Genomic DNA, 214,157 nt, shown 5'->3' with positions numbered 1-214,157 from the left:
AAAAACATTCCTTAATTATTAACACGTCCTACTTACCGAGAATTTATCATTATTTAAGTTACAACTGACCGTGCACATCTCTATGCATTTTTAAGTGAAAACTATTACTCATAAATTTTGTTTCATATACAATACATGCCCAGAGCATGGTACCTAAAACATCAGAAGCATCTCTAACAAGGCATTGAGTGAAAATCAGAATTAGTGCTTGAAGTGGAAGAAAAAGAAATGAGCTAGTTTATGGATAAGGGTTTATGGATAACAACAAGTAGCTGTCACGATGGTTTAAAGGAACTCAAAGGTGGTTTGAGGTTTTGCTCAAAGAGGAATTAGGTCAGTGCTGCTCCACAGACTCTTCAGGTACTAGATAAAGGTAAAATAAGTCATGGAGTGAAAATGGTTCAGCAGCTACCCAAGGAGCCAGGGAAAAAATATAAGATGGTCAAAAGACGGGAACCAACAAAGCCAGCTCGCAGTTGGCCATGAAAAGCTTGCTGGGTAGAGAGAGAACACACTGTAGTGGGAAAGGAGACTTGACTGGACATCTTCAGAGGAGAAGATCCCTTCTGCTCTTTTCAAGAGGTGCTGTCTGTAGTGATAGGGCTAGTCCCCAAGGAGTGGATGAGTAATTGTACGGCCCACTTTACTACTGCCGGGAGTAACTACACTTGATCTTAGCCCAAAGGCCGAGAAGCGATACCAGGAGTAACTACTACAGTATGTAAACATTTTACAATTTCATGTTAAGAAATGAGGGCTTAATAATGTAAATCTGAACATTTTTCAAAAATGCCTTCCCCCTCCCCCATTAAATATTAAGCTAATGGCTCCCTCCCTGCTAAAAATCGGCAGTCATTTTTGGATATCCCAGACCTTCACCTAAAGCAATCTTGAGAAGGCTGAGCTTCAGATCGTTAGCTTAGGAAAAGAGTGTTGCCGGTAAATAAAGGAGACCAACGAAAGCCAGGAGGGCAGTGATTCGCCTGGGGTCACAGTGGATCCTAGGCCTCGGGTCCCTCGCTTCCTGAAGCAGCCCCTGTTGTGTGACCTTGTGCAGCCTCTGCTCCTCCTGTGGTGGATGACGATGATAAGCTTACTAGAAGTCACGTGGAAAGAAAGGGAAAGAAATAATATGCTTACTACGTTGCTGATGAACGAACGTAATGTGATTTTAATACTGTAGCCTTACTAACAACCCTTTTCATATTTTCGTTTGTTTTTCAGTGAGCGTCCTGCCATAAGTCAAATATTTGATCCCCTTACAGAAACAAAATTTTAAAAGTAAGGTGGCTAAGAAGCAAATGCCTGTTTCCAAAGCAATCAGCTTATCATGACTGTGGTTTTATTCTTTTATAGTATTTTTTCCCTTTATAATGGGTAGGGGAATATGATACTCATTTGCCTGCATTCTACCCCGTAGACTCTTCGACTCACCCTTGGTGCCCTTTCTAGTGTCCTCAAGCTTTGTCTTATCAAGTGGAAAATTAAATTTTTTGTTAAAGCCTTTTTGAAACTGCATACAGTGAATCTTCCAAGTTTATCTGCTCTGCACTATTTCACTAATAAACCCTGGCTACCACGTAGCCCTTGACCTCCAAGTAGTTTATAAACCTATGCAAGACCTGTGACATTCTGAATCCACTTTTATTTTGGAAATCAGTCCTAAATGGAACCTGATCATAAAGATAAACCTTGCCTCCACCCAGTTTTATTTTGGCCATTTCCTTTTCAAGATGTCAGCTCTTTGTCCCCAAGATTTTTCACCAAAACAATGGTCATAAGTGCTGGAATATATAGTACTTTGCAGGAATAAAATAACCCAGACATACTCTTCTTACGTTTCTTTGGTGGATTTTGGTTGGTGACAGTTACCAGCATTGAGTGTGATCTATAATGAGGAGTTGATTCCTTGCCTAGAATCATTTCTTCCCTCTAAGATTCATAAGTAACCTTTTATTTTTACAAAGCATACATATAACTTCCACACTATAGTCAGGGACCTGAGGTGTAACTTGCTAAGTGAACCCCAAGGTTATTTTATCTTGCAAAAGAAACCTAAACCAAACTAAGGGCCTTACATTTATGGTTAGACTGAATCAAAAGCTATAATAACCTCAGTTTTCTCAAAAACAGCTTCTGACTGCAAAAGCGATTCATGCAGTTGTTAGGTGTGAAATAGCACTGATCAGGGAGCACAGTGCACCCTTGCAGACTATTTCCTTCCGACAAGACTTTTCTACTTTTAATATAAATTAAGCCATAACAGTTTCATGCTGTGGAAAGAGGGTGAAAAGGTTCATTCTAAGAGATTATATAATATGAATTTTCACATTTACTGTGAAATGTCTAACTTTGCCAGTGCTTCAGCAGGTTTTTTTTGGGGGGTGGGCGGGGTGTAGAGGGTGGTGATGCGGGGGTAGTATTGGTTTTAGGGGTTTTAAATCTGTGAAATTTGAAAAGGGGACAGTTGTTGGCTATGGTATTTACTAGTTTTGTAGTAACGTTTTGCTAGCCTGACTGACTTTCCTTAACTGATTTTTATGCCCATGGTCCAAGGTGACTGTTACCCTTTCTTGTTTGGGGTGTCTGCGGAGTAGTGTCTTGTCTGTTTGTATAGGCAGTCGGTATGTGTGCACATGTGTGTCCTTTGAATACAGAAGCACACGGTGTGACAACAGAGTGGGGTGTGGCTGGGAAATGGGATGCGGAAGCTTTAAGAGCATTTTTTTTTGGATTCATAACAGTATTTCCCATCTTTTGCCTGCAGGCAGGGAAAGTGTACAGTATTTATTTTGTTTCTGTTTTCACTTTGTAAGTCTTCAAGTAGCTTACATTGGTTATTCTAGGGGAGGACAAGTGACTTGTTTCAAGTTGTATTTAGTATTCTTACTTTCCGATTTCTGTATTTTAAAATATTGAAATTAAAATTGTATTACTTCTGTTTTGATTTTTTTAGCACTCGGTGTATTTTTTGCTCATTTTGTTTGAAAGTATAAATGTTGAAAGTTGTATAAAATGTGTCTTTGAAAGAAAAAAAACCTGAATTCTATATCCAAATCTGACTTTCTGCTCCCTTTTTCTGTTTATTGACTCATAGGAGATTGGAGAATGTGAAAAGCTGTGTCACACTTCCGCTTCTTACTGTTTCCGAAGATGTAAATGTGAAGAGTAATGTGTCCTATTCTTTTATTAGATGTATCTCTGGGGAAGCGGTTGCTGAAAGAGGGGAAAGAACACAAAGGCTAATGGGCAAGATGCTGCTGTGTTGTGGCCACGGACGGACATTTAAGAGCACTCCTGGTCCCCAACCCGGTCACCCCACAGAGATTTCTTGGGCACCTGCAGTCTACCGGCTGCTGTTCTAGTGCCGGTGCTACAGGAGCGAACAGAACAGCCCCAGTCGTCAGGGAGCTTATGGTCAATGTGAAAGGTGGGGGAGAAAAGAGGTGCCTCGGTGACCAGCTGCCTCAGGGAACGTGGGGTGGGAGCGCTAGTTCAGGGAGAAAGACGGGTTCCCTTTCGGACGTGGTGCTTTTGCGGGATCTGATAGCCCAGTCTGATGCGGCACAGGGAGAAAGGAGCCGTGGACAGAGGAAGGAGGAGTACGGGGTTGGGCGCAGCACTTCAGGGCAGAAGAGGGGCCCGGGAAGGGGGCAGAGAGTGGCTGAGTCTGCTCAGGAGGAGGACCCCGAGTGCAGGTCACAGGAGCCAAGGCTACAGAGAGAACAGGGGCCTGTGCCCTTCCTGTACCTAATACCCGCAAGAGAGTCGCTGTTCCAGAGCACGCACGCTCAGCCCACCTCAGCAGCTGTTACGGGAGTGTTACCCAAAGCACCTTTATGCCTCCTCTTTCTTCTAAACCGGCCTGCTCTGGTCCCGCCGATTGAGACCTAAATCCGAACGAATCTGTTCTTTTGTAAAAATCCAGACTGTCGGTCTGTATACCTGCGGGATGTTGACCCTTCACCAGGCTCGTTCGGTACCGGTTATCAGGACCTACTCTCCGTAGACTTAGCTTGATTTTTGTGTCTGCACCAAGCAGTGAGACTGAGACGCATCACTGTGAGATGTGTCGTGTGACCCAGCCCTCGTTTTAGATTGAGAAGAATCAGGTGGTATGCTGAACACAGAGTTTGGGACAGAAGCCCTCATTATCTTTGTTCCATTTGAGTACTTCCTGTGTATAAGGGATATTTTCATTTCTTCCTCGGAGTAACCCAGCGAGGTAGGTGCTATATTCCCCATCCTACAGATGAAACTGAGGCCAGAGAGGGTAAATAATATGTGTGGGTTCACACCGCTAACAAAACAGATTTTAATCAAAAGCCTAACCGAAAGCTCTGGTATTTCCTCTGCATTTGGCATTCTCTCATTATTTTAGTTGTATACTTTCAGTTATTAAAAAGGAATAGATGGTCCTTAGGAATGGTTTGTGTTCGGGGCGCCTGGGTAGTTCGGCTAAGTGCCCGGTTTTTGATTTCTGCTCAGGTCGTGCTCTCACGGTTTGTGAGTTCAAGCCCCGAGTCGGGCCCTGTGCTGACAGCGTGGAGATTGCTTGGGGTTCTCTCTCTCTTTCTCTCTCCGTGCCCCTCCCCTCTCGCAATCTCTCTCTCTCAAAAAATAAACATTAAAAACAAACAAAATGGGGGGCGCCTGGGTGGCTCAGTCGGTTAAGCGGCCGACTTCGGCTCAGGTCACGATCTCGCGGTCCGTCGGTTCGAGCCCCGCGTCGGGCTCTGGGCTGATGGCTCAGAGCCTGGAGCCTGCTTCCAATTCTGTGTCTCCCTCTCTCTCTGCCCCTCCCCCATTCATGCTCTGTCTCTCTCTGTCTCAAAAAGAAATAAAAACGTTAAAAAAAAATTAAAAAAAAAAACAAAATGGTTTGTGTTCTAAACATTTCCTTGTAGGTAACCATTTTGGACTGAAATATCTTCAGAAGTTTTCTGTCACTCAGCTTTGAGTCTAGTTTTCCCAGGGACACACACACATGAGACACTGGTTTATCATCTAGAATCTCACCTTCTAGTGGAGAACAGGCTGTAAACAGGGAACATGGGATACCATTACAATGAACCCAACAGCGGTTCCCAAAGCCGCATCCCGAGGGTCCCAGTAGGGGCTGTGCCCGGTGCCCACGCCGCTTCCCGGGCCTGGATGTGGCCCCCGTGAGGGCTCAGCTGCCTCCCTCGCTGCTGGTGCCGCCGCCTTCCCCACTCTGAAGCTTCTCCTGCCGCCCTCTGCACCTCCACCCTGTAGGTGGGCCAGCCCAGGTACGGAAGGAGAGAGAGAAAAGACCGGCTGCCCGCCTTCCAGAGTCTAGCTTCCCCCCCACCCCCACCCCTGAAAACTCCTTACCATCCAGGTCCCCAGGTCCTCATCTTCACTCACTTCCGGGGAGGTTCTCCATCCCTCCTTCCTGGGCTCTTCCCACCCTCGGACCCAGAAATACCCTTTACACTCTGTAAAAGCGCTAATTCTGATGTGTTGTAAAGTCATCCCTTCTATGCCAGAGTTTGAAAAAGAAAAAAATGAAGGCCTAAAAATAGAAAGTAACGTGTAAATTCCATACACTTTTCTGTAAGGCAAATAAAACCTGGGACAGGTTCTCAGTAACAGTAAGAATAGTGTTTGACCTTCCCCTAATCATTTACTCTAGAAGCTGCCCTACATAAGGAACTTGAGGTCTATCTGTGTCTGGAATAAAGCATGTCGTGTTAGTGGTGCTTGGTGACCTGGGGAATAGGAGATTCTGAGGCTGGGAACTTGTAGACGCTTCGGGTTTATGTTTTGTTTTTTTTTTCCCTAGTTCATATAACTTGTCAAATTCGAAATTATAGGAGACAAATGGGTTCCACCACAGGGTATGGGTTAGCTGCCCAAGAACATACTACTCACGCTGGGGTACCTATCACACCCCTCAGAAATCAGACCCTCTTGCTGTACTGGCCGCCTAAGTGGGGCTTGGCACACGGGTCAGGGCCGCTGAATGGACACAGAGCAGGTCACCAGGGAGCCCTTCCTCCCTCCTCTTCTACTCTCTGCCCTGTCCCTGCTTCCCTTGAGGCTCTTCTCGCTCTGCAGTGTCTTTGTTCCTTGTTTTGTTCGAACTACCAGCCCGAGTGTGTTCTCCTATTCCGGGGTTTAGCAGAAATCTCACTAAAATACACTGAGTAAACATAAACACAGTCCTTTTTACCAAGATTCTCTCTCTCTCTTTCTCTCGACCAGTGGGATGAGATGGTTGGGGGGAGGGGGGGGAGGTGGTGGGAAGAGCTGGGTGAAAGAAAAAAGCAGAACAATGGGAAAAGAACCTAATACAATTGTAGAATTCGGTCTCAAGTATTAAGAGCTGTGGAAACTCGCCAATATAGTATAAAAATGGGTGTTCGAAGTTTCTTTACAATAATAAAAAAGATGGAATAGATTTTAATGAGATAAATGGGTTATATAGCTCACATAGAACCTAAAACTTTAAATTTTATTGTAGTTGCTTTGTAAATATTATATAGGCGTGCCTTGCTTTGGAGCTATGGCAGTGGTTAAACAGTAATGGTTAATGTCTAAAACCACAAAACAAATTACTTGGGTGGTACATAATTATGAAAGGATTTTTTTTTTCTATCCAAAAGGAAAAGAGCTTGCTAAAAATTACTTGATTCCACAGAGCACTATTTTCAGAGGTTCGAAGCAGGACCCTTCAAGGGTGCTGTCGCTCTGCTTGAATTCCTGGGCAGCGTAATGTTCGGAAAGGGAATTGCTCGGGAGTTCGGCGGGGCTCACCTTGGAAGACAAGTCGTAACGCAGCTGGCCTGGCCACGGATGAGCGTGTTAAGTATGCTGAGCCCAGCAGAGACTTTGGGCTCTACCGATTCCTGGTAAGGAGCCTGGTCAAGAGCAGGATCAGCAGAACACAAGCTCATCCAGGCTTGGTTCCCCAACTCCAGATCAACTCCACCTGGTGGAGACACCTTACACTTGGGTATCAGATCCCAAATTCCCACGCTGAATCGCAAATAGGCTTCTATGTGAGTGGCCTCACCAACGTTCAGTTGCCCAAGCCAGATTCTTGGATGCTGTCCTCAAATCGCCCCTCTCCCCACCCAAATCAACGATTCACCTGACATCAACCATCTCCCCACTGGGTAGTTTATACAGAATGAAACTATGCATTGATTATGACTGCCTCAGGACAAAATATGGACAAAAAGCTTCCTAGACCCTGCACCCCCCTCCTTCCTCTAGTAAGTAAGGCTAGTTGTTACCACCATTTCCTCTGTTTCCATTTACAGCAAAATTTCTTGCAGACCCTATCTCCATTTGCTGTTTTCATGTCCTCACTGCCCATTCACACTTCAACCCACTCTAGTCTTTATCCTTAACCCTTCCGCCACCCATCGCACTATAAAGAAGCTTGGGACAGACTGCTAAGTGATGAGCAGTCACACAGGTCCCAGAAGGTGAGGGGCCATCTTGGATGTTCTAGTCCCAGCTGAGCTCCCAGCTGAATGCAGCCCCAGGAATGGCTGGTTATACTGTGTGAGGCAGAACTACCCCACTGAGCTCTGTCAACTCACAAAATCATGAAAACGGAGCCATTGTTTTTAGCCCCTAAGTTTTGGGGTGGTTTGTTGCACAGCAATGGATGAAACATTTCTCTACCCTCTTTGACTCAGTCTCTTGATGACACTCAACGTAGGTGATCGTCCTTTCTTGAAATATTGAAATATTGAAATATTTGGCTTTCATGATTCCCTAATTCTGGTTTTCCTCCTACGTCAGAGGCGGCTCTCTCTCAGCCTTCTCAGCTCTAGAGGGGCAGATCGTTGGACTTCTCAGTTTACACTCCTACCTGGTGATCTAATCGGTCCTGTGGGTTTAGCCAACTATATTTTCACAGCTCTTGTTCTGACCTCATCTACAAATGCCAGACGCACAGATCCAAGTGCAGGCTGGGCATTTTCCACATGGATGTTTAGTAAGGAATCTTCTAAACTCTTCTATCTTAAAACCCTTCGTGACTTGTGTTTTAAAAGGGGTTTGTTTTAATCAGGTAAGACGCGCACACAGGGAAATGTTTGTTATGAAGGGAGATGTTTTTATATTCACAAGTCCCCAGAAACAGGAGGCCGGCACACCTTGCAGGGCCACGCAGGGACGCACCGCCAACACTGGCAAGGGGGCAGAGGGAGTGGGAAAAATGCGGGCAAGAGTCTTTATCGTGACTTCTGTGGGAAGGAATCAGGGTGGCATGTGTGTGGCCTTCTAGATTCCTAGAAATATACTGGAGCTTTTCAAAGCCCCAGTGGACATCTCATCCTTCAGCTTTTCCTGTTAGGCTTTTGATTCGTTTATTGTTTGCCTCGACTGTTATCCATTGCCTCAGTCAGTGGTTATGTTAAAACATTGAACAAACACCCTTGAGGAGAAGCCATTAGGACTAGGCTAGTTACAGTGAGGACGAATGAATACAAGTGTTTTCAGGAAGGTCTTCCAGGGAACCAGTGGACAAGTCTAACAAGGACTTTTGGAAACCGCTCCAGCCCTGTTCTGCCCTCTCTGGTACCAGCAGTGTGGGCTGTTAGCTTTCAAGGCCGCCAAGGAACTGAGGAGGAGACAGGACTAGGGGAAGTTGAAGTGCTACAAAGTTTGATGTTTTCAACTTAGATTCAGCTGTTGCTTTGTTTGTTTGTTTGTGTTTATTTAAGTAAAGTCTACACCCAGCCGTGGGGCTTAAATTCACGATCCCCGAGATCAAGCTTCAACAGGGAGGCCCTCGGCTGTTTTTCTTGACTAAATGCTAAATGAGTTGCTGCAAAACTTTATAATTTCCAGTAGGGATTTTGGCCAGTTTTTCGCCTGGAAGGGCAAACTTTCTGAGGTCCTTACTCCACCATTTTCACTGCTGTCATCCTTCCTTTAAAAAAAAAAAAAAATACTGCAAAACAATATTAAAACCACAATTAAAAATTAGAATTTTTTAAATTAAGAATTAAACCTAAAAAATTGTCCACGATGTCTTAAAGTCCAAATTTATTTTATTATTTATTTATTATTATTTTTTTAATATTTATTTTATTTTTGAGAGAGAGGAGAGACGATGAGCTAGGGGAGGGGCAGAGAGGGGGACAGAGGGTCTGAAGCGGCCTCTGCGGTGACAGCAGAGAGCTCAGGGCGGGCTGGAATTCACTAACGGAGATCATGCCCTGAGCCCAAGTCCAACACTTCACCACTTACCCAGACTAAGCCACTAAATCCCAGGCGCCACTAAATCCACATTTAAAAGCCAAGCGATAACTGCCCCTCACCCCCTGATTCATTTGTGCGTGTTACTTTATACTCACCATCCACACACTTAACAGATTTTTACCGTTTTGCGGTAATGTTATGGAGAATTTAAACATCGTACCTAAGTTTCCTTCCCCTGCAATCTTCCCGCCCCTCATTTTCCCCCCACTTTCCTAGTGCCCCTTACTGCATACTCCCCGACGCCAGTGTTCATGAGCAAACTTTGGCACAGTGTGTGTCCTTCCTGAGCCTTCTCCTTGCTCATTCAAAAACAGCCACATTGCCACACAAATAGGTTCTCTTTTCGCTATTGATTTAAACGGTTCTGTACCGCTTTTCCCCCTTAACACGTCACGGACGTCCTTCTAGGTCTGTAGAAATTTAATGCATGCTTGTTTACGTCCTGTAACAAATAGTCTGGACAAGGATCCCCTGCGTTGCTCCCAGCACCATACCTCCTCCCCGCCTCCCCGAAACACTCTCAGCAGAACTTACTGTTGCTTTTACTTTTTTTTTTCTTAGGAGGGTTAATTTTATTTTTTGTTTTTATTTTAATACAGCTTACTGTCAAGTTAGCTAAGTGAAAGAAATCAGAGAAACACCGATATCTTATATTTTCATTCATATGTGGAATTTGTTCCTCTTAGTGCTAGAAGATTCTCAGCAGACAGACTGCTGGGTCAAAGGTCATGCATCTTCAAAACTTTGCTAGCGGCTCAGGGACTACTTTGCCAAAGGGCGCCAACAGTTCACCTTTCCATCCGCCCCCCCACCCCGGGAGTGTGCCGGGACTCCGAGCGGTCTCTAAGCGCTCGGTCACTGTATCATTGAGCAGGGCTGAGGGGAAATGGCTTTGCTTTCGCACGGGACAGACGCTTCGGAGCTTAGAACGGCGGGAGCGCCGCCCAGAACGGCGCGGATCGCCCCGGCTCCAAGAGAAAGTAGCGCCCGAGCCGCGCGGCGGGTCGGCGTGATCGCGGTCACGTGGTGTAGGCTACGGCCCGGCGCCGTCGGGAGCAGTCGGGCTGAGGGGCTCGGTCGCCAGGTGGGCGGCGTCCCCGTTTGCTCGGCCAACGCCCGAGCGGAGAGCTCCCGGGGCCGGCGGCCGCGCGCTTTCCAAATGCTCGGGGCTTCGGGGAGCGGCTGCGCACGGCCCGGGCGTCTCCGCCCCCGTCCACCAGGCGAAGGCGCTTCGAGAGCCGCGAGGCGCTTCCCCGAAGGACGAGGCTGCTTCTCTCTGGAGCGCCGGAGAGCCGCTTTCCGGGGCCCCCCGGCTGCCGACGGAGCGGGGGAGCGGGCCGCGGGGCCCGGCGGCCGCGCACAGCTGGGAGCCCTGAGGCCGGAAGGCGGCGAGCCCCCTCAGCTGCGGGCCGGTGGGCGTGGTGAGGCGGCACAGGTTCCGTTTTTCCGGGCCCCCGGGAGCTTTCGCTTTCGCTTTCGGTTCCAGCTGGCGTCTGAGCCCCGCGGGAGCCGCCCGCCCAGTCCGCGCCGGCCGCCGCCCGCGTCCCGCCAGCAGCTCTCCGACGGGCAGCGCGCCCCTGCCGCGGCCATGGCGCAGGCTGGCGTCCTCGGCGAGGTGACCCAGGTGCTGTGCGCGGCCGGGGGCGCCTTGGAGCTGGAGGAGCTGCGGCGCCGCTTGCGGGAGGGCGTCGGCAACGACGCGCTGGAGCGGCTGCTGCGGGACCGCGGCCGCTTCGCGGTGGCAGCGAGGGCGGGCGGCGCGGCGGCCTCCGCGCAGCGCGTCGTGGTGGCCGTCTCGGCGCTGCGCCTGTGCCGCGCGTACCAGAGCCCCAAGCCGGGCTGCGTGGGGCTGTGCGCTCAGCTGCACCTCTGCAAGTTCTTGGTCTACGGGGCCTGCAAGTTCATGAGGGCCGGGTAAGCGCCGCGCCCGGAGCCCGACGGCGGGGCCGGGGGACCCTGCTCTCTCCCAGCCCGCCCTGGGCCCCTCCTAGAGTCTGGGGAGACCGGGGGGCGTCCGTTCCCTGGCCTCTCCCCACCCTTAATTCTCTACAGCGAACATTTATCGAGCACCTGCTGAATACCGGGTGCCATGCAAGGGACTCAGGGTGAAGCGGTGTCCCCAAGGCTCCTGCAGTGTCAGAGAGGGACTTGGAGCGCGGTACCCGCTGCGACAGCCCGGGTGTGGCGGGGGGGGGGGGGTGGGGTGGGGTGGGGTGGAAGATTCTCCGCGAGAAAAAGCCGCATCTGGCTTCCGGAGCCCCACCCCCCCCCGACGCCCGGTCTCCAGGGCGACCTTTGAGGGGCCCCACAGCCGAGGGCTTTCTCTGCCCGGCAGCGAAGGAATCTTCGAAAGCCTGTTTCAGCTTTTGCTCGCTTGCTTTACAAGCCGGCAGTGGCCTCCGTGGCCCTGGGAAGAAAATGCGTGCCCCTGTTGAGAAGCTAGTCCGCTTATGTAGAAGAATTCGTTTTTCCTTATTTCCTTTTCTTTCCCCTTTCCTTCTTTTCTTTCTTTCTTTCTTTCTTTCTTTCTTTCTTTCTTTCTTTCTTTCTTTCTTTCTTTCTTCCCTCCCTCCCTCCCTCTCTCTCTCTCTCTTTCTTTCTTTCCTCCCTCCCTCCCTTCCTTCCTTCCTTCCTTCCTTCCTTCCTTTCTTTCTTTTTTTTTTTTTTTCTGGCTTCACTTCTTTCTTGCTCCCGTCAGGTCCGCTAGACAGCATGAGGTAGTGGTCTTGATCCATGCAGTCATTCAGGGACCCAGGCCGACTGACCTAGACTCTGTCTCCTTGGCCCATGGCTCTTTAGGCCATTCTGGGTGTCGGATTCCGGGGAGCAGGTGGAGAAGATGGACAGGGGAGGGTTGGGGGGAGGTTTTCCCAGGTCTGGAAGCGGTGGACAGTTTTCCATCTGTCCCCTGGACCACAGGATGTCTCATGACCCCCATCATGTCTAGCTGCAAGGGAGGCGGGGAGCTGGGAAACGTGGCCCCTGGGAAGCAGCTGTTGAGAAATACCTAGATTAGAATATTCCAACCCCCAGTTTAAGACCTTAAGAGGGGTGTGTGTGTGTGTGAGAAATTAGAGCGAGATGGGGAGTTGGTGAGAGTGTGGGGACAGGATGGGGGAGAGGTGATGGCTGTTATCTTATTGTTGACTGAGGGATGACTCCTACATTTCTTTTTTCCTTGTTGACCGAGGGATGATTCTTACTTTGCTTTCTTATTGGCGGAGAGAGCAGAAGTGTGTCCAGGAGCAGCTCTCCAAGTCTGCAGCCTGGGAGAGCGTGGCCAGGGTCCCAGGTGCTGGCGTGGGAGTTTACGGGTCCGTGTGTGCTAGGGCTGCAGCCCCAGGAGCGGGTCAGGTCTGAGGTGGAGGCTGACGGTGGAACTTTGGGCAAACTGGGCCCCCAGGGACTGGTGTGGATGGGTCACTTCAGGGGAGAAGGAGGAGCAGTAGCTGGAGAAGAAGGTGGACGTAATAAATGGTGGATGGGTGGGTCTAATGATGGGGTAAATAGATCATGGCTCCTGCTTTTGCCCACTGGTCACAGCCGGGAAGGGTCCCAGGTCCCTGACTTCCATCCTTTGCTGAGGAGCAGTAAGCATCGTGGTTAAGAGCGCAGCCCCAAGACCAGCCTGCCTTGTTTCAAGCTGGCTGCGCTCCCTGCTAGCTGCACGATCTTGGGCAGGTGACTTTGTATCAGTGTCTCCGTTCCCTCATCTGCAGAATGAGGATAATATCACCTACCTCATAGACTTGTTGAGGACTGAATGACTTAACTGATAAAACCTCAGGAAATCCCTGGTTTGTGATAAATGCTCAAGTCTTAGTAGCTATTGCTGCCGTCATTATTCTAATTATTAGCTATATTTGGTTCTGGCGGCACCAAGTTTGCCTAGAATGTTTTCCTCTTCTTGCCTGGTTCCTCAACCTAAATATTTGGCCCAGGCTTTACACCTTTTAGGCACTGTCCCTTGAGTGCTTCTGTCAGGCTCAGGTGCCCTTCCCGTCTGCATAGACTTACTCTCAGCACAGCTGACCATGCCATTTTAGAGTCCTCTCCATATCTGTTACTTCTGCTAGAGGAGAGAAGGGGAAGAGTCTGGGTGACTCCAAGGTTGTCAGTCTGTGCAGTGAAGGAGGGAAGTGGTCTTTTACTGAGCTGGGGGAGCTTGTGAAAGGTGCAGGTTTGGGGGAGTCAGTCACGGGTTGGGTTTTCTTTTGAGATGCTCACAATAAACACGTGAGGTTTGGCAGAGTCTGAGTAAAGCAAATGATATTTGCCTGACTCTTCCGGGTCCTGGTGACCTGGGAAATCATTTGAAGTGTTTGGATCATCAGGGCGTGGTGCCAGTACGTGGCTCACAGTGAATGTTCAGCCGGGGCTTGTTAATGGAAAGAACGGAGGAGGAGAGCAGAGAAGAGGTCTGAGCCTCAGGGTGTGAGTGTATCTGTGCACATACCTATAACCGTAGGTGTCCACGCTCATTTATTCAGCCAGTGTTCAAGTGTCTGCTAAGTGCTCATTGTCTGTCGTACTGCAACTCTTCTTTGGGGGATGGCACTGTCATTCTTACCAGATATTGATGAGGAGTGCTGTCCTAGGCCCTCGAGCTTGCAAGGTAATGCCTTTTCCTTTGTGAATAAGCATTACATTTTTTCATCGCATAGACATGTGGGTTTTTTTCTGATGCTCCTAAGCAATGTCAAGAATGATGCCTGAAAAATTATCTTCGAGACTGATTTTACTAGCTTTATTAGTTTGCTATAGGGCTGCCATAACAAAGTGCCACAGGCTGGGGGCTTAAACAGAAACTTCTCACAATTCTCAAGGCAGGAAGTCTGAGATCAAAGTGTTGGCAGGGTTGATTTCTTTCTGAGCCCTCTCTCCTTGGTTTGCAGATGGCTGTCTTTTACCCATGTTCTCACAAGTGTGCATCTGTATCTTAATTTTCTCTTCTTATAAAGACATCAGTTGGATTGGACTAGGCCCCCACCCCCCAGCCCAACAACCTCTTTATAAACTATCTCCAAATACAGTCACTGGGGGTTAGAACTTCAGCCTAAGAATTTCGGGGAGGCGCAGTTGAACCGTGACACCAGCTCTGCTTCTTTGCAGGAAGAACTGTAGAAACAGTCACAGCTTGACGACAGATCACAACCTGAGTGTGCTGAGAACTCACGGTGTTGACCACCTCAGCTACAGTGAGCTCTGCCAGCTTTTGTTTCAGAATGACCCCTGGCTTTTGCCAGAGGTGAGTTCCAGGAGGGGGTGTGTATGTATGCAAGTGATGGGGGAGAAGCCAGAGGTCGGAAGATAGGAAATCTTGTGGCAGAAGAGGAGCCAAGGACCCCAGAGTGACCACAGGGATCTACTTGAAGGAGACCTGGATTGAATTCCTGGCTCTCCTGATTTTTAGGTGACCTTGGGCCAACCTTGCCCTGTCTAGAGGCCTCCTTTCCTTCTGTGTCATTTGGGCCGGTATCTCCTTTTCAGGGCTTCCATGAGACTGGGGGAGTCTGTTTGGCCAGTGGCTGCAACGGGATGTTCCTTACATGGGGATGAGGGGATAAGAGACTCCAGCCTGCCCCTCTCTGTCTAGCAGGACTTGGAACCACGTGTTATTGCCAAACCCAGGAGTTCTGTGAGGAAATTTTTCAGAGATGCTGACAGGCAGGTGATGAGCTCTCTACTAAATCAGTTGCACCCAGGGAATTTTGACCTTTAGTTGATGTGCATTTCAGATGCTCATAATGCATTTCAGATGCTAACCGAACCTCCCTGTAATGGCCGTGTACTATCTTGGGCCCTCCAAGAAGCAGACGCCAAGATGGGATTAGAAGTGTAAGAGATCTAGTGGAGAGGGAGCAGAAGGAGGTGGGGAGCCTTTGGACAGTGATGTTGCAAGAGAGGGGGAAGGAAGGAGACCGGGTAGGAGGAGACCCTGACTGGAGCACAGTTCTAAGAAAGCTGCTGCTTGGCCATTACGAAGTTCTGAGCTAAAGTAGCTCATTGTTGGCTAGGAGCAGCCCGTGGGAGCATGGTCTCTGTGTGAATCAGGTAGTGGCTCCCGAGGGCAGCAGCTGAGCTGAGTAAGTGGTCCTCTGCAGCAGATCCGAGTGGTGTGTTCCTGTGGCCAGCACAGGTTTATGGGATGTTCTGGCACTTCTCTGGGATAAGGCTACAGAGATTAGATTGACCTGGTTTAATGAAAATGCTTCCATATTACTCAGTTAAAACCACTTATTTGAGAACGGTGCTTTGTGGCTTAGTGACTGCTACGTAATAGATAGTAACTTTTCTCTTGCCTTTTGAAAATTACTGTTGATTCAGCTAACCTTTATTGAATAACCACTACGGGTCAGGCACTGCCGATAAGGAGATAAAAGACCCTGTTCTGCCCTTCCAGGAGGCAAGTTTACTGGGTGAGACAGACAAATCAGTGTGTGATTGTAAGGTGCTATTTTAGGTGCTGCGATAGAAGTGAGCACTCTGGCCTCAGGCAGTTGGGGCACTTGGGAAGGCATCCTGGGGTAGGCGGTGCCTGCTCTGAATGCTGAAGGGTGAATGAAGGATGAAGGTCTGGGAAGAAGGGGGGCACAGAGGACAGAACCTGGCACGGTCGGGGGACAGCATGTAGGTGAGCACAGCTTAGATTTAGGTTGGGAAAGGAGAGAAGGAGAAATGGGTGAGTAGAGACTGATCCACGCAGCCTTTGGTATCACAGGAAGGACTTGGGGTGGGGGGTTGTGTTTGGAGAGTGGACATTAATGTTTTGGAGTGAGCAACTTGTCAGTGGTATAAGAAAATGAATCCGAAGGTGACCAGTCTGGAGTGTGTAGCCTCTTGTCTTCCTGGGTATGCAGGTTGTTTTTAGAGCACAGTGCCAGCAAACGGGAACTGTGACCATAAACTCAGATCCAGTGCAGCTTTCCTGCCAGGTCTTCTGCTCTCAGGCTAGTCCCCTTATCAGATGAACAGTTGGGGCCACCACCATGAATCGCGCACCCACTATGTTCCAAGGCATTGTCTCGGCCACTTTGTATATTTCCCATTTAATCCTCATAATAACCCAATGATGGAGGTAGCATTATTCCCATTTTAGGGATCAAAAGCTGAAATTCAGAGCTGGTGAGTGACTTGTTTAAGGTCAGGTGTCTTGTAAGTGGCAAAATCAAGGTTAGGGCCCAGCCTCTTCTAGCCTTTTCCCTTGGGGCTTCTGTCCCGAGTGGGGTCCCTGCGTATCTAAGTCTGGGTTCTGCAGCCCTCTGCTGCTTTTCTATCTCTTGTTCAGTGTAATGCCTATGAATTGAGTGGGTAGGCCCTTGGTGGTCTCTAGCCTGGTTCTCGTCTCTAGGAATTTGGAATGTAGAGAAGGAGCAGTTGATTCAGGTTTAGGTCCCAGCTTTACCAACAACGCAGTTCAACAGACATTGCGTGTGCCAGATGTAGATAGCTGGCAGTGAACTAGGACAAGCCGGTGAACTTCTCTGAGTTTCACTTTGCTCTTGAGAAATGAAAGGGCTGTATTTGGCCTTCTCTAAGATGCTTTAAACGCTCAGAGCCTCTTTGACCTTGAATTTCAGAAAGAAGGGAGATAGAAGCCTGGCTTAGGGAGAGTTGGTGAGTCAGTGGGGGAAGGGTGTAGGTGGAGTATATGGGTTGTTAGCCTCCTGCTATGTGAGTTATGTTGAATTGTCTCCTGGGAAGGGAGCAGCTCTGATCAGCTGGAAGTTCTTTGGATTTTCCCAGTGGAAAGGCTTGTTCTGCTCATTGCTGTCCACCCAGTTCCCGTTTTATCCAAGGGCATATGTTAGCAGTGGTCCATCTAGAGTGGAGGATGTTCTCAGAGCTGTGTGGCTTGTGTGGATGACGGAATCACAGCTTTGGCCAGATCTCTGGAGGAAATTCTTCTGACCGTGGACTGGTCAGTAGTGGGGTGGTGTCCTGTGAGACCTTCCTAAGCTGGTGTTTTTATTCCTTTTCTGTCAACAGATCTGCCTTCATTACAACAAAGGAGATGGACCCTACGGCTCTTGTTCCTTTCAAAAGCAGTGTATCAAACTCCATATCTGCCAGTATTTCTTACAGGGTGAATGCAAGTTTGGCACTGGCTGTAAGAGATCTCATGATATCTCTAATTCTGAGAATCTGGAGAAACTGGAGAAGTTGGGCATGAACTCCAATCTGGTGAACAGGCTGCCTTCCATATACAGAAATGCTCACGACATCAAGAATAGGAGCTCCACCTCCAGCAGAGGGCACCCTCCTCCTCCAGGCCCACAGGCCACTTCTGGTAAGGCCCTGGGCTGGGGCCCGTAGATTCCAGCTGGCCATTAATGGAATGTATGACTTTGGGCAAGTCACTGCTGCTTTTAGTAAAGTCAGTTGGTGATTCCTTCACCAGTGGGTGTTGTAAAGATGACTTGGAATCCTAGCCGTGAACAAGCAAGACAAATGCCATTTGAGGTTGACTGAATGAATTCCCCACAGGTCTGATCTACCGTGAAGGAAGCATATTTTAATTTCAGCTCTCTTCTTGGCATGAATAAATGGGATTTTTTAGTCCCTGTAAATTTTCTTTGTTCACTGCTCGTCTTCAGCACCTAGACAGTGCCTGGTCCATAGTGGGCATGCAGGCATTTGGTGAGTGATTGAGCATGCTAGTATACTTTTTTTTTTTTTAATAAAGGAATTTGTTAACTATAGTGGCATTTAGGATTTTTAATAGACCACTTCCTAAAATATCAGTTCTAGGTGTTGCTAGGACTACCAGCAAACACACTTAACACTCTAATCTTTTAAATTTTTTTTTAAATGTTTGTTTATTTTGGAGACAGAGCATGAGGGAAGGGGCAGAGAGAGAGGGAGTCACAGAATCCAAAGCAGGCTCCAGGCTCTGAGGTGTCAGCACACATGGGGCTCGAATCCATAAATTGTGAGATCATGACCCGAACTGAAGTTGGACGCTTAACTGACTGAGCCACTCAGGCACCCCAACGTCTAATCTTACTTGATTTTGATATTTGATATTTAAAAATTGTCCTTGCCATATATGTGTTTTCGTTACATTTTCTTCCGTTATTTTGGGTTAATTTCTTTCAATAGTAGGAAGCTAGATGTAGACAGGTTTTACTTTAAATAGATTTTTAAGAGTGTCAATTGGATTATGGCCTTAGAAAGGGAGGGAAGGATACTTGTCCTTGGGGAGCAAGGGAGGTTATTTCCAAGGCCCCAAAGGTGTGGGTTTTGAGGCCCACCCTGTGGATGTCTGAAGGGCCCATAAAAAGAAAAAGGAAAAGAGTAACGTAATTAACAGGCGATACTGAATAGAGAGGGTTTGCGAATGGGTTTTGTTTTCTTGTATTATGGTAGGTGGGTGCGGTGGTAAATGTAATTGTTAAGTAAAGTCTCATTGGAGCACTAGTAAAGATAAACTCTGAAATCAACTCCATGCCTGTTTTAAATTAAAATTCTTGCAATTAATGTGAAGTTATTAAGGAGGTTTCATATTAAGATTGGGAGCATAGAGCTGAGAAAAAAGAGCCTCTCCATGGTGTCCTGGATTTGGCAAGCAACTGTGTGGCTTTGGGTTCCCTGGCTCCTCCCCTAAAAAGCAGAGAGGGGGTCCACTTGTATGTCTGAGGGTCATTTTATCTCGAACATCATAGGAGTTTGTGAGATTACCTCGCCTACTTTTGCCTTATGCAGGGAAGTGAATGCTCTTTTCTGTCCTTTGTATCTTGAACTACTCTGACTCCACACTGGAAGCTTTGGTGGATGCTGATACATCTCTGTGGTGTTTCCTTGTAGAAAGAAGAGATAGTTCAGGTTGTGTATCCCCAAACAGTGCTAACCAGGAGGAGAATGATCAGATCTGCTTGTACCACATCCGGAAAAGTTGTAGCTTTCAAGGTAAGTCAGAGGAATCCCCTTCATCCGCTTGCAGGTGGAATAGCTGCTGTGTGTTTCGAGAGTTCTGCCCTAAGACCACCCCTCAGGGCCTCTCCCCCATCCGGAGAGGGTTGGGGCCTTCTTCATGATGGGCTGGTGTGGCACTTTGCCAAACCAGTTCTGAAGCGATTTTGTTGGGGAGTCGAGGATGGTAGGAATTGAGTTTCTTGAAATCAGACTGTAGATGAGTTTTGGGGAACGTAACTGGTTCATTCAGTGTCAAGTGTTGACCCTTGATCACCTTAGCATGAGGTCACAGACCTGCACAGATGCCCCGTCTAGTGGAAACAAATATAAGTGTCCCTTATAAAGGGAGGTTGTACACTTAGAAATGCTTCAGAAACCCGGAAGGCCCTCCCTGAGGAGGAGATGCCTGTGTGTTCTCTTGGGGAATAAGAACTTAAGTTGGGGGTTTCTCTCCATGGTCCCTCTTTTTTTTAATTTAAAAAATTTTTTAATGTTTGTTTTTTGAGAGCGAGCAAGCTGGGGAACAAGGGGCAGAGAGAGAGGGAGACAGATCCCAAGCAGGCTCCACACTCTCAGCAGAGCCTGATGCAGGGCTGGAACTCATGAACCGTGAGATCATGACCTGAGCCGAAACCAAGAGTCAGACGTTGAACTGACTGAGCCACCCAGGTGCCCCTTCTCTCCATGGTCCCTCTTTTATCACAAGTAGCAATTCTTGTGTGTACGTGTTTGTCTGTATTTACTAAAGCTTTGTTTTCTTCTTATTGCTGTCCTGGGTTTTGACTGAAGAAAGCTTCCTTCTCAAATTCGGTGACTGCTCTTAAAAAACCACCACCAAACTTCTTGTTTTGTTTTCAGTCTTTAAAAGCCACCCAAGCAATTCAGGAATACTTTCACTTTGTGAAAGAGTCCAATAATACAGAGTAAAGTCTGAAGTCCTCCTTCAGCCCTTCCCAAAGGTAAACACGTGCCGTGTGGTTATGATACTTGTTTCGCATGTTTTTCAACAGATGGGAACATGTGATAGGTATTATTTAACCTGCTTCCTTCACTTAACATTGTGTCTTGAAGATTTCTTTCTACATTGGTATGTGTGTGTCTACCTTATTTTGAAAAACAACTGTAGTGTCCAGTAAGAGTGATGTTCCATTGAGCATCTGAGTACACATAGGTATTTCCATAGCTAGATTCCTGGAAATGGAATGCTAGCTCAAGAAATATGTATCCTATATGCATGTATGTGTTTAAAGTCAATTTTAGTGAGATATAATTTACACACAGTAACATTTTAAGTATTTAAAAATTTTAAGTATACACTGAGTTTTGGTAATAATAATTGGGGTAATGGAAGAGTTGCCTTATTCTAAAAGGGTCCCTTTGTCCTGTTGTAGTGAATCCTCATCCCCCCAATTTCCTGACCTCACACAGTCTCTGATCTGCATTTTGTCACTGTAGATTTGCCCTTTCTAGAAATTCATATAAATGGAATCATACAGCATGTATTCTACTGTACCTGTCTTCTCTCACTCAGCATGTTTTTGTGATTTGTCCATGCTGGCAAATCAGTAGTTTGCTCCTTTTTATTGCTGAGTTGTATTCTGTTGGATGGATTGAATACAATTTATCAATTCATATGTTGATGAACATTTGAGGTGTTGCAAGTTTTTGGCTTTTACAAATAAAACTTTTATAAATATTTATGTGCAAGTTCAATGTGGGTGTATGTTTTCACTTAAATTTTATTTTTGAGGTTTATTTTTGAGAGACAGAGTGTGAGCGGGAGAGGGGCAGAGAGAGAGAGAGGGAGACACAGAATCTGAAGCAGGCTCCCGGCTCCGAGCTGACAGCACGGTGCCCGATGCAGGGCTCGAACTCATGAACTGTGAGATCATGACCTGAGCTGAAGTTGGATGCTTAACTGTGAGATCATGACCTGAGCTGAAGTTGGATGCTTAACTGACTGAGCCACCCAGGCGCCCCTGTTTTCGCTTCTTTTGAGTAAAGACCTAGATGTGAAATTACTGGAACGTATATAAGTGTGTGTTTAACTTTATAAGAAACTGGTGGGTATACCTTCCCACCAACAATGTATGAGAGTTTGATGCTCTGCGTTTTTGTTAACACTTGGTATTGCCAGTCTTTTAAACTTTAGCCATTGTAATTAATGAGTAGTGATATTTCATTGTGGTTCTAATTTGCATTTCCCTGATGATAATGATTTTTAACATTTTTTTTTAATGTTTTTATTTTTGAGAGAGACCGTGAGTGGGAGTGGGGCAGAGAGGAAGAGGGAGACTCAGAGTCCAAAGCAGGCTCCAGGCTCTGAGCTTTCAGCACAGAGCCTGACATGGGGCTCAAACCCACAAACTGTGAGATCATGACCTGAGCCGAAGTCAGTTGCTCAACCGACTGAGCCACCCAGGCGCCCTGAACGTTTCTGCTCATGTACTCACTGGCCATTTGTATATCTTCAATGAAGTATCTGTTTAAATTTTCTGATTTTTTTTTATGACAGCTTGATTGAGGTATTGAGTGTAATGCACATACCATACAATTTACCCATTTAATAGTTTTTACTATAGTTACAGAATTGTGCAGCCATCATTGCAGTTAATATTTAGGACATTTCATGATCCTCGAAGAAATCCTGTACCCATTCTTCCTGCACCCCAGCTCCTGGCAACTACAGGTTTACATTCTGTCTCTATGGATTTGTTTGGTTATTTCATGTAAACGGAATCATATAATACATAGTCTTTTGTGACTTGTAAAAAGCTTATTTATTATGAAAGAAAGCGTGAGTAGGGAACGGGCAGAGAGAGAGGAGACACAGAATCCAGGCTGGCTCTGCAGTGTCAGCACAGTGCAGGGTTAAGACTCAAGAACCTTGAGATCTTGACCTGAGCTGAAATCAAGGGTTGATGCTTAACTGACTGAGCCACCCAGATGCCCCCTTGTTTTGCCCATTCTTTAATTGGATGGTTTGATCTCTCATTATTGAGTTGTGAGGATTTGGTGTATTATTTATACAAGTGGTTGTGAGATGTAGGTATTGAAAATAAATTCTCCCAGTCTGTGGTTTTATGTTCATTTTTTTCTTTTTTTCAAAATTTTACTTAAATTCTAACTACTTAACATATAGCATAATATTGGTTTTAGGAGTAGAATTTAGTGATTTGTCAGTTACAAATGTTCATTTTCCTTATGGTGTTTTTTTTGAGGAATAAAAGTTGTTTTGTTTTTGTTTTAGATGGTGGGAGAGAGCACGCGAGCAGGGGAGGGATGGGGGAGGAAGAGAGAGAGAGAGGGAAAATCTTAAGCAGATTCCACACTCATCACAGTCTGACACGGGCTCGATCCCATGATGGTTAGATCGTGACCTGAGCCGAAATCGAGAGTCAAACACTTAACTGACTCAGCCACACAGGTGCCCCTTGAGGAATAAAAGTTTTAATATCAGTGAGGATTTTAGTATTTTTTTGTTTTATAGTTTTCTTGTGTCTCAAAAATCTTTGCCTGTTCCAAGCCTCTGAAAATGGCGCCATGTTTTTTTCCCCTAGTTTTATCGGTTTCACTTTTACAAATTGAGGTCTAGCTGTTAATCTATATACTCTAATAATTATTTCTTGGGTATTGGTTTTTTTTTTTTAATATTTATTTATTTATTTATTTACTTTGAGAGAGTGAGTGAGCATGAACAGGAGAGGGGCAGAGAGAGAATCTTAAGCAAGCTCTGTGGTGACGGCAAAAGGCCTGATGTGGGGCTTGATCTCATGAACCATGAGACCTTGACCTGAGCCAAAATCACAAGTCTGATGCTTAACTGACTGAGCCACCCAGGTGCCCTGGTATTGGCTCTTCTGTGTGAGTTAGCTTCCTGTCTGTGTTAGTCTTCCTCACATGTGGGGTGACTTGTGGTTACCTACTCCAGAATTCAGTGTCTGCTGGTGATGTGGATTCTGATTGAGGCTTAATGGGGAAGGGGCAGTACATTTTGTGCGGTGGCTTGGGCTGCTAGTGTGTATCCTTGGAATGGGGTGGGAGCTTTGATGGCCCTCTTACATGCTTGTCTCTCTCCAGCACTTACGTTCACAGTCACATGTTCTGTGGGACAAATAGCAAGGTTGCTGGGCACAAGCAACGCACAGAGGGAGTTCCTGCTCTGGTGGGTCCCATTTAGTCTCATTGTGAGTGGCAAGGTGTCTTTCTTGCCTTTCATTACGTGTAACTCTGAGTTTGTTAGGCCACTCTCCCCAGTATTTCCCCTTTCCATGGTAGATCTCTTCATATCTTGCAGGGGTTTCTCTCTCTTTATCTCTCTCAGTTTCATTCTGTGTCCTTCATATTCTTAGGGATTCTTCAATAATTTTGGTCTTTTGATAGCACTGATTACTGTTTTTCCAGCATTTTTCAATTTGTTCTTCTCTCTGGTCTATCATTTCAAGTGATGTAGGGAGAGAGGGGATATGGATGTGGTACTTTGCCAAATTAATTTGTTTTTGCGACTTACCTTCCAGAAGGCCTAGATTCTAGAATGCCACAACAAGAGGGGAACGTTAGAAGGAGGGAGAGGAAATCGAGAAAGGGGACAGGTGGACCAGAGAAGATGTGGCAGAGAAGGGGACTCATCAACTGGGACTCCACTTTAACCAGCCACTGTGGCTGCAGTGGCCTGTATGGCACCTTCTTTTCTTAGGCTTGAGTGATGTGGTCTTCACGTTGAGCTTACATTAAGAGTTGGAAGCCTGGGCCTGCAGTCTTTTGACCACAGAGCCTTCCCTGTGCCCCTGTGTCCTTCCCAAGGAAGTGTCAGCCTGGAGGGTGGTAGGTGGTGTGCCTTCCTTGAAGGGGATCTTCTTAAGGAGAGAGTTTTCAGGCTGTCCAGGACTCACCTGAGCCGAGGTATATAGGTGCAGTGACTGAATGCTCCTCACTCTGATCATTCCCTTCGTGCCCTTCAGGGAGGGAACAGGAAATCTTACGTGGTTATGACCTCTGGACCATAGCTGTGCTCTTACCTATCCAGGTTGAGCCCTTCATTATTACTGTATTGTGCATATCCCTGGTAGAGTCCAAGAGGTCTCTTGGCTTGGTATGAGCTGTCCACGCTGTAACTCTGGACAAGTCAGGATGTCCTGAGTCCCCAGAGTGGCTGAATCCAGCCTTGGTGAACTTGGAGGGGATTTCCTGGGTTGAGGTGTCTCTTGTGCCCTGAGTCTTGGCTGGGTGCTCTTGTCTGTCCTGTCTGCCTGGCATCAGGCCTAGCCTTTGACACCTTCAGGCAGCCTGCCCACCTTCCTCCATGGTCCTTCTGGACCAAGGTAACTTTTGTAGATCCTGTGGGAAGGAAGTGGCATTGAGATATGTCTGAAAAGCCTGCATACAATTTTAGAAAGTTTTAATTTTTTTCAAGTGTCAAATTAGCCATGCTTCATTGTTAATATTTTGACATATGAGTTAAAAACATACAAAGGACAGCCAGTAAGAAATGCCTCCCTCACACCTCTTTTTTCTAGCACCCAGATCCCCTCTGGAAGCAGTCATTATTACCAGTTCCTTGACTATCCTTCCATGAAGATTTTATATGTACACAAGTATATATGTCTGATCAGTTTCCTTCTCACATAGGTGCACTGTGCACACTGTTTTGTATCTTTTCCCACTTAACCAGACATTTAATTTTTTGGAATATATTCTTGTGGTTCAAACTTCAAAAGAAAACAACACAAGTCTTTCCTCATAACTTTGTCCCTGGCTACCAACTTCCCCTCTGCAAGGAATAATATGTGTATGTATGTGTATTTAGAGTATTTCTCATTTTTCTTTTCTACCTTTTTACCCAAGTAGAGGCGTTCTGCATGTTTTTGTGTATCATTCTACCTAATAACATATACCTTGGAAGTAGGTCTGTGTCAGAGTGCAAAGAGATTGCTGCTGCTTTTCTTTCCAGTGTGCCTTTCCTCGGTGGGGATGTACCAGAATTTCATATAGGATATTGAAAAGTAACCAAAGTGTCAGGTGCATTGCAGGTGAGGGGCTGGCATGAGCCAAGGCGAGGCAGGCAGAATGTGCTAGGAGTGACAGAGGTCCCAGGGTGCACAGGGAAGATGTAGGGGGAGCACCTGGCTTGAAACTGTAGACCTGGGCCATTTTGTGTGTTTTGGCAGGGGCAGGGCAGTGTATATAAATACCTTCAGGGATGATGCGGGGATGTGTCGAGGTGGTGAGTATGTTAGCAGCCAGAAGATCAAAGCAGGCTGGAACCACACTGCTGACCTGCCTGTGGTCAGATGTATCGGGGTTTGGATGGGTTTCTAGTAGAGATGAATCTGGTTCAGTTTTTAGTGTGACTGCTACCTGTCCACATGCTACATATAGAGTGATAATGGGTGATCACACTGCCTCCCGCGGTCTGATTGACCTTTTCATGGTCAGCTGCTTTGCTCATGAGATGAAATTCAAATGTAATGTTACCTGCCAACATACGTATTTTTAAAAATTGATGTAACGCCCTATTAAAAGGGGAGATGTAAAACGGAAGTGCGTATAATAAAATACACAGTATTTCAGTATTTAGATGCTCAGGTATGACTGCACTAAAAATAATGCCCCCACAGATCTCCAAAATGTTCCCAGGTCAGTGGGCATCACCACCCCCATTGAGAACCATGGGCCTGGGTCATGCTATGTATTGCCAAGATGTCTTACTTCCTAATATTTTTATTTTAGATAAGTGCAATAAAGTTCATTTCCATTTGCCATATCGATGGCAGTTCTTGGACAGAGGCAAATGGAAGGATTTGGACAAAATGGAGCTTATTGAAGAGGCATATAGCAATCCCAGAAAAGACAGGTATGAAATACATTACTGGTGTCTGCTTTGTGACTGGGCTTTTGTGTGCAGTGTGGGAAGTTTAGACACAACAGAGTTTAGGTTTGATCACACACACACACACACACACACACACACACACACCCCCCAATAAACAGCTTGGGCTGGAAATTGGAAGTTACTGTTCAAACTGTGGATTGGTGCCTTTATCTCCTTCAGGGAGGAGCTATGGGGAAAGGAACTGGTGGTACCAGATAAGTTTTGAATTACTTGCTGCTGGGATTGATTGCATACATATATCCACATTGATTAATGCAGAAAAGCGAGAAGCAGTCATTTGTGAAATTTTAGCCTTTGCATGTAATGTCATGCAGCTGAACTGCTGTTTACTATTCAGCCTTTAACTTTTTAATTTTTCTGTGTGTGTCCCAGTATTTTCACTTAGTTGATTCAGAATGAATAGGGAAGTCCGGGGAGCCTTATTTTCAAATACTTCACCATATCTTGGATTGAACTTGCTAAAATATGTTGCCATGAAGAGAATTTAAGCCCACTCTTTTTAAGGTGGAAAAAATAAATTTGTGCGAAGAGTGCAATTGTGTGCAAATTGCTGCTGGGGAAGTATGTGGAACAAATGGTTCCCCTTGGGAAGATGCATTGGCTGACTCCTCCCCTCTCTCTCTTTTTCTGAGGCAGAATTTACACATAGGGAAGTGCACAGATATTAATCGTGTAGTTCAGTGAGTCTTGATGAATGCATGCGCTCATGTAACACTCTCATCCAAATAGAGATCATTTTCATCGCCGTAGAAAGTCCCCTCCTGTCCCCTTCCCATCAGTGCCCGCCCCCAGGCCACTATTGTTTGGACATCTGTCACCACAGGTTAGTCTTGCCTGTTCTTGAACCCTGTCTGAATGGAGCACACGCTCTACCACCACGTCTGGTGTCTTTCTCTCGGTGCTTTGTGCTCGAGTCTCTGCTTGTCTCCTGGTGCGCGTGCGAGCGGGCTTCTGTAGGCCTGACGTTTGGGGATGAGAGTTCTGGGAGGTAGGCTGGCTCCCTCTTCAGCTCTGCCCGGTGGTGCTAAATGGTCGTGCCACTTTCCACACCCGTTCGGTCTGTGGTGACCGTGCCCCCAGCGTTTGGTATTGTTCGCATCTGAACGTTTCGCAGCCTGGGGATTTAAAGTGGCACGTGGCAGCTGCGTTTGCAGGTCTCTGGGTCCTAATGAGGTAATGTGTCTCTTCACCTGTTTATTGGCCACTTGAGCTTCCTCTGCTGGGAAATGTCTGTTCTTGTAGTTTGGCTGTTTTGTTGAAGGGGAAGGTTGTGTGTTCAGTTATTTATTTAGTTTTAGGAATTCTTTAAATTTCTGGATATTAAATGTGCGTTGAAGATAAATTCTTCCTGTCAGCTTATGGTATGTTTTAATATAGATAAGTATTTATCCATCTTTTCCTTTATGGCTTTTACTTTTTGAGTCATAAGAAATCTTTACCTATCCCAGGACTGTAAGGAAATTTTTCTGAATTTTCTTTAAAAAATCTTCACGTTTTAAGGACTGTTTAATCTTTACCCTGCAGGTGGTGAAATACGGGTCCAGTTTCATTCTTACGCAGATGAATCACCGGTTTTGGCAAAACTACTTTTTAAAAATATATTTAATTAAAAAAATATAAAATTGTGGTAATATATACGTAACATAAAATTTGCCATCTTAACCGTTTATTTTTATTTATTTTATTTTATTTTATTTTATTTTATTTTATTTTATTTTATTTTATTTTATTTTATTTTATTTTATTTATTTAAAGAACACGGGAGGGGCAGAGAGAGAGAATCTTAAGCAGGCTTCACACCTTCAGCGCAGAGCCCAATATGGGGCTCAGTCTCACAAACCTTGAGACCACGACCAGAGCCAAAGTCAGATACGTAATCAACTGAGCCACCCAGGCACCCCTTTATTTTTATTTATTTTTTATTTTTCTTATTCTTCTCATTATTTTTATTCTTATTTTTGAGAGAGAAGTGGGGAGAGGGAAAGAGAGAGAATCCTAAGTAGGCTCCACACGTAGTGCAGAGCCCGGCATGGGGCCATATCCCGTGACCCCAGGGTCATGACCTGAGCTGAAACCAAGAGGAAAACACTCAACTGACTGAGCCATGCAGGTGCCCCATCTTAACCATTTTTAAGTGTAGGTTCAGTGGCATGCGTTGCATTCACATTGTTGTACAGCCATTCCCATCATCCATTTCTAGCAGTTATTTTTAAACCTATCAAAACTGAGCCCAATTTGGCAGTGTTAACACATTTTATAGCTTATTTTCAGGCTGGTGTGCCAAATATCACTTGTTTAAGTAGGCCAGCTCTGCACCTGTTTCTAAGTGCCACCTGTGTCAGGCACTGGATCAGCGAATACACCCACTGGTCCTCTGTTCTTGTCGTTCACTGGTCGGTCTGTCTCTGCTTCAGTGCCACACTGTCTTAACCTAGTGGAGCTTTAAGTGTTGGCATCCGGTAAGGCAAATCCCTGTCTTCTCTTTCTTTGAATTGCCAGGGCCCTTGGTCTTTTGCTCCTCTTCAGAAATTAAAAAAAATTTTTTTTTACATTTATTTATTTTTGAGAGACCGAGAACAATTGGGAAAGGGCAGAGAGAGGAGACACAGAATCCGAAGCAGGGTCCAGGCTCTGAGTTGTCCGCACACAGCCCAGCGCGGGGCTCGAGCTCAAAAACCGTGAGATCTTGACCTGAGCCGAAGTCGGATGCTTAGCTTTCTGAGCCACCCAGGCGCCCCTAGAAACTTAAAAATGTCATTGGTTTTCACAAAAAGCTCTGTTGTGAGTTTTGAAATTAATATTGCATTGACTTGGCATTTCTGGGGAACTGACACCATAATGATGCTGAGATTTTTCTATTCATATACATGATAGCATGTGATTATTCAAATCTTTTAAAATATCTTTCAGTGGTTTTAATAACTTCTCCATTAGGGTCTTGGATATCATTTGTTAGAGATTTAGTTTTTTTTCCAGTTGTGCTGAGATGCAATTGACTTTCAACACTAGAAGTTTAAGGTGTGCGGCATAATGACTTGACATACGTGTATATTGCAAAATGATTATCTGGATAAGTTAACATCCATCACTTCATATAGTTACTAAACAGTTTTTTTCCTGACAATGAGAACTTTGAGTTTATTCTCCTACCAACTTTTAAATATACCGTATAGCATTAACTGTAGTCGTCATGTTACACGTTACATCCCCAGTAAAAAAAAATTTTTCTCTGTGCTGATGTATAGAAATGCAATTGATTTTTGTCAGCTGTTGTATCTGCAACTTTACTAAGGTATCTGAACTCAGAGGACTCTCTTGGTAATGTTTGAATTATCTGTATAGTTACCTATATATTCTAGATAATCTATCTAGACATTAATATTTGTGAATAGCATTTTAATTTCATCCTTTTTTATTCCTCCCTCTCTCCCCCTCTGCCCCCCCTCTCTCCCTCTCTCTCTCTCCCTTTCTCTCCCACTCCCTCTCTCTTCTCTCTTCCTCTCTCTCTCCCCTCCCCCCCCACCCACAGACACACACATACTCAACTCACACACAATGCTGAATTTGGATGGCCAGTACTTAAGATATTTACATTCATATTTGAGTAAGATTGGTCTATAATTTTTTCATATTGTCTTGATCTGGTTGTTATCTTAAGTGTCTACCCTCATGAAGATGAGATTGGGATGGTTTCTTTTCTGTTCTCTGAAAAAATTTATGTAAAGTTAGAATAATTTTTTTCCTGAATGACCATGTGTCTATAAGAATATCTAGGCCTAATGTTTAATTTGTGGGAAGATTTTAAACTGCTAACCAGTCAGGTTTTCTATTTTTCTTGAGTCAATTTTGGTAAACTTAATGATTTTTTCCAGGAGTTTGTTCATTTTATTTATTGCTAAACTAATTGTCATAGACTTGCTTATAATACCTTTTTTAGTGTCTATGACATTTTTAATTTTTACCTTTTATATTTCCAATATTCTTTTTTTCTTATCAATCTTGCAGAGATTTATTGATTTAATTAAAAATTTTTTTTATAAGAACCAACTTGTACTCCCCTCCCCCCACTTGGAAACATTTTTTCCCCCTAAGGTACGTGTCACACTGATGTTCACATCTACCAGCTGAGCATCTAGAAGACCACAGGTAGCACCTGAGTGTTCGCTTGACTGGTGGAATTTTCAGTTTACCTCTCACTTCCTTTGCAGGATCCTCTGTGCTGAGTCAGCCAGCAACTTTCACTTTGACTGTCTAGACTTTGACTCCATGATGTTTGGTGCTGCCCCAGCCCGCCGCCTCTCCACAGCCTCCTCGGTTACTAAACCTCCACACTTCATCCTCACCACTGACTGGGTTTGGTACTGGACTGATGAGTTTGGTTCTTGGCAGGAGTATGGAAGACAAGTAAGTGTCATGGAAAGAGGGCAGGTGTTTTCTCCTGAGGGCCCCCGATGGAGGAGCCATTTCAGACATGAGCACAAGGATTGTTCTGGGGAGTCCTTGATAGAGACGAAGAGCCCCAAATCCTTCTGTGACTCACTTGCTTGGGGAGAATTATGATAAAACTAGCTAGTTGGGAGTTCTTCTGTATGATTAGGTATCTGTTGGCCTCATGAGAACATGGCCTAGTGTACATTATAGTGAGAGGACATTTCTTCATTGGTTTTGTTACATGGGATAGAAAGATGCCTCCCTTAACTGTTGAACAGATAGCTCCAAAGCAAGTGTCTGTGTGTATAGGAGACTTGTGTAGCTGCAGAATAAACTTTAAGGCCCTTTGAAACTAGCTTCTGACTTCTCTGTAGCAGCAACTTCATAGAACGTGGGCAAGTGTAAGAAAATTGATTTATTTCAGGTATTGGTTTGGAATCTGGATCTCATAACTGTTGCTGTCAATTATTTGAAGATGTTCATGGCTGGATCACATTAAAGGGAACCCTCTGGGTGCCTGTAGAGTGCAAGTATAGGGAGGTCACCATTTCTATAGGAACAGCTTTCCGAAATGAAAATTGGGATACGTGGTCTGATAGACATTTGTACTCTTCTGGGTTTTATAAGGCTGTATTAAAGCTTTAGTTTCTAATTTTGACTTACACCTAGGATATCTTTTTCTCTGGGAACCCTGTAATTGAGAGCTCCATGAGAGCAGGGAGTTCTCTTTTGCCACACATGTGCCCTGTGTGGAGGACTCTGCCTGTACCCTGCAAGTTCTCAGGTCATAGATGTTGGTGGGTTGAAGGACAGAGTAATTGCTGCCCCACGGCCACTGCGGAGTTGGACATGGTCACTCTCAGCAGTAGCCTTGCTTTAGCCCTCATACACTTCTCCATTTCTTGCAGGGCCAGCCTTTCCTCATTGGCTATTCTGTCTGCCCTCTTTCCCACACATCTCCCTCTCCTTCCTTGCCATGGAGATATGTTCAGGGAGGCTCCCCAACATTGCTCTTGGTTTGGTCGGGAGCAGGAGGGGAGAGGCCATGCCTGGTATCGAGGAGGGGGATAGAATGAGGGGCTGGTTATGTTCCATGAATGGAACTTCTCTGGTGACCTGATGAAGGAACTCATGGCAGGTGAAAAGCACTTAGCAAATGTGACTACCTCTCACGTTTTTGCTTTGTGGTGTGTCCCCCTTCTCGGGGAGCTGAATGAGATGACATGAGACCCTAAGGGCATCCCGTGAAAAAGTAGGATTCCCTAGGTGACTTGGCAAACTGCATTATCACAACTTTAGGAAGTGGGGGCCTTCTTCCTCCAAACAACCCACACTCAGGGCTTTACCTTTTTTTTCTCTATGCTGTTCTTCATTTACTCTGTATAGTCAGAGTGTATAACTTCACTTAGAACATTGAGAATCTCTAGGAATGACCTGTATTTGGGTATCATAGATGTGCTACGTGATGGTGGGGCGCAGATGCACGTGTGTGAATTCAGTGGTTATTGGTTGTGCGGTCTCATTTGGTACCATTGGCTGAATCGCCTCATAGGGTGACCTGTCAACTCCAGCTCTTCTTTCCCATACACTTCTGGTGTCATCCTGTATTTGGATTTCTTTCTTAGTTTTCTGCTAATTGCCAGTTTAGGACCATTTTCTTTTGATTCAGAAAGCTAGGTTCTTTTCTGCCCAAGCTCAGGAGGTACAGCCAAATTTCAGTCCAAATTACCTCCACCCTATATTAATTTCCTAAGGCTGCCATAACAAAGTACCACAAGCTGGGTGGCTTAGAACAGCAGTGACTTACTGTGTCACAGCTGGATGCTGGAAATCGAAATCAAGGTGTCAGCAGGGCCATGTTCCCTTTAAAGCTTGTAGGGAATCATACTTGCCTCCTCCTAGCTTCTGGTGGCTTCCCTGGTCTGTAGGTTCTTCAGTCCAGTCTCTGCTTTGTCGTCACGTGGCCGTTCTCTTATAAGGACATAGGTTATGTGGATTAGGGGCTCACCCTACTCCAGTATGATCTCATCTTAACTAACTACATCTGCAGTGACTCTGTTTCCAAATAAAGTCAAGTTTTGAGGTACTAGAGTTAAGACTTCAGCATATCTTTTACAGCAAAGGAGGTGGCATAGTGCAATCCATAACCTAATCTTGTGTATAAAGGTGTTACTGTCCAGGCCCACTGAATTTTCCTGCGTTAAACTCAATGTCCCTGAGGTGTTGGGCTCCAGGATGCTTTACCCTGACCTGTATCCTTTTTGGATCATTCTCAACAAGCTGCTCATGTTGATAGACCTTTTGAGTTAGCACCCTTTCCTGTGATCTGCTTTGCCTTGATCTAAAACCTCTACAGTTGTTCTCACCCTTTTGGGCCTGAACAACCCATTCATCTCTACATGGAAGTAAAGACCCCTGTTCATTCCTTCATTTTCCAGGATCTAACTTGTGTTCCTGTTACTTGTTCATCTAGCCACCTTTCATGGAGCGCTGGCAGGACATGGGACCTTGCCGGACACAGCCCTTACTGTGCCATAGAAACTGGCAAATGGCCATGGGCCCAGGTGCCAAATCTTGTGGCATTTGCAGCCTTTGCCCGCTCCCTCCTCACCCTCCTGTCTCATTCCTCCTTAGTCTCCTTCATGGGCTTCTTATTTCCACCCTCCTTCTTGAATGTTGGGGTGTCCCAGGGTCCGGCCCACACCTCCATTCTTCTGACGTTAGTGGCCACCTTAAGTGGTCTCTCCACGTCTGTCTGCAGACCAGATTCTTTGAACTTGAGACTGACGTATCTAGATACACTCCTAATATTTCTGTGGCACCTTTACTTTTTGTTCCAGGCACTGTGCTAAGTGCTTTGCAGGCCTTATTTTAATTATTTTCCTAGTCCTTTGGGGATGGGATGGCACTGTGGAATCATGATAGGAGTATGATTTAAGTTTTCTTCCTGTTCTGTTGAGATAGTGGAGGTTCAGAGAGGTTAAAATAACTTGTCACAGTTATGAAGGAGCCAAAATTCAAGCTTGGTCCATCCCCAAATTTTAGATAGCTTGGAGGTAGTTGGATAGAAGTTGTGGGGTCAAAATGGATGATTGAAAGCAGAAGAACTTCTCCAAGGGCCCAGAAAAAGAAAACAGGAAGACTAAGCTCTGACTGCAGGGTGGTGGGTACAAGAATGGGCAGAGAAGAGGCAGCCATGCTCAGGCCATCCCTTCATGCGGATTGGAGAATTCAGCGTTGGTGTTCACCTTCCCTTGAATGGAGGTGTCATCTGTTAGGAATGAATGCTGTGTCTTATTTTGCTGCCATCCTGGTTATCTTGGTATGGTTAGCCAGGATCTGCATTTACTCCCTTTCATTTTCTGGGCAGCTTTTGGAGGCATTTGTGCTGGCTTCTCTTCTGTGCCTCCCTCTCCTGCCGCACCCCTACTCCCTGGCTCTTCTCTTCCAGCTCCCCTGCCTCCCCCATGACACAAATATGCACCATGGTCATGCCTGCAGTGTGGTGTGGGTAGCACCCAGCAGCTTTCCTCATCATTGTAGGTTCTTGGCTTTACCAGGCGTCTGGCTTTTCCCTTGTAGGGCATGGAGCACCCCGTGACCACCGTCTGCAGCAGCGATTTGGAGAAGGCCTACCTGGCATACTGTGCACCTGGGTCTGATGCCCAGGCAGCCATTCTGAAGTTCCAGGCTGGAAAGCACAAATACGAGTTAGATTTCAAAGGTACTTCCTGACCCGCTGCCCTCACCCAGTAGGGCTTGGCCATCTTTTGGCTCTGCCTTCTCCACCTGCATCCTGGAAAAGGTCCATGTGCACACTGAGGGCCAGGAGAGAAAAGGAAAGGGTGGTAAGGGTGGTCCCTGCTCCAGAAGTGCTGCACATCTGGAATGGGAGACAGATGATGCCAACCCAGTGGGATGGAAGAGAAGTTGCCTGGGGAGGGGGTGGTGAGAGAGGACCCCGAGATGAAGACAGGGGCCCGAAGTTTGGAGGGATGGGGGTGGTCTGCATGCGTGCCATGGTGGTGGGCCTGTAGGCCATGGACGACGAGTCCCTCTGGTCTAAGGGTTAACTTGAGTCCCTGATTCCTGTCATAGCAGTTCTGCTGTGTCCTCCCTCGAATGGCAGCTCCATGTCATTGTCTCAGTAGGCACCTGTGGCTTAGGTGGGCTGCAGATTAAACACATGCTAGATGCACACTTTCATTAAAAGTTGCTGGGAAGCAGATTATCCTGTGCTCCAGATGTTCTAACACTGGGCTTTAAGTGACTTGTCCTGGTTGCCTTTGCAGACAGACAGAAACAGGCCAGATACTCTTTGGCCAGTTCGTGTAGTGACTGATTTTGGAGAATTCCTTTGTTTAAATTTTAGTTTTTTTCTGTAGCTTCTCTTAAGACGTTTTCTGTTGGATTTATTAGTCCAGCTGTGTTTAACTCAGTTTTGCCTTACATTTGTTTATTTTTTATTTATTTTTTAAATGTTTTATTATTTATTTTTGAGAGAGAAACAGAGTGCGAGTGGGGGAGGGGCAGACAGAGAGGGAGACACAGACTCCAAAGCAGGCTCAGGCTCTGAGCTGTCAGCACAGAGCCGGATGCGGCGCTCGAACCCACAAACTGTGAGATCTTGACCTGAGCCGCAGTCAGATGCTTAACTGACTGAGCCACTCAAGTGCCCCGACATTTGGTTTTTTTAAATGTTTATTTTTGAGAGGGAGAGAGTGCAAGCTGGGGAGAGGTGGAGAGAGAGGACAGAATCTGAGGCAGGCTCTGCACTGTCAGCAGGGAGCCTGACATGGGGCTTCAGCCCACAGACCGCGAGATCATGCCCTGTGCTTAACTGACTGAGACACCCAGGCACCCCTTGCATTACTCACATTTTAAACTCTGAATCCTTCTGAATGTTCAGTCCTTTTAAGGGGAATAACTGGGCCTTCATTTAAATATGGTTTACTGTTTTCTCTATTTTTATGGACCTTCTTCTGGATAAAGGGCAGCAAAGTGTATCTGGTGAATTATCCTAAAATCACTTTACCTGCCTGCTGTTAGCCAGTTGTTTTTCTTGTGGTTGTGGGGCTTATCCTCTTGCTTAAGGTAGAATTGCTGCCCCCTCGACTTGCCCTTACAGAGAACTTAAAAGTTTCTTCTGCTCTGCGATGAGAACTGCTTACCAGCCTTCAGTCTCTGCTGGAGAACACCAGCCGTACATCAGGTGGTTTGCAGTCCACAGTCTGATAGGTACAAATACACTAAAGGGGACAGCGAACTCCATGAGGATCAGGTCTATACGGCTAGCACCCATCTGACTGCTGCTGGCAACTGTTCTTAAGTATCTGGAAAATATCAAAACCACAAATGTCAGATGCAACCTTGATCATTCTCACCCTGGGCCACAGCCCCAGGGAACGTAACAGAAAATCAGGGTAAGGGTGGGAAAGAGCACACGAATGCAGTTTTCTGCAAACTGCAGGAAGAAGCGAGTTCACTCCAGACTGACCCAGGCTCATGCGAGTAAGGAGAATTACTTTTGTTGATGGTGGAGAACAGGAGCCAAAGAAGTAGTTTGAGATGAGTTAGCTTCCCGTCTCACTGCCTCACTGAGAGGTGTAGTGAAAGCAAGTCTCGGACCCAAATCTGCCAGACACATTTATGAACTAAGTATTATTAGGAAACAAGTACATTTAAGAAACACACACAATAGGTCAAATGATTTGTACTGTAGGATTGAGGGAGGAGGAGGAAGCCTCAGGGAGGTGGTGGGGGAAGACTCAGTATTGTCATTTTAGGGACTCTTGTTATAAGTGCTGCTCAAGGCCACTGCCAGGGCCAAGATTCCAGAGGCAGAATTCTGACAACTGTTAGCTGGCAACAGATGGGTAGAATCCCAAAGGTCAGGTTTGTGTAGGGACTCAGCCTATGTATCCCTGGTAACGTAAGTTAGAGAAAATGTCTTATTTTTCCCTGTCCACGGGAGGGTCGGGAGTGGGTCTGACATACATTTAGCCAGTCTGCATATCTTGAATCATTTCACTAGTGAAAGCCCATTTCAGATTCATCATGATGTCAGTCAACAGGCCAATAAAAACCCATGTAAGTGTGCTAATTATTGATGGGGAGTTGAGTGGTGGACAACAATGGGGGCTGTGGTGGCCATGTCTGGATTATGGGTTCTTGATTAGAATGTGGGGGACCCCCAAAGAGTGCCTGCTCTTGACGACCACCTGGGCTACAGCATGAGCGACACACATCTAGGTGATAACTCAGCATAGGTTCAAATGCTGTAATGTAAGTTACAGACATCTACAAGTTAGTATTAAGTGTTTTTAAAATGAAAAAAAGTTGTTTTTGTACTCCAGGTTCAGAAAGTAAGACTTGACAGGGTTTTCCTGGTGGGTAAGGACATGGAATCTAGCTCATAGGCATTTGTGATTTTTCAACTTGAGGGTCAGTGTCGTCCCCCCACCCCCACCCCCACCCGCCGCCAACCCTCAGGATAACCCTGAGGGTTTTGGGGTGGGCATGGGGCAAGAATTTTGTTTATTAAAGATGGTACAGGTTTAAAAGGTTTAATACTGCTATGGAATCAGTTTAGTCAAATTAAGAAAAAAAGTCATAAGAGTAAAATTATTATATTAACTAAATCCCACTGGCTTAAGATGTAGTAATTTAGTCTCAGGCTGGGCTGAAGCTTTTTTATATCCAAGCTGGGAAAAATTGCTAAGCAAAATAATAGTTTAAACAAGATTGGAAGGAACAATTTAAAAGTACTCATGTATAATTGTTATGTCAATTACTCATCATTCATGTGTTCATTAAACCCAGTCTCCTAAGGATACCTATTTTCTTTATGGATATTTGAAATGTGAAAATTGCTTTATTTCTTAGCAGACTGATCCTATACTACACATTTGGATTAGTTTTCCAGCCCATTTAGTTGTGTTTATAAAACCTTGCTGTCCTGTGTGCGTATATACATTTGGTGTTTTTTTTTTTCAGCCTTTGTTCAGAAAAACCTGGTCTATGGCACGGTCAGAAGGGTTTGCCGGAGACCCAAATACGTGTCTCCCCAGGAGGTGAAGGTGAAGCAAACCTGGTAGGTGGCATGTGTGTCAGTTGGGGTGCGCTGTGCTGCGTGTACAGAAAACCTACTCAGACCAGCCAGCGCAGTGAGAGGGTTGTTGGCTTCCGTAACCGAAAGTGCCCACACTCCCGTCTCTGCCCAGCCCTCCTCCAAGTACCTTTTTTCTTAAAAAAAAAAATTTTTTTAATGTTTATTTATTTTGAGACCGAGAGAGACAGAGCATGAATGGGGGTGGGTCAGAGAGAGGGAGACAGAATCTGAAACAGGCTCCAGGCTCTGAGCTGTCAGCACAGAGCCCGACACAGGGCTCGAACTCATGGACCGTGAGATCATGACCTGAGCCGAAGTCGGATGCTTAACAGACTGAGCCACCCAGGTGCCCCTCCTCCACGTGCCTTTGTACTTTCCTTCACTGAATGCCAGAGTGCTGGTATTAATATCAGTGTTCTATAAAAGGTCTGAGAGTTCATGAACCCGAAAAATCAGGGTACACCCAGCACATTTCAGATAGAGAAATATTAGCATGTATTACAAGAGTATAAAATATAATGCAGGTTTATAGAGAGGTGAACATTAGAGTATTATACTAATTACCAGATTAACTTTTATTTATTTTTAATGTTTATTTTTGAGAGAGAGAGAGTGAGAGAGCATGAGCAGGGGAGGGGCAGAGAGAGAGAGAGAAGGAGACACAGAATCCGAGGCAGGCTTCAGGCTCTGAGTCGTCAGCACAGAGCCTGATGCAGGGCTCAAACTCACAAAACAGTGAGATCACGACCTGAGCTGAAATCAATGCTTAACCAACTGAGCCACCCAGATCAATTAATTTTTAATAAAGCATTAAAGTGACAAAGCAACCACAACATATGTTTTAAGTTTAAGTGTGCCAGTAATGTTACTGAGTCATAAAGGTACTCTTGTGCAGATTTTTCCAGAAACCAAAAAAGTTCTTGACTTTAGACTGATTTGAGAGAATGGTTAAGAAATAGTAATTATATCACTCCTAATATTTTCTCTCTGTTTCTATCTTCATGTAACTTTCTTTTGTTATAACTTGGAAGGGATCTTTTCAATAGCTCTTTGGGTTTTTTGTCTTTAGTCCCAGAGTTTTTTTATTGATAGTGAGCTATGGTTTTTGCTTCTGATAAAAGCACATTGTTCTTTGTTCTCCATTTGCATCACGAATGAATGGCAGTTCTGATGCCAAGTCACCTGTAGCAATTTGACTCCTGGCATCCATATTCCACTAGTTGGGAAATGCTTTGAACCAGAGAATTATCTTTGTAGGTAGGAGATTGGTGATACACAATTATAAGGCTGTTAGTTGTGATCAGCGTAGACTCGAACCTGGCTCATCAGGTTTTATTTTCAGTTGACTAGTTGAATTCTAGACTTGAGTGTTTTAAAATGTTAAAGTAATAGAAAACTAATGGAATTAGATCAATAAAAATCCATGTATTTCAGGACTTGAATCTTATGGGATACCAAAAAATCAAAAATGGATACTTGAAGGCACTAACAGGCCAGCTTCATCCTCAGAGTGGGTTCCCTTACAGCTGCCAGAAGCCATTAGGGTAGCGCCCTGCCTTGTAAGCATTTCAGAGCAGGAGAAGGCCCTTCTGCAGCTGATGGGGGTATATTTATGAGCTTTGCTCTGATCAGACTTCCTCTGAACCACTAGTTTTAGGCTTGGTGCAGATGTGCCAGGATAGGAGCTGGGCAAGGGGTCCTTTCTCTCCGATCCGCACGGCCACATGATGGGGGAGAGGAGCCTGGCTGGCAAGAGATACTATGGTACCAGTTACATTCGGGTGTGTCACGGCTTAAGCTGAGACTTCAGCCAGTGTTGTTAGCCGTTTCGTGGAGAACTGATAGTTTCTCTGTTGGCTCTTCTAGGTCTCACAGATGGACTTCAGTGGTTGTATTTGTGGAGCATGGTCATTTAGAGGAGAGTTTGATACAGGATAGGGGGGAAAGGTATTAGCAATTCAAGCAAAAGGTACACTCAGTGGTCCGTATCCTGCCTGCTGTTATCTCCAATGTTTCCGTAATGAGGACCTGTTTGTATAAGTTTTTGGTTTATCTTCATTATCTTTTTTTTTTTTTTTTTTTTGCAAAAATAAACAAATGCATATACAGTATTTTCTGGTTTTTCTTGTGCTAAGGGTAACATTCTAAATGTATTGTTTGTTCTGTACCTTTTCTTTTCCACTTAAAAATAATTATTTCATTTCAACGTCAGAAGACGTTAAAGTCTTCTGAAATCTGTTGTTGTCTTCGTGGCTCTCTATCACCTGTATATACCCTCGTTTATTTAATCTGTTCCTTTTAGAGGTTTATTTTGCGTTGTTTTAGATTTTTTACTGTCACAAGTGTAATGGCACAATGGATGATCTGGTGTATGTGCTGTTTCATATTCATGGAGGTTAAAGCCCTAGAAGGTAAATGCAGGTTTCTCTTGATGGGGTTAGACCATTATGCACTTGCCCCAGGATGCTTGAGGTGCCTGTTTGCCTCACATCAAGCTCTTGGACTTTTGCTGTTCTCGTGGGTGGCAAAGGGTATATCAGTGTATTTTAATTTGCTTTCTCTTACGAGTGAGGTTTAATATTTTTTCCTAACCTGTAACAGCCATTTGCCTTTTTCTGTGGATGGTTTGTCTTTTTGTCCAATTTTCTGTCAGACTTTTGGTATATTTTGTAAATATTAAGAGCCTTTTATCTATTGGAGAGCTCACTCGGTTTCTTCTTTTAAATTTTTAAAAATATTTATATTTGAGAGAGGGAGAGAATATGAGTCAGGGAGGGGCGGAAAGATAGAGACAGAATCCACAGCAGGCTCCAGGCTCTGAGGTTTGAGCTGTCAGCACAGAGCCTGATGCGGGACTCAAAAACTCAGGAGCAGTGAGATACGACCTGAGCTGAAGTCAGACGCCCACCTGACTGGGCCACCCAGGTGCCCCATCACTCAGTTTCTTATACAAATTGCAAACCTTTTTTCTTGGTTTGTTATTTGCCAGCTTTGTTTATGAAATATTTTACCATGCAGAAATGTTTATTTTTTATTTTTTAGTGAAATTTACCCATGTCTTCTGTGTATTGCTTCTGGATTTAGAGTTCAGTTAACTGTGGCTGCTTCTACTTCTGAAAGTTTATTTTTGATTCTTTCCCTATCCAGAGACTACCTTAGATACGGTTTGGAAAAAATCTGTCTCCTTTCTGAGACTGGATGTCTTTTATTGTCACTGTAATGTTTTCATGGGGCCACAAACACACCACACGTCAGAAATGATAGTGATCATTTTGGTTAAATTCAAACTGAGATGTGACTTGATTTAGGATCTCTCTGCTGCATAAGCTAAGAGTCACACAGTGTCCATGCAGTGAAGTTTGTGGCTCTTCCTTCTAACCCATGTGACAGTAGCCAGATGTTGTAACTCTAGAAAGCAAGTCTGCTTGGGCCTCTGTGGCAGATTGGGACTATTAGAGTAGGTCGCTTTCAGAAACAACTTCTTGGGGCACCTGGGTGGCTCAGTCAGTTAAGCGTTTGACTCTTGAATTCAGCTCAGGTCATGATCTCACAGTTCATGAGTTTGAGCTTTGCATCGGGTGCTGTGCTCATAGCGTGGAGCCTGCTTGGGATTCTCTTTCTGTCTTTCTCTGCTCCTCCCCCTCTTGATCATGCATGCTCAGAGATCTCTCAATCTCAAATAAATAAAGAGATACAACTTCTATGTTTATGTGAATGACAGGGTCACAGAATATGATCTCCACATTCCACAGTTATAATACAAGAGTTTAACGTAAAGTTCGAAATGGCATTTACACATCAGCTATCTGGTTTAGTTCCTTACTGTCCTTATATCCTCCATAAAAATGTTTTATTCATGTGATTGGGTCTTATTTTATCTTTTCTTGCCTCCTTGTGGATATTTTTTGTCATTTCGTTTTTTTTCCCTTCTAGTTTGGAAGAGTTATACATTGTATAACTATTTTTTTTTGGCCACCTTAGAAATTATAATAAGTGTTCTTAGGTATGAGTCAAGTCTGTATCTTTGTGCTTGTATCAACTAATATAAGGGCTTTCATATACCTGATTCCATTATCTTCCTCTGTTTTTTAACTTTGAGGTACTGTTATTTTATACTATGAATGTTTCATTAGATTTACTCACATTTTACCACTTTGTAATTTCAAATTATGAGTCTGTTGGACTCATAGATGAGTCTGAATGATGATGAATTTCAAAGATGAGTCTGTTGGAAAATTCTGTGTTTTTGTTTGCCTGAGTACATCTTTATTTTGCCCTCAATCTTCAAAGATAGTTTCACTGGCTGTAGAATTTTGGGGTGTGGTTATTTTCTCCTGGAATGCTGAAGAGGTCACTCCACTGTCCTCTGGTTTCCATTGCTGTCTTTGTGAAATCAGCAGTCAGTCTAACTGGAGTTTCTTTCCCAGAATCCCTCGTTTTCCTCTGGCTGCTTTGCAGATTTCGTTGGTCTCGCTGTCATGCACTGTCACCTTGGTGAGGCTGGGCATGTGCTTTTATTAGCCTGTTGGAGATTCTTGGGGCTTCTTAGACCTATGTGTCAGCGAGTCTCCTTTGTTCTCTTTAAGATCGCCTCCATCCTTTCCTCTCTCCTCTCTTTTTCGAGGTTCCGTTAGGTTCCAACCAGATTCTGGCCTTCTCTCTCTCCCTCTTCTCTGTGTCCCAGCTTCTTCCCCACATCTTCCACCTCCTCATTGTGGGGCCACATTCTGAATTACCACTTAGCATCTCATTCAGCTCACTCTTTTCTTTCCTTCTCAGGTGGTCTCCCCTGCTCATAAGCCTGTCCTTCAAACTTCTAGCAAGGAGTGTATCTTTCATATTTAGAAGTTCCTCCTAATTCTTTTTCAAATCTTCATCTTTTTATAGTTTAGCTCCTTACATAGGTTTTTAAAGTTTGTCTTTTGTTTCTTTAAACATAGAAAGAATAATTGTTTTATAATCTGCCTCCTAATTTCAGCATCTTTGGTCTTCATGGTCTGTTTCTGGCTGATTCTTGTTCATGGGACCTTGGTTAGTTATTTTTAAACTGTGCTGTTTTCCTAGGAAAGTTATTTGTGGGAGTTCCTTGAGGCTTAGGATGAAGGTACATGTCTTATGCCAGTGGAAACAGAAGGAATATCTTTTGTAGGAAGAAAAGACCATTCTGAAAAGGAGTCAGAAAATTTTGGAATTATAGCTTCACAGTCCCTGTTCCTAGACCCTTTGTGTGATGTGTCTTTTTTTTTTTTTTTTTTTAAGTTTTTTTGTGGTGGGGCGGGGGAGCCATGTGTCTTTTAGAACTCCATCTTTCTCTATCTCTTTTGGAAGATCCTATGGTGCTGGTGTTATGTGAGACCTGTAATTAAACTTGCTAATATTGCAGCAGTAAAAATTAAGCATAGTTGGGGCACCTGGGTGACTCATTCAGTTAAGTGTCTGACTCTTGATAGCTGCTCAGGTCATGATCTCATGGTTTGTGGGATCGATCCTCGAGTCGGGCTCTGCACTGTGACAGCATGGAACCTGCTTGGGATTTTCTCTCTCCCTCTCTCTCTGCCCTCCCCCACTTGTGCGCTCTCTCTCTCTCTTTCTCTCTCAAGAAAACATTAAAAAAAAAAGCATAGTCAATTTAAGTAGGGTATATACAGACCATAAGTAGCCTCTTAGCAGTTTCAATCAAATTTCTGCCAAATTCGTTTTGACATAAATTTTATGTTTTTAAAAATGTTTTTGTATGCCAATTACACCTAATTGAGGCTGCTTGGAAAAAGTTGCAGAGCCCTTTGAATGTTAAAATGATGAGAGTTTAGGCTACTCTAATCAGTTATTCTCTGCCTTTCATACAAGAGTTGGGATACAGGTGAGAAATGGATCCCTTGTGCCTTATCATTTGCGTTTTGGCCACCTGGGCAAAGTAGAGTGCTCCCACATGGTGGATAGTGTGTGTTTAGGTGCTTCCTCACCTTCTACCTGCTTTCACAAAATGATATTTGTTTACATTTTGTAGCAGTGTCAAGTTTCAAGGCCCGAAGAGCATCCCAGACCATTGGGACCCCTCGGCCCTGCCAGACCCTGGCTTCAAGGTATGGGATTTGCACTGTTTTGGTCCGTGGAGGAGGGCGTTCTGTGACCTAGTGAGTGAACTGACTCCACCACTGAGGAAGCTATGAGGCCAGGCCGGGCAGGAGGGGAGAGTTCTGTCGGGTTTTGTTATTTTCAGGTATAGGGGATTTTAAGCCTGGATGACCACCAAGAAGATGGTTGTGGCCCCGAGGGGAGAGGATGTATTGTGGATGGAGCATGATGACTTAGAAATTTCTGGGAAGGGCAGAAATAAGGAGCTTAATGGCTGCTCGGCCAATACGTATTAGTTTTACAAAGCAAGAAAACAAAACCAGGAGAGGACTTAAGTATGATGAGGGACGCGGAGAGGGGGAGTTGCTGTTGAAAGGTGCCGGATGTTCGAAGACCAGGAATAGCGACTCACCTGGCTCATGTAGTGCCTGCCAGCGAACAGGAGCTACACTGAGTTCTGTGGAGTGCTCGTGCCATTGTCCAACTGCCTTGTGTACGTGTGGCCCTCAGACCACCCTCTGCTGCTGGCTTCCTGCAGAGCACTGCAGACCAGCTCTCTGCCCTGAGAGGACTCCTCTTGAGTTGGACAGAGCACAGAGACCCCAGCAGCACACACACACACGTGTAAAGGGCTGGGCGAGTTTGAACAGCAGCACTCAGCACTGCAGGACGAGGTGTCTGTACCGAGGGGAACAGGGAAGATGTCACTGGGTCCACACCTAAATGATGGCTGGTGCTTGTACAGGCAGATGTAGGGGCAGAGCATACAGGTCGACGGAAACTTCTTAGGGAGAGAGCCTGGGTCAGGATAGAGGGCGTGTGTAGGTGTTGGGAAGCAGGAGTGACATCTGGGCCGTGCTGTGGAGCGCTTGGTTGTGGGGCTGAGTTGCAGGCTGTGACAGGTATGGGAGCCCTTGACAGTCTGGTCTGGAAGGGGCGGGCTGGTTCCACACTCAGGGGAGAGGAGTTTGGTGTCCTTCCTGGGGTGCGACCAGGGAAACCAGAGTCAGAATTTCTGTTGCAGGAGCCCATGGACATTCAGACGGCACTCAGGGTGAGGGTAGGGCATGCTACAGAGGGATTTCTCACGGGTCCCCAAATGGGCTATCACTGGGCCGTCACTGGGCCAAGCCTCGCAGAGCCAGGCTGGTTAGGTGCAGGCTTCAGGTGTGGGAATTTGTGGATGGTCGCTGTGTAAGTGTCAGCTGCCCTTGGTTAGGAATCTCCCGGCCCATAGGGAGTACTGTTCCTCAGAGCAAGACACTAGGGGAGAGGTGGACTCAGCTGGGAGGACGCAGCAGCCAGGCACCATCCCTGCAAGTCTCACTGCACTCCTGAGTTGATGTGCGTCTGTCTGCCAGCCTGAGCTCCTGATGCATTGCTGCCCATAAGCCTGAACCTGCTTTAACAGGGTTGGCCCCCCTCTCTCCCAGATGTGTGCACTCCACATTTTTGATACCAATTCTGGTCTTGGAGGCTATATAGTCTGCCCTGTGTGGGTACAGAGGAGGAGAAGGGATGTCCTGGGGACACCAGGGTGGTGCTGATGTAAGCATCACCTGCCTGTCCTTCAGGAGGGTTTCACAGTGGACAAAAGGGAAGTGACCACAACTTGCATACATCTCACGCCTGGAGACACTACACCTCTTGGCAAAGGGAGGGTGGTGATCACTATCTGGGCTTGTTGGCAGTTCTGGTGTTTTATGAGCAACCTTGAGAAGGGATTGATGTATATCCTCTGCTTTGATGATAACAGAGAAAAAAATATTTGCTCCCTGCAGAAGATTGCCCTCAGTTCTGCATCGGATGAATATCAGAAGGTCTGGAACCTCTTTAACCGCACGCTGCCTTTCTACTTTGTTCAGAAGATCGAGCGAGTCCAAAATCTGGCCCTCTGGGAAGTCTACCAGTGGTGCGTTGGGGGCTCACTCTTGGTGGGCTGGTGACCGTCCCCTCTGATACATACACAGTAGGCTAGCTGCTTGCCAAACGTGTCCTAGGTTTCAGGGACAATCTGAGATGGCAGCCAGAGCTGTGTCCCCACTTTCCTCCCCGTCTCACTATCCTTATAGCTCAGTGCTGGCACATCCCTCAGTGCCGAGGGGACTGAAGCTGCCCTAGTGACAAGGCCAGTGCTTGCCTCTCTGCCTGAAGATCAGCGGGACTGGTCATTGGAAGCCACCCACACCTTGAGGAGTAGAGAGATGCTGTCCTGACAGCCACACAATGGGGGTCTCCTCTTTGTGCCTGAGGACTAGCATGTTCTTGGGCACCTAGGGACTTGGCCTTGTTGAGGGGAGATCTGCAGCAGGTCGCTGTGGCAGGCCTGGGATCCTGCTGACCTGTCCCCAGAAAGGGGGTTGGAGCAGTGTCCTCTGTATTTGGGGCCCAGTGATGAAATCAGGGTAGCACACAGAGGGGGAAAAGGGTGGCCCCCACTGACCAGCATCTTCCAGTTCCCCCAGCTGAGCTCCATGCAGAAGCAAGGTGCTAAAGAAGAAGTAGGTCTGCTTTCCAAGGACTGGTCTGCTTTGGGAGTTCAAGAAGCCGCTGGAGGCCTTTTCACTCCAGTCCCGCTGTTCTTCTTTCTCTGGTCCATGGCTGGTTTCACGGGCCTGGACTCCTGCGGATTCTAATAAAATGTGTCTTCTTGGGTCGAGTGGCTTGTATTTGGCAACAAGCACCCTCTGCCTCCCAACATACGTTCCTCTCCCATAATTGTAGGCAAAAAGGGCAGATGCAGAAGAGAAACGGAGGGAAGGTGGTAGATGAGAGGCAGCTGTTCCATGGCACCAGTGCCAGTTTCGTTGATGCCATCTGCCAGCAGAACTTTGACTGGAGGGTCTGTGGTCTTCATGGTACTTCTTACGGCAAAGGTAAGGGCGAAGGTGGCCCCACTGGCAGAACCTGGCTTTACCTCCCCGCCCCCAACCCCTGGGGCCCGGGTGGCCATTTTAAAGCAAATTGATGGAGGGCATGGGAGAGCCAGGGTGAGTTGATGAGCTGGATCAAACTCAGTGAGGAACAGACCCAGCTGGTGGCACCCTTGTTCTTACTGTGTGCAGCCAGGAGCCTGACCCTAGGTTTGAGCAGCTGGGGTTTTGTGTCCCTGTGGAATGGAGGCTCTGGAAACGGTGAACAAGAATGGGGTGAGGAAAGCAGGTACCTTCCCAGCCCTGAGTCCGGCCCCAGACCATGCCCCCCAGTCGTTAGAATGGGAATCGGAACAGTTCAGATATGCTTGTGTGCGTGTTATGCCAGCTGTAATGGGAGTTCTCTGTTTTCTGGGTTATTTTAAAACTTTATTTGGAAATAATTTCGAAACTCACAGGGAAGTCTCAAGAATAATATTTTTACTTTTTATTTTTATTAACATTTTTTGAATTTATTTTTGAGAGAAAGAGACAAAGCATGAGTTGGGGAGGGGCAGAGAGAGAGGGAGACACAGACAGAATCTGAAGCAGGTTCCAGGCTCTGAGCTGTCACCACAGAGCCCCAATTGGGGCTCGAACTCGTGAACTGTGAGATCAAGACCTGAGCTGAAGTTGGACACTCAACTGACTAGCCACACAGGTGCTCCAAGAATAATATTTTTAAAACTCCAGCATAAATTCTGCCTAGATTAATCAGCTTTAATACTTTGCCACGGTGGCTTTATCCTGACCCATGTGCAAGTAGGTGGCATATATGGTGCCATCTTTAACGTGACCACGACATGGCTGCTAGATTGAAGCATCTCCACAATGTGATACTGTAGTGAACAGCCCCTCTTCTGACCCCATCGCTTGTCCATCAGCCGTTCTTGGAGGTGGCAGCAGCTGTGGAGTCGGGATAGAGAAAGCCAGTGGCAGATGTATTTCCCATTGTGTGTGTGGTGGCCTCCAGTGCAGGCTCCTGTTGGACGGCTTCATAATTGTCTGCGTTGGGCTCCTGGCATCCAGTGTCCCGTGCGGGGTCTTGTTCCCTTTCCACACCAACCCTGTGAGGCTGATGTGACAGGCCCAGTTGAGAGCTGAGGAAGCTGAGATCTGGGGGTTAAGTAGCAGTGTGCCCAGGGACCTTTCAGATTTGAGGGACAGAGTCGGAATCGGATCTTTCTGTCTCCAAGTTTGGAGACTCCTCTGTTGGCCTTCATGAGGGAGGACAGGAGGCAGGGGCAGGTGGTGACCGAAGGACAGAGGCCATCGGCACTGCCTGGTTGACAGGACACCCCAGCCTCCCCTTCCAGGCTGCGGGCTGTGCCCCGACACCAGCTGAGCCCGCCTGTGTCCTTGCAGGGAGCTACTTTGCCCGCGACGCCGCATATTCCCACCACTACAGCAAATCTGACACCAAGTCCCACACGATGTTCCTGGCCCGGGTGCTGGTCGGGGAGTTCGTCCGAGGCAGCGCCTCCTTCGTCCGCCCCCCGGCCAAGGAAGGCCACGGCAACGTCTTCTATGACAGCTGCGTGAACAGCATGTCCGACCCCTCCATCTTCGTGATCTTCGAGAAGCACCAGATCTACCCTGAGTACATCATCCAGTACGCCAGCTCCACCAAGCCCGTGGCGGGGGTCTCCACCCTCTTCTCCTTAGCGTCTTTCTTTGGCGGCCGGCAGTGAGCGTGCGGTGATGCTTTTAGTGCCTTTCAGGCTTCTTGTCCTTGGAGTAGCTATTTGGGAAAGTTTTCTTCTTTTTTTCTTTTAACAGAAAACTTTTTAATGAACTGTTCATTTAGCATTGACTTCCTGATGAAGTTACATTCTTAATCTCTCACTGATGATAGTTTTTAGTTTTAAGCCACTTTTGGGCTCATTAGTAAACTAACCAGAAGTGACTGTAGGTGGGCCTATTAATACTTTTTAGTAGTGTGTTAAAATTTTATTATTTACACTCTTTGTTGACTTGGCAGCTGATGGGCACCAGGCACAGAGTTTCTAGATACTATTTTATGGATTGATTTTAGATTTAAGTTGCTTTCTCTGCAGTGAGTGGTTTGGTTTTTCAGGGTCTCAGTGGCATCTCATTTAATTTTTTGTCAGAATGACACAGTAGTCATCGGTACAGGCGGCAGTCACTGTGTCTGTGGCTCTGGCTCTGATCCAGGCAGCTCTTCTCCTGGGCTTCTGGCCTTGGAATGGCCCGTATATCACAGGGTTAGAGCAAGTGGCTACTGTGTGGTGTCACCGCAGTCCTGTCAGTTGCCCTGTGTCCTGGCAGGGTCAGCATCCCTCAGAGGAAGCGCTTTAATCCTGGCAGGTGACATGGTCCCCCCAAGGGCCCCAGGCTCTGCCCACCAACACCCGTTGCCGCATCTCCTGAGTACACTGGACACCTCCAGATGTGGGTTTTATGTTCCTGTGAGATTGGAATACCTGTGCTGCAAATGTCACAACAGAGTATGGAAATAAAAAATATTTATCTGAGGTGGGCAACAAGCAAAGCTCATTCTTCAGCGTCTGTTATCGAGCACCTGCTGGATACAGGCACTATTCTGGGTGTCTGGATATAACGGAGCCTCCATTACTGGCCTCGGGGGCTGTGTGTGGACTTACCCATGGGGCTGATGAACTTGAGGGTTCAGGGCCCCTCACTTGCTGGGGCTGTCTCCACAACCATTGCAGGGGTGGGTCCTAACTATGTGGCCACATGGTCATACATCTCAGTTAAATGCGTAAAAATTACATATTTGGATTTTTTTCCTTCTCCAACCCCTATAAATCCCAAGTTCCACAAAACCCAGATTGGCTACTGAGTAGTGTGTGTTGTAGATATGTGTGTGTGTGTGTGTGTGTGTGTGTGTGTGTGTGTGTGTGTGTGGTGGGGTGCATTCTGTGAGTGTCGTCCACACACAGCAGGTTATGGGAGTCTCTACCGGGTGCTGGCTGGCTCTGCTCTGGGGGAGGAGGGGCTGACAGGGTGGCTCCGTGTTATGAAGTGGCTGTACCTGTTGGTCTCTGGGTTTAGTCCTCAGCAGTGGGCGTCTCACCTCCCCTACACCTTTCCTACCCATCCCCCCACCTTCCTAGTACAGTGTGTCCACCCCATGTGATGTCTTCACTTCTGCTGCTTTGTCCTCACATTCTCAGTTTAGTTCTTTCCCTCTTTGGAGCGGGGTTAGGGAGTGCTCTGGAACTTTACACAGGTCAGCCAGTCAAGACCAGTCATAACTGAATTTTATGACCGGGGGAATGAAACAACAGTACTATCTTACCCACCCTCAGGGCTGGTCACCTGGTTGTACATGGTGTGATTTTCAGAGCCCCCAGAATATTTCCCCCATGTCCTGACTAATCGTAAGTTTTATTCATTGCTTTTTGATTAAGTCATGGTCCTACTATAGCAGGTGTGTGTTGGGGGGGTGCAGAGGGGTGTCAGGGAGAACCATTAAATCAGGTGCTTGCCTGCTACGTCTTAAATAGAAGTGATTCCATGCTCATTAACCACGTGGCTGCTGGGAGCTTAGTAGTGGGTGGCATGGATGGTCTGGGAGTGTGGGTGGGAAGAATGGCTGGAGAACGGTAGGAGGTGATCACACGCTCCAGAATTGGCAAGTGAGCTACGAAGACTCATCAAATCCAGAGGCCCTGGATTTGCTCATCTTTGAGAAAGCAAGCCAGGAAGAACACCTACTGGTAGGATCAGAAATTTGAGAGAAGGATGGGGTCCATCTTGCCAGATTGTTGGGATGGGGTGGGCACTGTGATGGGAAGATGTCAAAATGACGGTAATTCTCTTAGTGTAAAAACGTGGTGGGACCCAGGGTGTGTGTGTGTGACTGACAGGTCATGAGGACACGGTTGGGATACAGCTAAAGGGTTTTGTGGAAGACCCAGGCAGTGCCATCTCCTGCCCCGTTAGCTAGTGTTGTGTGTGTATGGTGGGATTTCAGGAGAGCTAGGGATTGTGGGTTGAAACCATGGAAGAGCCGAGTCTAGCAATTCTAGAACATTAAGAAGCTTCCCTGTTTTTTTCCCCCCCTGCTGTTTCTAAACATGGTGAGCACCTGGACAGAACAGGTGAGGGAAGCCAATGGAGCTGATGGGCTCTGGTACCAGGCATAGGCTGTGCCCTTAGGAGGAAGCCACGTGCTCAGCTGGGCCCTTCTGCAGGATTGAGGTTACTTGATGGCCATAGGGGGTCAGAGATTGGGAGACGGGCAGGGCAGTCTGGGAAGACAGGTTAGATCCCCAGGAATGGGAATGTGTGGCTTTCTCCAGTGGGTCTGAGCCTCAGGGCCAGACGTGTCAGAGAGGCTTGATCCCTGAGAGGAGCAGTGGTGGCAAGCAAGGTTGCAGAAAGGGCTGTGTGATGGGCTGGCCAGGCAGCACCCAGGGTTGGGACAGTGGTGGGTGACGAAGCTGCCTTCCTATCTCTGGGGAGGCCAGAAAGTGAGAAGAGGGCTCTCTAGGGAAGGACTTTGGGGGAAAGCTTGGGGTCCTTTTGGCTGGAACAGGAGAAGACCAAACGGCAGAGGCAGGATCCACAGCCATGGATCCGTGAACACCTGTTGTGCCAGCTCTCCTGAAACAGCGTAAAGGTGGTCAGCCTCTGGGTATCCAGGCTTACAGATTCCCGCTCAGAATGTTATCTATGGGGCATTTAGCCCCTTCGTGCTGCGCACATGTTACATAGAGGAGGGAGCTTTGATCTAGGACAGCTCCCTTGTTTGACAGATGAAGACAATGAGGCACAGGAGGATGTGGAAAGACCAGCAGTCATGACCACACACTGCTGGTGGCAGATGTGGGATTCACCCTGCAAGCTCTCTGTTGAATTTTAACTTCTCAGCAACACGACAGTTTTAATAAATTCACCTCAGTATTTGATTCTTTGATCAAAATGAAGAGAAGTTACGATGCCTTTAGTGCATTTTAGGCTCTATCACTCTTCTGTGCATTAAAACATTATAAAGTTAGTATTAGCTTACCTAGGAAAATCAAAGCAAAAGAAAGCTTTTGAGCCACTTGTCGGAGTTAAGCTTCCGATAAATATAGTTTTTTAAGTTAGACACCATAATGTACCGGAAGTTGGAAAGGCCCACGAAGTGGTGCTGTTAGGGCAGCTCACCGGAGTGTCCCCGTGTCCTCTGCCCTGTAGATTCCTTCCATCCTGAGGCTAGGACTTCCTTCAAAACCCTGAGTTCTCAGTCACGTTGACAAAACTACATTTTTGCCTATTTATCAGCAATCTCTTACTGAGAGGTGGGTCAGCGGTTCCTACACCATCAGCAAAGTTAAAACTAAGTGCAAGAAACATTTATTAAATGTTCAGGAACATTTGGGAAAAGTTATGTAAAGACCTCTTTTATACTTGCATGGTGGGCACCCTTTCAGTTGCTTTAGTGATGTTTTCCCCGAAATCTGAATTTCCACATCAAGGTTTCCTTTGCATTTGGGGGGTGTCCTCATAAAACTGTCAGCGAGAGACAATCTTGATGTAGACACCATTCTTCGGACCTAGGGCAGATTTGGATTCTAGCTGCAGTGGTACCTAAAATAGCGGAGATTAAGATACTTGTTATAGCTAACCACATCTATAGGAAAGCTTTTTGGAACTGGGCCTGAAGTGGGGTTGTGGAAATTTGAGAGATAGCAGGGCTGAGGGAGCAGAGCAGCCTCCCCAGCACGGCCTTGAGAGGCCAGCAAAGCTGCCGCTCAGGGAGGCTGGGCGCTGGGGCCCCACCAGCACATGGGTGCTCGGCCCTTTTGTCCATGTTAAAAAAATACTGTAAGTAAGGAGGGTACTCAGTCCCACATTTATCCTCCCAAGAAGCCTGTGTAAGAGGCACTGGTGGCTCACTTTGCAAATGAAGAAATGGAAGTTCAAAGAGGCCAAGTGACATGTCTAAGGTCACGTGCCTGGAAAGTGAAGAGCAAAGTCTCAAACTGTCCCCTCTCCTACTATTCTCTCTCCCTGGTGCCCTGCCAGTAGCCAAGCAGCATCCCCTCTTTTCAAGTGGCTTTGGGAGAGTGGCTTCATACTGTTCCCTTCTCATGAGTGCTGTGGTCTAGCCTCACTGCCATTCAGAAAGCTTTCCTTATGTCCAGCTTACAAGGAGATGGGTGGTGGACTGGGGACTTGGAATAAAAGCCCAAGAATTACTCAAGAAGCAGGGTGTCCCCCTGAGCCCCGTGTAAAATGATGGTTCAGTGGCTAATGTGAACACTTTAAAGGAAAGAAGCATCACTGGCCCTTAGTGCTGGGCCTTGGGTTTTTCAGATGTCTTTGGGGGTTTTAGTTCAGATGGGAGAGAAGTTCTGTGACGAAGAAACAAGATGGACTAAACCTGTGCTACCCCACCAGTAGCACATGTGACTGCTGAGCATTAGAAATATGGTTACTGCAAACAAGGCGCTGAATTTTTAATCTGATTATTAAAATTTAAATAGCCAGATGTGGCTGGCTGCTACTGTATTAACACAGGTATAGACAAAGTGGAAACACTACTGGACTTCAAAAAAGGAGGTTGGCTGGGGCTAGCAAATTCAGGGAGAGCTTCCTGGAGGAACGTGCCCTTTAGGTGGGGCTAGGAGTCAGAGAAGCCTTGTGAACAGCACTTCTCAGGGGCCACTTCAGGATATAGGGGAATACCCAAGGATTTGGAAGATGGGATTAGGCTGGGAACAGAGGAGTGGGAGAGATGGCATTCTAGGTAGGGAAGAGCAGGTAGAACTCTCGGGGTGGGAATTTGGGGCAGGGAATACAAAGTGGGCTCAGACGAGCTCTCCTTAGAGCTGGTAGGCTCAGGGACTCATGGCTGGTTCTTGAGCTGGGGAATGCCAGCCATAAGCAGTTTTTTGGCACAATGGTCTGGCTGCTGTGCCATTTGTCAAGATTAAGGGTAAGTGAGACAAATCCCAAAAGGAAGTCCTGCACACAGGGAACACCTACTTCAGGTAGGGGCCTGCTCTTGTCTCTGTTGGTTTGGCCCTGTGTTCCCAGTTTGCACCTCTCTGTCTAACCTTGAACCCAGTCTCCCTGTTTGTCAGAGGCAATGAATGCCACTCTTTGAATCTAGAAGTTCTCCATTCATCACTGGGTACTTATTATTTGTTCCCTAATGCACCCCCTGTCCAGCCATGCACAGGGGCTCTGAACAGGCATGGAGGGGCACAGTGTTGTTATGTAGGGAACAGCAAACATGGCAGAGAGGTGGCTCCATGTAGAGGAAGGAGGGAGGCTTGGGGGCGAGCCCCTTTCTTCACTCTCTGGCTAGTCATTCATTTGCTAATATTTGTTCAGTGAAGGTGTGAGTACCTGCCCTGTACCTGGTGCTGGAAGCTCCAGCAATGAATCAGACAGACTTTTGGTTCCTGCCCTCACAGAGCCTGTGGTATATGGTAAATGTAGTATAAGGCCTCAGGCAAGTTACTTAAGCTCTCTGAGCTTTATTTTAGCTCCTCATCTGAAGAATGGGGATAATAAAACCTACTCTGGGGGATTACTGGGTTCTCATTGCCGAGGAGGGAAGAGGTACAGCTTCCCTGTACACAGAACGTTAATAGTAATAACAGCTAACACTCGGATGATGTGCCAGGCACTTACCTGAGTGCCTGTACTGGCTCATTTAAGCCTCGCACAGCATGAACAGGGAGGAGGTGTTATTACCAACCCCCTTATACCGATCAAGGCCTCTTCAGGCCAAGAGGGATTAAGGATCGGCCCCGCCATGAGAACTGGGGTGGGCACCCCCTGTGCCCGGGAGAGCGAGCTCACCTGCGTCTCCGGGCAGGCCTCGAACCGGAACTCACGCAGGACGTGGAGCAGCGTCAGCTTGATCTCCAGCAGCCCCAGCCGCACCCCGAGGCAGCTCCGGGGGCCCGCCCCAAATGGCAGGTATGTGAAGGGACGTCGGCGCCGCCGGGCCTCTGCCGTGAACCTGCGAGGGCCGTGCAGTCAGGGTAGGTCAGGGTAGGCCGCGGACACCCCGCCTCCCTTCCCCTTCCTCTGCAGCCAGTCGGTGTGGCTGAGGGAGCCCTTCATCTGAGGCCACACTCCTACCAAGCGGGCCTGAACCCCACCATGCTCAACAGAATCCTGTTTTCACGCGGCCTCCTCCCTCTTTGGAGCAGGTGGCTGCTGATCCCTGAGCTTCAGTCCTGCCCTCTCCTGGGTCTGGCAGAGCCCGAGAGGCACTGCTGACGTAAAGGAATCACCTGGAAGGCCCACTTTGCCCTCTCGCCCTCTCCTTAAGAATTGATTGTGCTGTTAATGAGCCTGAAGGCTGTGATTCACGAGGATAAGTCTTGAGAAAGCACAGCCCTCACCTGGGCCTGTGGCACCAAATTTCCCATCAGCCAGCGGAGGGCACCAGCCATCAGCAGCTTCCTAAGCAGAATTCCCCACGGAACCAGCCCTCCACTTCCTGCGAGTTTATCTGTTGGTGCCACTCGGGACAGCTATCTCCCCTGCCCACACTTGCCCTTCTGGTTCAAGTGACACCTGAACCATTGGGTGCTTTCCTAACGGGAGGCCCTTCCGCAGGAATTCTCTCCTACCTGCTACCAAATAGCATTTGCCACACGTGTTCTGTGACAGCAGAGCCAGGTGTCAACTACTGTGTTGTCACAGCTCGCTTCTTACCTGTGCATTTTTCTGGGCCTAGGAGCCCCTGACCCCCTGCCCCTTTTCAACTAGGATTAATGCACTTTTTCGTTTTCAAAGGTGATGCTGTAAGCCTTACAGCTGCAGTCCAGGGTGCTTGATATTTACTGTATTTCCGAGCCGCTACGCACTCGATATTATTGATCTAGGTGCCACCGCCCACAGGTTCCCAGTGAGGAGGTTGTAGAGTCGGGGCTCCTTTCCACAGAATGTTCTAAGTCCTACAGGCGGAAACAGCCCGCCCGGGGCCTCCCCATGGCCAGATCACACAAGGAAGGGATATGGATTGATTCTGACGAGGAGGGTGTGGATGCCTGCTCATTTTAAATCTGGGATCCTTGAAATGAAATTTAGGCAACGGACCAAATCCGTGTAGGGGGCAGGAGTGGGGATCCAGGTCGACCGTGTTAGCATAGCTGGATCTCATGAATTCAGGGAGAAATTTAGTTCATAACTCTTACTTAGGAACAAGCTCCAGTTTTTTTAAAAGGAAATCTATTGTTGCTTTCCAGAGCACACCTGAAATACGATCCTGTGTCCTGTTTCCCGGCTTGAAGAAACCGAGGGCCCCCAATTGAAATTGCCTTGTTACTTGCATGCAGGGCTGCTGAAACGCTACATCTCTGGATTCTGTTGGGGGCTTTTAAAAATGGTACCGGTACTTCCTTTGGAAATGATGCCTCACAAATATCTGACTCCCGTGACTTTTGACTGGGGACAACTTTACTAAATCGGTGTTTCCCCTTGGCCGCTTCCAAGGGCCTTCCTCTCGTGTCCCTCCGGGGCCCATTTGAAGGCACTGAGCTCACCTCTCAGGGTCGAAGGCCTCGGGGTTTGGCCAGTACTCAGGGTCATGGTGCAGGGCGCCCACCGCCATCTCCACCACGGCGCCTGCCGGGATACGCTGCCCCTGAACCTCACAGTCTCGCGCCGCCTCTCGCGTGAACCTGCGGGGACACACGGGTCAGTTCCCCCTCCCCCCCGCCTCGATTGCGCAGCTGCAATAAGCAGAACTCGGCGGCGGTGCTCTGGGGCAAAAGGAGTCGGAGTGTGAAGTGCGCAGTGAGGCTGGGGTATAGGGGAACAAGAGGTCCGGCCCTCTTTCGGGGGTGACCTGGATGGTTTCCACACACCGCACCCCCCCCCCCCCGCAACCCCCTCTACTGCCCAGGACCCTGCAGTCTCTAGGCTCTTTAGACTCAGTTGGCGCTCAGTGAAAATGCATTCATCCATCTCGGTGCATCCATCCATCGAGCCTGAAGAGCTTCTCTTAGGCCTGGTTAGGGGAGCACAGGTACCTTTGAAGGGCTTGTTTCTGGGGAGGGGCTTGCAGGGCTACTCCCCTGGCCACGCTTTCCCTCATCCGTTCAAGGTCAAGCCTCTTTAAATTGCCCTCGCCCACCGCTTTGCTTTACCTAAAGGAAATTTGGGTTTGAAAATCTGATCTCGGTTCATTGTCTGTGTCACTATGGATAACTTCTACTCGAGGGGAAAACTTTTGGGCAGCTTGTTTACTGTACCAAGTGGCCATGGCACAGTCCCATTTCTTTATATATATGTATTTTATATATAGTAAAAATTATATATACACTAAAATTATATATATACTAAAGTTATATTTATATTATATTATATTATATTATATTATATTATATTAATTATATATTTTTTGATAGAGAGGGGGCGCAAGTGAGTGAGTGAGAGACAGAGGGAGAGAGAAGCAGGGCTCACCCGATGCGGGGCTTGAACTCACAAACCGTGAGATTTTGACCTCAGCCAAAGTCAGATCCTTAACGACTGAGCCACCCAGGCACCATGTATTGTATTTTTAAGGGCTAGACTATAGATTTTTTCATATGAACATAAAATTTCTGGAAGAATACCTGAACTTCTATGATTTCTTCTAAGGGATGAGACTGGGGTGGAGGATGGCAGGGGACTAGAGGTGTCAGCTTTCTCTTTGGACCCTTCTGTATTGTTTCGGTTTTTGGTTTTGGTGGTTTTTGTTTTTACTTTAAGTATAAGCATATTATTTTTGTAATATAGATAATTACTTTAAAATTAAAAATAATCTATGCTGGCTTTTACTTCACATTATAGGACTGGACTTTCCTAAATATCTTAGGGGAGATATAATTGTTATCCTAATTATTATTCTATACTCTTCTCACTTCTCAGAGAAATTAAGAGCAATCCGAGGCTCCTTGTGGGATTTAACACTCTGTTAAAGCTACCCATGCAATTAATATGTGCTTGGAGCTGGTAGCAAAACACCAGGGCTCAAATCAGAGCAAGAAGGTGGGGGTTTCTGATGTTGCAGCCTCAGTTCTAACGGGTCAAACTAGGCTATACCCTGGCATCCCCTTCTTTGTCGTCTTTACTGGAAATATCTTGGACCTGGATCCAAGACCCCCTCAAAGCCAGGGCTTTCCCTTCTGTATATGGTTGGGCCTCCTGCCGGGCTAGGCCAGCCCACACACAAGGCCAGAAAAATCTGCTGAATTATATTGCATAGAAACCTGGATTCACAGTGATAACACTTCAACAAGAGTTATGTTTTCCACAGGGGCCATTCTGAGATTTTGGGGGAATAGTGGTGTGTCAGTGCTTGGGAAAAGCCAAGATGCTTTTTTGAGATTAAAATAATAAAATAAAGTAAAATAACATAGAATTCTCACTGTGCCTGTATTCACCAAATCTATTGCTTGGGCTGAAGCGAATTGGCTTCTTGTCTGGCTGAAAATAATGATGGCTTGCCTCTCTCATTTCTGTTGTTTGATAACAGAAGTCAGCAGGGCTGACACGTTAAAAATTCCAACAGAGTAGGTGGGGAGGAAGGTGAGGCCCAGGAGATCACGGCTTGCCCAGGATTGGAGCAGGATGGAAGCGGATCATTTGACTGGAAAGGTCAGTCCTTCTTTCTCTTCACCTCGCACCTTACGTGGTGCTCCACCTAGAGTGGTGTGGCTTTTCAGATGTTCTGTCCCACTGATTCTCACCACTCCTGTGGGGCGGGCCGAGCAGACATTGTGTGCCCACTGAACACACAGGAAGCAGAAGCACAGAGCAGTGCAGAATTTACCCAAGATCACACAACAAACTAAGGGCAGTGATGTGAACCTGTCTTGACTTTCTATCTAAATTTGTTCTGTGATTACGGAGCACTGGCACTGTATGTGACCTTATGAGGGAATCAGCAAATCTTGTCCTGCCTTCCCGAACCAGCTGCTGGTTCTCTGGAGCAATGCCTTCGCTGGCTTCCTTTTTCATAGTACTGTTTATAAAAAGGTCACTAGGAGAATTGATCAGAGCATTTTGGCATTAAAGAGCCTGTTCACGTTGTCGCTCAACACATCATCTCCACAAGGTCTCGCGTGATGAGTTCTTGATTGGATTCAGATCCAGGAAATGACGTGTCTTTGATCATTGATAGACTTTCTTCCCGCTAGAGAACGTGACCGTTCAACCTTGCTGGTTTCTCTCTCGGCCAGGAGCCTCAACAACCGAGCAGGGAGCTGACTCCAGTTATCGGCCATCTCTAGGGTCCTGTAAAGGCTTCTTTCCTCTAGACAGCCTTTGTTCTATCACTGAATGTCTTATTTCAAATTTCATTTTAATGTGTATAGCAGATGCCCACAGTTCCCTTGGAAGGAAGCTAGGTATAAATCATTAAAAAACGAAGATTGGAGACAGTTTGCTCTGCAGCTCCCAAGGAAATCAGGAAAGGCCCATAGAATCTGGCCCTGGAGTTACTGGCTGTTCCCAGATCAGGGAGACTGAAACCCTGTGTGCTTGAGGACCGTGTGATTTCACTCCCTTCTGTGGAATTCTGTCTCTTTGCTCTGGGTCTGAACACTGCACAATCGCTACAGTCACACTCTCTGTGATGTTTTTGGTTGGAATATAATTTTGAGATAGCTTCAAATCATCCACATTTTCTCTCTTAAAATGGCAAAAGCTACCTCTGAATGGATTATGCGGTATATTCATTCATAGACATGCAGAGTGGAACGTACAATATATAGGGTTAAATGCTTTGTGTTGCTTCTGTTTCTAGAACCTGAAATCTGGCCACTGTTTCCCTCCCTAAGGGTCTGGGGACCCAAGTTAAGATGCTGTGCTCCCTGGAAGGCCTCGCTTAGGGGGAGTTGGAAAGAAGTGGAAGACCAGATTCCTGCTCTCAAGGCACTTACAGGTTGGTGTGAGTGGATGTACTTGGGCAAAATATTGCAGAGGGGTTGAAAAGTATCCAAGAATATAATATGAAGTACAGTCAGCGTGAAAATGCTGAGGGAGGAGAGGCAAATGGCCTGCAGTGGCGAGTCTTGGGTTGGAGTTTGAAGGATAGGACAAGTGTGGGTTGTTGGAAAGTGAGGAGACGCCTCCCAGGCCTTGGGAGGTCCCCCCTGGAATGTCAACTCCGAGGGCAGGGGTTTTATCTGTTTTGTACATGGCTCATTTCCCAGTGCTTGCAACAGCATTCGGCTCAGTAAATAGTTGCCAAATGAATGACTAGTGAAAGCCATTCCAGGCTAGGAGGCCAAAGAGATTGGCTTGGGTTGGGTAGGAAGGTCGTTAAGAAAAGCCCAGTGATGCTTGGAGAAGGTAGTTAACAGAAAGGAAAATGAGCCAGACATTTACTGCTGTGGGTTACTGCATGGAAGGCATCGTGCCCCAGGGGATACAAAGAAACCCAAGGCTCAGACCTCATCCTCCAGGAACTTGACTCCAGCATTCCTGATAACCCAGGTTGTAACAGTCTGAGGACTAGTGAGGACCTGAGACAGTGATGCCGAAGGGGCTTTGGGCAGTGTGTTGGGGGCGTGGGAGGGACTCGGGCGTACCTGAAAGCTGGTGGGTAAATCCTCAAGGTCTCTGCAGTCACCATGTCCAGGTAGGGCAGGTGTTCCTGGAGGCTGCAGTAGTCAGGGGCCGGCTGATGGAGGAGTCGTGACAAAGGAAGAAAGTTGAGTTATACCAAGTCACACAGCATTCTGGCTTCTCCATTAGCTTTACAGTCCCGCTCCAACTCAGCAGACTCGGAAGTGGAGACGCCACAAAGTGCAAAGTCAGTTCAATCCAAACTGCACTGGGCTAGCACTGCGCATGTCCTGTTGTACTTGTTTCGTGGTGCTGTATATTACTGGGGACCCGCCGGACCAGTTTGGCACCTGGGGGTCTCTGAGTGTCATAGAGACGTTTGGTTCCAACCCAATGACAGCAGCTTCAGCTGCAAGCATTTATTGAGGGAGGATGAGGTGGTGGCCACATATTGTATGGACACAACCTGACTTCCTCCTCCCTGCAAACCTGCGAGACAGCTGTTCTCCCATCTCTTAGAGGAGGAAACTGAGGCTCAGAGAGGTGGCCACATAGATACTAACTGGTACGTCATAAAGTTAAAGGATGCATAGTGAAGTCACAAAAAAAGTTCTGATAACAGAAACTAAAGAGCTATTTTAAATCAGTAAGAAAAGAAACTCATTAGGAAAATGGTCAAAGGATATGAACAGGCAAAACACAGAAGAAATACAAGTTGCCCTGATGAAAAATACAAATGAAAACGAGGAGATTCTGTTCTTCACTGATCAGATGAGGAAAGGTTGGGGAAAACTGATTAGATACTAGAGACTGAAGGTGTGGAAAAGCATGACCCAGCAGCCCGTGTTGGGGGGACACCGGTGCCCCTTGGACAATGCCCACTGGAGTGACACTGTCACCCTCACCCCTGGCCTGGGGAGGAGGGACACATGGGTATGAGCTGGGGAGCAGGATGTGGGTGGGAGGGCTAGGATGGGGTCAGGGAGGCTCATTCGCTGTTCTGCTAGGTTTCCCCAAATTCTCTCTCCCCACTCCCTACAGAGCCAAACACCTGCTTGGTGGGGGACAGCGGGACAGCTTCATTTCTTTCAACCAGGTAGTCCTGATGCAAGAGCAGTCTTCAACTTGGAGATGTGCTTTCTCCTCTCCTCCCCTCCCAGAGCAGTAGAGGGCAGCACCAGGAGGGGGGTGGGCAAATTCATGCTGCAACCCCCAACTTTCCAGGGGTGGGCCCTGAGTGGCCTTGCTCCACCCTCTGGGAGCCATTCCCAGGCCTGCAGCTGGCCACATGGGATCTGAGCCAGTGGTTCTCAGAGAGAGAGCTCCCTGGATTGGCCACATCAGGGTCACCCTAGAAATGCAGATCCCTGCCTTCCCCCGCCCCCCACCACAGACCAGACCAGAAACGGTGGGGTGGGGCCAGTAAGCCATCCGGTGAGAGCAGGTGGGCAGGCCCTGTGTGGGATGTGCTTGGTTTGCTTGAGGAAGATAACACCAGGCCAGCTGGCTGGAGCAGAATGGGGACTCCAGGGGACAGAGGGGAGAGTGGTAGGAGATGGGGTCGGGGGCCAGGACACATGGAGTCTTGGAGTCCATGGTAAGTATTTTAGCTAATCTATCACTGAACAGCCGTTCGATATAATGCAGCCATTCAACGATGTCTGTAGTATACTGTGGAGTAAAAAAGTCAAGTTACAGAATATGTGTAGTTTAATGTTTATAAATTTGCACGGCAAAGGGGAGGGGTTTCCATTTCTACTTTGTAGTAAAAAATAATAATGATTGGTTTCCCCAACTCACTCTCCTCCTCATTTCTGGGAACCCTTCCTTCGGAAGGTTACCGCCAGACCCTATGTTTCCACCTCCACAGCAGACCGCCAGGGCCTGCTCAGTGAGCGTGTGGCCCTTGAGAAGGCCCTGTGCTTGGAGCTTAACGCTCTTTGGTCGCCATCTGTGATTCTTAATCCTTTTACCTTCGAATTGGGACTTTGGAAGTAGAGTCTGATGGGACAGTGGAGGATGCGCCAGAGCTTGGAGCGTCACTTGTGTGTGGTCCCGCCTCTGGCCACCTCCCCACGACCCATTCTCAGCTGCCTGCTCTCCCGCCCCTGGTGCCTGGGGCCCAGCCTGGCCCCCCTCTCCCTGACGTGCCCTGTAACCACAGTTGCCCCCCTCCCCAGTCCAGGGCCTGGGCTCAGGCACAGAGAGGGTGGGGATGGGGTGCATGTATCCTGAGGCATCTTGAGTGGGCATAGTGGCAGCTGTGCCTGCCCTGGGCTGGCAGCATCATGGTGTGTGTCTCAGGGCTGGCCAGAGGCTGCGAATTGGCTAGGGCCAGCCTCTGCCCGCTTTTGGCCCAGGTACCAAATGTGTCCCGGCACAGAGGTTTTAAAGATCTTTGAAGAGGGGCGCCTGGGTGGCTCAGTCGGTTAAGTGGCCGACTTCGGCTCAGGTCATGATCTCGCGGTCCGTGAGTTCAAGCCCCGCGTCGGGCTCTGTGCTGACAGCTCAGAGCCTGGAGCCCGTTTCGGATTCTGTGTCTCCCTCTTTCTCTGACCCTGTCCCGTTCATGCTCTGTCTCTCTCTGTCTCAAAAATAAATAAGCGTTTAAAAAAAGAAAAAAAAAAAGATCTTTGAAGAGTCACAGTCTGCTATGGCATTGGGGGTGGACCTGTGGGAAGGAGTAATGCCTAACCCAAGTTCCCTAGACCCTGTCCCCAGCTGGGTCACGTGCAGGGGTCTAGTGGCTAGCAGGATGGGGTAGGACCCCTAAACATGCATGGGGGCCTAAGTCCCCAGCCCGTTTGGTATCCCCGTGCCTGATGGAGTGCCCCGTTGGGGGAGCCTGGAGAACCCTTCTTCTTCCCCCTAATCTTTAGTAGTTTGAATTGTGCTTGTTTCTTCTGGCCTGCGAGTCACAAAATACAAATTGTGTAATTTCAGTGATCCTGCATGTGAGTTAAATGCCCTGTGATAATTTACATTTAAAACCGGCATTGCATGATATAAAGATGAATGGTAAGATTCATGCTGGAGGAGAAGAAAAGAGGGAGAGCCTTTGTATTTACCATTAATGGCACTTTCCCCGAGTTTTGAATGAGGGGCCCCCTATTTTCACTTTGTATAAAAGAATGACATAGTTGGCCCTGCAGGCCATGGTTGATTGGCCCAAGGGTGAGCCTCAGAACCAAGGGTACAATTCTGGAAATTTGGATCTAGTGCAGACAAAAAGGAGTTTTTCTCCAACGGGTGGAGGCTGAGCTCAGGTGAGTCATGATCTGCTGGTGACCATGTTCTGCCTTGTGGATGAATAAGCAGAAAATTCCAGTTGGCTGTGAGAAAGAAGAAATGAATTAAATGTGCAGAGGGAAGTAGAGGCAAATGACACAGGAAGAGACCATTTCCTGGTGTCCCCTAGAGTTCCAGTTTCTGTTTGCCACCCTCCGACTAGTCACTAGCCCAGTGGGTGGTGAATCAGTACCCTTACGGCATTTTCTCATTTATGGTCTAAGTTGGCAACAGACAAATTCTGTTATCTGCAACCAAGGGAGACTTATCAACATATGCAGAAAATGTAAAAAACAAAAAACCCCAAAACCAAACCAAACAAACGAACAAAACACCAAACCAAACAAAACAAAAAACTAAAACCCCACGAAAAATGGTGGTACTGTGCACCAGAATATAGAACCATATTACAAAAAGAAAAAGAAACCAGATGTGGAAGCAACGTCCCTAACGGTAGATGGAATTGGTTCCCCAAACAAAATTTATGGTTTAGAAGCTGTCAGCATTTGTCAAAGAAAGAAAACTTTTAAAGGTAGGCTAAGGGAATTTGATGTGATCAAGTCACAGTCTTCATTATTCTTTCTCTGGATGAGCTTTTTACTGTGCTTCCAAGCTTTTGGCTCAAGATACACATGTAAACATCATCTTGGTCCCGCGGTTCTCCACATGATGGAACGTTAGAAGCAGTGGGCCGACTTTTACTATATAAGGGTGCTTGGGCCCTGCCCAGCCAGGGACTCACCTGTTGGTTTGAAGTGGGGCCTGGGCCCCAGTTCTTTCCAACCCCCGCCGTGGTTGTAATGTGTTGGGGGCTGAGACCACTCACTGCATTAGTCCTTCTGCGATCTACCCCCGCGATCCTTTCTGTGGGAGGAGTGGGCAGATGGGATGGAGGGAGGTTCACGCCTGCACATTTTAATCAAACCCAGGTAAGGTAATGAGGTTCCAATCCCTGTCCCATTGACAGACCAGTCTGCCCATCTGGACCTTTGCCTCGAAGTAGTTCTTTCAGGAAAATCAGGAATAAAAAGGTCCTACACCAATCATACCAGCAGAGGGCAGCAAGTGTATGGCAAATGGGGACTCCCTTGCGAGGCTGGGCCCCTACTCAGAATCACAAATTAAACTCCCAAAAGACTTAGGAATCATGAATCTGAATTTTTCATCCTAGAGATGAGAAACAGGAGACCCAAAGAGGAAAACTGCGAGGCTAAACTCACAGCTAGACCTTGGAGTAGAAAACTTACGTCCTTACTCATTCAGCAGTCTCTCGATGCACACCTACTGCCAGGTGCTGAGGATCCAGAAATGATCAAGTCTCTGCTCTTTGGGGAAGCCGACTTCTAAGCAAATCATTATACTGGATGTGGAATGTGCTGTAGGATGGACTTAGGAGGAACGGCAAACAGTTCGGTTTGAGAGTTCATTCATCCACTTATTCATTCAACATTGCCGAGCAGATGTGTGCTATTGGCCAGCCACTGTGCTAGGCACAGGGCACATAACTTTGACACACACTGACCCTTCCCACCCTCTTGGACCTTATAGTCCGTCCTAGAATGCAAACCAATGGTGAGGGTTTCAGAGCTGTGAGCACAAGGCTCTGTGGAAGAACAGAAGGACACACATCCCAGGCATTTGGAATCAGGGAAGCTAACAGGAGAAAATGAAGCCTAAGCCAAGGTCTTTATGATGGATAAAAAAGCCAGCGAAAAGTGGGTGGGCTTGTTTGGGTGTGGGTTTGGACAAACCAATCTAAAAAAAAAAAATCCGTGAGTCCATCACAGGACCTTAAACCGTGACTGGATATTTGATATACTTATGAAATTATGGTTTATTTGCTGTTGTTTTAATTTGAGAGATGGTGGGGAGGGGAAGAGAGAGAGGATCTTAAGCAGGCTTCACACTCAGCTCAGCATGGAGCTCAATCTGGGGCTCCATCCCATGACCCTGGCTGGGATCATGCCCTGAGCCAAAATCACAAGTTGGATGCTCAACCAACTGAGCCACCCAGGCTCACCAGTTCATTTGTTTTTAATATGATAATGGTATGGTTGTCCTGTTTTAGAAAAGAGTCCTTTTATTTTAGAGGTGTAGAATGAAATATTTACAGATGACGTAAGACTTCTGAGACTTTTATTTTAAAAAAACCCAAAAACTGGAATTGGGGGAAGGTGGGGAAATACATGAAACCAAAATGACCATAGTTGACCTCTTGTTGAGGCTGGGTGATGGGTACATAGCCCCCTCAAGTATTCTAATTTGTATAAAGTTTTCCTTCAAAAAAAAAAAAAGTTAAAATACTGAATAGAAATTGAAATAACAATACTGTGGCATAGCCTTTTAGATGCGTTACAGAATTAAAAATGGCTCTGTCAGGCTGGCCAAGTGGGAGAGGTGTGGTTTGGAGCCGGATCTTGTAGGACACTTGGCAGTTTTCTGGGCACAGGAGGCAGAAAGCCGTCCCACGCGGGGCAGCCTTTGGGCTGAGTCAGAAGTGTGGTGGGCGTGGTCGGTGGTGGAGCACTGTCAAGAAATGAACCAGAAATGGTACTTGTGCTCTATGGGTGCTATGTATTTGTCTTTGGCATCTAGAAAAAAAAATTACCAATAAAAAAATGTTGGGAGGGGGTGGTGTAGAATTCACTTGAAGTGAGAAAGGGAAAGAGAGGGTAGCTTAGTCAAGAGAATGCTTTCCCTTAGAAGCGGAGGCTGGCCAGCTCACCCCAAATGTTTACAATAGCAGGAGCATCCTCGAAGGCAGGAGGCCGGGAGCTCGGAGCTGAGGTTTCCGGCCCAGCCCATCCCATCCCTTGCTGTTGCCCTTGGGTGCTTGGACCCTCTGTGCTGCTCAGGGCTGAGGAGCACCTGGTTGGCCTGGAATGTCGGGAGAACTGAGGGGCATCTGAGCAGAACATCCTCTCATTTTGAACCAAGAAGCACTTTAAGCGTCTTGTGTTTCCAAAAGATCAAGATAAAAAGCCATCCCCCAGGGTTCTTCCTGACTTCGGTTACGCAGGCCATATTACTCAGAATTAGAATCAACCTGTCCTGCCTCCCACCCAGCGAGGCTGCTACTGCAGCCTCGCTCCCCGACCTTGGCCATGCCTCGGGGTAGTCACTAGGTCCAGCTGGGGTTTCCGTCCCTGGATCCATCCCTGGATCCGTCCCTGGATCCTGTCCTGGATCCGTCGCCCAGCAGCTGTGGCCTTGGGGCAAGTGCCAAGGGCAACATCAGCAGGTCACCTGGTCTGTAAGTTGGGGTCATGCCTGGCTCACAGGGCAGGGTGGAGGAGACTGTGAAGGTGAAAGATCTCTGCATCTTTGGTAATGTACCAAAGGAACAGGTAATTCTTCTGTTCGAACGTATCTGGAGGCAGGGAGCTCATTTCATCACGAGGCCGTCTGTTGCATGAATTAGATGAATCTATCAGGATGTGTTAAGGAAGAAAGTGATTTTAAAATCCCATGGAACTTATTTCAGCTGGGATTTATTTCATAAAATAAGCCACTGTGCTCTTACAAGTTTGAAAAGAAAAAGAAATGTTAAATCTTTTTTTAATATTTGATTTTGGGGAACATTGATTAAATAGTAAATATTTAATTACTAAGTATTGGGAAAAATAGAGATTTAAAAATAAACTGAATCTTTGCCTTGTGGTTTACATTCTCAGTCCAGAGTTCCTTGATTTTCCAGAAGGTTTTTTCATCTGTATGTTGATTTTCAGTGGGCAGTAACTTCTAATTTTACTTCCAAGGTTCTTGGTCTTTTAGTCTTTTACTCTTAGAGCTTAGATCTGTAAACCAATATTTAAATGCAAGGGATAAACCTGATGGTTAAGGGAACGTTATGGAAAATTTGTGGATAAATCCTTTTAAATAGGAAATAATACTGCCCTCACCTATTAAGGTCACCTTGTTACATTCAGATTTTTGTGTGCCATTTTCTTCGAGAGCTAGACACACATACACGTGCGCATACACGCACCCACACGTGCACACATGCACGTCCTGCCCCCACGTCACTCACACCTACACTTACACCACACACACGGTGTGTGCAGATAGAATGAGAAAAAGCAAATAAAAATGTCACTGCTTTCAAAAAGATTTTTCCTGGAGAGCCAGAGACCTCATAGAAAAATTAACGTTTTCTTATTTTGTGAAAGGAAATAGAAGTGGGGGCGGCTTCAATTTTGTCCTTCCCGAGGACTAACAAGGGCAGCATCGGATGGCACTAGTGAGTGCCCACGCATATGTCGCCGGACGTGGTGTTATATAAAGTGGGCTAAATTCTGCCAGCCTTTGCCCTCTAGAAGCAGGGAGCTCGAAATCCCTTAAGACTGGACATGCTAGCGTGGGGACAGCCAGGGGCTGTACAGCCATATGAAGAATAAAGATTTCCATTCACTCTCATTCCCTGGGGAACGTACGATAATAGTATGAAACCAAACTGCGGAAAATGTAACAACCTTCGCTTTGCCCTTTTGACCACCAGCCCAGGAGAAAAGCCCCTTCCCCCTGCGCCCGGTCCCCAAGATGCAGGCGAGGCCTGGGTGGGGATCTGGGCTCCTCACTGACCAGTTCTCTAAACAGAGGCTCCGACTTCCTGGCTTTGAGATTCCATAGATGGGCCCACGTGAGCTGTTCCAGGCTTGGGGCAAGAAGCAGTGGGGGATGGAGGGATAGGGTGGGCTATGAGGTGGGCGGGGGATCTTTCTATCAACATCACTGCTTTGCCTAGCCAGTGCCCAGAAGGTCCTACATGCTAACTTAAAGAATTTGGCAGATTTAGATGCAGACATGCATCCTTGCCTTAGAAAAGGTAATTAGGAGAGTGTGCATAGTATCTATTTATATCCACTTGAAAAGGAAAGAGAACCCATCTCACATAAACCCCTGGATTATTCCAGGTGCTCCTGTACTCTGAGGCCAGGCCATTAAGGGATTAGGTGACAAGACTGTGATGAAAGAACACAAACCCGCCTGTGTGTGCGCTCACTCACACACACACACACACACACACCACAGTGCCAGCCCTTACCACCGAAGGCCCTGGGTTGAGCCTTATCAATATCCCTGACTTTCCATAAGAATTCCTGTCTTCGGAGATCTAAGATAATAATAGCACTCCGCCCCCCTGCAGTATTTTACTGGGTACAGTAGGATTTTTACATCAGTTCTGTCATTTGGTCCTCACAACTGCACTGTGGGGTAGGTAGGGCAGTTTTTGCTGCCTATTTTATAGGTGAAAAAAAAAAAAACCACAGAGATTCAGAGAGGTTAGTGGCTTAACTAAGGTCACACAGCTAGTAAATAGCAGAGTCAGAACTAAATCCAGATCTTCAAATTCTAAGACTTGTCCATCATGCTGTACTGCATAGACCTCCCTCCCTCTCCCTTCCTCCCATCCTCCCCCCTTTCCCTTCCTCCCTCCCTCTCTTCCTTTCCTATTTTTAAAATATTTTTATTTATTTATTTATTTACTACTAATTTATTGTCAGGTTAGCTAACATACAGTGTATACAGTGTAGTCTTGGCTTCGGGAGTAAATTCCCATGATTCATTGCTTACATACAACACCCAGTGCTCAGCCCAACAAGCACCCTCCTCAATGCCTATCACCCATTTTCCCCTCTTCCTTTTGTTTTGTACATTTTATGGAGGAATCACATGCATACGGAAAAAATACAGCACAACCTAAAGCACAGAGCTCGGTGAATTTTCACAGGGCGAGCGTACCCGCGTAACCATGTCTGATCAAGCCCCCAGATATTGCCAGCACTCTGAGGCGCCCCCGTGACCCTGTCCAATCACAGCCCCCTCAAGGGCAACTGCCATCCTGACTTGTAACACGAGCGATTACTTTTGCCTTTTAAAAAATCTGTGTATAAACAGAATATGCTATCTGTGGGCTTTTGCCCAGGCCTGCCTGTGTGTGTGCGGGGCCAGGTCTTGGAGACTCAGCCACGGTGTGGTGTGGAGCCGAAGTGTGTCCGCTCGAGTGATTGGGGGGTGCTCCCCCGGCAACTCATCCTTTCCACCGTGAGTGGACGTTTGAGTCGTCCCAGTTTGGGGCCATTATGAATAAAGCTGAACATTCTTGTATATATATATATTTTAAGTTTATTTGGAGAGAGAGAGAGAGAGAGGGTGTGCAAGCAGGGGAGGGGCAGCAAGAGAGGGAGGGAGAGAGAGAGTCCCAAGCAGACTCTGCCATCAGCGCAGAGTCTGATGCGGGGCTCAGAGCCACGAACCGTGAGATCAAGAAATCAAGAGTCGGATGCTTAACCAACTGAGCCACCCAGGCGCCCCTTGTATATGTTTTTTTGGTGGACATACGTACACATTTCTGTTGGCTCTGTACTTAGGAGTGGCTTTGCTGGGTCATAAGGGAATTGGTTGTACCTCAAACTTTAAGTGAATCAGTTGGAAAACAGGTCATTGACATACATTCCAGTTCCTTCTATTTAATCTCACTATGGGTTTGACCCTCTTCCCTCTGCCGCCAGATTCCAACTCGCTGAAATGCAGCCACTATCTCTATTCCAGGAAAGGGTTGAGAGGAAAAAGTAGTGTATTATTTGGGAGCAGAGTTATTTATCCCTCTAGTGGGCGTGTAGGGAAAAGGAGAGGTAGAGACAAATAAGACACATCTCTAATCACCTGATTTTAAAGAACTGTCCCAGTTATCAGACATAAGGACTCATAAGCATAAAACACACTCCCAAATCAACTAGATTCGAGTCTTTGGATTATCTGTTGTTATGCAACGTTTAGGATTCTGTTCTCTCCATTAACAGCCAAGTGGTATATGATGTTTAAAGAGATAAGCCCCTAAGTAAGTGACGGTTAAATCACCCAGCTCACTTTCTCTGCACCAGGGAGAGAGTGTTTTGCATTTAATTTGCAGACCGATGCTTTTTGTTCACTCTGTCCCCACATAGATAGTATGTCTAGGACATGGGTGTGACATGCCTTTAGCAGAGTGTGGGGGCAGGGGGAGAGAGGAGACAAGACACAGTCCTATACATTCAACTCACTCTGTACTTGGGAAACTGTTGACTTGTTCCTTCAGAGATTTATTATTATGGTAATAGGGAGCCACTGAAGGTTTGATGAGTAGAAGTGACGCACTGAAAATGACTATAACTCTGACAGATGATGTAGAGGAGGACAGTAGGAAGAGCTGGTCAACAAGACAACAAGGAGACTATTGTAATAGCCTGGGCAAAAGTGAGGGTCTCTGATGACAGAGCAGTGGTCAGAGTGGGCAGGGGGTTGAAAGAGAAGCAGTGCAAGCAGTGATTCCCCATCTTGGCTGCTCCCCACCGAGCCCGGAGCCCTACCCCGAAATGTTCAGGTTTAGTTGGTCTGGACTGGTGTGCAGGAATTAGTAGTGTTCTAAACAGTCCCTGGAAAACTCTCATATGCAGCTGATACAGAGTCATCGTAAGGAAGGAAGACTAGTCCAGGGAGGTGAGTCTTCGGATGTAAGGGGGCAGGGAGTGAAGTGATGAAAGCGATCCCGAGGTTTCATTCCTGGGGGCACCGAAAGATGGACGGAGGACCAGTCCGGGTGGGCTGCCTCCTCCAGGAGAGCTCAGCTCTGGCAGGCTTGTGTTGGGGAAGATGGTGTCCCACTCAGCTGCACAGAGGGGGATGAGTCCCCGGGATGGGGGCTGGAAGAAAAGCAGGGCGCCAAGGACTGAACTGTAGGGCTTCCCAGGGAAAGGAGGCTGAGGGGCTGGAAAGGAAGAGACTCTGGATAGTCTCGGGTCTCCTGGACACAGCCATGGGGATAAAGGACAAGGAATGGCCTTTGCATCAGTCAACTGAATGAGGGAGGGGTGGGCCAGCATCAGCAGGGTTAACAGATGAGCTGGTGGAGAGGGGATGGAGCGACGGGGAGTGAGCTGGGGCTGGCATGCCACTTCCAGGGGCACACTCCCAAGAATTCGGGGGACCTGAGCAAACCAAGGGGGAGAAATGAGAGCATTGCCACACGACTGAGCAGCAGACATGTGACAAAGGAAAAGTACGTGCTGCTCCTCTCATTAGTGGGGCAGACCCAGGATGATGGTATAAGGCGTGGGGAGAACAGTTTTGATGCAATATAGGGAAGGATTTTCAGATGACTAGAACTTCATGAAATAGACAAGCCCCATGCACACTGGAGATTTTCAAAAGCTGTCACTGAGCATCTGAAGAGGTTGCTGGAGGATATTCATGGATCCCTCATTGAAAGCAGGTAGACATGTGTGACCTCATGGTAACTTCCACATCTACGATGGTCTGAAGCGTCATGACTACCCCCCCCCCCCCCAAAATGGCACCGCATCTACCCAGGGACAGCCTGTGACACTAGCAGATCCTGGGTCACCTGCTGGCTGAAGAAATGTCACGTGAAGGTGGAGAGTGATGAACTTGCCCTATTTACCCCCCACCCTCCACCCCCAGCACCGCCCCCCCCCCCCCCCCCCCCCCAGCCCTCATTCCTGTGTGCGTGTTGATAATTCAGTCTAAAAGTCAGAGCCCAGGTCAGGTGCTGTTTGGGGAAATGGTAAACAAAGATAAGAGCTTTAAGCACTGGAATTTATTTTTTATCCACTCTGCCTAAAAGCAACTGCATGTTAAATTTAGAAGGCTGGCTTCCAGACCCCTCCCCACCCTCCTGTTTCCTGCCTCCTCTTTACCGCCCATGCTCACAGCGCTGTCTTGCTGACCATAGAATAGGAAATGTGTTTGGAAAGCCCAGGAGTCTTTAGAGGCTGCCTGCCTGGATGTTTCTAGAAATGTATCATCTCTGGGCCTGGGAGAGAGGGCCATTTCCTCCGATAGCTGGCTCTGCCCACCATCCCAGCAGCAACCGTCTCTACCCAAATATTTACCCACACGTCCTCTAGGCAGGGCCACCGTACATCGGCCTCACACTGTCGGTAGGTGAGATGCTCCCCAGGGAAGTAGCCGCATTTTCAGCAAGACCCCTTACAATTTATTTACAAAGGTCTCCCTCACGCCTGGGAATCTATAATTGAACAGCTCTCTTTTCTATGTAGGTTAAATCCCTTTGCAACCAACTCCCAAGAACCTGTAGAAATCCTTTTGTTGGCCTGGAATTCTGTTGTATTGAATATTGTTGGAAATAAATGAGCCATTGTCTGGACTGAGAATTTTCTGGTTAGATAGAGATCTCCACTGTGATGCGATTTATTGTGGCAGGATTTTTTTTTTTCCAGCTCATTTTAAATTCCCTATTGCCTGCTCAGTCCATTTTCCCATCTCAGGATATAAGTGGGGAGGGCTAGGCTGAAGCTAAAAAAAAAAAAAAAAAAAAAAAAAAGGAAAGAAAAAAAGAAAAAAGTCTCCTTTGCCCAAGAATGCTGTCCAGAGGCCTAAATGGAGTCTGGGACCAGATTTTAGCGAGGAAAGAGTAGTACATCTACTCACTGGCTTAGGAGAAAGGAGTCACAGGAACTGGCAGCCGGCACATGAGTAGGAGATTAGTTACAGGATGATAAAGAGCCTCAGAGCCTCAGAAGGTCCATGAGTTCAACCCCCCGGGGCCCCACTGCACAGATGAGGACCCACAGCTCAGAGAGGTGGGGTGGCTTGTCTCTGCCTGTGCTCACACAGGCTCATTTACTGCTCTTAAAAAAAAAATTCCACTAACCCAGCTAAGCTTTAAAATATATTCAGCCCTACTTATGAGTACGTTTTTGAAGTTAAAATAAAAAAAAAACAAAAACGTAAGGAGCAATTCACTATTTTTCTCTTTTATAATCAACTCTTGAGATTTTGCATTTCACGGTTGACAGACAGAATTGTAAGTGGAAAAGCAGAGATGTGGAATTCAACAGATCTGACTGGAGGACAGTGGGCAAGTTATCAAGCCTCACCAAGATTCAGTTTGCTCATCTGTGAAATGGGGACAAATCACATTTCAAAGGGTGGTAGTGAGGATTCCTCAGAGAGTGCCAATTGGGATTTTCTTAAGAAGCTCTGTTTGCAATTCTGCTTTGGGGCATGAGGTGAGGAGTGCATGTATCAGATTTGCTTGTTTCTAGAAGTGCTGGTCAGGGACCCGGTGAGTCCACGGTAGCCTCAGGCGTGGGGTCTTCCCAGGAGGGATGGAAACGACTGTGCCAGTGAGAATTAAGAATTCACTGGGGCTTGGGGCACCTGGGTGGCTCAGTTGGTTAAGTGTCTGACTCTTGGTTTCGGCTCTGGTCACGATCTCAAGGTCTGTGAGTTCAAGCCCCACATCACGCTCTGTGCCGACAGTGTGGAGCCTGCTTGGGATTCTGTCTCTCCCTCTCTCTCTGCCCCTCCTCTGCTCGCTCTCTCTCTCTCAAAAATAAATAAATAAACTTAAAAAAACATTAAAAAAAAAAAAGAATTCAGTGGGGCTGCCTTGGAGGAGACGCTGGCGAGAGGCCCCACTCCTGTAATCAGAAGAGGGAGGAAGATGCTAGAAGATAAGCCCTGGAAGACATCGCAGAGGCTCCTGGAGACCTGCCTCAACTCTTCCCTAAACAAAGAGCCTTGCAGAACACCTCCTGTCACCTTGGAAGATTCTGCTTTGCCCCAGAGGAGGTGGACATTCCCAGAGTTTGGGTGGCTTGCCCGGGGCCCCATGGCCAGACATTGGGAGAGCTGGCCTTTAGTCAGAGCCTGTCTCCAGGGCTGCCTCGTACCCTCCATGATGGCTGTCTTGTCACCTCTGTCACCAGACACGATTTTAGCCCTTGCCGATTTTCTGCAGCTGGTGGCTTTTCGTGAAAAGGATTCCTTGTCAAGAGTGGCCTCTGCAGTGGCAAGGCTAAGTAAACATGGGCCCCCGAGTAACAGCTAACATGAGCTGCCCTGACAGTGGTGGGCCCAAGGACACCAAAAAGCATCCCTCCCTCCCCTTGCTGCCGGAGGACTGGGTTTGAATACAGGAGGATGAGGTTTTGGGGGAAAACCTTTTTTTTTTTTTTTTGTAATTAAATTTGGGGGTGGGAGGAGACTCGCTAAATCAGACAGCATGTTCCTCAGAGGCTTGATAGCAATTTCTGTTCAGAGGAGCTGAGACGCTAAATTCCTACCTCAGCCCCTGGTCTGCTGGGTCGGGGCCGGAGCCTCAGGGGAAGGGGGGCTGCTGAGGTCCAGAGGGAAGGCTGGGCCAGCCGGCCTGCGGGTGGGCTCCCCCGGGCGTCTCTGGAATGGCCTGGCAGATGCTTCCTTCATACCACGTTACAGGAGGTGGAGGGCTCACCTCCCTGGCGTGGGCATCCGGAGAGATGATGGTCACTCCCTGCCATCCTTCTCATGCCCAAGTGTGGGGAGAGAGGGTCCCAGGGAGACTCCTATCTCTCATGGAACGGAGGAGGGTCTCATGGAATGAGAGGCTGAGTGCTCCCAGCCCAGGCTCCCCATTCATCCCTCCATCTGCTGAGCAAGCTGGGCCTGTGGGCCCCTGAGGCAGCCAGCGAAGGCTTCAGTTAGGGGCATCGCTCTCGAGCAAGCAGCTGCTCCTGTGGACAGAGCTGCCAGAGCATGAGCCCTCGGGGACATCAGCCCGGTCCCCACTCGGGGAACTTTTGTTACCCGTTTTTGTTGTCATTGTTGCTGTTTATCTGATACTGGGCTGTTCTCTAATGTAGGACGGAACCCCAAAAAAGGTGACTGTGGCCACGTGAGGGGACATTACTGCTCCCTCCCTTCCCCTCTGTGAAAAAAGATTCTGTTTATGTTTTCCTATCTTTACGCTTTTATTTGATGTATTTATTTATTTTAAAGATCTTTCCAATAAGAATTTCATCTGTCCTCCAAGGGTCCCCTTAGCAACCAACCTCTGGGGCTCCCCTGATGTTTGCAGACCACCTGGTCCAGACCACTGTTGTACCGGGAGTGTGTCCCCCACGCTTGCTGTGTGCCCCTGGGTGGGTGGGGGCCCTGGGGGGGGGGAGGAGCCCTGGGGACCCCCGCTGAGGCTCACAGGGAGGGAAACACAGAATGGGGACATGGAGGGGGCCCTGTGGGGGCCACCCAGTCTGCTCAGGGCAGGGATTGGGGGGCATCGGAAACACTTCCCGGAGAAGGGGAGGCTTATGCCGAAGCAATTTTCAAAAAGCATTTGTGCTCTTTCACACAGAAACAATAAAAGCACTTAAACAAGGTTTTGGAGCAGAATTGAACCGAGTTCCTTCACAGGCGCATCGTTTATTGCCGTTTTATTGGAGTGCGTGCTCTCTGCAGTTTATGCCTCTCTGCTTCACGCCAACCACGTGGCAGCCCATGTATCGTGGAGGTGGCACGTGTTAATTACGGCAATTTGTTTTCGCCGTGGATCTTAAGGAATCGTTTGTCTCTTTTGTCTTCTGCGTCTGCTGCTCCCTATCAGGGCCAGGTGTGGGGTGCCTGTCCCCCGCGTTGCAGTGAGGCTTCTTCAAGGGACTTGACCTTCAGGTGGGAGCAGACTGGGGTCTCTGAGGTGCCATAGGTGACAGTGTCACATCAGGAGGCCCCGGGCAGGGGCCGGTGGGCCGAGGGATTTTTGCAGGACGATAGCTCCAGGCAGCCTGGGGTCAAGTCCACGGCCATGGGCCAGGGAGGGTTGGAGGTGTGGACCTGGAGGGAAGCTGGGTACTTGGGGACAGAGAAGTGGCCTTAAGGAGGTGGGCGTGGCTGAGCTGGGCCAGGCCCATTTGCCAGGCCATGTTTCCTGCCCATCATGGGGTGACAGCAGATGGCCTCCAGGAACTCAAAGGGCAAGGGCCTTGCTGCTCTACAGGGTCCTGGACAGGAGGCCCAGGAGTCAGGACCAGAGGTGGTGGGGTGACTGCCCAGCAGACATAAGGAGGCTGGGCTCCCTAGAGGACATGCGGCTCACATCCTGCCACACAAGACACAGATCGGAGAAGTTAGCTCTTGAACTGCTGTGTTTGCCAGGAGCACAGACTGCTGGCGGCTTTCCTGCCCGTAGTGCTGGCCCCACAGTATGGCTGTGACAGAGGAGTGGGGTGCTGGACCAAGGACACCCCATTGCCCCTCAGCTGCCACCTTTGTGATGACCTCCATGTCTCCCCTCCGGGCCAAGCCTCTGAGTGAGGGGCCTGGAAGCCAGCTCCAGGTGACGTTAGGACAAGGGTGGGGACAGGAGAAAGAAAGCCTGGCCTGGGGCAGGGCTGGAGTGGGAGCAGAGAGCGGAACCAACAGTGTTTTTATAAGAAGGGAAGGCTCGCAGCTACACTGAGTATTCGTTGACCAAGTCCTGGAGGACAGGCACAGGGCGAGTTTCGCGTGTATCATTTTATTGAGTTTCTGTTTTACAGATGAGAAAACCGAGGCTCAGAAGGGTTTGTGCACAAGGTCAGCAGGCAGAGAGAGGGTGCAGCCTGGCAGAAATAATGCTGTGTGAGTGAGAACCCCTGTCTGCCCTCCGAAGGCTGACAAGGCCAAGCCAAGGAAAGCAAGGAAGGAGGACTTTTTTCTCTTCCCGGTTCGAGAAGGACGCACAAGGTTGTGCTCATGCTCTGCTCCATGACCGCGGCAGAGGGGCGGCCTGGGGACGATTGGAGGCTTCATAAGATAGCACGTAAACTGAGGCAGGAGCACATACTTGGGCTGGAGGGACGGGAGCGTTCGGGAAGAGGGAGCCCCTGCGGTGGCTGGGGGAGGACAGGACTCTGTGAGTCCAGAGTGTCCGTGAACCCCGGCCAGGCAGGTGGGGAGTGTGCAGTGGCTTCTCCCAGCTGAAGTGCGAAAAGCCCTTGCAGAAACCTCTTGGGTCCTCCTGGGTGCCTGGCAGAGTGGCTGGGCTGGGGAGGGCCCTCGTCCCAGATGGGCAGCGATGTGGGGCGGCTCCTTGGGAAAGGAGAGGGAGCCTCAGAGAATTCTACAGTGCTTGCTTTTGATGTGGTAGCTGTGGAGAGTTTCTGCCTTGTCCTGTTCCTGAGCCTTGGACCTGTAACCCCCATGAGCACCTGGGGAGCTCACTGGCCCGTGAGGAGGCCCCTGCTCTGTGCGATAGTGTCCTGTCAAACTGGGGTGGGGGGGGGCTGGGCTCAGGGCTCCTAGCTCAGGTTGCCTACCCCTCTTCTCTCTCTGACCCTAGCTGGCTCCAAGCTTCTTCACAAAGAGCAGTTGCTCCAAGACTGTCCCTGGGTCAGTGTGCGGCCACCCCTGAGGATCCTGGCCAAACTGATACATATATTTGCAGAGTTTCCTGAAGATCGCACAATTCCCAGCTGTTCTTGATTTTTTCCTAAGGGAAGGGCACAAGGAAACGGTCTTAAATGGCAGCAGGAGGAGGGCCCCTGTGGGATCTTCTCAAGGTTCATTAACCCCACAATGAGTCACCACCTTCCAAAGAAACCGTTCTGATGTCTTGCTCCCTTTGGCCCAGACCGTAGGATGCTGTGATCTTTCCCCAGTAATCTAAGAAAAGAGTCTTTCCCAAAAGCTCAGACTAATGGTAGGTAGGGTTGGATTTCTGGTAGGGGAGTTGAATTTTGTAAAACTGCAAATCTGTCTGATGAGAAAACACCATTTGTTGTGACAGAGCCCTTAACCCCCTGAGCTCAGGGAGGTCCCGTGAGGTCTTCTAGGCCAAGGCAAGGCTGGCCTGGGCAGTCTGCTCTGGTTTTTGGGACTCCCCAGATCACTTAGCTTGCCGGTGTGGTGTTTTTTAAATGTTTATTTACTTATTTTAGAGAGAGCGCGCGAGCACAATGGGGGAGGGGTAGAGAGAGGGGGGGACAGAGGATCTGAAGCGGGTTCTGCACTGTCAGCACAGAGCCCGATGTAGGGCTCGAACCCACGAACCGTGAGATTGTGACCTGAGCCGAAGTTGGACGCTTAACCGATTGAGCCACCCAGGCGCCCCACCAATGTGGTTTTTTTAAGGTAAATTAAAAATAGGGCAACAGTCATATGCATTTAGAGCAAAAACGTCTGGAATTCACTTGGGAAAGCTCTTCATGTTCCCGTGCGTTACCTTTCTTTCTGATGAGTGCTCTTAGTGGAAGTATCATGTTGTAATCAAAATTGTGCTTTCTGTAGCTGTTGTAGGCTCAGAGGCCCTGAAAACTGATTTATGAGGAGTGAAGCTAGGAAACACAGGGTGAGACTTCACACGTATGTAGCCAAGGAAGGAGGCCTCGGTCCTGAACATTCCCATAAGAGTACCGGCCAGTCGAGCTGGAAACAGTACAGTACAGTCTAACGGAAAAGCCGCATGCGGCCTCTGTACCCGGTCGTCAGACTGTCGGTCAGTCTTGGCCAGAGTACGTCTCCTCTGCCCCAACCCATTTCGGCCTCACTTGGGGTGTGAGAACTTGAAACTCCAGTCCCTGTTGAGGAATGGAAGTGAGATTCCCGTTCTGGGGTCCCCCTGGCCTCTGGGCTCTGCCGTGGAAAGAGCAGGGAAGAGCAGTTTCCTCTTGCGTTTTGATTCATGCTGGTTCTCAAGTTCAGCTGCACCCTGGAGTCACCTGTAACGCCCCACAGGAAATGGGGCCTGAGGGTTGAGTCTCAGCTGTATCTTTAAGTTCCCAGGGCATTGCTTAAGCCCATGGCTTACAGAACGTTATATAAAGTCTAGCTCTGTGCAGACAGCCTGGGGAATTCTTTCAGGGTCTTCCCCCTCTTTCCACATCAAGCTTCCACCTTGGGAGCCAGTATTGTGCCTTGGGTAGAAGCCCACAGGAGTCACATCGCCCACATCTGAATTTGTGTCTCGCTGCTTCTCGGCTGTGTGACTGTGGTCAGCTTCACTGTCAGCCTCAGTTTCTCACCCAGTAAGATGGAGGTAATACAAATACACCTCGCGTAGTCGGCAAAAAGCCTGTTTGCAGACGGCACTTACCAGTGCCTGGCACACAGTAAGCGCTTGGTGAGTGCTCACTGCTGCTTCGGCTGAGGAGCTGAGGAGTCCTGTGTGCCCCTCCCCCCATCCACATCCATCCTGGTGTCTTGAGCCCTAGGTTCCTCCCCTCTGGCCGGCCTGTTTAGATTGACTACTCTCCTCCGGCAGGTCTGACCTTCTCTCTGACTTGGTTTCTCCCTGAAGATGCTCCTAGAATGCCCACTTGGCTTCTCACACCTCACCTGAAGACTAGGCCCCGCCACCACACCATGCTTGGAACAGGCTCTTGGGTGCCGCCCCAGTGCAGGATCTCTGTTCTCAGACCCCCGGTTGCCTGGCACATGACAGGAAAGGAGATGGGGTTGATGAGGTGAGGTGGGATCAGAGCCTGTAACAGATCCATTCCCTCGTTCCTTAGGGCCCCCAGGATTCCCATGGGCTTTGGGGCTACCGTAGTGAGTCCCTCTCTTTGGAGCCTCCGGTCGGGCCAGTGGGGGGAGAGAGACGAATCGCATACACATAAAACCACAACAGAGCTAAGTGTTTTGAAGAAAAGATTTGAAGAGGGTGAAGTATGAAGTTGTTTACCATGCTTTGGAACGCTTGAAGGGGTTAATTTGGGGGGGGAAATCAAAGGAAGTACCTTTTCTATCCAGTGTATTTTTTTTTTTTTAATTTTTAAAATGTTTTTATTTATTTTTGAGACAGAGAGAGACAGAACATGAGCAGGGGAGGGGCAGAGAGAGAGGGAGACACAGAATCCAAAGCAGGCTCCAGTCTCTGAGCTGTCAGTACAGAGCCTGACGCGGGGCTCGAACTCACAGACCGTGAGATCATGACCTGAGCCGAAGTCGGAAGCTCAACCGACTGAGCCACCCAGGCACCCCTCTGTCCAGTGTATTTGAAGCTTGTAGGACTTATTACTCTGCAGAGTTGCAATAATTGAGATGTATTTTGACAAATTCAGGGAGGGTAACTGGAGAACGGGTTATCAATGGCCGCCCCCCGTCCCCGTCACTGGAAACAACCATCATGGAAGCAGCTACTGTGCTCTCCTCTGCACCATCTGCTCACACCCTGGGTCAGCCTGCTACTCCGGCTGTGTCACCCTCTAGAGGGACACAGGCTGGAGGGAGACTAGGGTGGGCAAGGGACTTGAAAGTGTGCCACATGGAGAAACTTTGCAGAAGCCTGAGGGGTGTCTTTTAAAGGGTCATTTACATGGGCCCATGTAAATTGAAGGCTATTGAATGTAAATTGAAGCTATAGGTGGAAACTATAGGGAAATGGATTTGTGGATTAATGGTCTGGTCCAGCTGTTTGAAACATGGAAGAGGTGAGCCCTTCATTCCTGGAGTGACCAGTGGATGATGGGTCCCGAGCAGGTGCCCAGGAGAGGGCATTCGGGATCAACCAGCAATGTCTGAAATCCTTCCAAGTCCTCGGGTCTTGGTAATTCTACCGTTGTTTTGTTGGTCTCTGGCAGAAAATAGTGTTCTGGGGAAATAGGATGTGAAAAGAGGAACTCTGTTGGAAGGGAAGGAGGGCAGGAAAAGTTCCAGGCTGAAAGGGAGGGGCAGCAAGGGACCCCAGAGGGGCAGTGAGGGATGCGGGAGTGGCAGCAGAGGGGCTGCTGGCCGAGGGGCACAGATGCACGTGCTGAGACCCTGGTGGATCAGAGGCACATGAAGGGACACGTGTCTCCTTAAGGCTTCTGAGATGACATCTGTACAATGGGAATGACAGGAAGAATCGAAACAACAGCAAAATAGAAACAAATGCTTCTGGGGCATAGGCACAGGACTGCACGCTAAGTGCTTTACATGTGTCACCTCATCTAATCAGCCCCAACCGAATGGAGCCAATAGGTTTATTATCCCCTTTAACAGGAAACTGAGGTTTACGGTCATGTGGCTGGTTCAGGGGTTCAACCTGGCTTTGAGGCAGGGAATCCAGCCTGGAGCCTGTGTCTAAGCCATCCGCCCAGCTCCATTCAGGGTGGAGGAAGATAAACTGGGGAAAGGGAGCTGCAAATTGCTGTCTGTGAGTCTTGCTATGAGCGTCTTGCTTCGTGCATCCCCGAGGAAGGTGGGTTGTGGCTCCCTGTGCTCAGCCATGAGGAAGCCAAAGGCAAGATTATTCTGCGGGGTGGAGGGAGAGCGCCAAGTTAACTTCTCCGTGTAAACGGACTGACTGCTGAGCTAGCACCAGAAGGAGCTCTGCATTTGGATTCTGCAAGCCAGGATGTACTCTTTTAGGGCCACGATAGGAGACACGGGAAAGGCGCTCTGGGGACCACGCGTTGCTTTGGACTTCGTCATCACAGCTAGGAAAAAAGTACACGTGGAGTGGATGGTCACAGAGAAGATCTAGAGGATAGTAAACTGAATGATTGTAAGATTCCAGAAAGTCCTGAATGTGGTTTGAAAATCTAGACTTAGTATGTGAGAAAATATACAGCCTCCATGGATATCTCTTGGATTGATGTCTTTTTTTTTCCTGCCAGTGTATTCCTGCCGGAAGTATTCCTGCCAGATGTTTGCGGACATCTCAGCTCAGCACACTTCCATGTGCTGATGGCAGAGCATAGGAGTTAGAGCAAAAAGACTTGAGCTCTTCAAGTCTGTGTTTGCTGTGTGACCCTGAGAAACACACTTAGCCTCTCTGAACCTATGTTTTCTCAACTCCGAAAGGGACTATTAGAGGGAACAAATGGTAACAAGTAATAGTTACTATTCTTATGTTTTTCTTACATCTCTGGCAGTGCCTGTCTCCAGGGGAGAGTACATGGAAGTGTAAAGATCTCCTGAGGCACCAAAATAGTGAGACAAGGTTGGGCGCAGAGGGGAAGTAAGATGCTGCGGATCAAAGGGTAAGCGCCAAGATGAATTAGTTTGAATGTTTTTAGAAGTCAAGTGGATGTCATAAGCAATGATATAATCACTTTAGATCAGCAATGATATAAATCTTGGGAATTTTAGAAGAATCTGAAGTAATAACAAAGTGGTTTAGGAATAGTGTAATTAGGTAAAATAAAACAAAAAAGTGGATCCTAGAATGTGTGTTATAAGTTGGAGATAGGGAAAATGGACACTAAAAAGTATGGTAGAATGAAACCAGAAACACAGGCTTGGGAGCTGAGAGACCTAAATTTCATTCCTAGTTTAGCCACAAATTAGTGAAATGGACTAGGAAAGTCTCTTAACTGATCTGACACATTTCCTCATTTGTAGAGTGGATTAAAAAAAAAAAAAAGCTCCTTATTCACTTTCCTGAGTTATAACCCTCTAACCCAGTGTTTTTCAGAATGTGGGCTATGAACCTTTAGGGAATTGTGAATTCAATTTAGGGGATTAAGAGCAGCATTTTAAAAAAGGAAATAGAATGGAATAGAACATAGAGTATATCACACCTAGAAGACTACATATTGTTTCATAAAACATTTGTTTAATTACATGGGTATGTCTGTACTCGGTTGACTTATAAATATATTTCTTATGATGTGTTGTGGTCGACAAGTTTGAAAACCATCGCTCTAACACTCCCAGGGCTGCCCCAGGAAAACTCAGGTATGTTGCCTAGCTTAGTTTCTCCCTTTGCATTTGTACCTCTGTGATCTGATCCCTCTGACTCTGCGTAGCGATCCCAAGAGCCCTACCATAGGCAATACCTGCTCCCCCCACTGTGACCATAGAGCCAGTAGGGGATAGGGTATTTATGAAGTCAGAATAGAGTTGCCAGATTTATCAAATAAAAATAGAAGGCTTCAGCAAACTGTGAATTTCAGCTATGCAATGAATCATTTTTTAGTATAACCATGTCCCAAATATTGCACGAGACATACTTACACTACAAAATGATTCTGTGTTTATCAGAAATTAATTTTTTTTAATGTTTGTTTGTTTTTGAGAGGGAGGGACACGGCATGAGCAGGGAAGGGGCAGAGAGAGAGCAGAAGACACAGAATTCAAGGTTCTGAGCTGTCAGCACAGAGCCCAACGCGGGGCTTGAACCCATGAACTGTGAGATCGTGACGTGAGCTGAAATCAGACACTCAACCGACTGAGCTACCCAGGCGCACCCCTTTTTTGTAAATTTTTTTTCCAGAAATACCTACATTTAACTAGCCACCTGTGTTTTATCTGGCAACCCTAAATAAGTAATAAATAAAGAGCAAACAGGAGGGAAAGTTTCCAAAGATTACGACTTTTAAGTGCCCAAACTACAAAACTTTGTGCTTTAATATGATCATAAATTAACAGCTGTATTATATTATGCAAATTTATGTTAAGTTATTCACTATCTGTCATCACGCTCCAATAAAAATTGTATATATGACATTTAGAAAAAAATGGTATCTTCTGATAAGAGTTTTGTGCTGCATTTTGGTGGTGCTGGTTGCCTTTGGCTTGCCTGAATGCTGCAGCCACAGACAAGCGGAGTCTTTGTGAGTGGACTCACTGAATTACTTATGGTCTGTCTACATCCATGAGAACAACCCCGGTGAGTGACCAGGGGCCGCTTTCCCTCCATTTTCATTCTTTCCCGAAGGAATGCAGGTTGGCAGGGAAATAACAGGAGAGAACCCCCCTGCCCACCCCTGTCTTTCATCTAGAAGTTGGCAGTTTCCCACCAGTAAACACTGTGCAGCATGAAGGTTAGCCTGGCTGGACAAGCAGGAAGGGAGATTATTTGGTTTTTAATCTCTGTGCCCTCACATTTCTTGGTGATTAAACCCAAAGGGAAGAAAGCAATTTCTGCTGTTCCCTGTCTGTAGCGAAGCTATAGAAATGCCCACCAGTTGACTAATTTAACGTTCAGAGTGTAATAGATAATGTCTTATATTCAGACTGATTTGCTTAAGTTTTTCACTGATGACTGTCACCCACTTGGAGGCTACTGGTATGCCACCAGTATTTTTTTTTTAGCTTTTATAATTTTTTTTTTTTAATTGTGGAATACTGTCTGTGGAAGAAATGCCGGTGTCTGTTCTGGAAGGGTGGGAGGGGTAATGTCTTGACGTCTTGCTAAGGGCACATTACATCCCCAGAGCCGAAGCTTAGAGGACAGGGAGCAGATGGCCTTGAGGAATCTTTGAAGAATGCCAGGCTGGGCTTAGACGACAGGCTGTTGGCAGCAGGAATTACCGGGAGGAAGGCAGGTGAGGCCTGTACAGTGAAGAAGAGACTCTTTGTTCATCCAGAAGAGAAAACACAGAGTCTTTCGTGCTGGGGCCTGTATGGCACTCGCTCTCTGACCACAGCTGCAGACTTTCCCTGCTCCAAAGACACAACGTAGGGTCAAGGGCACACAGGCTAACCTCGGAGTCAGGCACAGGTGACAGGCATAGGCCTGGAGTCAGGAAACCACACCACAACCTCGTGATCTCGGGTGGTCTCCCAAAGCCCCCTGCCTCAGTTTCCTCACCTGTAGAATAAAGGGATTCGATTGAATGGTCTCTAAGTTTCTTTCAACTTTAGCTTTCATTCATTCACTTATTCATTCATTCACCTAAGCACTGAGCACCTATCATGTGCCCGGATGTGACAACAGACAGGTGTAGTCACAGGGCCAGCAGCCGAGCTTGTCTAGGGGTCAGCAAGCAGAAGCATGTCACCCTGCCTAAGGACACAGGGAAGGACACAGGGAAGGAGGGAGAGCAGGGGGAGGAGGGGATATGAAATTATTTTTCTTCTAAGGTTGCTGACTTCAGACTTTCTGAAAATGGCTAAGGAAGACAAATCCCTAGGGGAAAGTTTGTTGCTTTCTTGGTCACTGGCTTTCCCAGCTGAGAAGGCAGAAGTCTCTAATGATTCGACTTGGACAACTAGGAGGTGCTCCTTTCTGGAAATGACTATCCAAGATGGAGCACTGGCAGGGATGGATTAAACTGATGGACCAAACTTCACCTAACTCACACGGAAGTGAATGAACTAATCAGAAAAAAATGTGTGTTGCAGCTCCAAACGCTTTCAAGTTTGATAGAGGAAATCAGGGTTGGAGGCATAGGCGGTATTTTCATCCCTTCCTCCAGTTGTAGGAAAGAAAATCAAGTGTGGACATTTAATGGGATAGTGTTTAGATGCCAGCAATGGACAGGATTTGTTTTGCCGGATTGTGGCCTGTCTCACCAGAAATCTCACAGAGCCTGAGAAGGGTATTTGTCAGGATACCCACAGACCTTATTAAGTGGGCTTTAAGTTAAATTTTGAGGGTCAGGGAGAAAAATGCTACTAGATACAATGATAAATGACAGGTTTGACATCTGAATTATTCCCAAGGAAGAAACTGTCTGTCTGAAACCCAAGAAACACAATGACTAGAGGGATTCTGATGTGGATTTTATGTAGAAAAAAAATTTTTTTTACGTGGAAATATTGATAGAATTTCCTTTTAAGACACCCAAGGGCAGATGAGGAGAATGTAAATTTTTCAAACGTTAAGTAAAAAGAAACTATATACTTCTTGGCTTAGGTTTTTTTTCTTTCTTTCTTTTGCCGTAGATTTTTATGTTGTTTGATCTGTTTATTGGTTGTTGAAGTAAATTAATTAATTTGTTATGGTTGAGACTGACACAACTTGATTTATTAGGGTTTCTTAGTTCCTCAAAGCCAAAGATCTAAGTAGCAAATGCCATTTATCCTGGCAGAAGACAAGGAGGGGACCACCCAGGAGAGGAGGAAAAATGACTCTGGGAACTTTCTGACACCCTGAGAGAGCCCTGGCTATCACAGTGCTAACGTAAGGGTCATAAATGTGTCCGAACGTGTGGTTTTAGACAGCCATCTGCTCTCCTAGAACAATCTACTACAGACCTAGTGGTCAGTCCCAAGACAGCATCAAGGAACCGCGAGCTGGTGGATCTGAGTTCACATCTAGGCTCTGTTTGCACCTTGAGCCCTTCACTTAATCTCTGAGTTTCAATTTCCTAATCTTTAAGGAAATGTTTTCTGCACTTAAAAATAGCGAACTGGTTGTTAGAATTGTTTGGCCCAGGGTCGGGCACAGAACACGTGTTCAATGAATAGCCGTTCTTACCATTATTCCCATCATAATTATTATCAATATTGTTTGATACTGAATACTTGATCCCAAAGGATCACTCCTTGATAAAAACAAATTGGAAATGGGATATTTCTGTAGCAGAACTTTAACACAGCTGAGGTAAATAGGAGAGAGTTACTACCGGCCGCAGGTTAGAGACTGAGTTAAGGAAGAGAGACCATGCCCCCTGAAATCATACAAAGTGACTCAGTGAATCACGCCCAGAAACAAAACCGCCAGATGGTACGTGTGTCGCAGAACTTGAGACACTTCCGTTCAGTGTTTCTAGGTGATTTCTAATTGACATAATCATCTTGCTTCATAGGGCCCATTTCTTTACAGAGTTAGGTCGGATTTATTTCATACATAAAATCATCGTGAATAATTACGGTGGTCCATAAATGTTTACTGTTAGGATGATGATGGTGGTGACCACATCATTAGTGTGTTTCAGGTCTACAAATCACTGATTTGCAGCCAGGCTGGCGAATCATTAAATGAGCTTTTCGGAGAAAGGTGAAAGGATGAGAGAGAGAGAGAGAGAGAGAGAGAGGGAGGGAGGGAGGGAGGGACACGCTCTGAGCGGCCACAAACACATTCCCTTCATTCTGAGATGACACGTGGCCTGAGGGAGCTCCCTAGGCCTCCGTTGTCTTGTCCATAAGATGGAGCGACAGCCCCTCCTGCTCCTGCGGGGTGCAGGGGGGTGAAGGGCGCAGGCCAGATGGTCTCTGGTTTGGGGTCCTCCAGGTCTAAGGGTCGTAATCTAAGAGGTGCTTTCGCAGAGGCTGGTCTGCTGAGTGTTCAGAGCAGTCACCTCGCGGGCATGGCAGGCAGAGTCTCTGCTGCTTAGCTCTCTGGGTGGGCTGGATCTGCCCCACAACACAGTGGCAGAAGCCCCACTATTTCCAGGTGACCAAATGAGTGACTTCTACAAAAGTAAAAAGCAACTCCAGTAATCATGCTGATTATTTGTAAAGTTAGTCGTGTCCTTAATTATCCAACCCAAGGTCACTGTTTAAGTTTGCAGATACACCTCAGGGGAATATGGCACCAGTTCTTCAGCCTGGGGTGTACCGTAGAATTGCTTAGAGACTTTTCAAGAAGCATGATCCCCCGCCTTGCTGCGGGCCAGCTACATCAGAATCACTGGGGGTGGTTCCCAAATATCTGTGGTTTCTAGTAAGTTCTCAAGGACGGGGACTACCCCTGGCTGCTCTTGGGCCTTAATTTGCATGTGGCCCTCAATCCCAGTGGCCGAGTGGATAGGAGAAGGAAGTGCTGGGAGGTCTCTAGTTGCCTGAATTCAGATTCTGCCTAGAGGTGGGCTGGGGTCTGCCCTCTATCCCCAGGCCTTGGTCCACTTGAGTCAGAGACTCAGGGGATTTGGGGAGCACTCTGTAGGCCTTAGCGGGGAGCAGCTGCGTATCAGGGAGGAGTCGGGCAGGAGGAGCATCCTTGTGAGACAGAGGGCAGGCAGCACCTTCATAGTCTCAGGACGAGGAAGGTGGCATTCAGCAGCAGTTAACGGCTGGCGCCAGCCGGGAGAGCATCTAGTCTGGTGTCCAGTGGAGAGCCAGCGAGAGGCGGGACAGAGCTCTCTTTCTACAGTGCCATGGTAATGGCAGAAGAGGGCCAGGTCAGTAATCAGCTGCAGGACAAATGTCTCAGATGCACACTTCACGCTCTTGAGCAAAGAACACAATGAAAGGCAACTGATGGGAAATTCCAGGGGCGTGGGACCCGAAGGGAAAGCCTGAGATGGCTGGAGGACTGTGTACAATACATGAGACAAGACCAGTGTCACAAAAAAATGAGAAAAGCACCAAGAGTGGTGTGTGGTGGGAGAAAGCAGCCCTGGGATATGATGTTTGTGTCAGGAATATTCCTGCTGCGTGGGGTAGGCACCCAGGGGGGCAGGTCAATGAAGAAGCTGCCTCGTACTCTTCATCTTGTGCTGTGTGGGCCACAGAGAAAGAGAACTGATATATTCAGAGAACAGGCCTTGAAAAAGTTCCAGAATGATGGGGGAAAAGCCACCACAAAGCCAAGACCTTCTAGGAAAACTTATCCGTAGAGCAGAGAGCCAGCATGACAGGTCACGATGGTGCAGATGAAGGTGACGGATGATGGTGTGTGCCCCCATCTGCTTGGACAATTGGCATTTTTCTCAATGCCGTGAAAGTGTGGGACAGACACAGCTACAAGCTCCCCACCCCAGGGGCAGCCCAGAAGCCCCCCTTTATAGAAACGCTGGAGCCATCACTGACCCACGCCATCAGGCAGGACACCATGGCATTGAGGAGCAGCTTCAGAATCATTGAACGTGAGAGACAATGCTGAAAAGAATGGAGACTGCATGGTGGGGAGGTGTGAGTTCTAATCCAAGTTAGGCCCCGATCCTAGTTTATAACCCTTGACAGATTATCTTCTCGATGCTTCTGTGATGGTTAGCCTTTCATGCGGACTTGGGTAGGCCACAGAACACAGCTATTTAATCAAACACTGACCTCGGTGTAGCTGTGAAGATATTCTATAGATGTGGTTGACATGTACAATCAGTTGACTTTAAAGGAGATTACCTTTGATAATGTGGATGAACCTCATCCAATCAGTGAAAGGCCTTGAGAGCAAATACTGAGGTTTCCTGAAGAAGAATAAATTCAGTCTGACGATTGCAGCATTGAATCCTGACTTGAGTTTCTAGACTGCTGGCCTGCTCTGTGGAGTTTGGACTTGCCAGTCCCTACAATCTAATGAGTCCATTCCTTAAAAACTCTCTCTCTCTCTCTCTCTCTCTCTCTCTCTCTCTGCCCCCTCCCCTTTCCCCCCATTGGTTTGGCTCCTCTGGATATCCCTGACTCATACAGCCTCTCTGTCCCCATCGATTAAATGGGGATGGTGATAGTTCCTGCTTCGTAAAGTTGTGAGAGTCGAGTTAACTTTTATATGTAAAGAACTTAGTTTAGGGCCTGGCATATAAACGTTCAATCATCATCATCATCATCTCTTCCAGTGAAGAAGTCTAGTTTGACCTCTTCCTTTCACAGAGAAGGAACTGAGGCACAGAAAGGGGAATGGGGGATAATAGCGTATACACTGGCACTGTGCCCAGAATCGTACCTAGGTTCATTCACTTAATTCTTGAGACAACCTCACAAGTTATATACTGTTGCTGGCCCCATTTTATAGACAGGAAGACTGAGGAACAGAGATTATTATGCCAGTCCTCCATGACACACTGCCAGTGAGTGGCAGCTCAGGGCCTCCACATGCGCCGTTGGCAGGGCGAGGGCCATAGCACCCAGGTCTCGGGTCCCCTCACTTGGATGGCAGTGCCTCCTTGATGAGAGAAGAGTCTAGGTTTGGTCTGAATGTGATTGGGAGCCCTCCCCTCAGTGAGAGCTTCTTGACTCTGCAACCAAGCAGGTGCACCAGCGAGAGGCGGTGCCTGTTGCCAACAAGAGGGAAGACAGCCTTCAAGGAGTGGGACCCCTAAATCGTGACTGACAAGGCCAGGATACCTAGGTATACCACTTCCATGGAGAAGTTTGTGCTTCTCCAAGAAACACCCTCCCCCCGGCCCTCCCTCCTCCTCAGCCACTGGAACCAGTTTCTCATCGAGTTGATGTTCTTGCCTATAGCTAAGGAGGTGAGAAGTTTATCCTCTGCCTTCCAGTCTTAAATTACTAATTAAAATGTCTTGGAGTCTAAGCCCATTGCAAGAAAGAGCCTGGGTGGCTTTCTAAAGCTTCTTGTTCATAACCAGAGGGAAGTTGATTCTCTTCTCATCTTTATAATAAGGATTCTTTTCGCAGGGTATCTGCTTTATGCTTGCTACAGCTCTGGCCCCAGTTTGGTCCCAGCAGGGGAGGCCAGTGGAGTTTAATTACATTCCTCCTATAGGGAACGTTCAAGGAATGAGGCTTTGAAAAACAACTTGTGCTACCAAAAAGAAAAAAAAAAATCAAATTAAGCGAGTGAGAAACAGGCATTGCCTTTTGTGTCCTAGAGACCCAATCTAAATATTTAAATTTTAAAGACAGAATTCTAAGTGCTTAACTTTATAAACCTTACACATTGCAATTCATAGGGGAGTCAAACATCCCTTCTGATCTGGAATATTCATATGCTTGGGCTAACAAGCTCATGTGGTTGCTATTTTCACACATACCATATTCAGCTGTAAAACAAAATGCTAAAAACAAAAAAATCCCCAAACCAAAAAACAAACGCAACACACACAAAACACCCAAAATAAAAGATAATGCTGCCTACAGTCCTGGGGCAACACAGACTTGCCAGAAAACAGAGTAAATTGAACGTCTAGGCTACAGGCAAACATTTTAGGAAGGTCCCTGTTCTCTACTGACTTCTCAATTTCCCTTCCTCTCTCCATCTCTGAGATCCCCAGTCGCTGACGATTAGTGAGCATAGAAGTAGCCCCCACCCTGCCTCCCCAGGCGGAAGCTACTGACTTGCTGACTCCACTAGACAAATACCATGAACTGAGAGAAGTAGAACAAGTAGGCAAGCGGGTGGGCAATTAACCAAATTTCAACTTCATGTAAGGATAAGGTAGCAACTTCCTTGCTCCTGGAAGCATTCAAGTGCAGTGGCATGTTATCTGTCCTGGGTGGGGGGCTGCCTTAGATGGCTCTGAAGATCCCCTCTGACCCTGAGAGCCCAGGTTCCCTCTGTTCCCTGGCATGCCAGGTTCTGGGTCCCAGCACAATTATAGGACTACAGACCACCGGGTGCTGCCTTCATCTGCCTGCATCTCCCTTGGCCGTGACCTTGTCTCTTTGACTCCCATCTCCTCCTCCCAGGGTGCAGTAACCTTGTTTTCTCCTGTGCGCCTTCCTACATCTCCCCAACTCAAATTTGCTTTCAGTTTATCTGCAGTTAGAAAAGAAGGGGCAAGCGAACATTTGTTCATTCGCTCATTCATCCAACACCTATTCATCACGAGCCTACTATGTGCCAGGCACTGCTGGAGGCCCTGGGATGTAGCAGTGTGCCAGGCAGCCGCGTCCTTGCTCTCGCAGGGCTCATATCCTAGCAGGGACTTCATTATATTGCCCCTCCCAGGAGTAAGTGGCATTTTAATAATGGATACTGTGGTGAAACAAAGGAAGGATCTCTAAGTGGTGAAATTTTAAGCCTAGTGATGGATGGATGGAAAAACGAATGGGAGTCTTTAAATTTGTGCCAGCTGAGACCATTCTGAGGTCCTGCTCCACTGGGGTGAAAGCAGCTTTGGTCACTGGAGTTAAGTGGAGTTAAAAAAAAAAAAAAATGCATATGTTCCTCCCTTCCTTCCTTCCTTCCTTCCTTCCTTCCTTCCTTCCTTCCTTCCTTCCTTCCTTCCTTCCTTCCTTCCAAAAGCTAATGGTTGGGAATACAACCCATACCTGTGATGTTTTAAGGGCCCAGAATGAGAGCAGTAGTTAAATAAATAAGCCATTCAGTTGAGAATCTACCTCAGTGCCAAGAGGACCCACAGAACTCCGAGCTTCACCTGTGGAGCCCACTTTCCCGAGTTTATTTTTAATTCTTGCTTTTCTGGATTGATGTGCACTGACCCCACCAGCTTATTTGCTTCACAAAGCCTGGCCCTCTAGAGGCTCAGATATTGAATATAAAATACTCTGAGTTGCGACATGAAAGGCACCAAATATATGCTGATTGGTGTGGCCTGTTCCCCAAGGAACCACTCCTTGTGGGTCACCTCTCCCTCTGCTGAGATAGAACTTCTCTGCGGGGACTCGCGAGGTGGGGGCAGCTTGGAGCATTAATTGCTAAAAATTCAAAGTGCTGAAGTGCTGATCTGGGAAGCACAGGAAAAACATCTGTAAGTCCTTCCTGCTTTTCAACCTGCCTCTCGCTTGATTGCCCCCACTGCCCCCATTCGGGACATCTTGGTACAAAACTACAGGCTTCTGGGTTGCCAGGGGCTCCCACGTGGGCAGTGGGTCAGGAGGTGGAACCAGGAAACTTCTGTGTCACTCTGATTCGGGGACTAGAGCCAGAACAAGGGCAAGGAGACTAAAGAGTGTGGTGAACTTTGGAGAGAGAGGAGAGGAGACAGAAAAGGAGCAGGATGAGAAGGAGAGGAAAGAGAGGAAGAGGCAGCAGGGCTTCTCAGAGTTCCTGGATGGTGTGAGGTCTAAGGATGTGGCTGTCACTGTTGAAACCCGTGGGAGGGGGTCAAGGCCAGGGAGGGTGAGTTTCCTTGGTGGGTGTGTGGGCATGGGGTGTGGACGTCTCCAGGCCATGGGGAAGAGTTTGGAGCCCCAGGTGGTGGCACAGGAAGGTCTTGGCCCTGAGCAGCACTCATTCACAGCACACATGGTCCCTGCCTTCCTGCAGGTGTCCCCAAGGGAAAAAATGGGCAGGTGACCTGGACCATGAAGATCAGTGCGTGTACGTAACAATCACATGGGCAGTGAAAAACTGGGGCTGCCACCTGATCCAGGGTGATGGGTCACCCTGCTTCAGGGACTCTTGAGTTTTCTTGAGTTGTCTTCTTTCCAGGAACTGGTATTTTCATAGCAGTAGCCACAAATTATGACTTGCAGGATGGAGTTCTAGAACACACCCAGAGAGGCCCCGCTTATAGGCTGTCAAGACTTCTGTGCTCTAATATTAGCTATAGGAATGCCAGGAAAGGGTGAGAGAGGCTCATTTTCTAGGTCAGACTCTTCTAGAATGAAGGACAGGGAGTGGGCAAGTTGGACACATTCCACCTGCAGTGAGAATAGTCCACATCTTGCTCCAGGCCCCCAGGGGAATAGCATCAAAGAAGTCCTCTTTGACCACAGCAATCTCTGCATGGACTCTCATTTGGGGACTCTTAAGGCTACCATGTACACTAAGGGCTCATTAGGGAGCTTTTGGTCTAGGAGGAGCTCCCTGCCTAAAAGGTCCAGCCTGGTGGGTACCTGTTGGATGTGACAGGTCTCCAGTCTACATGTGCATCGTGAGAGAAGGCTCTGGTTATCATCTTCATCTGCCTTGAAGATGACTTCAGATCAACTCAAAAGCTCCCCGTAGCCTCCCACCCTGGAGAAGCAAGATAAGTTCAGGATTATAGGCAGTACGCCTCTAGAGATATACCCAAGATTGGGTGACCCTCGCCTCACTTTCCCTCTCAGTAAAGTGAGAGTGGCATCATTCTTTTCGGGATCGTTTTGAAAAAAATTCATAATTTATTAACAAGATGTAAATGGTCATGGAGGATCAGTGCTTTGGCATTAGGAATAAGTGCTTGCCACATAGAGCACAACTCGGGGGGAGGCAGGCCTGAGGGTTTGGAAGCTGGCTGCTCACAGCGCGTCGACCATGGACTGAAGTGTTGGTACCACCTGGGCGGTTGTTGGAAACGCAGAATCTCAGGCCCCGCCGTGGAAGTCTAGTGGTCTGTTGCTGCCAATCTCACCGTGCCGGTGTCCCTGCTCTTATCTTTGATTCTTTGGTATGACTTTAGGGCTGTAAGTTGTTCTGAGTTCCTGCCTCTTGCCTTGTACGTCTCAGCTTTGTGTCCTGTTGTGCTGTTATGGGATCTGCAGGAAAGGGCTCAGATGCACTTCTAAGCCCCATGGGGCCGGGTGAGCGTGTCGACGAGGACCCCTGAGCATATTCCTCCTAAAATGTTGGACAGCAGGACTCGAGCAGACCTGGGCAAAAGGGGAGGGAACCTGTCCAGTGGGGGAAAACCCATTTCCAGTTTTTCCCCTGAATCTTAAAATCAACTATGCCCTACTCCTGGTGTGAGGACGACCCTGAAGATTCATCCTGGGTACGATCCAAACTGGGAGACTTTTTTTTTTTTTTTTCCATAGCGAGGACGAATTTGTGTGAAGCTACACACATTTTTTCCACCCAACCTTCCTCTTGTGACAAAGGATGTATATTTATGAAACAGCCAGTTGGGAGCAAAATGGCGTGTGTGTGTGTGGCCACAAAATATGCTTTTTTTTCCCCTTTGAGATCCTCTGGCTGCTTCAAGGAACAAATCCTCAACCTTGCTCACATTAGCAGCATGAGCTAATCAGTTGAAATACCCAGCATGGAATGCTTTTATCCTTAAGAGAAAAAGAAAGAGTAAGTTGTATTTTAATTAGATATTTATAATGGTTACAAAGCAGCTCTTCAAGAGAAGTTTTAAGAATCTGGCCTTCCTTCTAAGGCATAACCGTGTTCAAATTATCCTAAAGAGAGGCTGTATATCAATCTAGCCCAATTTGTGATAAATTTACAACTGGGTTCTGCACAGCAGATTTATAACAACAATTAAACAGAAGGAAAATGGGTCATAAATTTTGGCTGGCACAGTCCGGCACCAAAGAGAAGAAGAGAGAATGGTTTGGCCAGATCAAAAGTCAATAATTTCCACATAAAGTGCTGAAGCTATAGCAAACACAATTTATATGGAAAGAGGCTCGGTTTTTTTTTTCCTTCCGATCCTTTTCAAAATTAGATATTGGAGAACACAATGAAGCATCTACGTTACAAAGGTCTTATTAAATAATTGGTGTGCTTTCTCAATTTTACGAGTAGTACACATACAAACTGCTCCCTGCTCCTCAATGCTTGAATTTAGTGAAGGTAGTGCCCCTTCGATAGGACTAAGGAAACATGGGGCAAAGGAAACATGGGGCAAGTGATTGGGTGACTTGAGAGGGAAAGTTTTAAGCTGAATTTTGGTGGTGGATTGAGAGGAAAGCCAGATGATTTGGAAGGAAACACATATGGCCTTAGAACAAAGCAGCAGGAATTATAAAGTGGGTTATAACCATATTATAACTGGAAACAGAAATATGTACACCGAAATGAGAAAGACATCAAGGCCACTTGGGTCAAAACAGGTGGCAGGACACGGACTATTACTGGACAGAATGTGTGAATTGTAAAACATGTACCAAGAGCATCTTCAGTAGTGAGGGAAGACCTCCAAGTGTCCTTATGCGTGCCAGAAGTTGAGTTCTGCTGAATTAGTGACTTTCACTGCTGACAGTTTCACATCCTGACTGATAAAGGAGGCAGCGAGGCCAACCGCCAACCGGGACTTCACTCTAACCAATAAGGAAGTATTGACTGGCTCTGTGGAAATCACAGGACATGTGGTATGAAGTGGCCACACTGTTATGAGAAGGACATAAGAGCAGGCCATGCTCACGGTTGAGAAGCCCAAGGGTGCAAGCAGCGTGACGTGCTATTGGACTTCCATCCCACGGCTCAGGAAATCTGGGTTTTGAAAGTTCAGCGGAAAGGTGTGTGTGATTGCAGAAATTTGGAAGTGGGAGCTTCTGATCTGGGGACCATGGATTCTGGGTACCTGGGTGGACACACCGTTTTCTGGTCACCCAGCAGCTATTCTCCCCCCACTCCCAGGAACAGGGGTTTGGGGATCTCCCTCTCCTCCATCTGAGGTCTCAGTGGTTCCTGGGAGGCTGCTCCCAGGCACCAACTCCAGGGATGAGGCAAGTGACCCAGGTCTAAGTCAATCAGAGTATCATAATCTCCTCAGTCCCTGTGATTGGTGGAGGGCTGAGCGTGTGGCCCAATCGCTACCAGTGAGATGCTGTGAGCCTTTCGCTGGGACTTCAAAGAAAGAGACTCTCGCTGCTTCACATCGCACCTGAGCTGGCTCCGCACTACCCTCCCATCAGCCTATCGAAGGATTCGAGGACTTGAAGGAACACTCGTCGGAACAAGGAATCATCAGCTTAGAGAGGAGTGTTGCCGGGGCCCGAGCCAAGGGATGGGGTCTAGGATAGAACACCCATAGAGTTTGGGGGCAGCTGGCTGAGTCTGGCATTTCATTCTCCATTTCGTTCACCTGTGGATACGGCAGAATTGCTCATTTGCCCTCCCTGCCTATTTGAGCAGAGGAAAAGTAACTGGAGAGAGATGTCAGAGCAGAGGGGGCAGCCACTGTTGGTGTGGCCAAGGTGTGTGTCTCCCCTGGTCACATGGACACTGAAGGAGGCATGGAGGCTCAGAGTGAGCCATCTTGCCAGTAACCTGCTCCAGGGGGCTGACTGCCCAGGAGATCCCAATGCTCAGAAGCCGTGCGCCCTCTGGATAAGTCCTGCAGGGCCCCGTGCCAGCGCCATGGGAGGTGCTGAGAGAAGCCTCCGTTGTGTAGGAATGGGACTTCTGTTAGATGGCTCCAACCCTGGGAGGAGAAGGGGGCCCAGGAGGGACAGGGAAAGGCTAGGAAGGATTAAAAACAGACCACAGTCTGTCCCCGGGGCAGCTTCCTCAGGCCACAGGTCTGCGTGAGCTAAGGACATGGAAGGACATTAAATTGGATCAGAGACTGAAATTTTAAACTGGGCCAGACTAGTCTGGACTTTTTCATGCTGAAAAGTGACCAGAAATCTTTGAGATCTATTGGAGCCATCATCAAGGAAAGGGAAAAGGAGATCATCAGAGCACAGTAAAAAAATGATAATTGGAGAAAACACGAAAAGTTTCCATGTTTGTACCTCACGTAGTTCAGATTGTTCAACACACTGGTTCCACAGCTGTCTTGAGACCACTAAGGGAGATCCTGTCTGAGAATGGGGTATGCCTAGAGTGAATAGAGCTGAAAGTCCTATCGAGAGAGAGAACACCGGGTTCCAGTGACAGAGTTTGAGCCCCTGCATCAAGCCACACCCGAGACAAATCTCCTCTCTGGAGTTTTCTGTTATGTGGGTCAATAAACTCCCTGAGCTAATATGGATTAAGTTTTCTATCACTATCAACAGAAAAAAAATCCTGGATTGATACAGTGTACATATACAGTCTTGTTCTTGGGGAGAGGGACATAGCTTCTGTCGGACTCTCATAGAACATTGCTATAAAAGGATATAACTCAGAGGAAAGAAACCCTGAAGCTCGAATCCAGCGATCCCATTAACAGATACAAGAGAAATCATCGGATGAGATGTGTGGGGTTCTACAGGGGTATCATGGAAGAGCTAGATACTTGGGGCGGGGTCTGGGGTCTGGGGTCTGAGTCTGGCATTAACTGGCACTCAAGAAATATTTGTTGAATGGAAAGCAACAGGAAAATTATAACAAGTCCTACATTACATGCAAATTTTCAGGAGAATATCGAATGTGTGAACATCTAATCTGCATTTCCATGTCCTGACAGATGGCCCATGTTAACAGAACTTTGACTATAGGAAGGAAGGAAGGAAGGAAGGAAGGAAGGAAGGAAGGAAGGAAGGAAAGAAGGAAGGAAGGAAGGAAGAGAAAGAAAGAAAAAGAAAGGAAGGAAGAAAGAACCTACAAATATTCATTGAGTGGGTACCATGTGTTACACTTATACAACTATTAACACAGCTGTGACTGCCAAATCAATTTTTTAAAAACGATAACTCCCATGTATTCCTATTTCTCAGAGACAGTCCTAGTTTGTCTCAGAGAAAGAAAATGACCTGGTGGGGGCAGGGAGCTTCCATTGCTGGGGCAGAGCATTGGACCCTGTTTCTTCTTAGAAGAGGGGTTTGGACCCTGAGAGTCTAGGGCTGACTTCTTAAAGTGGAACCAGGGACCACCTGTATCAAAATCACCTGGTATGTTTTATCTAAAATGCAGGCTCCTAGGCCCTGGCCCAGACTTACGGAATAAGAATCTTTGAGGAAAGGGCCCTGGCTTCTGCATTTTTAAACAATCTCCCCAGATAGTTTTTATGCACATGACAGTTTGAAAAACTTTACCTACCAAAATCTGGCTTTTTCCCCATAGGGTCTCAGTGCCTTGTAATATTCTGCACAGCCCCATGGAAGGTAGTTCTCTGGGGGAAAGAAGCCCTATCTTGGGCTGGGGGGATTGGAAGGAGGCTGGACCACACATTCTGGACTTGATTACTTGATGCCTTCTGTTGGCCTGGAGGGTTTCATTTGGAAGGGAGGTATTTTTTTTCCATTTTTTTTTTTTCAGTTGGTGATTAAATTCCATGAAGGTAAGGATCATGACTTCTACCTCTTAGAGCTGCTGCTCCCTCTTCGATACACTGCCCTATCTCCCACACTGTTGACCACTCTCTAGATGCTTAAATGTCTTTAGTTTGACCTGTGTTCTGGTTTGTTTGAGACCAAGGGGCGATTTCTCACTATTGCCTTTGCTGCCTTCCTGGGATGGCAACCAGAACTTCCTCTGGCAGGTGTCTCCTGAGTTCTCTGTCATATGACATGGGTGTGACTGACTCTAGGGGTGGGATTGACTGGCTGAAGCCCTTCCATGCCCCCATGCCCATGGCCATGATAGTTGGTTCAAGAATGGGCAGTGACCTAAGCATCCTGGCCAGAGTTCACCTGATTGTTATTGAGAATTTGGGGCCACAGATTCTTTTTGCCCTTGGTAATGAGCAAGGAAGCCTGTAGTCCTATACATTCTTGGCAGGCTGCCTGGGCTTTGAGAAGAAAGCACAACGAGAATGGGGCCAGTATTAAGGAGGCACAACCAAGAACTGGGGAGAAACGGGGACCTGAGCACATATTTGAGGCCCAGAAAGACTTGCCTGAAGCCACATCTATTCCTAAGCTGCTCAGTGATCTGTACTATTAAGTCCCTCCTCCCCACCAGTTTTTTTGTTTTTTTTTGTTTTTTTGTGCTTAAATCAGTTTGGGTTGGGGTTTTGTTATGTGCTGCTAAATGCATCCTAACCGGTATGCCCTTCAGCTCCTCTTATTTCTCTTTCTGTAACATACCCCAGACATCTTGGGTCCCTTCTCAAACAAACAGAAGGACAGACAGAAAGACAGAAAAATACCATAAGTACCCATGAAACAGAATAGGATGGATGGTAGCAATAGGTGGTAGGGTTATTTGGATGCATGGCTTGTTGAGACTCCGTGCCCAAAGAATATTGATTAATGGATCAATTTCAACCTGGAGGGAAGCCCTGTCCTGTTCAACATTTTAATCAATGACTTGGATGGAATAGGAGGCAGGCTTAGCAAGTCTCAGATGACACAGAGCTGGAAGAACTGCTAATATGACAGATGGCAGAATCAAGATTCAAAATTATTTTGACTGAGTTGAGCAATAATAAGGATAAATATAAACTCTTGCATCTAGGCTCAAAAAAATCAATTGTGTAAGCCGCGGATTGAGGAGACCTGGCTTGGCAGATGTCATAAGAATGTGGAACTTTACGTTGACCGGGAGCTCATGATGAGCCAAAAAGTTGAGGCAATTAGTAACATAGTTAATGAAGTTTTCAAATATTTGAAATATCAAAATATTGGAGAACTGCATTGGTGAAGAAAGGCTAACCTTGCATCTACTTCCCTGGTGGCTTAAAGAAGTGGGAAGCAATTTTCAGCTCAGTATATATATTTTAAAAAGCTTCTGATGATTCTAATAACAGAACAGGCTACCTCCCCAAATTGTGAATGTAATAATTATATCAGCATGTAATAGAAGTCTATTATGGTGGTCTTCAATCTATTTATTTATTTATTTATTTATTTATTTATTTAGAGTGAGGGAGGGGCAGAGAGAGGAGAGTGAGAATCCCAAGTAGGCTCAGCATGTAATAGAAGTCTATTATGGTGGTCTTCAATCTATGTATGTATGTATGTATGTATGTATGTATTTATTATTTATTTATTTTTAGTGAGGGGAGGGGCAGAGAGAGAAGGAGAGTGAGAATCCCAAGTAGGCTCCCCACTGATGCGGGGCTCAAACCCATGAACTGTGAGATCATGACCTGTGCCAAAATCAAGAGTTGGATGCTTAACTGACTGAGCCACCCAGGTGCCCCTGGTCTTCCTTTTAAAAGCACAGATTTAAAAAATGATTTTAACAACTTGTAAGTCAAAGCAATACACACAAAAGCATCCAGAAAAAAATCTGGCGATTAAGTAGCCTAGCTTGGCACTCTTGAAAGTTTGTTTCAGATTCACCAAAGAGGAGCCTCATCTAGAAGGAATATCCAGAATCTGGACTTTGCGCTGGCCATCCCCATTTCACCTCACTCCATTTATGGCCCTCCTGCTTGGTGCTCACCCGGGTTTCATTCCTGCTTTGGGTTGGCCCATCCTTATGCCCGCTCCCACTTTCCAGCTTGGTCCCCTTTCCTGCCTCACACTTGCCTCCCAGAGCTGACTCCACAGTCATAGCAGTGGGAAACCACACCTCTTTCCTGCCCCTGCCTTTTGACCCTCACCTGTTGCTAAGACTTTGCAGCCTCCCTGAGCCAGGCCTGGTTTCATGTACAGCCCTAGACAGTGAAGATACGTATACAATACTCCTCTCCTCTCCTCTCCTCTCCTCTCCTCTCCTCTCCTCTCCTCTCCTCTCCTCTCCTCTCCTCTCCTCTCCTCTGCCTTCCCTCTCCCTCTCCCTCTCCCTCTCCCTCTCCCTCTCCCTCTCCCTCTCCCTCTCCCTCTCCCTCTCCCTCTCCCCCTCCCCCTCCCCCTCCCCCTCCCCTCCCCTCCCCTCCCCTCCCCTCCCCTCCCTTCCCCTTCTTTTTATTTTTCTGTTGTTCTGAACACTCCATTTTACTTGCTAACCCAGAGAGGCAGAGAAGGTGGGCCCTATTTCATCTCATACACTTAGCATGTGATTTTCGCAAGGAAGTTATCAAAAGTAAGTTTCACTTCTACGAACACAAAATCACGTTTCCTGTGGATTTCACAAGGACGACTGTACTCACGAATTTCTCATTAAAGCTGTCCACCTCTGTCAGAAGCTTCTCTTGGCAGTTAGGGTTGGTGGCCAGGAGGTAGGTGGCAAAAGAGAGCGTGTTGGTGACGATCTCGTAGCCAGCAATGAGGAAGATGAAGGCCTGGCCCACGACCTCATCCACAGTCAGAGGCTTGGACAGGCGTCTGGGCTGGTGCAGGTGGGAGGGACCCGTTGTGCAGTCGGTGGAGAAGACTTGTCTGACCATGTCAAAGCTCTCCACGCCCACGGAGGTGGAGGCATGTCGGGCGTCCAGGATCAGTTGGAGGAAATCTTTCCGCCTCTAAGGGACAAAAGGAGAAAATGCCCATTTTGGTCTTAGAGTCATGTGACGGAGGCACAGAAGAAGACACACACCTGAGCTTGATGGGAACCAGTACCCTCGTTGTGGGGTTATCTGAGATGGCAAGAACCTGGAACCCCCAGCGTCCCTTACATGGCATTGGTTCTCAGCAAACAGCAGACTGTGATGCTGCCGTTAAAAAAGGATGAGGCCGTTCATCTGGACTGATTGGGAAGGGTGTTAAGCCATTTTGGTAAGGAAAAAACAGCAAGTTGCAGAACAGCCTGCACAGTGGAACCTCATTTCTGTAAAAACAGTACACATACAATATATATAATTGCACGCATTTGTTCACGCATAGAAAATGTTCAGCAGCATCTATACCCAGCAGTTCACAGTGAACTTGGGGGAGGCGGGGAAACCAGCACGGAGCGGGGGGGGGGGGGGGGGGGGGGGGGGGACGGGGGCATGTTTGTACTGTCGGTTGGTTGGTTGGTTTTCCAACAATAAAACAATGAAAACATCATATAGATTTAAACGAAAGTACGCGTTCCCTTGGGCACTTAGGCACCATTCAGGGCTAATGGATGGGTGGCCATACATTTTCCTCACACAGTAGGAAGTTGGCAGAACTGGGGGGCAGGAGGGAACTAGCCTTGGGGAAGCTGGTCTTCAAAGACCTCCCCCACTCCCCTTGTCCCCAGTGATCCCTTAACCCATTTAAGTGCTTAGAGCTTTCTTACCATTTCCTCCTACCTCCCTTATCAGCAATTTGCATATTCTTTATATTTTTACTGCCACTAATTGTAACCATAGAAGCTTTTGCATATTGCTTTCACATTGACAAAGTGTATCACTGGCATACCTCTTCTTTGAAAAGCTCTTTAATGTGATGGGTGACAACCAATATGTTACTCTTTTCTGAAGTTTATGGGGCTCAAACAGCAAAAGGAGAGTATCAGAACCACCAGCAGAAACATATTATAATTTCAAAGTACTTTGCTTGGTGCAGCGTTTTCTCAATTCATTGACTTCTGAATTTCTATTGCATTAATAATCTGTGTCCCACACATCAGCACTTAATTCCATCTTTTAAGATTGCTGTTATTTCACCTGTTGTTGCTTTTTCTCCTCCAAGAGAGTGTAAGCGTGTCCAGGGCAGGACCCTGTGTCCCACCCCCTCCCCCCCAGCCCACACCGCGTTGTTGCGCTGAGCACGTTACGTGTGCAATAAACGATCCCACAAATAACAAGGCTGTGCAGGGAATGCATTTTGAAAAAGGCTGTGTTGGATTGGCTTACAAGCGATGCTATTTGGAGCAGGCAGTTTGGGTCATGAGGCCTTTGCGGCTCTACTGGTGCCCAGCTTTTGTGACCTTGCAAGACATCTGCTGAGATTCCAGCAGGGTCACAGCTAAGCCTGTGGGCATCAAGAACCTTGAGTCTCAGGAGCCAAGGCCTCCGTGTCCTGCCAGCCTGCTCAGGTCAGCCACACTTGGCTGCCTCTTTCCACCCCGGCCTGCTCGTTCTCATTTCCAGGCGGCATCCTCGAGAGCTGGCTTCCCCCAGATTCCTTCCTGATGCTCTGCCAACATCTGGGTGGCTGTCGTGGCTCCACTGCCAGCCTGGCCGGGCAGAGTCGGGGCAGGGCGGGGCATGATGGTTCCTGTGGGAGGTGAGTACCTTCTGCTACCTTGGCTCCTGGAGGAGAACGCGCAGGCCTATCCGCTGGTGAGTGCGAAACTCCTCAGGGTGCTGTGCAGTCCTCCCTGAGGCTCACCTGTGGCTTTGCTGGAGGGCAGTGGGGACGACATGGGCGGGAGAGCACCTTTGGCTTTGGTAGAAGTGCAGCTGGCATCCTTTGCTCTCATCCCCTGCTCAGGCAGGCTGCTAGAAGGCCATCGGAGCTCGGGAGAAATCTGTCTTCACCTCCAGCTACAGAGGCCGGAGGAAAGGGCTGCTCTCCAGGGCCCGTGCGCTGGAGAAGAGCATTAGTGCAGATGGGTTTCTTTTATTTGCACTGCATCACAGAGGCTATTTGAACAGTGCCCATTTAGGACTGAAACAGTGCTGCTTTATGGTTATATCCAAGGAAAATACGCACCCTGATAGATGTAGGTGTCTAATCCACCCATCGGGCTAGAGCTTAGAAAAATATTTACCTTTTAACATCTGTGCTGCATTTTCCACTGCGCAAACACACATCTGCTTGATGGAATGTCTGCAGAGTTTAGATGGGTTTAAAGCAAGTTTTCTTAGTAACCATATAGCTCTGTCTTGACACGGGCAGTCCTGGATTTGTGGTTGGGAGGTTTTTCTCAGATCAGCTCATTGTTTGAAACAAATAGCTCTCGAGTTTATAAAAGGAAGAGCTGGAGGCAATCCCAGTAATTGGATCTTTAATAAACCCCTCACCTCTTAGTAAGCCATTCGGTGCAACAGTTTTAGAATTTTCAGCCCGATTCCACAGCCTGTGGGTTTCGGGCTGGGGGAGGGGTGGGGTGTGTGACAAAACTGTCATCAGGAAGCCCTTCAGAGCGATACTGAGGTTTGAAAATGCGGCTTTCCTCACCCCTCCCTCCCCGGGCTTCATCCTCATTCTGGAGACTCAGGAACCTGATGAGAATGTTCTGTCCTTTTAGGGGGAGCTGGGCCAGTGATATCAGCGAGCTGATTCTTCCCACACCTCCAAGGGCGTCGAGTGGAGTTCACCATGGTGCGGGCCAAGGGGCTGTGAGTTTCTATACACCGTCCCCTGCCCCCTGAACCAGACTCCTTTGCCTCACAGGCTCCAGAGGGGGAAGCCAGGCAGATGAGGCCGCTGGTGCATCCAGGCATTAATTAACCCCCCATCTCTTTCTGGGCCAATGGCACAGTAAGGGACCTCACGTCCTCCCTTGTTAAGCCCTATGAACCCATCTTTAAGCAACTCTTTTAAAGCTTGCACAAGTCAATTCCAGAGAAGACATGTTAGCCCTGGTTTTTTTTTCCCTCTCGAAGCGATGTTCTTGAATGCAACGAAGCCCTTAAAGAATAGTGTTATACATGCATGAATGCATCCAACAGTGATGTTATTTTCCAAACACTGAAAAGTCCAATTTCTATTCTCAGCCAAGTTCAAACAACAAATATTTACTGGATTCCTACTATGCACCAAGCATGGTGCAAGTCTAAGGAGGAAAGAAGTCTCTGGGTCTCAGCTGAAGCGTGAGAGGGCCCTCAGCCCCAGATTTTGCAGCAACATCCTCCATGCTGAAAGTCAAGGTGGGATTAATTGAGAGCTGCCTAAACTCCCCTCTACTGGTAGTGCTGTTCACTCTACAACTCCATCTTGCCAGTTTTCAGTATACAGAATATGCCGATGAAAAGTACATGTGAAAATTTACCTAGAAAATTCTTTGGGGCTGCTATTGCCTGTGCTTGAAATAGAGAGGCCATGAGTTTTGGGGGGTACCCATGGCAGAGCATGGACAATTTGATCTGGGTTTCTCTCCACCATCCTTCCCCCTCCCCTTTCTCTTTCTTGTTCGCCCCCTCCTCACCCCTTCTCCTTTCCTTCCAGTTCCCTGGAAGGCTGTAAGCGGTAGGCCACTGAAGGCCAGCATAGTGTGGTGTGCGGGGTGGGTAGGGAAGAGACAGAAGAAACAGAACTGTACCAAATTAGGCCCCATTCCGTTTCAACGACAGGCCCAAGTGAGATACGTTACCTCTTCTGCTGCTTGGTGGTCCCGCAAGGCAATCACATTCCTAATGAGTTTGTTAAAAAAGCCATTCAGTTCATCTCGGTTCTTATTGGGCAAAATCCGGGCCAGTGGGACCATTATGGATGGAAATGATACTTGAAAGAAAAAAAACAAAAGCGGCACTGAAAACGGGGCGGCAATAACCCCAGGGCTATTAGATGCCTGTTGCCAGGGAAGCAAACCCTGGCCTTGACTTAGTCATTGGAAGCCGGGGCTCCCCTCTGGATCTGCACTCTTCGCGGCAGGGTTTGTACCTCATTTCACTTCCCGACTCCTCACGTTCCTTGCACATTGTAAGCACTCGGTAAATGTCTGCACAGTTGAATCCCCACTTCCATCGGGCTCCCAAGAATTCAGTCTCATACTTAGAAATTAATTTTCCAGGTCCTAGATCTGAGGGTTCAAGGTCTTTGTATTTCATCAAGAAAGGACAGATTATAGGCCATGTTTTAAATCTTAGCAAGTGGTGGAAGCTGATCTACTTTCTTAACTTTCCGGTCATTTGCATTTCCCCCCACTTTCTTAACTTTCTGGTTATTTGCATAATTGTCCCCAGAGCTCCACCTGAATGGTCTCTAGGAGCTGCTGCCCAGGGGCAGCTGGTGGCATGAATGCTGGCCCCTTGGGTATCTCCCCTGCTGTGCCAGGCAGGAAGCCTGTGCCTTTGCTGCCATGGCCTTGGGACAGAGCCACCTGGGGACACTTATCCCCTCCTAGAGGGTGGCTTAGGCTGAGGGGCTGAGCTGCTGCAGTGTTGTTCAGGTCAGTTCAGCTTCCCGGCATCGACAGTGGGCTCACTGCGTACAGGCAGTGCGCGGGAGCCAGGATGGAGAGGGTAGTTCTGGACCCCAGCAGATCTCAGAGCACTCTGCCCATTTTCAAGAGCCAGAGTCTGAACCAATGTGGGATAGCAGGGAGGTGGGTTCAGAGAGGAGTAGTAGCAGGGCTGGGACAATGGGGCCATCCCCCCCGCCCCCCCCCCCCCCGGGCATGTCCATGGTCAACGGCAAGTGGAGCTGACTCAGCGGAGTAGTTCCCAGGGGGCCGAGGGGGCAAGGGGCAAAGGGACTGCTTTGACCCCTCAGCAACTCCTCCTATAATTTGATTGCGGGTCTGATGGAGGCGACTTGGACTTCCACAGAAATGGACTCAGAAATGGGAGTGAAACTGACCAAGGAATGAATACAATTTAGCAGCCCGGCAGAAAGGTTAGAAGTTAGGGCAATAATCAATAACAACAATAGCCACACTTCAATACTTCCATAAAAGCAAGAAGATGCTGGAATTGGCCAGAGGGTAAAAACTCACTTCTAAAATAAAAATAAAATAAATCGACCAGTCTCCACAGCATTAGGTAACCTGCTAGTCACCCTTCGTGTATGATTTCTAGTTTACTGTGCTTTGGGCTTCAAGCAGAGAAGTCTTCCAAAGGGGATTTTGCTGGAGGGGAGAAATATGTCCTAGAAAATGGAAGGCTTTGGGCTCCAATCTAGGCTGTGGCTTTCTAAGCCTCAATTTTCTCATCTGTGAAGTGGGTGAGAATACTTCTCTCTTAGTGAACACAGCACTAACAGGCAGTGCAAGCAAAGCACTTAGCGCTGGTCACGGCTGCTGTGGCTGCTGTGGCGGTGGTGAGAGGGGCGGGCACTTCCTATCTTGGTGATGGGTAGTCCTGAGTGGTGACAAGAGGAGCCTGGGTGGCCCCGGGAACATAAGGCCTCTGCAGAGCGGACTCCGCAGGGTGACTCTCAGAGGCACCTGGAGTTGTGGCGAGAGATGCCTGGGCCACCCAGCCGTCACGGGGACTGGCCAGCTTGCTGGACCCCTGCCTTGCTGCCCTGGGCGGGAGCTGTACTTACAGATTAAAACCAGGATCGGCTTGGGGATGGAGTACGCAAAGAAACGCCTGCAGTGCTTCACAAAGGGGTCCTCAGGAGCCCCCCCGGAGTCCACCTGGGTGCCAAAGGCGACACTGGCAACCACATCTGTAGTGTAGCAGCTGTAGCACCTGCGGGACAGGAGACCATTTGGATTTGGAAAGGACCCTGCCGTCGGCCTGCCCATCACACACGCTACTAAAGAGGCACCACTTCATCGTCTGCCTGCTCGAGGTCAAAGGAGGTGGTCAGAGGGGAGTCCCGGGAATGGGGTCCTTTGAGCGTGGCAACAGAATTTGGGAGGAGACACCAAAACATATCTGATCACTGATGTAAACACAGACTGGGGAGGGGAGGAGAGCATCACTTCCTCACCTTGCAAGCTTCAGGCAGCCTTAATCAGCCGCAGTCAGATTCCAAGAAATAGGCTCCAACCCATCCTCCCCAGGGAGGAGGGAAAACAGTGGACCCAAAGCTCATAAGCATTACCCCAAAGCTGTGCAGCGTTGGTCCAAAGCCAGGATCGAGTGGTTAATTGATAAATAGCAAGTTGGGATTGATGAATTAACAACCTGGTTGTCTAGTTTTATTAGCTCTGTTTCCCCCCTTCCTCCTAATGATTTTACAGTTTTCGTAAGAGTTACAAACAAAAAACAAGGGCACTTCACACTCAAATAAATTCAAGACAAACTTTGGGACCAGCTTCGTGAACATATGTATATTATTACAGAAAACACACGTTGCACTTTAGAAACAAACAGAAGGAAAAGTGTCTGGCAATCGCTCCGGAAAAATTAACCTCTTAGGCTCTAAGAAACCTGCCCTTAAATGGCCATTTTAAACCAGAATGATCCTTTTTTGTTATCTTAGAGGAGCAGTCAGGTTAAGTTATTTCTAAAACAGGCTACCAACGGCGTATGCATATCCTTTGATAATTAAAAGGTCTTATTTTTGTGGCTTGACTTAGGCACATATGTAGTTCCTTTTGTCTCCTAACCAACAGCTTATCATTAAGGGATAAATGACATCTCCAGATGACTTCTTTTATTTTGACTGCTTTATTGAAAACATTTCTACAATTGATTACACATGTCCCCACTATAGCAAAAGCAGTTTGCCTACTGAATGTGATTTCATCTGATCCTAAAGGCTGAAGAGTTAAGAGGGTGTTTTTTTTTTTTTTGGAAGAGTTAAGGATTTTTAAGTTATTTACTTTGCTTTTGTAACCATTCAGCCCATCTTATCTTTAGCCAACTCCTGCATCTCATGACAAGAGAGAAAGTGTATGAGAGGATTTTGTAAACACAATGGCAGAATTTAAATGCTGATGATAATTGTGTTATTATTTTATTAGCAGTGATAATAAGAACGAGCCAGCTTCTGGCTGATCTGCGTCTCTCGCCCTACTCTGTAAGCCATAACTTAGCAGAGGACAAGTGGAGGGAAAGCCAAATAATTAGTCATTTAAATTTGGTGTTCACCGCTAAGTCATGGCTTCCAGGCTGAGGTGCACCACAATTTTTCTTGAAGTAAAAGTGCACAGACTTCCCCCCCCCCCCATCCCCCGGGGACCCTGTCCTTCCTGCCCACTCCTGGGTCTGCAGAGGTCGGAGGGCGTGTCCAACCACACGCCGCTGCCCACTCAAGGCTTCCTTCCACACGCCACACTTACCCTAGCCTTTGTTCATATTCTTTTCACATTTTACGGGGGTTTCCTTTTTTATTATTCAGTCCACCCATGCTTTTATGAGCCTCTAGCATTTCCATAGTTTGCTGGTCCCGAGGTAATTGTCCAGCAATTATGTACAGTTACAAGAAGCAGCAATTCAGAAGTGCAATTTCTCATCTGTCATGTAGCCATGTAGCACCCTTACCTCTGGATGTCGAAAGCATCCCCGGATTCCGCATAGCCTTTTAGGTGAGCCAGGAGCATGTCACAGGCTTGGCTGATTAGGGGAGTCATCTGATAGCAGATAACAAAGGTGTAATTAGGACACGATGCAGAGAGCACACCTAAAGTAGCTGCAGATACAGAGGTTATGTGTGGTCCTTCCTGGGAAAATGGACAAGGCAACCTTCCTGCAGCTGAGATTCAAGAGGAAGTTTTGAAATTCACAAATAACATACAATCGCCATAAATGTCTACTTTAGCTTAAGCAATCTGTTCTTTTGGAAGCAAAAAGAAGAAAGGATGTAGAGTAAATACTGTGAAATAATTACAAAAATGATCATTAAGTGCTTAGACAGAAATGAGAATCACTACTCGGTTGCATGACATTTGGTTAGCATTAGAGAGTAAATAGACCACAATCCATATGTACTCTCTCTGGAATTAGCCCAAATCCATGTTTGCTTGGTTCCAATTATACTTTAGATCTTCTACTAGAGTATAGAATCTTAGTCTCCAAAGGAACGTGAGGTCGTCCATTTCAACTGCTTATTCAATACGAAAATCATTTTTAGAGCATTTCTGTTGGATGGCTATTCATTTCTGCTTCAGCTGCTTAAAACTTTTGAGTATGTATAAGGGAACCCTTGACATCAAGAGGCCTTCCATGCCCACCCATGAAAACTGCTGAGTTTCTTTTCTTTTCTTTTTTTTTTTTTAATTTTTAATGTTTTATTATTTATTTTTGAGAGAGGGAGATAGAGTGTGAGCGGGGACAGGGAGTAGCAGAGAGAGAGAGAGAGAGAGAGAGAGAGAGACACGGAATCTGAAGCAGTTCCAGACTCGAGAGCTGTCAGCACAGAGCCCAACGCGGGCCTGGGCCTCCAACCCATGAACCGTGAAATCATGACCTGAGCCCAAGTTGGACACTTAACCGACTGAGCCACACAGGCGCCCCCCCCCCCTTTTTAAATATTAAAATATTTTCATTTTGGAATCCATCTAACATATGCCCAGAAAGATACAGAGAATGGTGTTGCGAACATTTGTGTAATTATTATCTAGCAAGTTTGGATCTCACTTCTGGCCGCCACCACGTTGACCCCAGCCGTCTGGCTCAAGTGGATGGAATTCTCTGTGGAGCTAACGGGCAGCCACATGACCTTCTGTTTTCTCCCTCATGTTTGCAAAGCCAGGTCGGAAACATCAAGGGGAATCCTTCCAGCCAGTGCCCGTTCTAGAACAACATCGTAGCTAAAGCAGCCCGCCCTAATACCTCGTTCTGACCATTTCTTATGGAAAACATTTTTGAAATGTTAAATATGTTTAGGTTTTACTATTTTGACACTAGAATATAACTTCTAGTGGAGGCCAGGGGAGGTTTTTGTCTTTTTGTTCATTTTTATGGCCCCAGAACCTACAACAGGGCCTTAGCCCATGGTAATTCTTTGTTGAATGAGTGAAGGAGTTGGAATGATTATGTAAGCCTCAGTCTTTGCTCTTAAAGTCTCGAGGATTTGGGGAAAGTTACAAAATGTTAATCTACTTGTTAGAATATATGTTGTTCTGAGCCAAAATCTGCCCCCTTTAACAACCTCACACTGCTTTCATTGCCTTCTTCCTCTTGGTAGTGCTTCCAATACTCAGACGGCAGGTGCTGCTTCTCCTCACAGACCAAACAGTTCTTCCCCATCCCTTCAGCACCCATCGTACACATGGTCTACACACACTTCTCCAATCTCATTGCGCAGGCTCTCTCTCTCTCTCTCTCCCTGCCTCCCTCAGTCATCACTGTCACTCTTGAAAGGCAGCTCCATAAATGGAGCATGGTATTTCAGGTAAGATCCTTTATTAAATCTCTGGGGTGCCTGGGTGGCTCAGTCGGTTAAGCGTCTGACTTCGGCTCACGTCATGATCTCGCAGTTCGTCAGTTCGAGCCCTGTGTTGGCCTCTGTGCTGACAGCTCAGAGCCTGGAGCCTGCTTTGGATTCTGTGTCTGCCTCTGTCTCTCTGCCCCTCCCCCCCTTCTCAAAAATAAGTAAACATTAAAAAAATTATTTAAAAAATCATAAATGGATCACTCCCCTGTCTGCCAATCACAAGCCAGGTGTGTGTTGACTTTTTTAGAAGACACCTATGACAGGCAAACATTGAGGTTCCAGTCAACAAAAACCACAAGGTTTTTGATGACCATGAATCATCACCATAGGCCATTGATTTTTTGACACTTTAGGCTCCATTCATTAGAAGCGAATTTACACTTACATTACATTTATTGCCTTGAAAAGTTGTCCTGCTCTGTGTTCTGAGTAGAACAAGCTCTTCACTCCCCCTCAAACATTCAGATGATTGGAGAAGCCCCGGCACAGTGGGACAGCCTGAGTGGCTGGTTGGAGGGACATCGGCTTTGTTGGACCCCTCCTTCCCATAGCTCTGCAAGCCAACCCCACGGTCTCTGGAGGGTAAGGAAAGATCTGTAGCTACAGCGTCTCTGGCAGAGTCCATCCTGAGAAGCAGAAGGACATTCCCACTGAGTAAGAGTGAGCTGTAGTCTAAGCTCAGGGCTGCGTCAGTTCCCAGAACCGGGGACAGTGGCCTGGGCAGCCACATGGCAGGTCAAGGAGCAGACGCTCGGAGAGGAACATACACACACAGTGAAGAGATGGCAGAGCATCCGAGATACCCCCTTGTTGCCAAGACTCCTGGAAGAAGCCTCTGGAGAGGAAACTCCTGGGGAAAAGGACTTTTAGCTCATGGAGCTTCAAGTGCTTAGAGCCCTAGAGTGTTTGTACCCGGTGTGGGTGGGCCAAGGATGTGCTCACGCGTTCAGATCTCCTCTCCTGTAACACTGCCTAGTCCTTTTGGTTCCACGTGAAACTTGATAAGTGTGCCTTCTAAGCCTGCATTCAGTTCGCCACTGGTATACAGGATCAGACACGGAGCCGCGTGGCCCTCCACCACACTGCTACTTTACGTAGCTGTGGAATCGGTCAGTCGTCACCGTTTCTGGCCCCTCAGCCAGCTGTGCGTGAGCCTAAGTGAATATTCAGCCAGGCAGCAATTACCAGTCAGTTGGCTGGGGAAGACTTTGTCAAATGATGTGCCCAAATAGAAATGTAATTGACCTCACATGCCTGTCCTGAAGTCCGCTCAAAACAGGGATTAGATGGCTATCCTGACTGATTCTTGATAACTGGGTGGGCTCTCTATGCCAACTGCGTTCTTTTCTAAATGCTCACAAACTGTCCACTTAATAATCCATCAGTACAAAAGTGCATGTAAATGGGTCACTTTTAAAAAAAAATGTTTATTTTATTTATTTTGAGAGAGAGCAAGGGAGGGGCAGAGAGTGAGGGAGAGAGAGAGTCCCGAGCAGGCTCCATGCTGTCAGCACAGAGCCCAACATCAGGTTCAATCTCACAAATCGTGAGAGCATGATCTGAGCCAAAATCAAGAGTCGGAGCCTTAACTGACTGAGCCACCCAGGTGCCCCTAAACGGGTCATTTTTAATGGCCTCTGGGCCATCATTCTCAAAAGTTCTTAGACTACCTTTGTGTTTGGAGAACTCTGTACTCTCTCAGCCACCTTTCTATGACTGGCTTCACTGGCTACATTCTTCCATTATTTTAATAAACTTGGTGGTACAAGTGAACTCTATTTTAATAAAATCCCATATACCAAAATTTCTCTTAGATTTGTTTTAGAGGAATAAGAACATGGTAAAAAGAAAAATACTGTTTGAAAGGAAGTCCTTTTAGATATCAAGCTTCCAGCTTCCTTAATGTAACAAAAATGGTATGCGACATAAAATACGGTTTCCACTTAACTCTTCAGAAGTGTGCCCTGTGTATAAAGAGGGGTCCATCCATACTGAATCCAGTTGTATGCTGGACAGTGCAAAGGGGGGCTGTCCCCACTGCCCACCATCGGTTCCTCTACGTGCTTGTAACTAGAATGATTTGCGGCTGACTGGCATGATTGTAATTTTCTACCATGCTCTGCCTGCTTTTTTTTGCACTGAATGGATAATGACATTTTTATTTGGGTTAATGTGATATGAGATGGGGCATGTAATATGAAAAATGTTTTTAAAAAGCAATGCAGAGAAAATATTATAAGACAGTAGAGCATGATCTGTATGTTGGCCAATAGCCATCATTTCAGACTTTCTTCCTTGCATTATACACAAGTAGTTATGGAATATTCACTCTTACATGAGTTGCATACAAACAAAAGCTCTCTTTGATGGGCTTGCAATCATCTTCATACAATCCACAAGCCCAGCAGTTATTCCCGTAGATTTGCAGACAGGCAGGCATAGGTGGCTTGTGCAAACACACACGCACAGATGAACACACAATGCTATCGTCAGATCTTAATAAAAGATTCTCATTGGATTGTTACATTTCATCTTTGAAGGATAATGAGAAATTTTTATTTTTGTTTTTTCCCCCACATTTTTCACAATGCACATATGTTATACTTACCATCAGATAAAATATTAACGTTATTAGGTTTTAAAAGAAGGATTTCTTTTTGGGGATGACAGTCTAGCAGCCACGCCCCCTGGGGGAAAGTTACCTGTTTTCCTTCTCTCACCTCTGTCTTTATTCTAGAAGATGCTGAGTGTATGGCTGGTCAGCTGTTTGGTAACTAGCAGTCACCATCAAGTGTAAAGTATCATCCTCAGCCTGGGAAAGAAATTGTTCAAGGAAGAAGTCCTTGCTCACCTGGGGTTGACTGTATGGTTAAATCATCCAGTTAAAAAAAAAAAGGATGGAGATATATATATATATATATATATATATATCTCCATATATACATGTATACATATATGGATATATATACACACATATGGATATAGATATATATGGATATATCCATATATATATGTGTGTGTGTGTGTGTGTGTGTGTGTGTGTGTGTGTGTGTGTGTGTATTTTTTTTTACTGACTATGTTTAGGGAATTCTGAGTCAAGGTATAGACAGAGGGCAATAGAGTTAATTCAAGAAGGTGGAGAGAGCTTTCTGAGTAGTCAAAAGAGAACTCGTGAGGTAATGACAAAGAAGGGGTAAGAAGTTCTCCTGCTCAAAGGCTTTCTTCTCTCCTTTTAGGTGATCCCCAGAATTTCATCACTGGAGTGTCCTTCTTTGAGGCTGAGATGCTGACCTTGTTAAATACACTTGACCCTGGGAGAGCAAATACTCAAAGCCTCTGCCAATTATCAGATTTCCTCTCCTTGGCACTTTTTACTTGTGTGACCTTGGGCAAATTGCTTAACTTTATTGAGTCTGTCTCTTCATCTGCAAAATGGGAATAATTAGACCTCCCTTGAAGAGTTTGATAGAGATCATATACATAAAAGGCTTGGCCCTAGAAGGTAGGTTGGCTGTCCTCTTGAGGACCCCCATGATCCCAGGCCGGTTTGGATACCTGGCAACATTTTCTCTCCTCTTATTCCTCATAGACAGTGCCACATCTGATCCACCTGTTCTGGCCTCACCATGTTAATATCACTTCCTTGTATCATGTTTATCTCCCCACTGACTATTCTAATTCAGGCTTTGCCACCTGTCACCTGGAATACGGCTGTCATCCTGCTTCTTAAGAACAAAGCGGTGGAAGCATCTTTGTAATCTTAGTACTTTGTGTAGTGCCTGACACATAGGTGTACTAAAAAAAATTTTTTTTAAGAGCCTCCCAGACTCCTTTCTTTTCACTTTTCAATCCATTCTGTACTCAACACCAGATTGGTCTAATGAAAATACTTGCTGAGGTGCCTGGGTGGCTCAGTTGGTTAAATGTCCGACTTTGGCTCAGATCATAATCTTCACAGCTCGTGGGTTCAAGCCCTGCGTCAGGCTCTGTACTGACAGCCCAGAACCAGAAGCCTTCTTTGGATTCTGTGTCCCTCTCTCATTCTGCTCCCCCCACCCCCCCGCTCATGCTCTGTCTCTCTCTCTTTCTCTCTCTCTCTCTCAAGAATAAACATTAAAAGATTCTTTTCAAAAAAGAAAATACTTGTTATTATCTAAGTATCTCAATTGGCTGAAGGACAAAGAACAAGCTACTTATCCTATTTTCCAAAGCCCACCAAGAATGGAATCCTGCCAATAACTATGGTTGTAAGATTAGCAGATCTTCCCCCAGTCAAGCCTTCAGATGAGATCACAGCCCAGGCCAACAGCTTGACTACTACATAGAGACACCCTGAAAGAGAGGTGTCTGGCTAATCCATGCCAGATTCCTGACCCACAGAAACCACGAGCTAATAAAGTTTTGTTGTTTTAAGCTGCTAAGCTTTGGTTGGGGTAATTTGTTACACAGCAATAGATAATACACTCTCCATGTCACCTTCTTGTGGCCACTCTTGTATATTGCCATGTACTATTGAAGTTGTCAGTATTCTGTCAGGAATGAACTCAGTGCAACACATTCAGTTGAGTATCTAGAAGTATCTATGTGATGGCAGATTGACTGAATACTCATTGAGCGCCTTGACATAGAAGGAACATTCATCGACTGAAGAGCTCTATCTTAGTTTAAATGCAGTGCTGTTTGCTGGGAGCTGGCCCTTGTGAAAGACCGTGTACCCATGCTGGTTCTACCTCTTACTTTCGGCAAGTCATTTGAATCTCTCTGAACTGGGGTCCTCATCCCCAAATGAGGGGCCAATTGAAATGCACTCTGAAGTCCCTTTCCATGGACATTCTAGGATTTGAAGGCGGTCACTAAGCATCAGATTGAGAAAGTGACTTAGAGACCATGGAAAGAACAGGCAACTTCCTAGTTGGGCACAGTAGAGGGTTGGATCCATGAGCCCCCCTACTTGCTCTACTTCCGTAAGAAAGTCTTTTTGTATTTCTTTGATGCACTGACTTCACAATTACATAAAGACCTAAATCTGGTTATTTTTATGCTCCAATGATTTATTAAAAGTGGGAATTAGAAATCCAGATCCTCTGACTTCTGGCTTGTTGCTTTTTCCTCCAAAATCAGAATCCGCATTCCCTTTATTCCTCAGTCTGTTTGTTTCTAGGTTATAATTTCACTTCATGCAGCTATGATGCCATGAACTTGGAAAACAAATAAATACCATTAAGCCTTCAGAGCCCTGGAAGTTTGGAAAACAGAGTTGGCCTGAGTGCTAGGGAAGACCCATTTCCTGAGCAAGGAGAGGGAAGGAGACGGTCCTTCTGCATTACCTTTTTTTTTTTTTAATGTTTATTTATTTTTGCAAGAAAGAGAGCACGAGAGCTTGTGCACACGCACATGAGTGCACAAGTAGGAGAAGGGCAGAGTGGGGGGGAGATAGAGGATCCAAAGCAGGCTCTTCACCGAGAGTGGAGAGCAGGATGCAGGGCTCGAACTCACATACCAGATCATGACCTGAGCCGGAGTCGGATGCTTCACTGACACCCTGGCACCGCACTCCTGCATTATCTTATGCTTCAAACTGAGATGACCCCCATACCTCGATGGTGTATAGGCGGGGTGACTCATTTGTCTACATATGAAGAGGGATTCTGAAAAAAGCCCTGAGATCAAAATACGGCCCTTGGGAGCTGTCCCCCTGGCGCCATGGAAAGGGGAGACTCCAGAGGTCCGACTTGCAGCTGCCCTCATCTGCTCCACAAGTGTCTGTCGCGCGGGTCCAGGGGAAGTCTCTTTCCTTACTCCCTCCCTTTCAAGTACCTAATAGCTCCTCACTCTCCAGTGAAGCTCGCACCAAACACGCCCCGGGCACAGAACTGTCGGTGCCTCAACCTACTTCTCCAGTTTTCTCTCATGTACTGTGTGTTCCAGCCAATTTGTACTCCTCTGTTCCCTGAACACATCCTGTACTTTTCATCCAGATGCCTTTGTTCCTGTAGCTCATTCCACTTGCAATGCACCTTCTCCCTCTGTCGAAACTCCGTCGAATCTTCAGGACTCACTTCCAATGCTACCCCCTGCCCCCCAGAGTGGCTTCTGATGCTCCGAAGAGGATGTGAACTCTGTCACTGTTTTCCATACTTGGTAATCATGTAGGAATATGCCCTTGTTGCCCTTCTGCATTATAAACCCCTTAAAGATGGGAACTAATAAACCTTCATTGAATTTTATAAATTTAATGTTTCGTTCTATTTGGCACTCTCAGACCTGCGGGCAGTGGTGTTTTGGAACTGATGTCAGAGGGGGATTTTTCTAAATAAATAAGGGTCAGCTCATGGGGATGGGAGATGGTATGTGAGCATATTGTTGGCTTCAAACATGAAAAGATTAATACCTTAAAGTGCTTTAAACGGGTGGCTAACATGTAAAATTAATACCAGTTAACAAAACTTATCTCCTTTTGCCATCTAGATATTAAAAACATCCACAACTTATTTTTATGCAGAATTTCCTGCTGCTAAGTATCAGCTCTAGCCATCTAGGTGAATAATCAAGTGTCATTTCTAATAAGTCAGCGGTTCCTGTCAAGAGTTGTGACCAATTAGAACTCACCCCGATGAGGAGGTGGCTGCTGGTGTTGCCAAGCAACAGCCAAGCTGGGAGGCACATTTAGATGCTCGGTTAGATTTAACCAGTGGCAAGTCAGAGTGACATTATGATTCTGGCAAAGGAAAGCCAAATTATAGCCCAGGATGGGGTACCCGTGATGAGGAGTGTGTTTTCTTTTAAATGCAAATGGAAAAGGAACATTTTAACCAGAATTTAAGCAGTCCATCATTATACCGATTTTAATTAGGAGATTAGGTGTCAGTGGAATACAACTGTGTTGAAAGATAATGGTCTCTTGCTGCTAGATAAATACCCAGACATTCTGCAAAATGGGCAACTGGTCAGGCAGGGACAATGTCTTTTTGGACTCCGAAGTATTTATTGCCACAGCCACACTTGGTTATAATGACTTTCATTTTTATTGTTTGAAAAGATTAAGAAATAAAAGCAAATATTAAAAATAGACTGCTGCAGGCTCATGCAGCCGAGAGAAAGCTGCTTGCTGCAACATTACTGGAAGCCTGGGTCCTGTCCTAGAAGCCCTCATGCATGATCATCCAGAGAGTGTACGGTGAAAATTTAAAGGCCAAACTAAACCATGATGAAGACTGTAATTCTGTGAAGCCTTTTGCACTGAAATGATCGTAGCTATGCATTTACTCATAAGCTGGCTATATCAACTTAAATTTTTTAAAATTGTAGTCGTTCTGGAGTAATATGTCTTCTCCAAGGCAGGAAAGGCCTGGAGGGAATAATAACCACATCTGCCTCCGCCTTTAAGATTCATACATTATTGACTGTGCCTTCCTGACAGGAAACATCTGGATGAAAGTGAAAAATTAGGCAGAGAGCTGGATTCTCAGCGACTGTGAGAGATACCAGCCTTCCCTGTCGGTCTGGCTTTTCTTTAACTGAGTCCCTATCCACAGAGATATGATTGGCTCATTTAGTGTTGAGTGACACGCCCAGCCTGGCTCAGGCTGTCATGCCTGAAGCTTCCAGGTCTCCTGTATCTGCTCAGTCACCATCAGCTTAGTTTTGTGGGTGAATGAGGCAATAACCATCACTTCTACAGTGCTTTGAGGACTGAGAAGACACAAGCCACCATATTGGGTTGGATCCGTGGTCCAACCAATTTGGAGCCACTTAAAAATGGCCGCCCTCATGGATTCTACCACCAAAGTCACAGCGCCCCGTGGCCTCATTTCTGTCAGTAGCTGACTTTGATGTTAACGACCCATGCTTTCACCTACTAAAAACTTAACTAAAACTTAAGCCCAGAACAAGATTAAACAGATTTCTTCACTGCAGATCTCTCCCAACCTGTTAATATGTTAAGCAAATCGCTCAGAAGATGGTTTGCAGTGTTTTCCGGAATTGTATGACCACGGGTCCTGTCAAACCCTTTTCCTCAGTAGTAATTCATAGCTTGAAAGTTCATTATCATAGAAGTATGGTCTTGATGCTTTTCTCTTAAATGTATTATTTTATACTTTCTTGGTTACACTGAAAGCTAGCTGCCACTTTTGTGTTGACTTACACAATCTTAGAAGAATGTTGGAAACTTACTCTAATTGATGTGATATTTCTAAAATCAGAAGAGCTTAGAGGAATATACAAATGTGTAGATTTCATGGTGTGCTCCCTCTTTCAGATGAATTACAAAATTCAAAAATAAAATTAGTGCTAACCTCGGTCCCCAGGGAATCCCCCTTATTTATATTTTTCCCTCAGAGGAGAATTAATTTAGCCCGTTTTGTTTCTTAAAATTAAATCTATTTACTTCATGACCCATAATAAAGTTTTACACAACCCCAGGGTTACTCATTAATAGTCTTTGGGAAAGAATCTAGCACAAGACTCTAAAAATCTCAATAAATCTACTGGTTGCCCTTTTTAAAAACTTAATCTTTTAGGGGACAGGGTGAAAACTCTGGCAGGTCAGCTGGGCAAGATGTTCTCTAATAAAAAAAAAATCCTTTGTTTCCTCAGTGGTGCTCAGCAGTCCTGTAACTTAAACCTCAATAGCGTGGCTGTCACTGGACTATGATTTCAGTGGCCTTTTTTTCTGGAATCAGGGATGCAGCAACTAAATTTTCACCAGTTCTGCATCTTTCTGTGTTACCCCTAGCCTTAAGCCAAAACCCAATCTTCTAAGTAAAAATATGGCTTCATGATATAATGCTGATTCTAAAATAACTTTCAAGCGTTGCTGACCCATGCTGCCTAATATGCACGCAGATAAAGACGGTGCCATCTAGAGCCTTTGAATATTAATGACACTTCCAGACACAGGTAGCAAAGGACTCAGACCACCAAGGTGCTAAAGGAGAAAAGCCTCAGAATTCCAAGGGAAAGCAAATCTTTATTTCAAGAATAAATTCTGAAGTTTGATAATAAAAGTCCCCAAGCTACTTACAAATTCAGAAAGGAATGGAGATATTGATATTTCAAAGCTATTTCAGGGAAAACTGACTCAGATGCCCATAAACCGAGTGGAGAGCAGGCTCGTGTCTGTTGTCCGAGCCTCTCTTATTATTGTCTCCGCCCCTCCGCCCCATGTCCTTCTGTGCCTCGTTCTCCTCTCTGTGTCTCTGTGGCCTGTTTTTTCTGTTTCTGCATGTATATGCTCGTGACTCCAAAGAGAAAGCCAACGATTTGCCTCCTCCCCTTATTTAATTTTTCCTTGATAAAACTATTTCCTTTTATTTTTCTTTTATCTTAGTCTCAACATATATCCTTCAGTAGAAAGCTTCCTGACTCTGATTCTTCATTCATCCATCCATTCATTCATCCAGCAAATCATTATTGAGTGCCTGTTCTGTGCCTAGTGCAATGCAGTTAGCAATAAAGAAAAGAGAAGTAAAGTAAATGGACTGTTCACTGGCAATAGCACTACAGAGAAAAATAAACAAAGCAGGGAAGGGCATAGAGAGTTCTGGGGCCCAGCTCCTGCAAGTCTGGGGAAGCCCTGAGTCTGAGATGGTCAGGCAAGGGACCAAGAGGAAGACTCACACCAGTGCTTTCCACTCTCTTACCAGAATTGTGCCAGGGAACTTGTAAAACATACAGGTTCTCAGTCACCCTTAGACATTCTCATTCTGTAGGTCCTAGGGTGGCTAGAGTTATGTATTTTTTAAAAAATGTTTATTTATTTATTTTGAGAGAGCGGGAAGGAGAGCGACGTAGGGGCAGAGAGAGAGAGGGAGAGAGAGAAGCCAAGCAGGCTCCGTGCTGCCAGCACAGAGCCCGTCACAGGGCTGGGACTCCAGAACCGTGAGATCATGACCTGAGCCTAAACCAAGAGTCGGACGCCTAACTGACTGAGCCACCAAGGCGCCCCTAGAATTAAGTATTTTAACAAGGATCCTAGGTGATTCTGGTGCAGCCCTTGGTCACACAGGTTTGAGGACCAGTGACATAGAGAGCAAAGGCCAGTGGGAGGTTAAGGTCCAGAGAATGCATCCAGAAACTTAGAGGGTTAGTTTGGTTAACTATTGGTTAACCCAAACTATTGGTTAACTCAGTATTTTACTGGCTACATGTAATAAAGGTGACTCACTTATGCTGGGCAAGGAGGCAGTCAGGGGCACTAAAGTCTGGTACCCTGCCCTCCTCCCCTCCCCCTCCACCCATCTTCCCCAGGATAAAAACCCACCCCCTTGTCATATCCTCCATCCTGTCTACAACCTGGTGTAGAGTGATGCTCCACGCTCAGAGCCCCAAATCTTGCTCTTTGGATTCCAAAGGAAGCTCCCTTTGAAATTAGGAAAACTCTTTTCTCTCCCGAGACTGTTTAACTTCCAAGACCCCTGTCCCAATAGGACTCGAGAAAGCCTGATCTGCTGTTCAAGACTGAGCACCGACCTCCTTGTTCTGGAAGGCACCCCCTTCCTCCTTCGGGAGCAACACGCACCATTGACTCAGTGCAGGAAAGAAAATCACAGGGCGTGTGATTTAATGTTTGAAAATATTATCTTTGTCACCTATTTTTTCATCCTGGCGTTCCTCTCTATTTCAGCAGCGCTGAACACCTCTGGCCGCTCCTTGCTCCTTGCTCCTTGCAATGCATTTCCCTTCCACTTTCTCCTGGACTCGCAGGCTTTTCTTCCCGAGGCTTATTTGTAGGTGTCTCCTCCGCCCTGCACTTAGATATGGTTCTCCCCACCACCCTCTTCTCTTCCTAGGTAGACTGCATGCACTCGGGGGGTGAGCTCGCCCATGTCTGTGTTTTTGAGGACCATCTTTCCTGCCGTTCTCTCCTGAGCTCCAGATCTGCAGTCAACAACTTGCTGATGCATCTATTTAGATGCCCCACCCCCCACCAAGAACTTTAAATTCGTCCGGTCTAAATGCTCCAGAGGTGGGGAGAAGGAGGTCTACTGCTGCCACTGGAATGGCATCCTTTCTAATGGAAACCCAAGAACTTAAAGTATATTAAGTGGAAAGAAGGTTTTCAATAGAGTTAAGTTGACTGGGAGTGTATGTTAAGTAATGGGGTAGAATGGAAGCAAACCCCAGGGAATCCGGTCTGTGAAGTTTCTTCCCCCTGGGGGCACCTGGGTGGCTCAGTTGGCTAAGCATCCAACCCTTGATCTCGGCTCACATCGTGATCTCACGGTTTGTGAGTTCAAGCCCCGTGTCTGGGTTCTGCACTGACAGCAGTGAGCCTGCTTGGGATTCTGTTTCTCCCTAGCTCTGCCCCTCCCCAACTCGTGCTCTTGCGTGTTCAGGCACTCTCTCTCTCTCTCTCTCTCAAAATAAACTTAAAAAAAAAAAAAAAAGAAATTTCTTCCTCTCCCCCTCTTCTCCCACCTCCGGCTCCCTCTGCCTCCCTCCCTGTCATTTATGACCTCCCTCCTTCCCCTAGGTACCTCAGTGCAGTAAAACACTTGAAGGAACTCTATTTTCTGCACCTAATTCAGGTTCTGAGAATTTGATTTCTGAACCAGGAGGAGAAAATGCTTTGGATCCCAGGAGCATGGAGGTTGTTTGCGAAATGACATCATATCCATTTCTGGAGTATACTCTATAAGGTGCTAAAGAAATCTAGACCTTGAGGGGTGCCTGGGTGGCGCAGTCGGTTAAGTGTCCGACTTCAGCCAGGTCACGATCTCGCGGTCTGTGAGTTCGAGCCCCGCGTCAGGCTCTGGGCTGATGGCTCGGAGCCTGGAGCCTGTTTCCGATTCTGTGTCTCCCTCTCTCTCTGCCCCTCCCCCGTTCATGCTCTGTCTCTCTCTGTCCCAAAAATAAATAAAAAACGTTGAAAAAAAAAAATTAAAAAAAAAAAAAAAAGAAATCTAGACCTTGAAAAAAACATTCGGATTTATTTGCTTTCCCCAAAGAAACATAGCTTAAATCTGTCAAGAAAACTTTTTTTCCCTTTCTTGAAGCTTCCTTTAAAAAAAAAAAAATCTGGTATCCTTCATCATTTTCTTTTTAACAAATGATGAGATTCCGCATCCAAATCACCTGCCAAATCACCTTTTCCTAAAATAAAGAAGTGTGCTGCCACACGTTTGAGCTAGTGATGTCCACCCATGATTTACCTACTTCTCGTTCCTTCCTCTACTGTTGGTTAACTCAGTACTTTACTGGCTACACGTAATAAAGGTGACTCTCCCTCCACCTGTTTGGGTGGTCAAAACACTGCTTTGCAAATTTTATTTATTTTTATTAAAAAAGTTTTTTTTTTAACTTCTTTTTGTTTTTGAGACACAGAGCACGAACAGGAGAGGGGGAGAGAGAGAGGGGCACACAGAATCCGAAGCAGGCTCGAGGCTGTCAGCACAGAGCCCGACGCCGGGCACGGGGCTCGAACCCCCGAACTGTGAGATCGTGCCCTGAGCTGATGCTTAATCGACTTAACCAACGCTTAATCGACGGAGCCACTCAGGCACCCCAGCTGTGCAAGTTTTGAAGGAGCAGGCCCTTTCTTCAAACAGATCCTCACCTGAGTCTCAGTCCCTCACCCAGCCGGAGTGTGGAGCAGGGCCCATTGCTTCAGCTGAGGGGAGACCTCCCCTCCCTGTGTTTCCTTTCGGGGAACTTCCACGAGGGGGTGGCTCCCAGCGCTGGCTTCACATCGGAATCACCCCGGGAGTTGCAAAGCCTCAGACCCAGACTGCATTCCAAGCCAGGCCAATTGAATCGGAATGTCTAGACGTGGGACCCAGACACCAATGGTTTTGGAAGCTCCCAGGTGATTCCCATGTGCCCACGCGGCTGAGGAGGGCGGTGTCTCCTGCTCTCCACACCCTCCCTTGCCAGACTGGGAGCTGGGAGGAAGGGACTGAGCGTGAATGGGCAGCCGTCGGAATCTGGCTCCCGTGTGCTTTTCTGCCCTCCTGCCGGTAAGGCTGCAGCGTCCCCGTCCGGGTGAACTCCTGGCAGGCCCACGTGACCAGATGGCAGAGCTACGTTTCTCAAAGGGCGTACCGGTAAGAAAGGAGAGATTTGTATGTCCTCTGCGGGAAATGTGTTTCCATACCTCAGCTGGTTCCAAACTTAGGCAGAAAACACAGAAGTGTTGCTCCTGAGCCCCCTAGTTTTCCAACATAACCCCACGTGCTCCCCTTCCCCCTGCCCTCCAGACAGCCCCTGGGACAGTCCCACGGAGCCTTAGGACAGTGTTCAAAAATCACACACAGGGTAGAGGAGCCGGGCAGAGAGGTTAAGCGTATTCAGGAGCTGGATTAGGATGTTGGCTCCGACTTACAAGCCGTGTGACGTGCTCACAAAACTTCATCTCTCTGTGCCTCGGTTTCCTTATCTGTGAAATGAGGGTGCTCGTAATCGTATTTACGTCAAAGGGATGTGGTAAAGATTAAGCGTGTTAATATACATGGGAGGCTCTCAGAGTGGTGCTGGCACAGCTAAAAGCTTGGTGGGCTTTAGCTGGTGCTGTATGAGCTCAGCTCACCCTCTGCCCTCAAATACCAAAGGCTGTGTGGAAACACAAAACCTCACTGAACGTGGGCAGGACCACTGGTTTCTGAGTGAGTTATATTGGATGGGATTAGTTGTGAAGTATGGGACCTCTCCTCTCCCTGGGGGCGGGGCCTTAGAAGATTTCTAGGAATTAATCAGGACTGTACGGATGAGCATCTTGTGATTAAGAGCAGCTTTCACTTAGTGAACTGAAGACAGGCCACTCTGAGCCCAGGTTTTCTGGAACAGCTAGGCATGGTGGATGAGTCTGGAAGGACGCTTGCTTTGGAGTTGCCCGGGCACTTGGGACTCTGACTGAGGCAGTCCCTGAGTGTTTCACATCAGAAGGGTTCAAGTGCACAGGCCCGAGTTCTTACAAAATTCAGAGCAGACACCGAAGCCGCACCAGCAATTGAGAGGCCATCAGTGAAGATCAAGTGTGACAGAACTTGGCCAAGAGGCAGGACAGACAGTCCGAAGTAAAGGGCGGGTCTGTGGCGGGGGGGGGGGGGGGGGGGAGAGGGAGCCCAGAGTTTGAGAGCTGGTAGCATGTTGTGGATGCCCCCTGGTCCACTGACTTGGCCCCCAAGGTTAACCTGGGCATGCCTGCGTGCCTAGAGTTCACTCCTCCCCAGTGATCCGCGGCCACCTCTTCCCTATTTCTGACTGGACTCACAGCTCACCTGTGTTTCAACCTGTTCTCTGGTTCCTTGCTGTGTAAGAGGTGTTTCACCGTTCAGATGCATCCGCATCACCTGGGAGTTTATTAGAAATGCAGAATCTCAGACCTGCTGAGTCAGAATCTGCATTTTAACAAGATCCCCAGGTGATCTATCTGACCTGGAAGCATGAGAGGGCCCTCCTCCGGTTTTCTCCTGGGCGCCCCCAAAATGCCTGGGGCGGAGTCTTGGGACTTCACAGGAGTGCCTGTAGACTCACAATTGCTTCGCAGCAATTGGAGATGGGGGAGGCTGGACAAATGGAAGACACTCGGACACATGCCCTGCAGCATAGGAGGCCCCAGTGGGCAGGGCATTTTAATGCACCTTCTGGACAAGTGATGTGGTGTGAACCAGCCCTCCGTCACCATTTGGAGAGAAGAAACCTCTTTCGGGGAGGGGGTGGGGTGAGTCTGCTTTTCCCGCGTCTTACCTCATTGAGCTTCTCAGGACTGAAAGCAGAAGTCAGGACACTTCTGACCTCTTCCCACCTTTTGTCACGTAAAAACAGGACGCTGTCCATTACGGGTTTGGACTCCAAGCCAGACACCTGAGGACAACAAGCAGAAGATTAGGACACAAGGGAGCCAAAGACACCTTGGTGGCAACACAAGTCTATTGTAAACACTTGGGTTAAAGTCCACCAGTGACCAACAAATTAGGAGATTTCTCTGGCAAGGACGCAGAGGAAGCATGCGAAGCCTCATGGATAACGATGTAAAGGTTCATGGCTGAGGGCCTGGAGGCTGCAGATGGGTGGGCTCTGTCACAGTGCGGTCACTACTGTACAAACAACTCAGCAACTTCTACGCGTTGTGCATTCCCCCTGCTGAGTGAGGGTTCCCCTAGGACCCTACGGAAGGCTTCTCAGAGACGGGCTAGTCTTTCCTGGGGTTGAGTTTCACGTCTGAACTTTGTGGTGAGGGGTTTTGTGTGGCTGGATTGGTCAGGTTGGGCTGGGAGTTGACGGACTCATGTCTCTGGGTCTTTGGCGATGTGTATGTAGAGCAAGAGAGAACGTGGGGAGCATGGGGGGAGGGAAAGGGAAAACAATCTTTCAGAGGCATGTCCCAATGGAGCCGCTTCTAAGAGAACACCTGTCATGTTTCCCAGTTCTTCTATTCATCCATCCATTCATTTTTTTTTCACTCAGCAAACATTTGTTGTGTCTAATGTGCAAGGAGTTGGCTACTCAGTGTTGAATAAAGAAGACATTGTGGGGCACTTGGGTGGCTCGGTTGCTTAAGCGTCTGACTTTGGCTCAGGTCATGATCTCGCGGTTCGTGGGTTCGAGCCCCACATCGGGTTCTGTGCTGACAGCTCAGAGCCTGGAGCCTGTTTTAGGTGCTATGTCTCCCCCTCTCTCTGCCCCTCCTCTACTCATGCTCTGTCTCCCTCTCCTTCTCTCTCTCTCTCTTTCTCTCTCAAAAATAAACATTGAAAAAAAAAAAGATATTGCACTGACCCTCTTGGAGTTGATAGTCTACTTGGGATGCAGACAGTAAGCCTCTGAACTAACAAATATGCATGTCATGAGAAAGAAGTAGGACAAGGCTAGAAAATGATAGGTGCCTGACTGGCTAGGAAGGCTTCTCAGTGGAGGAGATATTCAAGCTGAGTCCGAAAGCATGCAAAACACAAGGTCTCTTCACTCTTCTCCCCAGGCCGATCTGTTCCATTTTGAAATCAGCTACTCCTACCCAAGTCATCAAAACTGGGGTCCCTGCAGCTGGTCAGAGTGCACCCAGACCCAGGGCTGTGGGGTACAGGAAGGCAGGGGGATTGGAAGACCTGGTACTCTTTGGAACAATGTGTGAGGGACAGTTTTTGCTATTTCTTTTCACTGTTTTGTAGTTGAAATATGAAGCCAGCCATCATAATTCAAAAGCCTCGTAAAAGCTCGTGTTTAGAGGAAAATTATAATTTTCTGATAAAATATGAACATTCAAAATAAGCTATAAAACATAACTGCAAAAATATCCAGGAGGGGATTTAATTATATATTAGAACAAAGTTGCTGAGATACTTCTCTGCAGAGAAATGCCTCTCTCTGTTTAGAATGAAACTCTAGGAGTACCATGGCCATTCTACAGAATTATTACCTTCATGGAATTTGGGGAACATAATCCATTTGTTTGGGTTCTGGAGTCAAAGAAGGAAAATTTACATATTGGCAAACATCCAGTCCTGGGCCATGTTACATGAAATAAAGCATCTCATTCCAAGGAGAGCTGGGTGGTTTCTGGGGTTTGATGAAACAGAATAAATTAGAGATAAGAGCAATGGTTGATTGGATTTTGCATCTATCCTTCAGACCCAAGGAATGGATCCATGAGATTTTTTTTTTTTTTTTTAATCGTGCATCTAGAGGACCAATCTGGTCTTCCGTGCAACTTGTCCATGTTGTCCTCAGATATGTCCCTCGTCAGCTTGCCTGCCAGTGCTCTCCTCTTGGCCCAGAACTGCCATTAGAATTCTCCATTTTGTGATGGAAAATTTCAGGGCCTTGGTTAGAGTAATGTTTTGGTTTCTAGAGATGATGCTGTAATAGGGAGAGCAGCCGATTGGTCGTTTCAGGAGAGCCATGGGATGGTGAGGGGACAGTCTGACAGATTTTGGAACATGTAGTTGGAAACAGAAGACTTGGAAGATCAGAGAGTGTGCTTAGGATGCACTGAAAAACTACTTATCAAATACGTATTATGTGGAAGAGGAAATTTAGGTGGTTTTTGGTGACCTTGAGAGGTGGAGGTGGGTTCCATACTGGAAGTGATGGGGGAAATTCCAACTTTCTAAAGGAGCACTTCTGAACAGTCAGAAGTCAGAATTATTCCAAGATAAAATAACCTGCTTTGAGCGATGAGCTCCCATTGCTGGTGACCGTAATCCATTTTTTAGAAATTCTGCACAAGAGGCTTGAGTGTCAAGGGGGGATTGGTCTAAACGATGCTTAAGAATTGTTCCAACCCTGAGGCTTCATCTCCAGGGGGCCCCTGCAGGCTGTTTTTTGATTTTTAGTTTGCCTACACACACACACACACACACACACACACACACACACACACACACACACACACTTTTCAATTGTGGCAAAATACACATAATGTAAAACTTACCGTTGTAACCATTTTTAAGCACACAGTTCTGTAGCATTAAGTACATTCACACAGTGCAACCACCTCTGCTGCCTGTCCACAGAATGCTTTTCATCTTACACAACATATGTTCTGTGCCTATTAAACACTAATCCCCTCCCCTGCTCCAGCCTGGTCTCCACGTAATAATTGACTTGATTGACTGAGTGATGCCTTGAGAGCTCCGTACAGAGAGCTCTCCCCCAAAGGAATGAGGTACGGGACTGGTAAGTCTGATGGGGCAGGACTATGGAGATAGGAAGGGAACACAAGACTCAGGAAGAAAAATCCAGAGATCTAGGGCTGTCTACCCAGCCCTGTGTCCTGAGTCTCAGCAAAGGCACCTCCACTCACTCTCCAGCCTGGCGTTGCCAGACTGCAGACAATAACCAGCCATGAAATCAACATAGTGGATGGCAACCAGCATTTTAAAAAAGAAAAGCTAAGAGACACAAGGAATATAACACAGTAGAACATACAGAGGAGCATTTCACAAAGTAAGGATAAGCATTTTGTTGTTTTCAAGATAGGTGTGTGTGTGTGTATGTGTGTGTGTGTGTGTGAGAGAGAGAGAGAGAGAGAGAGAGAGAGAGAGAATGTGGTTTTGTGTGTGTATTCTGTGTCATGATGTGAAAATAGGTTTTTACTGTAGGCCACAGTCAAACAAGTTCGAAAAGCCTACTTAGCCTACTAAACCCCAAACTGGGAGTCATCCCCGCCCCTCCGCCCGCCAACTAAAGTCCTGTTGGTCACAGCGTTAGTTAGCAAGCTGTGAACATTTATCGAGCTCCTACTATGTGCCAAGCGCTATGCTAGCATTGAGACTATCAAGACAAAGAATGGAATCCTTGCCCTCAGAGGAGCTCACAGTTGACTTGCAGGGTGGGAATGGGGTGGTTTACAACCAATATTGCTCATCTTACAGCTAACAAAGTGCTTTTCACACCACTTCATTAATCTTGGGAGCGGTTCTCCAGGAATGGGGAAACACTGCCCTGCCAGGCAGTGACGGATCAGTAGCGGCCTCGTGGCTCCCCTGCTAAGTTTCCCTCAGACAGCTGAATGTGTTTGTCTTTTCAGTTAAGATCTCTTAAAAGAGAGTGTAGCTTCTTATTAGACCAGCTGAGCATAAACTTGAAAACTTTGAAGAATCCCATCACCCGGAGGACCAGGTTACGAAAGAAAACCAACACCTCGGCATTGTGTGTTCACATGTGTTCACCATTTATTGGGTGGTCAGTGTGGGCCAAACCAGTGCCTCTCAACTGGCCTGATAGAGCCACATGAGAACCACCCACTCTTCCCAGAAGGCTGCAAAATGCCCGCAGTGCATTTGCCATAACCGAATATGCATGTCATTATGCAAAAAGTGTAAAAGAATATGAAGCCGTAGCCAAAAAAAAAAAAAAAAAGTTTTGTCCTGGAACATGCGAGAACATTGACTTAAGGTCCATACGATCTCTATGATGCCTTGGCAAGGCAGACAACAGTTCTCTAGCAGCCACCCAGAGCTGCCGGTAACAGGTGAACAGGATATGGTTATAAATCACTGGTCATGATGCTCGTCCTGCCAACCTGTTTAGTGTAAAAGTGTGTCAAATAGGCTGCAAAAATATTAACATCAAAGTATGCCATGATCACAAGATTCCGGGCCCACAGTTGCAAAGTTTCTTTCAGATTCTCACACAACCTTGTACCAGAGACCTGGTACTCCACGGCACCACCTGTCTCTCTCCTCACCTGCGTGTGTGAAACCTCTCGCACTGCCTCTTATTATATTAATCAACAAAAACTCTAGAATGCTCTGACCTGGATAACCCCAAATTCTGTTTCCTGAAAACCTGTTCTTTCAACGTGTGACAATTGCGATCTGGCTGTTCAAAGATTCCAACCAAGCAGGGCTTCTGTCTGGTGCATTGAAATAGCAAAAGTGTTCCATCCCCACTGGACAGTTTTCATCCATGCACTCTTGGCCAGTAGAAAATGGTCCCGAGAAACACCATGCTCCCTCGCTGTGGTCTGAGAGCATGGCCTCTGAGGAAGGAGGCTGGCTTAGGGGGCACGTGGGGGCTCAACCCAGCTCAGGCTTCATGTTCCAACTTGGCATCTGCTAGTGGAAGGAAGGGGACCTCTTCTAATTTGGACAAAGTCCTGATACAGACTCTGGTGGCCCTGCCTGATATAGAGTTCTTAGCATTTTGGCTGCCAAAGAGGAGGAAACCACAGGTTTGGAACTGCACTTCTGTTAGCCCCATGCCCCACAGCTCAGGCTCTTCTTGACTGGGGAAGGGGTCAGGGGGCCTTGTTAAATCTTCTGAGGAAAACTTTCAAAAGCTCTTAGCAGTTTCTTGCCAGAAGCAGAGTTGAGGAGGGGCAGGGTGTCCCTGATCTAGCACCTGTCGCACTTGGCTGGAAGGAAAAATTCCCTTGGGCCCTAAGAGGGACCCTTGCATATGAAGCTCAAGATGGCTCTCTGGGATGCTGGTGGGATGCCATGGTTTACCCACTGGTGCTGACTGCACCTGAACTGGGAACCAGAGAGACCCAGGGGTTAGCTAGTCTAATACCCATACTTGACAGGAAACGGGCTCAGAGAAATGACAGGAGTGGTCCACATTACTCAGCTATTTAAAGGCAGCAAATCCAGATTCTGATTTAATTTCTTTAAGCCAAGTGCCTTTCACCATGCTGCTGGGCTATGGCTTAGAAGTAAAGGGAGAACGGGGGAAAATGGGGTGTCATTAAAAGGAGATCAGGCAGAGAAGCATGAGGGTCAGTACTCACAGGCACAGTGACTTGACTTCCTGAGATGTTCAGGAATCCAACCACTGGGACACCAGCATTGCTTCTGTGGCTTATTTACTATTCTCTCCCCCAAATTCTAGAGGAGATTCATCTCTAGATGAATCTGCCACCATAAAAGTTAAAGAAATAAGGTATAAATACAAGAACAAGATTTTACTTATCTCCTTTTAAAAATATGTAAAGATGGCTTCCTGCTGAACCAAGGGCCTAGTAAGACACGGTATATGAAATCATTTCCAGCGAGATGTTGAAGTTTAAAAAACTGCAAGGCACTGAGAGAAGAGCATTTGAGCATTCGAATCAATACCACTTAGCACAATTCCTACACTCCTAAGGCTTCATGATGCACTCCGTGCCTTTAAAAATGTTAACGTGCACACTTACCTACCAAGTTGAAAACGTGAGGCTATGTGTGTTTTACAGACCAAATGCAATTCTCTGAACCTGGCTTTTTCAGGGCCAGCCATGTCTAGACATGGGGAAAGCGAGGGAAAGGGGAGGCTTACAGGTTGTGGGCATCCCATCATGGCTGTCACTTGGGGACTAACCATGAATAGCCCATCCCAGGATGAGACGCTCCCAGCTCAGGCTGGAGGGTTTTCTGTGCATAGCGCAGTGTGTCATATAAACCAGAGAGTCCTGGCTCAAAATAGAGCCCAGGCAAATGAGATCGCACACATCTGTTTCTGGCTTTCGGCAGTCTGGGTTTTAAGTATGGACGTCTGCCTTGCTCAGAGCTGTGGACCTATCATGTACCCTGACCCTTCTTAAGAAACACAAGGCTACTAAGTGCAATAAGTCAGAGAAAGACAAATACCATATGACTTTACTAACCTGTGGAATTTAAGAAACAAAACAAATGATCATAGGGGAAAAAATGAGAGAGACAAACCAAGAAACAGGCTCTTAACTGTAGAGAACAAACTGATGGTTACCAGAGGGAAGGTGGGGGGCGGGGGTGATGGGGATTAAGGAGGGCACTTGTGATGAGCACTGGGTGTCTTATGGAAGTGTTGAGTCACTATATCCTACCCCTGAAACCAATATTATCCTGTCTGTTACCTAACTGGAATTTAAATTAAAACTTAAAAAAATCACAAAGGTAAAGTAGCATTCAAGGTTTGACTGAAGTGATGAGAGCGTCCCTAAGTGCGCAAAGACCGTTCTCTCGGTGTAAATCGTAGTGCTTGCGTTTGAAAACCTGAAAGTTTTCATTTACTCAACATTTTATTTAAGGGAAAGGGGATCAGAAACTCTAGACGAGCAAGTTTTCAAAAGCTGTCAGTGGAGAGGTGCTGGTTGCTGGTGTAGGGGACAGTTGTATGGCAAACTGGCCGGGCTCCCCCCACCCCCGCCTCACCGGACACCAACCAACAGGCAGGTCCCTTGGCCCCAGCACAAGTGGCCCGATCCACCTGGAGCCCTGGATGGAGCTTGCTTGCTGACGAGTTCTGTAACGAGGCAGTACACCCCTGTTACTCTCTGTAATGGGGTGCTGGTGCAGATACACAGGGTAAGAAGGTTCTCAGTGATTCATTTGCCTCAGAACTTGAGTAATCTTTGCCAGTGCCAAGGGCTTTGTGGTTTCACAGGAAAACCTATGATTCCCTTGTAGTATGTGGTGAGAGGCGGCACCTGGGGCAGCCAGGCCCTTGGGTCTTGATGGTTCTGGATAAAACCACTCACCAAATCCATTACATGGCTATAGGTGCGACTCTAGTGAGTCAGTGCTGTGGCTGGACCTACACTGGACAGGGGGCCCCCCCCAGTGTTGCCTGTGAGGACATGAGGGTTGGTACCCATACCCTACACACATACCACCACCTCTGCTCCACATGCCAGGGGTAGAACTAGGGATGGGCAGCCTACAGCCCACCCCGTGGACCATGCTGCCATTTTGGTCCAGAACACAGAGCTCCTGGCAGCAGGTTTAGTGACTGAACATGTTGTCTCCATGCCCCCATCCAACTAGACCGATGTAACATGGACCACAGACCACCCTACGTCTTATCAACCTTCCTACAGCTTCCCCAACCCTAGGCTCTGAGGAGAGGCCAGGAATAAGAAGTTCCCCTGCTGGTTATGACTATTTCTGCCCAGTCATGTGAACCCAGCTCCATTATCCCACAGATCTTTAAAAATAAAAGCTGCACGCATGGCTTCATGGAGTACCCGCTAGCAAAGAAGAGCTAATTAAAGACATCTAAATAAAAAAGCTGGGTCCTGAGGTGCTGGGACATCTGAGGTTCCATAAATGCTAAGAAGGGGGTGCCTGGGTGGCTTAGTTAGTTAAGCATCTGACTTTGGCTCAGGTCGTGATCTCACAGCTTGTGGGTTTGAGCCCCACATCGGGCCCTGTGCTGACAGCTCAGAGCCTGGAGCCTGCTTTGGATTCTCTCTCTCTCTCTCTCTCCCTCTCTCCCTCTCTCCCTCTCTCCCTCTCTCCCTCTCTCCCTCTCCCTCTCTCTCCCTCTCTCTCCCTCTCTCTCCCTCTCTCTCCCTCTCTCTCCCTCTCTCTCCCTCTCTCTCCCTCTCTCTCCCTCTCTCTCCCTCTCTCTCCCTCTCTCTCCCTCTCTCTCCCTCTCTCTCTCTCCCCCTCCCCTGCTTACACTCTTTCTCTCTCTCAAAAATAAATAAATAAATAAACATTAAAAAAATTTTTTTAATTAAAAAAATGCTAAGAAGATTGATTTGGGTCTAACGGTAAACTGTGGTGGTACCATCATGCAGGCACTTCAGGAAGCACTTAGTGCCCTGATAGGGGCTGGAGGACTCCATCTGGAAAGTGGGCGAGATGCCATGGAGACCCTGCCCGGAACTGAGGACCTCCAGCAATGTGAGTGGGAAAGCGTTGATATGAGATCTGCCACCCTGGGTCTGACTCATCGTCTCTTCATCCCAATGTTCTTGAGTTAGAAAAAAATATTTCATTCATCAATTCCGACTTCAAATAATTGCTCCGTGCTGATGTGTGTCAGAGAGTTCTCTGTGATGTCACACCAGCTCCCGTCAGTCAAATCTTTGGGCCAGACCCAGCTTCCCACATCACAGCCATTCTCCGCCAGGCTCTTCTGGGACACACGTAAGTCAAGCCCACATCTGTGAGCAGAGATGGGCTGTCACAGTCAAAAAAGGAAAGCGTGCATTATCGAAGTTCCTTCTCACTTAATGGATCAAACTAATATGCTGAGGTATTTTCTGTATCACAAGGGACCATTTGGTAGAAGCTTGCATGGAGTAAGCGTTTAATGTTTACTGAATGAATGTATAATAAAAGCCAAATTGCTGAACACTTAAGTAAACATGGCTTATTAGAGGGAAGGCAGCATGGTGTCGGTATGAAGAAAGCATGCCTCACTAATCTCCTTGAGTTCTTTGAGCAGATAAATAAGCATATGGATAAGAGGGAACCACGGAACCCAATTTAATTTGACTTTCAAAAACCTGTGAGAAAATCCCACTCTAAAGATGGTTTTTAAAAAATTGAGTCACTAAGGATTGTTTTATCATGAATATGGAATTGGCTTAAAGACCATCAACAAAGCTAAAGATAAGTGAATACATTCCCAGATGGAAAACTATAAACATTGGGGTTTCCTAGAGATCTAATCTTTGATGGGTCTTTTTACATGTTTAGGAATGATCTAGAAGAGGAAGTGTGTATTGAATCTCCAGGTTCAGGTAATACCTGGTTCTTCTGGGGACAATGTTACGGTGATGGAGGTTCAGTTCAGTTGGAACTGAACAGTCCTCATGTATGTGGGCCATGGGGTGTTAAAGAGAAGGATTACTCCCTGAAGGACCTAAGAGTTGAGTTCGCATGAAAGCCACACCTTCGTTTAGCTGTAAATAGCAGAAGGCACAATGGGGTCAGTGATGATGTGGTGCTGATGACAGATGCTGTGAGTATTCAGACAAGGGGAAAGGCAAATGTGGATTGAAGCAGGGAGGCTTCTTGGAGGAGGCAGAATTTGAGGAGAGCCTGGAAGAAGAGCTAGGGTTGAGTGGCTGTAGGGAAAGGGGAGGGTCTTCCCATTGATTTGGTAGCTAATGCATGCCAAGTGCTTGTCTCGCCTGCATAGGTGGGGCATGTCTGTGTGATCTCATTTAGCCTCACAGCAGCCCAGGTAGGTAGATCACCTCCTCATTTCCCAAAGACAGAATGAGAGGCTTAAAGAGGTTAAATGATTTACTCCAGCTTACATTGCTGGTAAACCCAAGACCCACTGTTACGCCACCTCCGGTTCTAGCAAGTGCCTCAACACAAGCAAAGGCACCGGGGGGGGGGGGACTTTCTAGAGCAGTTTACAGAGAGAATGGAGGGGTCGGTCCAGCTGGAGCGACAGCCTGTCTTGGGAAGCAGGGAGACGTGAGGTTGGAGCTTACATAATGGATCCAAATTACAGAGGCCCTTCAGTCTCGCCCGGGGGGGCTTGAACCTCATTCCGTGGGCACTGTGTGGAGTGGAAAAAGGAAAATGGAACCATATTTCACAGATCCTGGTCTGGGAAGTAGACAAAAATTAATCTGGGGGATGGACAAAGGGAGGACAGACCATGAGTTTGGAAGAGAAACTGGCCGAAGCTGAGGCAACTTTATTTTGTGCCCCCTGCTTGAACTTGTGTGCTGGGTATATGCCTGCCCCTGGCACATCAGCGAGAGCACAGCCCTCTTCCAGGTCAGCTCCTGGGATTTCATGCCCTGGTGACATCCTGAGTGTCACATGAAGCTATACAGAGACACACAGCTGCCACATCGCACATCCCTGCTTGGGTGGGGGAGGGGGATGGTCAGGCAGGCTCGATGAGTGTTTTCCTTACCTGCATGGGATGCAGCTTGGGGGCCCGGGTCAGGTGACTCACTGGCTTCCCCTGCTGCTGCTTTTTTTTTTTTTTTTAATGTTTATTTACTTTTGAGAGAGAGCGAGAGAGTGCGCACACAAGCGGAGGAGGGACAAAGAGAGGGAGACACAGAATCTGAAGCAGGCTCCAGGCTCTGAGCTGTCCGCACAGACCCCAATGAGGGGCTTGAACTCACGGACTGGGAGATCATCACCTGAGCTGAAGTTGGAAGTTTAACCGACTGAGCCACCCAGGGGCCCCTTCCCCTGCTTCTTTAATCAACACTCCTTACTGAGTCTGGCCCAGCAGCATTCTACAGCTGCATTTAACTGTCAGACTCCATTCCTAAGATCCCAGCAGCACAGAGGAACTTTAGGGACTTTGCGCAGCAGGGTGGCAACATCACATTTGGGGAGGAGCATCTAGAGGCAGCAGTTAAACTTCTGCATTTCCTTCAAATGCACCCTGAGGTGACGGCGTTAGCAGGCCAAGCGGTCACCTCCTTCTAGTGGCCACATGGTGTCTGCAATTGGACACAGCACCCTGGGGCTGGAAGATGAGCTGCTTTGGGGTGAGCAACCAACTACTCAGTGAAACCTTAACAATCTGGAAATGTCACCCAAGGCGACTATTAATAGAGATGGCAGTAAGGACTTGAGTTGGGAGGTGGCATATGAATCCCTGTTCCTGTTAGGCATGTGACCAGGATTGTCACTTAACCCCTCTGGGTCTTGGTTTCCTTGTCTGAAAAAGAGAGATGATAGTTGTACCAAACTCATAAGTTCTCATGAAACTTAATGAGAAAAAACCACTCTGGGCAGCTCCACCAGCACAGAACACAGGGAGCTATGCTACTATCTTTAAGGCTCTTCCCCCATCCTGGATGGCACAGAGGTTCCCACTACAGTGGCACTTACCATACAAGATTGTACTAGTCTCTTTGCCTGTCTGCCATTGGCACTAGACTATGAGCTCCTTCAGGGCAAGAATAGATCTTCTGTCTGTTTATAATCAGAACCTAGACAGTGCCTGGAATACAGTGGGTGTGCAGAAGTTTGCCGAATAACCAACAGTGAACACAGTACCTACTATTCCTGTAAGAATGGAAGTTGAGTTTAATTTGCCCCCCCCCAAAAAAAAAAGATCGTGAGCCTCTGAATTCTCACAAGCAAGTATTTATCAATTCACTTGACAATATTTCCAAGAATCAACATAAAGTTTCTTGGTCTCTGCTAGAACTCTTATATCCCCATCTTTGGAAAATAGGGACAACACTGACCTCTGCCACCCTCGTCACTTCTTTCATTCTCTGGGAATTCTCAACAAAGATAAAAAGTAGGATATATGCTTTCTAAAAAAGATGGAATGTGTGCATTCTTTAGTGGATTGGGTTGAACTGATACCAGGGAACCCTCTTACAGGGCTTCTCCTGCTATGAGGGGACAAATTTCCCTTATAATGTTGCTTGTCTCCCCTTTCCGGCCTTATGACTTTTATATGCTCTGAGAAAGGTGTAAGCACAAGAGGCTTGAAATTTTGCTTTGCCTCTGATATTTATTAACCTTACTCTGTCTTCCTCAGTCACTTGACCTGTGCCCTCTGGATTCCTCTAGCTCTGAGCAAAGCTTAAAAAAAAAAAAACCCTTCTGGTTTTAGCATTTTTATTAACCAGAACTTCTCTTGGGCTGTAGCTTTCTGGAAGCATTTCTTAAATGCAAATGCCATTCTTTTGTACCAGTCCTGTATGTCTCTTTTGAAAACTGGAATTCATTGGAGAGCTGTTTTGAGTCTAACTGATTTAAGTGCGATAAGAGGCCCAATCACATCCCTGTTAGATGTGATGCACAGTCGTTGAATCCTAGAATGATTCTTCATTCATTCATATGCAGAAAGAAAACCACATACCATTCTGTTGGTAAAGTTATGGAAGTTCTCAACCAACACCTGCTCGATCATGTCTGGATCAGAGATAACAATAAACATCCGGCGACCAAGATAGTACCTAGGGAGTAAAAAAAATTACTTTAAAATGTGTTGTATTAATCTACCCATTTCTCCTTTCCCAAAAGAGTTCACAGTGGCTTAGAATGGAAGATAAAAGACAAATAGGAAGTAAAGATGTGGAGAAGATAAGGAAGTGCATATGCTGATTATAAGGAATAGTATAGTGTGATGATCTAACATCTCATTTCATTCCACAAATGTTTCTGGAATCCCACCATGCACCAGTCCTTAGAGACTGTGGGATAAATAAGACAGAGTCCTTGCCCCCCAAGGAGCTCATAGCCTGATAGAAAATACAGATCTGTAAATGGGAACACAATATTAGGGCATTTATAAGATCCAGAAGGAAGTAAAAATGGCAGAGATCAGTGTTGTCCATATTGCCCCCAAATGGGGAGACAGGTATTCTAGCCAAAGAAGGCCGAAACTTTTATATACTGATCCTTGGAAAAAGTCTAAAGTGAATTAATAAATGCTGTGGAAATTCAGGAAAGATTAAACCTGCTGATAAAGGGCTGAACATCTGGTTGCCACACCTGTACATGAAGGAGTTCAACAGATACTTCTGACATTAATGAAGAAAGGGAGGAAAGGATCAGCCAGACAGCTGGTGGTAGTGAACTCTAAGTGGAAGCAGCACTTGAGTACATGTCTGGTTATATTAATTTAAGTTCTGGGGGCACAACAGCAACTAAGACCCAGTCCCAGCTTTCAAGGGTCACACAGTCTAGTGGGAATGAAAGTTAGGTCATCAGCATGCAGTGTGACCTCTGGCAAGCAGGGGTCACGTTGGAGGCACACCCGCCTCGGTGCTTGGAAGAGAATAAAGGCTTCTCAGGGGTGGTGCTTCTCAAACTGAGTTCCGAAAGAGAAGCAGAAGTTAGTTCTGTAAAGTGGGTGGCAAAGGGGGTGAGCATGTACCGGGCAGAGGAACCTGCTTGTGCAACTGTCCAGGGGCAAGTCTGCTTGGGGAAACTATGAGTACTTGGCTACCAAATGTATGAAGTGGACCCAAGTGAACCCAATGATAAATGAGTCCACTGCATAATTCCGTGTTTTTAGTCTATGAAGTTATATGTTCAGGATGTAATTTGATCGCTGTCCTATCCAGCTCAGAGTAGTAAGGGATAGATTTAAAAAAAAAAATTTTTTTAACGTTTATTTATTTTTGAGACAGAGAGAGACAGAGCATGAACGGGGGAGGGTCAGAGAGAGAGGGAGACACAGAATCTGAAACAGGCTCCAGACTCTGAGCCATCAGCCCAGAGCCTGACGCGGGGCTGGAACTCACAGACCATGAGATCATGACCTGAGCCGAAGTCGGACGCTCAACCGACTGAGCCACCCAGGCGCCCTAAGGGATAGATTTTAAAGGGTAAAGTCATAAGGTATGAAAGCCGCAAAATTTACTCTGAATTATTAGTTGCTGGGAACTTTTCATAAGCTAAAATTGGCTTTAATTTTTTTTTAACTCTTCCTTTTCTCACTGATTAGGGGGAAAATGAAATAAAAATTGGCTGGCATATATTAGGCGCTCAGAAAATATTCACCTAAGTGATCATATTTTCCAAAATTTTTGGGAAAATCTTGGAGACGCATGAATTCAACAGATGTGACAGAAGGAAAGAAATGATACTAACTAGGTTTTATTGTTTTTAACCAAGAAGACCAAAATTTACTCAATATGACTATAAACAAATCCTTTTGTAAAATTTATGGCGAGTGTCATGGATCTTGAGAATCTAGTGAAAACTGCAGACATTCTCCTAAGAAACATGGACATTCACAGCATCTTGTATGCAATTTGAGGGGTTCTTTAACCCCTGAAACCCACTCTAGAGCAAAGCTTCTCAAATATAAAATGTGCTTATAAGTCACCCGGGTTTGAAGAAATAACTGCTGAGAGTTTCTCCCTTTTGGCAAAAGACATAAACTTACAGATCCAAGAAGCTGAGTGAAGCCCTAGGAGGAACCCAAAGAAATCCATGCCAAGACATTATAATTAAACTTTCAAAAATTAAGAACAGAAAAATCTTGAAAGCAGCTAGGGAGAAGGGATGGATTATTTGTAGGGAACACTAATTTGAAGGATGGCAGATTTCTCATCGGAAACCATGGAGGCCAGAAGGAAGTGGTGTATTTTTCAAATGCTGAAAGAAGAGGGCTGTCAATCATGAGTCCTATACCTGGAGAAAATATACTTCAGGGAAGAAGAAGAAACAATGGCATTGTCAGTTGAAAGAACACTAAGAGAACCTGTCACTAGCGGATCTACCCTTAAAGAACAGCTAAAGAAAATTCTCCAAACAGAAGAGAAATAATAACAGAAGATAGCTTGAAACTTCAGAAAGGTAAGACTAACCTAGAATACCTAAAAAATAATAGACTAGCCTTCTCATGAGTTTCTTAAATCATACATGATGACTGAACCAAAAATGATAACACCATCTGATGTGGGGTTTAATATACTTAGAGATAGTGCCTAAGGGGGTGCCTGGGTGGCTTAATTGGCTAAGCATCCAACTCTTGATTTCAGCTCAGTTCATGATCTCATGGTTCATGAGATCGAGACCCACATCAGGCTCTCGACTGCCAGTGCGAATCCTGCTTGGGATTCTCTCTCTTCTTCCCTCTCTCTGCCCCTCCCTCTCCCCCATGTGTGTTCTCTTTCTCTCTCTTTCAATCAATCAATAAACGTTAAGAAAAAAGAGATTGTGCTTGAGATAATTGTAGTTAAGAAATAAGGAAGGTAGGGGTGCCTGGGTGGCTCAGTAATTTAAGTGTCCAACCTCAGCTCAGGTCATGATCTTGTGGTTCATGAGTTTGAGCCCCTTGTTGGGCTCTGTGCTAACAGCTCGGAGCCTGGAGCCTGCGTTGGATTCCTCTCTCTCTGCCCCTCCCCTGCTCACACTCTGTCTCTACCTCTCTTTCAAAGATAAATAAACATTTAATTATTATTTTTAAAAAAGTAAGAAAGATAAGGGAACCAAAATGGAAGTAAAGTTTCTTCATATCACTCAAAGTGGTAAAGCATCTATACCAGTAGACTGTGATAAATTACATATGTATATTTATGCAACCACTAATAAAACTATACAAAGTGATACACACAAAAAAATTTTTAGTGTCATAGAGGAATTCTAGAAAATGTTCAAGTAACCTACTAGAAGGAAAGACAAGTGAAACAAGGAATAGAAGAATAAAAAACAAACACATTACTCTATTATAAGTATAATAATTAGATAACAAACTGGGATTTGTGGTGGTAGCTAAAGTAATCTTGAGACAGAAATTTGTAGCATTAAGTGCTATCTTAGAAAAGAAGAAAAATCTTTTTTCTTTTTTAGAGAGCAAGTAGGGGAGAGGGGCAGAGGGAGAGAGAGAGAGAGAGAGAGAGAGAGAGAGATAGAGATAGAGATATCAGGAGAGAATCTTAAGCAGGCTCCATGCTCAGCATGGAGCCCGATCTGGGGCTCAATCTCAAGACCCTGGGACACTTAGCCAACTGAGCCACCTAGCCACCGCCAAAAGAAGAAAAACTCTTAAATGAATAATCTAAGTACCTGCCTCAAGCAACTAGAAGAAAGAAGGGCAAAAAAACCTAAATCAAATAGAAGGAAGGAAATAATAAAGAGAAAAAACGAATGGAATTGAAAACAAAAATTAATGAAACAAAAAATTGGCTCTTGGAAAAAAATCAGTAAAATTAATAAACATCTAGCAAGATTGATAAAGATAAAAAGAGACGAGATACAAATCACTAATATCAAGAATGAAACAGGATATCACTACAGATTCTGCAGCCATTAAAATAGTAAGGGATGATATAACTTTACGCTAATAAATTTGACAACTTAGAAGAAGTGAACCAATTCCTTGAGAAGCACAAACTACTAAAAATCATTCAAGATTGAATAAACAATGTGAATAATCCTATAACCATAAAAGAAATTGAATCCATAATTTTAAATTTCTTGGAAAAGACCTCTCCCAGCTCAGATTGTTTCAATGGAACATTCTACCAAACATTTAAAGAATAATTAATAATTTTACACTATTCTAGAAAATAAAAGATGAAAGAACAATTCCCAACTCAATTTATGAAACAAGTATTACTCTGATACCAAAGCCAGAAAAAGGCAGTACAGAAAAAGAAAACTGTAGATCAGTATTTCTCATAAATTTGGATACTGAAATCTTCAACCAAATATCAGCAAATTGAAACTTGCAATGTATAGAAATTACAAACCACAACTAAGTGGTCTTTATTATAGGTTACATGACTGTTTCAATATTTTTTAAAAAATCAGTATGTTCATGGATTGGAAGACTCCACACTGTAAAGATGTCAGTTCTCTCAAAACTGATCCATGGGTTCAATGCAATTCCTATCAAAAGCACAGCAAACATTTTTGTAGGCATAGACAACCTTTTTCTAAAATTTATATGGAAAGCAAAGGACTTAGAATAACTAAATTCATTTTGCAAAAAAAAAAAAAAAAAGTGAAAGGGGAGGAATCAGTCTACCAGATTCTAAGTCTTGGCTACACTAGTCAAGAATGTGTGGTATTGGCAGAAAAATAGACATAGATAAGTGGAGCAGAACCCAGAGATAGAGAACCCAGAAATAAAGAACCCAGAAATAGACCCACACAAATATTCTCCACTGATTTTTGACAAAGATACAAAAGCAATTCAATGGAGGAAGGATAGCCTTTTAACAAGTGCTGGAGCCGTTGATTATATAGTGGCAAAAAACTGGACCTCACACTTTCTACAAAAATTAACTCACAGTGGATTACAGACTTAAATGTAAAACATGAAACTTCTAGAAAAAAAAACCTTTGGGATCTAGGACCAAACAAAGGGTACTTCGCCTTGACACCAAAAGTATAATCCATAAATGACAAAAATTGATCAATTTAACTTCAAAATAAATTTTTTTGCTCTCTGTAAACCCTATCAAAATGAAAAAACAGTCAACAGACTAGAAGAAAATATTTGCAAACCATATATCTGACAGAGCCTTGCATCTAGAATCTATGAAGGACTCTTAAGACTCAATAGTTAAAACACAAACAGTCCAATAAAAAATGGGCAAAAAGACAGGAACAGATATTTCACCAAAGAGAATAATACAGATGCCAACGACACACATGAAAACATGCTCAACCTCATTGTCCATGAGGGAAATGCAAATTAAAATCATAATGAGATATTGATATACATCTATCAGAATGGCTAAAATAGAAAATAATAGTAACATCAAATGTTGATGAGCATTTGGAGAAACCAGATCATTCATGAATTACATCTGAATGTAAAATGATACAGCCATTTTGGAAAATAGTTTGGAAGTTTCTTTCTTTTTTTTAAAAATGAGTTTCACAGCCAGCGTGGAACCCAACACGGGGCTTGAACTCATGACACTAAGATCAAGGCCTGAGCTGAGATTGAGAGTCAGACACTTAACCAACTGAGCCACCCAGGAGCCCCAGTTTGGGAGCTTCCTGTAAAACTAAGGAAAACTTACCGTATAACCCAGCAAGAGCACTCCTGGGCATTTATCCCAGATAAATGAAAATTTATGTTCACACTAAAACATGTTCATGAATGTTCATGGCAGCTTTTTTTTGGTAATAGACAAAAAATGGAAACAACACAAATGTTCTTCAAAAGATGGAAGGTTAAACAAACGGCAATCCATCCATATAATGGAATACTATGTGGCAATAAAAAACCCCTCAAACTATTGATACATGCAATGATTTAACTGGATCACCAGGGAATTATGTGAGAAAAGCCAGTCTAAAGAGGTGACACATGAGTCTGTTTGTATAACATTTTTGAAATAACAAAATTGTAGAGAAGGAGAAGAAATTACTAGTTGCCAGAGGTTAGGGAAGTGAGTGGTAATGGGTTGGGGTGGCTCTAATGGTGGGGGCACTAGAGAGCCTTCTGGTGATGGGACAGTTGTGTATCTTGGCTGTGGTAGTGGTTACATATCTGACAGAATTACATAAAACTACACACACACACACACACACACACACATGTGCGCGCATGATCAAATGTGCGTAAAGCTGATAAAATCTGAATAAGCACTGTGGGTTGTACCATTGTCATTTTCCCAGTTTGCAAATGCACTGTAGTTACGTAAGAGGTCATTACTGGGGGAAACTGGGTAAAAGGTACCCAGGACCTCTCTGTATGCATTTTTTTTTTTGCAACTTCCTGTAAATCTATAATTATCTCAAAACAAAAAACGTTTTAGGTCACCTGGGAGCTTAATGAACAACTCTGATCCTCACCAAGTCAGATCTACTAGGCCTGGGTGGGGCCAAGAATCTGCATTAAATTTTTTTAATGTTTATTTTAATTTTTGAAAGAGAGAGATAGAGCATGAGTGGGAGAAGGGTAGAGAGAGAAGGTGACACAGAATCCGAAGCAGGCTCTAGGCTTAGCTGTCAGCACAGAGGCCGATGAGGGGCTCGAACCCACAAACCGTGAGATAGTGACCCGAGCTGAAGTCGGACGCTTAGCCAACTGAGCCACCCAGGCGCTCCAAGAATCTGCATTTTAATAGGCTCTCCAGATTCTGGTACCAGAAGACAACTTCCATAATCTGAGAAATACTGTCTGAAGGGAGTGATTTTCAGCCGCAGTGGTTGGTCAAAACTGTCTGTTAAACACTCAGAAAATACAGCCTGGCTCCACCCAAACCTACCTGACCAGAATCTCTGGGGTGGAACCCAGTCCCCTTTATTTTTAACAAGCTCCCCAGGGAATCCTGATGTGACCGACAGTAACCAGGTTGGCCACCCACAAACCCCAAGTTCAAGGCCCTGTTCTATATTTAACCCGAGTTCACATTCATTTCCTTATGTTCTTAGATCTAAAACACATGCATTTACGCTGGGGTGCACACATATTTTGGTGATACATTTGTGTCGATTTAGTTATTGCCGAAATAATTTTACATGTAATCTGGATTTTTCAAAAAAACAAAATAATACTTCCACGTTCAAATGGAAGTTGTCCTTCCAAGCGGGCACCTTGGGAGTCTTTGTGCTTTTTTCTAGTAATATTGCTAATGCTAAAAACAATTTTGTCACAATTCCTTTAGAATTGCTTCAGAGCTGGTTTATGAACCTCATGAGAAAACTGGCCCCATTTTACATGTAAATTGTGTAATCTTGTGAATTTATATTTATACAAACACTCATCTATAGTTTGAGGAGCTCCTAGAAAGATTTTGAACAGAGAAACATGTAATGAAGATTGTTTTTCAGGCTTTCCTTTTGGTTGCCTGGGAAGGTTTTGGTGTTCCAGTCTGCCCAGCTCTCCACTGGGAAGCACCCTCCCCATTCCATGCAGTACTGGAGGAGCTGTTGATTATAATACCTTTCCATTCCACCCACCAAGTCCATCCCCAGCATCTGGTCATGGACTTGGACTCACAACCCAGGCATGCGAATCACAGTATCTCATCTCCCTGGCAACAGTGACTGGTCTTGGGGTGGACACATGACCCAATGAGGGCCAGTCGGAATCCTTCATTGGATGTATATATGGAGGCTGCAGGGGGAAACTTGGTCTTTCTCCTGGAGCTGCTGAACTGGGGATGTATGAATACAGGGCTGTTGGTGACCATTTTTCTACCACATGGTAGGAACTGTCTGCAGAAGGAGCTAACAGGGACGGGCAGAGATTTAAGACAAACAGGTGTTGAGGGAGTACAAAGTCCAATTCAAGTCTCCACCTGCTGCGGTCTTCCTGGATCCTCTAAGCTTAGGTTAGCTTTTGTACTTAAGTTCATTTGAGTTGGGTTTCCATCATTTGTAATCCAGAAGTCCTAACTCATATGGCGCCCCCTTTCCTTCTCAACTTTGTGAATACCTGTTGCCATCCTGCCTCTCAAAATGTACTTCCCCAAGAGGGCTTGATCTCAGCTTTGTACATTGGTGTGACGGTATGGGGGCATCTTAGTGCTTCCTGAGATGGGGTGACATACTGCAAAGTAACAGGCATGGGAGCCCGGGAGGCTAGATCTGGGATCATCCAGCGCTGTAACTCATTCCGACAAACACTGCAGGTGAACTCTGCAAACACCCTGTCCCTCAGTGTCCTCGCCTCTGAAATATGGAAGTAAAACAAGACAATCTCTGCAGTCTGGTGTGGCCTTCAATCCTATAATTCCCATGAATTGACAAGGAAATTCCATCATGGTCTTTGAATTTTAAGTCTCCTCTGTATACAGTGTGTGAAGGAACTCCCTATGTCAGCAAAATCAGTTAGTAGTATTTGTATGGGTTGAGGACCCTCCCCAGAACCCTCCAGCTAACCGCGGCTATTGGCCTTTATTGAGTGCTTACTACCTGCCAGGCCTTGTTCTAAGCACCTTGCTGTATTAACTCGTTTAATCCTCATAGAAAATGGATGGGGTAGTTATTATACCCACTTTTCAGAATAGGAAACTGAGACCTAGAGAAGTTGCCCAAGGGGAGGACTTGATCCGAGCCCGACAGCTGTGGAAGCCGGAGCCCCTCACCACTGCCTGTGCTGCCATCTGTTCCAACGGACACCCTTCTCCCAGGCCGACGCCCCGGTGTGGTGTGGCTCCAGTGCTGAGCAGGTGTGCAAGAGGAAGCAGCCAGAAGCCAGCTGTGCCGGCACTGTCTTGTAAAGGAGGAAACTCAGGGCGGCTTCTTGCTTCGTGGACCAGAACCCCTTCTCCAGCCCAATTACCAAGGTAACTGCTTGCTTCGCCTCTTGGTAAAAGTTCTTAGCCAATTATATTAATTTATATTTATTTATGCACATAAGGATTTGCTTATTGAACTACAAAGCACCTGCTGGAAGAGAATATTTGGGCAAATCAGTGACGTGTTGTGTGAACAAGAAGACCCACTTGTCTGACTTGTTTAGTTATCAGATTTCTGTGTTGTTGTTGTTGTTGTTGTTGTTGTTGTTGTTGTTGTTTTTGTTCTTCTTCTTTTTTAACTGACCAGTCAGTTCAATCGAAATAGGTGACAATTGTCTTCTGGGACCCGAGGCAGGGTAGACAGCTGGTATGAGCCCATGGGCTGCCTGGCCCTGTTCCAGAAGGCTTGCCCCTGTCAGGGGTGACCTAGCTATCAGGGCTGGTCATCAGTGGCAGCTACGGGAACCAACACGAAAGGATGGCCACGTTACACAGCTGAACAGATGAGCACATTGTCAAATAGTGCATGTGGTTGTGTAAATAAACAATCGTCTACCTGACTGTTCATTCAACAGGCATTTATTGAGCACATACTCTGTGTCAGGTGCTATGCTAGGGCATGGTAATAATGCCCCTGGGAAAAGTCTAGAGGAAGATATCTTAGCTAACAGTGCACGTATCTGGAGCAGGAAATTACGGGAGACTTGTACTTGTCATTGTGTATTTCTTTAACATCCCAGTATTTTATAATGAGCGCCTGTAACTTTTGTATTAAGAAAAAGACAGAAGGAAAAAAAAATGGGTTTCTCACTGGATCGTCTTTCAAGAGTCAAGGTGGGGGTCGGCAGTGGTGCAGCTGCTGGGGCTTGGGTTCAAGGCCCTGCCCTGTGATTTAACAGCTGTGTCACCTCGAGTAAACTGCAACTTTCCTGCACCAGTTTCTTTAATGAAAGAGGCTGTTATGAGGGTCAGATGAGAAATAGGAGAGTGCTTTGTCTGCAGTACCACATTTTAGGTAAATGCTGGTCATGATAACCTCTCCATCAGAAACACGGGGCCCCTGTGGGTCCCAGAGGGCATGCCGCACCCTGCTAGAGCCACTTTGTAGAAGATGAAGAGGCTGGATGGGGGCTGCCCCTGGGGAGATCAGGCGACTTGCTGACCTCCCTCCCCCCAAAGTCCTCAGAAGGAATCTGAATGCTCCACCAGAGACTCCTGGTTTCCAGGTAGAGACTGAAGAACGGATGAGGGCCTTCAGTGACTCTAGCAGCTGCTAAACATCAAGCCTCTGATAAATCCTTGCCTTGATGAAAGTGTGATTTCCCAGCAGGTTGAGGATGCTGAAAGGATAACTGCTGTCCTGGCCTTAAGTCTGACCTCTGGTCTGGAAGTGGAGGGAGCTCAGTGCAGAGAGGGGGCATAGACTTCGGGCAGGCACAGTTGTGAGAGTCTCAGACTCTCAACTTCCAGAAAGTTCTTGGAAAGGCTAAGTAGAGGTCCAGGAGTACTAGGGCATTTGGCTTTCCTAGGGGCTCCCCTGGGCGGGGCAGCTGGCACAGTGCTAGAAGGAAGAATGGCCCTAGGAGTCCTGGAGGTCTGTCCCTGCTCAGCTCACTGAGGCATCCTGTCATTAGAGCTGAGGAGGCCTGTGTTAGCAGAGGCAGAGCAGACTCAAGCTGCCAGGGATACTTTTCTAGAGGAGCGGTGACAGAGTCACAGGCCCATGGAGTCTGGAATCACTGGGAGCAAGGAGTGGGTCACCTGCGCCAGAAAGCCTCAGGGTGCTCACGCCTTCGGGCTGACCTGACCTCAGACCCAACAGAGCCTGTGGCCTGAATTGGCCCTTTATCAGCCCTGCCCCTCTTCAGCGGGGTCTGGGGCCTGCTCAGCTCCTTCCTCCTGCCCTTTTCCTACTGGTAGAGTCTCTGGTCTCTCACTTCCTGGCCGGACTTTGGATCTCCCACTGAGAGACTTATGTCTCCACCATTCTGGCTTATCTCCCCACCTGCTGCTCATCTACACATGGCTCTGACTCAGTTATCCATCTAGGACTTTGTAAACCGCAAATCCAATTGTACCAGTCCTTTCCTGAAAACCCTTCAATGGTTGGTCATCATCAAGGGCTTTAGGAGTCTTCAGCTCTCACAATCTGGCCCCTGTCTTGTTCTTCAGCCTTGTCCCTCCATATTCCCCATAACCCCAAGATCCGCTACTGATAATCCCGATTCACTGAAACTCTCCATCATCTCTCACCTCCACACCTTTGCACATGCTGTTCCCTGCTTTCCTGGAACAGCGCTCCTTCTCAGTTTCCTGCCTGGTGAACTGCTAATGGTTCTCCACTAATTGTAGTGAGATGGGTTTTTTTGGCTGTCTTTCCACTTGATTGTGAGTGCTTTAAACAAAGAGATCTTACCTTTTTTTCTCTTTGGTGTCTAACACTGACTACAGTTTTGGGCAAGCCGTAGGAGTTCCGTAATGTTAACAGAGCGTGTGTATTAGTCCCAAACTCTAATGCTGCGAGGTTGAGGCGCCGTCTTTCTTACTAGGACCTCTGCAGTAGCCCCCAGTTGTCTGTGCCTCCAAACCAACTCCCCCCTCAAGGCCAAAACTACCTTTGAAAATAGAAGCTGACTATGTTGTCCCACACCTGATAAACTTCTAATGTTTCTCCATTGTTTGAAGTAACAAGTCTAAGCTTCTGGGCCTGTCATGAGGGCTCCCTGCAGGAGCTCGTAACCTCTCTCCCTGCCCTGTTCCCCTTCCACCAAGGTTCCCAAACTTTCTCAATTCATGGCACCCTTAGGGACTCATAGCAGTAGCTTTTCATAGTCCCCCAAGGCCAAAGGAAGTACCCAAGAGTCTCATTTTTAAGCAAATCACGTCCAAACAACTCAATGATTATTTGTGTTCTAACAGTGGACTTTGGAAAAAGGAATACACATAAATTGAAGGTGCTTCTCACAGTGACCAACAGATGTCACTGTGTTCCCCATGAATATTAAAATATCCCAGGAAGCCCCTATAAATTCACTGTGGCACCCTGGGTTGCCTTAGCACATGGTTTGGGAACCGCAGCCACATACAGTTGCTATGAAAAAGGTTATCTGTGGTTCCCCAAATTCGCAGTATGTCTCCAGGCCCCATCTTACGCACCCAATTTTCCCTCTGATGTCTTGTCTCCATCTTGTTAGTTTGGAAAACCCTCTGTGATTAGTCGGGCCACCTGTCCCCTCTGCTGTGGAGCCTTCTCAGACCCCTCACTCCTTGCAGTTTCCACAGCACCTGGTCCATCCCTCCATTGATTTGCATCTCATTCTGTTTTATTTGTTGATGGTCTCCTTACTACTATGAATTCTTTGAGGACAAAGCCCTATCCTTTTTTTTTTCCTTGCATCCCCGAGAAGCTAGCAGGGCACCTCACACATCATAATAAATGGAGGGATGGTCCTGAATCTGAGTTTCTAGTTCTGGGAAATCACTTGGTATCCTGCTGACTTTTCCAACTCCTGCTCCAGGCTGATCTGAAGCCAGACTTGAAACTCCAGAACCTTGTTTCTCTTTCCTCACCTTTATCCGGCATTCCAAAAGCCACCTGGTTCCTGTTCCTTCTAAAATCTGTGGCCCACCCTTGCTATTTATCTTCCACCACTATGGAGGAGGCATCCACCTGCAGGGCTGCTCGGCTGGCTTCCTCACCTGTGTGTCTGCCTTCGTGGCCAGCACTGGTGATCTCGGTTCTGGCTGTGCACAGTCCCCTGGGGGGCAGCTGAGCACGCAGAACCCTTACATCACCTCCACACTGCAACTCCGTGGCTCTGCCAGATTTCATTTGAATCAAAGTTTCCATTACACGGTGGCACCAAGATGAGCTGCTCAGATTCCCCCTTTGGGAAAGGACCTGTCCAGCCAATGAGCATGTAGTCACCAGAGAGCCTCCAGTCTCCCTTCAGGACCACGGGTCAACGTGGACCAAGCTGATCCACCTTTGTCCCCACGTCCAGATGTCAGCTTCTCTTGCTCCAACCATTCCCACCCCAAGGTCTTTCTCTGACTGTTCCTACTGGATGGAATACTCTTCCCTCTTCCTCCTCATCTCCCTGCCATCATCCCTCAAGATCAAGCTCAAGTACCACCTGCTCCTCGAAGCCTTCTCTGCCTTCACTGGTCCATGATTCTACCCAATTCATGGCTTCAGCTTGTCTGTTTAATCATGTATTCAGTCATTTACTACCTGGCATGTTGGTGTAACTTGGCCCTTGTCTGTGTTTTTCTTCTAAATCAGATGCCAAATTTCTTCAGGAAACAAGGAACAAGTGGTACTTTTTTTTTTTTTTTTTTTTTGGAAGGGAGGGATGGTCTCCCCAGGGCCGTCAGCTCAGTGCTATCTATACATATAACCAAGACCAAAATATCTGTTGAGTAGACGATGCCTGGGGTGGAGCCAGCAGTGACTTCTTCCAGATAAGGGGAGAAATGTCCCCTCTGTCTTTGTGCCACTGGAAGACATGGACACAGATGCTGAAAAGAGTGTTGGAAAAGTCATAAAGAGGGTAGAAGGGAACATTCCTCCCAGGATGAGCCAAGAACAGATGGCAGAGACAGCATTGCATTTGGACTTTGGGCCCTTGAGTCTTGGGGGTCCAGTCCCTACACCTGGTAGATTTCCCAGGTAGCAGGTAGAAAACAGGTCTCACCACCCTTCTTTCAGGACCTTCTTGGCTACTGCCAAGAATATGCTTTGTCGATGCTGACGTGGGTTTCTAGTGGTGACAGTGTGGGGTTAGTGAGGACTCTGCTGAGTTCACACAAGCCAGCTTGGAAAAGGCCAGGCAACCACAGCACCCCCAGAGAAGTCCATGAGAGACGGCCCTGCCCATGACCCTCCTTGCCTGCGTGCCCCACCCCCTGCCCTGCATGTCCTTAACCCAACCCCACCACACCCATGGAAAACATGCAAATGTGTGCTCCTGAGGGGCCCAGGTCCATGGCAATGGCGAGGTATGAACTGGTGGCAGGGTCCCACCCCGAGGCCTCTACTGCCAAAGGACAACCCCAGGCCTGGCAGCCAGGAGACACGGGTTCAAGCAGTGCTCCATTTTTCGTGAGTTTCTGGCTCTGGGGCAGGGAGTTAATTTCTCCCCCTGATCCTCAGCTTCTTCACCTATAAGATGAAGTGGCCCTTCCAGTCCTGGTGAGTTGTGACTCTGCCAAGCTACAGTCGAGCGTTCTCCAGAACAGAGCTATGGTGAAAAAAGGGAACTGGACAGCAAGGGGGAAAATTATCTGAAACAAACCTATAACGATAAACCTCTCTACACGATTGAATATACCCGCCCATTTAATTTATTCAGTTAATAAAACTTATTCCCCAGAGGGGGACAGGCAGAGGTAAGCTACAAACCAATCTGCCTGTGTGAGTATGGGTATAGACGTCTAGCTCATAACAATAAAAAAAAGAGTAATTAAGAGATGTATTGAAGTGTATAGAAATCCTGAAGGACACTGAAGAGTCCAATCCAAGTTACTGTCCTTGGTGCAAATTTAATTCAGTAGGGAATAGATAAATAGAAATACAGAAAAAACAAATTCAGAACAGATGTTAGGCAAGCAATTTTTTTCACAGTAAGAATCATAAACGTGAAGAGGAGCCTATAAGGCAAAGTTGTTGATGCAAACAGCATCAAGCTACTAAATAAATAGTTAGATAGCACCGCAGGGACAAAGACACATTAAAATAGTCATTTGGCTGTCCCTGAATATTTGCGCCCACACAGTTATGCCCAGGCATGTAGATTCCTGGGCATTGGGGGGGGGCTGTGTGCATGTGTGTGTGTGTGTGTGTGTGTGTGTGTGTTCCAGTGGGTGTGTGTCCTGTTGCAGAGAGTACGTGCGGGGCATATTATTTGTGTGAGACTCTGTAGCAAAATCTCCTCTCCGAATGACATGTGGACTTAGAATATGAATAGCAGGGCTTAACAAAAGCTAGAGTCAGTTCTAGAAAGACAATGAGGTAGGGGAGGAGCCCCAGGAACAGGGAGGGGCATGCGGTCCTGGGGCTAGGTATCGGAGCAGGTGTGTGGCTCTGAAGAAAGGAGAATTCAGAGGCAGAAGGATTTTAGACACAGCTGGGGTAAAACAGGGGCAGGAAAAGAAAATTAAAGCCCAGATCATAGTGGTTTAGAGAAGGATGATTGTTCTAGCCCAACCTCCCCATCTCATAGCTAGGAAAATAAAGGTCCCCAGAGGTAAGGTGACTGGTGGGCACCACATGGACACTTGCCATGGCCAGGAGGAGGAGAGGGGACAGGAATTCCCTGGGAGACGGGAAAAGCTAGAGACAGTCCTGCCCAGCTTTCCTGAGGACCCGCAGCAGAAAGGAGTGAAACTCGCCTTACACCTGGCTAGGGACCAACAGCCCCCAAAGTTGGCATTATCACAGGGTGCCTGCTGGTGTAAGAAGACCTTTCAAAGACTGAGCTGAAGAGTGGAGGAATCAACCCCACTCCCTGGGCAGGCTTCACTGATAGTTCCTTTGATTCTCATGTCAGACCTGTGAAGTAATAGGCACTCAAGTACTTTTTCAGGGTTGAGGATGATGGTTAAGTCACTTGTTCTAGTCCCATGGCTGGGAATGCCTGAGCTATAACCAGAACCTACCTAGATCTGGCTCCCAATCCAGTATTCTTTCTGGCACCCTGGGGAGACACCCAAGGGTTAGGCTAGGAGAAGGTTGGCCCCTTGGAAGGGGACATGGGTTAGTGGCTCCCCTAAGAGCCTGATGAATGATCTAAGTGGGGGGAGCCCCAATAGACCCCTCCACCCCAAACCTTGATTTTAGTGAGAGACTTTCCCCAATTCCTTTCATTATGTCCCAAAGAAATAATACTAATCACCAAAATCATCAAAATAACAAGACTTTCCTGTTGAGGTTTTGCCCTGAAAGGCATGTGTGCAGAGGTGGCAGAGGTGATTTCTCCAGTCATTCGGCAAACACGTCCTGAGCACCTTTTCTGCGTGCAGCACTGTTGTGGGCACTGGGAATATCCCAGCAGGGAAGAGACGGACTTCGTGTCCTCACAGAGCTTGTGTGCTGGCAGGAGCACAGGGCAATAAACAAATAATGATGTGACCTATCATTAAGGGCAATGTCCTAAGGCAGGAGTGTTTGACGCATGAGAGCATCCGAGGAACAATAATAAGGGACCCTGGAACAGAAAAGGCTTTGGATTAATAAAGAGAACCAGGGGTGCCTGGCTGGCTCAGTCGGCGGAACACGCTACTCTTGATCTCAGGGTTGTGAGCTCAAGCCCCACATTGGGCATGGAGCCTGCTTGAAATGAAAAAACACTCTTATGTGGATCCTGAGAAACTTAACAGAAGACCATGGGGGAGGGGAAGGAAAAAAAAAAGGTTAGAGAGGGAGGGAGCCAGTACATAAGAGACTCCTAAAAACTGAGAACAAACTGAGGGTTGATGGGGGCTGGGAGGGAGGGGAGGGTGGGTGATGGGTATTGAGGAGGGCACCTGTTGGGATGAGCGCTGGGTGTTGTATGGAAACCCAACTTGACAATAAATTTCATATTAAAAAAAGAAAAAGAAAAAAAGAAAAAACAAAACAAAACCTGCAAAGCCCTGCACACATCTCTTGCTAACCATGTATTATTCTCGTCATAAAGTCCCTTATGTTTCCATATAAATTGAGGACAATGCAGTCAGCCCAGCCAAACCCGCAGGGTTGTTGAGGTGGTCACGTGAGATACTGTATTGAAAGGACAAGATCCAGATAGAACACCAGAAAACAGTTATGGATTAATATTTACTACATAAGTGGCCCCAGGGAACAAAGATATATGTCTCTTACAGTACTAGAAGCAAGATACATGCCCATAGAATGCGCACGCAATTCCATAAAGCGTCTGTGAAAGGCTCACTGCAGCATGGCTTGCTGGAGGCCATTGGGTGTCCCCCCTCCAGGAGAGTGGACGGGCAGGATGGGTGGGGGCACCCTGAGGAGGGACAGGCAGTGGTTACAAGCCACAGACTCTATGGAGCCCAGTGACATGACAGTCTGCAAAGCATAGCACTAAGTGAAAAAACCAGAGTGTGGAATGAGGACACTACCATTGGTATTAGCTAAAGAAAATACATGCAAACACACAGTTTGCAAGAACATGTACGTGTTAAGGACAATGGTATGGTTGTCTGTTGGAGAGAGAAAGGGAATGAGAGAAAGGTATGAGGATAAAAGAGAATAAATAAACATGCAAAACATGTGGCAGTGTGTTTCCTGTTCTCCACGATGTCTCACAATGGACACACACATGCACACACACACGCATACACACACACACACACAGAACCTTGAAATGGAGGTAATTAGTAATTGCTGGTTGCAACACAGGTAATTCACAATGGTGAAGTAAGCTATTCTTATCAATGGCTGTTTTTTATGTGGAATACGTTGGGATTAAAATGCTTCTATTTATTAGATCAGTGTTTTCTCTCAAAGCCTGTTCTCTATATTCTAGTCCCAAGAGGTATTCTGGAAAACAAAACAAAACAAAAGTTCTGTGGCCAAAGAGACCCTGCATACTATATTTCTCACTTGGAGATGTTCCAAGCACATTATTACATGAAAGGTTCTGAGAAGTCCTACAATAAAGAGACCTGTGTTCCTTTGACTAACCTGGTGTTTCTAGCATTTGACCAGGGGGAACTCCCCCTTTTTATTTTCCATGTAACAATTATTATTGTCCATGGAAATGGTCCAAAGGACGCTCTGTGGGAAACAGCACATTAGATTGTTAAAGGATGGGAGGCCGGAGACTCCAGATTCCAAGCATATTCTGGGACCCACACCCTCCTGTCGCCTTCCTAATATGACTCGGTGATCCTTAAGGTGCTTTGTTTCTAAGCCACCCAGGACCCCATGTCTCACCCGTAACTCCGACCAATTGTGCCAAATGTGGCATTGTCTTTCCCTTGGCCATGCTCCCCCTCCTCTGTAGGGGGGAAATAGCCATCTTGTCTCCCAAACTCAAAGCCAGCTTTGGTGATTAATGTGGACTCGTGTCTTATTCCTTAGAATGGACAAGTTGTTCAGTTCTGCTGCTACATGACGTTTTCTGTATAAAATTTTCCTTCTCCTTTAGACCTTACATTTCTGATGACCCAAATCACTGTTATGGCTCACCTGGGCTATTAGAATGATTGTTTGTTTGTTTGTACATTCCATGCCCACCCCTCCCCCACCCACACACCTTGCCTTCTGTCTCTACTCTGTACCTCTACACAACTTCCTTCAAGTAACCGACTTCCTTAACACCACGGCTTAGGTCTGTCTCCTCTCCTGCACTGTCAAGGTTGTGCTCCCCATCAGTGCCCCAAACATCACATTTGCTTAGCACATCCTCGGCCTGCACTCTCCCTTTCTCTATCTCAGCCAAAACCCTGACACTTTCTCCAAAGTTTTTACATCTGGGTGTGTGTTCCTCTCTACGGGCCACCTGTCGTCTCTCCTTGACGTGCATGGCTGTGAAGCCAGTCAGCCTCTCTCAGTGAGTGCGCACTTGGTGCAGAGACTGTGGGGACAAAGGGGAACTTCAGTGTGCCACCTCGAGTAGCAAACAATCACAAAGCCAGAACACAGGCCTCTGCCATAGCTGGGCAAATAACAAGCTACACATTGCAAGGCCACGATCTTGACAAGTTAGTTCAGGTAGAAAGCCCAGATAGTGAGGGGCCAGTGCCAAGGAGAGGAGAAGTGGCCCTGTGAACGAGAAAGTAGAAGTCAACAGGAGTCTCAGACACAGAGGACTAAATTTATATGAGACACAAAGGCCACAATGACCTGGTGGGAAAGAGGAAACTTGGAGGGAACTGAAAGCAGAATTGAAAAGCAAAGGCATAAATTGTAAAGGGTTTGGCAGGGAGTGAGATAAGGGGAGAAGGGGCTCCGGGAGGGACTACTGGGAATTTATTAAAACGAACTGAATTTATGGTGCAGTTCAAGTATTTGTTGATAACAGGGCTAGTCTGGTAAAGAATGTGCTCACTGGCGTAGAGTCAACAGGAAGTCAGGGCAAGATGGCTGGGGCCATGCATTCCAACGAGGATTGTGTGGTTCACATTGACCAGTTGGATTCCAGAGCACAAGGAGAACTTTAAACCTCTTCAGGAGTTCACGCTCCAGGTTTGAAGGCAAGAAGTCATGGCCACTTAGCCATGGTTAAAGGGAATAATAAAGCGCTGCCACAAGATGTTCTCCAAATGGAAAATGGTGCGGTCACTACAGCAAACAGTACGGTCGTGCCTCAAAAAGTTAAAAAAGGAATTATCATGTGATTCGGCAGTTCTACTTCTGCGTATGTCCCTGAAAGAATTGAAAGTGAGGTCTCGAAGAGCTACGTTGTACACCCATGTTCATAGCTGCGTTGTTCACAACAGCCAAAAGGTGGAAGCCACCCCAGTGCCCACAGACAGATGCGTGGATGAACAGAATGTGAATGTCCATACAGTAAAGTATCATTTGGCCCTAAAAAGGAAGGGCATTCCAACACATGCTACAACATGGGTGAACCCTGAGGACATTATGCTAAGTGAAGTAAGTCTGTCAAAATCATAAAGCCAGAAAGTAGAATGGTGGTTGTCAGGGGCTAGAGGAAGTGGGGAATGAGGCATTGTTGTTTAATGGGTACAGAGTTCGTTTTTCAAGATGAAAAGGGTTCATCTAGAACCCATCTAGAGATGGGTGGTGCGATGGTTGCGAATGTACTTAATGCCACTGACTTGTACACTTACAAATGATTAGGATGGTGACTTTTGTGTTGTGTTTTAGCACAATAAATAAAAAAATTCCTCCAGCCAAGTGTCCTTCATGCATATGCCATCCTCAGTATCTGGATCTGAGCAGGGATCAGGGGACCCATTAATGCCACAACTGTGGGATGTGGAGGCATGACGACCCTTTCTGTTGAGTCAGATGGAATCTTTATTCTGTAGGTGTCAGTTGTGGGGTCTCAGACACTGAAGCCTGGTACTCCTTAACAAGTACGGATGTGGGGGAGGGTAGAGCTCAGGATGCTAAGTGTCCATTCAGGAGATAAAGCATCATGGTGGGCTCGCAGGCTAAGGAGGACAAAGAACTGGGATGGTCCAAGGAACCCAAACTCTACCAGAGTCATCTAAGACTTTGGGGAAGCAGTTAAGAATCTTTAGGCTGGAGTCTTTGGGAAAAATCCAGTGGCCATGTCAGTCATAAGACAAAACCTGTGGTCTGGCAGTGAATCAGAGAAGAGAACTTGGATAGTTACAGACGCCCTTCAAAGGACAATGGAAGGTCCACTCAACGATGGCCTCTCTGGTGGTTGATATACACCGGGCACTGCATTAGCAATGGAGGAGTTGGAGGAGGGTGACCCCGAGAGGACCTGGCTTTCCTTCCCCAAGGGTCCTGTTGGGAAAGGCAGTAGTCTTGATCAATACTTGTATGCCCACTTCCTCTATGGCCCAAGTAGTATCAGGCAGTGCTTGCAAGTGTTGTAACACAAAAGACCACACTCACCACGTCCACCTAACACGTGGTAATGGGCCATCCACCAGCCAAAGGCCCAGGGCAAAGGTTATAAGTTCCTCTTTAAACAGAGGCAAAAATAGCATCATCTGCTAACAGTGCCTCCTTAGTGGTTAATGTGGGGAGCCCGAAGAACATGCCAGAGAGTCAGGCCTTTGTAAATAGGCCAATACACCCAGAGCCTTACTCAGAGTGGAAAACTTTGTATAATAGGTTGCAAAATTCTTGCAGTTTTGGGGTGTGATGGGGGAGAAGCTGTTAGGGGCATGGTCTTGAGATGCAAACAATAATCAGGGAACCTATTTTAGTAATTAAGTTGCTATGGTGTGCCCCAGGCATGCAGGCATCATAAAACCTGGAAGTCCCTTGCTAGGAATTACTTCATGTGCACAGCTGTGGAAGTGTTACACATAAGACTGACCAGGAATAATCGGAATGCATAGTAAATAACCCAAACTCTAAAAGATTTTAAGAGTCCCGTGGAAGAAAAAAAGAGTATGGTCCATTTTAAAGACAAAATCTGATAGTTCAAAATTTAGTAGAATTTCAAATGTGTGTGATGATATGTGATTTTTGTTTGTGTGAAAGTTTGTAGTATGTATCTAGACTTATTAGTTATTTAGATGCCTTTGCCTTTTGCCCTACGTGAGTAACAAGATTTAAAACTGTTGTGTGTGTTTTTTTTAATCATTCAAGTGTTCCAAGAACTTGAAAAAAGTTTCTCTGCTCCCAAAATAATGATAAAGAGGAACTTTAAGTTCTGTGTGAATCGGGAATTAGTTGCTCCTTTGTATTGAGTAATAACTTCTTTCAAATCTTGAAATCAAAGATGGGTTGTCACTCTTCTTTTTGGGCAGAATAGGAATGCTATTTGCATTCTCAATTAATTAGGGTTGCGAGCCATAAGAATTGGGTAAGTGTGTGCAATTTTTGAGATTATCTGTGCAAAACAGTTCTTGACAGAAGAGGTATGCGTAATGCCATGTGCTATCTGGACCTGCTTCCAGATGGGAGAGTGCCTTGGCAAATGCCACAGTGATTCATGGTAGGTTACATAATTCTATTTTGCATTTTGGGTTGAACAACTTGGATTTGTTGCAGGTACAATTCAATTAAATATGGAATTTATTATTTGAAAATATCAGCTTGAAATCGAGGTTTTATGCAATTTCAATCTGAGATGTTCTGTTCTTTGGGGACGCCTTTGTGCAGGGCCATTATCAGGGGGGTAAAGAAGTTGTTGATGCCATATTGGATTTTCACTGATGGAGAATGAGCTCCCTTCTACCTTAAACCTGCTATAGTGGTAGATTTTGGAAACATATGTCAAGGCATGTGAAACTGAAAATCTAAGGCTGACTTCCCTGCCTCTGAGACCCTGCACTCTCCCCAGTCAAGTGCTCATTCCCCACCTGCAGTCCAGCCTGTCCCCTGAAGTGGAACAACCCCCAGCATCCTCAACCTTGATCTGTTCCAGCCAGGATAGATCTTTTGTCCCCAGCTGATAACAGGGTTGGGTCTGGTTTCTGCATCCTGGGCCTCACATCATGCTCCCAGTCTTAGGACTGAGTGCCTGTACATGATTTGTCCCCACGCCTCTCCCCCTGAGCTGCTGCATGCCTCCTGCCAGACTCCCAGAACACCCCCTCATTGGGCCCTACTGTCCACTGACAGGCCTTCTTGACTCCTGCTTGCTGGCCTGATTACTGTCCAACTGACACCTTCTCTGTGGGCAGCGTTCTCCTGAACTGTCCACGATGGCCAGTGTTCACTAGAATGGGGAACTGCTGATTTCTTACCCTTTAAACATGGTGCTTTGCTCATCAGCTGGACCCTGCTATCAACACCAACAGCCTGGTTAGTTTTCCATACCTGGACACCCCAGTGAATGGGGCCACTTCCAGTTTCTAGGCCATTCCCTCTGCTGCCCTATCCACTAGAAGTAAGCAATGATGGCCATAACAAGCTGAGACAGGATTTTTGCATAAATTACTTAGGTATTTATCCTCAGTGCAAAAATCTTCACGAGAGATGTTTTAAATTGTCAACCGATATATTGTTAAGCTTTTTTAGCTTGAAAGATTCTGTGTTAAGACTGGGAAGTAATTTTAACAATGCCTGAACTTGTGATTTTAAAGAAGGAAGGTGCTCTTGGGCAGCCAGTGCTGGCCCTGGTTCTACAGTCAGGGACCAGAGCCCCGTTTCCAGAGGAACGGTTTCAGCTTACATTCTACTTCAGCTGCCGATCTGGTCAGAGATTTCCCAGAGTCTTAAACCACCACAAAAACAGGGGCTTATATAAATGTTCAATCACTGGGGCACCTGGGTGGCTCAGTCAGTGAAGCATCCGACTTCAGCTCAGGTCATGATCTCATGATTCATGAGTTTGAGCCCCATGTTGGGCTCTGTGCAGACAGCTCAGAGCCTGGAGCCTGCTTCATAGATTCTGTGTCTTCCTCTCTCTCTGCCCTCCCCAGCTTGCGCGCTCGCTCTCTCTCTCTCTCTCTCTCTCTCTCTCTCTCTCTCAAAAATAAATAAACATTACATTTAAAAAAAAGTTTTCAGTTGCAGACTCTTGGGGTTGAGCCATCAAGCAAAGGGCTTCAGGCATCATCTGGCCCTTTGCTTTTCAAATTGCTCATCTTGACTTACTAGTGGTTATAAAACCGATTTAGAGAGTTGTGACCACCTTGAATTTTTTTTCATGAAATAATAGAATAGTTCAATGTGGATCTTACAGTAAATTAGATATTCTTTTGTAAGACTTTTATTTCAGGTGTGTGTGTGTGTGTGTGTGTGTGTGTGTGTGTGTGTGTCCTGGACCACAATGTAAAATATATAATTCACTGAGGCTCATAATTAAACAAAGTGTTGAAGTCCACATCCCTCATTTTATTTTGAGAAAACTGGGGCTTTGAGAAGCGGGGAGAATGGCCTAAATCCATTAAGCTAACCAGTGGCAGATAGGAGAGTCGAGCGGGCATTTGAACTCCCATTTTCTTTTGTAAGTTGGCATGCTCTGTTTGATGTTTTTTCCGCCCAAGGAAGAGGAATTAACATAGGCTCTTGATCTTTAGGAGTGTAGGTCACAAAGATGTGGACAGTAGTAGTCCTACAGCAACCACCACCTACAGGTGGTCATTGAATAAGAACAGGGGAAAGGAAGTGGTGTGAAATAGTGGGTAAAAGAAGAGATTACAAGTCCAAGAGGCACCTGGATGGCCCAGTCAATTAAGTGTCCAACTTTGGCCCAGGTCATGATTCCACGCTTCGTGGGTTCGAGCCCCACATCAGGCTCTGTGCTGACAGCTCAGAGCCTGGAGCCTGCTTCAGATTCTGTGTCTCCCTCTCTCTCTCTCTGCCCCTCCCCTGCTTGCACTGTGTCTGTCTCCCAAAAATAAATAAATATTAAAAAAAATTTTTTTAAAGAAGAGATTACAAGTCCAGAAATAAATGGGTAAACTTTAGAAGGGTCTTTGGATGAAGACTAAAATAAAAGGTGATCTTAAACCACAAGGAAGAATGGAAACTTTGTAGTAATTCACCATTCGGTCCAACAAAAGACCAAGATAGGGATAGGAGAGGTGAAGAGTCTATTCAAGGTTATTCAAGAGTAGTGCGATGCTAATAGAATTCTTCTGTCCTTTTCCTCTTTTATTTTAAGTTTATTTATTTTCAGAGGGAGAGAGGGAAAGAGAGAATTTCAACCCACGTACCGTGAGATCATAACCTGAGACAAAATCAGGAGTTGGACGCTTAACCAACTGAACCACCCAGGCACCCCTCTTCTGTCCTAGTCCAGATTGCCTAGTTATTTTAGGACAATTGTTCCTTTGATAATTCTACCTATTGGGCTACAAGTTTCAGGTGGTGATAATTGTCACATATTTTCCTACAGACAATTTTCTTCCTTCTCTTAGAAGTCTCCTAGAAAAAAAAAAAAAAACCCAGCCAATTATACCAGGGTATTCATTTTTATAAAATAATGCACTCCCCCCCAAAATGCAATACCAGTGTAATTGCTCATTTAAAAGTGGGCCCTTACAGGCTGAGTGTTAGCGATTAATCTATTGTGATCAGTGAGAATATGGATATTTAACTCACTGAATGATGGCCAATAGTTACTGCATACAGATCATTGGGTCTCGTATTAATTTTGCTTTCAGACTCATCTTGCTTGGAAGTGGTGATTCTAAGCTTTTTTTTCCACACTTTTGTGAAAGACTCAACTTTTACCAAGCTAGGAGACCCAAATTTTGCCCCCTAGTCTGGCCTCATGGCCAGAAATGTAAATATAGTTTAGGATTTCTGTGCTTAATCCCAGGGCTTCAGGGATACCGTGTTTTCTCGGTGGTCATTGTAGTCTTCATTCTCATCGATTCCTCTTAAAATGGAGTCACATTTTTAGGTCAAACACCTAAATGAGTCTCATTGTGAGGCACACACTCCAAATCAGTGGCAGAAACTTCTGTGTTTGACCCCTGTGCATCAGCACCTACACGGCTTTTCTGCAACTGTGCCTTCTTTCCCACCTGAGTCCTGCCATTCTTCACCATCTATGATTCTATTGAGCTCAGTCCAGCTTAAAAATGAGAACAATCACCCCATATCACTTGCCCAGTGTGAGTCTGAATGCTTGTATTTTCTTGAACAGAGCAATAGTTTCCACCCACCCCATCCTCTGCCACATTTTCAAGCCCAGTGTGTTCAAGTGTCTTGTGTCTTCTTAGAGACCAACCGGGAGGCACAAGGGTGCAAGAGGGCTGAGTCTTTCAGAGCCCTCTAACTCTGATCTAGGGGAGTGGGCCAGCAAATGTCCCACACGTTGATGACCCAGCCATATGACTGAATTAAAGCAAACCATCTCGGCTCTGCCCTTTCAGCCGCACCTAAATAGTATACAAGCATGATGGCGAGAAGTTTTTGGATGGCACTCACTTCCGAAGCACACACTCTTCTAATGGATGGCGCAATGGGATCTGAGCTTAAAAAAATATTGAAATGACCTTATTGTTTTCATTGCTTTTCCATATGTATCCTAAAGTTCTCAACTTCTTTACTGCCTGGTGACAAGGTGCTATTAGTTCATGTGTGTTGGCTAATTAAATGAAAACACTGCTAAAAACCTCCAAGTTAGACACATATGAGACACCTTGATCTCCTGTGGGCATGAACCTTCTATCTAAGTGCCAAGTCTTTTTATCCAAAGTCTTATTTGCTTGCTAAATTGATTTTTTTTTCAGTCCAGGGACCCAAGGTTCCCTGAGAGGTGGATTGCTTCAGAGTCTGAGACTTGCAAAGATGCTTTTAGAACACTCTACTGCTGCTAGGTACCACAAGGTGCTACATGCATGATATCCAAACGAGGTTATTTGATGTAGCACGGCAAGTGATCAGGCAGAATGGAGCACAGAAGTCAGAAATATATATATGAGAGCTAATAAATGATAAAAATGACATTCATTTCAGTTGGAAAAAAAATGAATTTCCAGATGGAACACGACCATCCAAAAAAAATAAAGGTGAATGCCTACTCCTGTCCTTCCCCTCAAATAAATGCCCGATGTACTAAATAACTAAAAATTTTTAAGTTTATTTATTTTGAGAGAGAGAGTGTGTGTGTGTGTGTGTGTGTGTGAGCAGCGGAGGGGCAGAGAGAGGGAGAGAGAGAGAGAATCCCAAGCGCTAGCTGTGCAAAGCCTGACCCGGGGCTCGAACTCACAAACCGTGAGATTATGACCTGAGCCAAAACCAAGAGTTGGACACTCAACCGACTGAGCCACCCAGGTGCCCCTTAAATATCTAAATTTTTTAAATTAAAATAAAAAACACTAGAAAAGTAGAAGTTAAAAAAATATGTCTGAGTAAGATACAAAATGTAGACATCATAAAAATTGATTAAATTGAAGAATAAAAAAATGTTTTCCGATTGCAAAAATGCACAATAAACAAAGTTAATATAAAGGAGGAAATATTTGAAATAAAGGGCTATTTTCTTTAATATATAAAGAGCTTCTACAAATAAATAGGGAGAAATCTCTAACCTGATAGAAAGGTAGCAAAGAATTCTATAGAAAACAAAATACAATGGATTTTAAACATATGAAAAGATATTGAGGCTTGCTCATAATTAGGAAAACAGAAATCAAAACTACCATCACATGATAAAGATATAAAATCATGAACACCATATTTAATGGTAATCACATGAGAGAACCAGGTGTTCTCATACTCTTATCTATGAGAATGTAAATTGATACAACTCCTGGACAGAGCAATTTAAAATAAAATTTAAAAATGTAGATGATCTCTGGGGCACCTGTGTGGCTCAGTCTGTTGAGGGTCTGACTGTTGGTTTGGGCTCAGGTCATGATCTCGTGGCTTCAAGCATCTGAACCCTCCATCAGGGCTCTACACTGGCAGCATGGAGCCTGCTTGGGATTCTCTCTCTCTCTCTCTCTCTCTCTCTCTCTCTCTCTCCTCTCTCTCTCTCCTCTCTCTCTCTCTCTCTCTCCTCTCTCTCTGCCTTCCCCAACTTGTGCTATCTCTATCTCTCTCAAAATAAATAAATAAACTTTAAAAAAAGAGAATAAACTTATTTTTTTTAAATGTAGATAATCTTTGATCTAATAATTTGTTCTAGGAATTTATCCTACAGACATACTTACACAAGACAGCAATGGTGTATATACAAGAATATTACCTGCAGTATTGTTTATAAGAACAAAAGGTATTCATCAACAGAGAACTTGTTTTTAAAATTAGGATACATCCATACAATGGAATCCTTAAAAAATAGAATAGCATTTAACAAGAATGAATGTATTAAAATGGGACAATGTCACAAATATCATTAATGAAAAAAGCAAGATAAAGAACAACATCAATCATATATTATCCATCTGGGTATTAAGAAATTGATAACAGAGGTTGCTTCTGAGGAGTGGCTAAGGGTCCAAGGTGGGAGTCAGTTTTACTTTTTTCTGTATACTTGTTTGTACTTTATGAGTTATGTACAATGCGCATGCCTGCCTACTTAAAACTTAATGTTCTAATGAGAATATATGAGATCATTTAACAAATCTAGCTTGATAAAGGGATACAAGAATGAGGGGCCACTAATCAAATGGAGGGGCATAGGTGATGGATGCCAAGAAGCATGAAAATCCAAAGGGGAGCTAAGTTTATACCAGAAATCAAGATCAAAGTGATGTGAGGGCAAGAAGAAATGGGGATGAGGCTAACTAAAAGAAAAGTGACAGTACTATTATTTACAAGAGGGATGGTATGAGGGATAAGAAGCTTTAGATAGGAGCCTTTAGGAGTTGCAAATGAGCTGAACTTAAGGTGCTGTAAGTATTTATAAGTAATTAATAGTAATAGCATAATAAAGGCTGTCATCCACTGGATTATAAAGTCAGTTACAAATTAGAATGGAAAATAATCTCCATCCTGTTTATATCCAATCACAAATGTATGGGGATTATGTTGATACCATTCTTTTAGGAGTTGGGAAGGAATGTAAATTCAACTTGGGGCTCATGCTCAGACTGAAGAAGATAACCAGTAACCATTAATTGACTCAAGGTTATCTAAAGCAGTAAAGCCTCGCTCTCTTCCTATTATGTTGTCAACTCTGTGCAATTCAAAAGAATTCTAATCAAGTTTTGTGAATAAGAGCTATATAGGTATGCATGCCAGTCCATCTGCTTTATCTTCAAGTTCAAAGAAGGCAGAGACTACATGTGTAGTTTTATCTGCACAGAGTATGGCAAAGCAGGCTACATAATTAGATACTTGGTAAAGACATTTTGTTCTTGGTGGTGGTGGTGTTGGTGGTGATAATAAACAGTGATGTTGTCAGCCCTTCTTGGCAGAAAGCTTCTCTAGCAGTATCTTCCCCATGGCAGTGAGTGGGAGGGAAAGTAGATAAGGAGCCCATCTTCAGTTTGGGGACCCGTTCTCTGACTGAGTTGCTATGATAACAACCACGTAATAAGCATAATAATCCCCATATTTGGTGTTCAATTCCAGAGCAGAGAGGACGTCCTCTCTGCCATGTTCCTTCCAACATATAGTACTATCCTGCCATCTAATGACATAGTGCGTCTCTATTTGGTGTCAACAGTGTGGGGTTTCCTTTGTCAAATGGTGAATCAGGCTATCATTCCAATTTTTAAGAGGACCAATCTGGTCTTGATAATATCTGCTTAAAAACTAAAGGTAGTCTAAAAATTAATATAACTTAAACCAAATCCCTGTATAAAGGAAGGATCTTTCATTGAACATAGTTCATCCTCGACATTCCCAACCAGGGAAATTATTTTGCTAAAACTTAAGCAGTCACAAGATCATTTTTAGGGCTAGAATGGACCTTAAATATAGGCTAGTTCATCCCTTTTGTTGTAAAAGGTGAGCACACGAAGTCTCATCCGGATTACAGAGCTCAGTCAGGACTTTGCCCACTACTGTATTGCCTCCAAATCCAGTAAGGGACATGTTTAACAACAAGTCAGCATTTTATGACTCATCTTTTTTTTCTAAAGCAGAAAAGGTTGATAGCTTTGTAGCAAGAAAGTATGCCATCACCTTTCTTTCTTCCCCTTTTTACCAGAGGTGGGAACAAAGAGTAGAGACGATACTGTGATTTCGATCTCTACAATTTGAAGTCATTCTCTTTAAGTTTTCTTGAAATGAAAAGGATAAATAGTGTTAACTTAAAGTTGGGGGGTGGGGTTGATTGGATATCTTGTCAAGGAAACTAATTCCCTCTCTCTCTCTTCCTCTCTCTCTCATATACAGACATGCACACCACACCACCCACTAGTTATAAACTCTTTATCTGACATTTTAAAATTATGTTAAAACACCCAAGTGCTCTTCTCTGGAAATCTGCACAAGAAGTGCTCAAGGGAAGTGATTCCTAGAATTCAAACTGCGGGAGGCCTTTTCCTACTTCCAGGGAAGCTACTGTCATTCTGAATCAATGCTATGTCTCAGAAATGTATGGGACAGTCCCCAAGGTCACTGGCAAGTCGGCCACAGAATGACACTATTAGACCTGGACTGAGAACTTTTAAAAAGCCATGGAACAGCACCAGAGTAAGAGAAAGGTAAACGGGTCAGTCCCCTAGCCTTTACTGAATATCTATCATGCTTAAAGCAAGAAGCAATGCACTTAAAAAAAAAAAAAAAAAAAAAAAAAAAAAAAAAAAAGTAAGTAAAGACCAAGCTAAAAGGGATCTTAAAGAGGTAGAGTTGCTTATTATTGAAAGATACATGCCACGTCCCTGCCCCATCAGTGTCAGTCTTGGCCAAGTGACTTGCTTTGGCCTCACCACAGAGTGTGCTCCCTCCCCTGATTTTGAGTTTGGCTATCTAACGTGATTTGGCCAATAGGATGTTAGCAGACATGATGCGGCAGAAACGTTAAATGTTCTTGTGCTGTTAGGTTTTCTTTCCTGAATGTTTGCCTTCACCTTGAGAAGAGCCTGTTCTAAATGAGCTTACCTACCCAGAGGCCTGGCAGATTCACTAGAAAGCCCAGTTAAGCTCAACCAAGTGTAGTTTACATAAATCTATTCTGGCCACGCCTTTGCAACGTGGTGAACAATAATTGGTTGTTGAAGTCCTGCATTTTAGATGGGTTTGTAATGCAGCAATAACAGACTAATTATGGAGAACATCTAGTATGACATCTTAATTTATCACTTTTGCAGGATTACATAACAAACAAAACAGCGGAGAGAACAACTTGGCTAAAACTGTGGCTCTCCAGGGTAGGTTTATTTCCACAGAGTACAAGTCAATCTCTTTTGAAAATCACCCCCAGGGAGAACGATGGGATCCATGGGTCCCACGGACAGAAGAATTCACAAACCACTGGACCCCCATTAGCATGTACATTAGGAACAGAACTTCACTGCACCTAAAAAAGTGATCACAGACCTGGAGGTCTGGAGAAGGAGCTGGGAAAAATCACCCAGTGGCTGAGGAGGAGTGATGTGAAAACAGACTAAAACGATTAGGGCTCCAGGGTGGAAAGACACATGTTGAGAATCAATATGATTCGAGTCTGTCAAATCTTGAATAGAGTAAATGATATGAACATATGTTTGTTCACCAGATTCTGGAATTTTATTTATTTATTTATTTTTTAAAGAAGGAGCACACTCAGAGGCATAAAAAGGGAAACTTCAAGGAAAAAAGAGAGACTCTATTACTTTACATGGCTGAAAACTATGGTGGCCATATGTCCCAATATATCCAGGACAGTCTCAGTTTCCACTGTCGTCCTGGGGTAATTATTAACAGCACCCCCTTTCACGTTCAATACAGTACTCTATTGGATGGTAGATTACATGGTCGTACAGCTGACAGCATGCTGAACAAAACATGGTCAACAAACAGTTGAACAAAACAGGTCCAAGTAAGGTTTAGGTAAGTTCTTGAGAAGACCAGTCATGGGTTATCAAGGCACATGGGACTGAGGCACGGGGACCAGTGCGTCCGATTGCAGCAGTGGTGAGAGATGGTCAAGACCCCCAGGGTCTTAAAGGCTGGGAAATGGTATTCTTTCAGCCTAGGATGGGGCCCCCTTGGGCAACCCTGGGGCCTCCTCTCAGTGCCTTATCTGTACTGCCAGGCACTCTCTTTGTGGATTCTTGAAAGATCTAAGCACATGCAACATCACCATTTTGGTTATTACTTCCTTATCAGAACATGCAGAAATTGAGGTAGAAGAGTGAGGTTCCCTCTTACCCACACAGAGGTCCGTGTAGCTTTCTGAGCTCCATTTGGCTTTCCCAGAAACCCTGCAGAAAACAAAGCACTATAGTAAGGATAAGATTAAACAAAATTTTGAGTATTCAAATTGATTCAGGAAAAAAGTCTGGAACTGTGAGAACACAATTACGTAAACAATAAAAAAGAATTGAAGTTATATTGCTTTCAAGTACTTTGAAGTATTAGAATAAACTGGTAGCCTTAAAAAAATATATTGCTGAGGAAAAATCTCGGTCAGTTCTGCTTTAATGGACAGAAGAGATCATCTGTACTTAAAGTATTTGTGTATAATTGCTTCTAAAATATTTGAAAACCGTTTGCTTTCTCAACTATGTTAACATTCCCCTCGGCAGTTTGGTTTATATTATTATTAATTTTGGAAAGCCTCTCTTGACAGCCACTATATGTGTAAACGCCTGCTGAATCTATCCAAATTATCACAAGTTCTAAATTATCATGATCCTCATCCAATTTTTAACTAAGACCAACAGAGTCAAAACATAAGAACCTTAGGGTAACTTGATATAGGACTAATAAGAACCTTAGAGTAACTTGATACCCTAAGCAGGACTAAACATTAGACATGTTTTGTAGCAGGGAACGAGTATACTTAGAGTTACACGTGGGGTGGAGGGTCAGAAGGTGCCAGATCCATTGTGCTGTAGGGATGCAGTAGTGTAGTAGGGATGGAGTATGTGTGCAAATATACACAGAGGAGCTGTAGAGGTGAAGGGATGGAGATGTCACACAGATCCCTGTGTTGTGGGAATGAAGTACACAGGGAGACACGTGATGGGTAGGGAAGGGGAAGGGAGGAAGAGGTGGATATCCTTAATGGAAACACATCTCATTCTTATTACATAGACTTTCGCAGTCTAAGCTTGCCATATATCAAAGAAAGCTTCTATGAATATAAAAATAGTCGCTGAAATTACTATGTTCTGGAGAGAACTTGGCAAGGTTTGCACATACAAGGATGCTGAGCTGAAAAGGAGCATATGTGGAAATTAACCAGAGGCAGGAGCACAGTGTTCTCTTCACATGGACGGTTATACTATTTTTTTTTCCTCAAAAATGTTAGTACTAAATTACTCAACTGAATGCAACTGATCATTCCCCCCACCCCCTGAAATATGTGAAATTTATTTACTTTAATTTCCTATCCAGTGTGTTGTTCTATTTTGACACTCAGAAATTTCTTCACACTTGCTTCAAGAACTCACAGGAAGCCTTGATGAGATCGCTATTTGCAGGCTTCACATTGTGAACATCCCCCCAAGACAGAGACGAGGAGAAGGTATTTAAAACCCGAAGAAGAGCAGAACAACAACAATAAAGAGTGAAAAGAACATTGGACAGAGAAAGGGACAAAAAGGAAGAGAAAAGAAAGGAGGAGGGAAAAGGACAGAAATAGCTATTGTTATCTGTCTGGTGCTGAGGGCCAGCCTTTCTGAGGGTAGGGGTGGGGAAATGCTAGAGACATGTTGAACAGATATGATCAGGATTGGCCCACACTTAGCCCTTCCTGTCTCTGGCTCAGCGGCCCTTCACACGCAGGACCTGTCGGCTCCTGATGTTGGGGCTGGTGGCAACACGGCCATGAGTTCGCAGATTAAACCATGTGGCTTCTGAGAAAACCCAATGAGGGAAAACAGAATACCCTTAGAAGATAGAGTCCTGGGGCTGTATCTACAAATGACTACTGGACATATCGACTTGCATGTCATTCTGGCCAAGGGTATCTCCCTGAACCAGCTGCCTTCCTGACCTTCTATTTCTGTCAACTCATGGCCATTCTCCCTATTAACCTGGCTCAACACTTAGAGGCACTTAGCTCATTTACCTTGAATTCTCTACATCCAATTCATTCCAGGAGTCACTAACTTTGCCCCCAATGTCCTTCTTTTTTCACACGGACCACCTGGGCCAAGCCCTCATTGATTCACCTAGACTTAATCTAAATCTTCCTCCCTGCAGAGTCACCCTTTACTTCAAGGTCCCTCTCCTGCTTGAAAATGATAGCACACTAGCCAGCCAGCCAGCCCGCCCATTGCTGTCTCACACAGCTGCTTCCCCTAGTGCTCCCCCATCTTCAGCTTTTAGTAATAAGTCCAGGCTGCTCGTCAAGCTGTGCCTTGTTTTTCATTTAAGTGAGATCACACACATCGTTGCTCCCCACCTGGTTTGTGTTCTTGTCTTTGTGACTATTGTTCCTGCAGGACCTCCTTCTCTAGGAAGTCCTCCAGTGTGATTCTAGCCCTGACAGAGAATCAGGGTTGATTCTACCTAGGGTACATCCTATCTCATGTTTAACACCATGATTTTATGTGTGCACTCAAGGGAAGAAGTAACTTCTGCTTCTTCCATATCCCAGGCCCTGGCACATTTAGATACCCAGTCAATGGGTTTTGGGGTGAATGGATGAATGAATGGGTGACAGGACTCACTGCATGCTGATGAGTAATAAACAATGGATTGTTGTCATCATGTGAGAATTCATTCAGTAGGGGAAGGCTCAACACACAGCGCCTTCACATATAGACCACCCCAGTGTAGGCGATGTAGATGGGAGCAGTGCTTCATGGGTAAAGTTGCCCTGGGCTCAGCATATCTTATGCTGGAAGACAATGGAAGGCTTCCCTTACCTGGCGGAAAAATGCCAAGTTTCCAACAAAAGGAGAAGGCTTGGGATGTCTGATGCCCAGCTTCTCCAGTCTTGAAAATGCTGATGTGGAGTACCTGAGGGGAAAAGCAAAATTTAAAAACCAAGGACCTGAAGTTTTCATTCATACGTTGGCCCTGTTAGGAAACAGAATTACTGAGCTCTCCTCAGGGAAGGGTGGAAGGAGTGGTTTCTGGTTGACAGTGTCTAAGGACCAAAGAGGTAGAGACGTAGAGGCGAGTGAGTGGAATAGAACCCAGGAAATTCCTCCTGATTGAGTGACAGGCTGGAGATTGAGGAATCCTAAAATGTCACAGTTAGAAGACAAGGTGATGGTGTGGTCTAAATGCCCCTTCCCTACCTAAAGTTTCCATCAATACATTGTTTTTAAAAATGTACCTCTCCCCAGTTCAGTTCCTTTGTCCCTACATCTACCATGGACAATTATCAGAAGGCAAAGCAGGAAAAAAAAAAAAAAGTAACAATGGCAAAAATAAGTTCCCTGTGCAAATTTGTGTTTTCTTGGTCAAAACTGACCCCTGCACATAATTTGTCCCTCATCACATTGCATGGACTAATAGAGAAAAATAAAAACCAGGAGGGAGAGAACACACCATGGAGATGAGACCTCATCTCCAACTGCTTATAACCTCTTTATGTCTTTGTTTTCATGTCCTGAAACCATATGGGAAGCATATTTTCTTAACCAAAAATCAGGAAACGTGGCCCGACAGATTTCTGTGCCACTTTCTAGGAGAAAGCAGCAGTCTGAGAAGTGCAGCGTAGCTGTCAAAACATTGGAATTACTAGGATATTTCACCAGTTTATGGGAACAGAGGGATAACACAGTTAAAGTCAGAACTGGCTTAGAAAAACCTGGACATATGGCTAAAATCCCTAATCAGCCAGCCAATTAGGTCAAAAGTTCAGTTAGTTCAGAAAAATTAATGAGTCAAACTGGGTGTTTAGCATCATGCAGAGATCAGCCAAATCTCAATTCAGGAGCAAGGAAAAATTTAGAACATATCATTACAGCCAAGCTTCCTGGGAGTACTAGAATTTAGACGAACAAAATGCTGCTCTAAAAATCATTCACCTATCATTAGAAAGATGGAATGTTCATGGTAGTCTCTGACCTTCCCCTTTCCCACCTGTAGTCCAACAAGAAGCACTTAAAATACAAATTTTTCATCAAATATTCAGAAATTCAGGGAAAGGACAACCCAGCTTGAGTGCTGGTTTGTGTTACTCTGAGCAATGGGTCTACTTTCAAAGTAGTCACAAGGGAGAACCAAGAATGGGAAGAAGTTTTCCACCATCTGGCTGAATTACTGGGTTTGAATGAGTTCCCAGGACATCACATGTAAGTCCATGTTCAAGTGTGATTACAGGCCGCACTTAAGAGCCACGTGTGAATTACACGGATCAGTCAGGCCATCATTCCTCTTCATTAGCTTTTGTACCAAAGGTCAACAGCATAGTGTGCAAAAGTTATTCGTTCAAGTAGACCAGGATATTTTAAATAATTCCCCTCACCCCAAAGAGGAAAAACCAAAGAAGACTTACCAGTGCACTTAACACTTCCCTCAGCATCCTTGAATCTGGCTTCTATCTTCATTTCTCTATCAGTTTTTGTGAATTATTTTCTAAATGTGATCTCTAATGGGTAGAAAGAGATATGTAGATCTTGGGCCACGTAATTACATCTTAATTTTTTAATTAGATGTCTTGATTGTCTAATTAAAGGACAAGAAGTCTGTGCCTAATTACACGTGCTAATTATTATGCAAGTCCATGCCCTAATTATGTAACTCCACTTACAAAAATACTGCTTGTGTGTCTCTGCACAAAATTCAGACATTTTCAAACATATGGCATCAGCAGAGAATGTTCTGGACATAACCATAAACTTCACTTTGCAACGTGTACTCCAAGTATAGACTTGGGCCTCTTCAGCTGGGAATTGGCCAAAAGTTGCCATTAGTAACCAGAGTCCTCGTACCAGAATCAACAGGGAAGGATCACTGGCACCAGACTGCTGGGCAAAATTGCAAAGTGAGTTCCATTTGTCTTGCTTTCACTTCCTTCTCTGCATCCTTGTTTCATCCTTCCTGGTCCCAGGGTCCTCATGCTGCCCTCTGTCTGTCTCAACACACTCTCTGGACAATCCATGGACCCTAGCTGTTATGGGTTGAATCGTGTCACCCCCAAAAAAGAATAGTTGAAGTCCTAACCCCTGGTACCTCAGAATATGATCTTATTTAGAGATAGAGTGGTCACTAATGTGATTAGTTAAGATCAGATCATACCCAAGTAGAGTGGAACTCTAATCCTTATGGCAGGTGTCCTTATAAAAGGACGGCCACATGAAGACATGGAGACATGGGGAGAATTCCATCTGACAACAAAGGCAGAGATTGGAGTTAACACAACTACAAGCCAGGGAACACCAAAGATGGACAGCAAACCACCAGAAGCTAGGAAGAGGCCAGAAAGGATACCCCTTTATAGGTTTCAGAGGGAGCATAGCCTTGCAAAAACCATAATTTCAGGGTCTGGCTTCCAGAACTGTGAGACAATGAATTCCTAGTGTTTTAAGCTCAGTTTGTGGTACTTTGTTATGGCAGCCTTAGGAAACTGATACACCAAGAATACCCATGAATGAGTTTCAGAGAATCAATGAAAAAATATCTTTAAAAAAATCTCCTCCTGCTACTCTAAAAATTGTCACCATGAAGGAAATTTCTTTTTTATGTCAAATTGTGCCATTAGGTCCTGTGCCATCAAAAAAGTGCAGGTGGCCTGGGATGCTACTGTGAAAAGCAAGTAGTATGCAGTTGTCATGCAGCCGCCATATTGTAGTATTCTTGTCTTTGATGGGAATTAATAAAAACATCCCTTATGATTATGGACATCTATCATTGTTTACCTTAAGGATACTTAAGTTGGAAAATGACATCAAAAAGTATATATAGTAGCCTTAGATACCCTTCTCTGGTTTCATTTCACAGCTGAAATAGTCATTTCTTGCTATAGCACACAAATTCCTGCACTGCCAGGGGCGTGTCTTCTACTACACCTTCTCAAAATAAATTGAATAATATGAATCATGTTCAAAATAAGATTCCATTTTTAAAGTCTAGAAGTTCCCCAGTATTTCATTTTCCCCGAGACAAAGCCCTTTCTTGATGGATTCCACAAAAGTGGTCAGCCTTTTGGTTAGCCAAAGAAGTCACTTGCGATACATTGAGGAAATATTTTGATGAATCATGTATGAAAGAGATAGTCAAGCTGATTGAGATTTGGAGCAAGAGAAGACAGTCAAGTGATGGCCTGCCCTCCAGGATTTCCCTCACTGAATATCTTAAGCAGCCATAGAAGACGTGGTTTCTCTCTTGTGTGCTTCTGGGAACCGCTAGCTCCTTGGTTCATCCATTATGTTCTCAACATTACTATTGAAGAATTTCTACTTGGTGAGATTCAAGTCTGTTGATGTGTTTTTGAAATGCTGAAATATTCCTTTGGCAAATAACACATCTCCTGGGGTAAAAATCGTGATTCTCCAGTGAAGCCAGGTAACCCCACCTGTCCTGCTCTTTGGAGAAGAAAAGTCCTTTGTCATGGTTACTCGACGCTTGTGACATGTATGGCCATCAAAGGACTTGCCAGCAATTCCATTAAAAATTGTGGCCACATTGGAAACATTAGAAACAAGGTCTTAAATTGTTGCCTTCTCAAAAGGTTTTAAGACACGGGAGCAGAGTGTTTGCCAACTTTGACAGAGATTTGGGCAAAAAAACCACTACAACTATTAGACAAAGCCTACTTTAATTTTACTGTAATTCTTTCTAGTTTTTTCTGTGAGGATTTTTTGAGATTACATTCTCTATAATGTTTTCTTATTTCTATTTCTCTATATTTCTACTTTTAAACTTGATATAAGGGAAGAAATCTCTGTATTAATCCTTTATGAATATTATTTTTTGAAAATGTTATTAATTTATTTTAAAAAGAGAGATTGAGAGAAAGAGCATGAGCAGGGGAGAGGGGCAGATGGAAAGAGAGAGAATCTTAAGCAGGTTCTATGCTCAGCATGGAACCCTATGCACGTCCCAATCTCACGACCCTGGAATCATCACCTGAACCAAAATCAAGAGTCAGATGCCTAACCGACTGAGCCACTCAGGTGCCTGTGAATATTATTTTTATGGCTGCAGAATATTCCTCTTGTGGACATATCATAATTTACTAAATTATTCTTATTGGTAAATATTTAGGCTGTTCTTGATTTTTTTAGCTGATTTAAGGTCTGTTACTACAATGAATATCTCTGTGCATCAACCTTTTCTAGCACTTTATGCATCAAGCTTTTCTAGACCTGAAATCCATGAGTGACCGGATTCAAATATTGGTACACAATGCTTTCCAGGAAGTTTGTCCCAGTGAGTCTCACTGGCAGTGTATCCATTTCACCAAATGCTCTCATAAAATTTCCCCCCTTTTTTTAGACACATCAATGTATCTTGATGTCTGCATTTCTTGGATTATGGGGGGGGGGGGAAGAGAGAGAGAATGAGAATATTTTGCCATCTCTTTTTCTCTAATTTCAAAAATATCTCCCACCTTTGAAATTCTTCCTTTCTCCCCTCATTACTACCATAGCTGATCCAGGTGGCAGGCATAATTGTGCCACACCAACTGGTTAAATAATTAATTGGAAAATGAGCAGTCATTGATGGGTGACTGTAGGTTGACTCCAAGCACACATTTGGGTAGGGAAACGAAGATAAGCAGATGAATTCTGAATAGGTTTTTTTTTTTTTTTTTTTTTTTTTTGAGAAAATAACTCTCTACAGGCTGGTTAGTTGATTTTAAATTCTGTTTCCTTCTCCTTCCTTGCCCCATTAATACTACAGAAACTGTAAGTAGAAATTGCATCAGCCGTGCCTCCAGGCAGGAGCTCCTTAGAAATGCTGAGTTTCTAGATGAGGTCACCCCAGGTCCCCTGTTAGCACCTCATCTCTGTTCAGCATCTTCGTGGTTGGTCCCCTCTCCCAGAACCCGCTGCCCCAAGACCATGCTCTCAGCTTGTCCTCAGGGCTGGAAACCATCTAGTGCACATTCATGTCTCCATTAGTAGTAGTTAGATTATCTACTAAGATACAACCTAGAAACCAGAATGTTCATTTACTAATCTGTCAGAGTAGGTATCCTTTTCCAGGAACAGGAATCTGATGTCCCTCCTCAGAGCCCCTCCCCTCCTAGTACTTGAGAAGCCAAATCAATCATCAGAGTGTTGAGTCAGGTTCTATAATGAGAGGTGGCTCATTAGAAGAGGTATGTCACTGGGACCCTGGTAAAATAATCCCGCCCTAATGCCGAGCACATCCCTATAAAGGTTTGGCAATGAGACAGTGTGCTTGCTGTCCCACCCACCTTTCCCCACTGATTTGTATTGCCGCCTCCATCATACTCCTTAGTACTAGAGGTGCCTGGTTCTATTTTGATCCATTTGTCTGGCTTATGGCAATGCCTCACTATTTTAACTATTACAATTCTGTATTACTTTTTAATATCTTACTTTCTCATATTAGTTTTAGAATTAACTAGTCTAGTTTGATGAAATAGTCTGCTGAGATTTTTTTTATTGGAATTGCATTAAATTTATAGAGTACAAACATTATTACAACATTGAGTATTCTCACCTATGGATGTATTATATCTCTCCATTGATTCTGTTGTCTCTGTCCTTCAGTAACATTTTATAATTTTATGCACAAGAATATCTCTTTGCCATTTACATATGTTGGTTATTGATATTGCTCATGTGTAAGAACACTATTTGTTTTTTATGCCAATCTTGTAATCAGTGATCCTTCTAAATTTTCTTGTTCGTTCTGTGGGATTTACATGTGGGATATCTGATTTCTTATGCTGACAATCATGTTTTATGCAAATAATATCAGTTTGTTCTATTTCTTTCTAATCATTTTGTTTCACTTTTCATTTTATTTTCTTGTTACATTGGCTGGGACCTCTAGTACAGTGTTTAAAAGAAGCAATAAAAGAGAGCATCTTTTTCATATTCTTGATTATAGGAATGTGTCTAATGTTTCAAACTCAATAGTGAGGGGCGCCTGGGTAGCTCAGTCGGTTAAGCGTCCGACTTCGGCTCAGGTCATGATCTCATAGCTTGTGAGTTCGAGCCCTGTGTCGGGCTCTGTGCTGGCAGCTCAGAGCCTGGAGCCTGCTTCAGATTCTGTGTCTCCCTCTCTCTCTGGCCCTCCCCTGTTCATGCTCTGTCTCTCTCTGTCTCAAAAATAAATAAACATTAAAAAAAATTTTAAAAAAACCTCAAGAGTGAGATTTTGCTGCAGATTTTTTACAGATATCCTTTATTGGGTTAAGGACATTTTTTTTCTATTCCTCATTTGCTTAGAAAAGTTTTTCTTAGTTAGTCTTGCTATATAGGCTTATCTATTTTATTAATCTTTTCAAAGCACCAAGTTTTGCTTTTATTGATCCTTTCTAGTTTTTTGTTTGTTTGTTTTCTATTTCACTATTTGTTTAGCATTTTTTATTATGGTCCACCTTCTATTTTCTTTGGGTTTACTCTTTGTTCTTTGTTTCTTTGGATTTTGTTTATCTGTTTTAGTTTGTTAAGTTAATCATTGTAATTCACTTATTTTTAGTATTTAAAAAAAATAAATGCATTTAAGGCTGTAAATCCTCCTCTAAATGCTTCTTTACCTGCATCCCACACATTCTGAAATGTAGTGCTTTCATTGTCTAATAGTTCCATTCTAACAGGGAACTTCTGAATATAAAATGTGCTGTAAGACGGACACAAGCAAAACTCAGAGGGAAGTATTTTTGAATTATAAGACTTTCCTATTGTTTTTCATTTCTGCCCAGGCTTACCTATAAGATTTACTAAGTAAAATTCCTTATAATTTGTTCCAAAAGACCCAGAAAAGGGAACTGCTTAAAGTCCTCACTCCTCTAGGGGAAAAGAAAATAAATGAGTACTGAATAAATACGTAAGTATCTGACTGATACTTTCCTTAGTAATGTAAAAACCACAAAAGCCTACTCATTTCAGTCATTACCCTGACAACAGCTTTGTCACAACACAAGAAAAATACATTTATACAGAAATACGATCATATAAATCATATAAAGGTAGAAATCAATATTATTTTCACATTACTGATTTGGAAATTAAGTCATAAGGAGGTTACGGAAGGCACTTAAGTGCTGCTAAGCAATTGAGTCAGAATGGAAACCAGGTCTGCCACGTTTCAAACAGGTGCTGGTATCCACTAACTCCACTAACCTGTTCCTTTCCATCCTCTAGGCTAGGATGTTGTGGATAAGCCACCACATGAGAACACACAGAGAATATGCTGAGAACAAAGGCAGGTTTATTAGAAACCAAAGGTATAGTAATAACAGATACTAATGAACTGATGATCATGATGAGAGATATATTTTGTCTATCTAAAAGCCTCACTTGTGTTTCTTACCCATCTCTTACTCAGAATTCTCAACTATGTCTTCTTTCAGTTGTGTTGCTTTCTCCTGTTCTCCTGGATCATTCCTGTCTGGATACAAACATATTGCAGTGTCTTCCATCATAAAGGAAAAGGCAAACCCCTTTGATTCCAGTCATTGCCTTCTTTTTCGTCCTTCCTTGAGAGTAACATCCTTTGAAAGCATTATCTAGACTTGTTCTCTCCCCTTCTATACCCCTAGTCTCTTCTCCACCTGTTCCAACTATGTTTTTTGTACCCACCACTATACTGGGATTGCCCTTGTCAAGGTCATTCATGATTCTTATCTTGTCAATCCAATGATTTCTTGCCAATCTTTGTACTTGACCTCTCAGTAGCATTTGACACAAATCAACACTTTCTTCTTCCTGAAACACTCTCCTTCTCTTGCTCCCTGTCGGCATTCCTCCTACCTCAGAGGCTGCTCCTCAGTGTCTTTGCTACCTCCTTTCCTTCTAACAGTCTCACCACTTTGCATACCATCTATACATCAATAACTTCCACATTTCTGGGGTGTCTGGGTGGCTCAGTTGGTTAAGTATCCAACTTTGGCTCAGGTCATGATCTTGTGGTTTGTGAGTTCGAGCCCCACGATGGGCTCTGTGCTGACAGCTCAGAGCTTAGAGCCTGCTTCAGATTCTGTGTCTCCCTGTCTCTCTCTCTCTGTGCCCTTCCCCTGCTTGTGCTCTGTCTTTTCTCTCTCAAAAATAGGTAAACATTTAAAAAAATAACTTCCACATTTCTCTCTCTAGTTCCATTCTCCATTCTCTCCACGAAACTCATCTTTATACAACTGCCAAATTGATTGCACGCTTTTAATGTCTATTAGGCATTTTAAACTTAACATATCCAAATCTGAGTTCAATTTTCCCCCTAAATTTCATCCTGCCCAGTCATCTCTATGTCACGATTGCAACCACAATCCACCCATTGCTCAAGCCACAAACATTTGAGACATGGTCAAGTGTGTAATTGTTTAATATATGACTACCCCTTTTAGTTGGAGAAGTATACATCTCCACCCCATTTACATTAGGCTTGGTTATGTGGCTTTTTTTTTTTTTTTTTTTTTTTTTTGCCAACTGAGCGTGAACAGATACAACACGAACCACATCCAAGCAAAAGTCAAGAGAGCAGCACACGGTGAACCATTTATTTTTCCCTCTGCCATGAGACCCCTAGTCTCCCAGGTGAGAGCTTTCCTGAAGTCTGGGTCCTGTAATAAAGATGAGGAGAAGCAGAGCTGAAAGTGATCCGTGCTAGATATTTAGTGTGAGCAAGAAATAAATATTTGTTGATGTAAATCACTGAGATTGGAGGCACTTGCTGTCCATGTGAAACTTACCTGAAACTGACTGATATTAGACCTGTTTTATCCTTCTCTTTCATTTTTCATACTTTACAATCTATCGGCAAATCCTTACAGTTCCATCTTCAAATTAGCTCCTTCTCCATAACTGCTCACTTCTCTCCATCTACATTGCTTCTACCCTAGTACAAGCCCCTTAGCAGGGCTATTTGCTAGTATCTAGCAAATGCATTTACCCTTTGACCCATCAAATTCACTTCTAGGAATTTGTTCTACCTGCATCCTTGAACATATACAGAGGTATTCATTTCAGCATTTTTATAACATCAAAAGACTGGAAACAACCTAGACACCTGTCGGTTTGGGGCTCTTTAGATAAATCATGATGCATCCATTTAATAATATACTATGCAACAAAGATGGAAAGTCGTTAACATACAATATTACACGTTGTCGGTGTTTAAATTTCCCCATGTGTCTCATAATTTTTCTTTTATAGTACATTTGTTGAATGAGGATCTAAATAAATTCTATGTGTTGTAATTGGGTCAGATGCCTCTTCTTGAGTATCTCTAAGTCTCTAAATTCCCCTCAACACCCCCCCCCCCCAACCTACCTTTTTCCCTCTTGGATTTTTTATAAACAAAACAGGTTGTGTCTTGTAGAGTCTCCCATTGTCTGAATTTCAATAGTTGCATATTGCATGGTGTAGTTTAACATGTTCTTCAGTCCCAGTCTGGTAGTCTGATCTAAACCACTGGTTCCTGAATTTGTCTGCACACTGAGGAGCTTCAGAATATCCTCATGTTTATGTCCTACTCCCCACCCCCCATGGTGACTTAATTATGTAAGGTGTGACTTGGGCTTTGGAATTTTACAAAGATCCTACATTGATTGCAGTGTTCAAAGCCTGATCCAGAGGCTTTTTCTGTCAGACTGCGCTATAGGAGATTGATGATATCTATTTTTCTCTGTTATTTTGATCTTTGGACTTGTGAAGATTGTCACCTAGATCCATTAATTCATTAGGAGCTGCAAAAGGGTGATATTCCTTCTGCACTGTTAGCTGGAATAATTCTGAATTTACCCTCATCTGCTATGGTTATAGCAGTTCATATAAGAAAAATAGGATCAGTGCTTGAGTCTTTCCTTTTATTGTTAGTTTTCAAAATAATGAGTTGATTGTATAACATCGTACAGTAGTAACTCCTGTTATTTTTGTATCATTTTGAATTCATGGGTTTAAGTATATTTGATATGTTTTGATCCATTGTAATGATTGCTTTATTCATCAAATTGTCCCATCTTTGGCTAGTGGGACCACATATAAGTTTGCTCCTGAGTACTTTTGATAGAATGTCTTTCTTGCTTTCTGAAATGTCAAGATGCTTCAAGTTCATCTTGTACATTTCTTGCCCCAGACCTAGATTAGCCACTTTCGCAAGAAGCCGTGGTTCTGTTTAATGGGAAATGCTATCTGGGGATCATAATAAGAGAAGACTTTTCACTGTACCTCTTGGTGATACTTCATGATACCATTTTGATACTTCAATCACATGAATGCCTATGCAAAAACATGAATAGATCTTGAAACTTTTAAATTAAATCCTCTATACTTGGAATTATTTTAAATGTAGAGTGATACCTTACAAAAAAGATCAATATGGTGAATACTATCAAAAAGTGAAGGAAATTTTTAAAGTTGGTTCACACCCAGCATGGAGCCCAACATGGGGCTTGAACTCAAGATCAAGATCTGAGGTGAGATCAAGAGTCAGACACTTAACTGACTGAGCCACCCAAGCACCCCAGGTGAAGGAATTTTTTAAAAGTAAGCTTTCCCAACTGTATTAGTTTCCTATTGTCATTATAACAAATAACCACAAACTTAATGGTTTAAAACAAAACAATGTATTATCTTACAGTTCTGGAGGCCAGCAATCCAAATGAATCTCGCTAGTCTAACGTTAAGATGTCAACAGTGCTGGTTCTTTCTGGAGGCTACAGGGGAGTATTGGTTCTTTGTTTCCTTGACTTATGGCCACATCACTCCAATCTCTACTTTCAGTCACCATATTAACGTCTCTGATTCTGACTCCTCCTGCGTTCCCCTCATAAAGGCCCTTGTGATTACATTTAGGACCCACCAGGGTAATTCAGTACACCCTCCCTATCTCAAGATCCCTAATCGCATCCTCAAAGTCCCTTTTGCCAAATAAAGTGGCATTCACAAATTCCAGGGCGTAGAACATGGACATCTTTGGGAGTCATTATTCAGTTACCACACCAACTTATATTTCTATAAATATAACCTATATTTATGTATATACCCTGACTTTATTTTGGAGTGTGCCTGAAAAGGGGAAGTGCCTGGGTGGGGACCATGAGATCATCAGGGCTTCCTGTTTAAAGAGAACTGGATGGTACATCTGCTTGGGGGTGGGAGGAGGCAAGCCCAAGGCTCACATGACATTAAGCCTTTGTCTCAGGCACCAACTGCTGAACTAAGCTTTACTGGCCCTCCCGACTAAACAGCCAACAGATAAGTATTTTAAAGAAAATATTACAATTTTTTTAAACAAATAATATGTCATCCAGTTGATGGCTATTATAGCACAGAGCTAACTTTTTCATTTCTATCCCAACTTTTCGGAGCAGGAGAGTCCGCTGAGGAAATAAATCTCTAAACTCAGTCATTTGTATAACATCTTTACAATTTCTGCCGTGTCTGCAAATGTCCTATGCTATTACTTGCTTACCAATTTCCTTTAAAGAAACTTAAGTGCATTTATTTCAAAAGGAAACCTTATGTCATGACCATAAATGAAAACTATTACCGCTTCCATAAAGAAGAAGTAACGGTAAAAATCAACACTATACCGTGGAAAAATTTTTAAGCCTGTGAACCTCCTAAAAGTTCACACGGATGGTCCATAGGCCACTGCTGGGAAGACCTGGCTCTTGAGGACAATCTGAGCAGGCCACATGTTTTAGTGTGCTCTGTCTAGTTTGTCCCAGCTTAGCAGACAGTTTAACACCATGCCCAGAGAACGATGAAAGACCTTTCTCAGAGCGCACGTGGAGAATTAGAGCAAATGAATCTTGTTGTCCTGTATTTCTCTCTCTCAGTACTGAAGAGAGCTAGTCTGCTTTTGCCATTGGATTTATTCTAAACTGTGATTGTAGTTTACCCTCCCGAAGAGGTGAGGTCCTAGCAGTGAAGTGCTTTATCACTGTGAGGGCTAATGTTAACCGACATGTTACAAATGAAGAGTATCACTGGGTCGACACAGATTCACTGCATGTCTCGTTGCAGACACGGTGCTGGGTGCTAGGGACGCTGCAGGGACGTGTCACTTACAACCTAGTGGACCAGACAGATTTTCCATGGCTAATGACAAGCAGTTAATTAAGCATTTACAGTATGATCTTTGCAGCAAAGAAGCATCCCATGCCTGTTGAAATGTATGTTTGTAGTCTGCTAACTTAAGAGCGCTCCTCCTGTCCAACTACTGGATGGAATTTGTCGCAGGTGAAAAAAATGGCAAGCAGTCCTTAAGGTTGTTACTCCCCCTCAAGACTAGTTTTCAAGCAACAGGGCCCTCCCAAGGGGACCAATCTCCTGAAAACCATTAAGCCAAGGACAGAGGGATCAACACTGGCATGGATAACAAGAGCTGTGACACCATAGCAGGTGAGGGCACTGGAACAGACTGCTGCTTTGGAAAGGCTGGTAAACCAGGAGGCCAGACAGAGGGAGCAAAGGGGGTACACTGAGTGGGCCCTGCTATCCCAGGATTTCCAATGCCTGTCCCGCCCCCAGAAAACCCACCAGTGGGGACTAATTGGCACCTCTGGGGCTGAGGCAGCAAAGGATGTGGAATCGGAGTTGGTGGTTAGGAAGGGAGAGGGGCTCGGTGAAGACGCCTCTGCCTCTACTCCCCGATTCTGCCCCACGTCACAGTTGGCCACAGACAGATTCTGTGAGCGGGCCTTGCCCTTCTGCATCAGCGAGAAGTAAGGAGAATGATGAAGTAGCACAGAGAAGTTTCACAAGGTGGAAACACATACAACCTAGCTTTCTATTTTAAAAATAGAGCAAAGCCATTGAATTTTGTCGCAAAATCGGTTAAGTGATATTTATGAAACACTTCCGGATATTTTTTTAAAGTGTTGGTTGTATGACTGAATTTAACTAGACTGAGCCCCCCGCCACAGACACGCCGGAAAATACAATGACAAGTATCTGATCTTAGCCAAAAGGCCGAGAAGCGATACAATGACAAATATAAATGCAGCATAAAATCTTCCCCTGAAACCTCGTTTCTAGCATGGAGAAGGAAAAAAAGGACTAATGGCTTAATGCATTTAAGAAGCACAACAGATGAACATAAGGGAAGGAAAAATAAGATAAAAACAGAGAGGGAGGCAAACCATAAAAGACTCTTAAATACAGAGAACAAACTGAGGGTTGCTAGAGGGGAGATGGCTGGGGGGATGGGCTAAATGGGGGATGGACATTAAGGAGGGCACTTCTGGGATGAGCATTGGATGTTATATGTAGGTGATGAATCACTAAATTCTACTGAAACCGTTATTACACTATGCATTAACTAACTTGAATTTAAATAGATAAAAAATATATTCATAATAAATATTTTTAAATAAAATATTTTAAAATGTTTATGGTATTTAATTTTATAAATTTTATATACAGATCTACTTATATATAATTTTATATGTTTATCTATTTGAAAATTAAATGCTGGGCCTTGAATTCCTCATGCGTCCGGAGGCCGCCTGGACGTGGCCTCCTCCAAAGCCCCTGCCTCATTCTGCTTCCCCCAGAAGCTGGCGAATATGGCTCTTGAGAGGAAAAAAGCAAACTCCCAGGTTTCTTACAAACTCCTGTCAAGAAAGAATTTTGCTTCGGTGAACTCCTCTCTTCTCAGTCCCCCCACCGCTGATTCCGCAGCCCTGCCCATAAGAATGAGGTTCTCAGCAGTGAGAACACAAACACAAGTCACCCACAACGTATTTTTGCAGTGGCGGAAAAGAACTAGGTTGCCCCAGTTCGGCAGGAGCATCACGGTGAGACAATTTAAAAGACTCTTGTTCCTCCTAGACAGGTAAGGGTCCAGGCCAGAGCTGAGGGTTCATCTCTTTCTCTCTCTCCATCTGCCAATTAGTAGACTGGGCCTCACTGATAATTGTGCTCTCAAGGTAGTGGCTTGTTTAAGTAATTGATGATGTTTGTCCTCACTAGGGAATCCTAGCACATCAAAAGATGTTGAGAAAGCCAAAATTCACCTAGAGTCTGAATTAATCACTTTGTCAAGCACAACAAAGGCTGTCTTGCTTTGCTAATAATCCCAAATGAGGTAGCAACCCTCGGTTAAATAAGGAAACTGTGGTGTCTGTAATTAATATTTCAAAGGGCTCAGACTGGCTTTTTTTTACTCTATTTTTATGAGAGCACAGCGAAGTGCATGCAGAGCAGGAAGAGTGAGGCCTGACTTCACTGGCTTCATAGAAAAAGATTTGGGGGCTTTTGTTAACCACAGGGTCAATGTGTATGGCTGAGCCTGGGCCAGAGGAAGTTAGTCCCAGCATTTGCCTCCAAATGCTGCCTGGAGCCTCAGCACTTCCTCTTGCCCGGGCTTGGCTTCTGGAGTGCCACTGAACACCTCCCCTTTCCCCCCGCTTCAGCCGCTTCAGCCTTTCTGGGCTCACCTCAGAACCCACCTGCCCTTCAGCCTGCTCTCTGGCCAGCTCTCTGACCTCAAATTGGCTCTCTTCACCTGACAACGCAAACTTCCCCAGCCTCCCCACAGGACCTCACTGCCCTTTGCCTCCCTACCTCCCAGACCCCCACGCCAGCCCAGGTCAGCCCTGGCATCCAGTCACACTGAAGCCCCGACTCAGGATCATGCAGCACAGGTCAGAGCCCCAGGATCCTGCAGGTCCAGGATGGAAGGCTGAACACGTTGCTGTGTTGGCCTGATTCCAGCTGCGTGGCCATCTCTAAAAGAACATTGACACCCCCAAGGCCACTTGTTAGCCGATGAGTGGGATGAGGGGATGGGGTCTGGCAGCCACCCAATTCAGTTCAGCGATCCTTACAGACTGTGGATACCATACAAAGGGTGAGTAAGACACATCTCAGCCTCCAGAGAGCCTATATTCTGGAGATCAAATGGGAGGGAGGGGATGGGATTTCCCTTGGACTTGGGTGAACCCTGATAACTAACTGCTTTCTAGTTACTTCTTATCTTACCTCCTAACTCCCCAGTTAGAAACCTCAGTGTCATCTTTGATTCTTTCCATCAATCTTCGTCTGCTACCAATCCTCACATACTGGCAGTTCGGCTTTCAAAACATCTCGAATGTGTTCTCCTTTCTTCTAACTGGCACCGCACGATTTCAGCCATCACTGTCTCCCTGGGGCATGGACTCTTCATTGGTGTCCTGAAATGGCCTCCCAGCCTCTGGTTTCTCTCTTCATCCAACAATCTGCTATCCACACCAATGCCAGAAGAATCTTGGTAACGTGCAAATCTGACCATGTTGTGGCCCAGTTCAGAGTTCTTTGTTGGCTCCCTGTCACCAAATACTAAACTCCTTTATTTGGCACACAGGGCCTTGGATGATCTGGCCCTGGACTGACTCTTCAGTGTCATTCCAAGTGGTCCCTTCCCCTGCCTTTAGACTCCAGCAATCTTGCATGACTTGGAGATTTCTAGTTATACCAGCTTGTTTTACCCTTCCAGGCTTTTACCCATGCTCTTCTCCAGGGCTAGGACTGAGGCATCTAGGGTGCAACATTTAATGGGGCACTCACTTCCAGGGATGTGGAAATGCCAACCCAGCTCTTGTATGGCCCTGAGAGTGAACGCCTCCTTAAATCTTGTGTTCCAGATGCCTGTTTTCCTCACCCTGGTCCCAGCACACTCTTCTCTGCCTGTTGTGTCTGCCCTCTTCCTCTACCTGGAAAGTCCTAACCATTCTTCAGGCTCTGCTAGAGGGCTACCTCCTCCAGGATCCCACCCAGAATAGAGATGTTCTCCTTGGCCACCAGCACCCTAATGTGGAGGGGTTGCAAATGAAGAGCAGGAAAGCTCAGAATATTGTTTGTGAGAATATAATCCTGTCTAAGTTCTTTATTTACTGTACCTGGTTCTGTTTCTATCATGCGGACTTAGTCATCTGTAGTTAATCCTTTTGTTTTTATGAAGTCCTTAAAGAACCCTTTAGATGTTGTTGTGAAAAGGAGACATCTGCCTTGAGTGAACCCTAACAGACAATTAAATTAGAGCGCAGAGAGGGCAGAGGGGGCTACTCTTGTCTCTGTGTCCTGCATAGTAATAGCGAACAATTACGGAATGTTTCCCATGGGCCAGGAGCTGTTCTAAGTGTTTTGCTTTTATTAACTTATTTATTCCTCTCCACACTCTGTGCAAGAGGTGCTACTTGGACCATCCTCATTTTTCAGATGGGAAAACTGAGGCTCAGAGAGATTAAGTAACTCACCCAAGGTCACACAGCCAGTAAGCAGCTGAGCTGTCTGGTTCTGGAGTCTGTGCTTAAGCTGGCAGCCTCCGCAGTCTGTCATGTTACATTTGCAGAGCAGCAGATTGCCTGGAACCCAACCTGTCTTACAAGCCCTGCCCTGCTCACTTCTGTGGGTTAAGGACTCTGAGACCCCTGCTAAAAGGCAGATACCATCCACAGGACTCTGTCATCCCCTGGGATCAAATCAGTTGGTCAAATCAGCCAGTCAGTCAGCAGAGCCACAAGACTTGATATAAGGACAGGTAAACTTAAAGTGAAGACTGGCCTGGGCAGAGTGGAGGCCAGCTGAGTTTCGATATGTCTGAGTATCCAGGGTTGATACACAGGGGCATTGGGTATTGGTACAGAAGGATTCTGTTCTTTTGTATCTTGCCTAGTAGGCATTCAAAAAATACTTGCGAATTGGATGTGACGTTATGTCTTCATAAACCCAGCCAATATTCCCATCTTTCTATTGCATTGTGACCTGTCCAATAGCCTAGAACAGGCCAGGGAAACCCAATTCTGTCTCCCAGCTTAGCAAATGGCTTAAAATGCTTAGGCAATCGAAATAACGAAAGGATATTGTGTTTCAAAAATATTTAGAATCCCATTGTATCTTGTTTGTTACTGTAATCCCCAAATCTTTGCATTGACCTAAATTTTAGCAAGATGACTCTTTGGTCTTTGCTCATCTCCTAGCCACAATGCTCAAGTGTAGGTCCAACTGGAAATTGCATGAAAAAAAGTCAGAAGGCAATAGCTCCAGTCTAAAATCACTGAGAGTGTCAATGCCCTTTGCTCATCAGCTCTTAACCCTCCGAGCCCTGGTTCAGATGCGCAGACCTACGGAATCAGCCTGACCTTTGCCATCAGGGGAACTGCCTGCCACATCACTCGTGCCACAGTGTGAATAAATTTAATTAAAGTACATCTGTCATCCAAAGTTTCACCACGGGTTTTTCAAGTCGGTTACTGAGCCTTGTAAAATCTGTAAGCTCTTCTCTCCTATGATGAGGTATTGAAACAAGATTTGGTTGTTCCGTTCTTCATTCCATAAAGATGTATCTAGTGCCTGCTCTGTGCGAAGCACTATGCCAGATGCCATCATACTGTACCAAGAGAATACGTAGGGCCTTCTTGGCTTTTACTGAAGAGTAAGATCGGGGCAGTTGCCAACTGAGGAGAGTGAAAATGGATGGAGAGCCTTCAGAAAGCACATGGCTAATGATAGCTAACATTTCCTAAGCACTTGCTATGGGTCAGGCATCGTACCAAGTGCTTCGTGAACATTGTGCCCTTTCGTCTCCACCCACATCCATGTTATGTCCACTATGTAGATGGGGAAACTGAGACTGAAAGCTGGCCCCACGGATGTAGCCCAGGCTTGATCTGACTGATGGAATGGCCTGAGCCTCCATCCAGGCCTCTGATGTGTCTGCTTTGGCCCAGCAAAGCTGATAAGAAAAAGGAGACTGCAAGAGTCTCCTAGGAACAAAAGAAAAGAGAAGCACCACAAACTGGGGGCTTATAACCATAGAAATGTATTCTCTTGCAGTTCTGGAGCCCAGAGTCTGAAATCAAGGTGTCACAGGGCCATGTTCTCTGAGACTCTAGAAGAGGATCCTCCCTTGCTCTTCCTAGCTTCTAGAGTTGCTGGCAATCCCCAGAGTTCCTGGCTTACAGCCACTCTCTCCAACTCTGCCTCCACTGTCACATGGCTTCCTCCCTGTGTGTCTTAGTCTTCATATCACCTTCATTCTGCCTGTGTCTGCATCCAGTTTCCCACTTCTTATAAGAACATCAGTCATGGATTAGGGCCCACTTGAACCCACTGTGACCTCATCTGAACTTCAGTGCATCTGCCAAGACCCCATTTCCAGCTAAGGCCACATGCTAAGGTCCCAAGTGGACATGAATTTTGGGGGAACACTACTTAACCCAGTGCAAAGACCATCAGAGCTGTCAGCAGACCTGGAAAAAGCCTGAAGAGAGTAACCGATATGTGTATATTGGTGGGGAGGGGTGTTCCATGCCATCCTGGGACAGAAAAGATGATACAGAAAGAACCTGATCCTAATGAAAGAAAATAGTAATTCAAAAACGTTTTTCCCTAGCTCATTCTGAATGCCATGCTTTGTTTTTTGCCTACTGGGGTGTGGGGACTCTTTTGGTATTTATGATTACATTAGCTCATCTATATTTAGTTGTTTTACTCAGCACACCCATTTTATAGAGAAAAAGGAAATGAAGTTTTGGCTGATTATGGATTACAAGAGCACTTGCAATTCGGATTTGCCAGCAACTTCGTAGAGGACAGTGTGCACAAGTGTATGACAGGGAAGAGTGTGGAAGTGAGTTAAGTCTCCTTTTATCTTTGAAACCCCAAGTGAAATTCACCCTGTGTAACAGGCCTTGCGATACTGGGATATGCCCTTTCTTCTTATAACCACCAGCCAGCACCAAGGGGTAGTTTCTGGAAGGGCAAGAGATAATCTTAAAACATACATATATTTTTAAGAACACAGTAGGCCTTAGCACCCATGAGAATATTTAAAGCAATTCTAGAACTATTTATGTTTTCAGCCATAGCCGTTTCTTGGCATAACAGCATCCATAAATTCACTGCGCAGCATAGAACAATACATTTATCCTAAACAACACAGCTCCCAATCTGCAAGGGTGTCCCCTGGTTATAATATATTTCAGGATAGGGTGGACACACTAGGTTTTCCATATTTAGGCTTCTTTGGGTCTTCTGGACTTGGGCAATGCCTCCCTTCCATCTTGCTTTTCCTGACTGAAGTTGGGGCTCTCAGTGTGTTAGCTACTCACTTCCCCACCTGATCCCCTGAATCAATATTTGCTCTTCTCAGTGTATGCTCCAGCTCAGTCATCAGTCCACCCCTGACCTCCATTGTCTGTTCACCTAGAAATACCTGGTCACATCCCCAGGCTCCGTTCAGGTCCAACCTGCATCCCTACCCTGAGCTCGTGACCCCATAGTAATACTCTTGGTGCTAGTTCATCACTCCACAGCTAAGACCACCGCAACCCTCCATGTCAGTGTCTCGGCTGCCAAAGTCCTCATCTATGTCCATTCCTTTTTTTTTTTTTTTTTTTTTGAGATCATTTTTTTCACTTACAGTAAAAATCCAAGTGTCCAATAGCTTTAAGGTTTTGTTTGTTTGTTCTTCGTTTGTTTTTATTTTTGTTTCTTATTTTGTTTTGTCTTGTTACTCATGGCCTCTTTCTGCTTCACCAGAGATCAGGACCCAGACGTGAAATCTTGGAGCATATGGTAGATTGAATCATTGCTTCCAATTTTTCACACCCTCCTTGTTTCAAAATTCTATATCATCATCCTTTTTTGTTGTCTTTTAAGTACCTCCCTCCATGGTGGGTGGAGTCTTCTTCCTCCTCACTAATGTTAGGCTTGGGCATGTCACTTGGCTTATCCAAAGAAATATGGGCAGAAATGACAGTAAACCACTTCCAGGCTGAGGCCTCAAGAGACATTATTTCCTCTAGCATCTTTTGCACTCCTGTCATCTGTCAGGTGTAGAGCTTTTCCCCAAGTATCCTCTTCATCCTGGGCCCCATTACAAACACATATGAAGTAGATCTGAACCCCACCCACAGCCTAAAACAGAGCCACCCCAGCCACCCCACAGACTGTGAGACAAATAAATGATATTGTTTGCCAATGAGTTTAGAGGGGTTTGTTATACAGCACTGCAACAATGGCTAATACAGGTCAAGTCACTTGACTTCTCTACACATTCATTTCCTCAACTATAAAATGAGGCCATTGGAGTATAATCAAGGTGCTTGACCTTTTTTCTACCCCTGCACTGCTGAGGTCTCTGGAATATACCCAACAGTAACAGAGACTAAATGTATCAGAGTAAAATACTACAAATCACTAGAGAAAGAGAACAATGGGGAAATGTTAATTCCCTTTAGGAGTGGCCATGGAGAGAGTCATTTCAGTGGGGCTGAAGGGCAAATGGGAGGGGAGAATGTGAGCAAGTGTGGGATCCTCTTTCTAGTCTCTTGGCTGGAAAGAGAAGGATGGGTGGAATGGTAGCTGAGTGGAACACACAAAAAAGAGGTGGTTAGTTGATTGGTTGGTTGGCTGGCTGCCTTACTTGCATATAAGACAAGAGGGATTTGATTCTGCAGAGACACATTTATAATGTCATAATTAAGGGATAACAGAGGTAAGGGCTTAGACAGGAGTGTGCAGGAAACGAAAGGTCTGGTCTACAAGAGAGAGAGTGGAGGAAGACATACCAGGATTTGTGTGCTGATTTGATATGCATCACTGACACTTCCAATTCTCAAACGCATGGGCAAGGCAAGCGTCAACCAATGAAACAAAGGCCAAATGGCAAAAAGAATTGTGCGGTTACTGTTCAACTCAGAGGATACATGTAAATTTTGTCACAGGAAAATCTTAAATTTTTCTGGAAAGCAAATGGGTCTAAAGCTTGGTTTATAGAGCACTTTTCAAGAAACAGACTTTTTTTTAAACACCTAAACTAAGAGATAAACAATTGCCATCAAGAGACTAATAATAACATATGGATGTAAGATATACTGGAATTTGAAATTTATCGGATTTGAGATTTATTAGAAATTGAAGCTCAGAAAGGCAGCTGACATCTCAACCTTCTTCTTGAGAGAAAAGTCCATCCTCTTCTCAATTGCCTTCCTTCCTAATTGCTTCGACACCTGCTGCATTCTGGCTTCTGTCCCCATCACCCCATTAGTGACCATCTCCAATATCACCTAAGACTTCTTAGTTGTTAAATATCACAGGCATTTTTCAGCCTCATCTTACCTGTTCAGGGTCAAAAGCAACCTAGTGATGTCAGCCCATGATCATTCAAAATAAGACCACTAGTTTGAAATGCAGCTCTCCACCCTTTTCACTTTTATGCATTCCTAAAGATCATGGGAGAGTTCTGAACGGTGCTAGAACTAATTAATAAATTAATAGAAACAAAAACAAAATCATGATCTATCTACCCAGCATCTACATAATTACAGCTGAGTATAAGCCTGCAGTTAATAGGTAACAACTAGCTAACGCTTATTGAACACTACTGGGCCAGGCAAGTCTACTCCATGTCTTAACTCACTTAATCTTCCAAGCATGCTATGAAGCCAGTACTGTTACTATCCCTATTTTACAAAAGGGGACCCTGAGACATAGAGACCTTACCAACTTGCTTACGCTTGCAAGGCTGGGCAGAGTTTGAATCCAGGCAGTCTGATTGCAGGCTCAAACTCTGGATCACTGCACAAATGCAGAAAGGCAGCCATGAGTGAAGTGGTTTTTAGTGAGTTTTTAAAGACAGTATTGGAGAACTGACACACTGGTGAAGTTCTTGGGAGTCATTTGCTTTCCTAAATGGGTTCCCCAGTCACCTTTGCACTGTGATTTTGTTTAGCAGTCCTTCCCTTATAAATAGTGCAGAGATGAACTTCACCCACAGCACAGGCCAAGCTGAATTATAGAGACATAATCTTTTATTAAGATCCAGAGCTCAGGATGCCTGGGTTGCTTAGTCAGTTAAGTGTCTGACTCTTGGTTTCCGCTCAGGTCATGACCTCATGGTTTGTGGGTTCAACCCCCGCATCAAGGATCTGTGCTGACAGCACAGAACCTGCTTGGGATTCTCTTTCTCTCCTTCTCTCTCTGCCCCTTCCCTACGCGTACTCTGTCTCTTTCTCTCTCAAAATAAATAAATAAAATTAAAAAACAAAAAGATCCAGAGTTCGATTCGATGACATTTTGTTATCTAACAAGTGAGAATTGTAGCTGCTCGTGGTGGAATGCAGCCAGAAACAAATGGAAATTCTCTATGATAATATTCATAGCAGCAAAGAGCAGCTAACATGTATTGGGTGTCTATATATGCCAGGCCCATGCCACACAAAATTCTGTGTATTATCTCTCAGTTTGGTTTGGCTCAACAAAAAAGTGAGTGCCTGTTATGCATAGAAATGTATCGAGTGGCCCAAGCACGATCCTGGGTACTTGAAGCAAAAGCTGTGTAAGACCCAGTCCTGCCTCTGGGAGCTCCCCTTAGATAAGTAGAAAGTGAGAGAAGGGACCAGGTGCAATGGGGCCAGGAGCACAGGGAATGCAGAGGCTCTCACTTGAACGAAGGAGAGAAGGAAATGGATGGTAAACAGTGTGGTGTATGGAAGGAAGTGTGAGCACCAGAAAGGGGAGTGCCAGGTGAGAAGCAATGGAAAATGAACATGCAGAGTGGGAAGTAACCAGGTCAGAGAGAGACTCAGGGGTGCTAGGCCAGGGAGACTTCATTCTGGGGGCAGGGAGGGCCATGGAACTGTTTTACTCAGGAGAGTGGTGAGTTCCTGTGGTGGTATTCTGGCTGTAGAGTTGCAGGACAGATTCGAAGGACCCAGGCAGGAGGCAGGGAAACCAGTTAGGAGACTATTCCAGCCAAGGGATGCTCTTGAAATCCTGGACTACAGGGGGGCCTGGGTGGCTCAGTCAGTTGAGTGTGCGACCCTTGATTTCGGCTCAGGTCGTGATCCCAGGGTTGTGAGATCCAGCCCCACATTGGGCTCCTCACTGAGCATGGAGTCTGCCTAAGATCCTTTCTCTCTCTCTCTCTCTCTCTCTCTCTCTCTCTCTCTCTCTCTCCCTCTCCCTCTCCCTCTCCCTCTCCCTCTCCCTCTGCCCCTCTCCCCCTCACTCGCACTCTCCCTATCTCTCTCAAAAAGGAAGGAAGGGAGAGAAGGAGGGAGGGAGGGAATCCTGGACTACAGTGGTAGAAGAGCAGAGAGAGAGGAAAGAACGATTCAAGGACCACTTAGGAAACCAGGCTGGCCAGAATATGGATTGACTGGCAGGTAGGGGTGAGTGAGAGCTGGCCTAGGTGGCCAGTTGGAAAGGTGCCATATGCTGAGAGGCAGGGACTTCCAGCCTTCTCTTATTAATGAGGAAACTAGTGAGGATGGAATGATTTGCCCAAGGTCATCCAGAAGAAAAAGTGTGTCTGTCCTACACTGTAAAGACCTAGCTGATTTCCACAGCACCATATTTCTCCTGAGAACTTCCCAATGACCTTCCTTTACCATCCCTCTTATTGTGAGATGATGCTACCAGTTTTGGTCACTCTCTGTTTACAAATAGAGTTCAAACCCTTAAATGTATAAGTGACTGTGCTTTACAATGTTTACGGCCTGAGGTCCCCAGATACCTATTGACTTGTGAAGGTAGGAAGGGGGTACCTGAGATGTTTTCCATATTTCAAAGGGCCTAATGTAAATCATGCATTTATTGACTATAAGATTGTGCGGGTTACCTAAAACGCCAAGTTTCTTTACCTTGGAGTGGAATGATAACTTGGTACACTAATGCTGGTTATCTCATTGATCAGCTGTTCTCACTGGCAGAGCTACTATCATTGTCTTTGATTAAAATGGGAAAATCAATCAATCATTACTTAAATATGCATTGTTATCTAGACAATGGGACCTATGGGGAAGTAATATAAACAGGGGATGCTGGAGAAGAGTTTAGATAGCATTGCTTTAAGCTGTGAGGATTAGTGTTCAATAGAACAGGGTAAGAGGAAGTGTGTGTCCTTTGATGCCTCTCTGCAGGGGGCTAGATGCCTCCTATGCCCCCCTCCACCGCACTATTGTCAGGGTACCCTGGTCAGACCCCAAGAGCTCTATGATCCCTCATATGCCACATCCAGATGGCTATGTCCTGCATTCTGTCCCATCCCTTCCTTTTGTATCAGAGCCCTGCTCTTCGATTCCTAATGTGACAATTACTTTATCTGTCTGAATTCATGAGAATGTTATCCACTGCACATCAATGATGTAGAACCAGCACACAGCCTTGAAAGCCTTCAGCATTCAATGAGTGTGCCAACTAAGAAGTCATGTATTTACTCTGTCAGTGAGCCCTGTGCAAGGCATTCTGCTAGGTAGTGGGAACACAGGCCACTGGTGTGCCAGCAAGTCAGAGGGAGATTGATCCTGTCATCCCCTGTGCGCTCTCTCTCTCTCTCTCTCTCTCACACACACACACACACATACACACACACACACACACACACACGTAACAGTAATCATTTGGAAGCAGTGTCACCATCTCCGTTACCTGAGGCATGGTAATGATCATTAACATTTACTGAGCAGCTACTGTGCACAAGGCACTTAACTGGCTCAAGATTCAGCCCTGCCCTCAGGGGCTTGGAGTCAGGCCAGGAAGACAGGACACGTGCATTCACAGGAAGATAATAGAGTGAATGCCAGGATGGCTATAGAGACTGAGGACACTACAAGAGTTCAAGGTGGGGGCAGAGCTCCAGAGGGCTGGCCTAGTTAAGGTGACCTTCAAGAAGAGTGACATTTGGCCAGGTTTTGATGGCTGGCTGGGATTTAAACAGAGAGAGGAGGGCATTCATACGACAGGGACTGTAATGAGTGAGCAAGAGTAGGGAGAAGAACAGGCACATTGTGTGCAGCCAGGAGGGAAATGCGGGGGAGGATTGTAGGGCACCTTTCAGCTGAAATGTGGAAGCAGAGGCCAGTTTGGATACAGAGCGCTGGCTCTCCCCAGGGTGTCTATGCATCGTGCTCAGAAAACAGGGTTTCGGTTGAATCCACTATTTGTAGAGGTTGGCTCTGCTTTCAGGCCATCTCTGACACCATCTTTCCAGATACCTTTGAGCAAAGGAAGGGTCGCCCTCTCTCTGGGACCATGTTCAGGAACTGCCGTCTGCTGAGGTGAAACCCAAGACACCCCTTTGCAAGGACATATGGAGGTTGAGGATGGCCCCACAGTGTGGCCCAGTGCCAGACTCTGCCAGGAGACCAAAGACTCTGCCAGGAGAGCCGAGGGCTCCAGAATCTACCCAGTCAGACAACACCCCAACCCTGCCCATCCCAAGGAAGTTATGAAACATCACATATTTCTGACAAACCAGAAAAAGGTGGCTCCTAATAATTGAAGCACCAAATGTACAGCTGCATGAACAAGTGTCCCCTGACCCTTCTCTACCCAAAGTTCTGTCCCCATATTCAGATATATGTTGTATATAAAACACTGCTAATGTTCCCAAAGACAGAGCACTTAACCTCAATGGCAAATGACAGCCTAGGAAGATGGTTGTTATTATGGTATTCAGGGGTGCAAGGAAGGATTCATTCAATAGCTCTATTTCTGGAAGAGCCACTGTCCTCCCAGGGAAAGCAGTCCCAAGCGTATACTTGAGCACCTCATTAAAGCACCAACATAAATCCGCTGATTTGCTTTGTTTATAGAATGAATGAGATCCTTCTCTCATCTCTCCCCAGAGAGTAGATGCTACCAGAAGCCTGAACTCCTTACAAGATAAGAAGAGAAGGTTTGACCACAAGTCTTAAGATCATTGCTGTTGTTTTCTTTAAAACAAAACAAACCAGGAAGTGAGCAACAATGCATATTCCCTAGGAGTGTGGCCCCTCAAGTGGAATCCCCAGGCTTCCTGGTTCATAAACCTCTCGAGTATAGAAGAAGCCTTATTGTTTTCTAATCACATTTTATTTTGAGTTGAAAAGAAGACGACCCATTCTAATCACCTATTTGCCAATATTGGGACTGTTTAAAAAAAAAATCAGTCCATTCTCAACAAAAATGGCGACTGGCTGCCATGAGACTGTCAAAAGACTGACTCTAGACACCAGGGCCATTCCTAAAGGAAAGTGCTAAGAATGCCTTTTCTGATAGTGCCATCTCTGCAGCAAAGGTTTAGCATATCAGGAAAATGCTTTTGAAGGTCATAAAATTCATTTGGCTGTATAAGTTCTGGTGTGTATGCTAAAATAATCAGTCACGTTACTTTATAGTCACGCCTCGTACTCTCGTTCTGGAAAATCAATAAAGTAAGGGGAAAGCTAGGGATATTGTGTACAACTATGTGAAAGAGGGAAAACAAAAAAAATATTCTGTGGAAATGGTCCTCGAGGAAGTGCAGACCTAGTTTTCCTAAGCAGGTTCAATTTTATCTCCAAGCTCATCGCTGAGTTATTAAACCAAAGTACCCATCATATCCTAAACAAAAGTACAAAAAATAAAGAAGGGAAATAGCATGCATCTTCCTCTAGATGCTCTGGGGCACTGGAAATTATCCATGGCCTTTAAAATGTATTTCTAAAATGTGTCCATTATTCACACCCTTAATGTCTTGTTCTACCAAATGTTACAAATCCTGATGTTGTGACCCTTCCTCACCTGAAATTTTCTCCCTCCTCTCCTGTGCCACATCACTTCTCCCTTATGTTTCCAGACCCAGTCCAAGACCCTTCTGCTTCTCCAAGCCACCTCCAAGGGGCTGGGGACCCAGAAAGTCTGAGGAGCAAGGGCTGGAAGGCTAGAAGAGTGTCCTGCAAGAAGCCATAATGAGGCCCCATGAAGTTGCTTTGTGAGAGTGTTCCAGGCTCCTGCCTGAGACACTCTCTCCTCACCATGGGAGCTGACACGCTCTCCTCACCATGGGAGCTGCTGCTGGGAACAAGAGGTGTGTCCAGGCAGAAGAGGGAGCGGTCACTAGTGGATCTCTTGTGCTTTATCTGACTTTTCCCTGGTGGTAGCTAGGTTCCGTGCAGACCTTCCCATACACTGAATCTAGATCCAGAAAGCACTCAGTGGTCATCTGTGCCAAGTGCCCATGCCACGTAGGAAATGCTTTGGCAGCATTCCTGGTGGATGTTGAGGGACGCTCACCACCTCCCAAGGCAGCGTTCCTGCCATGGCCAGACAGCTGTGGTTATTCGTTTACTTTGATGTTGAACTGGAGCCAGCCTGCATGTTGGCCCTATTTTGCCCTCCAGACTATATATACCCTCTATGCTCTGAAGTAAATATCATCAACCCTGGTGCCTCAGAGCTTGCAAAAGGATAGTTTTCATATTTTATTCCTCTGTTCGGCAGCTCCTCCATTTCCACCAGACTACGCAGCTGCCTGATCACCAACAACACATCCAACCACTCATTTCAAGGGAATGTCTCAGCTGGTCAAAATTGACCTTCTCTCTATGATCCTACACATCATTTCTTTTTTGTTGTTGTTGTTCGCTTGTTTTTTTTTTTTTAGTATTTATTTACATATTTATTTAGAGAACGTGAGAGGGGAAGGGGCAGAGAGAGTGTGAGAGAAACCAAGCAAGCTCTACGCTCAGCGCAGAGCCCGATGTGGGGCTCAATCTCACGAACCGTGAGAATCGTGACCTGAGCAGAAACCAAGAGTTGGAGGCTTAACTGACTGAGCCACTCAGGTACCCCCACAGTGTTTCTTAATCAAATAAGTTTAGGAAGAACTGGACTAAATGAAGTTAAACAGATTTCTTTACTGCAGAACCTCTTAGGACCTTTGATATGCTATGATTCTCCAAGAAGGCTTACCTTATGCTTAATTTCCCAAACATTGTTAGGAACAGAACTTGGGAAAATGGTAGCCAACTGATTTTCAAATACCCTCATTCTGCAGCCAGACACCCCTCCCTCTACCTATGATTATACCAGGGAACACCCACATGGCTTCCTTACTCTGACAAATTCAAGATTTCTTAGCTGGGCTCCATATTCCAATACAGTGGTGTTTGCTTTTTTAATTATTATTATTTTTAACTTATCGAGGTATGATTGACAAAGGAATTGTATATATTTAAGGTATACAGCTTGGTGTTTGATACCAGTATACCTTGTATAATGATTACCACAATGAAGCTAACTAACATATCCATTATCTCACATAGTTACCATTTGTGTGTGTGTGTGTGTGTGTGTGTGTGTGTGTGTGTGTGTGTGTGTGGTGAGAATACTTAAGATTACTCCCTTAGCAAATTTCATGTATTCTACATCATTACTAACTATCGTTACCAGGCTGTACATTCAGCTCTAGAACCTATTCATCTTATAACTGAAAGTATGTCTCCCCCACCCTCCAGTCCCTGGCAACCACAATTCTACTCTTTACTTCCATGAGCTGACATTTTAGATTCCACATATATGTGCGATCATGCTGTATTTGTCTTGCTGTGTCTGGCTTATTTCATGTAGCATAATCTCCTCCACGTTCCTCCATGTTGTCACAAATGGCAGGTCTCCTTTTTTAAAGTTGAATAATATGCCATTGTATATGTAGACCACATTTTCTCCATTCATGGGTCGATAACATTTCAGTTGTTTCCATGTCCTGGCTATTTGGTGAATAGTGCGGCAGGAAACATGGGAGTGCAGATATCCCTTCAAAATGCTGATTTCATTTCCTTTGATATATCCTCAAGAGTAGGAGTGCTGGATTGTGTGGTAGCTCTATTTTTAATTTTTTGAGGAACCTCCCTACTGTTTTCATAGTGGCTGCACCAGTTTATGTGCCCACCAACAGTCCACAAGTGTTCTCTTTTCTATGCATCTTCACCAACTCTTGTTATCTCTTGTCTTGTGAGGTGATCTCTCTTTGGATTTGCATTTCTCTGATGATTAGTGATGTTAATCACCTTTCCATAGACATGTTAACTATTAGTATGTCTTCCTTGAAAAAATGTCTGTTGAGTTCCTCTGCCCATTTTTTGAATGGGTTATTTTGTTTTGTTGCTATTGAGTTGTCTGAGTTCCTTATATATTTTGCACATTAACCCCTTCTCAGATATATGGCTTGCAAATGTTTTCACCCATTCTGTAGGTTGTCTTCTCATTTTGTTGACTGTTTTCCTTGTTGTGCAAAAGCTTTCCAATTTGATGTGGTCTCACTTGTTTATTTTTGCTTTTGTTGCTTGGGCTTTTAGTGTCCTATCCAAAAACTCAATGTCAAGATCAATGTCAAAGGGCTATCCCTTATGTTTTCTTTTAGGAGTTTCACAGTGTCAGGTCTTACATTTAAATCTTTAATCCATTTTGAGCTGATTTTTGCATATGGTATAAGATAAGGGTCCAGTTTCATTCTTTTGCTTATCACAAGCAAAACTGATCCAGTTTTTGCAACATCATTTAATGAAGGGACTATCCTTTTCCCATTGTGTGTTTTTGGCTCCTTTGTCACAAATGAATTGACCATATATGCGTGAGTTTATGTCTGGATGTTTTATTCTGTTCCATTGGTCTATATGTCTAATTTTAGGGAAGAACCATACTGTTTTAACTACTACAGTTGTGTAATATAGTTTGAAATCCAGAAGTGTGATGCCTCCAGGTTTGTTCTTCTTTCTCAAGATTGCTTTGGTTATTCATGGCTCCATAAAAACTTTAGGGTTTTTTTTCTATTTCTGTGGAAAATGCTACTGGAATTTTGATAGGGATTACATTGAATCTATAGATTACTTTGGGTTGTATGGACATTTTAACAATATTAATCCTTCTGATCCATGAACACAGGATATCTTTCCACTTATTTCTGTCTTTTTCAGTTTCATTCATCAGTGTCATAATTCTCAGTGTACAGATCTTTTACCCACTTGGTGCAATTCATTCCTAAATGTTTTATTCTTTTTGATGCTATTGTTTTTTTTGTTTTGTTTTGTTTTTAATGTTTATTTATTTTTGAGACAGAGAGAGACAGAGCATGAACGGGGGAGGGGCAGAGAGAGAGGGAGACACAGAATCGGAAGCAGGCTCCAGGCTCTGAGCCATCAGCCCAGAGCCCGACGCGGGGCTCGAACTCACGTCCCGCGAGATCGTGACCTGAGCTGAAGTCGGACGCTTAACCGACTGAGCCACCCAGGCGCCCCTCTTTTTGATGCTATTGTAAATGGGATTGTTTTCTTTATTTCTTTTCACATAGTTTGTTGTTATTATAAAGAAATGCACCTGATTTTCATATGTTTGACTTTATATCCTGCAACTTTAAAGAATTTGAATTTCATAAACTTTATTTATTAGCTCTACCAGCTTTTTGATTGGAGTCTTTAGCATTTTCTATATGTAAGATTATGTCATCTACAAACAGAGACAGTTTTACTTCTTCCTTTCTAATTTGGATGCCTATTATTTCGTTTCCTTTTCTAATTGCTATGGCTAAGACTTCCGGCTTGATCTTGAATGCTAGTAGTGAGAGTGGGCATCCTTGTCTGGTTCTGATCTTAGAGGAAAAGGTTTCATCTTTTCACTGTCAAGTATAAGATTAGCTGTGCACTTGTCATATACAGCCTTTATCAACTTGAGGCACAGTCCTTTTATACCTAATTCATTGAGAGTTTTTATCACAAAAGGAAGTTGAATTTTATCAAATGGTTTTTCTGCATCTATTGAGATGATTATGTGATTTTTTTTTCTCCTTTGTTCTGTTAATATGGTATATCGTGTTATTTATTTGTGGATATTGAGCCTTCCTTCCATCCCAGGGAGCAATGGTTTCTTTTAAATATGGTCTGGGACTAGATTATCTGGATTACCAGATATGGTCTGGGCTTAGAATTAGAATCTAGTCCTTCTATATGTAAAGCAAGCTCTATCAGAAAGAAACTTCCAGGTACAGTGATTTTCATTATAGTCTTAAGTCTTAATAATCACCAATAACATTTTACCTTAACGTTATCTTAGAATGAGACTTGATCAGAACTCTAAAACACCCTGATTCCTATTTTCACAACTAGTTGACTCATTCCTCTGAGTCTTGGGCTCCTGAGCCTTAAATGCAGCCTGGCATGAAAAGCCCTTGCATCTCTGTAAGACAGCACTTCTCAGCTGCCAGGGTATTCATGTATTTACCTGCTTTGACCCTTTAGCTACTTGATGGAACTGCTACAGTTTACCTTTCACACTGCCTCATTAGCCAAGAAGCTCCCTCATTACTCTAAATTCCCCTTGTATATTCTACTCTGTTGGTGGAAATAGTGAGATTATAGCCCCGAAACCTCCATTCCCACAGCATAAAACTGGTTTCCTCTTCACTACTAGAGAAGAACAATTTCCTTCTCCTTTTAATAACATAAGGTAACATAATAAAACATAAAAATAACATAAAGTAACAATTTTTTGCTCCGTAATTCATACTCATGAAAGAAATGTGGAAGATGTAGAAAGACTAAAAAAAGAAATAAAAATCATCCATAATCCCACCAATGAAGAAAAACCACTATTAATATTTGGGCTACTCTTTCTTTTGTTAATTTTTTAATGTTTATTTTTGAGAGAGACAGAGGCAGAAACAGAGCACGGGGATGGGGAGGGGCACAGAGAGAGGGAGACACAGAATCTGAAGCAGGCTCCAGGCTGCTTCATATGTGCTTCATACATACACCTTTGTATGTACTCCTAGCTAATATATTCTATATGCCTGCTCCGTCTTCCAGCCCCGGTGGAGTAGCCCTGATCTCCTTATACCCCAGTTCATGCTACTCAGCCACATATCTGTCAACTTAAAGAAGTATTGTTGAAAATCGTGTCAAATTCACTTGGAGGAGAACTACTGAAATATACTATGCCTATTTTATAATGGTCTCCTTTTAAATGAAATTAACTCTTTGGTCTTCTTTCCAAATTCACATGTACACTTAACAATTAAGAAGTATTTATCAAGTACATGGCATGGTCTCTGTTCTACAAGGTGGGTGGGGATACAAAAACAGTACACCTGCAACAATTTAAAAAGGAGTCACCAAGGTGGTACCAACTGAAAACACAGCAGGCTTTCAGGAAAAGGAGTGACTCATATGGGCAAAACTGTTAAGATTTGTACTGAACTATAAAGGCTCAGAGAAGAACCGGCAAGAAAAGTACTAGCAGAGATCAGAGGCTGGAATTAGCCTTCAGCCAACATTTATTTTTAAAAAAAATTTTTTAGGGGCTCCTGGGTGGCTTGGTCAGTTAAGCGTCCGACTTCGGCTCAGGTCATGATCTCGCGGTCCGTGAGTTCGAGCCCCGCATCGGGCTTTGTGCTGACAGCTCAGAGCCTGGAGCCTATTTCGGATTCTGTGTCTCCCTCTCTCTCTGCCCCTCCCCTGTTCAAGCTCTGTCTCTCTCTGTCTCAAAAATAAATAAACATTAAAAAAAATTTTAAATATATTTTTTAATGTTTTTATTTATTTTTGAGACAGAGAGAGACAGAGCATGAGCAGGGGAGGGATAGAGAGAGAGGGAGACACAGAATCCAAAGCAGGCTCCAGGTTCTGAGCTGTCAGCACAGAGCCCGACGTGGGGCTCAGACTCATGGACTGTGAGATCATGACCTGAGCCGGAGTCGGACGGTTAACCAACTGAGCCACCCATAGCCAGCATTTATTATGTGCCAGTGCTACATACTGGGCATTGGGGGGAGGGGAGGTGATGAGAGATGATAAAAGCAGCACTGACTGGGTGCTTGTAAGTGCCCTGGACAAACAGGAGAAGCTTCCATGAGGAGATACCCCTGAACTTAGTGCTGAAGGAAAGAGAAGAAGGGAATTCCAAGCATGGAGACTAGCAAGGGCAAAGGAAGGACTCATGCAGCAACATGGCCGCTCTCAGAACAGGATATGGGGGATGGATGAGGGAGATGAGGCCACTGGAAGAGGCAGGAGCCAAACCCTAAATCCTGGTTGCTGTACTTCTTCACTTTACCCCCTTTAAACCAAACGCTAGACGAACATTTGTGCCATGGATAGAAATTTCTGGAATTGCAATGAGATATGAGCCCTCGCCCCTGCCTTGCAAGAACTCACAGGCTGGTTGAGGAGGCAAGAAGCAATCCTCATAATCCTCACTCTCAGAGTTTAGGCTCTCCATGACAGTCTTACCTGGCCCAATGGCAAAGGTAACTCTCAAAGGAAAGACAAAGGAGTCTGGTCAGGGCACACCACCCTCCATAGTTTCTTCTTAGGAGCGAGACGGCTGTGGGGGGTGGGGGAGGTCTCTCCACCTCAGCTTTCCCTGAGCACCCCTCTTCTCCCACAAGTACCTCTTAAGAGAATGAAGCAGGAGGGAGACCCCACCTCATTCAAGCTGGAGTCTGTTGCTCAGAGGCTACCTAGAGCCCTGCCTGGAATAGGAGGGTCGAGAGCCTGAGGATGGTTACCTTGAGCTGGATCAAGGGATGGACTCAGGAGCTCCAGAGCCATGGCCATAGCCACTCCCTTCTGCTGCCTGCTCTCCTTCAGCATTATTCCCTCCAGACACCAAGCTTACCCCAGAACCTCCATGTATCCCCCAGCCTTGGGCATCTGACCCAGACCTCCTGTTTCCTGACCTTGTACCAGAGCCTCCCACTCTCTGCCTGGCGTACATTAACAGATCAACAAATATTTCTGCGATAACAAGTGGAAGTCAGCTTTCACTTCCTATTTACCACCTCTGCTTCATGCCTTTATCTAATCTCTGTGTCTTTGACCCAGGTTATTAATATGGCCCCGGGAATAGATTACAAATGCAGAGCTGCCTTGCTGAATGGTGCGGTGTTATTGTCCGTGACTCCCTGATCTACACTGATTATAAACATCCAGTTACGGCAGCTTATCAGTCAGGACACATGCCCTTTTCCATGACCAGAGCAACATTAACGTATGCAATTCATTCATTCGTTCATCAAACATTTATCGAGGCCGTGCTGTAAGTCAGACGCTGAGCTGGGAGTTGAGGATACAGAAACGAAAACACACACACACGCACGCACACACGCTAAAGACAGAAATGTGTAGAAAAGTGTATAATCTAAACATTAATGCTGAGACCACCTGGAGGATTCAGGGGGGACACACTTTGAGAACCACAGTCAGAGCCTAGCTATTGATGGGAAAACATAATCATACTAATAAGGAATTTCAAATATGCCTGAACCACTGAAGACTTATTTTCCTCTGTTGTTAGGTTACCTAAATGGTTGCGAACAATGGCGGTGAACCTCTATGAAGCACCTGCTATGTGTTGGCACTAAGGCGTGTGCATCACTGAGCACAGAAACACGTTGAGATGGATAAATGGGGTGCAGCAGGGGAAGAGGGCTACCATTTGCTCCTGGTTTTGCATGTGGCCGGTTTCAAGGAAGAGAAGCTACACTGAGAACTAAGTTCAAAAGATAATTAAACCAGTTAAAAAAGCAAAAACAGCACTGGGACTGAAGCAGAGTTTCAGAGCCAATTTCCAAGAAGTAATTTCATCATCACAGAACATCAAACGTGAATTCCATTTTCAGCTATGCAAATTCCAAAAGAATAATACCTCGCATTTGCATAATGCTTGATGCTTTTCAAAGTGCTTTCCCAGTTATTAATCTAGGGAAGGCTTTATTATCACCAGAAACATAAATTGAAATTCTGTTCAAACTCAAGTTCTCCATTAATTTTTTCACTTTCCCGTCAAAAACCAGAGCCACCTAAATCCAGGTGCTTTGGCTTGAGTGGGTAAGTGTAATAAGTTTAACCAGCAGGGTGAATATGCATAAATGGGGCATATCGTGGGCCCTTGCATCTCCAGACACAGGCCTTCGGCAGAGCCAAACTTCAGAAAGCCTCCTGTTGAATTAACAAGATAACAGACGGCTGCTCTCAGTTCAAATCCGAGGTCCTTTCGGGGTCTCAAACTTTGTGGGCACGGCACACGCTATGTTCATCAGAATCCATTCCCTTCTATCAAATATCAGAAAACTATGCAATCAGTTCCACCGCTTTGTCCTTAAACCTGCAGAAATCCCTGTGAATGACCTCCTGCAAAGTGGTCCACGATGCCAGACAGCTCCGATGTCCTTTTTGTTTTTAATGGCATATGAACCGAGAGCTGAATCTGCTGTAAATCCAACAGGGGGAGAGGATCTCAGAAAAGTGAGGTGGAAGATATGATGGGTACGAGGAAATACTTCTCCCCAAACCTTTCCAACTTGTTTCTTTTTCCATCTCTTGCAAACTTAATTATGTGTAGTGCTCTCAGTCACTGAATCACCAGCCTTTCCTGACACCTCGATCTCATGCATTTTAGCAAAAGATTAACCTGGCTGTTTGCTTTTAATTCTGAGGCTGTGTTAATACTCAACTCCCTCTAGATTAGAAAAGAAGAAAAACACACTCCCACATACCCCTCCCTGGCTCCAGCAAGGCTCCAGGGCTGCTGTTTCTGACATTGTCACAGTCATGGGAACCTGCTGGCCACACTTACCATTTCAGGAGGGCCAAGAGGACCACTGACAGGGCCACTGTCACCATGGGGCCATTCACTTCCAGTCTGAGAAACCCCAAGACTTCCATTGTTCCTCAGAGTCCCAAGAGGGGCGGTCCTCCAGAGGAAAGAGGGAGGCTGATGCCCCTGCTGTTACAGGGACCACGCTGTACAGACGGAAGAAGGAACAGGCAACCAAGAACACATCACACCAAGTGGGTCCCCAAAATGTGCTGCTCGTCAGAGTGTCTCCTTATAAAGAGGAAGGAAGAGGAGGGAAGAAACACAGAGTTTCAGTGTAAGGCAGTGAATCAGCAACTTTATTTTCTTGAGGACTGCACTGTCAATAAACATTTATGTTAACTCCCCTGGGAATTAGCAGCAGAACTGGTCCCATGTTTGCTGAGCAGCTACGTGGTTGCAACCAGAGATTTCTACTCTGATGCGAAGTCTGAGTAGTCTACGAAAAAAGACTCCCCTTCAAAAAAATTAATTCATAATTCAGTAAAGATATGGGTCAGGAGACTCTGAATGTCCCAGAAAAAGTTGGGGTCAGGTATCAGCCTGATGGAAAATACTGGCTGCACTGAGGACATCGATCCCACAAAGTTCATTGGTTCCTGGGGTCCGAGGGGCCCTTGATGACTGGCTGTTGGAACAGAGATCTTGCCCTGTGTCAGCACTCTCATCATGAGTCAGAGGATTTTTCAAACATCTAAAAGCATATCCACAGGCTCATGCGTTGGTCCTTTGTTCTAGTTCTGAGCTTATCTGACTAAAGTAGACAGAATTATTTTTTGCTTATTAGTCAGCATATTACACTTTTAGTAATGGGGAGGGTGTATTAGACAGTGAGTCATTCACGCACCATGACATTCATCCATCCATTCGGTATGTGTGGGGCACCAGGCTCTGAGCTGAGTTTACGGTGTTTGGAAAACAGAAGTAGTACCAGACTCTGGGAAAATTTCTCTGGGGAGAGACAGACAATAGACAGGTAGACAAAGAAGTAATTGCTCTGAAGGTCATGAACACACAGCCATGACTGAGAACAACTAGAGTGACCCACTAAGAGAGGGTTATAGGGGAAATCTATCTAGAAAAGAAAGTTTGAAGCTGAGATTCTCAGTTGAAGGGGAGCCCATCACATAAAGAGCCATGGGCAAAGCCTTCTGGGCAAAAATGGTGACACAGATAAGGGCTGTAAGGTGGGAAGGAATTCCCGTGTGTGGGAACTGGAAAGAGGCTAATCCTGCTGGAGTAGAGCGGGCCAACTCAGGGAGGCAGCTGGGAAGACAGAGAGATGGTCAACAGAAGCTAGACAGCACAAAGCCACAGTGAGAAGCGTGGGCTTCATTTTATGGGCCACTTAGGGTTTTAATATGTTCATATTTATGTTTGTTAAAAGCATTCTGGCTGCACGGGGAGAATGTGTTGGAAAAGAGCAAGAGGAAGAGTGGGAGACCGCTTAGAAGACTAGTCACTTATCCTGAGATGAGCCTGCTCAGACCAGAGCAGGGATGCAAGTAGAAAGAAGTACGTAGATGAACTTGAAATATATTTAGCAGTCGACTGCGGAACTTCCCGGTGGTTGGGATGTGAAAGGGAAGGGGGAGACAAGTCTGATTCCTGGGCTCCTGACTTGAGCTGTGAGTGTATGTGTAGAGGTGACATTTCCTGAGATGGGGAAGTTGGGGTATTGGTGGGAAAAATCAAGAGTTTAATTTGGCTCCTGTTTAGTCTGAGATGCCTGGGACACATCTGAGTGGAGTTGTCAAGTCAGAGAGGAATCTTGGCTGAAAATATAACTAACAGTAATGAATGACAACAATGCCATTTATGTAGGACTTACTATGGGCCAGTTACTATTCTAAGAGCATTCATATGCGTTAACTTATTTCATCTTCATAAATAACACTATGAAGCAAAGCCTTTTATTAACCCTATTTTATAAAAGAAACTAAGGCACGGGACATACGACTCCCAAGTCCATTCTCTTAATCAAAAGATCGTATTCAAACATGGAAGGCATCGATACACAAATGGGATTTAAATCCAGATGAGCCACAGCCACAAATAGCTAGCAAACCACACAAGGACCAAGTACCTTCCAAATACTTCCCTTGTCTCTGACCATTTGCCCTGCCTCCCGGTTTTTCATTCCTACTTAGGTGCCCCCAACAGCTGCACCCAAGTGCCCCATGCTTCAGCCCAGCCCTTTTGGGTGTTTCTTCCCCTCTCCATATTCTACGTCTCCTTTGTCCCATTTGGTCAGGACCTTGACACACAGTTAAGGGATCTCTATATTCCCACTCACAAAGCAGAGGTATGCTTCATCAAGGGCCATCTGAGATATGACGCTTTCGGCCACAGTGGCCACGGTATGGGGTGTCAGGGCAGAACAAGCTGGTGTGAAGGAAACAAGTCATTACGGTTATGGATTCTGAGAGCTGGAAAGACCTCAGGTATTACTAAGACCAGTGTATGTATCAGCGAGATGCTCATGAAAAAAAAATGTTAAGATTCCAAGGTGAAATACATGTGAGAAAATGCTGGTGTCAGCATTGATAAAGTAAGTTTATTTCCTGAAAGACCTCGCAGAGACTTGAACTTGCTAATGTGCATTGTGGAGCTCCAAGACTAGCATGCAGAAAGCAGCATTTCCCAAGTGTATTTGACCACAGAATTCTTGTTAAGGGGCATTTATTAACACATCCCAGATGTAGTGTTCTTAGGAGCATGCTTTGAGAGATGTTGGCCAAATCTAACGCTTATTTACGGAGGAGGAAATAAAAACCCAGAAAGAAAAAGTGACTGGTACAAAGTCTCATTGCTGCCTAGTGATAGAACCTGGGTCTCCCGTCTCTCTTTTCGGGCTCTTCATCTAGAATATACTCCTCGTGTCTTCCCACAGACATGTTGCCCATGCACCTGGAACAGGTCCTGCCCTGTTCACAGAGAACCTTTGCATGTTCAGAGGTGGCCGGTTCAGAGGTGTCTGACCTTCTTGAGGGGTTGTTCTTTTCCCCAAGTGACTGAGTTTACTCATTCATTCCTCTGACTAATATCTTTGGAGCCCTTTCTACGTGATTTGGGGGAGCTGTAAACGCTGTGGAGAGATCATTGTACCCTTTCCACACTAGCCTCAAAGCAGAGATAACACTCAGTGAATTGTGGACAGTAAATAAACCAAAACAAAGTGGAAGGGTCAGATATGAGAGATAATAAGCATTTTTATCAGAGAATAACATAATTAAGAATGTATCACAATTTTGGAATCCGTGACGTAAAGCAAGGACACATTGGGGGTTTTCTGCGATGAAGGACAGACTGTCGCCATCATGCTTACCATAATTAAACATCAGGCCTTTACTTTCTGAATGTTTTCTTTTTAATGGTATGTCTATTAAAAACAATCAACTTTATAGACCTGTATAAAAAATCTTCTATAATTCCAACTCCGAGAGACAAACTCTGTTAACAAATTAGTGTGTGTCTTCCCACATCCTTTTTTCTATCCATATACAAACATAGGTATGTCCTCAGTTCTTATAAAAACAAGATCATCATACCCATGCTATTCTGCACTTGGTATCATGCGTATATCCTTCTACATCATACCTAGCTAGAGAGATACGTCACTGGCTCTGCTGTACAGACGTGTTGTGATTCATTCAGCCTGTCCTTCACACTGATTGACATTTGTATTGTTTCCAAGCTTTCCCAACTACAAATGAGACCACCAGGAACATCCTTGTACATATCGCCATGGCCTTGGGTAAGGCTATCTGAAGCGACATTCTTGGAAATGGAAGCATTGCGTGCAAAGATGTGCCTTTCAAAAATGCTGGTAACTGCTCACCTCCCTAGAGGCGGTTTCCATTCTCCCTGCCTCGAGCTGTGTGTTGAAGTGCCCACTTGCCCCACCTGGTGGGACACCCCACAGAGCTTTTTTTCTCTTCTGTCTCAACCCACCCCAAGTCGATCCTTTTTTTCCTCCTCCATCCAGGCAGACATCTTCCCCAGAGTTGAGTCAACTGTTTTGACTTAAGTCTTGTGTTTCTTTTTAAAGCTTTCACTCCATAAATTCTGTGGTATTTCCTCCATGTTCTCTGTGTTTAAAAACTGCCTCTGCAGATGTCTAAGTGGTGGTTGCCTTCTCTGCTGAAGGTTCCCAGCTGGACTGCCCTAAGCCTGATGTCTCTGGGATGTTTGAGGCATGGGGCACGTTCTCCCTTCCAAGCAGGACCCCTAGTAAAAGGACAGTGGGGCTCACCCAGCACCACAGAAGTTCAAAGAACATTTACATATAACCTCATTTCAGTCTAGAGCAGCCTTGAGGAGTAGGTGAGCAGGACCTTTCATCCCTGGGCTCTGAGAGGAAGCAACTAGAGTTCAGAGATATTACATGACTAAAATCATACATTAATAAATTCTAGCGGCCAGGCTCAAGCCCCAATCTTCTGGCTTTAAACCCTGTGTTTTTTCCACTATATCTAAAGTCACATCTTGGCTTAAAAATGCATCGTTCACCAAGCCAGCACCATGGTTGTGATATAGTTTATCTTTATGTTTGCCCCCCTGGGGTCTAGAGTTGCTACAGTTAAGGAAGATGGAGGGATGGTGTGTGCCTGTGGGCCGCTTTATCTCCTTGCAGATGATTCTAGGGCCCCTTGTGGAAGGGGCAAACAACAATCTCCTCAACAGCATCCAGTATCTTAGAGATTCTCATCCACTTTCTGAGAACAGGAGGTCAGATTAGGAGGGCCCGTCCATTCCTTTAGTCAACAAACATTTATTGAACAATTGCTAGGCACGAGGCACCAGCAATAGAATCCCAGTGTGTAAGACCTAGGTCTTGCCACCAAGGCACTCTGCTCCCAGGATAGGGAAGCACACACGTAAATACCTAAGTGCCCTGGTGTTATAGGTACTATGACACAAATAGGTACAGGAACAAGGGGACAAAAATGGGAGGGAGGAGATTGGTAAAAGGTTTGAACAGATGACTCATGAGCTTAGACTGGACAGACGACTTCACTGAGCAGATGAGAATAGGACAGATGTGCTTAGCAGAGGGAGCACAGCTCATCCTTGCTCCAAGGCATCAGGGGCTAGCAGTAAGGAGGGAGAACAGACAGATACTCAGAGACCAGGTCATGCAAGGCATTTTGGGCCACGCCAAAAAGTTTACACACCTTTCCAGGACCCATGGGAAACCAGATGAAGACCTAAATTGAGCAGTAACATGATTAGATTTGCTTTTAGGAATATCCCTCAGGAGGCAGATTGGATGGGTCACACCCAAGATGGGAGGCCAGCGAAGAGGCTGCTGGCCATCTAGGTAAGAGACAATGGCCTGAATAAAGCTGTAGAACTGGAAATGAGTGAAGAAGGAGTGAAGAAGGGGTTATCCAGGATAACGCCCCAATTCCTGGCTCCATTGATTGAGCCCGTGTGTGCCAATCACACAGGGGAGGAGGAACAAGTGTAGGGGAATTACTGCCGCCTCCCTGGTGAGCACACTAAGCCCCTGGTGGCCACACAGGTAAAGATGCTTAGGGGGAAGCAAGGCCTGGAGAGAAATCTGAAGCAGGGAAGTCATTTGAGTTTTGAGCGCCATCTGTACATGGATGGGGTGAAGCCATAAGGATAAATTGGCTACAGGGAAGAGAGAGAGTGTTAAAGAGCGGACCATGGAAAGAATATCAAAAACAGCAGCTTTGGGAGAAGGGTGGGCATGGGAGGTGGTGGGGTGGGTGATGGAGTGCAAAGGGATGGTGTGCCTGGAAAGGGATTGAGGAGGAAGGAATGGTCCGAGAGAGCAGGAAAACCAGCAGAGGGACCCTATTTCAGTGCTTAAGGATGTAGCTTTTTGTTCTCAGATGACCTGGGTTCTTTAGCTCTCTAGCTTGAAAAGTTATTTAACCTCTCTGAGACCTCAGTCTGTCATCTGTGAAGTGGGGGTAACGGTACACCCTTCACAAGGTTGTTGTGCTCAGCACCTTGCTGCTCAGCAGAGCTCTTGACACATAGTAAAGCACGTGTGCGTGCGGTCTGGGATTGTTTTCGCCAAAGCCACAGGAGAACGGCTGTAAGGAGCAGGAAATGGCCATGGTGTGAATGTTACAGAAAGGTCAAGTGAGGTGGTTACCGAGGCATCTTTGGATTTGGCGCTCGGGTCATTACGGCCACCCCCAGAATGGTTTTGGCGGAGCGGTGGGTGTGGAGAGGCAGAACCAGGGAAAAGGAGGTTTGGAAAGGGCTGATTCAGCCTTCTCCGTCATCTCTTTGGCCCCACGGTTGAGACGTGGGAGAAGACGCAGATTTGCACTGGCTAGAGTAGAATTTCCAAGCGTCACTAATGGGGGACCCACGTGAAGTGAGAACACCTCCCGCATCAGGAGACGTGGGGACAGCAGCCATCTGTTTGTGTTTCCCCTCCCACAATAAGGACAGAACTCTCTCCTCTCTTCGAGGTTGCTATGGAGACACGGATGGGTTCTATGTCACATCTTGACGTTGTATTGGTTGTGAGGGCAGGGACCATATTTTATATATCATTGTGCGACCGCACCGCCCGTCACATTGCCATCTCATATACTCGCTCGGCTTTAATTAACATCCGTGAGCCGATCACTCCCAAATCTATTCTCCTCAGCCCGATTCTCATTCCAGAATTTCAGGCTAATATATCCAGCTGCCCAGTGGTTCTCTTCTCATAGATACCCCACAGATGCTAACAGCTCAAAATGCCTAAAGCTAGACTCATTGTCAGAGCCTCCTCCTTCCTCCATTAAACTCGTCGACCTCGTGCCACGTTCCCCATGTCAGTAAATCATACCACCTTCCGCTCAGCTCCCAAGTCAGAAACTTGAGCTCATCCTTGACCCTTCCTTCTCTCCCAGCCCCCCAGCCCCACATCCAATCACCAAGCCCTATTGTTTCCACCTGTGAAGTCACGCTCATTCTGGTCACTACTCCCTTTATCCGTTCATTCTTTCGTGCATTCCACCTCATTTCACTGGCTCAGTGAACGTGCCGGCATCTGATCAGTATCAGGCAAATGAGACTGCACTGGTATGGCAAACAAGCCAGGCTTCCCACCTCATGGAGCTTGTGTCTGGAGAGGGACCCACCCAACTCACCGCTCCGTGATCTCTCACTAGACTGCGGGAGTCTTCTAAGAGCCTCCCTGCCCCTCGTTCACCCATCAGCATTTGTCTGTCGAGTTTGTGCTAGGTGCCTGGC

At 45.7% G+C, this 214,157-nt stretch overlaps 2 protein-coding genes and 1 long non-coding RNA gene across 4 annotated transcripts; 2 read left to right on the top strand and 1 right to left on the bottom strand.

Moving 5' to 3' along the window:
* The first annotated feature begins 10,678 nt into the window (after positions 1 to 10,678).
* Positions 10,679 to 49,108, top strand: PARP12 (poly(ADP-ribose) polymerase family member 12). Its single transcript, XM_042973546.1, has 12 exons — positions 10,679 to 11,160; positions 14,359 to 14,494; positions 17,236 to 17,536; positions 19,054 to 19,155; positions 25,891 to 26,014; positions 30,262 to 30,457; positions 34,067 to 34,208; positions 37,481 to 37,577; positions 43,603 to 43,678; positions 45,452 to 45,582; positions 46,395 to 46,546; positions 47,948 to 49,108. Exons 1-12 carry the CDS (start codon positions 10,835 to 10,837, stop codon positions 48,271 to 48,273), a joined length of 2,109 nt encoding a protein of 702 aa, XP_042829480.1. The 5' UTR covers positions 10,679 to 10,834; the 3' UTR covers positions 48,274 to 49,108.
* A 2,786-nt stretch (positions 49,109 to 51,894) lies between these two features.
* TBXAS1 (thromboxane A synthase 1) lies at positions 51,895 to 207,297 on the bottom strand. The gene is made up of 13 exons (XM_007082622.3): positions 206,907 to 207,297; positions 171,378 to 171,471; positions 168,709 to 168,761; positions 137,570 to 137,666; positions 125,318 to 125,434; positions 108,736 to 108,824; positions 106,844 to 106,992; positions 104,949 to 105,079; positions 100,930 to 101,241; positions 60,103 to 60,194; positions 56,068 to 56,205; positions 54,371 to 54,533; positions 51,895 to 52,144 (listed from the first exon to the last, which is right to left on the bottom strand). The coding sequence occupies exons 1-13, from the start codon at positions 206,993 to 206,995 to the stop codon at positions 52,070 to 52,072; spliced, it is 1,599 nt and encodes a 532-aa protein (XP_007082684.1). The 5' UTR covers positions 206,996 to 207,297; the 3' UTR covers positions 51,895 to 52,069.
* LOC122235104 lies at positions 56,447 to 83,152 on the top strand. 2 transcript variants are annotated; one of them, XR_006213231.1, is made up of 4 exons: positions 56,447 to 56,552; positions 58,044 to 58,165; positions 59,316 to 59,453; positions 81,985 to 83,152. It is a non-coding gene; the product is annotated as an uncharacterized LOC122235104 (long non-coding RNA). The 2 variants fall into 2 exon arrangements; XR_006213230.1 differs by lacking the exon at positions 56,447 to 56,552 and having other exon boundaries at positions 57,024 to 58,165.
* Positions 207,298 to 214,157: the final 6,860 nt, after the last annotated feature.

The sequence above is a fragment of the Panthera tigris genome, chromosome A2 (genome assembly GCF_018350195.1).
Source record: "Panthera tigris isolate Pti1 chromosome A2, P.tigris_Pti1_mat1.1, whole genome shotgun sequence".
Classification (NCBI taxonomy): Eukaryota; Metazoa; Chordata; class Mammalia; order Carnivora; family Felidae; genus Panthera; species Panthera tigris.
Note: the sequence above shows the minus strand (reverse complement) of the source record. Positions and strands in the feature narration are given on the sequence as shown.

Excerpts from the sequence above, each read along its gene's own strand:
- PARP12 (XM_042973546.1), top strand. The coding sequence starts at position 10,835 with ATGGCGCAGGCTGGCGTCCTCGGCGAGGTGACCCAGGTGCTGTGCGCG. Across the intron at positions 34,209-37,480 it reads ATACGAGTTAGATTTCAAAG|CCTTTGTTCAGAAAAACCTG; the intron begins GTACTTCCTGAC and ends TTTTTTTTTCAG. Across the intron at positions 45,583-46,394 it reads CTCTGGGAAGTCTACCAGTG|GCAAAAAGGGCAGATGCAGA; the intron begins GTGCGTTGGGGG and ends CCATAATTGTAG.
- TBXAS1 (XM_007082622.3), bottom strand. The coding sequence starts at position 206,995 with ATGGAAGTCTTGGGGTTTCTCAGACTGGAAGTGAATGGCCCCATGGTG. Across the intron at positions 168,762-171,377 it reads ACTTGGCATTTTTCCGCCAG|GGTTTCTGGGAAAGCCAAAT; the intron begins GTAAGGGAAGCC and ends TGTTTTCTGCAG. Across the intron at positions 60,195-100,929 it reads ACAGCTTTAATGAGAAATTC|CCGGCCCCTGACTACTGCAG; the intron begins GTGAGTACAGTC and ends CTCCTCCATCAG.